Source organism: Netta rufina (assembly GCF_964035555.1).
Source record: "Netta rufina genome assembly, chromosome: 1".
Taxonomy (NCBI): domain Eukaryota; kingdom Metazoa; phylum Chordata; class Aves; order Anseriformes; family Anatidae; genus Netta; species Netta rufina.
Window position 1 is genome coordinate 150,619,122 of NC_140123.1, and position 288,358 is coordinate 150,907,479.

Below are 288,358 nucleotides of genomic sequence, written 5' to 3' on the forward strand. Positions count from 1 at the left end.
TCCTGATTCAGACATCTCTGACAATTTTTTTACTGCCTCCAGCAAATGAGTCCTTTGATCTTTAGGCAAGAATGATGAAGGAAAGCAACATAAATTATACAGTACTTCTGATACTTTAATATACCTTTTAGGAGTAAAGTTGACCACCATCAAGCCACGAGAACCTAGGAGGTTCTTTCCCCTGGCTTTGATTTGAACCTCCTTCCCCCGTGACAATCTCAAAATGTTACTCTGGACTTTCACAAATCTGACGACACTGCAGTCTCCATGCCCTTCTGCTCATCCTACCATCTCTGCCATCTTTTAATGTGGCCCTAGTCATAAAAGCCACCAGTATTGTAAGGGTTAATACATATGCACGTATATATATTTATACATCTTATAAAATGCACTCTTTGTATTGGCAAATACAGAAAGAAAAACAATGGAAAAGGTCCACTGGTTCAGAGCTACTGCACTCAGCTTTCAGAAAAAAAAATATATTCCATGAGGTATTTAGTTGAACCAAAGAGACCTTTACTTTTTATAGTCCTCCCTTGCCATGGGAAGCTGACTGCAGGTCAACAGGACTACAGCTATATTAAGTTTAAAATTTCTCAAGAGAAATGTTACCATTAGGACTCTCAATAGTTCTTTGGTGAAATGGTTTCTATTACTTTTTATGCTGACCACGTGAGGAAAAAAACCCAACTAGATGAAGTACTTTGAGTTGAGAAACCAATGTTGTCTCTTAACCTACTTCATGCTGACAAAGAACTTTCTTTTGTCACCATATCGTATAGTCTTTTCAAATTAATTTGACTAAAAAAAAGTTATCATTTCTGATAAGGGTGAACCATGCTGAAAGCCAAAACTCTTCTGTATACAACCATTTCTTCAAACTTGTAAGTACACAGGTTTTTTGTACTATTTTTGCAGACTGCCTTTCCCAGCCTGATGTCAACTTCATACCTGACCATTGGAAATCCTTCCCCAATAGATGGAGACAAAAGAAAATCAAAATGGTGGAGAAAAATATTACTCATCAAGTAACACCCCTTTTAAAAGGATGTGTGAGTACAAAAATAAGATGGTGGTTCTTGGTCATTTGAAATTGGCACAGGCAAACCTGGAAGCTATGCAAAATGTTTTAGCCTTTTAACATGATTATTTCTCAGTTTTTCCTGTTTTCTATTTACTGTTGTGTGCAGAGCATGTCTGAACCTTACACGGTGGCATGACTCATGAAATTCAAAGGGAAATTTAGCAGAATGTCAGCAGAAATGCTCATTTGTAACTGGTATATCTGGTTACCTAATAATGATTAATACAGCCAGGTCTTGAGAAACTGAACCATCTTACTTCACACAACTCCCTTAGCTTGTTCAAACTACTAAAATGGTGCTTCTGCTGGAAACATCACAACTGTACCCATGAGCATTTCTCAGACTAGGGGAGCCTTCTCCTTTCTAAAGAAGAGCACAGAAAGAGCTGTCATGAAGCCAGTGGGAACACAGGAGGTGACTGGGACATGGACATGGACAACACAGAAAGGCAAAACAGAGCAGGATGCCACGGCCACTAGAAAATGGTCACAGTGTTGAAGCAGGAGCATAACTCACTTTGGAGTCAGCCCTCTTTAGGACAGAGGAAAGCAGTTTTTGACAGGCATGGTGCTCATGATCTGTCCTCAAACATTCTTTTTTTCTGTCCTTTTTTGTCCCTGCCTTTCCCACTTCCTTCCAGTTTCCCACATCTCTGCCACAGCAGCATATCCTTCTGGGGTTTATCCAGGATGCAGCCCCATTTTATTACTGCATAAATATGTCTGAAACTGGGCTAGTGGCAACAGATGCAGCAAGCTTCTTAGGAACTATCACTTGTTTTAATGCTTGCAGTTGGTATGTAAGATGAAGATAAATGTAACTAGCATCAGCTCTTTCATGGTGCAGTGAGTGGTATGCTTTCATTTTGGTAGTGTCTTCACCTTTCATCATCAATACAAGCATGTCCTTTTTATTCAGAACTTTATTGACATGTTGAAAACAAAAATGGCTGCCCTCTAGTTTTATAAGTATTTGACACCAAAATCTTAATGAAATTTAACTATTTGCCTGGGTTGGATGACCATGTTTACATAGAGTGGCATGAGATTTGGCTTGTAGCCCAGAACAGAATTTCACAAGTTTGATTCTCCTCTTTCTGACTGGCCTCATACATGCTGAAAGCACAGAGACAGGGCCATTCCTGTAGCCATGGAGTTAAGAAAGGTAAAGTGATACAAGAAACTGCACTTGGTGGGAGCTGTGCAAGCTACATCTTTCAAGTTCACTTTGCCTACTGTTATTTAAATATTATATTCCTACAAAGCATGATTTTCCTGCACCTCGTAGTACTCATTCCTTGTGTGGAGAAATGCAGTTAATTGTGCTGTTAGAAGGAAAAATCACGATCATCTAAGAATAAGCATTATTCAAGTTACTTGGAACTCAGTCTTCCATTTAATATGATTCTTCAAACTAAGTACAAACTTGAATATTGTGCCTTTTGCATTTTTTCCGTCAACTTTCTGCCAAGCAGATATTTCCAGGTGAAACAGAATACTCTTAACAAAAAGTAGTATCAGGTGCTTGGAGATGCCTTTTTTCAAGTCTGAAAACTTCAGCTGAAGTGCAACTAATGCCAACATAGTAAAGTCTGCTACACTTCGTATGTGACAATATTATTCGGGTGCAGGCGCTAAGGCGTTAGATCTGAGGTGATAAGGAAAGTATGAAGGAATTACGAGTCCCTTTATAACGGGACGCGCTCTGACGGCTGTACCCTCCCTCAGCCCTTCCCCTGCCACCTGTTCCCAAGAACTCCCCCCCCCAGAGCGCACCACACAGCAAACAACAAGCCCTCATTGAGATCTTTATTCTTAGAGACAACACCCAACGCGGTACTGAACCGAAAAGAAGGAAAATAAATAAAAAAAAAAAAAACAAAAACTCAGCTGACGACCAACCCCCCCCCCCCGCACTGAGGGCACCAACGGCCGCCCCTCAGCGCGGCGCATGCGCGGTAAGCCGAGCAGCGCCCCGAGGGCGGTCCCGGGCGGGGCGGGGCGCGGCGGCGCGGCGCCAACCAAGCCAAGGCGGCGGCGGCGGGCGTGAGGGTTGCCGGGCCGCCGCCGCCACCGGGAGCTCGGCGGGGCCGCGGTCGCAGCGCCCGGTGCCGCCGGTGCCGGTGTCGCCGCCGCCATGAAGCTGCGCGTGCGGCTGCAGAAGCGGACGGCACCGCTGGAGCTGCTGGGGGCGGAGCCAACGCTGGGGGAGCTGCGCGCGCAGCTGTGCCGGGCCCTGCTGCCCGCCTGGGGGTACAGGTAGCGCGGAGCGAACCACCTCGCGGAGGGAGGGGGGGGGGATGCGGGGGGAGGTGGGGCTGTACCATTGTGGGGTGGAGGGGGGGGAGGTTGGGGTATATCCCCCCTGCGGTGGCGCTGCCGCCCCTTGTGGGGCGGGCCGTGAGGGGGTGGGGGCGGTTGGGGGGGTCTCTGGATTTTATTAAAATAAAAAAGTTTAAAGTGTGAGGAAGTCTTGGCGGTGTTTGTAATAAAGTCTGTTGAATCTATTGAAGACGTGTGTGTGTGGAAGTGGCTCGTCTGGGGGCGGGTTTTGCGGGGTTTTAAGGCTCAGCCTCCCTGTGGGGACCAGGCGCTGGCAGGCTGTGTTACCTCAGCAGGCATTTCATACGTGGTGCCCTCACGCTGGCCAGCTCCCTTTATGTCGGTTTTCTTGTTGTAATCGCCTTTAAAGGAGGCCTTTCACTGCCTTCGTTTGTAACTAGCACGCTAGAGAGTGGCTGTTGGGTCTGAAACAAGTTTTGGTGCTTAATTGGACAGCCAAGGGGTTGAGTCAGCAACGCTAAATATACAACCGGCCAAGGTTATGTAAAAACAAGATAAAGTTTGTTTTGCAGAGTTCGGTATCTTCTGGTCTGGAGCGCACCTGTTTGCTCTCCTTCATAACCGCTTTATGAGTGGTTACGGTAGGCACCGCTGGGCTTCCCAAGCAGCTACAGCTACTTAAAATGTATTTGGGGAGAAAAATAGGAGAAAAAAAAATCACAAAGTAATCTTTTATCACTTTTCCCTTTGTGTCTTACTAACTATAAATGCATTAAAACCCATGGGGTAGAACTATTGTAGTACGCGATATGTGTTTCTAACTATACCGCTCTGTTACCTCTCATACCCAAACGGAGCCAACCACATTTCATTTTTTTTCCCTATTATTTTGCAGTTCTGATACAGAGTTTTCAATAACGTTGAACAGCAAAGATGCTCTTACAGAAGATGAGAAGACTTTGGCTTCGTATGGGATTGTTCCTGGTGATTTGATATGTTTATTGCTAAAAGAAAAAGATGCCAAACCCAGCCTACCTCCTCCCTCATCTTCTAATCCTCCCACGCTTCAGAATGGTCACGAGACATCCACCGTGATCCCCAGCAGAAGTCAGGCCGACAGTCCGAAAGAAGAAAGGCAGGATGGACAATCTGCCAACCAGAAAGCTCAAGAGGAAGTCCAAAGTAATGATGACAGGGTAAGGATGTGAGACCTGGCCTGTGCAATGCAAAGCAAATTATGCACGTTTGCAAAGTGCACGATTCCTTTCTCATGGGTTGTAAGTTCCCTGTGATTCGGATGTTATGGAATGAGAGGCCTGCCTGTATTTCTTGTGTGTGGAGGTTATGTTGCTGAGACAGCTCCTGCCATGTGCTTCGTGGACTCATCAATGTTGGAAAAGACCTCCAAGATCATCTGGTCCAACCATCCCCCTACCACCAATGTCACCCACTAAACCATGTCCCTAAGCACCAAGTCCAACCTCTCCTTAAACACACCCAGGGATGGTGATGCTACCACGTCCCTGGGCAACCTGTTCCAATGACTGACTGCTCTTTCTGAGAAGAAAGGTGTACATCTGTATGACCCCATATACTTGTTGCAGTTAATAGGCACATTTTTTTGTATGTTATTCAGTGGTTTGTTTCCTGTGTGACAGTATATATAATAGTTAAGCAGGTAACTTCACCCACCAGCTGCTGGGTCCTAAGGTGAAAGGAGGCTTTCTGGAAGAAACTCTGTAGGTGCCACAGTGCTTGGTGCCTATCTCATTACGTGATTATGTCCCTGTTAGGCAGGAGCTAGAGAAGCTGATCATTCTTTTTAAAGCAATTAGTTCTTTGTTTTGAAATAATTGTTTAATACAATGTCCCTTACTACAGCTTTTATACAAGGAATACTGCTAAGCATACTTACAAAAATATTGTTTGGAACTATAAGAGTTAAGATTTAGGATGAAAAGAATTGTAAGTAGTGAAAGTGAATGTAGTTGCTCCATTGTCACAGGAGCAGTATGCCCTTTGCACATGGTGCTGTGGGCACACATGGTCCTTATCTGTTGGTCAGGCCATCTTTAGCTCTGCAGAAATCTATCATTTATTTCATTTTTCAAATGTGAAAAATTCTTACATCTTCCTCCAAAACTACAGTTACAGAAAGGTGTCCAAGCAGCTGTGCATCATTAAAGTACAGCTGTAGAAATCTGCAAAACTGTTTTTAACGGGGCCTATGTGCATTGCTCTTAATGAGAGGCAGGAAGCTCCCTGGGTGGATGGTCACGCCTCTTGTAAAAACATAAAGGTGTCTTGTGCCATTGAACATGCATGTGGGAGAGAAATAGCTACAGCTCCTTTAGGCTCTTTTTTTCCTTTTTCGTCCTCTTCCCATAGATAAATCCAGCCATGGTTTTAATTCACTGCTTTTTTTAGTTTGTAGGTAGTTTTATAAGTTACATAATAACATGGTGTGATTTTGGTGGGAGAAAAGAAGCCCAACAAAACCACAGCCCTCCTCAATTGTTCTATTGGTATTTTTTTTCAGCTATATAAGCCTATTGTATTTTTAAGGAGTCTAAGCTAATCTCTTTACGTGCTATGCATGTTGGTGTACCCCAGTGACTAAATTATTCCAGTATATGTTAAAAGAATTCTGGTGAAGGTTTGTTATGTTACCAATTTGTCTTCGAGTACTATATGAAATAAAACGACTGACTTTTTTTTTACAAAGGGCTTGCATTATAAGTATTAAAAAAAAATACAAAGGCTACGTGTGTAATCCTAGTCTCCAAATCCCAGTCTTCAGATAGGATTCTAGAAAATGTAGATGAAATGAGTCTGTAAAAGTTGCATGGGAAATCTGTAGTGTAGACTTGGGGCCCATGAAGACTATGGTGAGCAGGTAAATAATACTGATGTATTTAGAGGTGTAAATTTCTGAATGTAAATGTCTTTTGCTATCCCTTGAAGGCAGGATCCAGCATAGAGTTTCCTTCTGGATTAGTCCCAGAGGATGTCGATCTGGAGGAAGGTACAGGCTCCTATCCCTCCGAACCCATGCTGTGCAGTGAAGCTGCTGATGGTGAGATACCACATTCCTTAGAGATGCTCTACCTTTCTGCTGAGTGTACCAGTGCCGCTGATGCTTTGATCGTTCTAGTACACCTGCTCATGATGGAGACAGGCTACGTACCACAGGTGAGTGCACCACCAAAAAAGAAACTTCCTGGTCAGTGTGAGTAAGCTGCAGAACATCACAAGAATGTATGATACAAGATGCCTCTGAAGATCCACATCGGGCTTCGTATGTCAGTCAGCAGCTGCTGAAGTATCACCTTGTCTTATTTGCCTGAGCAATATGGCTTAAGGGCAAAGACTAGAGCAGCTTTTAAGGTGTGAAAAAAGAGGCTTGCCTCCGTGTTCCTTTCAGTCCCCATCTTCACCGGGACCCAGCTGGTAACCTCCCATTTCTGCTTTACACTGATGAGTTTGTTCAGATGTTCTTGGATTGTAGCACTTCATTGTAATGCTGTCTTCAATATCAGCATCATCTCAATAGGATTCAGTTCAAATGGTGGCTGACAAGGCTTAGGTCTGCCGAGGTATTGTCACCTAACTTGTATTAACTCAGCTGTGTTCAGTTAGGCTTTGGTTCCGCTAACATATTGAGGTATCAAACTCAAAACTTGAGTACCTTATGGCACTGACACTATACAGTGTATGAATTCACCTTTTCTCTTCAGATTTTCAGACTAGCATTATATGTTTACTAGTGTGTGTGACTGAACATGCAAGATAAGACTTGCAATCTGTGGAGGTGGTTTAAGTCTCCTGATCTTCTTTGCAGTGCTAAGTATGTGTATGGAATCAGTTTAGGTGTCTGGTTGACCAGTACTATTTAATAAATCTGCTAAGTTAACTGTATTCCCGTAGCCTGAAATACTATCTGAAGAATACATTTGCTACTGGGAATAGTTTAAGTCTAATTAATCAATGGGCTTGGAAATATGGAATAATTTTCCTGCAAATTTAAGAGGAGAGAGTCTGCTTGTAGTTGTGGTTATGTTGTATCTCCTTATGGGAGTCTGAGTGTTTTCATACTGAAATTGAAAGGAAAGTTGTTAGTCCACTGAGATTTTCAAGTTGATTTCAAGCTATGATTCTTCAAGTCCCATCAGAGATCGTAAGTTCATGGAACAGGTGCAGTAACATGTTTCTCATGCACAAATTAACGTATATTCAGGAGTTGTCAGAATGCAGGAATAAATGACAGAGTGAAGTACAGATCTCAGAGAAATAGGTGTAAATCTGTATATTGAAAACCTTCTCTGTCAGAAACTGGGACAGGACAAAAAACACTAAACATTTCCTTGTATTTTCTTGGGGAAAACAGTATATACTCATGCAGTTATAGACTGTATCATAACACAGATTGGGGCTAAACTAAGATTTAAATTTCAAGTGTAATTCTGGAATTTTCAAACTTCTAGTCCTCTTCTTCCACTTGTGATGTATGGCGGTATTATCTCCTTATATTTTTAGGGGACAGAAGCTAAGGCAGTATCTATGCCAGAGAAATGGAGAGGGAATGGTGTTTATAAGCTACAGTACACGCATCCCCTTTGTGAAGAAGGTTCTGCTGGTTTGACTTGTGTGCCTTTGGGAGATCTTGTTGCTATTAATGGTAAGTTGGTCAAGTTTTCATCCTGTGTACGCATCGTTAAATATCACCATTGTTTAGCAAGATAAAACTCTTATATACTTCCTTACACCCTCTTTGGAACCATAACTTGATTTTCCAGATTGATGAGGTGAGGTACCACTTCATGACGCTGAAAATTTTTGACATTTATTGTCTCAGTATTAGCTTTTTCCCTCCCTTTCTTCAGAACAGATCAGTGCTTGGGGGATTCAACTGGTCTTTTCATTGTAACGTTGTAAAAATCCTGTTTTATGTGTTTCATTTCATAGGAACTGTGTTATACATTACCAAAGACTAAAAAGAGGGAGATTTGCTCCAGCTACAATGTTTTGTTTGGTCTTACCTTCTTTACAAGACTTATAAACAACTTGTGGACTACATAATAGTTTTAATGTGTAATCTTTCTTGAAGCATGTTAACAGTCTAACTGTGGTCTCAAAAACTGCATTTATTTGATACAGAAAATTTAGGGAAGTCTAATGTTTTTTGAAGCAACTTCCATATCACTTGATGTGTTTTTTTTTTTTCTTTTTTCATATTTTATTTAGCATTTGAGCAATTCCATATTTTTCAAAAAAAAAAAATTGAGCTTGATTTTAACTCAAGATACCTTTGATTAAAATTTGTAGGCTTTCTTGTTAAACATGTAGCTGCTTATGCCAGTTTGTGTAAGCACGTAATGTATTCTCAGAACATGTACACAGTTTGCTTTCTGAAATTACAATCAAATGTTTTAACCAAGTCAGGTTAGCTTTATATTCATAGTAGTTGCAACACTGTCCTAGTGTTCACATAGTAAGACTCTTGAATCTTCTTCTAGAGTTTATAGCATTTGAGTTAATTTTTTTAATGACTGGGTTGTACTAATGGCTTGCTGTGTGTACCCCTTCTAGGTGTGTTGCATTTATTTCCATGTGATAGAATTGTTGAAGACAATGCTTGTTTTTTGTCACTAAGATATTTTTTTTCTTTACTATTTTAAGTTCCAGTTTATTTTTCTGAAACTCTTATTTATCTAGCTGCTTGAAGCCATTTAGTATTTTTCTGGAGGGGAGTTGGTAAGGGAGTAAAGTAAAACACCTGAGAGTAAGGCGATAATAAAGTGGTCTTTGTCATCTCAATATGTTTTCAATTTTGATTTTCTTCTTATATTTGCAGCAACATTAAAAATCAACAAAGAGATTAAAGGTGTGAAGAGAATACAGCTACTGCCTGCGTCCTTTGTTTGCTTTCAGGAACCAGGTAAACTGAAGAATAAGGGAGTAGAGTGACACAGTGGTTAAGGATATTCTTCAGTTTAAGACTGAAGTGGTAAAAAATAGCAAGAAAGAATAAAAATGTGGTCATCGTTCAGATGGGCTGCTGCTTTTTGGTAGAAGGAGTTCAGAGTGTAGCCATTTCCTTGTATTTTGCTGCTAAAACAATTTGAATTTCTTGGATTCACTGAGTAAGAAAAGGACTTTGCAAAGCCTGAGTTGTCCTTTGGCCCATATGCCTCTTACTTATGAAGTCCTGAATTTATGTGTGGATCTCTGAGGCAGCAATGCTGGACTGTACCCTCTTTCTGCCTCATATTTCAGGACTTTAGAGGCTGACAGTACCTACAGTCTTGCTGTGGTGCTATCACTGTTGTATTATTTTTGTTAGAAAATATGTGCTGACTGCATAGCTCTCTCCAGGATGCCAAAATCAGAGGAATACTAAGGTTGGGTTGGGCAAATGGATATAGATCCTTTGTCAGCAGAGTAGCCTGACTAGCCTTTTGTTTTATGAAGCATTAATGAACCTCTTTGTTGCCAGTTGAGGCTGACTCAGTGTCGTACGCTGTGTCCTCAGATCCCCAGTCCCTGATTTATGAGGCTAGTGAAAAGGCTGTAGAAGAGTAACTGAGTGCTGAAATGTGTCCAAGATAATAGTACAGTCTTCTGGCTCTCGTTTCTTCAGATAATGGAATGGGAAAACATTCCTGTCAGAGAAGTGAACGTTGCAGGCATTTACAACATAGGTGCATGCTGCCTATGGGCTTTGAAATCCAGGAAAAGAAGTGCTGAAAGCTTGGGAGCCAGTTTGTTTTTGAAGAACTCAGATATTTCTCTTAGTGGTGCTTTTTCAAGCCAAAGGAAAGACTAGCTTTAGCATGGAAATGGCCTGTAGTTTCTTGACTTCATTCCATGCTTGTAACATACTAGCTGCAGATGTGTTCCCATCAAGACTGCAAGCAAAGCACGGTTCTGTTTATAAGAAAACAGTAGTTTTCCTGCTCTTGTATAATCGTTGCATTCTAACCTGCTGAAGTTGAGCTTTTTCTCTCTCTGCTTTGATAGAAAAGGTTGCGGGTGTTTACAAAGACCTTCAGAAATTATCTCGTCTCTTTAAAGACCAGCTGGTTTACTCTCTTCTGGCTGCTGCCCGACAAGGTGAGAAAAAATATTTACAATACAGTACTTCATTTTTGAGGGTGGAAGGAAGGGGTGTGTGTCTATCCAAAGCTTTAAAAGGAAAAGTGTTAAAAACACTTGAAACAGCTGTTCAGTGGTAAGTACATAGAGAGTAAGAATGAATAATTTATACAAAGGTTAACCTAATTTATTTAGACTGTATTTCAAAAAATGCTCATGTAATGACAATTTCCTGGCTTTGCTATGGAAAGACAAAGTCCTTTCTAGTCTCACTTAAAAGATTGAGATGGAATGGCTGTTCTTCACGCTTGGTGATGAGAAAATCACACCACAGTAACTTTGTGGCCGTGGTTTTGTAGTTCTGATCTATTTCTTTGTCAAAGCTGAAAAACTTGTATAGCATCGTATTTGGAAGTCAAACCACTGGAATGATCTCCTTAGTCAGTGGTCATTGAGGGCTTGGAAAGGATGGAAGAAGTAACCCTAGCTGGTGTTAGTGAAGCATTAGGAAACTGGGCTTTCAGCGTATAGGTATTGCCATAAAAGATTCAGCTTTGTATTCTGAAGACACAATGGGATTCCCTGTAGACTTCAGTGCAGGAAGGCTTTACGTGAAACATGCTCTGTATTTAATGTGTTTTTTTTGTGGACTCCTGAAATTGGGCAGATTTTTTTTCCTTTACCTATTCCAGCCTTTGTTCTGTAGCCTGTAAACGTAGTTAGGCATGTGGTGTGTTTCTTAGGCTCGCAGTGGACAGTGGTGTGCAGTATAAAATGTCATTTGCCCTATTTTGTGCACTCTATAAATGTCCTGAACATTGGGAAACATTTGTTTTATAAGAAGTCGCATCACAACACTTTGTGAGAAAAGTCATTTAATAAGGCATCAAAGGGAAATGATTGAAGGGAGAAATTATAATGTCCTTCCTTTCTTTAGAGTCTTCAGAGTAAGCTCTGCACCATTTCGGTAATGCTTCTATTTCCTCCACTTTGTAGCACTGAACTTGCCAGATGTTTTTGGGTTAGTGGTCCTTCCTCTTGAGCTGAAGCTTCGGATCTTCAGACTCCTGGATGTCCGTTCGCTCATCTCTCTGTCTGCTGTTTGCCGGGATCTTTATGCAGCTTCAAATGATCAGCTTCTGTGGAGATTTATGTACCTGCGAGATTTCCGAGGTAATGTGGAGATGCATGTTTTCTCTAATTCTCATGTGAACAGAGGGATTAGGTCTGACAGATTTTGTCAAGAGGCTCCTTAAGGAACCACTTCTGTTTTTTAAACACTGGGAAGAAGTAGAGTCTTCTACAATACTAACCAGTACAGTTGGTCAGGGGTAATTCAGGTGGATATGCTGTTTTCTGCTTTGAAAAATGGTGATAGCCTGCAGAGTCATTTCTCATGGATTATATAGTTTTGGCCATCATGTGGTACAGACCTTTGTATTTTTTATCACCTGTTTCCTGGGTAGTTTGGTGCACGGGCTATTGCAGATACTAGAGAGTAGAGGGAAGGGATATTCCTTCCAGCAGTCCCTTATAAGAGATTGATTTCTGATAGTACTTCCCCAGACTTCCCTAGATAACCTTAGTTTTTCAAAGATGGGAATGGTGTTTCTGGGATATCTTACTAAGTTTTGACATGATGCCTTACATAGAATGGGTGTATGAGCAGCTCACCTACTGGATGGTCCTGGGGCTTAATTCTTTTTAAAGCCACATTATCTTTTTTTAAGCCACATTATATATAAAAATGTATTGACCAAGTGTTTTTTCATCTCCTCCTGCAAGTTCCCACAAAATGGGGCATCCTTGTCATGAATGCTACTTAAAAGGGATTGCTCATTTTAACTTTTTTGCTTCTCTTGCAGATCCTATTGCAAGGCCTCGTGACACAGACTGGAAAGAAGTAGGTGACTTCTCGATATAATCTCTTTGAGAATAGTCTACATAGGATAATTTGAGGCTAAAGCATTGACTTGGGGAGGCTGTAGTTTTAAGTTTTATTTTAAAAGTGTGGTGGCCTGTGCACACACATGGAGTTTGATCAGAGTAGGAGAAAACAGCATCGGTGAGTGACAGTGCACGCACAAATTGCAGGTTACAGGCCTTTCAGACATGTGATTAGCCTTTGGCAGGCAGAGTGGCTGCAGTTCTGGGTTTTAAGAATGAAGAGGAGTTCTTTTCTGAGAATTGAACAACTGAATGCAAGTGCTGAAGATGAAACACAAAGTGCTTCTAGACCATAAAATACCTTTGTTTCTGTCTGCAGCTATACAAGAAAAAGTTGAAACAGAAGAAGGAGGCCTTGAGATGGAGGCACATGATGTTTCTGCCCCCTACACCTCATCCAATTCCCTTTCATCCCAACCCGTTTTATCCTAGTCCCTTTCCTCCCAACCCCTTCCCATCAAACCCAATCTACCCCCCCATGATCATTGGTGGAGAATACGATGAGAGACCAACACTTCCATACGTTGGAGACCCAATTAACTCACTTATTCCTGGTCCAGGGGAAGCACCGGGCCAGTTTCCTCCATTCAGACCACATTTTGACCCCATTGGTTCCTTGCCTGGAGCAAACCCTACACTTCCAGGACGAGCTGGACCCACTGACAGGTTTCCACCTAGACCCAGCCGGGGCCGCCCCATGGACATTCGCCGTGCGTTCATTTGACTGCTGCTCTCTCCTTCAGTGAATTTTCTAATTCCTGAGCTTGCTTTCTAACTGCAGGAGGTTGCAAAATCCAGGCACTAAAATCTGCCTTCTCTTCAGATTGTTGGAAGGACTTGTGTGCATGATACTGTTTTGACACCAAAGTCAGGGTTTGTTTATGTTCTGGTAACACTGCAGCACCTGGCACTAACATCTGTTTCAAGAAGAGCTATGAGTTAGAACAATTAATGCTGTTCTCTGCCCTCCTCCTCCTCTTTAGTCATCTGTGAAGTGCTACTTAGAGACCAGAAGGATACTGGCCAAATATTTGCTGCATCAGATAAAAAGCACTTTAAATGCAAATCCTATCTTTGTCTGTCTTATTTGAAAAGTTTTATTAATTTGCCAGGAAAAAAATATTTTGTTTAAAATCTACCTGGCTAATAATCTATCTTAACAAAAAATCTACCGTGTTCCATATAGAATAGGATACTATCGCTGTTCTGGTACATGTGAGTTCATAATTTTTTTTTTGTTTTTTTTTTTCCAAAGATGACATTTTCTTTTTCCTTTTGTTTTTATTAGGTAAAAAGTATTTTTGTGTTATTATGTAATACACAAAGAATACAGGGAAGGGATTTTTTTAATGGATATATTAGAACACAAATCAATTCATTTTGCAAACAACTGAGTAAACTCATGCTACAGTGCAACTCTAAAATCTGAACAGAAGCAGAGCAATTTTACAAAGAACCAGCAGCAAGACTTCTGTCTTTTTTTCTTGGTTGAACAAGTTGACTTTACAAATAAGTAGCTATAGTACATGGCCGCGTTTACTGTGTGTGAACTAAAATTGGTGCAAAAGTAAGTCTTTCCTCCTGCCTAACTACTTAAGGAATTAAGCAGCTTGATCTGGTTGCAGTGGAAATGGGATCGCAGCAGGAGAAACAGAGTTAATACTTACTTTACTGCAGTAAGTTCCATTTAATTCCATTACTGCAGTATTAAATCTTTCTGGAAGGAAACACTGTAGTTTGTTTTAAGCACCTTTCAAGTGTTGTCTCGTTAATTAATGAACAACTAACAAAGTCACTGTTGAAGTCTCCTGATAAGATCTTCGGTCTGATGCTGAAGCTCAATTAAAGACTGGAATAACTAACAAAACTTTGCTAGAACTTTTCATTTCTTTCTTTTTTTTTCCTTTTTAAGATAGATTGATCACTGTTTCTGAAAATGTAAATGGTACTGATGACTGTTGTGACAGCTGATACTATTTTCTACAATCCTTCTGGAATTCAAAGAAGGGAAATGGATTACATTTCCTATTAAATACAAGCTGTTTAATCAGTAACACTTATGTGCTTTTCCAGGTGATATTTCAGTGACTCATCTTGTTTTGTATAAAATCAGCTGACGAGTGTGGTCAGAAAGTTTTGTTATTAACTCCCACGGGAGTAAAATATAATACTTTATTTTGCTCTCAAAAGTTGCATTTCCTTTTTTTTTACCCTCTCCTACTTCACAGCTACAGCATACCAGTGCAAATCCTGCCCTTATCTAACAGTGAAGAATAAATATCTGTAGAGTCTGGGGGCAATGTTTCCCATTTGATGCCAAGTCTAGCCTTAATTTTTAACATTTTCCTAACGTGGTTGAATTTCCTTGTTCCAAGGGGTTTTTCACTTGAGTGAAGTGCACAGTCAGACATCTTGGAGCTAACAGTGATTCTTTATATTCCACTGACTATAAGAAATAAAATGGATGTCTACGCTGTGGATCTTGCACCATTTTGTCCTTGTGCTGAATTCTTCAGAAACGCATACGTTAAATTCAGATAAGGTCACACAATTTTAACTGATAAAATATTTTGTAACTTATTCTTCACTTTTTTTCAAGCTATTTCTGGGAACAATGATCTTTGTGTACGATACATTAATTTTGTGGTACCAAAGGTACTCATTACTAATGCCTTGATGATATCCACATTGCTCGCTCTGCTCATGCTTCTTGCTGCTGTGGAGTTGAGCCCTCTGCCACGAAGACAACCTGGTCATTTGTCTCCCAGGCTTATGCCACAGGTTCTGTTTATCCTGGGTTTTGTCATTTGGACATTTGTTTGTGAAGAAATGAACTCAGCATTGTTACAGATATGCCAATGAGTGACCTGAAGATATTCCTTCATTTTCTTCTTTGTTCCTTCACATTGTAGTGAAGGCATCGTGAGCCAAAGAGAAAAGAATCTGACTTATCCTGAACTGTTGAGTTTCCTACAGAGGAGTTCCCTTAATTCATAAAGCAGTACATTAAATGCTATTTGAATATCTCAGGATCAACAGTATAAAATGAAAAACAGAAAATATATGAGAACCAGCTACTTTTTTTTTTTTGTTGATATTTGGCAGCTTCTAAGACAAGTTTTTGTGTCATTGGTGTTTGCAAACGACAGAAGAGACACCGCAAAAGGTGAAGTGCCTTAAGGTGGCCCCCATTCCTTGCCTGTAGTGTTCATCTGTATCCAGTGCTGTGTGGTCGCTACTAACATTCATTTGGAAATCAGAAACTGATTTTTTTCTCTGTTTATTGTTTTACCTTCGTCCTAAAATTTAAGACAATTATATTAAAAAAAAAAAAGGGTATATGCAAGGTATAAGGTCCTATGTACCTGTCTGTGATCAGTGATAGAGAAGAAGGTACAGCTGCAGTTACTGGAGCAGAACTGCTATGCTGAGCCCTAGCTTTATACAAGATGTTTAATTGCGTGAGAACGTGAGTTACATTCCTCTTGAAATACCACACCTAGATATTACAAGAAGGTCAAGATGTTTTCTCGGTGTGTATCTAAACAGCAAACTGTAAAATCATTTTCCAGGTGGTGGATATGAGTGGGTGTCTTAGCTGTGTCCCGGCTTCTTGGGCTGAATCCAAACACACATCTCTTCATGTTTCCTGGCTTCCATGTGAAGAAAATTAAAGCATGCAGGGCAAAAGGGAGACCCAGTGTGCTCTGACCAGGTGTTCAGTTTTCACAGCTGTGAGAAAGACCCCAAGGCATGCTGTGGGGCACGTCTGTCCTGTGATTTAAATGTAACTTCTATTCACCAACTTCTATGTTGCCTTTTTAACTGTACTTAACTCCAGCTGTTATATCTAGACACCCAAATAGTTGGGTATACCTTAGTTCACGACTTGTAAAATGGAGAATATAATCCTTGTATTTCCTCTCTCTGTTGCTTTGTTAGGTTGTAGGGATTTAGGAATAGAAGCCCTGCATGGAAAGTGATAACCTGAACATACAATGGTGCATTTGTGAATCATCTGTTAGCCACAACATCTAGTTTGTAGACTGAAGTGTACTGTTAGAACATTTATAGGGCACAGTACAGAGTTTCATCATTTTAACTCAGGGCAGCAGCTCAGTGTGTTCATTAAAGCACTCTTGTGGACAGAACTGAAAATACTTTTTAGGAACTATAGGAATAGGCAGGATAAGCTGATGCTGCCTGTTGGTCTTACTCATTTTTGCAAGCTGGGGCTAGAAGGGGGGTGAAATCCCATCCTGTTTGCTTGTCCCTTGAAAGATGACAGCTGGGAGCTGCAGGCAGGTCTGAGATTGCAGCTGGGCATCAAACCAACAGTGCTATGCTGCTGCAGTGCTCAGCTGCAGGACAGCCCTGCTGTGTTCAAGTGCAGCACCAGCAAATGATTCCACTGCTGTGGTTTCAGTGAGCAACTGGGGTCGTTTTAAGGGGCCATGCCTTACTAGTCAGTAGTCACTTCATTTTTGTATAGGCTGTATTGGTAAGAGAGACGTAAAAAGATTTGATAGAACAATTGAGGATTCTGGCAGTAAACTTCTGTATCTGTCTTTGCATTTCTGGTGACTGTGTAGTAGGGAAAGGCATAAGCTATGCTGAGGGAAGCACTACAGAAGGAAATCCTCTCCCACCAGGGTTGTGTTACCTCTCTCCGTATAGCGGAGCCTGTTAATCTGCTATTGTTCTTGCTAGTGGGACAGTGTTTGCTCAAGGTCATTTGTCACTCTTTTATTGCTCCTGGAGGCTGCGGAACAGCAGGCTCTGTTTTCTTTCTCAGGCAGTGACATGTATTTATGATGCAACATTGTAAACTGCTTAGCAAACCTGGAAGGACAATGGTAGAGCTGGAAAAAAAAAAAAAAAAAAAGATAAATCATTAGGGGATAGGGTGATTCTTTAATTCGAAATGTGAGGTATAAATCATTGGTCCAGATGAGTCTCTTGAGAGCCTCCCAAGCTGGAAAAGCTATGCAGTTACTTGCCTGAAAGTGCACAGGTCACAAAAGCTATTATATGTGTGCAGGCCTGCTCAGGGGTTGGTCATGCGAGGTCCAGGTGACTGCGTTGGATCTAGATGTTCATTACAGGTGCTGTGCAGGAAGGAATAGTTTGTTTGGCTTCGTTCCCACCAGTGAATTGTGAGATCCAAAATGGCAACTGTTGCTGCTGGTTTTGCTGATTTGAGGACCTCTCTCTTCAAGTGACAGCAAAAATCTGTGCCATCGGCTCCAACGTTTTTAGCTTACTGACCTCCCTTCCTCCCTTGGTATGCCTAAGAGCAACTGATGTGAAATTGCAAAGGAAAGCGTAAAGCCAGAAGTCTGGCCTTCAAGCTGTATGCATGATTTGTGACTCAAGTACTTGATAAAACTTGAGGGAAACCACAGCCAGCAGAGATCTCTCTCTGTCTTCTTTGGAAGATTGTTACCTGCTTGGGGCAATTGCATACGTGCCTTCCCATTGCTTGGTGTCTCTGGATGGAGCCCAGCTCATCTTATTTCGAAATGACAGTTTTCCTGTTCTATCGCAGGTCTGTCACCTTGATTCATTGTGCACTCACCCCAGTCAATGGGAGTTCGAGGAGCAAGACAGGATTTCACTCCATCTCTCTGTCCGATCTGTATTATGGAACACTCAGCACACAAGCATGTGCACTTCATCAGCTCTGCTATTAATTAACCATGTTCCTGGGGGATATCCTTAGCCAGATGTGACCAAGTCACCCAAGCGTTTGGAGTGTAGCTGGCTTTTATCTGAAATTTGTGTGAACTGTGGATACGAACTCCCTAGTGTTTCCAGGGACAGGGAAAGAAGTTTTTTTCCCCCCTTTTTTCTTGTGGAAGGCCCACTTCTCAGGTTATTTTTGAGCTAAGGCTACAGGGTTAGAACGTGACGTTTTTCTCTCAGAACTCAGGAATCACGTGCTGGGGACTTAAATGCAAGGCATGAAACAGACGTTTTAACTGCTATGAGCAGAGTGATCTGGAACAAACCAGCAGTTCATCTGGATGACCTGCTCATGTGATCTTCGGTGTTTACTGATGCCTGGTACTGTATTTAACTTGAATGTGTAATTTTACTCTGAAAAGTGACTTTTAGTAAAGTTGGTATCATGAAGTTCCACAGTTCACTGTGTTTCCATGCTCAGGCATGCTCACTTTATCAGTCAATGAATATGTGCCTCCGTCTTTGCACATCTGCTTCTGAAATAAGCCTGTTTTCTTTTATCTTAGCCTCAACAAGGATTCTGTAATTGGAAGTTAGCAATTGTATGGACTACACACAAACCGAAATAAAATCTAGTTTGCACTGTAATAACTGTTGACTACACACGGGTTAGCAGGAGTAAAATTTGATTTACAACTCAGTCATTTGAACATACATGATTCTGATTATGCACAAAAAACAAATGAAATAGTGCCACTTTTATACAGTCACTTTTCAGGCCGTTATTAGAATATTTTCTTTGTATTAAAACAACTGTTGTTTTCTAAATTCCTTTTACCCAGGTATTAGCTGTAATTGCTGGGTGCCACTGAGTATATTCCAGGATGACATTGGGTATATGAAGAGTGAAGGCTGAGCAAAGCACAGATCCAGCTGCAGGGCTGTTAATCAGAAAACAGGCTAGCAAATGATTTCCTCAGGTTGCGGATGGTCTCAGCTTTTGCTTCATCTTCGTTGGGGTTTCCCCGCTGAGATGATTCAGATATGCTGAAGGTGTTTGTCAGGGACTGCGATTTGCTGAAATGGAAAACAGAGTTGACACTGAGACTCAGCAGGAGAAGGCAATTATTCAAAGCTGGTTACTGATGCTTTGTCCTCTGTCACAATTACATGGAGGGAAAAAGATGTAAGGAAATAGAATCTCCGTATGCTAAGACGTCCAGGATTTGGGGGGTATAGGAGGAATGAGGGATGGGCAAGTGGATCTAATCTACTATCACAGTCCATACTAGTAACTGTTTATGAAGGCATATGATTAAAAACATGCAATTCTTGGTGCTACTGCTGTGACAAACATTGATGTTATTTCACTGTTAATACAGAATAATGGATTCCTACTGAGGATCACCTTTAATCAGCCACACCATGCATGGTGATCCTTTGATTTCAAACACAGAGCACAAGGTTTTGTACAAAGTGGTAGCCATGTCCCCAGTCCTTTTGCAAGCAATTGCAAATAATTGCCCAGTAAAGAACCTTGTGTGGCTCCTGCATCCAAAGAGAAGTGAAGGAATTACTCTTGTCAAGCTTTCTGGTCAATAAAGTGCTGCTTACAGTCTGTAAGGATAAGGATTATATACCCTGCTGAGAAGGAAGTAGCTGAATTGATATGGCCAGGGCACAGCATGCATTTAACAATGAGCATACAAACAAGAGTAAGAATGTGATATCTTTGAGATGTAACCTAAAACTTGTTCTTCCTGACAACAGTTCAGTGGTGGCCTGAGTTCTGCTCAGGCACTTGTACCTCTGGAGTCACTCACAGCTGTCCAGGCCTTTGTCTTTGGGGACTGCTGCCTGACAACAGGTGATAAGTTCTTCATGCCAACTCAGGAGACTTTTTTGATAGCCTTATTCTACTATCTACAGATAATAGTGGTTTAACTGAGCACCTACTTCAGATGTGGGTGTGGATTGGCTTGCTGCTTGGACGTTTCAGTGGGACTTGGCTGGCTAGGAGCCCGGCCTTGAGCAGGGGGTCTGGGCTGCTGTGGTGGGAACACGCCTGCCTTGGAAGCCTGGACTGGAGAGGACCCAGTTGCTGATCGAACTTGCTGTGGAGATCCAGGTGACCTTTGCTGCTGAGGTGAAGTGGACATGGGACTCTGGGGCTGCTGTCCTTGAGGAGAGAGCCGTTGCTGTGGAGGGGCGTTTGTCCGTGGAGGCTGAGATGCCTGAGGTTGGCGTGGCCCACCTGAAAGGGATGTGTGCGTATAAGCATGAAGAAGGTCATGTGGAAAACAAGCAAATATCTATATGGAGGAATGGGTTTTGCTATGAGGAGAGACTATTCAGACTACTTTTATGCAAAAAAGACAAGGGAAATCCTATATCTAGCAGTGGTGTCTCTGGAGTTTTTGTCCATTTCTCTACCTCTTCAAAGAAGCCCTGCTGCTCCCCCCAAAGGAAGTTGTTTCAATGTGCTGTACTTTTCCATGTAACTAATACTTCTTATTCTTGTCAAGTGCTTCCTGCATTGAGAAAGAAGAGTCACTGGAATACCAGCTCTAAAGGAAATGAAAGCTGAATCTGCAGGTTTGGGTCAACAGTCCCTTCATGAGAAAAGCAATTTGATGTAAAAAAGAAATACACCCTACTACTATCTGAGCATCTGTTCCAGCATTATCAGAAGGTGGCTTTAGCAATATTGGTAGCAGACCCTTAAATCTCACTATCCCTTCTTAATACTTGTCACCGCTACAGCTCTATGCAAACACAAATACACTCTGTGCCCCAAATCCTGCTCCAGTGCCATTTCAAGTGCCCTTTCTTTGCTGAGCCAAGTCCTAACAGTTATCAACTGGATCTGTATTGAATTTTCAGCCCACTTTCAGAGCTGATATGGGATTTTACAGTAGCTGCTTTAAAAGTACACTGAACTTGCTTCCTGCTTATCAGTGAATTGGGACTATGACCGAAACCTTTATCCTGAGAGTGTTTGTTTAGAAAGCAAACTGATGTCTTACAGTCCATGTTGTCATGGGTCCCAAATAACTGTACCTTGTGGAGGAGGCCGTGGCTGAGACAGTTGTGCGAGCTGAGGTCCAGGCTGAGTTTTCACTGACTGAGGCTGAACTTGTGGAGGCTAGAGAAAAAAAAAAAAAAAAAAGCTATTCCAGTTAATACAGAGTCCCCAAAGAGAAGCCCAGAGGTAATATAGGAGCAGTGGAGTCCTGAAGTGTTCCTTAAATACACACACACAGCATCTGGCTGGTAAATTTTCAAGGGACTGAAATTGAGAGCTAAGTAATAAGGAGCATATAAATTGTTTGTTCACAGGGAATAACGGTGAAGTTACAGTTCATAATGTTTTTTAGGTAATCGGGAATTGCCGAATTTATCAGGCCCGAGGGATCTCTTTGTCCCATCTCCCATTTTGGACAGTTGCCAGCACCAGATGTTCCAAAGGAAGGAGGGATGAACCATGGAAATGTCTATGGAGTAATCATCTTTTTACCCTGAGGCGTCTCATCTTGATTGCTCTTAAGTAAGGACCAGCTCAAACCCTGGAACATAAAGTTTATGATCTGCTCTGCAAAATCTTTGCAATAGTTCCAGGTATTTTTTTTTTTTTTTTTATATTGTCACTCAGACCATTTCAATCTTACAACCTTTCCCACTTCTTAACTCCATTACTTTGAGTTTGAGAATAGTTCTCACAACCTACCTTCGCTAGGCCATTCATTATTTTGCAGGTTTTTACTGCCCTCACTCCCATTCATGTCCTTTCTAAAGCCAACAGGTTGAATCCCTTTGGTCCCTCCATGGGAATGTTTCCAGGCTCCTAATCATTTTCATCACCCACTTCTCTTTCCTGGCTTTGTGATCCTTTCTGCAGCTGCCCAAAGTGGGTCTGCTTGTGTTACTCCAGATGAAGCAGTGTCTTGGTTCTCTGTATACGTCACCAACTCATTCCTTGTGCATCCAAATTCCCTGCTTCTCCCTTGTCAGCACAACCATAGGCTGAGCAATGGTTTTCGTTAGTCTGTTTGTAACAATGTCTTTCTTAAGAGAAACGGTGAGCAGGACTTACAAGGTATATATACAGTTTATGTTCTCCCTCTCTCTACCCCAGTTTAGCTTACTTTTCAGTCTTCAGTACAGTTTGCTGTTGTGGTGACTTAACATACATAGCTCTCTCAGAAGTTCTTCGCTGACATCCCTGGTCCTGGCTAACCCAAATAAGTTGGTGCCATCTGCACTTTCTTCTCTCTCACTGTTTACTCTTTCTGACAGATATTTTAATAAACAGATTAAGCAAAACAGAATTGTTGCACAGAGGGCTGGTCCAAGGTTAACAAAAGTCTGAGTAAGCCTATTGCACAAAATTGTTTATGAAAGAGCAAGGGAAGTTGGAGACAGATAGACTGGTATGTGCTGGATTATTTATATGGAGAACACAATGATAAAGGGGTTGTTGAAGCTCCTGGAAGGTCAAGAGAACGAGCTAAGTGATTCTGGAAGTGGGAGGAAATGTTTCATAGCTGGAAGCACTGAAATGAGTTTCAACTGACTAACATACTGACAACAATGATGTTGTCAGCCAATCTTGTACACAATTCATCTGTGACAGGCTAAATGGATGGGGAGGAAAACCTGGGAATTTTCTATTCCATAGCTTCTAGTCCTACATAGCTTGGGACACTAAAACATTGCCTTGGTGTTGCAGGAATTATACTGGAAATAACATAAAACATCCTGATTAGATCAGCCAAAGAAAGGGAATAAGATCTCATATTGACCTCTGTTGCCTCTGCCCACAGCCAACCCAAGGCTTCTCAGAGATGAAGGCAAAGCAATTTTGAGGTGGAGAGATGCGGGAGTGATGGCCACCCAATGTCCTTGACTGTTTGCAAGATTTAACATCTATCATATCTGTGTCTTCATCTGAGGCATTTTCTTCACAATGAAACTTTGCCGTCTAGACCCTCTTTGCTTGCTTTTTTAATAGCTCTTGTCTGCTACCTTCCCTAAGGCTTTGTGACAGTCTAGCTACATTATTTTGGCCGATTGCCTGCTGTCTACCACTTTATGAACAAATTCTCAGAGTTGATGGACAAAGAATGGAAAGGAAGATTAATGGGACATTTTTCTTTGAAAAAAGATATTGTGGTGGATGCTCTTAAGCCATGTTTCTGTAGGTTTATTAATCTTTTGTATTATTGTTTAAATTAATTGCTGAGATCATGTGTGAGATCCATGACTTCCTTACGTAAATTCTTCTATATTAGTCGTATAGCCTTTTTAAACACAAATTTTGTATTTGTTATACACCAATCCTCTGGAGCAATAACTGTTTCTAATGAAATTGCACTTTTTTCTTGGCAGCTGAGTCACTTCCTAAATTCACGTCATTGGATGTAGCCAGCTGGGTCTGGGGGCTTAATAATTTTTTAAAATATCGGCTATCAGCAATTTAATAACTGCTTTTGCTCTCTGCCCTGCATGCCTGACTGGGAAAATCTATGTATGATTTAAGAAGTTCTCCACTTTCAGCAATTAAATTCACTGGAGTCCCAGCACTGTCTCTGTTGTCTTCCCTTTCTCCCTTAACATCGGATGATCCATAAAGCTCACCAATGCTTTGGTGGGGTTCTGTCATCTGCTGAACTCAGAGAATTTGTTTCACTCTTCCCTCTACCTGATCTTTAAAATAAAATTCTATCCTTTTAAAGTTTCCTTTTATTACTTGTGTGATTGTATACATGAATGATTTGTGTGCATAAATGTCTTTTAAAATGTCAGATTTCCAAATCTGGAAGATTTTTTTTCTGTTTGTCTTGAATGTCTTCTTTCACTTTGCGATTTAACCCTAGAAGTTTATTTCTTGCATTCCTCGTTTAGGAGCAGAAATGTATATACGCATTCAGGAAAACAATGTTCTCTTAAACAGCATCCATAAAGCTTGACTTCTAATAGTAGGGAGCTTTTGAATAATTTTCTTACTAAAAGAACATTTCCTAACTGTTTGTGCTATCTCATAACTTTTTGATACTGTCCCAAGCAAAGCAAACCTAGTACTACTTGTTCCCTTTCTGAAGTTGTACCTGGGTGTTTCAGAAGGCTAGGTCAAGCTGTTGTTTCCTATTGCACTTGGATTTCACAGTTCCCAGAAGCAGTCACCTAAGAAGATGCAAAAACTCTCTCTGACTTACTGTCCCACTGTGTTATTTGACTTACTTGGTAGCTGTATCTCATTATTATGACTTGTTGCTTCTTCCATTTCTGTCAATGCTGTGCACTCAATTTCTTAATTTCTCAGTTTTTCTTATTCAGAAACTTACAGAGAGAGCCACAATAATACGCATAGTTATTCTATGCATACCCATAGGATATCCAAAGACTTTATTTCTATGTATTCATTACTGCTGCCTTCATATTCAGAACTGTTATTCTTCTTGTTTCTGTGGAAGTCTTCATCTGTAGTTCTATAACTATGTGTTATAGCATTCCAGTAGAAATTGTAGCTTGAGCAGTTTCTCCAATGTTTGCTGTACCAAGGTCTTTCTCTATCATAAAACACTGTAGTTAACACAGTTGTGGGTTTAATTTTCTTGTTTTTGAACACAGGTATTTGCAGGCTGTATCCTTGTTGAGAAACCTTTTTTTTAACTTAAGTCTTCTATTTGACATCTTATGCTTCCAAGACCATTTGTTTTGTTTTCCTTTGACCCTGTTTTAGTTCTGTTGCAATTCAATCCAGTCCTGTACAGATATAGACAATATATGCATCTGTCCATGTTCTTCTCAGTTTCTGCAGGCTTCCCCTTTGCTCTTAGTTTATACACTCTTTATCTTGGTTATTTCAGAGGTCAGTTGTTGATTTCACTTTGGCCAGAGTAAATCCTATCCATTCTCTATGACTTTCACTGTCCCAAAGCATTTTTAGTGTCTATTAAAGGTTCCCCTCACTCTACCTAAAGTTTGCTTTGGATTTACTCTGAATGCACTGCATGCTGGGGTCCTGGTCTAGCAGGGAGTAGGCTGTCATACAGCAGAGGCAGAGAGCCACAGTCCTTCCTCTCACTTTATCTCTTGAGTGGAAATGGAAACTTTTCCAGTGTGTTGCAGTCAGTATTATCACTCAGCCTGATTACTCTTCTGCCCTTTCTTTTGTACAGATTTCTGTTGTTCTCAACCCTTCCTGCTTGGCTCCCTGCTAGACAGTGAAAGAGGTAATAGTGCATATACTCAGGGAATGAATGTGCCATGAGGAGTGCAAAGGGATCAGCTTAAATGCAAAAATGACAGGTTATTATAGGAATTCAGCAGTAGTCAGGCCTCCTACTGATAAAATGGGTAAAGGGCATCTCCAAAGAAGTGAGGCTGCATTGAGAAACGAAACAAGTCAGGGTGGAAATTCCCACTCTCCTCTTTGGGAAGCACAGATTTTCACCAGAGATGCAAAAACTTGAATGAAATCTATCCTGAGGACTGGTTTTAGATGGAGGTGAAGCTGGGAGTTACAAGCACCTCTAGAAATGCTGTCTGCAATATGAATCTAGAATAGGATTTGATTTAGCAATTTGATTTTGCCTAGGTGCGTGCCCTCCCCCCCCCCCCCCCCACCATGTGATGCCACAGTTACATGAAAGCAGAGGGCAGGAGACTGAGCCATTTCTCAGGGCACCCAATGTAAAGATCTGCCAGAGACTTCTCTGTAAGAGCAGGATTCAGTCACAGTGGTATGGGACTGTTCATCTCCATGGGATGTCTGACTGGCTGATATTTACAGGGAGAAGAGAGAGAAAAAGAGTTCAGGAAAGCAGCTTGGCCAGAAGGTTGATATTCTGTCTTACCCAAGGCCTCAGCGGTGATGGGGTAGATCCAGCAGTGGTGACAAGCTGAGTCATTTTGGAAACAACCAGATCAGCTATAAGCTGTCTGTCCTCTTCCACATGCTCCCCAATCAGAGGCATCGAGCTGTCCATCACCTGCCACAAGAAAGAAAAACAGCAGTTAATAAAGAGGTTTCCTTGTGGCAGATGCTTGTTTCAACTCACCTTTCATGCTAACCTGCTTTATGTCCCCATGTCCTTGTCAACACATCTAGTCCTAAGGCCCCTCCATGCTGAAACATGCTAGGGTGGGATTTAACTTTTTGTTTTGTTTTGTTTTGTTTTGTTTTGTTTTGTTTTGTTTTTGAAATGGCATGTGTTTCTCCACTCCCCATCTTCCATTTACAACTTGGAAGCCAACCGAAGACTTCTGGTGGCTGAAGGTTTTCTACATCAAGCAAACACAAACTTGCTTCTTCCTGAGGAGATGCCTCTCATGGATGAGGTCTCTCTGGCATTGTGCTACAGCATTTAGGGATGACACTGCAGCAGAAAGGGACACAGGCAGACACAAAATGTACTGAAGTCTGAAGAGATGAAAGCAACAGGGACTGGAGGAAACCAGGAAACATTTGGGATTAATCAACACAGAGCACTGCACCCTGAGAGGGGAAATAAACACCGCAAATGCATAATGAATAGGATATCACCAAAACAACAGCACCCAGTGCAGAAAAGTAAACTTATTCCCTGCTTGTCTTCTTGATATTACTGTAATATGACTGCTGTCCAGCATGTACCACAACTGCTGGAGAAAGCTGGGAAGCAAGACTGTGAAGATGGGGGAAAGGGAGTTGTCAAAGGGTCATTGAGGTAAGAAATGTTCTGGCAACAACAATAATAAGGATAGCGTAGCAGATCCTCAGCTGTGTAGCAGCTCTAACCATCATTTTCAGCAGTTCATCATAAATCAAGTGCTTCACAAACAGCAGAATCCCACAGGAAGAACTGTGCTATGATGGAGTTAAGATTCAGCTGGAGTAAATATAACTGTACTAAAATAACAAGAAGAGTTGGAAAAGTTTATTTTATTTTGCTTTGATTTTTAATCCAAACATTAAAAACCCTGGAAATGCTGAGTTAAAGATTGTATTGCTCAAGAAAGGCACTGACTCACGCTCAGATAACAATTGGAATTGCACTCCACCCTGGCCAGGCGATCAGGGGCATTGAGTCCACTATTTGAGTGAAATGGAAAGTTTCATGTATTTTATTTAGAGGTAGAGGAAATCAGTGAGGTGAAGTCAATGAGTGTTTGTATTCTAGTCTGTTCTTGTGGAATAACTCTTCATTTGGGCTCGTTTCTGTAGGTGTCTCACACAAAGACTGGAGAAGCCACCAAGGAAGTTTTAACCGGGAGTTTGCGTGAAGAGTGAGTTGGCGCCTACATCCATGGCTGCTTGGCCTAGGGTGTCAATGAAGGAGGTTAGAAAAACAAATGGAAGTGCTCGGCTAAATGCACAAAGTGGCTTTTCATTCCTCTGTCTGCTCTCTGAAAAAAAATTAGGAGATAGGGAAAGATGTTCCCCAGAGGTGTCTGCAATAAGCCAGGGTGGCAGGGAATGGCCAGTTCCCCTCCGTGTCTCATACACAGGGGCTCCTGGGGGCCCTCTGGCAGCTTCCTTCACAAGTCGCCCTCCCTTAACCCCCCCTTAAAACCATTCCCACTTCATCTGGCAATTCCAGTTCGTGTGTGAGGAAAAGAGGTCTCGGCTCCCTGCAATGCACCGTGCGAGGGACGTGTCCGGCCACTAGATGATGCCATTACCCTGCTGACAGGCCCAGCCTCGCTCGGCGGCTCCCTGACCCTCCCTGGGATACAGCTCAGTTCAAAACACGCAAACCAGATAAAAACCCTCGCTTCCCCACCTTAAGAACTGCTTTTCCCTGTTTCTGAGGCAGCAGTGGCTGGAGCAGAAGGGGAAGGGGTTGCCCAGGGAGGTGGTGGAGTCACCGTCCCTGGGGATGTTCAAGGGAAGGTTGGACGTGGTGCTTGGGGACATGGGTTAGTGGGTGACATTGGTGGTAGGGGGATGGCTACATGCATAAGGGAAGGCCTTTGAAAATGGTGGTGATTTCAGTGAGGAAAGTGTCACAGCCTGTTGCCACTGAAGCGGGAAGGAGCACAAGATGTCACCTTGCGTGTCCTTCTGGGAAAGGCGCATTGCTCTGCAGCTGGGCAGCCACGAATGCTAGCGGTGGAAGGAATACAGGAATCACCGACAGACTGCACTCATCCCTTCCCGAGGAGATCACAGACCAGCCATGGGAGACAAGAGGACGTCGGCACATGTGGACCCGGCCTTTGTAGTGGCCCAAGGTCAGTAGCTGCTCCTGAGGCAGCTGCTGTCGCCTGATAAGGTGTATGGGGGGAGCGGAAGGCGGCAGGGCAAAGAAGAGACTCTGGAAAACCCCCCTGCGCCGATCTGACGCTGAGGCCTGAAGGCTGGGCTTGTTATTTCGTGCTCTGGTGCGCAGGAGTGGGGTGTTAGGTGATTTTTAGGGAAGGAAGGAAGGACACAGATGATTAGACATATCCAAAGGACTGATAAGGCAGTGGTGAGGGGATGGGCAGGGCTCCTCGCAGGGCAGCAGGGAGTGTGTCTAGTTAACACAGCTTGGCTATGTGGCAGGTGGGGCTTAGTTGATCCAGGAGGAAGAATAAAACAAAAGGATTATTTTACTTGCTCCCCACCTGCTCTGTATTTATCAGTATAGAAGAGGTGTAGAAGGGCTACATTATGAAAAAAAAGGGCCAAGGGAGAGATTATTAAACCATACACACTGCTGAGCTCTTTTGAGAGTCTGGCTGCTAACAGCGGTACCTAACTTGTGCTAGTTTGAGGACCTGGCCTTCTGAATATTCATGCTGAATATTCTTTTAAAGTGGCAAAGTCCTTTAAAGCAGAGAAAAAAAGAAGAACCAGCATTTGCCATCAAATTCACAGCTGTTTTAATAGTATGAAATCAGTAGATTTTAGCTTTGAATATGAACCATGAACATGGTGCTTAAGTGTGCTAGTGCTTTGAGGGGCAGAAAGGTAGTAGGTCCTGTTATCTGCTATGGGAAAAGAAGGTGAAGTTCACATGGCAGCAAACACCATGAGTGAAAGCTTGTTCCTGTCCTGTGCTGATAACTCATCATTTTCAATCTGATTTTGTTTGCAACAAACCACTGTGCTAAATCGCAGTTCATAGAACTGCCCATCACTGCTTCTGCAATTCTCTCCTAGAGAACTGCTTTGCACTGTGAAAATTAATTACTGCCTGCAATTGCATTGTGCAGATTTCTTATTTATTCAGTCCATTTAGGTGTGCTTTCTTGTAAAATGTCACAGCTTACTGTTCCTTCTCACCAAGAAAAATACAACTGTCGCACAGTCAAAAACTTTTTTCTCCCTAGTATCAAAAGAGAAAAGCAAAATAAAGGATCAGTTTCAGACCAAGAAAAGTACCCCAGGAAGTAGGCTGGAGGCAATTAATTACTTGTCAACATCTCTCTTCAATCTGCATAAAGTAGAAAAGGTGCCTGTTTGGCTTTGTTCTGCTCTTTGTATTGCATTACTCTATTCCTTTCCTGACAGTGTCCATCAGCCTGGCATCTGAATGCCTGCTCGATGTTGGTACACCAGACCTACTCAATTAGGTTCTCTGCTGGCATAATTCAGCATGACCTATCTGAGGCTGATGTGTTTCTTCTGATTTGTATCACATTAGATCCATTGCTTTTTACCTTGGAGAGAGGGAGGGTTTTGGTGTGCATTTCCCTCTGCGTGCAGCCTGGCGAGGGCTGTTAGCGTACGGCCGCGCTTTTCATGCAGTCACTTAGACAGGGGCAGATGTAAAAAAAACAGTGGTATATCCTGACAGAGGCATATAAACCTTAAACAGAGAATTACCCATGTGTGCACGTACATGGGCTTATGTGCAAGAATAGATGCAGGGATATGAAAGCCACATCTCACATCTGACCATGTATGGACACAGTCCAAACATCCTTACTCTAGCAAGACTGCTTTCTCGCTCTTCCTTTCTTAGCTACATGTGCACAGAGACATAAAAATGCACAGCAGGGAGGCAGCCTGCTCTAGGGGATGCTCCTCTAGGTGCCGATGAATTGCGTTCAGGAGCAGACCCATCAGCCGTGGCCCCATCACTGCAGAAAAGACGGAGGCTCCCCAGTGTTTTGTTGCTCGCAACATGCTTGGATCGCATGGCCTTTAACAGGTCACCGCTCCCCGGGGAATAGATACATAATGCTGGAATGTGCAGTCACTGGAGGGCTCATGTGGTTCTCATCAGCATCCCAACCTCATCAGTGGGTGGGACTGCGCTCCCACACATAGCTTTCTAGTGTGTCAGCACCCCTGCATGAAGCCGTAGGCTGTCTCTGCTCATCTTCCTCAGCTGGCCTGCGTTGGTAGAGTTTACAGCAGGTCAGATGCTGTGCCTCCTCGAATCACATAGTGACAGAGACGCTTGCTTACTTGACAGATTTTTTTCTCCCCCAGAGTGTCTCTTAAGTTTCCACTTTGATTTTCTGGCCAGCTTTTCCTTCTCTGCCCTGCTCGGGTGACCTGAGTGTGCTATCCACCACGTTCCCACTCCTGCCTCCTGGTCTGGTGAGGAACGTGCCGAACCTTAACTCTCAGAGCCACAGGTTGTCCTGTTAGTGGGGCTCTGAGCACAGAAGTCTGTAGCCCACACTGCCTGGAGTAGCTCTGTACTGGTCTGTCCTGCTGATCTGCTATTATAGTGAAAGCTGTCCAGGCAAAAATTTTAGCAAATTCACCTTTTTTTTTTTTTTTTAAAAAAAAATCGTTTCTGCTGTTTATGGGCCTTTTTGCTACACTCTTGCCATTTATTCTACCCTCTTAACTAAGGTGTGGCTAGGAGTTTTGTTACTGGTGTTCCCTTTTAAAGTGATTAGAGAAAGACATGTTCATTTAGAAACTGACACTTTCAGTGCACTGAATCACCTGCTGGACATGACTATTTTTCTGTCTGAATGGGTAATGGGGGGGCATGAATACGATTAATGTGCTAACATCCCGTGGCACCTGAATTCAGGTTGGGCTGAATCTGGGCATGTTTGTTCATGATTCTGCCAATCTCTCCTTGCAGCTCTGAGAGGTGTGCTGCCTTTGCAGGTGCTCAGCCTAGGATGAAAGGTACTGTGGCATTGGTGCAATGAGACATGCCAAACTTTGGATGCTGCCAGCAACACCTGCAGGCTGCTATGTGCTCGTTAAGAAGGTAGAATCACATCTGTCCCATAGTGGTAAATTGCCACACTATGGGATCTCATCAGCTGGAAAACACAGGTGGCCAAGCAGTGTGTGGCTCTCCCATTTCTTTTCACAGTACATACTGAGAATTGAGGGCACTATAAATCTGATCCCCTGCTGTAGATCTGTCAGTTTACCTGTGACTCTGAACAAGTCCCTTGAGTATCAGTGGGCCACAGCTTTGAGGAAATAGACGGACATTCAGGAGCAGCGACTGCTGGAGCATGCACACAGGAGTAAGAGAGCACATGGGTGCGTATGAACTCTGAGGGAACGTGTGTGCATGCAGACACACTTCCCGAAGGAGACTTGCCTTCAGGTTCCCCGTGCTCTCACCTCAATGATATAGTCTTTTCCATCTTTGCTGTGGACAGCTTTGACAGCACAAATATCGAGACCTCCAAACATTTCCGCGCAGGCGTCCGCCCAGAGTCTGTACCTGCAGAAACCAGAGTCATGGCCTACGATTAAGTGTCTTGGGTATTACACCAACAGTCACCCATCCTGCTGCTCAGAGGAGCACAAAGAGATTCTGAAGGCATACTTGGTATACTTTACATACTTTGCCCCTCCTGCACAGGAGATGGACCGGAAAAACAAGCAAACAAACAAAAAAAATCAGCAGAAGAGAGAATCTTGCCTGGAGTTTCTCTTTAGTGCAGATTGTTTCAATCCTGCCCTCAAAGCCACCTTAAAATGTTTCTTTCCCTCCTTGGTATTTACATCAGATCTCCAGTCAGTTGTCATTTAGCCAAGCTATAAATATTTAGCTCATTTAATCTCCCAGAAGAGTTGGCCCCTTAGCGTTTGTATTGGCTTTGCCTGAAAGCCCTCCATTATGCAGGCAGCTTTTCTCCTGATAAGATGTCCAGGATATTGGGGCTGCAATAAGATGGGAAAGCGAGTGCAGAATTTAGCAGGGTGTAGCCACCCCCTCCCTGATCTGTGACCTAGCGCCTCCTGCTTTTGACAATTCACTCTTTCAGTGCCATCCTTTTACAGCCTCCTCCCTTTGATCCCTTGGGCGTTGCTCCTAGCCAGGCGGTGCCATCACAGGGACCAGGCACCGCTGGTCAGTGGGAGAGACACAGGCTACCAGCCCTTTTTTCTGTCCCTGAACGGGACCACCAGCTGGTATGAGCAGGGGCCAGGTCTGACAGGTGTCCCCTTAGCTGTCCTGGTGTCAGAGGAGAAGGGAGAATGACAAGGGGCCTGTTATGAGGGGGCCGCATCCCCCCGCTGTGGAAATGAGGAGGGAATGAGGCGGCCTGGTTTTATTTCCTGTGCAGCTGCTCTGCAGTCCCGGCCGTTTCAATAAGAATAATAATCTCAGAGCAGCAGATCTGTAAGCAGGACTGTGACAAGATGCGGGGAGGGAGGGAAGGCCACAGTCTTTTGAAAACACTGACATTTTGCAGACCCTGCAGGGACTGGGAAAAGAGCTGTTCTGGCCAAAGAACAAGTTTACATCCTTGAAGCCAGCCAGAGTCCCTGTAGCTTGACAATATAATGATCAACTTGTGCGAACACAATGTTTGCGGGAAAATGGCTCCTAATGAGGAGACCAAGCACGTTCACCCCAGCCCCTGTGAGGAAGGGAGAGCCTAGCACAAGGAGAACTGCAGACCCTGTGAGCCAGGCAGGATGCCCTGCAAGCTGCCCTCATGCACTGCTGTGCTCCGACACCCAGCACCATCACAGATCTCCCTAAGGGACATCTCTAGGTGCCTGGGTTCGACAGGCAGCCTCAGGGAATTGCTGCCCATGCCAGAGCTCCTGATAGCTGCCTGGCCCTAGGTGAGCACTGGGAGGCATCAGGGCTGCTGGAGTGGAATAGCAGTGCTATGGGGCTGAGGAGCATATTTATGCATGTGCATCAGGGTAGTTTTTTTCTACCTTTATCATTTGCAGATTTTTACTGTCATTTTGCTTATTATTATTTGGATGACATTTTTTTTGGGCTACTGTTCAGTACAGCAGGTATTTCAGATGACTTCTACTCAGCAAAAAGTTTCAGCACACTCCTGTCTTGTTGCATACACTGATGACTCACAGATTTCAAGGGTTTTTGCTGCATTTGTGGCTAGACAGGGCTAGTGCAGTGAATGGGGGAACTACTTCTGTAAACTGAACCTTCAAAATTCAGCTCAGTAGGTTAGCAGGAATCTGGGTTTTAATCCTGCAACACTGCAGGTAGGGAATGTCTGCCCTTCTTCTCTCTAGCTGCAGCTGTGTTGTAAAACAACCAGGATACATAATAATGTCCTGTTCCCATAGTCATATTAGCATCTTTCAGAGTTACCTACAGCATCAGATTAGGTGCTTGGCTTGGTTTCCTCATCTCACAGAACAAAAGGTGCAGAAGGGACCTTATATGATCACCTGCGCAACTCATGTAACCAAAAGAGGAGGCATTTCTCTAATCTAGTCTGAAAGAGCACACAAATTTCCCTTCCCCTTCAGGCAATCCATTTCTGTTCTGTGTTATCACAGAATCACACAGAATCACAGAATTTCTAGGTTGGAAGAGACCTCAAGATCATTGAGTCCAACCTCTGACCTAACGCTAACAGTCCCCACTAAATATCCTTACTGTTAAGAAATATTTCCTATGCCCAAATGAACCTTTTCTACTATAGTTTAAGCCTATTACTTCTTACAGGTTTGTATAGCAATATAAAGTGTGGGTAGTGCCCTATTAGCAGCCTTTCATATATGTGAAGACTTTGCACTCTAGATGTTTTCATCTTTGGGATGCAGCAGTGTTCAGCTTGTGGACAACTTCTTCCAGCTCTGGGAAAGCTAATGAAGGAAAGTGAACTTCTGCACTGCAGACATACATTCATTATGCATGAGTGCACACCTCTACTGAAAAAAGTATCAGTGGTCCACAATTCGAAAAGGTAAAAAAACTTCATAAGCAATTGTTGCATATTTTTCTTATAGGCTCCCTTTTCTCCTCTGAGCATTTCCTTTATTATCCTGTGACCTCTTTAACTCATCTGCTATATTTCTTCAAATGTGGTGCCCAAACCTGGACAGAGTTAGAATTAACTATGATACTAAGATCATTGGGAACTGGAGATATAGTCTGAAAAAAATCTTAGATTCACTAGAGATGAGTGAGCACACATGTACTATTAATTCTACAGAATTAATTTCTATTTTATATTTAGTCATAATTTCTAGACATATATTTATTATATTTCTATTATATATATATTCATATAATTAATTATATTTAATTTTATATTCATAGATTCTATAAATCTATGAATAATCTACTTAAAAAACAGGATAGCAGTTCTGTAGAAAAAGGGTTGGGTTATGCAGCAAAACCGAAGTTACCATGAGTCAACAATATCACAGAGTTGTAATATTAGCAAATATCACAGTGATTTGAATATATGGAATTACCATCTGCAAAGTTTAGTGTGAAAGATGCATGAGGCAGCTCCTTCTCCCCTGTTCAGCAGTGAGACCTTAGCTACAACAGTGTCCACTTTGGAAGACTAGAGCTTTCAACACTTCAGCTGACAGATTTTTCTCTCTGTTGAGCAGCAGGAAAACACTTTTTCTCTGTGTGCCTCTCATTAGTAATGTACTTAGAATAACTTCTTGTTTCTTCTTATTTTGCACTGTGACCTTTCTGATTTTATCCCTACATGTTTGTGCTTGTGTGCTTGACCTTAGTATGCTGGTCTTTTTTCCTGTGGCTAAATTCACCAAAGATCTAATGATTTAGCAATGTTGCTCCCTAGCTGTACTTCCAGTCTGTTCTCCAAAACAGGACAGTTTGCCTTTGTGCCCTTAGTATTTTTTTAAGGAAATATTTGGTCTTTTAAACTCCTTTATCCGGCCTCCCGAGAGACCTCGCTTACCAGTTCTATCAATGAACTGAAGTCTAAAATACAATTCCTCCCTTCTAACCCAAGAATAGCTAGTACTGTCGTGAAACCCTCTTCCTTACCTCTCTGTCATTGCAATCTGTTCCAGCATTGCAGAACCTGTGTTTGCCTTCCAGTTTCCAGAGATAGACGTCCTCCTAGGAAAACAAACCAAAAACATAACCATGAACATGAAAATACATCCCTGCCCCATCCTCCCTCATACTGTAGTCCTCATTCTTGACTCAGTGCTTGTACAGGAGGGGATGAGGTGAGGTACTTCCTCATAGAAATCTTTCCAAATCCTGCCTCAACAACACTCCATACAGGATATGTTGTTCGAACTCATGAAAGGCTGAGTGAGGAGTTAGGCAGGGAAACCTCCAAGGAATCTTGAGTACACATCCAGCTCTGTGAGTACTTTCTTTCTTTATATATCTGGCCTAGGAGAGCTGAAATGTTGGTAGAAGGTCTCTGGGATAATCACCCTTGTGTTCAGCAATCGTAGCATCCTCCGTCTGTGGCTGAGCAACACTCTGTGCAAACATCTGACTAAGCAGTTCCACAAATGTCAGTTTAGCACTCAGGTCTCCCTAACTTTGACTTCAGTTGCACAGTAATCTTAGGAAATATGCTTACATCCTCTTTTCCACTGGATTTTCATTGATCTTACTGTGGCTTACTATGTTTGGACTTGGAGAATTTACTATTGCAAAATGGTTTGAGCCTCATTAGCTGCAACTGATGATTAATTTCCCCAAAATGGTACTGTTGCTGGCATATCTTGAGTTTCACCATCATCCATTAAGAGATGAAAAATTTCCTTGCCATGCCCCTAGGCATGGGGCAGACTTTGGACAGCTTGCTTTGACAACACTGTCCAGATAATCCTGGCATAGTGTACAATCTAATAAAAGTCAGCAAGCTGACAGCATACATCCAGGGAGAATCTCTACATTGAAAGATATTTAGGCAGAGATTTAGGAGGGGAGTATATATATTAGTAGGAGGTATCAAGCATTTTCAACAGGAGGTTTTGGAACCCTCCCTACCACCTCCTTTTATTCTGGTGAAGGACAGCCTGGTGTCCTTTTCCTGATTTCTCTTCTTAAGTGGTATGCATAGTTGCTGTGAAATTTAAACAGTCTTTGTAACCCATATTTAAAAGTGTGGGAGGAGGGCCAAAGGAGCCTAATTACTGTTTTGAATAATTGTGTTTTCATATAATTGACTCTTGCCTTTTGTTCCCTTCACCCAACATCCACCTTCCTGCCCTACTTTCTAAGCAAAAGTATGGATACCTCCTTGAGGTTTGGTTGTTGTGAATCCTTGATACCCTATAAGGACAGTGTTCAAATCTCTTTTTCTTTTGATACGTGATTCTTAGGATTACGTTTTTCAGTTCTATAATGGGAAGACCGATGCTTTATTATCATATAGATGCCACCATAGCGGCAGGTGGCACCTAGAATGCCATTAGCACTGATGAGAACTCCTGGAGTCTGAACAGTAACAATATGATTGAATACCAGTGTTCAGAAAATGTACCTGGCATACCAAATGTAAGCAGCTGAGCCATCCGTGAGTAAACCAAACCACAGCTATACAGTTTGACAAAGTATTTCAAAGTCTTAACTGGAAATGAACCCCTTACTCTGACTTGAGAAGGAGGAATGTGGGGGTGTATAATTTCTCCCACAATTTCTTCAGCCACATGAGTAGTATTCATGTTTTCTCCTCACCAGTAGTACAATGTCGGTCCATTATATTTGGTGGAATTTTAGGCATGTATCACATGCTACTTATCTGCTGTTTTGTAACTGGCCCAAGGCATGGGCTAAGTAGGTGTTTGTTAGTAGTGTAAATCTGGAGTCACTGCACTGAAGTCAATGGGAAACTGAACTCAAGCCTTGGGTCATGGGCTGGAAGGAAGTGCATTGAACATCTGGGGCGGAGAGGAATGAGTCACCCTGCAGTATCCTCCCTCGGGCAGATGCGTGCTAAGTAAACATATTCTGCAGAAATGTTGATATACAGTCTGTTCTCAGAAGGAAGGGTTTTTTTTAAAGCCTATATGTGTGGGTGAAGGTATAGAAATCCTGGGTAGATTCCATGGCTCACAGATCAAAGCAATTATCTTAGTCTGACGCATGCTGTAATTGCTTTAAGGCTGCGATTTGCTAGCATGACTAATGAATTTGAGTCTTCTATGTGAGACACCAATGAGAGCCCTGATATTTTGGTGCTTCTACCTCTGCCCTCTGACATAATAGGAACTCATGATATCATAGAAAGAACCTTCTCTTCTGTCTGACACTGGTACAGAAGGGGCAGCCCACGATCAAACTGGCTACGCCGATCCCCAGGCTCACTTCCACAAACGGCTCTCTCAACATAAGTAAATACTCTGGGTTAGCAAGTCACTTGGTGAATTTTGCTGTTTGCTTCCTTTGCTAATAAGCTTAATTTCTCATTAAGGTGTTTCCCGTTCATGGCTGTTTTTTTTTTTTTTTTTTTTTTTTTTTTTTTTTGTGTGTGAAAACGTATTTCATTTAGCAAACAATTGTTTGCACAGCTATATTCCCAAATGGGATTAGCTCTTAGTGTGACTGCTTTCTTTTCTCAATCATCTGGTATTATTTCTGATCCCTGTCTGGATGAGAGTGTGGTGAGTGCGAATAATAAACAGGGAGAGGATATGATCAGCCTAACTGGGCCTTTGTTTCACGTAGAGGCGGTGTGGGAGTGGGCTCTGGAGCCAAGGCTGGGTAGGTTGGCAGGAACAGGGAATTTTAATGGACACTTTAAACCTTCCTTCCTTTGGCCAGTTTGAGTTGTTGTTGACCCGATCAGGTTTAAAACAATTTTTCTCTCATTGGGTTCACATGAAGCAGCTGAGTGTTCCAAAAGTCCTTCCCATGAAGAATGCAGCTCAGTCATTATCTAGTTTGCTTAAATACCTCCGTGTCAGGAATCCAGCCAGGCAACTAGAACCAAAAAATATGTGATCAGGTCCATTTGATTATCTTATGTAACGATGTTTGTGCCAGAGCTAGATGGCCTGGGGGTTGGTAAGCATGGATCCAAAACTCACGCTGTTGCAGGTCTTAGGTAACATGTGAGATGTTATCTGGTGACCTGAAGAATGTGCTGCCAGGGCTGGCCACTTGTCCAGCATTTTGTGGCTGCATAAGGAGTGGTATTCCTGGAGAAGCTGCGCTATTTGGCTTAGCTTTGTCTACTGGTTTGCAGTAAGCAGAAACAGGTGTTTTATTGAGCCGTGTGGTTACATCCTTAATTGAGCTTGACGACTGCTGAAGTTTGGCTGAGCACTGTTTTATATTTTTAAACACCCCAGTGCTGAGGGTTGCCCTTGTCCCGCCTCTCTCACTCCCTTGCAGAGCAGGGAGGAGCACTGGGCCACCTGCAGAAATACCTCTCCTTTACCTTCCCCTTCTTTGTATGCTCCAGGGAGCAATCATGCAAAATGCTCCTGGAAACCCTGTATGGTGGCCAAGTGAGGCCACCTGTGCATGGTGCTGCATGCTCCTCATGCCCTTGTGTAAGGACAGTGCCACGATCTCTGTCTGGGGAGAAGACAGGGTGTTGCTGTGGCTTGGACACTGTAGGACTCCATGAGTTACAACCGCCTCTTCCAAACTTCTCAGCTCCCTGAGGCTGTTGGGACACCCCTCCTTTTTATTGCCCCCGCTGGCAGGGAGGGTGGTGGGCTCAGTTTCCTCAGGAGGGCACTGAGAGCCAGAGGATTTTGCTAAACTGCTGGGTAGGATGAGCCCTGTCACAAGGGGAGGTGGAGGTGGTAGGTGACAGCACAGCAGGGTTTTACAGTGGGAACTAACTGAAGCTCAGCAACAGGTAGAGGGAGATTTATCTTCCAAAACAATGAGCTGATGATGAGTAATGAGGATGATCAGTGGAAGCGGGATCTGGGTTCAGAGGTGGGAGATGAACAGCAGGGCTATTTTTCAAGGGAATTAAGTCAGCCTCCTACTCTGCCCAGAGCAGACTCTGAATGAATTGCACCCACAGCAATGTCTCCCCCCACCCCTGCCCACGTCTCACCCTGGCATAGCCGCGCACTCACATGTAAGCCTTGTAATTGTTGCCGATTTTCTGGATTCGGATGTCATACTTGGAGTCGATGAATGGCTCGGCAGTGGCGTAGGTTCTTGCCATGGCTACGATGCTTGCCATGTCCCGGAAATCATGCTGGTTCTCAACCTTGACCTTGATTGCCAAAAATACAGCAAAAACAAGACAAGTGCAAAAAGAACAGGAATACTTTGTGAGTGGAAGTCATTTCCGTGACTGTGTCACACAATGTCTGTAGAAAAACACAGAGCTGAGAACAGAGCAGAGATTGCATGAGAGAGAAATTCCCCAACGAACCTAGCCCAGAGCAAATGAACCCCTTTCTCCTTCCTCATGCATGAGCCCTGGCAAACCTGGCACCAAGCAGGCAGCTAGAACTTGGACCAGATGGCTCTTGCTAACGCTCATTGCTTTTATGATGCTTCAAAAAAATATTTCATCTCTTAAGGGGCATTACTTCATTCAAACTTTGAAACTGCTATTTCCCATGTCGGGACGGATGAAAACAGAGCATTTTGGGTGGCCGGGAAATCAACAAGCGAGCTGGTCGCCTGCCACTTCTAGGCTTCCGTTCCCTGGCATTTCACATTGCCCCCATCCAGACTGTCCTTGAGGAGAAGTGCAGGTCTCCTGGAGGGAAGCAAGCTCTGAAGGAAGAGGCTGTCTCTGGGGCAGCCCAGGATTTTGGGGGGATCGGTGTGAGCAGGATGCCATGGTGCGTGCGTGGGACAGCTGGTTGGGCGTTGGGCTTGAGTCACACTTGGAGATGAGGGCGATAACCTACGAACTGGAGAACTTTCTGAGAAGCTCACTTTTCACAGATTTGGGTTCATTTATGAGTAATGCTTTGAACCTTATCCAAAAAAAAAAGGTAACATCTCGAGATCACAGCCGGGGATGGCAGCCCCACTTTGCTCGTCTGTAGCAGCCAGACGGGCTTTGCCCCAGAAGAGCTCCGTGGTTGTGTCGGTGTGTGTGTGCTGAAGGAGGGAGATGCCAGACTGCGCGGAGCCGGCTGAAGGAAACTGCATGCAGTGGCATTTGGTGTTTCTCTGCGAAGAACAAACACGTGGTTTTCCATATCTGCCTGCAGCCATGAGAGGGCAGGAGCCATCTTCACTAGAGAACAGAGGGCAGGTTTGCTGCTAACCTGTTTTGCTGTTCAGATGCCTTTGTGTGAGCTTCAGCCACAGCAGAAGCCAAGGACTCAGCCACAGCCTGGTGCAGAGAAGCTCTTGAGAACTGCACAGGTTGTGGGAAAGGTGAAAAATGCAGCTATTTTGACCTATAACCATCTCTAGATGCCTGAGTAAAAAGAAAAATGTCTGGTCTCTGCTTCTTCCCTTGCTGAATGCGGAATGCCCCTCATGCTCCTCCCTGTGGCTGCGGTGAGGGTTGGGCTCTTACTATTCAGGGCCATCAGAGAAAAGGAGCAGAGGGGGACTCCAGGCATGTGTGTGGGTGGGGAAAAAAATAAAAAGAACTAAAAAAGCCAAAGCGGAAATGTAAAGGGAACGTCTCTACATCATGCAGGAGAGCAGCCTTGCTTCTAGCTGGGCCGTTGCCCTCTGTGCCTTACGGGGAGCACCCCATGCCGGGGGAGCTCCAAACCTGGGCACAGCTCACAAAATCCTGGGGGGAGCAGTGCAGGGTGGATGGGTATGGGGTGTTTTTGCTGCAGAGATAGGAGCAGCACTGGTACTGCTGGGTGACACCAAGCCGGAGCGTCCCACCCTGTGGAGATGATGGCAGGAGGGACTGCAGGGCGTTACGACACAGGCTCCCAGACCCTGCTGGCGATGGGGAAAGACAAAAGCCATTACGTAATGACCTACTTGGAACCAGGACCTCTGTGGGATCTGAAACAAAGTGCTGCTGCGCTTGTGCAACAGATGTCTCCGGGCCCCGGCCGAGGCATTTTTGTTCCCAGCCCGAGAGCGTCAGTCTGGGGGCAGAGGAAGGGATGCCGCTTCCCCTCGCAGACCGGAGTTAGATCATACTGCTAGAAGGGACTTGGATGCTCTTCTCGTAAATGGTTTTTTTCCTCAAAGAAGTGGTGTGCTGTAGGAAGGAAGGGTGCTTTCCTTCCTCCTCTCTCCCCGCAGGGACATGAAACACGTGTTCTCCCATGGGCCGGAGGATTTTTGGTTGGGTAAGTAGGACGCAATGTAAGAAATGAAGGACACAGCAGCTGACTTCCCCGGTGCTACATCGCTGTGCCATCCTCTGCAAACAGCTTTGCTGTCTTCCCCAGCCCTCGCCACAGCCCTTCCCGTGGACTTCTTAGAGAAAGCACCTCGCCAGGTCCCCTTCTGGGAGGCCAAGGCCCTATTTCCCACCAGGCATCAAAATAATCACCACACCAAAGCTGAAATCTGAGCTGCCTCTTGTTAATTGTGAGAGCCAGCCAAATTTGACAAAATAACAACTGTGTCCTGGGTTAATGCTGGCTTAGTCCAGGATACGGTTATTACTTCATAAACAGGAAGCACTCCAGTTACAGTCAAATTAGATTTATTTTCCTGTCTTATCTATCAAGTCCACCATTTTATTAGCTTTCTACTTTTACATTTTTTTATAATTCATTTCCTCCTGCCTTGTAACCATTTTACATGTCAATAAAATCTCCATTCTCCTAACAGGAGAGAAAAAAAAGAGAACCAAAGGCAGGGTGTATGTGGCATGACACCAGAGGGCATTATTTAAGACAGGACTGTTAAAAATCATTACAGAGCAAACAGTTACCAATTTACCCAATAAGGGATAAATCTGCCTTCTAAAACGGCAGGTTGGCCAAAAAACATGGAAGTGAGAAAAGAAAGAAGTTGGAAAGGAATCAATAGGAAGCTATTTTGTCTCTCTTTTTTTTGCATCCTTCTTAGGATAAATGCAGTATCCCATTAGCTGCATAGAGGAGTGCAAACAGCGAGGGCAAATAGAGCCCTTGCCCCGCCGGGCTGTTTGCTTAGCTGTGCTGGCTGTTTGAGCAGCAATAGGCTCATTCTGGGGCCATCAGCTGCTGTTTGCTGTAGAGTTTTAGTGACCTGTTGTGAAGAGCTTGGGCCAGCGTGTTGACAAATGCCTTTTCTGAGCAAGAAAGCTCCTCGGGAGAGTCGCTGCTTCCCTTCTGGCTCTCTTCTCTCACCCAGGTGCCGGCAGTGCCCAGCATGCTCCCTGTGGCTGCAGGAGAGGGACCTGGATCCTTGGGGACACGCTCACACAGAGGTGACCAACCCTTTGCTGGTGGCACCTCAGAAGATGATACTGCGACAATTTCCACCCTCAGCTTTCCCAAGAGGCATTGATCTTACTGCCCCTTGAGCAGACTTGGGCAAAAACTTCTGTTTCCTCTGTCTCGTAGTCCCCAAATCCACTGCCTCATATACACGCCACATCTTCCTGCACACCAGGATCCCAAGGCTGGGTCCTCCTCACTCATCTCCAACCTAAGCAGTGCAGGTATTGCCTTGCTGTGCCCTTTTGCTTTCATTAGTTTTGTAGCCACAATAATGATAATAAAAAGTCAGCCAAAGTGGCATAATTACAGAAGTTTGCTAGGGCTGCCCTCGTGTTGCCCTCTCTGAGTGTCATCCAGAGTTAACTCAGCCTCACAGGTTAATCCCACACCACCCGGGAGATGGCTTGCAGAAGCAGTTTCTCTGTCCAAACTGGGTTTAGAGACAGGTTCAGCTGCAAAGTAAATGTCCAAGGCTGAGCCAGGGCTGGGCTTTGCTCTGTGGTGTTTAACTGAGTCTCGGTAGGCTTGTGAAAATACACATTGAGTGCTTTCCTCTAGAGGAGCTGTCTTGGCCACACAGAGCTTGGGATTTTTCATCCATCTCAAACTGCGCTTGGCTTTTCTGAAGTGACTTTGCTATTTGGGGACACTGGGTCTGGAGGAACAGCTCTGCACAGAGAGCTTCCTCAGCCTCTCCTTCCCTCTACCCCAAGTTAAACTCTCCTCAGAAGATACCTGATCCAATTGACACATATGTGGTTTAGGCCTAACTAAATGTGGTTAATCCTTTGACCCACCTCAAAATAATAAATATACAACAGCATCCGCGCTTCCTGATTATTTTCAGACTGAAGCTCTCCAAATGTTATGCTGTCTTTAATGCATTCAGATTTATAATCCCTATTAACTTCCCAATGAACAACTATCAGCCATGGGTCTTGGCAGCTTTGGTCCCCAGTACCCTGGGTCAGTCACCATTTTCCGTGTCCAGCAAAAGGTTCAAGGCTGCTGCGCAGGAAATGAGGATGCTCTTGCTATTTTCAAGATGGGTCAGTGGGAATGCAGTGATTGGGCTGCTCTGTTCTGAAAGTTACATGTCAAGTCATTATTTGTCCTCTGTAAATGAAAATATTTGTTTCTTGACAAGCCAAGGCAACCCTTTCCTCTTCCTTTCCTCTTCAGTGCGCTGGGTTTTCAAAGCTCTTACTTTTAGAACATTCTATTTCAAGTCTCAGAGAGAGAGACAAGGTGATGAACTGTCCTTCCTGATAAAAAGCTTGTGGTATTTTTACTTTACATAGTGGCTCTGTTCAGCTTGTGCTATGTTTATACCAGAAAAAAAAAAAGTCTTTCCCATCCAGTAAAAGAGAAAATAACTCTGACCACATTATTATGAACAACAAGTTTTTCTTCTACAATGTAATAAATTCGTCTGAGCCAGGATTTGTACTGGGGAGGTGTTTTCATAATTGTGGGGCAGGCATGGAGAGGAGGTGACTCTTAAATTGGCCTAATTAGAGAGGTCTAAAAATAAAGCAAGAGTAGCAAAAAACATATATCTATTTATTAAATTTATATAAATATATATATAGCCACATGCATAGAAACAGTTTTTCTCTCTTTGCAGATCTGGCAGTTGTTTCTTTCTCATGATCTGATCAGGAAGAGGTGAAGAGACTCTTTGAGTGAATTTGCAGTGCTGGGCTCTGTTCCTAGGGCACTTAAGGGTCATGTTAGCGCACAAATGTCAGATATTAACACACTAAGAGCTTTATTTCTTGCAATGGGCTCTGGCATTATGAGCTCTGGAGTCAGGAAGAAGTGTTATTCCTTTCTCACTGTAGCGCTCACCCTGTTCAACAAAGACCCCCCAACCACATCTGGGGTAAATAGGCTCAAACTGTACAATGCTTAAAAATGTCTTAACCTCTTGTGAATTGCTGCATGAACAACAGTTCAGTGCTTTGTGAGGAAGGACCTCTCCTCTCAGTGTCCTTCTGTGATTTTCATTGAAAAGAAAAGGGTCTTTCTCTGCTGACTCCATTGTAAAATATTGTCTAAGTAATATTTCTGATATTGCATCTGTATCGATCGGGTATTGGACTAGCAGCACAGAGCACTTGTTATGTCCTCCAGTGCCAATGAGCTATGGGGTGACTTCAAAATTTGGCAGGGGGTAATAAGGGTCATGGGAGGGGCTGAGGGGCATATGTCCTGATTTTAGATGAGTAGATTGTCTGGGGCCCCTTTGTCTCTCCTGGTGAAGGCTATTCCTGGTGTCTCTGTTCAAGTCACACAGAATCACAGAATCTCAGAGTTGTCTAGGTTGGAAGAGACCTCAAGATCATCGAGTCCAGCCTCTGACCTAACACTAACAAGTCCTCAACTAACCCATATCGCTAAGTTCAACATCTAAACGTCTTTTAAAGACCTCCAGGGATGGTGACTCCACCACTATCCTGGGCAGCCCATTCCAATGCCTCACAACCCTCTCAGTAAAAAAGTTCTTCCTAATATCCAACCGAAAACACCCCTGGTGCAAGTTTAGCCCGTTCCCCCTCGTCCTGTCACTAGGAGAATAGACCAACCCCCACCTCTCTACAACCTCCTTTAATGTACTTATAGAGAGCGATAAGGTTGCCCCTGAGCCTCCTTTTCTCCAGGCTGAACAAGCCCAGCTCCCTCAGCCGCTCCTCGTAGGACTTGTTCTCCAGACCCCTCACCAGCTTTGTCGCCCTTCTTTGGACTCTCTCGAGCACCTCGATGTCCTTCTTGTAGCAAGGGGCCCAAAACTGAACACAGTACTTGAGGTGTGGCCTCACCAGAGCCGAGTACAGAGGGACAATCACTTCCCTAGCCCTGCTGGTCACACTGTTTCTTACGCAAGCCAGGATGCCGTTGGCCTTCTTGGCCACCTGAGCACACTGCTGGCTCATATTCAGCCGACTATCCACCATCACTCCCAGGTCCTTCTCTGCCTGGCAGCTCTCCAACCACTCATCTCCCAGCCCGTAGCTCTGCTTGGGGTTATTGCGCCCCAGGTGCAGGACCCGGCACTTGGCCTTGTTAAGCTTCATGCAGTTGGCCTCAGCCCATCACTGCAGCCTATCCAGATCCTCCTGCAGAGCCTTCCTACCCTCAAGCAGATCGACACACGTCCCTAGCTTGGTGTCATCTGCGAACTTACTGAGGGTGCACTCAATGCCCTCATCCAGATCATCAGTAAAGATATTAAAGAGAACTGGCCCCAGTACTGAGCCCTGGGGAACGCCACTAGTGACCGGCCTCCAACTGGATTTGACTCCATTTACCACAACTCTTTGGGCCCGGCTATCCAGCCAGTTTCTAACCCAACGAAGCGTGCGCCAGTCCAAGCCATGAGCAGCCAGTTTCTTGAGGAGAATGCTGTGGGAAACGGTGTCAAAAGCCTTGCTGGAGTCAAGGTAGACCACATCCACAGCCTTTCCCTCATCCACCAAGTGCGTCACTTTGTCATAGAAGGAGATCAGGTTCATCAAGCAGGACCTGCCTTTCATAAACCCATGCTGACTGGGCCTGATCACCTGCTTGCCTTGTAAGTGGCGCGTGATGACACTCAAGATAATCTGCTCCATGAGTTTCCCCAGCACTGAGGTCAAACAACACAGCTACTGTTTCTGGATTTCTCAACAGAAAGTTCAAAAGATGCCTTTTATTGTGGTTTTATTCATCTCCAACCTGCACCTTACACACATGCATCGCATGACAAGAGCTTTTCTGTCACTAATGGTACGCTGCCACCCTTCTTGGTTCTGACCTTGACTGGTCCACTTCCAAGCTAAAGACAATCAACAGAGCCTCTTTCTTACAAGTCCTAATGCAGTTATTTTTTATTTTAGGTTTGAGGATTCTCTGTTCAACCCTTTCATTAAAAAACGTGGTGAGCGAATTTAGTGAAAATGTTGTGAAAACAAAGGATATGTGAAAATGATAGTCTGAATATTTTAATTATGCTCTTTCTAGCCATTATTACAAAATAATAAACACTCAGCACTTCTGAGAGTGCCAAGAGCCTTATGAACATGAATTACCAGTAATCATTATAGCACTCTGGTCCGTAACACAGAGAAGATGAAGAACTGTGAAATGACACAAATCTGCCTGCAGGTCAGTGGTGGAGCTTGCTGGGGAAGATGCCTTTTCTTTGTCCAGAGTTTGGCTTCTGGCCACTACCTCAGTACAAATAAAGAATAACAGTGTCTGGACTTCCAGTCTTTGCTCATTCTTCTAAGTCTTGGTGCCTCCCATTACATGTGATTTTATCATTAATAAAAAGAAAAATATAAGTACTTCTTTGACAATTTCTCCTGGTAATGAGATTGTAATCTGAATCCTTTGAAGCACCCATTACAGGTACCGGTACATGGCTCTCTATCTTGGCATCATTTGCTGCAGTAAGTACTATTTTTAATACTCACATGTGTACTTTGGCTAATAGGCTGGTTATTTTATCTTTTGTTTCTTCAGTCACTGCTTCTATACAAAACATGACCTGATGTAGGTGCTCTATTAATGCTTACTTTTTAACACTCATCCAAACCGAAAGCAAACCTCTCTCTTTTCTTATTATGTATATTTAGAACTAAAGACCTGCTATTTTCTTGTCATCTCTACTTCTGAAGACCAATGCAAAGAAATCCTTTACCTCTCTGTAATCTCCTTATTGTCACTGATTATTGCTTTTATGTTGTAATGGTTAAAACCACCATAATGTCTCCTGGAAATGTTCCTCTTCTGGGTTTCTTAAAAGGACATTTGATAATTCTATTTTCTTCCTTTCTTCCTTTCTTTCTTCCTTTCTTCCTTCCTTCCTTTCTTGCTCTCTTTCTTGCTCTCTTGCTCTCTTTCTTTCTCTTTCTTTCTCTTTCTCTCCTCCTTCCTTCCTTCCTTCCTTCCTTCCTTCCTTCCTTCCTTCCTTCCTTCCTTCCTTCCTTCCTTCCTTCCTTCCTTCCTTCCTTCCTTCCTTCCTTCCTTCCTTCCTTCCTTCCTTCCTTCCTTCCTTCCTTCCTCTCTTCCTCTCTTCCTCTCTTCCTCTCTTCCTCTCTTCCTCTCTTCCTCTCTTCCTCTCTTCCTCTCTTCCTCTCTTCCTCTCTTCCTCTCTTCCTCTCTTCCTCTCTTCCTCTCTTTCTCTCTTTCTTTCTTCCCCCCTCCTTTTTTTTTTTTTTTTAATGTAAAAGTGTTGTTTTTCTAGAAAACCCATAGTTCTGCTTATCTGTATTTCTCCTGTCATTTTCTGTGGTTTCTTTCCATCAGCCCCACTTGATCTTGAACTCTACTGTCTTAAAAATAAAACAATTTCCTGTTACTTGCTTTTTATACCAACCAACTTGTTCTTTATTTTATTTTCACCTCCTCTCTTCTCTCTCTTTTTTTTTTTTTTTTTCCTCAATGCAATGAAATGAAGCGGGACTTCAAGAAGACTACTTTAATGAGCCTCAACTTTCCATCAGGCTGATTGTGACAGGAAGAAACCTAAACTGAAGAACCCAAACCTAAACTGTAAGGTCAACAGCCCTTCCTTCCTTTACCTTCCCCATTTACTGAACAGAGCAGTGTTGAAACTCTGTGCCCAAATCCACATTTAGACTTTTCTAGTAGTCCCTAATTTCATAATGACTAAAGTAAACTTGGCCTCAGACCAGTTCTTTCTTCTAGGACCCTGGCTGTCAGCCTATCTGCATCCGGAATGACTTCCTGCGTAACCCCCTTGTACCATTGCATACAATTGTGCACTGAATTGTGCACAATAGAAAGCCCCTTTCCCTGTAACTTGTGACAGCAAAAATCAGTATCATGAGAATAAAATGGGAGAGAAAGTGAGAGGTGGAAGAAGATCTGCTGTCTTGTGCAGAAGACACCAGTTAAATATTCTGCGGACAGTTTTGTCTGGAAACGCTGTTTAGGTTGGGGCACTTTCCTTTGATTCTATTCTTCCCTCATTTCTGTAGCCACCCAAGCATCCTTGTTGCACAAGAGAGACACATGAAGCTCTCCCTACGTTACAGATGAAACTGCAGAGTAGTCAGAGAGGTCCAGGATTGCAGTAGGACTAAGATACCCACTGGGGCCTCAGGGAACTTGAAACCCTTCATCAGGGAGAAGCCTCTTCCTCCTGGTTTGTCCTGTTTGGATTTTGCTAATGAAATCCTTCTTGGGGACATGTTCAACAGCTTGCCCTGAAAGCAGCTCTACATGGTCTGCATGTAGTCTCATTCAATGACCCCCCCGTGTGTTTAGTATACGGAACACCAATATTTTAGCAAACTTTTCCTGCTTGTTTAAATGCATGTGCTTTAATTCTGTAAGCCACCTCCACCACTTTGCCCAGGGATGTGAGCCCACTTCCTCTCTGGCAGCTACCATCTAGACAGGGGAGCATTGCAACCAAAGCAAGAATGATCATGAGAGCTCCTGTGTGCAATCCAGGAAGCCAGAAAGAATTTCTGTTTATGAAGCGCAAGCAAACAAGCTGTACCCAGCTTTAGGTCAGTTGTACCTATGTATAATTTTCAGGCAAAGAGAGTGTGAGGCAGGCAGAAGTCTGGTCTGCTCTAGGAAAGTGCTGTGAGAGGGGTGTCAGTCACAAAGTTCAAATACCACCCATTTGGATTCAGAGATGATACACCAGAATTCCCTAATTTTGAACAAATCACGTTTTAGACAGATAGAGGGTGTTTTTTAAAGAGGTATATGCAAGGAAAGGAGGCAAAAGCACAGCAGGGACGTGCTGGCGAAGCCTCACTGAAAAGGGAGCCCAGACACCCCCAGAAACAGGGGCTGGTAATTCACTGGGGGAATAAAGATCCCAGCGAGCCTGGGAAAAACAAACAGGTCCTTCTGGGGAGCGAACTGTTTTTCAGGATTCCTTGGCAGGCGACCAGCCACTCTGCTTTGTAAAGTCTTGTTCTTCCTAGCAAGGAGGAAAAAAAAAATAACTGAAAGGCTCCCACTTTGTTGAATAAGTTCATCATCATGCGCACAGAAGGACCAGTGCTGCTGTGCCTCATTGTGAGAACTGTGGGGTGTAGCTGTGCATTGCAGGTGCTTGAATAAACAACATCACCACTTTCGGGAGAGAATAAAATGTATAAAAGACGAGCCTAATGACTTCAGCCCAGCCAGCTTTCCCCCCACTCTTCACGACCCCCCTCCTGCAACCCGGTAGCCTGCAAGCCAACATGGCTGCCCGGCTCCCAGTGCAGGGCGGCAGCAGCAGGCCCCTTCTCCCCCAGCAGCATCCAGAGCCACCCAGATAGGCCGGGGGCACGTCTAAGCCCTTCACCATCCGGCCACACACAGGGTACGATCGCAGGGATGCTGTGCCGCATAGCATACTCTTTCCTGAAGCATATGTATTTTAACTTTTACTTACCTTCCCCATTCCAGCGTGAGCATGTCCCAGCTTGACCACTACCGGGAAATTCGGAGTTGTGACCTGAAAGACAGAAGAAGGAACTCCTCATTAGTATTCATTTCCAGCCATTGTATCTGAAATAGTTTACTTTCATTTAGTAGCTTTCATGCCCATGCCAATGGGAAGATAAACAGGTCCAATGAAGACTGTCCAGGTGTCAGGACAATTAGCTAGTAGCTCTTCATTGGGACCCGTATGGTCCGAAATAGAGGCCAGGCAGAATTCCTCAGATCTGACCCACTTTTGCTGCCTAATAGCAGTAACTTTTAAACCTTCCTTTTATTTTTATTTTATTTTTCCCCCCACTGTGTACGTGTGGATGTGCATAGACTCATATGCATGTAAAAAAGCTGCACCTGCAAGCCTGAATACGTGAACACATTCAGATGCTGAAAACATTTGAGTTCTAAGAAAGATGAGGGTTGTTTCTTTTTCCACGCCAACTGCTTTGGCCTTTAGCATGAGTGTGAGCTGTCCCTCGGCAGCTCCCATTCCCCTCCCATCAGCAGTGGTGGGGGAAGGCGAGGGGGAACAGGGGCCAACTCTTGGGTACAACTCACAAAGTCCATCTATTCATAAAGCGCCCTTTCTCCTCTAATTTCAGGGGTGGGTGTAGGGAATAAAAGAGAACAAAGAAGGGTTGGGATCAGCAATAAAAATAGAAAAAATTATGTCATGTCTTCTCCGTTGGCTCATGTGATGTTTACATTGGGCAGGGTTCTGCCATCTGAGCATGCAAGTACATCTGAGTGCACATGTAGGATTTTATTTGGAAAGCTGCTAGTATCCCCTCTCCCTTCTGCTCCTCAGTTTCACTCTCAAGCAAGGATTCACTTGTAGAGATCAGCTGAGAGCTGGGTTGCACAGGCTGCTAGGAAGTGCACATGGCAGGACAGCGACCAGGTCTGTCTGGATATTCACACCACGCCTTCCCTACGTCCTGTTTGGTCCATTTCTATGCCTTGGCTTGACATCACCATGAGCTTCATCTTGTCCCGTGCTCCTGATCCTAGTGATCTCAATGCTATCCCTACAGTACATAACCCACTGTTTTTATTGCATATCTCATTTGCTTTGATGGAAAGTGTTTTATAAGATACTTTTGTCTCTACCTACATGCCTGAAGCACTGAGCTCTGCTCATTAAGCAGTTAACCTGGAAATCCAGCAATGGAAGGGACTTGAATTTTGACAGATAAATGGCTCTCCTATTTATTTAAGTTTGAGAATACATAAACAAATTGTTCTTGTGCTAATTACCAATTGTCTGTATGGACAGGCAGGCGCTACGCCCTAAAGATAGAATGGTGCTGCTGTCTCCATCTGTAGCAGCCCGCTATAAATAAATTAGTAATGAACACTAATGTTTTGCTGTTCATCTGCTTATGTAAAGAAATGGCACAAGAGGGGGAAACAGTGAGTGTATCATGTACTCAAGAAACCTGTGTCACTTGTGGGGATTTTCTTCAGGCAGAAAGCTGAAGGACCATCCACGGAAGGGCACCCTCAGCAGCAATATATCACAGCTCTGGCACAGCAATGACCAGCAGCCCTGTGCCAGAGGAAGAAGTGAGAGACCACGATAGGTGGCCTTCCTGGAGCCTCACAGTTAAGATAAGCATATGTCCAGGCACATGAGTTAGTGCTCCATTTCCCCTTCACCTCTCTAATTCATTGTAAGAGTCTGAAACTTAATTTGCTGCTGGCATAACAGAATCAAATAGAGGGCTGCACCTGAGGCTTACTGAAGATAGGACTGCGGATGGACCGTGCCAGGCCTTTAATGCTGGGAGATGAAAGGTAACCCAGCAGTCAGGGCACCCACCTGCTCAGGCTCAGGGAGACCTGGCTTGCTTCCCAGCTTTGTCATCCGTGCCCCATGCACATTGTTTGAGCCAAAGCGCTTGCAAGGCCTGGCCTCTGCTCCCTGTTTGGGAGCGCAGGCGGTGGCTGTTCCCACCGCACAGGAAAAGCAAGCCACAAGCTGCGAGCCCCTGGCAAGGGGGCAAAGAAATGCACGGGATAGATAATGCGGTATCGCAGGCTCAGAGTGGCCAGAGGCAGGAAGCAGTGTCTCTGCTATCCCGGCTGTGTACCCTACCTGCGGGTTTTACTGAGGGAGCCTGGCTCGAGCACGGGGCCCGGGAGTGGGAAGCATCTGTTTTCCTGTGTACATGCGAAGAAAGTTTGGGATCCGATAAACAACCCAAGTTTACTGCTAGCCTGGGAGAAACCACAGGCAATGGCAAAGCTCCGTTCAAACATCTCCCTTTCCCTTTGCTTCTTGGAAACATGAGCTCAGCTTTCTTGGTAAGGCTTTGCCTCATCCCAAGTGGTGACTGGCCGATGCCAGAGCGGGCTGGAGCCACGAGCTGCTTGGGCTGGCCGCAGTGCCAGGGGCTGGGGGTGAAACACGGAGCCAGGCTCCTAATGTGCAGCAGGCAGCCTCGCTGGGGAAGCTGTAGCCCTGGGGAAATGCTGGCACAGGGCTTGCCAGCAATATGTTTCTTCCACTGAAAGCCCACACTGAAATAATTTGTATGTATATGAACCTGCCTTATGGAGGAAGCGAAGAGAGAGCAGCACACGCACTCGCTGCAATTTATAATGGGTGTGTCTAGTGATGATGGAGTACCGTTAGTCTGTGCTGAAGTTAAGTGGGAATGAAAGCTCTCAATAATCCACAGGATTAAAGCAGAGTCCACAACCATCTGAGTTAGGATGCTTCTGCTGAAGTGGTGGAAGTGGGGTGGACTCCAGCCCAGTCAACAGAGATATTGTGAGCTTCTACCATAGACAGGTTGGGACCCCAACCCCATTTCTGTTGCTAATGAGTTGGTCAGCCAGCATACTTGGCAAGCAGATGAATGGACAGGGAAGCTGAACGGAGGGAGAATGTGTTACACATGTGAGTATGGGGCAATGGACACAGACCCAGTGAGAAATTCTGGGGGTGGCCACAACTGCCACAAGAGCAGATCCCCAACATGAGTATTTACATGTGCTTAGTCATAGATTTCCTGGGAAAGAAGATGCTTTCGATCAAAGGATAACAGAGTTTAATAAGAAAAGCATGCTTTTACTAAAATCATGCAAAGACATGTCTGTGTCTCTCTATGTGTTTGTTTATGTTTAGGAAAGGCTCTTTTTCTTGGAGAAACGGGGATAAACACTTTGATGCTTTTAAAATGTGCATAAATTGTTGACAGGGCTTGTATAGATGATGTCTGCGGGTTTGGGGATGGGACTGCAGCACTGCAGCTAACCCAGTGATCAGACACGGAGTGCTAGTTCATATGCACAACTCAACCCTTTGAATTAAAATCCTGTAAATTGATTCCCAGATGTTGTCACACAAAAGCCTTGAGATGGCAAGGTTTACAGATGTGCCTAGAACTCGGTGTATGGAGTCAAGCAGGAGTCTGAATCCTAAATTAGGGACTTAGCAAAGCCACCTTTGGTAAGGGTGAGGGGAGAGTCATGAAGTATTTCCAATTTAGGACATGGATGGCCCAAAGTATGTCATTTTAGTCCCTGATTTTACCGGCTTTGCTCCGTGTGTAGTGTCACTACAAAGACAACTCTGCAGTTAATCAGTATTTTGGCACTGGCGTGTGAAAGTGAGTGCCGGTATGCATGCATTAGCCTCTGTTTGAAAACACATGGCTGTAAACTATGACACTTTCTCCTTTACCCTCTGCCCCTCCTTTCCAACAAATACGACAGTTTTCAGGGCTTCTTGTAAATATACAGATATCTTCTGCATTTGTTGCTGGTGGAGCAGTAGAACAGAGCTGGATATAAATTGATCCCCAGGGAGATATCTTAGATGAAACCTGTTCTATCACATAAATACAATGTTTTCCACTCTTTTGCTTCACGGAGGCCCTCAACAGATGCTGGTCTTAGGTCTATGATTTTATATACTGTCCTGCAGTCCATAAACAATGCTGAATGCCTCTCTCAGTTTCCTTCTGCCATGCTCAGTTCTGTGCATTAGTTCACGTTATCCACCTCACACAATACACTTCCAGTTTCCAGGGTTACTCTTTCTTCTGCAGAGCCTTTCCAGTCAACGCTAAAACAACCCTGGGAGCAGTGACATTGCGGTTGATATTCGGAGGGTTTTGGGGAGATGGGAAAAGGTGACGTTAAAACGTCAGTCTCTTGGCACCAGTACTGTATTACCATAGTGTCCAGTGTTTCCAACTGGGTCTGAAGCCCCATTGCACAAGGTACTGTAAGACTTTTGCTTCATATTGCCCCCAGAAGTAATACTGTGACTTTTTTAATCTTTTATTTATTTATTTTTTTTTTTCAAGCTTTGACACTCTAAAACTGACCTTTCTGTTTATTTAGCTGTCTTTACTTGTAGGATGACAAAATCTGTTCTGGGTGGGTACCTAATGGGTTCTGGGAATGTTGTTCATGCCCTTGAGTGCTGAATGTTGAAAGTAATGTGTGTGGCACTTCCCTGGTGTCAATTAAGTTGGACGAGCAGTGAATATATATGTTTTCCTGTAAAAGCAAGCAAGCTGATGCAAATGTAGAGGAAAGTAATGATGTCATGACATGATGTCATTATGTTTATTGAACATATCTTACTGAAGGTCTAAGCTAAAGATCAGCACTGATTGCATGCTGGCCTTGCCAGTCGTGGCAAAATTCAGGGCTGTTTAGTAAAATATGGAGGAGAAGAAGTGTTGTTTCCAGTTATTCACTTGCTCCCTCATGTAATCACCAACTCTGTGCAGAATGGCTGACTCAGTGGATCAGTACTATGGCCCCGTGGAGGTTTGTGGTCACCCATGTATGACAGACAAGTTGTTCTTTGCTGTTTACCAGATCAGGAATAGTGTGAGAAAAAAACAACAAGCAACTATAGGGGAACATGTTGAACAATAATAGCTGCCAACATGAACATCTGTGCTCTATTAAAGGCACGTGATACGGATTCCTTCAAATCACACGTGTCTGTTCATTACTGTATTATAATTGCAGCACAATGGAGAAAAAATCATTAGCTGGGGGAAGAGGGCCTGTGCTTCCAACCAGCTGAAGAAAACTCTGAGGAGAAGTAGGTATCCTCAAAGGTCTCTGGAGGAAGGAGGATATAGGAGTTATCATGAGAAAAGTGCTGAGATACTTGTGTCAGGAGGAGTTCAGTAACAGCTGTATCAGGACAGCATCATATAAGGCAGGACCTGGAGCCGTATGGTGGTTGGTAGACAGGGTGGCAGCTGGTGTACGATAGTGCACCTTCTAGAAAAGTAGAGACAATGCCTCATTTTAGGATGGGATAAGTTTTACAGAGCCTTACTGAGCTGGGGTGGTGAAATCAGTGCCGTGGGGCAAGGTGGATGCCTTAGACGTCAGTAGTTTGGGTAGATTGTAAGGGATGCTTGCAAAACCAAATGGGAATAAACTAACACACAAAACAGCACTGTGAGGCCAGAGGGCAGCATTTTAGCAAGCAAGTGCAAGTTTTTGGAGGTGGCGCAGAGAATAGCCAAGAATGAGGCTGCTGATAACAAGGTTGTGAGGAGAGAAAACATTGACTAATTTGGAGGAGACCTCACTGCTACAGGGGTGGATATCCGAGAGCAATGGGAGGGCCAGGAACGATTGCAAAGCAAAGGGTTAGATTCAAGATGCTTTGAGTGGATGGACTTCTGCTCATTTCATTTAGCACTGGAGCTGAGACCTCCAGTTTTAAATAGAAAGAGTAACTGGGTGGAGATACAGCAATAGTCAATTTGTGCTACGAAGTCAAGTCAGCAGTGCCTTAGTGTGAGAAGATCCTTCAGGGTGGTACAGATCTATTCTTTGATCTTATCATTGCTTTTAGAAAACACAACACACACACAAAAAAATGAAAGGCCAACAGCAACACAACTTAGTGTCCACATCCTGGAGTAAACAAACCACAAACCAATGTTTCAGAGCTCATAGCACTTGCTGTGGTTAGACACGGAAACGGGTGGAAAGGGTTAAGCACGAAGCAGAACTTTTTGTCATTAAGGCCACCTCTAATGTTACTGTGACTTCTGTTTTATGTGAGACAGGATCCTTTTGGGTTCCCAGTGGTCTCCCTCAGCACTTGGAGGATAAGAGTGCGAGCATTTTATATTATTCTCATTCCCTTGGAGCTTCAAGTGTGAGAATTATATGAACAAGTCCAGACAAACAGATGCTCAGCAAAACAACAATATAGCTTGTGTCTGTGTGTGCTTCTATGCACACACACATCTAGCTGTGCTGGTCAATAAATTCCCATTACCACCTCTCAAAATGCAAGTTTTTTTAAAGGTCATTAGGAGTACATGGAAATGTTTAATTCCTTAATGTGTGGGGTTTGCTTAGCCACTCTTTTTCAGCATTTTCATTAAGGAAGCCATCCATATTCCTCACTTGTTAGGGGAAGGAATACATTCTGATGTTAAAAAATTGTATATATATATATATATATATATATATATTTGCTGGATGGAGTGGGGAGAAAAGAGGAAAATCAAGAGGAAACGCAGGAGTTCTCTCTCCCTCCCGCCTCCCCAAACCTGAATTGGGTATTTTTGTCATGTTTTTCTCAAATTAGAAAATTCCATTCCCCATATCAACACACTGCAGGGGGAGGGAAGGTGAGTGCCTGCTGTCGGCAGGGTGGGGAACTCTCTAGGAATTTTCTTGTGAGGGGTTACCTTGGGAAAACATTTAGTGCCTCAGCTGTGGTAGAAGATACAGTAAGGAAACAGAGAGAAGAAAATGCTTTATGAAGTTATGCTGGGGTCTTCAAAGCTGTCCCTTTTCCAAGAGCCTCTAAGGTTCAGAAGACACAGGCCAACAGAGCTCATCCTTCGCTCAGAAGGCTGTCCTTTTTTCGGGACAGACTCAATTCTCACTGATACCAAAATGAGCAGCTTAGGGTTTCCACAGTGAGAACGAAACTTCCCTGAACTTCACGGTGGAAAAAAAAAAACCTTCAGGAGCAGGCAGTGCAGGAATAATGAGGCCTTGCTGAAGCTGATCATTCACCTGCTAGTGTGGGCTTCCAGCCTCACCACATGCTGAGCTGCAGATGCTTTCCTGGCTCCAAAGGGCAAAGCAAAAGTGGTTCCCAGCTCTTACACAAAGCATGCCCTGACGGCGACGCTCAGGAGGATCACACCCCTGCGAGGGCTGGGTTGTGGTTTCACAACCTGCAGCTCACCAGGCAGTGCTGCAGCTTCGGCAGCGTGCAGCGAGCAGCGGGCCCTGGGCTTGTTAGTGCGTTCGGCACGAAAAACCCTGCCTGACACAGAAGAGGCTCTGATGTTTCACCGCAGGTCTCATGCCGCTGTAAGTGTGCCAATGACCCTGAGCAGCCTTGGTTGACATTGCCGTGCCAGACGCGGGCAGGAGGAGCAATGAGGCATGGATGTTGCCTGGTAAATGGGACGGGATGCCATGGTCTGCTGGAACATTTCAAATGCCCTCTGGGCTCCTGAAAGCTGCTGGGCAATGGATCATTGCCTCCTTCCTCCTTGCCATTCTTCAGCACTCAGAGCTATAGAAATAGCAGTACAAGGGAAACAGGCAGTCACAGTCTGACCTTTTTTTATGAAAAATCCCTGCTTTATTTCTGTAATTTTTTAAAAGTCCAAGGGACCAGCACAGTTAGTGATCTTAATTACTATCCCTCTCAAGTAACCTTGATTACTACATGCCCTCCAGGGCATGAGATGGCTTTGGATATAAAAAAGAAAGAGGAACGTGGAATGTGTCCCTTGAGTAGTCAGTATCTCAGGGTACATCTGTTCTGGTAAATTAATGCCATAGCAAGGACAATGGCATTGAGTTGCTTTTACTAATAAATCCCCTAACATTTCCCAAACACAACATGAAAACCAGTGTGGGTCTACGGGGTATTTTGGAGGCCAAGACAGTTTAATAGCGTGGCTGTGGCCAGACCACACCAGCATTGCCAGAGAATGGCCCTGGCACCGCGTGGTTTGCTACTGTAAACGCGACCTCGGTCTGTCTCACAGGGCTGAGCAGCAGAGCAGTTTTTAATCTCACGTTATGCCCTATCTGTGTATGCTGCCACATTAGTGTTTTATTCTGTTGAACAAAGAAAGGTCTATCTCAGGCACAATAGCTTAAAGCTGCTGTACGTCACACCATTCCCTTGTGATAATTTTCACTGTTTCATACTGAATCCACGGTAGCCACGTTTTTCACCTGCAGCCGCAAATATTTACACCACATATCTTTAGTCCACTGACCTAGAGAATCAAGTATTACCTCACATGAGAAATGTTTATGCTATGGGCCAACTTTGTTATATTCTACAACCAGATTCCATTTTAGGCATTTTGAGCCCTTAGGCTTGTGGAGGAATCCAAATCCTTCACCAATGTGGCTTGGCAGGGACACACATCCCCTACCTTTTGTGGTCTCTCCAGCTCTCTGTGCCATAAATGTGTGGAGTAAGGGTCTCCAAAGGCTCCAAAAGCAAGGACCCACCTTATCCATGGGTTGCACATGGAGCTGAACCCTGGTAGAAGCTCTTCTGAGCCCTGAAGGTGTTGTGACATCTTTTGTAGGCACCTACAGTGGGTGGAGGCTGAGTATGAGCCTTGTTCTTTCTACACTCTTGTTCTTGTGCTTCACAGTTTCAAGTTTATTTCTCCAGATAAAAATCTTGTATGTTTATCCAGGCTAATTTTTGCCTTATGTCAGAGACACTGAGGACATGAAAGGCAACCATTGTATCCTGTGATTGAATTAGCTCTGTGTCTCTTGGGGGTTCTTAGGAACTTTCAAATTATAAGTTTTTGGTAGGAGCCAAAAACTGTAGGAAGGGCTCTATTTCACCATCTCCCCAAAAGTTGCCTGGGGAAAAAAATAAGGTTCCAAGCTGCAAATTTTGTGTTTTCAAAGCAGAAAGTTTCACATTTCAATGATTCTGTGAATGAGCACTAATTAACTTTTTTAATCCAACAGGGAAATGAAATGCTTCCAAACTGTACAAGGGAAGCATTTTTGATATGCGTTTTATTTCTGCATGTTTCATTCATGAGGCTTTTTGACTTTGGGCTAGGGAAATAATCTGAAACCTCGAAACCTCTGGAGAGCTGAGAAAACCTACCCAGGCTTTAGGGTGTAACCCAAAATGGCCCCATATGGGTATTTGTCTCCCTCTTGTGGCTCATTCCATGAGATAAGACATGATCCTCCTCCAGCTGTTTCCTGAAGGCATTATAGCTTTAAATGAAGTGGGAGAAAGGCATTCCGTGGCTGTCCTGTGCAATTAACATAAATGTAAACCTTGGCTGCAACCTCGATGCTAAGAGGAAACCTAGTATGCCAATCTGAATCAAAAATGATTGAGGAGACGAGCGGGCTCCACACCCAGGGCACAGGCAGAGTTATTTTCAGCTGGGACTGGCTTCTGTTGACATCTTTCCCAGCTGTAGCGAGAAAGGGGCTCCTCAAGTGTCTGCACTCAGAGGAAACAGAAGAAACCACTGTGCGGATCAGCCTTTTTCATCTCGCAGCCACCACCTCGGTCAGCAGCATTTTTCCCCTGCTGCGCACACACATTGATGTATGGCAGGCTGCAGCAGCCAGGAACGGCAGGCGAGCAGCAGGAAGCAGAGAAATTCCATTCCCAGTAACACATAGACCCTCTTCTTTAGCTTGGGCAAGCCTGGAGAGCCAAAGGATGCTGTGGTCTCTGTAAGCCCACTCCTGTTTTGTCTGGAGAGAAAGTGTTCGCCCTTTACTGGAAAAAGAGGTGGAGACCTGAGCTGATTTCATCTGTGAGGCAATATCTCCACTTCTCTGGGATAAATGAGGCAAATGTGAGTGAGCTGGTCCACGCCCAGTGAAGGAAGGTGTTTGTTTCTTTCCCAGGCTGTCACGGGATACAGGTAGGATTTCGGAATATGGGCAGAAGCCAGCATGGAGGTACACGGGCACGTGCCTGAGAGAAAGGCGCTGGGAGAGCCAGGGGAGCTCAGGCCTGGCACTCTGGCTGGAGACAGGGCACAGGAGAGGAAAGAGAAGCAGCGGCACCTCTTGTCTCCACTGCTGTCACTGCACTGCTGCACCAGCCTGGAGCTCACTCATGAGCAAAATCTAAGACCAGTCCAGAAAGATGTGTACTTCTTTCCTTATAATGATTCTACCTCTTTTCTTCCCATCAGATCATGAAATTATTTCCCCAAAGTGTCTGCTGACAGTGGTTCTTGCTTTGTTTCTTTGTTTCTCACAGAGATAGCGTCAGCACCTCAGAAATACGGCAACTGAACGCCACTGAGCTCTGCTGAAAAAACAGTTGCTATTGAAATGTATAGGTAAAACTTCAGGGGAGGGGGAGCTGCTCTTAAACAAAGAAAGAAAGAAAAAAAAACCAAACACCTTGGCACCCACCAAAAACCAACACAAAACAAAACAAACAAAAAAATGCTCTCTCAAAGAAGCTAAATCGTACCTCAAACTCTTTAGACTACTCAAAATCTGTGAGAGAAAACCTAGTCTTAGGTGGCAGAAGCCAACAAGGCTTTTTCCTTTTTCTTGATTTTGTTTCTTAAACTCTGAAATGAGAAAGTTTTGTACACACTTGTCCTGGTGGACTTCTTGGTTGATTGGTTTTCACCCAGCAGCTGTAGGTGGGTCCCTGAGGAAACTGTTCAAAACTTCCTATGCAGAGGTAGCTCCGCTAGAGAAGCAGGTGTCCAGGCTATGTGTGCACACTTCTGGACTTTGGTAGCAAGACCCTGATACTGGACCTTGAGGACAGGGTACTATTTCATATGCATTTAGTAGACAGCCCTAATTAGCTAAATTAGTTTGTCTGCATCATAAATGTAAAGCAGCACACACTGGATTTGTCTCTAATTGTGGCATTGCTGTGGTGATGGGTTGCAGACTTTTTTTTAACTTTCTCATTAGTACTTAGCTTTAGGCATTTGTGAGAAACCACAGCCTCCAAAGGCTCCCACTCCTGTCCTCTTAATTTTGACTCACAAGGTTTTAATGGATGAACAAGAAAGCAAAGAAAGCCTTTGGTTCTCATACCATTCAGCAAACCTCCGGCTGGCACTGGCATTGTTTGGGAACCCTTGTGGGGATGAAAGCAAATTCTGTACAGATGTGGCCTCTTCTGAGCCTGCTCTTTGAGGCCTGTTGATTCTCAGAACAAAAAGCACGTGAGGAGGGTGACTGGCAGGGGATTTCCATGGAGGGCTCTGAGCGAAGTTATTTTAAACCGATCCTGCACCACACGGGGCTAGCGATAGTCCTCGGTGGGAGGGGTTCCCAAAAGCACGAATGCTGCTGTGACCCTTTGTATGCACTGAATTTTTCAGCAACCTCAGTGGGACCGGAGCTGGCATGTCTGCTCCACGCAGTGGGACACTGCATGGAGATCCTCTGGGCTGATGGGCTCATGAAGCATGTCGTGATACGGGTTTGGAGCTGGGAAATGTACACTTGGATGAACGTGGCAAAAAGAACACATGTAGATGGCTTATGCAGGGACAGCTTGGGCGTTTCTGTTCCCAGACCTTTCCAGGGAGGGAGACAGGGGTTAGCATACGTGGATCTGGCTGCTTGTGTATTTTTGCACCTTGGTCTCCACCCATGAGAAGTTAATGGGGTGAAGCCACCTGGTTGGGTATCTCTGTGCCTGCTGTGAAGACACGCTCACGGAGCAGTTACAAAAAAATCCTGCCCTTTCTTCCTAAACCTTTATGGAGGGAGTTTATGAGGCATGATATGTGAACCCGGCCCCGTGAAAGGATTAACCAGCTCTCAGCAACTGGGAGTGGTAAAGGGGGTCCCTCCTGAAACAAATCCCACTCTGTGTAAGATTGCTGATTAAACTGAGTCTTTGGACGGTAAAACTGTAACCGGGGCAGGAAATTTGATTACATCCATCAATCCAGCCGTCTGACTTCATGGGGCTAACGTTATCCTGAGCTCATCACTACGGCAGCGTGGCATCTCACACGTAAAGACTGAAACCCGGGCCTCACTGAAGGCGATGGGAGTTAGCTCATTCATTTCAACAAGGCTACGGTTTCTTTTGCAATGTTTGGTAAAGATTGTTTATCTGAAATTCCTCTCCCACCCTGTGGTATTTTCACTGTTTTATTACTCGGTTATGCAACTTTTAAGCAACCCTGCGAGGACAGCCTTTTGTGCCAAAAGTTGAGGCCAACTGAGAGTAGGAGGGCAGCGGGGAGGCTGTGGTCATCCAGCTCATCATGCAAAGCCTGGGGGGATGTGGGTCACAGCTGCTTTGAGGCATCCTTGAAGGGAGAAGTAGGCTCCTAGGGGAACTTGGAGCAGTTTGGTGCAAGCCCAAAAAGAGAGGAAGGGACGGACCACATCTTCCTTCTCTTCTCGTACAGAGTCTCGGCCATGCGTGCTAAGATCACCTCATAGAGGCGAGCAGCAGGGTTTATGTGTGCGTAGAGAAGGGCCTCGTGAGACTGAGCAGGTATCTCAGCCAGCTTTCATGCCGCAGCACGCTCCCTGATCAAAGAGCCGGCCTCGGTGCTCTGGGTAAAAGCATCTGAGGGACGAGGAGCCTGCTTCTTCCCCAGTTCTCAGGAACGTGCCCGGCTCCCCACATTCCCCGCTGTCTCAAGCACGTGCTGCTTCTTCACGTGGTGCCACTTTTGCAGCCAGTGCACACAGGGGCTGTTTAGGAAAGGCCGTGACTGCTGCCTTTGTGGTGGCATGGGCCGACCTGCCGCCACGGGCCTAGTTTGCCCCAAAGTTTCCGTGTTGCCAAGGGAACGGTAGGAGGCACAAATCATTCCTATATGTGATTTCATTCTTTTATGCTATAAGCTAATTGCTTCCTTGTACCACAATATGTTCCAGCTGTTGGTCTTTATCTGTTTCTGTGTTTCTTCCGTCACTCTGGTGCATGGGTAATTTTGAAATGGTTCCCACATTTCCTCTTTTACTTCAAAAGAAACAAGAAAACAAGAACACTCACAGGCAAAATCTGCTTGCTCCTCACTACGTTTCCCCATGTGAGAGGCTCCCAGATCAAATTCCCTAGAATATCACCTATCAAAAGGATTATTTTGCATTTGTTGATGCAGAGCAGAGCTTCTTCCCTGGTGACGCTATACATGTAAAAGCCCAGAACATGGACAACTTACACGCTGCAGCGTGTGACAAACCCAACCTTAATCTTTAATGCAGTCTGCTTGTCCAGGCTTACGAAGACTGGTTTAGAAGAGAGGGAGAATGAGGAATTCAGTTGCCTCAGAACCACCAGGCTGTTTTGAGAGCTGGCTTGGAGGAATGTAGAACTAGATGGACAACTGGAGACCAGATTTCCAGAGCTGCAAATGATCCATGTGAGAGATGGATTAAACAGGTCCTGCTTCTTCAACCACAGCCTCAAGATATCTCCAAATACCCAAGAGCACGATTACAATTAATGCTCTTTCAAGATATAAAGTAATATGTTGGTTTTAATTATTTTCAACTGCAAGTAGGGAAGAGAAGAAGCATAAGGAGTTGCCCAGAGAGGTGGGTGAACTTGGTAGTGTGATTCAAAGTTGACCTTTTAAAAAGCTGCATTAATCACTGGCTAAGCTAACATCTGACTTCAACAGAAGACGGGCTGCTGAGTTTACAGAAAGAGTGAGGGAGAATTTTTCAGTGAATCGTGAGGAAGAAATGAAAAAGGAAATAGCTGTATGAGTTAGGCATGAATTGCAAGCGAGCTGACTAAATGGGGTGAAGCAGAGGCTATTTGCTTTGATTCACTGTGAATGTTACAGGAGGCAGATGCCCATGGATACCCCGATCCTTGGTTTCTACTGCTCCTGTTTCCTGACTGCTCTTCTTTGCTTACAGCTTATTGATGGGAACCAGCAACGTGAAGAATTAAATACCCAGGTGCAAACTGAACAAGCTTTGAACTTCAGTGACCTCTATTTCAGGCTCATTAGTTTGATCTGTCTTGGGAGTGCCAGCTGGTGGCCAGAATTTTTCTGCTAAGGGATAGCCCACAAACCAGAGGTCTATTGCACGATCGTGTTGTTCGTGAATAGGATGAGTTGCATCATGAAGCTTACAGTGCTGTTGGGCAAATATACCCAGCAATGAGCAGGGCAGATTTAAACTGCATGAAATTGTTATAATGAGAGGGGTTTATACTGACTCCACATGACACTAAAAGCCATCCTAGCAATTTCTCGCTGTGGACATGATCAGACGAGCAAGTGGGGTAATGGTACTCCAGCACTTTGGGTCATGCTTGGGGCATAGGCCGTACCACAAGCTTGGCTATGGGAAATACATCATTTAGTGGAAGTTTTGGAGTATGGGGCCCCAAACTGGCATGTGTGTTAGCAGCAGTGCAAAGCTGGGACTCCCCCTCTTTGGTGACAGGACAGTCCAGGCCCAGCTGGCCAGGCAAAGGATTGGCACCCTGAGGACACTCAGTTAACCTCATGTTAGGTCTGAGTTATGCTTGCAAAGTGGTACAACGTATTAAAAGTGAAGGAAGGAGCTTTAGGCTGGTAGAAACATGCCTACATTGGGACTAGGCTGGTAGAAATGTACCTACTTTGTGCAGGTAGAAAAATGGTAAGGGTGACCTAGCCCTTATACTGCTGTAGGGCAGCGGAAGGCAGCAGTAAGGGGGGAGGACCCCAGACACCTTGCCCTTTTGGAATGAGGGGTGTATACTGGCTGTAGATGGTATTGAAAAGCACTCTGGTTGCTGTCAGGTAGAAATAGCTAAACTAACAGCATAATTCCATCATGCATTAGCTCCTGCTCACCCTCCTTACTGCATATGTAGTTGGATACCCTAGATTTGGGGAAATAAGTGCTTAGATCTGGGGTTCAGTAGAGATGCTGGGTTTGAGAAAATGATTTAGCTAAAGGCAGCACTGACTGAAGACAGTGCACTGCCTCCAATAACTGCTAATCCAGTGATGCCAGCCTAAGGCCAAGGCCTTGAATGTACTGGCATTGCACAAAACCATAAGGCAAAATCCCAGCAAAACACGACTGGTGAATAAACAGCGAAGCAGATGTGTGAGGGTGTAGTGGGAAGACGGTCAGCACAAACAAGCATACGTTAAGTCCTGATAGAAAATCATCACAGCTGCTGTGGAGTTACCAGGCTAATCGGGGTCAGGTCCTGCCCGCCCAGTGGAGCTTGTGCTGAGCCTGATTACTTGAGGCACAGAGAGGTGAAAAACCACCGTGGTGAAGCAGGTCCTTCAGCCATTCACATGACAGCGAGTTTTCCCAGGCGTGCTGGCCAATTGTGCTCAAGCCAGAGTTTCTGTCTTACCTAACCCACAGGCCTGGACCTGATCTGTAGTAAAACTCCCTGGGAGATTTCACAAACTCCTTTGCTTAGATGAAGGGACGCGACGAGAGAACTAAGCTCTCCTTGAAGAGCAGTACTTGACTTCCAGAATAAATCCGCAGGGTTTAGAAACCTGAGCTCGGCGTATTTCCTCTGGTGAAAACTCAGTTTTGAGCGTGATCTGACAGAGCTCTGCCTGGCTGCCCTTCTGGGCGGAATGGAAAGCATATTTATTTGCAAAATCTGTGCATTGGGAGCAACTTGCAGAGTTGTTCTTTCTTGGAAAGAAGTTGGCGTATTATCAATATATGCAATTATAAACGAAACTCACAGGATACTATGCCAAGCACTGTGCAAAATAAACCCTGCTTTAAGCATTTGCAGTCAAAACAGACAAGATGAAGGTGAATTATTGTCTTCATTTTGGGAATGAAGAACTGAAACACTGGGAGATTAAGTAACTTGCCATGAATCAGGCAGGCAATCTGTGGAAGAGCCAAGAATAAAATCCAGATCCCACTGAAGCAACCTAACCAGGAACATCCTTCCCATTGAATAGTTTAATTAACATAAATTAAGCAGCAAGTTGACTCAACATGTTTTTAATTTTACATGTGTACTTCAGAGAACACGATAATTGCATTTTATAATCTAAAAATAAACAAACACATATGTCTGTCAGAAAAACAACAGGCACAGAGGAAAAATAGTTCAGTGCTTTATTATATTTGGTGTGAAGTCCTTTGTTAGGAGACTAAAATTGTGATGTGAAGCAAAGGAAGAAGGCAAAGAACTCTCTCCTTCTGTGCTAAATTATTGGAATCAAAAATAATCCTTCTCTTAGGTCTCTACTGTCTGAGTGCCAGGGCTCTGTGTAAACAGAAGAGCCAATGACAGGTTCTTTAAGCACAAATCTTGCCAAATCCGCCACATCCTCAGTTAGCTCAGTGATGTTCAGCGGGTAAGAGGCAGAGCTGAGGATTTGCTAGCACCTAATATGTGCATTTGGAAGGGTCCGAAGACGGAAGGAGCCTGGAAAGCACCTGAGCCCTCCCATGCACTGAAAGGGAAGATGAGAGCAGAAGAGATACAATAGCAAATCCCACTCAAGGGGAAGATGTCTTTTAAGCTCAACAACAAATCTGTCTGCTCTTTGAAGCTGCCTATGCCAGGCTTCATTCCCAGACAGCAGGGTGAGCATTCCTCTCTAAAATTAAGCCCCTGGCAATTGCTCCCCCCAGGAATAGGCATGTACTGAGCGCAGGAAAGCTACACATGAGTGACAATAGGATTTAAAGAGCAAGAGAAAAGAGAGGAACCGATTTAGACCTCATGGGAACATTCATGGAGCCTTTTCTACATGCAAAACACTTGCATTGAATTAAGCTAAATCAATATAAGCCAGCTGGAAAATGATCAATGGGGATGGCATTCACAAGCAAACAGGAGATTACTTGGCAGGGGCTGCACACCAGCTGAGGGCCATGCAGTCCTCCCCTGGTCAGCCCAGATCCATAGGGAAGGGTGGAAGAAAACAGTTTTGGTGGTAACCGCCGTCGCATCGCAGGGTGCAAGCACAGCCATGTGTCTCCATGCTGCACCCCTCCCAGCTCACCGTGCCACCTCTGCCCCTGACAATACCGTGCTGAGCCTGGAGCAACTGCCCCTGCTGATGAGAGCACACCCGCCGGAGCTGGGAGCTGTGCTAGGAGGTTTGGGCATCTCCTGGCCGGCTGAGAGCATGTGCCAAACAACTGCAAGTCTGCCTGGTTCATGTCTTCTACATAGATCTGCATTTACTATCCTAGGGTATCTTCTGCAGCTCTTTTCATACAGTGAAAGCAAAGCTGGAAAATTCGGCAGCTTTTGTCTACAGAGCTGAAAAACGCTCTCCTCCTGTGACGTTTGTACAAGTACTACATAAACCCAACTTGGATTTTCACTGGGACAAATGCATACACTCTTTTTTTTTTTTTTTTTTTTCTGTCTGTGACGAATGTTAGGAAAATGTCAGTGATACCTGATGCACCCAGAGTTATGTGTGAGATGGCACTTTGAGATACAAGCTTGGAAAGCTGGTGTCTTTTGGCTGCTTCTGAGACAAAGTTCCTGCTCTAATCTGCTTTTCTTTTAAGCTTGAAGACCTTCTAATACAAAGGCTGGTGCTCCGTGTCATCACTGTGACTGTGGCTATAGGCTGACATGGTAGTACCTTGTTTCGGTGAGCAGGTGCCAGCAGGAGGGGAGCAGTGTCTTTCAGAAAGGTTGTGCCCTGCAGATGTCATGCTGGGACTGATCCCACTCCTGTGCTGGGGTTTATGTCAGTCACTGCTGAACAGTTGGGAATCAGAGACTGAACAAAGCAGACCTCTGTCAGACTCCTTCAATGAGAAACTTCTCACCTAACATTAGACATTTCTGGCTCTTGCCTACATCTCAACAGCCAGTCTGAATGAACTTTACAATCAGTGGAAAGAAATTGGGGTTCTTGGAGCCTGATTTGTCCAAAGTATTTGAGACACATACCTCAGACTGAAAATAGCTGCTCCACCGTAATGCTTGTCCCATGGATGACAAAGACAATGCTGGTGACCAAGGCCAAATATACACAACTGCATAATATACATCTACATGTTTGCATTTGGTTAGATGAATCCTAGCCCTGGAATGTAATTGATTTTGAGCAACATCCTGCTGTCCAGAGGTTAAAAAAAAAATGCTAAGAAAATACTTTTCCTGGAAGACTGCAGTTACTGAAAGCCTCACCTTACTGGCAGTGACAGTCTTTGGGAGTAAGCAAACTGGAGAAAGTATAACCATGCTTTGTTGTCTATCAGCAAATACTGTGAGCCAAGGAAAGCCTTGTTTGCTCTGAGGTGCTGGCGAGTGGTCTGCAGTGCTTGTGCGTGGGTGAGCGGACACCTTGTCTGTCCTTCTGGCCTCCATTCTAGTCTGTGGCCCTCGGTGATGGTGGGAAGTGATGCTAAGTGACTCTTTTCAGCTGAATGCTTCTATGACAATCAGAGGTGGCTTTATTTTCGACAATAGCTGGTGCTGAAGTACTGGATGCTTCTAGTAGTTTTGAATTAGGCCTGACATCTGAGGCTCACCAGGACACTGTATCACAGGAATTAGAAGAATACTGGCTTCCACATAAAAATGAAACATGTGAACCATATGTCATTAAACAGTACAATAAGCAGGCAAAAATACAGCAGAGTTTGTGGTTGTCAGGGGGTTGAAGAGCCAATCTCCTTGATTATGAGGAGCCGAGTCTCTAGGAAGAGAGCAAATGTGGCTGGAACCTGAGGTGAAGCTGTGAAAATCCACTGGAGCAGCCAGAGTTATTTCTTGGCAATGCAGTTTGAATTTGCCAGCCAAAGGAAGTTACCTAATTCAGACTGAAACCTGCAGAAGACGGACAGCACTATCGTGCTCCAGAGGATGCACGCTGTTACCCGAAAAGAAACTGGAAGCAGAATGGTAAGCTGGGCACGGAGCTGCCGTCCTCATAATGCAGCTCACTCATCTACAGCAACACAAGGACAATGGCTGGTATTTGGAAAAACCTTCAGGAACCACAGTCATTTCTATCACTTTCCAAGAGTTTCTCCAGCATGGACAGAGGACAATAGCACCGCGTCCTCAGATGACTCTTCGTGGGACCGGTGAGCAGTGCTGCGGAGGATTAAAGCACTATCATCTCGAAAGCAGATGAAATGTCTGTGTCTTGGATGTGGACATTGGTGCAGCTGATGCATTGCCAGGAATAGGGATGTTAGCATGGAAAGCAAAACCACAGGCTGTTGACCATAAATAGGTGAAGCTTGGGATTTACTGTGGCGAGCTAATTCCTATTAGAGTTGTGACTAAACTCATGGGCAATTAGCAAGTTGGAAGAAGCACAATTTATAATCACACCAAGGGAAAAAAATTATCCGCGAATAAAAACATGCCACTCCCTTCATCTCATATTAAAGAGGTAAGTCACCAAGGAGGCAGAAGATCAAAACAATTGAAAAAAAAAAGGCTGAGGATGTCTTCCAAGGGAAAGGGAACCTGTCAAGGCTTGTCACATGCATTGAAAGCACAGGCCGGTCAAGTGAAAAACCCCATGGCATGGGAATATTGGTCAGCTGATGCAGTCTGGCATAATTTACTGTATGCTGGAGAAATTAATATTTATTTCAGAGATAGCCTTACTAGTCCTGAAGGTGGTCACACACATCATTTTTCTCTAGATCTAGCCACCTGGCATAGCTATTGGCTAACAATGCCCTGCAGTTTCATGGGTATGAGTTTAGGCAGTCTGTGGTGAAGCACGGTATGAGGCATTTTATTGCAAATTTGTGCTCAGTACAACAGGTTGGTAGAAAGCAATATCAAAATAAGAAACCACCCACTGGAAAAGAGTAAAGAGGTTAACTGTGACCTGCATTTAGCATTATTAAATTACAGGAGCGTACAGAAGATGAGTGGTTTGTCAGCTACGAAGATTTCCTTCAGCAAAAATCTAGAGAAATGAGAGTGCTTGCAGCGTTAGAAACTGATGACACCAAAGCCTGGCGCATCTACAAAGAAAGAGATGAGGTAAAATAAACCTTTAAAAACTAAGGTCATGGAAGCATCCACTCTTACATGAAAAAAACAGTTCCAAGTAAGTAGTGAGATCTGAACTAGCAGCTTTGAATTCATGAAGATGTCATTACAAAGGGACATTTTATCTAAAAACATAGGTGGATTGTCCAATGTTTTTTAGAAGGGACGGAGAGATGAAGAGCACAGTGTCTGTTATTTTGCTTAGGAAGGTCCCAGGCAGATTATTGGGGCTGGCTGAGGCACCTGCATCCTAGGTATGGCACAACAAGACCCGCTGACCCAGAGGTGCTCGTCAGTAGCTGCTGGTGGTTTTGCACTGATGGCAGTTTGGGGCAGGTCTGTGTAACCCTACAGCGTGCCCCAAGAACAGACTGAATGTTAGTTGTTATGCTGCATACATGTACATGTACCTGGCTTTCTGTACTGTATTATTGCTGGTGAAGATGCATATGGAGAACTGGATTTTTAAAAGGCTTTCTGAAAGCAAGGGACTGCCACGAACACAGGGCTGACGTCAGGCATTGATGGATAGTGGAAGATCAGACACCAGTGAAGTGAACCTCCTTTGGATACAATTGCTCTAAATGACTCCTGAACAGCAGGCATGGCTCATTCAGGAACACTGTTTACTACCATTTAGCGAGAAAGTGCTGCATCAGCTGGCATTCAGGATAAGTATCTCTTGAAGTCAAAATAATGTTGGAATTACTCAGAAACTGATTGTGCTTTCATCAACATACTGATTTGCCAAAAAATCACGTACCAGTCCAGTATAACTTGGGAAAAACAAACCAGAAAGTAGTTGAAATGTAAGGTTTCTGCAAGTCACAATAGCTTATCTTTTTGTGAAAAATGTCATCAAGACAGCATTTTCTAGTGGAAATGTCAAATGAAAGCAGGAGCATTTTGAATAGCAGGAGAACATTTTATTTCCCTTACCTGCAGATTTTTTTTTTAACAATGAAAATACCTAAAATATTCTATCGACATTTCTTTTTACACAAAGCAATACCATTGGGATGTTCCAAATCACACAAGACATTGAATTTTGAAACGGTGTACCTGCTATCTCCTGCTAGAATTGGAGTCTCTTGCTTATCAAAATACCACCAATTCAACAGTGCAGAGTTGCCTAAGAAAAGCACCTATGAATGCTCCAGGAATCTCAGTGCAGCTAGTTACAAGCACTAATAAAGTTAATTAGGCCTCAGAGGTACTTACACGTCTAATGCCCCTTTCTGTGGTATCAACCATAATATATTTGGGGCAGAGAGACAAAGCATTGCAATTGTACTGAAAATGGCTGAAACATCCTTTATTTTATCACAGAACAGCTACTGATTTTCAAACCTTTCCCCCCTAAACCCTACAAATCTCAAAATACCTACACCAAAAAAAAAAAAAAAGATCTTAAAATAAAACAGAAATTAAATTTCCTTCTGGACTCCCCATGGGGTTCTCCATCCTACCAGTGGAGTGGTGACTTCAGTTCAATGAATGACCCTCTGAGTCATTCAGCACAGAGAAGGAAGGAAAAGGGAAAGCATTTAGAATGGGTCTCCAGGGCTTTAGCCCACGGAATTTTTTCTCAGCCTACAGTCTCTGGAAGAAGCAGAGGAACCCCTTGAGCAGGAAGGGATTCAGAAACATGCGATGGCCTGTTTGTGGTGACTCACATCACATCAATAGCGGAATTGTCCAGAGACCGATAGAATGTCAGGACTCTTTTTCTACCATTGTGCATCCACAAGTACCAAGAAATACGTGTTTCCTATCACTCAGCCCAGCTTTACGTCAGGCTAATACATGTCAGTCTGTCTAAATGTATGTTTTGAAAACAGAGCTGGGCTTTAATATATGTGGAGTGTCTCATATTCAGGCATATTATTATTATTATTATTATTATTATTATTATTATTATTATTATTATTATTATAGTTCACAAGTGTTTCTGTTGGAGATTGCATGGATGTAGTTACAATTTATTCTTTGTTTTTAGCCAACTGTACTATGTCCCTTGAATGGTACATATGTTTAACAACATCTTCCATGAGCAGGTTTCATGCGGACAGACCATCAGGTCTCTGTGACCCATCGCACACGTCTGTAACACTGCAGCATTGTCACAGGGGTGGTGATAATCAGACTGCCTGTAGTGTCTTATTATAAGATGCTGTTTGACCTGAAAAATTTGCCTTCTGGTGACCATTCAGGCTGGAATATGCCACCCTTAAGATGAAAGTAAGGGGAATTTCAGCCAAAGCAGGAGGCTGCATGCACTTACACATACACACTCACATACTCAAGCAAAGGACAAGTTGCTGGTTTGCCCATAGTAAAGAATACTTGTGGCTGCTTCTTTGGGAAACTGGCAAGTCCAACTCTGAAAAAAGGCAGTGAAGTGTAGCAGTCGTTGGGTTTCTTCATCCTTATGAAAATTTGGCCAAATTTGGTCAAGTTCCAAACTTCTGGAACTTGCAGTTTGCACACGCTAAGTGCAATCTTGCCAGAGATCTGCGCTAAACTCATGAAGGCACCTGTCTGCTCCGAGTGCGCTGCTGAAGAGCAGAAGTTCACCAAGATTCTTCCACTCCATTTCAAGTCTCAGGTACCATAGGTACTGAACTGAAAAAAGGGAATCTAGGTGTGGAAAAATGAACAAACAAATACATGGAAAACCAATTACCTTGTGTGAACTGATAGACAGCAGTTATGCCTGTATGTATATATACTTCAAGTACTTTCAAACACTTTCTGTTTTGTTTTTCCAAGTTATACTGGACTGATATGTGATCTTTTGTCAAATCAGTATTATGATTATGTAGAGTAACTCTTACTTTATATAAATAGGGGTAATTCAGGGCAATCTAACCTTCAATAAAATGCAGATAAACTACCTTACATTTACAGCATGCTAGGTCTTCATGCTGATAGATACCTGTTTATAGCCATGAAGGGCTGATTGTGTCTGCTCTTCATGCAGTGCAGGTCAAGGTGCCAGACTTGGTGAGTCACACGAGTGCCAATGTGTAGCTGCCAGAGAGAGTATGTTAATTTTTTTCTTTCAGTTTGCTTTGTGGTAAACCTATGAATGGTCATGCCCATATACCGTTAAAAGAACCTTATTAAGGTCAAAAAGTTAAGCACACAAATGTTAGGAAATGCAGCCTTCAGTTTCCTTCCTTGTACATAAGCATTATGAATCAGTCCTTAATTATATGACCATGGGTTATTTTTTCCACAGGTCTCCTTCGGAAGGGTCCATCAGGTGGACCTGTTCTGAGGCTAAATCTGGACTTAAGGAGGAGGTTGTTTGCAGGACCCCTGCTTCATTTCTTCCAAAAGTCAAAAAATGCATAAATTATGAGTCAGGGAGTAGCAGAAAAAGAAAGAGCACTTTGAGGATTAAGGCATTTGAAAGGCATTTTAGTGAATTGGATTCTGTCCCTAACTGTGCCTAAAAGTCCATATGAAATGCTGAGAAAATCACTTGAATCACACTTCTCTGTAGGAAGTAGGTTTTTGTCCCTCAAAAAAAAAAAAAAAAAAAAAAAAAAAAGTGCCTTTTTAAATTGAAACACTGGAAACTGATTTGCAATTTTTATATCGTGCTGCAATTAACCCCTGAAAATGACATCTTGGTCTGGTGTTTACATATATAAAAAAGAAATACTTAAAAATTGGAGATGGTTTGAAAAAGAGCAACTGAAATTATTTAAAATCTGAAGAATATGTTTATCCAAAGAGGTAAAGAGGTGCTTACAAAGCTTTTTGACAAGTGATTTGAATACAGGATTCAAATACCTTCCTGAGGAGTAAATATGAGGTGTAAAAAGATTCTTTAATGCAGTGGAGAAAAGTAAAATAAGAATCTATGTCTGTGAGCCGAAGCTAGGCAGATTCAGACAAGAAATTTGGCATAAGCTTTAACAGTGAGAGTAATTAATCACCCCAGAAAAATCAACCCAAGCAAATCATCAGCTCTTTATCTCATGAGGTCTTTAAATTGAGCCTAGCTGCTTTTTCCTGAACTACTTGCTTTATACTTTGGTTGATCCTGAATTATTGGACTAATTATGGGGTTAACTGAGTGAAATGTATATACAGATCTGTAAAATCCAGGAAGTCAGACTGTGACCTAACAGCCCTTATCGTTGCTAATCCCAGTGCCAGGCAGTCATGGTTGCAGCTGAAGTCAGTGAAAAACTTTTCTATGATTATATAAAATGTTAAATAGTGCTACACAGGCAGAAAAAAAATAGGGTCTAAGGTATCTCATTTAAGACATTCAAATATACTACATACTTTTGAACTTAATCTCTAACTTGTTCAGTTTTTTTTTGTCTAGAAAACGAGGTTGATAATCTCTCCTTATCTGGATGAGATGTGAGTATGCATTGATTATTGTTTGTGAAATTTCAGTGATGAGAACCACTGAAATGCTCATGGGTAAAAGAATTCTCACTTCAAGGCAGCAGCTGAATAGCAGGAGAATAATGGACAAGAAATACGAGGAGATACCAGCTAATTCAGTAAGAACGGTATTAAATAAGGCAGAAATCTTGTCATAAAAAACAGCATGTGATCCAGCGATCAAGGACTGGCACATAGATACATAAGCATAAAGGAGGCAAATAAAATTGTACAATCAACCCCAATTCTGGCATTTCCAAACCAATCTCAAGTTTTTAGCCTGGCAATATCTCTCATTTTATTAGCAGAAAAGAAAATGGAATATAGTAAAATATATAACTGCAGCATGACATTAATTCACATGTATCTCCTTTGAACCTACACTGGGAAGAAATCTGTCTAAATTACATAAAAACTAGCATCTTATTCCCAACCATTTGCAGGTCTAATGCAACTCACAGAGAAAGACTGGAAAATGGTGAAGGGGAAAGCCAATGGGATTTCCATGTCTGGATTTAGAGAGGTAAAATTGTCAAAGCAGGGGCTAGAGAGGGAAGTATATTAGAAAAGTAGATCATGTTGAAGGAGAGGTGTCAGTTACCATGTGGGTAAGAAGTTAACACCTAGAAGACAGTATGTAAATACACGATGATCCCAGCCCACATGGAGCCTCTGGTTTTGTCAGGGCCCTGAGCCACTAATGGCACTAATGACCCTGATAATCCTCACCTAGAGCCCACACCCATGGGGCCCAGGAGCTCTATTTAAGCTCAGCCCTGGGCTTTGTCTCCATACATGAGCTATTTTGGAGGAGTGGTGGTTTCCAGTATAGATATAGCTATGACCCTGCCTGGCTGTGGAGCTGCTTGACCTGGACTTCAAGCTATGGACTGGTCTCTTGGCTTATTTTTGTCCCTGTCTAGACCTGCCTGGTGATCGCTGGACCTGATCCTATCTGTGACCTACACATTGACTTCCTGGTTTGACCTTAGATTTTCCTCATCAAGACAATTCCGTCTTTTGATCTGAACTTTTGAATGGACCTGGGCACCATCTTAGGGTCTGTCCTGTTCACCTTTCTCTAGCCCTCTGAGGCTGAGGCCTGACTGGCAAGGCTCCCTCATGGCTCCTGGTTTACTGCCCTTGAAGGAGCAGCCCAGCTCTTGGTGCTCCCTGACAGACTCATCGAGGAGTTTGGACGTCAGGTTCTCCAGAGGGAGAGGCTGCCTTGACCGCAGGAGACACAAGCAGCTGTAGCAAAGGAGGGAAGGAGAACTCTCCAGCCAAGAATAACTAATTTATTTTTTTTTTTTCAGCCAAAACAAAGGTTTGGTGACTGGTAGCTCTGTGTATGTGTGTGACTCAGTGTGTGTGCACCCAGAACCACTCAGGGCATAAGATGACAGCACGAGGGGCATGCCAGCAGCCTCTAAGTAATCTCCAGTTGCTTGCCAAGAGCTCTTGATGCTTTCCTAAGCTTGTGGTAAAAAAAGAAGCCTCATGTATTTACATTTGAGGCGGGATGAAGGCCTACCACTGACCAGACTGCCTTATTGTATATTTCAGAGCCTGAGCCAAAACAATGCTGCTCTGACAGAGCCTAATTTCTGATGACTAATTGCTAGCTGGGCGAGGCTGTTCCCTGTCTTGGTCCTCTGCTCTATTTGTTTATCTTCTGATACTGTTTTGATATTTGAGGAATTGGACTTAAAATCAGTTGGGGAGCATAAATGGTCAGCCTAGGAATGAAAGGAGTAGGGTCTTATGTTTGATGACAGCCTTGATAAGTGTTTTTCAAAAGCTGGTACAAGAACAGAAGCTGCGTGTAAGCTTTGTGAAAGTGGTATATGTACTCTGCCCATTTTCCAACAAATAAGGGTCGTGTAATGTAACATCTTTATTTGAGGTAGGTTTTCATCTGTGAGCTGAAGTTTGGCAGGGGTAGCAAACCTGTCTCATCATCTGCTGCAGAGAGGGGGACTGGCCGGGGTAGTGTCCCCTGCCACCACCAGCAAAGGAACTGAGCAGAAATAATTAATTAAGCGTTGGTCTGTTCAGCTGAAGTATTAGGTTTTATCATGGGAGCACTTAAGGCTTTTTTTAAAGTCCTTCTATAAAGAGGAGTGATACTGTAGTTTTGAATTATAGGTGATAAGCTGGGCAAACCAGTACTACTTGATGTGCAAAGGAAGAGTGGAACACCCTCATCTTAGGCAATAGCTGTCACACTTGGGAAGTGAAAATCCAGTCTAGGAGGTGGATTGCAGTAGCTTTTTTTTTTAAAAAAAAAAAGTCTTCTCTGTGGACAGAATGGATTATATATGTGCCTCTAGGCTGGATATGTTCTTGTTAAAGCATAGGTGTTACTGAAGAATAGAAGTGTCCATCAAAGTCAAGACAGGTGGCCAGCTGCAGTAACCTGTAGGGATGGTTAATGGCTAGGGGTGACTTCATTTCTGAACATAACTAAATTGTGGCAAGGAGGAGATGGTACTTTCAATGAATATTTACCTTCCTAATGGCTTCCAGAGACTTCAGGGAAAAAGTCCTCATCCGCTCTTAAGATGCGGAAAAGCAGTCAACTGAGAAGCCCTTGCAGATTTTGGTAATGCTTGAAAAATTGTGTTATTTCTAGATTTCTCCAGAGTTCAGAGTGCTCAGTCAAAGGCTCAGTGAGCCTTCCTCAACCCCTTGCAGCAAGTCTTGGGAAACTCATCGAGACTATCACCTCCCACCACTAATTTTGAAGAATTCCCTAGGGGCTTACTCCTTTGTCCCTCAGGATTTGTGGTTTTTAACTACACAGAGCTACGTGAAAAGCAGACCCCTCAATTTGGTAGTAGTACTGCATTCAGAGTGGAATATAATGAACAGCCACAATTTGCTGGGCACAATGACCAGCATTATGACAAGTGCACGCCACGGTATTGTTCTGGGTGTCGTAGGCAGAGCTAATGCATGTGCAGCTCTTTTCCATTCAGTCATTATTGTCTTCTGCAGAGGGCAAAGCTCCTGGGTTCTTTGGTCCTGCTGTCCTTTTATACTGTTCAAGACCTTTCCAGCTCATTCTGTTTCCCAGAACAGGCACTGTCCCACTAACTCCAACCCACAGTTTAGCCCAGTTATGAATGAAGGATGCCTAGCTTGCACAAAGATTATTTTCAATGTGGGAAAAAGCTGGTTCACCTGACTGGATTGCTGGACTTAGTGCACTTTGTCTTACTTTTCTTGGTTAGTGTGAAAACTTGTATGCCTTATATCATGGTTTTCACCATTATTGCATTTCTGATAGGAATTCAGAAGCCTCTGTTGTCAGTCTTCTTTTTCTGTCAGGGTTTTAGTACCCCCTTCCATAGATATCCTCATTCTCTCAAAAATTCCAGACATGTGCACGACTCTGGCATTATTTATGAATTAAATCCCCTTTGTGTATTAATGTGTGCTTTTCTGGATAGTTTTTAACATGTTTGTAATGTTGTAGAACTCTGCAGGTAGAACTATTTTTATTTTATTTTTTTTAATACTTTGGGATCCACGTGTTTTCAGTCTTGTGTCCAAAGAGTCAAGTGAATAAAATGTCACCTGATTATACTTGATTTTATTTATTTCAGTCTAGGCCTACTGGTGCTTAGACAGTTCTTCTGAAATTAAGCAGCAAGACAGAGATAATTATGTCTATGTTTGTTTTTGTATCTTGATGTTTTAATCGACCTCTAAAAATTTCAGGCTAGAAATCAACCTAATCAGTGCTAGGTTCAATTTTAAAACTATTTCATGTTGAAAGTTGGAGGTATCAGCCCTGGGAGACATTACTGATAAGCATCTGAATGTTGCAATTTATAAAGAAAAAAAAAAAAAAAAAACACAAACAAAAATGTCAAACATAAAATTCCTGTTTCATGTTTGGTGGTCTGAAGAAAACAACTTTGTTGTTGTAAGGTGATATAAACACTGTGCCATCACTTAAATTGGGTTTACATGAAATGTGAGTAAAGATATCTGTGCTGGTACTGATTTCAATGGTAACAGTAGCAGCAGGCATTTAGCAGAATTCATTATGAACAATTACTTTTGAATGTAGTCTCCATTTGCTAATGATTCACTTGTCCAGGCTGATTTCTTCAAATATATGTTTGTCAGCTGGCTGAAGTGAATATGTACAGCCTGGGGGCTATTTTAGAGCTATTTGCAGCTCACAGCACAATTCATTACATCATGTGTGTTATATTTTCTGCTTTCCTGGATGTCAGAAGCTACAGAAATATTTCAGAACTAAAACAGATCAGACAGACAAAAAGTCAAAGAAAGGGAAAACTTTATAGGCAAGGAACTGAGGATGAGAGCTGAAGCGGCCTGACAGTGCTTACAAAGGAAAATCTGCGCTAGGAATTGGACCCAGACATCCTGAGTGTCAGTCCAGCCTTAACCACAAGACTGTCCCTCTTCTGTTTCACAAATATTATTACAAATTAACTGGTGGTTCACTGAATCCTTGTGATTTATTAGTCATGAACAGTGGAGTAAAATCATCGCATTCTTTGTGAGGATGTAACACTTTGGGTTTGGGTTTTCCTTTGATACTGCTCGTCTCTCTCTTCAGTTAAGAGGTCATTGACTCAAATGTGGGCTGTGAGCTGACTGTTGCCAGAGTGGAGATAGTTGGCTGTCATTGTTCTTTGTATGTAGCTGGGATTCTCACAGGATAGTCCGTGATAAAGAAAATAGGCTGGTAAAAAGACAGCATAGCTTTAGCATTTTAGCTGTCAGAGTGAAGGAATGATTCTTCTGTTCCTGACACCTGAATAAGTGAACTTTATTGCATTAGTATGGGAAATAGGCATGGGTCTCAAGATGTTTTAGATGGCAAAACATTTGAAGCCAATTGGCCTTTTGCTTTGGGATCTTTGGGGCAGCAACTTTTCATTCTGGCTGGCTGGCTACCTCTGGAAATGTCTCTATAGATTGTCAGGACCAATAATAAAATGTAAAATGTTCCTCTGCTCATAAGGAATGTATCTGAGCTTGCCAATAAAACTTGGCTTGTTAAGTGTAAGTGGTTAAAATCCCTCCTTACTGCCTGGTGAGGCTGTCTCTGACCAAGACCAGTTAGAGACATGTTGATTGTGTGGCTGATCCCAATATTACTTCCAATGAGCACCTGTTCACCAAAGTACTAGTGCCACACGATCGGGTGAGCTCTAACTTTGAATACCTGTCTTGAATACCTCCAAAACTGAATATTATGTGACCACTGTGTTCATGTTGCACTACCCTCATAGGAAATGTTTTTATTAATGTCTAGTTTAATGTCCCAGGCTGCAATTTGCAGCCATTCTTTTGTGCAGTATCATCTGATCACACTGAAGAGAATGTGGATCTGTTATGTTTGTATAATTACCCTTCAGGTAGTTGTAGGCTATTAGATGAGCCTTCCTTTCACCTGCCTACACAAGCCAAGATCCCTCAACATACCATTGCTGATGTGTTCCAGACCTCTGACCATTGTGGTAGACTTCATCTGGACATCCTCCAGTTTTCACATCCCTCTGCAGTGGAGAGGCTTCAGGCTGGACAGTGTGTCAAATGCATACTCAACCAGTGCCAGACAACAGGGAAAATAACTTCCAAATCTGTCAGCCGTGCTCCTTCTCCTGTAGCACAGTACACAGTTGCCTTACAGTGACAATGCCCTGCCAGCTCATCCAGGCTGGTAGCCACTGTAACCTCCTGCTCCTTTGCAGGGCTGTTGGTCTGTTGGCTCCCAGCTTGTAGGGATGGAGGGAATTATTCCACCTCAGGTGCACAGCTTTGTATTTCTCTTTACTGGACTTAATGAGGTTTCTGTTGGCCCAGTCCTTAGGTGTATGAGGTCCCTCTCAGCTGAAGATAATGTTATGCGTATATATTTATATCAGCCAGCTGTTGTAATGTTTGCATCTTCCACAGACAGGCTAAGGGTGTGCTTCCATGTTATACAGGTCGTTCATGATGATTGAACCGCAGGGACCACAGGATCAACCTCTGGAGAACATAACTTATTACTGCTGTGAGCAAAGCCAAGTCTTTGATCATCGTTACCCTTTCAGTCTGGTGGTCCAGCTGATTTTCAGCCAACCTAGAAGTCCTTTGTTTCAGCCTTGGCAGTGAAGAGTCCAGAAAGTAATAAAGCTTTACCATTACTAGACTTTTCTAAAGCAGCACTGGAGGAATTTTCTGGAATCCATTCATATTGATTCATCAGAAAGACTGCGTGTGGCAGTATGGAGATGATAAAGGAAAGACCATGTTCAAACTAGAACTAAGCATTCATGGAGGACGAAGTGGCTTTCTTGTACTGGAAGCTCCAAAGCTGTTGTTTTTTCTGTCCCATAATGCTTTTGTGTCTAGAGACCCGATCAAATTGTAGCAGGAAAAGGTCACTTTCACCTTGTTTTGTCCAAACCCGTTGACTCAAAAGATCCCCTTCTAGGAGAAATATTTGGCATTACTTCGTAACATTTAATTACAACAGCCTTCTCCCTGCCACCCCAGATAGATTGGAATAGTTTCAAAAGGTGAACAAATTATATCAATTTGTCTTTAGATTTGCTTTGGCTGCAAATCCTTCATGGTGTGAAGAGGGGGACAAACCAAAAATGCTCCCTCTCCAAATGTGCATGGCTCTGGATTCAGAGATTTTATATCCAAACTCTATGCCTGTAGTCCATGTCTGTCAGCAGGAGGTCAGAGACAAAAAACACCCCACACATCTAGGTCAGAGCTCTTATGAAGGGGTCTTTTATTCATTCATCTCTTCCTCACCCCTCCTCTTTAGGGTCCAATTTCTTGTTGGTTCCTGTTAGCTTAAGGGGAATTACACATACATATGGTAAGGAGAGAATGGATCCCTTCTTCCTCTGTAGACAGTAAGGAAAACTAGAGGAAGCATCAATTTGTAATACAAGATGACCAAGGAAATCCTCAGCAATTATTGCATCACAGTTGTGTAATTATGAGTGTACAGTTTCCCCTGTACACCTGAGAAACTGCAGAGTTGAGCTACATCCCATCCTTGTGCCATACAACAGAATGGTGCCTGAAGCTGAGTTTGAATGCAGAAGTTTCTCTGGTTGTGAAGCCAGCTGGGTGACCTACTTGTACCGTCACTGGATACTGGGCATCTTTGTTCAAGCACAAAATTGGGATTACTGCTGATGTGCTGCCTTACTAGCTATTTCTCTCTGCCATCAGTGATACGATTTAATCTCAAGTAATCTGAGGTAGAAATGAAACATGATGCAAAGCAACCTGCAGGGCTTTTTACTTTAGGCAGGCTTATTTAGTTTCTCTTGTACAGCGTAGTTTACTGAATACTAAATCAGAAACCTACTGGTTCAGCCCCAGCTCTTTTCAGGGATGGAAGAGAAGCCTCACTCACAACATGCCAGTGCTGTGGTGCGTTAATGCTGCAGGTGTTGCTGATCATGGGAAAGCATTTTCAGAGCCAGGTGTAAGAGATGAGAACTGTCTTTTATAGACACAATGTATGCTTACTACCTCCTGTTCATTAACCCTGGAGTATACTTTCATTTTATCAAAGAAATTAAAAAAAAAAAAAAAAAAAAAAAAGAAGAAAAAAGAAATGTGCTGCTCCAGTCCTAAATCCAGTCCTGCTTTACCCGTGGATTTTGCTTTTAGCCTTCAGTGCTTGATTGCGCAGACCCCTGCAGAAGCACTTGGGCCGCGTTGCCCTGTTGGAGGCCATCTTGTGTGGCCTACGCAGGCCCTCACAAGAGATTAGTATGCGGCTCACAGCGCTCATGCCCACTACTTTCTCTTGATGAAATACCAGAGTATTAACCCGCTGTGGTGCATACATCCAGCAGCTCTCTGAACGGATTATCCTGGGTCTGAATGACCTGGACCCTTCCCTTTTTCTTCCATATCCCATTGTTTGTTTTTATGGCTTTCCTGCTCCGCACAGGCTGTTATCCCTGGGTGAGGTAGCAAGCGTTGCCACTGTCAGGCTCCTGATATCTAAGGCTGGTTCCTCAGCCTCCATCTGCTTATCCAGCTGCATTGTGCTGGAAATATACTTCCATATACCCTCATAATGACTTCCTGTCAAGAAGGAAGCTGCCCTGCCCTTGCTGTCCTCCCCTTTTCCCCAGGCCTTGCTTTTGTTCCTCTCTGACAGACAATTCAAAGGCACTAAACAACCCCCCAGCAGAGAGGTGAAGGAGCTGGACCCCAGAGGCAGCTTGCTGTGCAGTCTGCAGCAGTCCAGGATTATCTCTTGGCCCCCCCATGAGCCCCTCCAAGGAGATGGGTGTGAACATGGGTTTGCCACTGGGTTCCTACCACCCAGCTCCTGTGTTTGGGACTTCCTCCGGCCTCGGGGATCCAGGGAGGGAAATTTCCCTTCAGCTCAATAAACTACTGCAATAAAGTGACTTCAAGTCCTGCATCTTTTGGTTACTTATTCTCTTGGCATTTTAGGGGGAGCCAAAGAATCTGTTTTCCATTTGCTGTACTTTTGCCGGAGACTGTAATTGCTCTTTGAACCTACAGGAGCAGGAAACCCATTAAAGGCCCAAGAGGACAGGGATTCAGTGCCAGCCAGCACATTCCTCAGCTCCTTTCATCCTGCAAGAGGAGAGTGCTTCTGGCTTCTCCAGAAGGGATATTACTGCATTTTGTTCAAATTTAAGCCTGATTTCAAGAGTAATTCTACCACTCACCTTATAGTAATCATTACTCCTTATATTATCATTATTATATTTATGGTCATTACTATCACTAACACCAAAATACCTGTGGAGAAGAGGTTATTAGAGGAAACCTAAGTATCAAGCTTGTCTTTCGGTATCTTGCAGACTGTAAGAACAGATATGGTAATGAGAAAATCCATGCTGTAAGTGGTGTGGAAAACTTGGTCAAGGCTTTTAAGGGAATGAGAATGCTGTTTATTGTGTGGGAAATAAGAGCTACCTGTTCCAGGTAGAAAAAGCATGAAAACTCTGAGTGTGACGATTCCTTTTTGGTGATGTGGCTACTACCCAGTAGGAATTTGTCTGAGGAAAGGACCATTGGTTGTGCCTCCCCAAAATTGCTGTTGGTACTCCACAAGAAGTGTCAGGGCTCAGAACAGGTAGGACTGGTATGCTGCTGGATTAGCATGGACGTTCATCACCTCTGCTAATGGCAGATAATCTTCCAGAATACGGTTTGCTCTCACTTTGCCTCAATACTCCATGCCCCACAATGACTTTCTGCTGTATGGGACCCTTATTAGTCCATGGCTGAGTCTGTCCCATGGATTCTGGAAATGGGGAAGCAGCACAAAGAAAAGTGTAAACCAGAGAGGGAATTTGTAATCAGACAAACAAGCCAAAGGTAGACTGGGGTAGTAGTGGGAATAGAAAGACACATTCTGAACAGAAAAGTTGAAATCAAGGAGCTTAGATCTGATGTGGCAAAAGAAAGGAAGCCAGAAAAGACAATTTTAAGGATGACCCAGATGGAGTATGAGCCTATTATTTTAGTGTACATCACAATAACTAATCTTTCTGTGCCAGGTTTTGGCCCCTCTAACAGTTGTCTCTGTGCTGCTCCAATTATGCAAATCTGCACTAAAGGTGAAATAATGAGCAGGTGAAGCTCAGTGATTGAGCTAGTGATGGCAATACTTGACGAGGAACCTCTTTTACGTATTTCTGCTTACAAGAGAAAAGGAACTTGCTAGGCAGTGCTAGGCAGCAAAGCCCACCATGCATGCTTGTGTACATCCAACAAAGTTACTGATTTCCCCTTTTGCAGTGGTCATGGGATAGGAAGAACACTGAGCTGAACATCACAGCAACCATCTCACTCTCAATAGAAGAGAGCACTTTGCATGGGGAAGGTTTTCTGTGAGTAACCAACACCCAGTTCAACTCTGCTGTTAACAACAACAAGCTTCTGTGAGTGGGGAACCTTTGCTGGCAATTATTCCAAATTTTATCTCCAAATACTCTTGCATAAAGATGAAGGAACAAGCATTTTTTCCACACCTTGGCATTGCCCATATAGCTATCTCCTCCCTTACTCATTCTTCTTATGCTCCAGCTTACTTTAAATGAGAACACGTATCACACACAAAAAGCCTGCATAAAATCTGCGATGGCTATGGACTCGAGTGCTCAAAAAGTTAGGAAATCCGGGATTAAAGTTACCCAGGCAACGTTTGTGCAGATGGGTTATGATGCAGCCTTCATTTCCAAGTGCACAGACTGTTTCCTCAGGGTGCTCCCTGGCTCCGCGGGCAGGAGGGAACCACTCTGAGGCTGTGAAAGCATCAAAACAGTTCTCTGCATTAGCCCCTGCCTCATGCGTTAAGGAAAGCAGGTAGCACAGAAGGGTTATTTTTAATATAAATCATTTTCCCAAGCCTGTTTGCAGAACAGCCCTGCAAAACAGTGTGTGATGTGCTGCAGGGCAAGGGTAGGAAGGCGTGGGCTCTGGTGGCAGGGTGCAAGTCTTTGGAGCAATGCTACAGCTGGAGCCCCAAAAGGTTGAACCACAGCCGGCTTGCAAAGGGACTGAGAGCTCACAACTGCACCTGGGTTTTGTGCTTGGAATATAAAGTGCTGCAGCATGCTAGGAACTGTGAAAACCCAAGTCCTTGTCATTCTGTATCAGGTACTCCAAATCTTTTGCCTCTACTGTTTTCAGTAGGCAGCCTCTTGTCTACAAGATACACGATACCCACGGCAGTGCTGTGAAAACAAATTTGCTGATGTTTCTGAAGCAGCTAGATATGGTATCTCACTGAGAGCCTTGAACTCAAAGTGGGTTTTAGTAATTCTGCTCTCGGAGCGTGGTTTAAATCCTGCGTACTAAAGATGATCCAGGTCTATCTACTGAGCAGAAGGATAAAACAAAGTATGAGATGCTAATTTGCTAGTTGAAGAAAGGAGGCAGGAATCCTGTGAGAGAAACGATCTACCTTGCAGGTCTCACACAAGGGAAATTAAAACTTTAGAGGCAGCCTTTTTAAGGGCCCTTCCTGCAATTGTAGCAGTAGTTCAGCAGTTCTTGTGCTCACGCTATACATTCACAGTCATCTTTTGTAGCCTACGAGTCCCTGCTGACCTGAAATTTTCTCTACAGATAACATTTTATTGTTTTAACTAATAGTCAGCCATAAACTCAATTAAACCAGAGCAAATCTTGTGTACAGATATCTTGTTTTGGAATAAGTTGTTTATTTGATTTGGCTGCCTTTGCTGTGTTTGTACAGGATTGAATTATGAAATACGAAAGTCTCAAACATCTCCCCTCAACTTTATATTCTACAGACTCTTCTTGATGGGCTTACTAGCACATCCCCGAGGAGACAGCAGGTATGTGTGGGAGCTGGAGTGTGTTTGCGATGGTGGCTAATGACCCATCAGATTTATTTCGGAAGCCAACTTCAGTACTGCTTCTGATGTAGCAGCCTTTTTGCCCAGGAAATTTAAAAATAACTATTCTATTTTTATTGTAAGGTAAAAAGGCTGTAATCAAAACAGTATTTTAAAACTTTTTTTTTATTATAATTATTATTATTATTTTTTTTTTTTGCGCCTTCTCTTAGGTTTCTCCTCCATGTTTACATCTTGGAAGGAAAGGAGCCAGATTCTTTCACCCCCTGAAAGGTTTAACACAGGTTAAAGCAGCAGCTTAGGATTTTTTCTTCAGTAATAACCAGCAAACAAAGCTAAATCCTTTTGCAGAACAACAAATTTAATCGGACAGGCAGCTTTGCACCAGCTTCCGCCAATCCACAGCCCACTGCAGAGGCACAGGCATCTACAGGGCCAAAGCCGGTCCCCAGGGAGGCTGGCAGTGCTCCAGCCCCAGCCTGCCCAGGAGATAAAGCCTCCAGCCTGTTGGGAACACGCAGCAAAGCGTTGGGAAACTATTAGAGGAATGCGTAGTTCAACAAGCCTCTACACAGAAGCCTCTGCTTTGTTTTTCTCTTGAGATAAGATTTCATGTTATGAATTCCCAGGGCTTCCCCTGTTTTGCTGGGCAAAGGAATCCTGGCGTAATCCTGTGCCCGAAACAGAGGACAACTCCAAGCCTTGCCACCTGAGATACCTGCAACCACCTGGCAGTGCATCAGGGAAGAGCTTTATAAAGCAGGGACCAGTCACCCTGCTGCACCAAGAGAGCTGACAGCAGCTTATGAGGCCCCATCCATGCTGACTTGGGGCTACCTGAGCTGGGTGCTACCGGCAGCGTAGCTGTGGCAGCTCTGAGCTCAGGCTACAAAACCTGCCTGGTCCCTGGGGCAGCGTGCTGGCTAATGGCTCACCCTGAACTCCATGCCTACGGTTATCAGCACACGCATGAGATAGCTTAGAGCTAGTACGAGCTTGCCTGCGTGACCCGCTGACTGGCCTCCGATTACAATGTCGCTATATGCTTAGCCCCTACGCCCCCTCCTGCGCTGGTTCTTTTGACAGGCCACTAAATACACATAACACATTTTTGAGAGGAAGGAATAACCCCCTCCCTTCTCCACTCAGAAGCTAAATGGAGAAAAGCTTTGTTCAAACACAAGTGCACGAAAGGCTTCAAAGTAATTTTCTTGAAAATGGCTGGGAATAATTTCTTTCTTTGCCTCAGAGCTGCTTTTTCTTACTTTTTTTTTTTTTTTTTTTTTTTTTATGTAAATACTTACAACAATGTCTAATTGTCAGAAAAAATGTAAGCTATTTCTTAGTGGGATTCTAGTCTGCCCATTTCTACATTCCAAACTTTTGTCTTTAAAGCCGAGGTCTTGACTAAATTATATAGCTCGACATTTAGCTAGGTACTACCTCTCCAGAACGAGCCTGTTGGGACCGAGAAGCATTCTTGTTAAAAGCCTAAAATAAAATAATCTCTTCCAAATGACTTATTCTTGGCTCTGGCAACTAATTGTGTGTATATGCCCTAAGTTATATTAATGTGGAAGTAAGAGATCACAGGGAGCTTGTAGTGCTGGACGCGTTACTCACACATTAAGCCTATGGCCATGACATCACTGCCCTTGCTCTGGGCTCCAGCGATGGCGTAGCCAAAAAAGAGTAACTGAGAACACGCCGCATTGTTCCTCTCAGCTGCTGGGGCCATGTTGACTCTGTGAATCACGCTCAGCAGGCAGAGATGATACATCCCGACATTAGTGTTACTAATGCCCCGGTCTGCGGAGGGAATTTCGCCTGCCCTAAGAAAACAGAAAGGGCAGTAAAGCTTGGGAATGGGTCAGAAGCTCGTTGGCATCTCTTAGCCTGAGTTCATTCACCTGCAGCACGGATACAACACTAGGATCTTAAATTGTTACAAACGGGATTGTCTTGAGGCATATATAGGATATGTAAGGATATATAGAATATCCTTATCCTTTTGGTGAGATGCCGAGGCTGACCACAAGACACAAAAAAATTGAATACGATTTTTCCTGTCTCTCCTTTTTAACCTGCCCGCAAGGAGACCTAGAAGGGTTAAGTGCTAGAAAGGAAGAACTGCTCTGTTGGCCTCTGTTGGAGAGAAAAGGAGCTGAAAAAGCCTAGAGGTAGGTCTAATACCCACAAATTTAATTTTCACCTGTTATCACACGTGGGAGGATTTGTGTAAGATACAAAAATAATGTCATCATAGAAATGAGGATAATATGGATTTTGGTGGTAGCCCCAAACCATTGGCTGTGCTGACTGTTTCTAGAGCAGGGAGAAGCAATGGTCTGCTGTAGCGGTGCTTCAGCAAGCACTGAGAGCGAGCTCTGCTAAGTACCTCTTGGGAAAGGGATCCTGGTGGAAGCCTGTTATTTTATGTTCCCTTGTTCTTTTTCTCCAAAACAGCGCTGTTCTGCTAAGCTATTTATTATTTGGAAGCAAGAAAGTAGAGCTCTGTGAATACTCAGTTTAATTTTCTCAGGTGGGGAGTGGGAACACAAAATTATGTTTATTGGTGACCTTTAGAAATTGAACTCTGCCTTTGCTGCTGCCAGTCAAGGTCTGGCTGAAAAGGTAAGCTTTTTGCTTCCTTCATTTTTTCTCTTTCCCCTCTCTTATACACTTGATGCAGGAGTGAGGAAACTGGCTTATTGTTTTGTCTGAGTTCTTTGCAGATTTGGCGAGTTTCTAGGGAAAGTCTGCATGAGGGGAGCTTGGTACCACGAAACTGGGGCTTCGATTTATATTTTCATGACAAAGATAGATAAAGAGACTGCAGGTCTGACAGCCTAGCAATTTTTTTTACTGCTAAGCGGAGCCTGAATTCTTGCCTGCATCTCACCACGTGTGGGTTGCGGTATGTGAAGGTGTGTAGGAGCCAGACAAAATAACTCACGTGAGTTCCAGCACAAGTCTAAGCACTGCAACCTGGTCTTTGGTACAGGTCATACGTGCTGGAGGAGCTCAGCCCTGTCCACACAGAGCTCCCCGGCCAGGGCAGGAGGCCTCACTGGTCTCAAAACTGCCAGCACTGCCCCATTCACACAATAACCAGCGTTAAGGGACGAGATCCCTTACAGAGCCTGGCCCAGCGACCTGACTCAGAGAGGGCCGTGGGGTGTTTGCGGCTGTGGCGGCACCGTGCCCCAGCCAAGGCCGCCCAGCTTCCAGGCCGAGCAGGCGGCCATCCCTGCCCTGCTGCTGCCCTGCCCGGCCTCGCCCTACCTGAGGGCCTGCCACAGCGCTGTCTCCGGCCCCCTCCTTCACCCTCATTTTATTCACACGGACTTCAATTTATCCCCATGCTGTTCCATTCACACGGACTTGATCTAGTGCCACACTCCTCTATCCCTGCTGGAAGGAAATCTCAAGGCCCCTTTTGCCTCACTTTTCTTGCTGGATCTCCTTAAGCAAGGTTATTAAGGTGTCTTTGACTTTGCGAGTTGCCCCTTCAGAATGGCGTGCCCTGCTGCTTTCCCACAGAGGGGAAGGCTCCATGTGCGAGATGCTGCAGAGAGCTCCTGCCTCCACCCAAAATCTTGTTTTTCAGAGTGACGCACACCCTGCTCTGCTGTTACTTAATGTAAGTGAAGTCACTGCTTTCCTCCCCTTCAAGCTGCTCCACCCTCAATCAGGAGCTCTGCTTCTCCACCCTTTGGCAAAGCAGCTGTTTGGGGGTGGAGGTGAGTTTAGGGGTGGTGTTGACCACCCTCTCTCTTGGAGGGGAGAAAAAAAAAAAAGTCTAGTCCTGTCAAAGGGCTGCCCCGGCGCTGGGAACAGGGCCGACAGCCTTCCCCCTTCATGCCTGTGTGTGCTTCACGCCAGCACAATCATGATGGGTCTGTGGGGTCTGTGGGTCTGTGGGGTCTGGCCTAGGACACGGGGAAGAGCATGAGTGCAGTGGCTGCTCTTAATCTGCCTTTTTTTTTTTTTTTTTTTCTTGCCCTGGAGGGAAGACTTCTCTGAAACACCTGCTGTGGCAGGTAGGAAGAGGAAAGAGAAGTTTGGGTGTTTAAGTGGTGTGATGTGGGGCTAGGTGCTCTGCTCTGCCCAGGGTTTGCTGACAAAACAGTGGGAAGGAGGAGAGCCTGTAGGAGCAGCCACATCATTTTGCCTTCCCTCCATCAGCAGCGTGAGTGCAAGTCGCCCAGAAGCTGCCCAAACACACACCAGCACCTAATAGTCCCCTGCGGACCATCTGCCAAACGTGCCTGGAACACAATGCGGCGTAGCCACTCATCCTTCCCACCCTTGACATGCCCTTCCCTGAATGCTGGTGGCTATTTTGGCTGGCTGCTTGCTGGAGCCTTTAATGCTTTGGAGACACCGCAGGCAGGGGAGGGAGGCCTGGTATGTGTTCTCCTTCCTTGGAGAGAAGAGTGTTGACAGCTGGGGACACAACATCACGGGGAAGGCTTTTGGGGAATGCCTTCACTCCAAGAGGTGGTACGTCCCCGCAGAACCTCCCCGTTTAAAAGGGGAAGTCTGTGAGTGTTGACAAAAGAAAGCACGTCGTGCGAGGAAGGACAAATATTGTGCAGGAAACCTGTCAAAGTAGGGGAGCCAAACTTTTCAGCTGGTTCATGCAGAGGGTGACAACTGGTGGGCACCACTTCCATACACAGACAGATCGGAGGGGACAGAGCACAAAAACAGGAGGTCTGGCAAGCAAGGCAGCAGCTGGTCCTGTGGTCAGGGCGGCTGGCTGGCCTGGCTTTGAAGGATTGTGCCTTCACCTGCCTTGGAGCAAACACGGTTTTCCTCCAGCTCTGCTGGCACCGAATGAGGAGCTCTCTGTGTATGTAGTTACCTTCCTGCCACCTCCTGCTTCAGCCGCTTCATACCAGCTCCTGGCTTCTGTTCCGCTGCGCTATGATAATTTATTCACCAACCTCTGCTTTCCCCCCTTCTCACCATTTCCTGGCTGAAACAGCTCCTAGCTTTGCTGTGATAACTCAGCTGCTTTACGACTATTCACTCCAAAATAATTAACTCAAAAATGAAGTGGTAAACAGAAGCTAGGAGTCCCACTAACCCCATTTGTTTATATGGAGGTAGCACCCCGCTCAAATGCTAGCATCCCCTTTGTGCCAGGTGCTACACAAGAAAGAACAAAAAGGCCCTTTCCCAGAGGGAGACATCTCTCAAAATCACATGAATGATTTTCATATTAGACGAGACAGACAGAGTGCACAGAAATAATGAGCTAATACTAGTTAATGCCAATGGTCTAGGACTTCAGCTTTGCCATTGTTACAGAGCTAGCATTCCTGGGTCAGAGAAACCGTATTTTTGGGAAGGATCAGTGGAAATGGTTTTGGGACTGTACCAAGGTCCTCCCATGATTCCAGTTTTCTTAGTCTTTAGCCTCAAAGGAATTTGCAGCTGGCTCAGGCAGAGCTAGAAATCCCCACAGGAAGGGTTTTGTTGATACTCAGACTTTGGAGGACAGTGAGCTTGTCTGTAAAGGGCAACGCATATAGCTGGCCACATCCACGGCACCACACCCGTGGCTCCTCCAAAGTGGCTAGAGTTTCAAGGACTCACATGACCGGGTCCATCCGTCCAGGGATTATTAGGAAAACCTGTAGGTTGTGTGTGGGAGGGAGGCTTCCCCCCCTTCATTCCTCTGGCTTGGACAGGATTCATCACGTTCTGAAAGTGAAACAAGCTGCCCACTTTGCTCTTCAAAATGGAGAGGATCTTCAGGCATCTGGAGAGCTCGCAGGGAGTCTGTGGGAAGCCAGAGCCAACCTGAGATGCCCCCTGCGCCCCTACACGTGCTCTGCTTGCTGCTGGGCTTCTCCGAGCAGCCTGGCTGTGCTACACCTCTGCTACCAGTGATGCTTGCTACGATTGCCAGTGGCTGGGTCTCTGTAGAGTGGAAAACAGCTCCTTGTGCAGCACAACCACACCTGGGAAAAACCGGCGGGGCATGGAGAAGAGCCGTGGGCAGCCAGCTCCCTAGGTCTGGTTTTCATGCAGACAGACTGCTGCTTCCTGCCAGCTCCAGGCAGTCTCGTCCAAGAAGTCCTCGTCAGCCTCTTGTTTCCAGTCCAACGCCAAACCAGGGCAACCTGCCCAACTAATAACAGAAATCTGCCCCCTGTCAGCTCAAGGACTAGTGCTCTCCGGTCCTTGAGGGCAATAATAACTGCCTTCTGCTACCAGTCAGCTTCCCAGGACCGAGGTCTTTTAAGGACTCCTCACCTGACTCAAAGCTTTCTTAAATCTGTCAAGTGAAAATAAGGGTCCCGAGCTGATATCCAGGCCCTGGACTTTGTTTTCTTATACAGGCAGGTTCTCTTCCAGATCCCTTAGGGGTTCATAGGCCCTTGTACTGTCCCCAGCCCCACAGATATATCACTGAGCAAATACTTTGAGCCCGCAGAGAATCCTCTGCAGATTTGTATGGGTAAGAGGAGGGGAGATCAGGGAGTGAACCCACAAGAGATTTAGGGGAAGGCACAGACCCACCTGTTGCTTCAAGTTTATGGCTAAATTTGGTTGAGATGAATCATCCCAAACCTTTTACCTTCTTTCCGTGTCCTGTGGTGCCTCCGGACATCAGATTCATCACAGACTGTAGGGCAAATGTTATGGGTGGGAGAACATTGGCAGCACATCAGCGCAGGAGCGCCAAGCAGGTAAGACTCAGACTTCTGTGAACATCACGCCTACGGTATGAACACCGCACACAGCAAGCTCATTCACTCCTGGCATCGCAGCTTTATTGCTGCTGTGTTCGTTTTGAACCCTCTCTAATGTGTACTCTGTGCCCTTTGGCAGGGACGCACTCTGCCTGTTACTCATGAGCACAGTGCTTGGGACAATGTGGTTTTGGTTTTCCTCCAGGAGAGCACTGCTAGTAAGGAATGAAAGCACGTCTGTCATAGTCTGCATAGGAAAGGCAGTGTCCATGGGATGATAATATCTTCGGTGGTTACCATAAAGTTTTCAAAAATAAGTCATTCCTCTCATATGGTTCTTAAAAAACACACACAGACCTGGTATGCTAAGAACTCGCAATATGAACGTATCTCCCTTATTTGGAAAAAAAAACAAATCGTGCTACCAGTTTCCTGATCCCACTTCATTTTTGATATTTGACCTGCAGATTAGAGGTTTTCACGTCATCTGTCAGCCCACAGAGAGTATCCCAAGGTTCAGTGTGTGTGAGAGATAGGAAAGGGACATTAGGAACAGGCCAGCCACAAACAGCTAAAATTAGCTCTGAGAACTGGATTTGCTGAGGTCTCTGAGGAAAAGAGACAGAAAATGGTTGTTTGCTAAACTCCCGCTTGCTCTGCTGCCTCTGAGGACTGCTGGCTCACATCCCTGCTATTCTAGAGGATTTCCCCCACCCGTTCTGCTCTTTTGTAACTCCAGTCCAGTGTGACATGGGATTGCTGCTCCAGCAGCAAGCTGCTGACTACAAACAGGAAACGGGGCCTATTTGGAGCTCGGACTCGCTGATAACACGGACATCACACCCACGTGCAGACAGGGATGCTTCTCACATATGGCAATGATCAGCAGCTCCCCCTTTTCTCTCCTTCCCTCTTCCCCAAAAGGGCTTACAAAGCCCTAGAGGGGTCCTATCTTGAGCTTGAAGCAGTCTGTAGAAAGCACGGCAGCGTGAGGCCTCGGTTATCATAGAACTTGATTTCTTGCACAATTCTTTGAGAGTCTCCGAGGCCAGTAAATTTGAGACTGTAAATCTCCACATGGCCAGCGCATATGGCCCTCGAATATGGTATGGAGTGAATTACAGAGAGAGAGCCTATCTTCTGCAGAATCTGATTAAAGGAGTCCTTTGAGAATGATCCCTTCCACGCAGCCATAGGCATGGCTTTACAAGCTGCCCTCCCTCCTCCTTTTCACTAATGCCTGACGGAATATTTTATTTTCTGGCACTAGCATCTCCCTCCTCCTCTGAAGACTTGTCTCAGGATAGAACTGAGTGGCTCTATCTGCCTTCAGACTATGTTTTCAAAGAAAAAAAAAGTGTAATCACGGTGATACTAGTGGAAACACATTGGGGGAGTAGGAGGCATTGTCGAAGTTGAGGAGCTGGGTTCTGTCTCCGCAGGGAGGAGAAGGAAATGCTCTCGTGTTCACTGGGAATAAGATTTTGCTTCCTCCAGCCAACTCTCTGTGGTGCTATTTGCTTACAGCCATGCACAGCTAACGCTATACTACCCCCCTAGGCTAAGTCACTATTGACATTATATATGATGTTCATTGGTGAAGATTTATTCCGGATGGGGAACGCAATTTCAGATGAAGTAAAAATTCCCCTTTCTAGCGTGCTCCTTCCTGTTACGTGAGGCAGGTCTGTGCTCTTTGTGCTGCTGCTGCTTTGGCAAAATAAATTCCTTGAAACAAAAGTGACTATGGATCATATGGATTTTTTTTTTCTTTTTTTCCCAGCAGTAGATCATTTTGTTTGAGCAGTGGGAGAGAGAATTACACTGCTGTGGAAGGTGCACCTTCCACTGCTATGCAGTGAGATATGAGACCAGATTAGTGTCTTCTGTTATACCCATACTTAAGGATTTATCTGCACTGAGCAGGTCTCCATCCCTCCTTCCCCTTTACACTCTCTCAGATGGCAAGTGAACTTGAACTGAGAGCCTTTCTGTGCACTGCAGAACCTTTACACTCAGCACGTTCCTCCCAGTCCTCATCTGGGTGTCTAGGGAGAGCTCTTCCTCCCTGGCTGGTGCGGTACGAGCTCATTTTCCTCTTTCAGCTGGCTTTAAGCATTGCTTACAATCACTGCTGCAGATACTGGGAGATGGGAAGAATGTGGGGCAGTCCCTCAGCCACCCGTCTGCCACAGGTCTTGCTCAGGGCACGTGTTCATGCAGTGTACATGAGCCGTACGTACAATATGGATTCACATCTGTACATTGAACACTTTCCTGCTTCCTGCCCGCTCTGCATGGCTGTCATCGCTGCCTCTGATATGCGTTTGAAGTCCTTCTTTCTGGGCAGTCTCAGTGGGGTGCAAGGACATTCATCCATATCGCATGCCTCCCCTTCAGAAGAGCACTGACCCTCCCTGTGTGCTACCTGTTGCTCTTGCTACAAACTGAGTGAAAATCAGTTGAACTATGCCAGTATAGGATGCCTTTATTTTATTACTATTTTTTTGAGCTTCTGCTAGTAATGTGTGAGATCATAGCCGTATCCCCATGCTCCCTGGTAAAGGTTCTGTCATTCAGTGTGAAGGAAAAACGGAGGAAGTTTGCTCTGTTCCTCTTCCTTTGGCGTCACCTCCAGTTGTGCTGCGTCTGTTTACAGATTAACTCGTCCTCCACAATACCCAATTACCAATCAGAACGGAATGGAAACCAGGGCACTTGGCTGAATGGGCAGAGAAAGGCACGACTGAGGGGTAGCTCAAGTCCATTCAGATTAAAGGAAAAGGGAAGAGGGACTGTACATCTTCCCCTCTATCTTCAGTGGAGAAAGAATACAACTTTCACACATCTGTGCTGAATCAGCCACTGATCTGCTCACTGCTGACGTTAATCCACGAGGTGTGGAACTCGCCCTGCAGCCATGAAAGGGTCCTTTGATGCAGGCTTCCTCCTCACTCAGGAAGAGCGAGACAATGAACAAATGACAGGACCCTCCTCGCTCCCACTGCAGACCTACCATCGCCTCACCTTTTGTCTCCCACTGTAAGCCGAGATTTATGGAGAAAAATTCCAGAAGAGTGAGGAAACACAAGTGCTGCCTTTTGCTCCAGAGAAGATAGAAATCTGTCCTTGAGGTCAGAAATCCTCCAGCTTCTAGTGCCTTCTAGGCCGGGAGCTTGGGCCCTGCTCTAACTGAGGCAGCCGCTTGCTGTTACAACACAGCAGAAATTTGGGAGTACAGAAACAAAAGCATTGAAAAAGTGGATTTGGATTTAAAAAAAATAAATAAATCCTGTGCTGAGGCAGCCATCTCTGCTGGGATCTCCACACAGAGGAACTGCTTCTCACTTTTGACACCCGCCTGGTGACATGAAGGACAGGAATTGCTGAGTTTGTTCCCTGCTGGGACACTGCCCTCGTATTAGAGACCATTCCTGCAATGAACACCTTTGTTTGCAGTTTCAGGTGAGAAGCTGGGAACAGCTGGACTGTGGGGATCAAGTAACTGGCTTATTTTTGCAGGAGGTTTTTGCAGGTTATGCAGGAGAGGCAAGAGACCGTAAACTTTTCCTGCAGCTGCACCTGTTGTGCGGGTGGAGAGAAGGCCCTTCCTTCAGACGTGACGGTGTCTCCAGGCTCATCAGTGTCATAAAAAGAGGGATGCCAGCTCCCTTGTGCTCCTCTTCCTGCCTTTCACAAGTATGATGTTTTCAGAGGATTTGAACATGCTCTATAAAACCAGTGGCACATCCTGAGGACTGGCAGGCCTACTGGGCCTCCGAAGGCTGTTGGGAGGCAGAGAGGTGAGGAGAGAAGGATCTGTTTGCACAGCCTGCCAAAAAGGTCTTGTGCTTCAGTCCAGTCGCCTCCCATGCCAAGAGGACTGAAAGGAGGGTGAAAAGCTACAAGGTACTCCCATATCCCCACCACGCAGAGCAAACCCCAGCAGAGGGATGGGATCGTGAGTGAGAGACTTGCCAGTCTGCCAGGCTGTCTGCCTGCTAAATACTGGGGAGTTATTTGGGCCTCCACAAATACATCAAGCAACTGCAGTGGCCAGTACTCGGATGCAAACCCTCTCCCATGGAAAGTCCTTCTTCCTCAAGCTCACCTCCCAGGCCTCCACAGAGAGACTGTCTCGTTCAAGTTACGCTGGGAGAAACGTCAGACCTTGCTTACAGCCATGAATCTACAGCTCATGAACTCTGCTGGCCACAGTGCCACAGAGCTGCCTTGAAGCTCTCTTAAAAATGTGAGGCATTCCAGTCATTTTAATTACTGTGCATTGCATAAGCCAGAAAACAGTTCATACAAAGGAACAACAGAAAAGTGATTTTCGGTCACTTTGGCTCTCCTCTCTACTTAGTGCCAGCCTCCAAAGCTCTGGGAACACCAGCTCTTATTACCATTTGAAGCACTCCATCTATTTGCAATCTCTTTGTTCAGTCACTTAAAGCTATTGATGCAGTTTAGAAGGGTTTAAAAAGAAAAACAAAACTTCAATTTGGAAATGGCTACAGCAGCCATGAAAGCAAAGCAAGAGAAATGGAAAGTAAAAAAAAAAAACAAAACAAAACAAAACAAAAAACACACACAACTTATTATAAACAAAAACGAGAGAAAATTAATTGCTTGGAATGAGGCACAGGCAGGTGAAGCCAAGCAAATCACGTCCCGTCCCCTGACTCTGTCAGACCATCTAATCACAGCTTCCTGGCTTGAACCCTTTGGCCCTGCTCCAGAAATGCACTTAAGCTTATATTTTAACTTTGCGCATGTAAATGGTCATGTTGACTTCAGTGGAGCATCTTCGGTGTAGAACTGTTAGAGCTGGGGAAGGTTAATGGTGTATCTCGAACTGAAAGCTTGGGAGTGGGATAGAGCGTTACCTGTGTCTGGCTTCCAGACAGGAAGGTGACATAATTCTTTGCAGCCACTGAGAAAGAGATCAAATAAAACATTTTCGTATGTATATATAGAATCAAAGACATTTCTGAAGAAAAAGCCTTCTTGTTTTAAGTAGCAGATGAAGTCCATTGATACAATAGAGGAGTTAATAGAATTTTTTTCCCCCCAACCTTTTTTTATACTCATAAATCATAGCAAATAGGAAAATTTTAAATAAAACAGCCTTCTCAAAGAAAAGTGTCAGGAAAAAAAAAAAAAAGCTTTCTGAGATAGAAACAGATAATCGGGAAATAAGAGAACATTTTGTTAATGCAATGCACAACCGCCTCAGTAGAGTTGCCTGTGACATGGTGTGGGTGTGCTGTCAAAGAGGACATCAGGTGGCTCCGAAAAGCACCAGTCCTTTCCAACCCGCTAGACAAAAGCAGAAAAACAAGGACATCCCCTAGAGGGTGTGAGGCTGAACTGATGGAAAAGATATGAGGATCGTCAACTTCAAGAAAAGGTTTTAGGATAAGACAAGACTTTGGAGTAACTTGGCAGCTGCACACTGAAATGCTGGTGGCAGGGCTCCATGCTCATGAATCAAGTCAAGTTGCTGCGGGAAAGTTAAAATGGAAAAATGCCCATACTTCAGAAGCATTTAAAATTAATGTATTTGTTCATCAAGGTGGCAGGACTGTTGGGACTACGGGCCGAAGCCTCCTGCCTTCATTCATGAACTGAAAACTTGCTTATTTTAAGCCAGCTGAGGTCTGTGATGAGCTGGGGTGTTTTCAGCCGCTACATGTGTCCGGGTTTTTTCCTTTGGTGGTTCGGTGGTGGTAGTAGTGTGTGTGTGGGTCCTTCTTTTGTTTGTTCCTTTTTTTTTTTTTTTTTTTTTTTTTTTTTTTTTTTTCTGGCCAGCGGTTCCTGTAGTTTGATTAAGCCCTTCTGTACAAATTAGATTCAGATGCTTTTGTCAGTTCAGAAGCAGCTTTCTGCCAGTGTCTGGCACCCCTCACGTTTCGTTGTGAAAGGTGATCAGAAGGGAAGAGGATCTGCCTTTAGTCCATTTACAGCAGCACCTCGTGCCTCTTGAAGGACTCAGTCATTGTAGCTAGCTCTGGGATGGTCCTTTCCAGCCACAAACGGGACTTGTGGAAGGGAAACGGTGTAAGTTATGCTCCTGGTGTAAACTGCAGTATCTGTGGAAGCAGAAAGTAGCTCTCTCTCCCGAAACATAACCAAGACACCCAGCTTAACACCGCTCCTTTGGCAAAGACAGGGTTCTTCAGATACTGCGAGGAACCTGGCTCCATCCGGACGAAATGCGAACATCTCTTGCAGCGCAGTGCCCCCTAGCACTGCCTCTCCACATTCGTGCAGGATTGAGGGAAGAAGGCCACTTTGCTCAGCCAACAACACCTGCAGGACACGGCTTTCCCTGGGAATTTTCACACCAGCTATTGACCCAGCCCAGTCAGGCTTAGCCTGTGGGATCCGACAAGATCACAGCGTGACATGGTGTGGCTGCCCAGTAAAGCAGAGAGATCCTTAATTGTGTTCAACAGTGTGCTCTTGGGGGTGGACTGAAATAACGTGGATTTCTTTATTTGGTGACATAAATCAAATGTGAACTCTAATTTTCTCATATGAAGATCAAGGTTTTTATTTTCTCTTTCTTTCTCTGTTACGTTTTTTATGGCCATATAAGGCTTAAAGTTTCATCTAGCCAAAGGAGCTGAATGCTATTTTATTTTATTTTATTTTATTTTATTTTATTTTATTTTATTTTATTTTATTTTATTTTATTTTATTTTATTTTTTTCCCTTTGCAGTTTCTCCCACGCAGAGAACAGGGATTCAGATGGAGCTCTCCTTTCAGTTCCTTCATGACGTTTTATGTTACTTTGACCCTATATCAATTTTTCAAAATATAAATAAACAATCAGAACTCCTTCCTGCCTCTTCCAGAGTGCATTTCACTGGTGGGTCTCAAAGTGGAGAGGCTAATATTGAACATCTAATAGATATTGTCAGAGGATGATACGTAATACCTCTATTTACAGATGATAAAATGAATGTGCAGGCAGGTAAAATGATTTAACAGGCCTCACAGCAGGCGACAGGCCAGACTGAGTTTTCCTGAGTACTATTTGTGATTTACAAAAACAAAGCAGTCTGGTTTCTGTGGACGAAGTGTACCCTCTAAGTGGCAAATAACTGCTGCTATTATTGCATGGTATACAGTGCTACTGAACTGTTATTATCACACAGTATCCTGCATCCCAGCTACTACAGAGAAGTCAATCTCTTTGAAATAGAATATCTAGGTGTCAGAAAAGCAGCCAAATCTGCCAAATCCTTACTGACTGAACACAGGTACTACTACTCCTGCCATGCAGGTACTGCTGCTACAATGCATTTCGAATTTTCTGGGTCACACCTCAAACTGTGGCAGAGAAGACACGCAGCCAGCCTGCACATCATCCCTTCCAAGCAGATGTGCCCTGCTGCTGGGTCAGACTGCGGCACTCCTTTTCAGCCCGGCAAGTAATTGCAGATTACTTCTCTGGGTTATATTTGAAAAGTGAACCAGTTCCTGTCGTCAGCACAAACTCGGTGTTACTTGAACAAGCTCGGTCGGTCTCGCTGTAAACAAGGTACATCCATGCCTGAAGGGCCCTGTGTAACTTCCAGCCCCATTCCTTTTCCCTTCTCAGAAATGAAGGCGACTGAAGGGTTTGTTCTTCAGTCTCCTCTGAACATGTCCTGTGTCTTGTATTATAGTCACTCTTGGCATTTACACAACACCCATCATCTTCAAAGCTTGGTACAAAGTATTCAGCTCGTTAGCCCTCGGAACACACAGGAAAGGTGTTATTATAGAAATGAAGAAACTTTCTCAGAGAAGCAACTGGGCCAGGTGCTGCTGGGGTTGCGATTATAATCTCATTGTGTGAGGGCCAAAGTCTCCCTTATTTACACAGTGTCAGGTTATGGAATAACTGAGCTGCTCTCAGATACTGATCTGAGATGTTGATAGATCAGGTGTATCATGATGGTGGCGATATCAAACCTTTTTAGAACAACAAAGAAAAAATGAAAGTACCGGACACACCTCATTTTTCTCCCCTTGTTACTCCACTGAGGTCAGTGGGGTTGTTCCTTGTTTACACCCAGTAAAATGGAAATGACAGTCCAATCTGACAGATTCAGCTTCAGCTGCAGTACCTCCAGCAGACAGCCCAAATATCTAAGGAGTTTTTTGCAGAGGGGTTCTCATATTGCAGTTTGAAGCCAAATGATTCTGACAGTGACGTACCTAAATCTAAAGCCTTGTTTAATGTCCTGCCTCATACATACTTATATGACCCATTATCACCTCCGCACCACCTGATTTTTTTTCAGTGCTCACTAACAGACATTCCTGCGAAGCTCCATCACCATTATCCCCATTACACGGATTGGGATTTGAAGCATGGCGAGATGAAGCTGCCACACAGGTTGGCTGTGTCACCGCGAGGAGAGGAACCTGCATTTTCCTCCGATTGCTTTGCAACCTTGATCACTGCTAGCAACACCCATCTCGACGCTTTTGTACACCTATGCTCCAAATAAAGACCTGTGTTTCCATAAGACTGGAGGTTTTAATTTTTATAGGGATGGCATGATTCAAGAAGAGGTGTAGGCAGGCTGTGCTTCACCCAGATGGAGAAGAATTGTAAATCTAAAGACTTAGCTGACTATTTAGAAATTTAGGACAGCTGGTCCCCGGCCTTTAATACCAGCATAATTTATAACTAGACATGCTTAAGTCTTGTAAACCCCATGGAAAGTACTCTGACATTATATATACTGGTTTGATACCGTGATTAATCGCCCCTCGGTCCCCTCTGCAGGATAATGAGGATGTCTGTATCCTGCAGCTGGCAATCTCCTTCGTCGCAGCCCCGGCTCTACTATAACATTTACATTTCTACAGCTGATAGAAATTTACTGTTCCGAAAGCGGATAAGGGAAAACAAAACAAACGGGACTTTTCTGTAAATTCTGCTAAAGCCGCTCTGCTAAAATACACGTTGAGATGAAATGTTGGGTAGATGTGACCGGCGACTGGAAAGTCACTGACTGAAAGTCCCAAGGAGGGGAAGAGAAGGGGAGTGGGTGGTGGCAGGAGAAGGAGCATTTGAGATTTTTTTTTTTTTTTTTTTTTGAGCATTGGATGAAAATACGAAGATGAAATTCTGGCTAAGGTCTCGTCCTGCTCCTCCACCCGCTGCCTGCTGAGAGGGGAAAAGCAGCAACGCGCAGTGCTCCCCTTGCGTTTTCGGGGAGTAGCCCTTTAGGGTACTACCCCCTTTCACCCAAAAAATCGCTTTATAACCAGCCGAGGGGAGGCAACAGCCCGAGTTTTATAAGCAAACCCCGGAGGGCTTCGGGGGCGCCTCTGCCCGCCCTCCGGGCTGCCACCCTGAGGGGAGGCAAATCCCCAGAGGGGTCGGGGGGACCAGAGCCGGGTGGAGGCGACCAGAACCGGGCAGAGGGGACCAGAACCGGGCAGAGGGGACCAGAGCTGTGTTGGCACTGCCGGGGTCTCTCAGCAGACCCAGGGATGGGGCACAACGAAGTTTCTGTGGGACGGGGACGACTTGGCGGGCTTCCCCTCAGGGCGGCCAGCGGCGCAGGTAACCGCCCGCCCCAACGGCCCCGCACTATTCCCTATAAGGCGCTGAAGCGGCGGCCCCTCGGCCCCTCCCCGTCCCGCCGGCCGCTCCCGCCGATGAGGTAATGCGGGGGCTCCCATTGGCCGGCGGCGCAGCGGCTATAACTCGGCGCCGCGCTGCACCGCGCCGCGTCGTGCACCGTGCACCGAGCAGCAGCAGCAGCAGCAGCAGCAGCAGGAGTGTGCAGCAGCAAGCAGCAAGCGTGCAGCACCCGTGCATCGCCTTGCACCCGTGCATCGCCTTGCACCCGTGCATCTCCTTGCACTGCTGCTTCGCCTTGCACCGCGCTCTCGGGCTTGCACCGTCCCAGCGAGCAAAAGGGCACCGTGCAAAGGGAGGCTGCTAGCAAAAGGGAGGCTCCTGCCCTCTCGCTCCGCACAAGCGAAGGGGTGAGCCCCGGCGGGCATCATGACGGCGTGGCTCGGCTTCCTCGCCCTGGCTCTCTGCAGCTGGAGCCTGCAGGACGCCGTGGTGGAGGCTTGCACTTGCGTCCCCATCCACCCGCAGGATGCTTTCTGCAACTCCGACATCGGTGAGTGCCGCCGACGGAGCCTCCTCGGGTTTTTGGGGGGAGAGGCGAGGCCCCGGGGCTCAGTCCCTGGCCCGAAATGGGGCGGTGGGCTCGAAATGGGGCGGGGGGGAGCTGTTGGGGTGAGCCCTGGGGGCTGCATGCGAGAGGAATTGGTGGTGTCCCCAGGGCACCCGGCGAGCAGGGTGCATGGGTGAGGGTTTCTGGCACCTCCACAGGTGGTTTGAGTGGTGTGAAGGGTGCTGGGGGGCTGCGCAGTGCTGGTACCCACTCCTTGCTGATGCCAGAGTCTGCAAAGAAACCCCCCCGGTAGGCGCTACGGGAGTCCGACAGGACATCGGTGCTCACTGTGGCAGGGTACCCGTTATCACAAGCCCTGCCAGTGGCTTTAAAGTTGGCCAAACTTGCTAGGAAAATCATTCTCCCTCCTGCCTTTAACTCCTCTGTACCAAAACGGCGGCTGTGTGTGGTTATCCGTGTCTGGTCTCTAAGGAGCGGCTGCTCCCGAGTGCCAGAAAAAGCCACTGCAGGTTCAGCTTCCCTCGCTGATGGGAGCCTGGAAAATATTTATAAAACAGCTTTAAACTGGGGAATCCTTCCAGGAAACTCAGCAGTTCAAAGCTCTGCTTGTTACCGCCTCTTCTCTAGCCTGGATCAACAAGCGTGCCACTGACGTGCCGCTGCCAGGAGCTTGTCCTTGCAGTGAAAGTAAGGCTGGGAAACCATTTTTGCACAGCTGAAGCTGCACACAGCGTGTGGCCTTCATTTGCTGCGTTTGAGGAGCAGGTCTGCTTTCCTGCTCTGCTCAGGTCATGTTGGAGCAGCTTGGGGGCTGTTTTCAGTTCAGTTTTAAGAAAGCTGGTGTTAAGTAAGTTGCTGTTATGAACAGACCCTGATGCCAGTGTATTTCTGCCAGATGGGTAAATGTCTAGGAGTAGAGCAAACTGCAAAGTTTCACATGGCAGCGCTCCTAAACTTCAGGGCGTGAAGTTTTCCTGTTTATTGCTCTGCCTCTGATGGAGTTCAAAGTCATGTCCGTCACCTCCCCGCTCTCTGCTCTGCAGTTTTACTTGTATCTCATACCTCGGCTTTGCCTGGGGATGTGGCAGCTCTCAGGCTGATGCCAGGGGGGTAGTCGTGCCTTCAGGCATCCTGCTAATGCAGAGAAGCATGCAGGGAAAGAGCAGCTTGAGCTGGAAGGTGACTTACATGCACGTTGGGTTAAGACCGTGGTTCTGTATGAAAGACTGAAGCAAAATCTGGAACGCGCTAAATTTGCTAGAACTGTCTGGAAAATGTGATGCTCCTGCAGGCTGATTTTTAGCAAACACTGTCAAGTTGTGTTTTGTTTTTTTTTTAATGGCAAAAAACACGCTAAGGCTTTCTGGCTGTGGCGGAGTTCACCATCTCCATGGGAATTGAGGGCAGGGTGCTGGTGTGGCCGTGGGACAGACGAAACCGCGCGCTGCGTTATAAAACACGACGAGGGGAAGAAAGGGACTTGGCAGCGAGTTTTTACCGCTCTTGAAACTCCTGACAAAATACCAGCTCCGAGGGGAGGAGTCAGTGCAGTAAGGGCTGGAGCAGAAGAGCTTTTTAAAATAGCTCCGAAACAATACGAGAAATTAACTAGCTAGGTGGCAGCCTAGGAGAGGCTTTTCATCGTCCAGAAGCGCTGAATGCTGAAGGAGAAGGATTCTAACATAGCACTAATGTAAACTCTCGCTGTTGGTCTTTCGTGCCTAGCCAGTGAAGTCCTGCTCTCAAGTTTATTCCCTTCCCCTTTAATCTCACGTCACCACACATTTAATTTTTGATCATCCTCCAGCTCAGTTCTGATGCAGCCTCCCAGCTCGGCAGTCATTAGAAGGTTTTAATCTTTGCAGAAACAGATGCTCGAATAAACCTATTGGAAAACACATGCGAGATGCACGTCCTGTGGACATGAAGGTTGTGGCTTTGTAAAGCGAGCCTGGAGGACATACACCACAGTTTTGTTTTCTTCCTTTAAAAAATCAAAAAGGAGACTCTCCTGCTAGACTGGTCACAAGGGTCTTTTCACTCAGCTTGAGTGTTCCGCACCATGAGTCGAGCAAAAGTGAAGAGGTGTGTCTCCTCTGGCCCTTTGAGGTCAGTCAATAATAAAATTTGCTTTTTTAACTCTTGGCTTTCTTTCTTTAACTGGATCAATAAGTGCCAGAACAGGCAGTACAATAATTAGACAAACAGCAACTGCTATGACATGCCATCTGAACTTTGCTTCCTCCCCTCCCACCCCCTGCCTACGACCCCTTCCAGATGTGAATATTTTTCTTTTGTTTGAATTAAGAGACCTTTTGAAAGAACAGACACCAGGCATGCTTTGTTCCATTGTGACAAAGCTGTGACATTTCCAGCTGGACATAGCTGACATGAAAAGGGCTTGTTTGTCCCTTTTTTGCAGGAGCAGCAGGAACTTTTAAGCTTGGCTGCTGAGTGTTGCATTCACAGGTCTGGAAAAACACCTCCTGCCTGGATTTCCCCCCTACCACTCCTTCAAAAAAAAAGGAAAAGCAAAGTATGTGAAATCACTGGTTGGATTTTGACAAACCAATCTGCAAACGATAAAGAAAGTACTTTGTCCACTCCACACCTATTTCCCTTTCATCTTGCGCATATACTTCAGAAAAGAGCCGTGGCACTATGAGCTGTCTCTTACCTAAGTTCAAAGGAGCCCGAAATAACATTCTTTTCTATAGGTTGGGTTGGGGGAAGAAATGTCTATTTCAGCAAGGGTACCTGTAAGAGGCGCCCCTCTCCTTACTCTTGGTTAAGTTGGAGTTGGCAAGCTTTGGGGAGATGGAGACAAGCTCTTAGAGTCCCTCTGTGTGAGGGGAGCCATCCATCCCTCCATCCTGACATGCCATGAGCTGAGTTACAAACATCTGCAGTGGCTAGCCTCCTTTCAACTGGGGGTGTGATAGGAGAAAAGCACGAGTCAGGAGAGGAGGAAGATCAGAAGTTTGTGTAGCCCAAAGTCTAAGGTCCTAATTGAAAACCAGCCCTTTTTCTTTCATGGCTTTTTTTTGACTTCACCATTCCACCTTTTTAATAGAAGACTAGAAGGGATATGCAGAACAATTTGATCAGACATGAGATCTTAAAGATGAAGTCTTTCCCTTGATGCGCGTGTGTATGGACTCTGGTGAGGTCACATGTGCTGCCTTATCCATTAAGGCAGACACATAAGGTTTTGGATTTACCACTTAGGAGTTTAAATTAAAGGTTGAAAGAAAGCTACTTCAATTAATTTTACTACAAATCCTTCGAGCTGAGATGAATTTCAAACAAATTTATGGATTACATGCCACGATAATGGTTGCAAGAGTGCTATATCAACTTAAAAATTGTACTTTTGTTGGGGAAATAATGGTGTGGTTTAATTTTTAGACTGGACTTCCCTTGAAGGCATTTTAGAAACATGAGATCTGAGAAGTCCCTCTGTAAACTTTTTTTTTTTTAAAGTAAATTTCATTATAAATGGGAAGAAGTTGAGGAGATTGGTTTAACTTTTATGAAATTCCCATGTCCATGGTGAGAAATGGCATTCCTTGTGCCTGGTCATGCCTTCTGACAGAAAGATCACCATTCTGAACCGAATTGTGCTATGAAGTAGAAATAGAAGTTGCTATTTTTTATTTTTATTGGATATTTACAATTAAAGTACAGCCAAATCCTGCTCTGCTTTCTCAGAGTAAAGAGATCACCTTATGGGATCTGGAGTTTGTCACTTCTCCAAATGTATTTATTGAAAAAAAAAAATGTGGTGAGAATTACTGTTTGGAAGATGTAGTGCAGAATGTTATATAAGGCTCCTTCGGTGTCTTGTTACCATTGCATGTGCTTACTCCAGATTTCCTGCAGGAAGTAACTCCACCAAGACCTCTGAGCCAGCAGAGAGCCAGATGTTCTAACCTTGGGTCTTAGAGCTCCTTGCTTTATGAAGATGCTTTTTTATTTCTTATTTTCTCTGGTTTCCCACCTGTTTTGGAGAGCTCCCTACCTGGTAATGCCCCTCTAACGTTCCTGGGAAGAAGCAGGCTGGTGGGAATGAAATTACGTACAGCTACATGCAGTGCTAGCATTTTTTAGCTTAGCAAAGGTTTTCACCTGGGATGGGGAAAGGTCTGCTTTGGTTATTCAGGATGTTTGGACTTGACCATAGAAGAGGCACAAGGTAGCAGGTTCATTCTCAGCTTTGTCTGTGGACTTCACATTTTCCAAGACCTCGCCTTACAGGGTCTCTTAGATATAACAACCGTACTGGTATCTGATGAAATGGATCTTTGCACTCAAGTGTAATCCTGCTAACAGTCATGGTGGGACCAAGGGTCTTTAGTAGGAGCACTTGGTGAGTCACCTTTGCCTTAATTGGATGTTAAAGCTAAGATGAAAACTTACTTTTTTCCTGTAGCAGTATTGTCTGAGGTTGTATTTCTTTTTCCTCACAGCTCCAGTACCATGTGGTGCTCTTATGTAGCCCAACCAAGCATGCATCACTGAGAAAAGGAGCCCGTTTGGTCTGTGCAGGAGGTCTTCTCATTAAATGAAGCTCCCACTGTATGCTCCGGATGGAAGTTCATGAGAGCTAGTAAACCTGAGAGGGCAGCTTGGTGTGAGTTAGCAGGCAGGGCCAGGCATGCTGTGCTTGTCAGCTCTGAGCCAAACCAAGCTGAGGGCCTCATTTCAGTCCTAATAATGTCTGGGATGCATGTGCTTGAGTTTCATTTTAGTGATGAGGTTTTTGTTGTTGTTCAAGATGAGGAGGCTTTTGCTCGGATGTGCTGCATATTACTCTAGACTTTCAGGGTATGGCTCTCTTCTTTCATGTACTTGAAAGTACTTCAAGTGCCTGTGTACCTGAGTCCCAGAGGAGGGAGACATGCTGCTGGGGCTTTATTAAAACCCAGAAGTCTTCCTGTAAAGCGGTACCAGAAGGAGCATACTGAAGTTGTCTGTGTGCTGCCCACTGGTGACTGCTACCAGTGTTATTTCACCTTAGCGGGGTAAGTGCTTCTTTAAAGCCCGAGTTAAACTGGACTTGCTTTGGAATATCTTAGAAAAAGTGTTAACCAATGTCCTGATTCCTGTGCTTGTCTACTGGGAGAGTGAATAAACATGAGGCATATGAATTTCAAATTTCTGCTGTCTGAAAGCATTAGGCTGGTACTGGGTCTGAGGTAGAAGAGACCAAGGTGAGTTAAATAGTTTTACACCCTCTTACACCAGATCTAAATCTGGCTCAGTTATCAATATGGAAAGAGAACACTGGACCAGCATCATAATTTAAGTAAAGCAGGTGTAGTGCCACTGGTCTCAGCGGCATTTCAGTGGCTTTTATCAGAGTTGAGTTGACAGTTTCAAGTTTCCAAGAGGAATGCTACAAACACCAAAGTGCTTGAAACTGTATTTAAAAAAAGCAGTTAACCTTCTACTGTAATGTGAAGTAGTTCCCTTGAGTGACCAGAGAGAAGATTTAGTAGATTAGCTGACAATGTCTAATAACATAAAAATGCATGTTGTTTTACACAACCCTGATTATTCTATTTATTCAACATTTCTGCCAGCTAAAAACGATTCTGTGAGCCTTTTGGAAACAAGATAGAAGTCTCTTGAGTTTCGTGCTGGTAAAACAAATGTTGATTATGAATAGTCCAAATTCCTGCTCATGTTTATACAAGACCTTTCCAAAGGGCAATTTCAGCCCTTAGAAACAGAATACAGACAATAAAACAATATAAATAGCAGAGAGATGCATCAGCAAAAATCATCATCAGACCTCATCAAATACCAGCAGCAGTTTGCTTGAGATGTAGAATATCATTTTTTATTGAAGAAAGGAAGGAATTGATGTGGGATATCCTGGGGACTGAAATCCACTGGGAACCAGCAGAGAGCAGTTCTTGGGGAGGCTGTTTTCAGCCTGGGGGGAAAGTCTTGGATTGGACTAGTGGAGGACTGGTGGTCTGTGTCAGTGGACTCAGGTCTGAGAAAGTCCAGCTTTGTTGCTGGGTGGGGAAGAGGGTGATGACACCAATAGGCTCAGTCAGAAACCTGTAATGGGAAAGGTATTTAGGAGCTAAAGAAGCTGCAAAGACCCATCAAAGAATGGTCCTGGAGTATGAGAGAAGAGTTACTGGAGAAGGGAGTGATGCTGTATGGAAGTGTTGCTGAAGAACTAGTTACAGGCTGGTCAAGTGAAGAAGAATCATTAGCTGGGATGTGTGATAGGCCACCCTACCTGAAACTGGGGCAAGCCCAAGGTGGATCTGTGCCATCCAGGGAAGTGAAATGGGTACTGTGGCTTCAGTAAAAAGATGGGCAGTACAACACTCATAAAAAAAAAAAAACAAAACAACAACAGTATTCTACTGATTGTTCTCTAACAGCCTGTAGCATGTTTGTTTTTGACTGGTGATCAGGGCTCAGGCTTTGAAAAGCCTCCATTTAGAGGAATGCACAGTTCCTGCAAATAGCCCTTCAAGAAGTGCACATTGCAGGGCTGTGTGTGCAAGAAGTAGTTTTGCTTTATTTATTTATTTATTTATTTTTTAATTCCCCCATGGAATTTATAAGGAAAATACAGTATAGCTTGAAAATGATGTGGATTCCACATCAGGAGAGGCAAATGAAATTAAGCCAAACACAATATGTTGTCTAAAAGTACTTTTCATATACATGAAGTAGTAGCCTGACTCTGTGCAGACAGGAGATGCTGGGTGAGCATGCAAATGGCAGAGCTGTCATTGTGCAGTACCTATTGGTTATTGACAAAAATACACACAAAAAACAATCATTGTCCTTAGTTATGCAGCCACTTTAGTAACAGATGGGTATTGTAGCCCTGCTGTTTCTCAAGAACTTGAAACTGGTTTATATGGGAGGTAAAGACAGGTATATGAAAAGTTCCAAGGATAAAAAAAGACCCTGTTAAAATTTTCGCTTCTTACTTCTTTGACTTTGACATGTAAAAGACTGGGTTTCTCCTGGCCTGCATGATCACTGGTACTTCAGCAAAGTGGATATAAATTGCACTGCATTTGCACAACACTTGCACAGATAGCAACAGCTGCACCAGGTGCAACAGTGTGAAGGTAACACATTATTATTTCTTGCTCCCTGGTGATTCATTAAAAAAAAAAATAATCCTACAACAGCACATTGGAAACAGGAGTACTTCTATTCCACAGGGCCATGTTCAAACTGACCCAAGCTCCTGCTGGCCTGGGCTGAAAGACATGAATTTTAATTCCCTTGTGCTATATTGTAATTACAGCACTGGGACTTCAACATCTGTTTCCCTTTCTCAGTGTTTCTCTCCATGTCGGGTGTTGCTGCAGTGCAGCCCCCAGGGAGGCCTGCTGGCATTATGTTAGTCTCTTAATTTTCTATAGAAGAGCACTGGAGCATTTGCTCAGACAACAAGTTCAATCCCTCATGCTCAGTGAATACATGAACAAGCAAAAAATCTTGCTCCTCTGGGGTTTAATCAGCCCTCTCAAATTTCTGGTGTCAGCTGTAAATAGGAAGCTCTTCCCCTAGCGAGCAGGTTTTTGGTCTCCAAACAGTTAAAATACTTAGAGGAGGGGAAAAAAGTGCTTGCTTGTACCAAGACAGGAAAACCTCAGAATGGAAAACTTCCACTTGACTTTGAAAGACAGGAAATAGCTGGTGCTGGAGAGGCAACAGGTAGAGGAGGAGAGATCTGGAGGATGTCTGAACAAGACCAGCTATTCCCCTGACGCTTCTCCTTCAGCCCCGCGTCCTCTTGGGGAAGGTGTTCCAGGCTGGCCGTGCTTTTCTGAGCCCTTTATACGCTTTCCAAACACCCGCCCCGGTTTCCTACTTCCTGCCTTGTCTGACACCGCTATAAATATCCCGCCTGCCTTTCATCGGGCTGGCGGCACACACACGCTGCAGATTAAAGGGGTTTGAGGTGGCAGCACGCAGCGGCCTGTAGGCCAGCCCTTGTCGAGTGTGGGGCTGCTGGGTCCCCCGCTTTGGATTCCTGTTGGAAAATGGGGGGAGTCCTTCAGGACTGAAGTGGCCTCCCTGTTTATCGTGCTCACCTCTGGGCTGGGATATAAAGCCCTGCTTCCAAGTGAACAGTTTCCTCCAGTAAATAATAAACTGCACATGGCCCAGAGCTAAAAACTGAGCAGTTTCTGGTATTTGGGAAGAAGGGAGGGTGAGGAAGAGAGGTTGGAGAAGGAACAGGAGACGCTAGTTGAGGGACCACGCTACATGGAAAAGTACAGCAGTTGTAGTAACATGTACCTAAAGTGCCCTGGTGAAGAGGATCAGTCCAACAGGAAATAAAACAATGAAGTTTCCTCTGGGACACTTCAGTAGCCCTCACGTGCAAGTGCTTCAATAGCCAGAAAATACAGGGCCCTCCCTTAGTGTCCAGTAGGACAAAAACCCCAGCCCCAGAGAGGTGTAGGAAGACGGGCTGCAGCTCACATGCAGGTGACTCAGTGTTGCAAAGATTTTGCTGGGATTAGGGCAGGATGAGTTTGTGAGCCCTTTGTTTTACTTTTCTAAATTTGAAGAGCAGCCCCTGTCCCTTTTTTCTTATTTTTTTCCCCCAAGGGGTCAGGGGATTAAGGATTTAGTTGGTTATTTCCTCAGAGGATCAAGATAAAAAGGAGACTTCAATAAGTCTGTTCCCATCTTCTCTACAGACTATATTTGCAACAGAATTAAGCAGCTGTCCTGCTTTTTCCCCCACTGTGTAACAGCCCAGAGATAGCGGATTCAACAATATCAGACAGAATTCCTAGGTGGCACAAGACAGGACGGTTTTAATGGAATGTTATCCGTTCAAAGAGAAGTTTGGCTAGACCTGGTGGCAAACAGACAGTGACCCTTACCAGTAGGTTGCCTTTAACACCTTCGCTTTTGAACAAGCATGCTGCAATAGCACCTGTGATCGAGGGTCATATGCACCATCCATCTAGTCTGGACTTCTGATGCTGACACCAATATCCCTCCCAGAAGCCTGATGTGGGATAGCCCAACTTTCTCATAGTCTCTTCTGTGGCTGTCATCCTAGTTCCTTGTAGTTAGTAAAAACCCTGCAGTTTTAAGTTCCTTCTAAAACTCTTCAAACACATTTAATAATTTAACTCTGGAGGAGGCATTTTGTTATCAGTATGAGTGTCAAATCTACCTTCCATGTGAGTTTCCCAGCATATTCTGGTTTGTTCTTTTTCTTTTTGGCCTGCAGGATGGGAATCGTGTATTTATTCATATTTTGTTCTGAGATGTCTCCTGATGCTTACCAAATAATAATGGGGCTATAAGGCTAGAGCTATAGGTCCTTGTGTTTGCAGAGCCCTGCACCTCTCTGCTGTGTGACTTAACAGGAGTCTGCAGGAGTGGCACTGGCAGCTAGAGCTGCATGATTCAGAGCCCTGAAGACATGGGGTTCTGTGCTCCGCAGGGCGCGGTTGCCTGTGCTCTGGCAGATGAATGGCTCATCAGATAATAATGTGGTCTCTGATGGTTTTTTTGTCATTCTCATCTGCTTTCCACATTTATTCCCTAGCTGTGAAATCATGAGAACTGCTCACAGTGTTATGGAGAAACTGCTGAGACTTTCTTAGGCAGGTCATGTGGTCATTTTATCATTTACACTATCTTATCTTGAGGTGTCCAGCAGCAGGGAAGGGCTTTATTTGAGCTAAGGCTGTGTTGGACCAAATTGCGTTTGATCCCAAGGACACTCATCCTCTCCAAAAGATTGACTCTTCCTTTGAAAAACAGCACAGCAAATTGGGAAGCAGGTTCTTACTGGCCTTTCTTCCCATGCTATGTTTAAGTTGGTTGAAGAAACGGTGTAGGTTGAAAAAAGCAGGCAGCACCTGTGTGTTTGGCTGGATGGGAAACAAAGCTTTCACTAGTACCGGAAAGTTTTCAAGCCAATAGGTTCCTTCCTGTCCGTGCTAGATCTCATGTTTGTTTCTGAATGCCCTTCTCTCATAGCAATTTCCTCCAGAACTAATAGCTTTTGGAAGAGGTAGGATAAAGGAAAGCATTGGGTCTTTCTTTTCCTCCAGTCTCAGAAATTGTACTGAGACCTTTTCCTGTTTGTCTTTTATGCAGTATGGTAGCTTGGACCATTGACGTAAACTTTGTCCTTTGTGCTGTTCAAAGCTCCCCTCTTCTGAATTTGACAACATTGCCTGCACGTATTCTGACTAGGCTGCCTCCTTGATGGAAGGACAGGAGAGTGGACAGAACAGGATCCTAGGGTGGTAGTTGTAGTGGCACACCTGATGGGGGTCACGTTTCTGTGCAGGCTCCATATTCGCTCATCAAGCCCTCATAAAGTCCATACACAGCAAGGTTCCTTCCAGCATATATTCCCCAACACACATGTGGACCAGCAAAGAAAGATTGACCACAGTGAAAGATTGAAAATTGAAAGATTATTGCAGTGGTGCGATGAGGCAGCCCCGCCAGGTTAACACCATAGTCAAATAGAGAAAAGGCAGCTTTTGTTCCAAAAAATATTCGGAGTTGTGGATAGGAGGGGAAGAGCTCCAAGGAGTTTCTAAAGGAGAGCTATGTAGCCCAGATGGGTTTGCTTTATTGATGAAATCCATCAGAGCTTCCAATAGCCACCCTAATGTGGGAAATTAGAACTGAAATGCTGATGAATGTAATTTCTCCTCTGAAGTGTGATTTTTGGACTATATCTTTTTATTTTATATATATATATGTAATATATATTTTCCTCCTGAGAACATCTCTACCTGAGGTCCTTCAATGGCTGTATGTTCCTGAACGTACTGAAATTTGGGAATGTGAACAACCAGCATACACTGGAATCAACAGAGCTATCATGGTTAATAAATAAATAAATAAATCCAATCTGGCTTCTATATTCCTGGAGTAATTTCCCTTGGCAAAGAGCAAGCACCAAATAGAACCATACACTCATGAGCTACATATATCAGACTTGACTGCCAATATAATAGCACGAGCAAGCAGGATCTGTGTTCCTTTCACCCAGAAAAGGAAAACCACATTTTTTGTGAGGTTTCACTTTAGGGATACTAGTCTTAGCCCCAGTTTGGTTTTAGAATATATTGGCAGCAAAGTGACAGCCGACAGGATCAGGCAATGTCAGTCTGCTTTCTGTAGAAGCAGTAATGTTTTCACTACTCAAGGTTTGAAGTATTACTTACTTCCTAATCTCTTTTGGAAGGTGGGAGGGGAATCCTTTTATTTTTCTTCATGCGTTTTCACTAATGTCCCTTACCAGAAAACATTCCTGTGAACTGCAGTGAGAAAGTAATCTGTGGCTGTTTTGCATAGTTAGATAATTTGTTGTTTTTGTTTTTAAGCCAAATTGTGACTTTCCGAGGCCAGCACTGCTCCAAACCTTATTAATAGTAGTACTTGTCATTTTGGAGGTTTTGTCTTTTCATTTTTCTTTATACATGATCATTTCTGGTTTTGCTAATATGCACTTGCACTTCCTCTGTTTCCTTGCTTGTGGAAGGAAGCAGTGGAAGGAAATTGTGTGCATCGGTACCCTGGTTTTGTCTGCTTTTCCCACAGAATACTGGAAGCAGAGTTGAAACTACTCTTTGGTAAGCTAGACCTCTGATTTTTCTCAGGGGAAAAAAGCCATGTAAGTATTCTTAGTTGGTATATTAAGTGCGAAATTAAGCAGCTCCAAAGGGGATGAACAGCTACCATTCAGAAGGGGAGTGCCTTTGTGCTTCTGGCTTCTCCTCAGAGCCACAACAGTTCAGTGTTCTTAACTCAAAGAGTTTCCCTTGGAGTAGTGGAAAATCAGAGCCAAGCAAGGCTTCTAAAACTCCAGGCTTAGACGTGTGCCTCGTGTGCGTGTGTGTACATCTTGCGGTTCAGTGATGACCCTGATGACTTCTTGAACTTCTAATGACAATGCAGCTGTCTGTTCATGGTGCTAATTAACCCCAAAGCTGATTCCTCCCTCCCCCTCGTTACCCACTCAGTGAATGAGATGTGAAAACAAGAATACGACTTTTCCCGTGCCCTTAGGGCTGTCTGAGCCTGGCAGCAGTGACCCTGCTTGAGTCGAACTGAAAGAGCTGCTGCGCAATGGCCCGTACTTCTTTTTAATGGGTTATTAAAATTCCACCTTCTCCCCCTCCCTCCAGTCCTGTTACAGTTCGGAGTGAAGGCACTTAGGGGAAAACAGCTGCAGGAGTAACTTTTCCTCTTTTCTTTCGGAAGGGCAGAGGCAGCTGTTCAGCTCCTAAGTCTGGGGATTCCGCCGCTACTTATGTAGGGCCTGATCCCACTCCGGCTGAAATTGGAGGCAGGATTCCCACTGGGTTCAGCAGGCAGTTGAAGGAAGCAGCTTCAGGAAGCAGCCTGCAATCAAACAATACTGCTTCAAAATGTTGGAAATGGCTAGAAAGCATAGAGAGAAGAGGAAGGCATTTGTCAGAGCTGACTTGCCTGCAATCTCAAAGAACAAGCACTCAGCAGCACCGTGCTTTTACTCGAGGAGCAGGTTAAATTACCTTGTTTGTGGTGTCCTAAGTCGTTTTTTGAAGACAGCTCTAGTAAGTCTGCATTCGTTTACAGTCCACGGTGTTGACAGGCTTTTATTGGCGCACCGAATTAAAGGACTTTCATGTTGGGTGCCCATTTTAGCTTATATCCCCTTCGAGATAAGGAAGAACAGGTTTACTTTCTGAAATGATGCCAGCTCCTGGCACCTGCAGCTCCCACTGGCAGGAATTTGTTACTTGGTGCTTTTGAGAAACGAGGGTGGAAAATGAAAGTTACTCTTGCTTTTGTCATTAGAGCTTGTTGTTGTCACCTCTGATTTACAGAGCGAAAGAGGAATCTGGGCACACACTGGAGAGGGTTGGGATTTCTGTTCTGCAGAGTTTTGAAATGGTGGAAGTTCATTCAAAATGAAATGGAAGGGAAAAGGAAAATATTAAAATCTTCTGAATGGAATTTTCAGAAAAAAAAAAAAAAGATTATTCTGATGCATCTGAAACTAATGTTTTGAAGGGTTAAGAGGTGTCACATTAACATTTAGACTTCAAGAGAAATCAAAGAGAAACGCTGACTCAGGATGAAAATAGGTTTCATTTTTTTCTGAGGAGAAAAATAAATATTTTTGCTGAAGTTGATGCTTTTCTTAGAAATTTGTGACTTAAGTAAAACCACATTTCCTGACAGGAAAAAGCATTCCAGAAACAATTCTTCCAGTCCTGTCCCTGATGATTTAACAGGAACAACCTCCCCTGCAGGAGATGGTGATTTTGATCAGTTTACACGCTACCTCTCAAGTTGGGAGGGATCCTGGGTCATTAGTCCTCTGGGCTTTGTGGTTATCTTTTTCTGGATGCTGAGGATTCTCTTTAGTACACATCTACCCACCCTTCACTTGTTTTAGCCCTCGGCAATGGGCAGTTCTCTATGGGTTTGCTGCATTAATGAACAAACAAGCTTGTGGCTGTGCTGCTTGCTGTCAGAGGACTGAGATGAGGCATTTCCCCTTACATTTGTGTTAGTGCCCTTCCTGTCAAGATGTTTAAACTTGCTTACACCTGTGCTCTGGTTGTGAGCTTCACCCGAGCTCTGCAAAGCAGGCTCCTGGGAGGTTAGCTCATGTTCATGGCTTTGCTGAAATCTAATGACTAACCATCCATGTCTTGTATAAAGCATTTTGCTTTTCTTAAAAAAAAAAATAAAAAAAATAAAGTGACAAGAACACGTAAGAACTGATACCAGAATGCAGGCCTAACTTGCCCAAGTTAAAACTTAAATGGAAGATTTTGGTAAGAATACTTTATGAAGCTCTCAAACTCCAGTAGTACAGGTGAGCTAGTTAACTGGTAGGTTAACATTAATTAAACCACCATCAGGTTTTTATGGTCAGACTTGAACATTTCCACATAAAAAGCACCAATCAGCAATACTGACCAGGAACAGACCACTATGGGTTAGTCTTGGATTTGTGTAAAAACAAATAAAGATCCCACAGTGAACAATTGGTGGTAGGGCAGGCACTACTAACTATTCAGTGCGTTCTCTGCTTAAGGAAGTCTAGCCAAGAGCCGTATCGCATTAATATTTTACTGGGAACACCAGGATGAACATAAGTGTCAGGGTAGTAAGGCAGTACATAACTTCTGGACATCTATTCTGCAGTGAGCCCTTTGGGCTGTCCATGAACATGAACTTTTGAAGAAAATTCCTTTTGATGAAGAAAGTTTGGGTAATAAAAGAACTAAATTACCATTTCTCTATGTCACCGTTTCTAAGGAGCAACTTTAGCTAGTCTGTCAGTAGGACAGTCAGGGATTTTCTGAGGAAACCACTTGAAGAACAAAAGTTGCTGGCCAGTGTCTGCCTATCCTTTCTGCTGCCAGTGCTCTGTGTCTGTGCACTGGGAAAATCCTGCCCCTTCAAAGCCAGAGGATGTACAATGTGCAATAATTATTCATGTAAATGCTTGTTGCTTACAGATGTTCTTGGACTTCCAGCTCTTCTAATTACCTCTTTTCATAAGCCTCTCATATCAGTCTCCTATTTATTTTTTTTTAATCTTATTCACAAAACAAATCATCACTGAGTAACTCTGGCCCTCGATGTCCCTCTGATGGTTGAAACTGAAGGCTGATGTTTAAGCACACAGTTAGGGTGGGGTACTTGATGGGATGCTGGCCAGGTGGGTGAGCTGGCCAGTGTGAAGTTTGCCCGGCCAGTGTCCTGAGAGCTATGCCCTAGGTCTTTAAATGGTGCTGAGACTTCAGGGTGGAATTTTTAATGTAGCTGAACTCAGAAATTTAATCCATAGTATTAGTGACTGCGGTTAGATAATGGACTTTAATAAAATGGGTGATTAATACGTTCCTTAAGCATCATGATAAACCAGAATTGTCATGGACATCATCTCCAGTGGACACTCCACAGAGGCTGTCAGCTTCTGAACAAGTTACAGCATGACAGTGGGCAAAGGTACTGGCTGCTGACAGCAGAAATTGCTTGAATGCAGGTTTAATTCCAGTGTCAGGCAGGCTTATTACTAGGTCCTGTAGGGTCTGGTGCAAATAGGAACAGCAGAGCAGCACATATAGGTCAGACCTGGTTAAATATGTATACCTCTTTGACATGGACAGCTGCTGACTCTATCAGTTCAATGCAAGTTTTCCAATGCAGGAAGGAATTGGCAGGTCCACCCAGTACCCTTGAAATCTATATGTGTTCCCAAACAGTTCTTCCTCCCCAGCTCCTACGTGCAAAATGGAGTGATCAGCAGCATGCAGCCTCCTCGCAGGGCCTGGCACCCATCCCGGCCGGGCGAGGTGCTGAAGGAAGGACTCCTCTGAAGTAAGTCACTGAGGCTGGGAGTGTCCAGGCCTGTGGCTTTTGATACTCCCCGTTTTGAAAGGTTTACGTGCGCTGTCAGAGCTGCTCCATTTCTCATGCACAGAAGAAAACTGCTTTCAGAAGGTCTTCTTTGCAGGACTCTCCTTCCTCCTCTTCCTCCTGTTACCCCATTTGGATGGGAGCTCCCAGTGCATTCGTGGATAGCATGGTGTGTTAAGGAAGACTAATAAATAGCAGATTTGACTCAAGAATTTTCTACTGCCTCCTTGAAAAATACAGTGATTAAGCTTGTTAACTTCACATATCAAAGAAAGGAGACTTAATGCTAAAGAAGCAAAGACATGCCAGTTCTACGTATCTGGCTTTAGAAAGGTCTCACTGTTAAATGAAAAGCAAAGTAGCATCTACCAGGTGCAAGCCTTGGACATTCACTGTATATACAGTTGAGTGCTGGATGAGAGCATCCTTTTCCCCCCTCTGCTGCCTTCTGATGTCTGTTGAGCAGTCTCTTGACTGCTTGGTGGAGATAGCGGTTTTGTTCTGAGAACTGGATATCAAACTGCAACACGACAGCTTGCAAAAGGAACAATCGTATCCCAGTAGAGCAACTTATCTACAGCTTCGCAGACCGAGGACTTTTCTTTCCTAGCAGAACTGAAACTTCTTCAAAAAAAAAAAAAGCAGTAAAAAAGAAAAAAAATGGGGAAAAGGGGTGTATCTGCACTGTCTCTTCAGCTTCAAATCTCCTCACTGTCTACCTGACTGAGGTACACGTAAGAACAACATCATTCACCTTCAGAAACAGCCATTGCATTTGAGGACTCTATGTTGCCCTTGCTTATGGTCAGCAGTACTTTATTCTTTAAGTGGTGCCTATGACCTTCAGGGAGTAAGAGTCTGCTCCATGTAACTCAGAACAGGATTTTTGTGATCCTAGGTTCTTTAAAGTACCACACAATCCATTTTAGTCACTCTAACACTTGTGCTTGTAGTTTATTCTTCTGATTGTGATCTGTGGAAATGTCTGATCAGCCTCACTTGCAATCATATCACTAAATCACAGCCAGCGGACACATTTTCTTCTTGCAAAGGCTGTTCCCCTAACGGTACTTCTTCAGGCAATTCATCTCTCTTCATATGCTCCAATTTGCTTTCTATGTTACAGCTCACTTGATGGGTTGGGAAACGATCAATGCCAGATGCACATTCCTTTCAGGCAGTAAATGCTCCTGCAGCAGTAAGCCATGCACTCCAGCTCCTTGTTTCATTAAAATCGCATGTGGTTTCCATTTGCCCCTAATTGGTCTCACCTCAGCCCTGCCATATTCTCCGAGTGGAACACTAAGAGCTGTGGCTCCTTCGAATGCTTCCAAAGAGCTGTGAGAAACCAGAGCCTTACTTGTCTCAGCCTGGCTTCCCCTTGTCTTGTATGTACTATGTCTACAATGCTTGATCCAGAAGTTAGGACTAAGTTAAATCTTACTCTTGAAGTCTTACGTAGACCAAAAGGAACAGGGAAAAGGTGTTTGAGTGGGGCATTACCTGACCAGCTGAGTCACATGCATATTATTTCTATCCATTGTTGTAAGTTGGCTCTGAAAGTGCATTTTGTTGGTTTCCTTTCAATACTGCCAACCTTGACTGACAGTAGTTCGTTCTTTGCTAGTTGTCAGTGACACAAAACAAGGCAATGTGCTCTCTTCTGAGAACATCCCTTAGAGAGAAGAGAAGGTGCTGCTCTGCTGCGCTCTGTGGGGCACTCCTGCTTCTTCCACTTGCATTGCTCATCCTTCCTTTACTCTGATACTCAACTACTGCCTTTTGACTCTAGACTGAATTCATCTGTCAGCAACTAGTTAAATATTTAGTTGGGAAAAAAAAAAAGAAGCCTGCCAAAAAGGAGACAGAAATGTCTAGTTTACAGGAGTGGATTTGGTTCCTTTTTATTTTGTCAGAAGATCCTGAGAGCTGTAGGCACGCTTGTTCTGCAGCCTGCAGCAGCTCTGTTTGCTTACTTCTGTAGCAAACCTAGAATGTGTTGTTGACGCAAGCTGTGAGTTTAACTTAGTGATGCATGTAACTCTTATGACTCAACTAGTCATGCTCTGCCTGTTCTAGATAATCTCTTGGTCCCGCCTGGCTTTCCTGAACTCAGTAGGTACTAATAGCTAGTAACAACAGATTTATTTTTTTTCTGCCTTCAGCTTCTTTGTGTTTTAGTAAGAGGTATTTCCTGAAGCTGGTTTTGCTTGGCACAAAACGTACCATCTACACATAGACTTTAAGGACTGTTCTTGTAAATGGGTGAAAATGCATTTTAGATCCCTCTTCTCTTCCTCCTCCTGTCAGTCTTCTCTCTGTCCTCTAAACAGTCTACCTGTGTATGAAAGTGAGGGAACTGACAGGAGGAGTTAGATGCAGGGGCAGTGCTGGGCAGCTGAGCATCAACCAAATCACGTGTAGGAACCAGAATGAAATATCTAGAAGAGAATTTTCAGTTTCTTGTTTAAGACTCTCTTTTCTTTCTGTTCACGATGTATTTCCAAGGCAGTACTGCTTGGGCTTCCATAGGGTGAGATGCACAATATAGAGAGGGAGTGAAATGCTTGCTACCTCAAAAGTGATGCCACCTCAAAATTTGTGTTCAGTTAATAAGCTACAGGAGAAATGCCAAGCACAACCCAAATTCTGCTTGTTTGATGCAACCTTGCATATTTAATGTGTGGTCTTGTTGGGAGGATTAGCCTTCTCCCACATAGGGAAAACCCTTCTAGAACAGTTTATATCTTTTTTTTTGAAGTGATGGGAGGTCTGATGCAATTGATCATGTGTGAAAGAATGTATCATGCCTGTTTTGTGGTGTTGGAAGTGAGGCAATTTCAGTGTGTCCTGCAAACAGGCTCTCAGTGCCTAAGAAAAGCTGTAGAATAGAAAGGAATAAAAAAACCTGCTTACTATTTAGCAACTGCATTTATGATCAGTTGGTTCAAGTAGAACTTGGGCCTGGATGATCCCATTTAATTGCCTTCTGCTTTCTGGGGCAGGCTTCAAATAGCTTTGCAGTGCCACAGTTAGGGACAGTTTTCTGATCTGTAGGACGAAGGCCAAAAGTGGTTTGAAGGCCAATAGTTCTGGTCAGAAATTGGAGGGAAAGATACCTGGGTGTCTTCCCTTCCTGTTTTTATTTAGACTTATGTCAGTCAAAATGTTCCAGCAAGCTTAGTAGTTACTGATGGAAGTACAAGTTCTTTCCACTGTGCTATTTTTTGTTGTTACTGACTGGTAGAAGCGGTTGGTGTTAAGAGGGTGCTCTTTCTTGATCGGTGTTCCTCAGAGTGTGATGAAAAGCCAAAAGGTCAAGATTTGGGCTGTCAGTTGAGTAAGTTAATTGGGAGCTAGCTGGTGAGGGGTATGAGAGGAAGGCAGCCAGCAGCAAACTGCTTACTTCACTACCTCTTTTTTTTTGGTTTTGTGATGAGCTTCTCCAGTGATGCTTTCCAGCAGCACTGCTGCCCTTGGCGTGTTCCAAGACAAAGCAAAAGAGGCTTTCATTGCTCTTGTGGCTTTGGCTGGAGGTCACGGTGGAACAAGGCAAGAGAAAGCTCCTCTGTTGTATTTTTTCAGCCTTCTCAGTCTTTGCAAGAAGCCTTCAAATTCAATACTCCAGTTTGTAAAATAATTCTGTTTTGGTTACATGGGAGGATGCGTCTTTCAGTACAGACAAATGATCAGACGGACTGGGGACTTGTATCTGTTTTTTGCCCTTTCGTGACCCCCTGCTGGCATCAGCATTTCCCCCTCTGTTCTGCTTTGCCATAAAAGTGGAGGAACGGGTGAGCGGGTGTTTTCCTGTCCCTCTTCCAGAGACAGCCCCACCCGCTGGCTTCTCATGCAAGCCTGCAGCCACCAGGCAATTTAACAGGTCCCCAAGAGGCTGCGTACAGCTGGGCCAGACTTCCAGTCCAAAGGACACAATCCACTTGAAATTATGGCCCTCTGTTATTAGGGAGGCCAAGAGTGTTGGTAATGATTGCTAACAGATCAGCCGGGGTGTGGGAAAAGGAACCGAGCTTGTGTGAGAGAGGGAGAGCACGAGACAAGCACAGAGCAATTCTATCCTTTAAGCAGCACCATCAGCGTTTCTACAATGCTAGCAAATCTGTGTGTGAGAGCATCCCGCCTTGGCCAGCTGACTGATACCTCAGTAGGGTGCTAGGGGTGCTAGGAAGTCTTAAACACACCCCTGGCCATAGCCCTGTGTGATGGAAGCCCCATGGCATGTACAGCGCCGTAAGGAGCTCTTGTGAGACAGGCCGAGTGGGAGAGCTGCTAGTAAGCTTGGGGAAAAGTTCTCAGTAACTTGCTCTTGGGAGTGGGCACAGGTCCTTGGATGGGTAAAATGGCGGCCTTCCTCCTTGGCATGTCCCACACTGAGTGTTGAGGTGGCATTTCCAAGTGCCCCATTCTGTTGGGGTTGGTTTGGCAGTCCAGCTCCTGCTGTAGCCAGTGGCCTCAGGCTGTAGCTGATGTTGAAGAACGGGCGGGGAGAATAACTTCTCCCCTATGTCTTCATTAGTAAACAGCAAGAATTCTCCACATCCTTAATTTACTTAAGTGCAATGAACGTACGTCTCAGCCAAACTTCTCACTTAAAAATACTCATATTGCACACCAGAAAAAGAAATCCATGAAACAATAATGAGATTGTAGCAGATGTTTCTCTCCTGAGCTTTTCATGATAATTGGTCACAAGGGAGATGGGTTTGGAGCAAATCCTGGTCTCTAAAGGCTGCATGCCTGCACTTAAAGCTGCTGTTCATGGATGACAACCAGCCAGCTTGAGAGAAAGCATCTGGTTCTCTTGGTGTGGTTGGATGTACAATTGGGATTCGTGGTGTGAGCTTCCACACATACCACTGCCCTCTTGTTGACAGAAGGTGAGATTTGTGGTAGTGTCACCATCTAGTGGCTGATCCCGATAAAGGACACAGGCTTGGATGGAAAGATAGTTGGTGCCTTTGCTTTTTGCACAGGGGAAAAGGAGCCGCTAAGCTGCTGCTGCTACATGTGTGGTGGCTGGTAGGTGCCTAGATGAAAAGATTTTGTAAATACAAGTCCTTTCACCATATTGTTTCCTCAGCCTGGCAAATGCTTGTCTTAATTTTGCATGGGTCCACTCCCCTCACCGGTTATTGTCCAATACTTTCTTCAGAAAAAGGCCACTCTCCGCTATCTCAGCTGTGAAGCTGGTGTCTCTCCTGCTCCATATCTTACCTTTGGACTTACTCTTCCTATGAATCTTTGAAAAAATGGCCACAGAGTAAGGGATACAGTTAAGGAGCCTTTGAGTGGATTTGGATGGGTATGCATTTGGACAAGTAAAAGCACATGTAGGGCCTTTTTATCCTGTACCCATTCTCATTTGTTTGCCTTACCCAGTGTCATTTGGAAAAGTGTTTAGATGATTTTTGTGTGTGTTCATGTATATGTGCACATGTAGAGAGCTTCAACCATGATATAGATGCCAATGAAATACAAACTATGAGCTGTTTGCACTATGCTAGGCCTGTGGCAATTCTGAGCCATCTCTGTTTTTCTGAAGTATTAAGTCAGCTCACATTTAAAAGGAGGGAAAAAAAGATGCACACATTGGCTATTGGTGATACATTGTTAGATGTGTTCCTTGAATCCTCAACCACAGCAGGTTGTTACTTTCCTGACAGTTTTTTGGAGTATCATCTAAATATCCGGTTTTCTTTCTCTCTGTTCATTCTCCCCCTCATTTTTTTAATTGTGTCAACTTTGGAGAAGCAGCCTGTATGGTTTCTCCTCTTTGAATCACAGTATGACTGCCATGCTTATCTTACCAAGATTTATATCCCCATCTAATTTAACTTTTCATAAATAATTACAAATCACTCGTGAGACCTTGCCAACTGCTCCAGTCCCACAAAGTGACCTGACCTGAAACCCCAAAGTACTGAGAAACATTCATCTTGGAGTATTTTTATAGGCAGTACATCAAAGGAATTGTGGTTTAAAAATATGCAGCTATTTTGGTGACCACTTGTGTGGGATAAAGTTTCCCATCAGTAACAGCAGGATTGTAATAGAGCTTCAGGGAGAAGGAAGAAGTTCAGGGGAGCAGTCATGGCACCTTGTGCCTTATTCTGTTGAAACAATAGGAGTCCCCAGATCTAAGGAGTTGATTTCTTTAGCGTAACAGGGACTAAACTTGCAGCAGAAATACTTTGAGTTTCCAATGCTTTGCAGAGAGTGAACAAGTCCTTTGGCAAGTATGCGTGGCTCCTGCTGAGTTAGGAGCAATGTCCTTTGACCAGGTGCAAAGAGTAGCTCAGCAGTGTAACTGGTGAACAGCAGTCTGAACGCGCAAAGATGAGAACTGGGAGACACGTGGCTGCAGATCTGCAGCTGGGAGCTCTGGGCAGTCCTGTCTGGCCAGCATTTCTCTCCATTTACCCAGATGTGTCTGATCCATAAGGGGCAGGAAATCGGCCTCACGAAATACAGCAAGTAGACTTAAGCTGGAGCATCCTTTGCTCCTTGGCTGACTTTTCCTTTAATATGGGAAAAATGATACAGGGTGGGTTCCTTGTTGCTTCCAGGCTTTTTGGCAGAGGAAGGAACTTACTTAGAAAGTTTATCATTTGGATGATAAAGGCAACAGCTCTGAGACATAGAGGGCTTGACCCATTTACTTAAAAGCTTGAAGCAATAGCCCACACTAAGGTTCTACTTACTAACCTTACTGGGGAGTAATAATCTAAAGAGACAAGTATTTCTTTGTCTAGTCACGGATCCTTTCACCTCCCTGGTGGGTGGTGTTAGCTGAAACTGGGATGCTGTTATGTGCAGGTGAAGATGCACATTCTGAATCTTTGGTCCTTTAGTGAAGCTGATGATTAGTCCATAAATCGAAGCTGTCTTCTTTCTGAAGCGGCTGCACTACTTTAACCAGGGAGTTAATGGGCTGCCAAGCTAGCAGCTAAGTACATGAAGAAAATGGATTTTTACATGTTTTGTCAGCGACTGGGAACGTGATTGTCATCTCTGATGCTAATCGTGTTCTGGTTTGGAAACCCTATTGTTTTGCAAAATTGCTTTTTAGTATGTTTGTTGTCATTGTCAATTAGTTACGAGATTCCATTGTTGATTTCAGATGTGCCAGGCAAACACCAGTTTTTTCAATTTCAGTATGTCACCTATACAACAGATGAAGATAAGACCTTTGACACCCTTTGCTATGGACTCCATTATTAGTGAAGTGCCCTGGAATTCACAAAGCTTTAAAGAAATTGTGTTATTTTTAATTGACTTAAGCAATCTGGTTTCTGTAGCTTTGCTAGTGGTGGTGGCTGGAGGAAACAAATAGAAGAATCTATTTATTTTAAACATATTTACTGTCCTGAAGGACATGCTTCAGTGCAGCTATGAAATGTTGAAGAAGGGAGTAAATTGAAGTCTGAGCAAGTTCTTAAATAGTGGAATCAATAAAATTGTACAAATTCATATGCTTTACTGCCATTGGATAATAGAAATTTGAAAAAAAATTAAGAAAGAAGTTTGACACTCAATAAACAAAAGTTTTGTTGGACCTTTGAATCAAAGCCAGAAGGGGACTGTCTTACAAAGTTTAAAGTTTATTTGAGAAATCTGGCTGAGGCACAGAATTCAAATTGGAGCAGAGTGAGTTTGTCTTCATTTTTCTTGATTAGTGGAATTTTGACTTCCTTTTTTTGTTTGTTTAAGTGGCTTTTGGGGTATAGGGTTTTCTAACGGCGATCCTTATACTTCTCAGGACTGGTCTTGACAAATCTCACTTTCTTAAGCCCTTGTAAAAAGCCACTTCTGGTGCTTTTATAATGTGATATGATTGTTCTAGAGTAGTGGGCTTTAGCTGAATAATTTATGTGCTGTTACTAAGCTTTGCTTTACTACCAAAACAAGCAAGTGATTGTAGATTTATTTATTTATTTATTTATTTTGAGAAGAGGATATATAGAACAGTAATTTTTGTAGAATATGTGAAAAAATATAAGATCAGGAAAACTCTTGATGAAGCCTTCATCATCACCTCCAGGTCCTTATCTGTAATGGCTGAGTCTCAATTGGTGTTGCTGTGGTGCATCTGTAGCACAGTGCAGATACCAGTGTCAGGCTGGATTCAGTGTATAGATTGATGGATCAGCTCTAGTTTGTCCTCCAGGTGGCTTCTGACTGGCCTGGCTCCAGTGTGCTCTTGTGGTTATTGGGAAACAAAAGCTGCATGGGGCACTGATATTGCAGGTCAAAAGTGGTGCCTCGTGGAACATCATTCTTCATGTTGAGAATTAAGGCATTCAATACAAATTTCATCCCACTGGCTTGGTGCAAAGATTTTACCTTGCCTTGGTCCCAGCCATAGTCTGTTTTTCAGGTTTCAGTGGGGTTTCAACACATATAATGCTTGTTCTCAGTATTCACAAACAACTGGATTTCCTGTAAATAACTACTTTCTTTGGCACCCCATTTTACATGCCTCTGTTGTGTGTGAGATTTTTAGAATAAATTGAGAGGAAGGTTGGACTGGAGTTTTATTTTCCAGAGTAAGTTACCTAAATGGCTTTTTTGAATTGGAGGGTGTAGCCTAAATCTTATGATGGTTTTTGTATCTCACTGTAAAGTTATTTATAATTTGTTGTATTTTACTCTCTCATGGCAGTGATCCGAGCTAAAGTTGTGGGGAAGAAGCTCATGAAAGATGGACCATTTGGAACAATGCGATACACAGTCAAGCAGATGAAGGTATGTTTGCAGACTTTTCGCATAGATTTTCAGATATAATTATGACTCTAGTTAGCATGCGATAACATACAAAGATTACGTATTTAAAATAACAGTTCTCTTGGTCAGTCAGAATGGAAGGTAACCAACAATTGGTAGAAATTTGTCTGGAGAGTGGAAAGGAGCAGGAAGAGGTCATCCTGACATCCAATGCTGAATACCTGAATTCCTCTTTTAACGTTTCTGGTAGTAGAGGAGGACAGATGGGCCACTCTAGATACTGGAGTCATGTTTGTGTTCAACATAGACAGTGTTAAGCTATGGAAATGCAAGGTTTTCCATGCAGCACTTTTGTTAAGTTCAAGATGTGGTGCTGGGGATCTGCCAGCGTTGGGAGAGTGCTCTCTCAGCTCTTCTTGCCTTGCACTCCTTGTGACCACCAGTTAGCATGATGGCATTTTTTCCATATACAGAACAAAGGAAACTCATATAGCAGAAGTTTTTGTATAAAGCTAAAGCAAACACTGTAGCTTTCAGATATCATCAGGTTGGAAGAGCTATGAACTATTGACTCTTTAGGTGAAAAGAGGTAGGTCTCCTACCCTAGTTCCTTGGTTTCTCAAGTGCTTCTCTTCAGAGCCCTGATTTCTTTGGTGTACAAACTGCATTCAACCTGCTGCTTTGGACGTTTTCTTAAACTGCCCCCTTGTTATGTAATGCTAAAAATCAGCCCTACGTTGTTTTTCTTGGCTATGTGATTCCAGTCATAAGACTGGTTTATGTCTTGGAAAAAAAAAAAAAAAAAAGGAAAGGGAATGGAAAAGCTTGGCAGACACTGAAGAAATCTGAAACATATTAGACAAAGTAAAGGTTCAGAAAAAAAACAGTTGCTTGCCTCGTAACAGTAAGTCTCTTTATAAGGCAGTTTATAGCTAAGCAACAAAGCTGGGAGGAGGAGAGGCAAAGCCTGTTTCATAAACTATCGCAAAACCGCACACGTGGCCAAATCTGGCATGGCTCTCCCACTAGAGTGGAATGCTTCCACTTTGCATAAGGGACGTGCCGGGCTTATTAATTTCCTTTATCTTAAAAAAATCTTTTTAAGATTCAAAAGGAAATGTAGATTTCATTAACTTGTGTTTGTGTAAAAAAAAGGAAAAGCAACGGGTTATGTCGTTAGCAGCAAGACAATGCTGCCACTCCATTTTTTTGACAGCAGTCCCTGGCTTCACCAGACTTGCAGTACTCTGTGCTGTTCTTGTTCAGCTCTGTCACCGTCCAGCTCAGCCGGTGTACTTCACTTCACAATACTACTCAGCATCAACAGGCTGCAATGGCTTCATCAATTATTCTTTTTTTGATTTCATCTCCATCTGTCCAGGACCACTCCTTTCTCTCCTGCTCGGTTTGGTGCTTTGTTTCTAACACAGGGCTAAAGAACAGGATGCAGTGATGATCTACAATGACAGTGTTCCTCAAAGTGAATTATGTGTTATATTACTGCTCTTCTGCCTAAGCACAGAGATTTCAGATGTAAAGCACTTGCGGTGCAGGAGAGTGGGCAAAATAGCTTTTCCTCCAGATCCAGCAGGAACCCCTGATTTTCCTTCTATTTTTGTCTAAGGAATAAGGTCAGCACCACACTCTCCAGCTATCTGAAGGTCAGATGACATTCATGATATCAGACAGCCAAGCATGCAAATGAGAGAAGGGAAACAAATATGACTCAGGAACTGAATGACTTCAAGTGCTTATTTCCCAGAAAAATGCATAATCTGTCATCACATATTGGTCTAGCACTAGCAGAACTTACAGCTCCCTCAGAATTCAACTCCAGTGGTTGATGTTCCACTGCCAGAACAGGAAAGGTGGTCTGTCTTTGTGTAATGGAGTTTTTTTTAAAAAAAAGGTTTCTCTGTGTCTATTGGAAAGGGGAAGAGCACAAGCCCAGGCAAGGTGAGCACGCTGCATGGAGCAGCAGCCACTCTCCTGTCACCAGACACCATGGTGTCAATCTTTAAAGAAGACATAGGAACCTGTCCTGGCTCTTTTCCTTGAGTTATTCTGCAGCACAGGCCAAGAGTGTTTACAGCAGAGACTGCAGTAATCCATAAATTCCTCACGCCGAGACCACAAGAGAACAATTACCTTTTTTTCAGGAGCTGTCCTACAGTATTTTGTCAGAAAGCTACACCTCCGGCAAAGGCAAGAGTGATTTTAAAGGGGAGATTGTGTGTTGGTCAGACTGCCTCTGCTGGCATGTGGTGTCCTACCACGTAAATGGTGGGTTGGTGAGAAGTTGCACTGCACATTTAACTGTGACCTTTGGCAGGAAGGAACCTGAAGCAGTCGAAGTGCTTGGTGGAGCTGGAATGTCCCAAGGACATAGTTCCTGATAAACAAACAAACCAAGTGCCTTCTCTGAAACCCTGCTGCCTTTCTGCTGAGCTTAGGGGATTCAGCATAAAGAGAGATTCGGCTCTGTGCAGTGGGGGAGCTTGGAGTGACGCAGCACATCTTTCCCTTGCTCACCCCAGTGAAAGCTGACTGTCCTCCTGCTGAAAAGAAAACTATGGCTCTGCACAGCTGCATGGGAACAACTCTGAAGATAAAACTAACATGTCAGTGTTTTTTGGCCACCTATAAACCCGCCTGCACCTGCAGATGAAAAACAAACATGCCTTTTAGTCTAGCAGCATGCACTGAATTGCCTTTGAAGAGCATTGAGAGCCTTAAAAGGCAACAAATTATCTTTGTATTTCTTCCGTGAGGCTCCTTGAGCTTGCTGTGGCCGATTCTTGCTCTTGCTAACACTGCTGAACTTACTGCTGAATTTCATAACTAGAATAGATTGGGGCCTAGGCAAGAGCATAAGGTCAGCCCACGGCCCTGAAAAGGCCTTGTGCTTTTTCAAGTACTCCCCTCGTTGCCTTCTCAAGTAACTTAACAGTATTTCAAATCTCAAATAATTTAAGAATATTTCAAGATCGTGTGTCAGAGGTCTGCACAGGACTGCTCTAACCCATGCATGTTCTGCAGTGCACTCTGAGCATGGCCCAAAGCTATTTCAGGCAACTGCAAGAGAAACAAGGAGGCAGGATGTTTCTGCTCCATGTGCACGCACAGCCCTGGTTGACCATGGCAACGCAGCACAGGCTGCCAAAAGCAAGAAGGCTTTCTTTGGTTTGTTGCTAGTCTGTGAAGGGAGTCTTTAGGGGTGAGCCTTAAAGGGGTGAAACCTGATAGGCACAAGAGGAAAGAAGCAGGGTGGGATTAAAGTTTAATTTTAGACAGACTAAAATGAGGTGTTGAGTCTTCCCTTCTCTCTTGATCGTCAACGGAGACGGGTAGGACCCACCAAAGCGTAATTCAGCCTAAGAGTTGTAGACTATTTTTTAATTTTTTTTTAGGGTGGGCTGAGTTGTTTTGGAATTGCCTTTCCTTGGCATTTGACAAGAGAGGGATGTCTACTTCACATGAAACACGTGAATTTTAAGGAGCTGAAGTTAGGCAAGATGACTGGAAGCCATGGCATCTGCTGTGACCTTGCATGGGAGGGATGGAGGGAGGAACATCGTGTCACGGGGAGAAGTTACTCATGCAGCAGGAACCACTACAGTATTTGCACGTGCGTTTCTGAGGCAGCAGGGGGGCTACGAAGGGGAATGCTGACACAGCTGGAAATAGAGCAGCACTAGCAGGCAACAGCACGTGACTCTTGCTAATACTTGGTTCCCTGTCATTATGTTTCCAAAAATACACATTTGTGGCCACAGGAGGACTCCGAGGGTAGCAGTTAGGAGAGAGGCTAGCTTTATGGTTGGGCTTCTTCTTACTGGTCCAATAGCCCTTACAGGATGTGTTGTGTGTCCCCCAAACATGGTTTATTTGTTTTGAAAGGAGGCATCTGTAGAAGATTGTCAAATTTCCATTTTCTTCCTGAGGACTGAGATAGTAGTGAGTTTTCTTGAGTCATCAGAGGATGAGGGCCCTGTCTGGCCCCAACCCTGGGCCGATGAACACCTCAGCTGCTGGCACTGCTGAGGGTCACTGGGGTAGACCTGAAGGGCTTTTTGAGGGGCTGAGCGTGCTTCCTTCAGCAACCATGCCAGTGCTGACCCATGGGAGTGTGAACAAGAAATTAGACGCTGGAGTCAAAAAAACAGATCCCAGTTCAGCATTACCTCAGAGGCAATCATTAAGAGCTTGATGGACAGAAGAAGCAAGGAGTTACGTAGAAAGATGCAAGGGTCCTGTGGAAAGGACCCGAGCAGCTCCTCAGAGGAGTGATTTATCTAGATTGTAGGCCCTTTCTGTAAGGGGGATCATGGGCTCAAAGCATGCTGGTGCATGTGTAAACCCTGTAGCACAGATGTTTAATTAGTCCTACACTACCTGGAGATTAGCACTCTGGATGACTGATCGCTTGTGTTGCATATGCACAGCATCCAGCCCTCTGTAGTGTAGATAATGCCCTGGCTGGAGAGGCTGGGCAGCCCCAGCTGTTATCTTAGCTACTCTTATCTGCTTAGATACTGCTATCATAGCTTCTTGCTGTAACACCCGCTAGAGTGGGGTCTAAACACATGGTCTTTATTCAGTGTGCCTTTCCTCACAGTACCCTGGTGAGGCAAGGCAGAGCTGTTTTGCAGATGAGGAATGGAAGTGCACTGAAGGCTAAATAACTCATCCAAGGACACGTAGGATGCCTGTGCCAGAATCTAGATCTTCAACTGTTTTGAGGGTAACTGGAAAATCTGAGTAGGTCATCCCATACCAGCAAAATTGCAGGAATAATGTAGAGATGAGGCAAGGTTCACTTCTTCCATATTCAGCGTAAGACTTTGCTCGCTTAAGGACATGATGCTTTATTCCAAACATACTATGTCAACAGAAGCTCACAGATCGTGATTAATTTTAAAAAATGCTTTCCTTGCATATTTGCAGGGCGTAGAGGGAAGGCTGGAAAATACAAACCCTCTGGAATGTCTTTTACTGTACACAGCAGCGCTGTTACTGAACTGTGATAACTGCATAACATGCTGATTAGGGTAATGTCACTAAGGATGGAAAAAAAAACTTACAGGCACTCCCTGGATGCCCAGAAGGTGGTTGGACATCTGTGCATAGAAAAATTAGTAGTGTTTTGTTTTTATATGCAGTATCTGGGTCTAGTATAAAATCCATTAAATCAACAGACATCTGTTCACTGAATTCATAGAGGTTGGAAGCAGGCTGCTAACACCAGAAAAAATAGCACTGATGAATTCTGTGGAAGAAAAAGGGTTGTTGTTTTCTAGGTGGGGGAGTGGAGGTGGAGAGTGAAAGATGAGCAAGTGGGGATGCATACCTTGGGGTAATAAGGTAATAGGGGATTTCAAGGAACAGAATACATCATGGAGGGAAATAGTACCACTTACGTGACACAGCAGCAAGAATCTATAGCTCTGGGACTTTCTAGGATTTTTTTTTCCTTTCATGCCTCACCTTATTAATAGTTAAAATGAATATGAACGTGTTCTTTATCAGTAAAGCTGTTAGAGAGAAGGATAGGCTGGGAAATGGTATGAAATAATGATTCTCTCAGCCCCCTAATTTTTTCTTAAAATAATCCTTTTTTTTTTTTTTTCACTTTGAGAAGTCGGTATTTCATAGAGTTGGTGGGGAAAAAAGAGACCAAATAATTTGAAATGATAACTAAATTTGAAAGATGAGATTTGGAGGAAAATCATCCTCAGTGTTTCAAAAATATGTTTTATTGGGTCCAATGTACACATGCAATGGCTGTTTCTTTGTTGTGCACAGACTTCAAAGCACGTACGAACTTCTATAAATTGCAGCAGTAAAGTCAATGCAGATAGAGAGACATGCTAATTCTTGATTGATTCCAACTGCCAGTATATCTGTGAGTTCATATTTCAATTAAATTGAATTGTATCTTGGCTTACACTTAAAGGCTATGAAAAAGGGGAAGAAGCATAGTGGAATTATGTATACATGATATTTTCTTTATGGCACCCATCAGTACCAGGCTAATTTTAGGAGGTGGGGTGGAATTTTGTTTCTGCTTTCATTTAGTTAGTGAAACACTAAATCCTTGCTGAGGTCAGCAGGAGTAGCACATGCTAGATGTTTGAGAAGGAGGCATCTGGGATGATGACTTAGATCACGCACCAAAAGCTTGAAATTCTTATAGCAGCAACACTGGAAAATAGGGTCATTGTTTAAAAGAAAAATCCCTTAATTCAGAAGAAATAGTTTAAATCACATGAAGGAGAAAGAATCCAATCTTGAACTAATTTCTCCCTGATTATAAGCTACGTAAAGGAAAAAAATGTTCAGGATGTTGGCAGAGCTTGCAGTGTCAGTGCACTGTTCACTTCATGCCACTGGAACTAATGGGAGTGGGAAAAGTGGTTGCTGTGTGGAGTTGCAGTGTCTTGTTACAGGCGGGTATTCTGTCCTAGGAGCAGATCCAGTGATCCCTCAGATCCCCTGAGGGATCCAGCAGATCCCCGAGTCCAGCTAGTGCTGTCAGTCCTTCATCCTAACCACTAAAAGTTCACTGCTTGCCATGATAGTCTAGGAATATAGATTGTAAAGAACTGACGTGAAAAGTTTTAATCTTAAGATAACTTAAAGCATTTTTATTCTTTCTCTAGATGTACAGAGGCTTCCAAATAATGCCTCATGTCCAGTATATCTACACAGAAGCCTCTGAGAGTCTTTGTGGAGTGAAGCTGGAGGTCAACAAGTACCAGTATCTGATTACAGGTAAAAGACAATGTGCTTCATAATGAAAACATCTTCCATTCTATACATACAGCTGCTAAGGACATGGCAGTTGCCAAGCCTTGCTTCTTGCGAAGGTGTCAATTCACTTAGTTTTGCTCTGTTTTTGAGACAAGCTTGACAGTATTACTCACCTGCATGTTGCTGCTGGTGCTTACAGCTGACACAACACTCCTAACGTGCAGAAGTGCTGTAATCTTGCTGGCCAGCGATTCCTGAGCCAGTTCATAAAAAAGAAAGCAGTTGTTGAACAGCGACTGAAGCCAAACATATTGAGAGCATTAGTGGTCTCAGGAAACGAGCAAAGCGCTTGAGCTGTGAAGTGCTAACTTGTGACCATGTCTCTGTTTTCAAGGCCGCGTGTACGAAGGGAAGGTTTACACTGGCCTGTGCAATTGGTATGAGAAGTGGGACCGGTTGACTCTGTCCCAGCGTAAAGGACTCAATCATCGTTACCACCTGGGCTGTGGATGCAAGGTATGTTGTGTTTCCTCGTTAGGTGGTACTAAGGTATTAGAACCCTGCAATTCTGTTCACCTTGGCTGCTGATACCAATGATGTCGGTGAACGGTCAGGAAAGCAAATGGAAGACAACAGTTTTTGCAAGGAAAACAGAAAAGCTTAGCTTTAGTTGATAGCAGAGAAGAGATAATCAAATAAAGATGCAGTGTCTATGCCTTTGTGATTCTGTGTTGGAGTTAATCGGGGTTGTTGGGGTTGGAGAAGCCTTCTAGGCAATTTCAATCATTTGCAGATGACTTAAATCAGGTACCAAAGTATTGGCAAGATGTGGACAGCTTTTTTTCCCGTGCAAACAATTTGGATAGGTTAAAACTCACATCCTAGCAGTGGCACAAAGATTTTGTTCATGGACCCAGGCCTGCAAAAACATAAACATAAGCTCAACTTTCCTTCACCTGAGAAGCTCCTTTGACTCTGGAGTTACCTGCATGTGTGAAGTTAAGCACATGCTTATGTGCTTACTAAACCAAGGCTGAATTTTGAGTTAGTAAGTAAGGTTCTAGGGAGAGGAATTTTGAATCCCGTATTTCTGGTAAAAAGGCTTTTTATATAATGTTGTTGTTTCATGTCACCTTACCTGGTTGCTCTTTACAATTACAGATCAGGCCCTGCTACTACTTGCCCTGCTTTGCCACCTCCAAGAATGAGTGCATTTGGACAGACATGCTCTCCAACTTTGGCCACTCAGGATATCAAGCGAAGCACTATGCCTGCATCCAGAGGGTAGAAGGTTACTGCAGCTGGTATAGAGGATGGGCACCTCCAGATAAAACGATCATCAATGCCACAGATCCCTGAGCACGCTATCCCTTCCTTATCTCCCCTCTCCCTTACTTGTGGCTGATCTTCCTTTGGACACTAACTCTTACCAGATCATGATGATGACAATGAAATTAGTGCCTGTTTTCTTGCAAATTTTAGCACTTCGAACACTTAAGGAAAAAAAAAAAAAAAGAAAAAAAAAAACGAAAAAAGAAAAAAAAAGGAAAGAAAAAAAGTCTGTGCTACCTTACTGAATTTGTTGTAATCACCTTTTCCATTTTTGATACCACTCATTTTGATCAGATGACATTTGGGAGCTTACTTTTGCACACCAGAGGGAAAAATGGAAGAAAAAAAAAAAAAGATGGAGCTCTTGCTCTCTTACATGTATCATTAGCTGTAGCAATATAATCTCTATTTTTTTAGGAAAACGAAAATCTAAAAACTATGCCAATTAGGCACTGTATTCTTTTATGCGCTGGCTTCCCCTCACCCCCTTCTCATACGCTAAGTGCTGAAAATATGTAGACAAATCTATTTGAAGGAAAACAGGTTTCATTAATCAGATTGGCAAATGAAACAAGTCTAAAAGAAACCCAGCCTCAACGTTGGAAAAAATAATGTCCAAAATAAATCCTCCTCTGTGGGAGAGATTGGCAACGTGATTGACTCCAGCAGTAGGAGAATTCACCTGGTGAGTCCAACCACATCATCTGGTAAAAGCATTGCTGACTGGTTGTCCTAGCTAATTCAGTCACAGGGTGAATGTAACAGCACATTTATAGTTCTGGCTTTCCCCAGAACAAAGAAGAGAGCATTTCGTCTTTCCATTGTTTAAAAAACAAAAGCCACATCCCCTACGTGCAGGGAGGTAAATCCATCTGCAGGAGAGCAGATGAAGTGCTGTGCCATCCTGTTTTGAGCAGCATTGGTCCCTGAGATCTTTGCAGCTTTGCTTCAACAGGAAAAACAGCTTGTAAACACCTTAAACTAAACAGATACGAAAATACCAACAGTAAATCAATCACATGGGAGAGGGAAAGGGGAGACTTGCTAGAGCTCTTACTATAAAAAAAAAAATTCTATTGCCAAAATAGTGTTTTGCTGAACTAAGATGTATATACACATAATGACATAAGCTATTTTTGACAGGACGTGGACTTTTTTGGTGTTGTAAACAAAAGAATGGTTTGATTGTGTTTAAAGACAGAAATATTGACATTCCGAGTCAGTGAGTTGTTTTTAAGATATTGAAGCTCCAGTGTATCTGCAGTAGTGGCTACAGTCATTGTTTCCTCTGTACCCTAGCACCACGGTTCCTCCCCTGCAGCTATACTAGGCACATTTGTTTATATAGTGGAAGGAAGTGTGTGTGGGGGCTAGGCAAGGAAAAGTGGTCTTCTAATAAGTGCTGGCTGGGATCATAAAATTTCAGCTGCCCAGAGGATTCCTTCTGTGTCAAGTGCTGTTTCCCCTCTAGGCACTGTTAGGCATAGCTCTGTGCATGTGCTCATTACTGTGTCCTGCAGTGATGTGGGAGGAGGAGCCTTACTGTCTTGTGCTTTGCTGTCGACTGGAGAAGTTTTTTTTGTTCTTTTTTTTTTTTATTAAGAAAACTATAATATAATTTTTCTTATCAAATAAAAGTATTTTAAGTTTTAATGATGGTGAAGAAGGGGTGCTGGCAAAATGGGTGACTGAGTTTTGGACGGGGAGGGCTTGGGCAGGGAGATTATGCTTAACTTCATTTTTGTATTATTATGATTATTTATCTTAAGTTTCCATATATCTTCAACTCATTCCACTTAGAAAGCAGAGCTGCCACCAGCAGGAAAAAGTGTTTCAGTGATTCCTGCCTGGGGCAAAACAGCATTTTATAGTCAGTGACCTTCACAACTACTGGAGTTTTTGGGGCCTCTTTGCTAAATGGGAAGGAATGGGTGTCTGAGGTGGGTCCTGATGCATTTTTATGGTCCTTCTGTGCTACCAGAGCTCTGGCAGATGTACATGCCTTGAAATGTCCCATTCCCTAGATGAATTGTCGCAGCAAAAAGTTTGTAGCTTCATTTTTAAGATGAGCTTTAAAGGGCATTTTCAGAGAGTTAATGTAGGAGGTGCCTAGGTTTGCTGTGTTTTTTTTTTTTTCCAGCGGCTCTGAGTGGCAATACAGAACAAAACACACTGCAAGTCTGTTGGATTTTCCTGTGATTCAGGCTTGGAACACTTTCCAAAAATCCTCTTCCCTGTGACTACTCCTAAATTATAGGTTGGAGATGAGAGGGAGAGTAGGGCGCTTCACAGCACCCATCATAGGATCGCGTGGTGGGTCAAGGATGTTGCCCCTTTTGGCAGAACACGGGGTTTGGCTTTGGACGCAGGGGGGCAATCTCTGTTTGAGCTGTGCACTGCTGACAAAATCTCAGAGGGTCACCAAGGGCAGAGTGGAGCCAGCCTCACAAGCGGTGATGGTTCCACCCTCACTGTCTGCATCGTGTGGAGTCGGCATCGCTGGAGATGGTCCTCCTCAAGCTCAAGGCGATTTTGCCAAGCGGACGTCTCTTTGAGCTGCAGTCACTTTTCACAGCTTCGGAGGCTAAGTGAGAGTGCCCCTCGATGCAGTGAAGTGTTGATTTGAATTTTCATTTAATTGCAGCTCTGCATATTTTACCTGTCACTGATTCATTTAGCTAGCTGAGACATCACAGTATTGCACTCAAATTATTGTGAAAATATTTGCATTCTAATGCTATGAGGACTTGTGTCCCTAAGTAGGATATAATGTAGCTATGTGCTCTGTAAACAGCAAAACAGCAACCACATTACCAGAAAATGAAATGAATACCCATTTTATATTGTAGACGGTAAAATATTTCTGAGATGCAGATGGCTAGACCAGCAAGGGTGGGGATTTGGTACCAAATCTCTTCCCTTACTGTGTAAAGAAACAGTTCTTAAGGCTTTTAAAAATGTGGAGCCAAAAGGAGGGGGAAGAATCCAGTAAAAATACATTTCTTTTGGGAAGCTTCTTAATTATGTTTCTGTGCATGCTATCAGGGACATGTATTTCTTGGGCTAAATTTTAGCTTGTGCGTGCATTAAGAACCTGACCGAAGGTTCCCTTGAAGCAGGAGGGAGCCATTAGATGGATTGGAAAGGCTCTAAATCAGACTCAAAGACTTCTTCCTTTTCTTTCTACTCTCTCCTTTCTCCTGTCCTGCTAAGTCACTTCTGCTTGCCAATGGACAAAACTCTCCCTCATTAGAACAGGCCATGCAGGATGTGGGCATGCCAGGGATGGGGATGTGAGGAGGCAGGTATGACACTCTCCCCAAAATATTAGGCTCTGGAACATAAAATGGCTTGCAGCAGCACACGTCACCTCTCCCATGCTTCTCACTTCACCCTGAAACCAAAGGGTAGAGGGAACTGTCAATGGCACATCTCATGTGAACGTGTCCTTTGGGCATGTACAAGATGAGGCTTTTTTTCCCCCCCCATACTTCACGTACATCAGCATTATAATAAGTAATTTTTAAAGGGCATAGGTCATTTCTGGCTGTTGCCTTTTGTTTTCTTATTTATAGACAATTTGCTTATTTGCTTGAGAGTGCTTTCCCTTTTAGAATCACTATAAAGGCTGGGAATGATTGGATTCAATTTTCCTTTTCCAAAATGGTAGAGAGCAGGAGGAGATCTGTGCTTGGAGTACATTGAATAAAGTTCTCCTGGAATTGCTGAGACATAGTGCTCCCCCCTCTGTGGGAGGCTTCCCCCTCCCTTTCATGCAACAAAACCACAATTTTAGGCCAAAACTCCTGTTTTGAAAAGCTGCAAGATCCTTTAGATAGGACTGTTTGAAAACCTAAACGTATCACCAGCAACCATTCATACTGGCTGGAGCAAAGTGCTACCTCAGGGTGATTGATGGCAAACACTCTGGTGTTTTTCACAGTACAGACTCTTGAAGTAAAAGCCTCAATGGGAACAAATCTCCATTCTTTCAGATGTATTTGAAAAAAAAAATATTTATAATATCTTTTCTAGCTTAGAAGGAAGGGCAGGGCAAAATTTTTGCAAAACTTTTTTTTTTTTTTTTTTGAATAAGTATATTTTGGAGCTACCAGTCTTCACAAAAAGCTTAACAACCCACTAAATGCTGCTGCTTTGCCTTTACTGTTTTCTCATTCTTTCTGACAAAGTCTTTCCTTCATAGAGCCACTCTGCTGTTCCTGATAGTCATGGAAATTTGGGGAAGGAACCAAACCTGCGTGAAAAATCTTGTCCAGAAGGAATGTATTTGTTGCTAAATTTTCTAGCACTGTTTACAGTTTTCCTCCATGTTATTTATAAATTTTATATTCAGTGAATGTATATTGTCTTTTAAGGTAATGTTGCATAATGTTCACTTTTTATAGTGTCCTTTTATTCTAAACAGTAAAGTGGTTTTATTTCTATCACAGACATTCTGTCTCTGCTTCACTTATGTTAGTTTCTGTCCACTTCAAATGTACACAAATGGATTTGCAAGTGGATTTATTCATTTCCTCCCCTTTCTTGATACCATTTATTGGGCCCAAAGCAGACGTTCCACCTCTGGCCATTATGGCTCTTTGGCAAAGACGACATCCAGTAGTCCCTCCCTCTTTCTAAGAGTTTGATCACTTGAAGACTTGTTATTGGGTTCATAAGCCCTGGAGAGGTGAAAAGTCCTTTTTGAAGTTAACATATCCCACTTGTTAATTGGCCATAGGGGGTCACTACGGAGCAAGGCAGTCATTATGGGTAAGTCATGTAGAAGCATCAGTAGGGCCTTAGACGAACAGTTGCCAAATTTGCTTTTATTTCTAGTAAACAGGGGGAATGGTCAAAAGGTACATGCCCATAGCAAAGAAAATGGAGATTCATCATTCAGATCTTTTCTGCTGTGAAATGTCAGGGTAAAAATGCCCCGTTGAAATGAGAAGGAAGCTTCAGAGAAAGCATTTTCAACTAAATTAAAATGCTCACAAATAGGGCCTCCAAAACAGCTGTTAGAAATTTCCTTCATGTCACTTTTACTTTAGGAAAATCACTGTTCTCCACAAGGAGGAAAGAATGAAACAGACTTCTGTGTCTGTTCTGTGTTTCATCCAGAAGTTTGGAAAGTAAGCTTTGGAAAGTTTTAGACATAGAGGGATGAGGGTCTCTTATGTGAGAATTTCATTGCTTGAAATGTGTCACACTGCAAAGAAGAAACACCATAACTCTAGTTTGTAGCACTTCCGGGGGGGTCAGCCACCAAAGTGCCAGTGCTAACTGGAATAGCTTGGAAAAAAAAAAAAAAACCTCCAGGAAAGGAAAGAAAAGACTGGGGAAGGGATATAATTATAATTCCTGATACATTGAGAAGCTGATGCAGAGTGGGCAAGTTTCACAAGCATTTGATGGAGTAATGGCTGCAACACAGCTTGCTTGGCATAAGCATTTACTCTCTCAGCCCCTTATACTCATCCTGTCAGCCCAGGATACTGTAAGATGCATCTAGAAAGATCTTAGGAAGTTACACAGACTCATTTCTTTTGCTCCAGGCAGAAGAGAAGGGCAGACCCCCCACCTGGGAAGGGCAGGCCTTAATTTGCCCAAGTGGATTGTTGCCTGTGTAAATGTTTGGAAAGTGACTGATTTAAATCAGATTACTTAAGCTTGCATGTCAACAATAGTGTGTGTTCAGATGAGATTATCTGCAGTTTAAAAAGGTTCCTGTATTCTTCAGGAAGTAAGCAATAGCATCTGCAAGTAGGTGATAAGTTATAAAGATGACAAATACATGAAATTAAGATCAGTGCTTTGCTAAACCAAACTACTATACCAGTAACAAATGTGTTTACATGCGGAGGAGTCAGATTTCCAGAAATAAAAATAATGCTAAATTGCCAAGTAACATATTTGTAATGAAAAGCCTAATCAAATCTTCCAAAAATACCATTCCTGAAGTGATAGTCAGCCAAAGTCAAAACTGTCCTGAAGCATTACTCATATCACAAATCCCTCTTTATAAATCAGTGGTGATTAAATGCAACAAGATTTAAGAACTACTTTTTCTTAAAAAATCTATAACCAACTCTTGCTCAATATATAAGGGCCATCCATTTTTTATTTTATTTTTTTCAAATTGGTATTAGTTGATAATACAGCTCTTACCACCGCTTTACTTGAGTGTTTCACAATATGAGTGTACTTACCTTCACGATGTGCCTGTGAGGTATGGAAGTGCTGTTGTCCCCTCAGACAGTTACAGGGAACAGAGAATTGGAACACAGAGATAAAGGAGTGGCATTTCAAGGCATTCAGGTACCTAGAGCGCACCGGAGTGATCTTTTACAAGAATCTAAATGAGGTTTCTTTAAGCACTTTGAAGCTCCCACTCGGCACTAATTTCTGCCATCAGGTACCTACACCGTATTATACATTGTAGTTGGCCCACAGTGTAGGAAGGAAGCTGTGGGAATGGAGGGATTTGAATTTTTTCTAGCTCCAGTTTGACATTGCAACACCCTTAACCTCCAGGCTGTAAACCCCACTTGAGTTCTCAATCAAAGGCAAATAAACTCAGCCACCTGGTGCCTTGCACATAGGGTCATGGTTCACACGCAGAGGGTCTCCAGAAAACCAGCCAGCTAAGAAGAGCCACTAATAAACCAATGTAAGTTAGGAGGAAAAATTCGCCAATAACTAGTCATCCTTGTAACCCAAAGGAAACGAGACATCAACAGTTTTAAATAAAGCCACTCAGCCATGTTCTCCAGAACCAAAGCCAAATGCAGTGGGCACTTGTGCATACCTCTTTGGAAGTTGCCCTAAGAGGTTGGGATGGTTTCCAGTAGCCACGCAGCACACTGGGTATTTAGGTGTTGACAGGAAGACTAGAGCCCCAGAACCACCAGGCAAAGGAAACATTACAAGCTGAAACAACTTCTTCTTTTGAGAAGTCCAATTTACTTTGAGCACCTAGTCAGGCTGATAAACATTTCATGGATGGCAATGACATGACAGGCCAAGCAAACTGATGTTATGAAACAAACATCTCTTTTTGTCTATGTCCCAAATCTTCAGTGTTTCATAAACAACTCACGTTCATTGCTTCTCCCCCACCCATGCTAGAGTCAGAAGAAAGCACAGGTACTCACCATCTGCTTATGGCTTGGGAAGAAAGTTTGCTCCACGAGGGGGAATTTCTCAGGACCCAGTGAGTTGAAGATTTTAATGAGCTGAGAAAACTTGGGGCGGATAGAAGGGGACAAAAAAAAACAAGACACAGTAGATGTCAGTGGCTGATTGTGTTACAGGTAAGATCTTGCAAAACATTCTGATACTGGTGAAGGAGGTGAGAGAACTGAGAGGACCAAATAAATAAAGTACTCGCTGTAATTATCCAGGGCCAAGCTGAACAGTATACACAAACCTTGGACTAAGAGGAGGGGTTCAAGAGCCAGAAGAGGATCAGTTTGGGTTTAGTTACAGATCTGCTATGAATAGGCTTTACTTTCCAAAGTGGTTGGGGAAAGGGTGGGAGGCCTGTCTTAGCAGAGGATAGAGCTCAGAGGAGTGACCAGGCAGGAAATCAGTGCCACCACTCTTAAGCAGAGACAAAAGAAACCCAAGCTCTCCCTTACATCTTTGTTCCATGGCCAAAGCAAAGCAAGGCACCTTTACTCATTGTGCTGAAGGGAAGGAGAATTGCTAAGGGAGAAATGTGACTAGAGGAAAACCTCCTTTGAGCGCTAGACCAAGGCAGCACAAGCTTAACATAAGCCAATCATAACTGGTATTTATTATGAGCTGAGGGTCTCCCAACATCCACCCAAGCAGGGCAGGAGAAAGGGGAGATCATCTGTTCCTCATGGCCCATTGATGTGTTTCATGTTGCCATTGCCCCAGCCTGTCAGCATGAACATCAGCATTTTCACCGCTATTACAAAGTGTTTATCAGTCAGGCTTGTGCCCGCACAGACCTAAAGCCCCCCAGGGTAGGAGAGAGATTTGATTTCTGGTTGTGTTCCAAAACCCCAACAGAAGTGTAGCATAGTGAGTTCCTGCTCCACTTTGGCCATCTGCGAACTTTCAGACTATTGCATGCTGCCTGCAGCCTCTCTATATAACCTGTCATTGATCAGATGGAAAAAACAAAACAAAACAAAAACCAACCAAACCTCTGTCTCAGACAGAAATTTTATACCCTGAGATACCATAGTAGAAAAAGGCACCAAAAAGAGGGTTAGTATAAATAAGAGAGTATGAGGTGGGGTATATGACAGAAACTTTCCATTAGATTCTTCACAATCACACATCTATCTATCCTCCTTCTTCTCTGAAGAGGTACAGCCCTGTTATAATTGGTCAAGGCAGAACCAGTAGTGCTGCTGGTGAAGTGGTAAGACCAGCAGTCTTGCAGAAGAGGAAACAGAGCTGAATAATACAGCTCAATTATTTTTGTGAATGTTGAGAAAACAAAGTGGTCCAAAGCAGTGAGAATCATGGCTCCTGCTGAGCTGGGAGACACGGCTGAACTCACTTCCCATTAATGCCTTATTTGAAAAATGATTTAGAAACTGAATCAAGCTTCCAAATCCTCTGAAACTTGGTAAGATTGAGTTAAATTAACAAATGGCCTCCAGTCTGGGCCAAGTCTCACTGGCCAGATTTCTCCTTATCACAATTTCCTTCAAATTCCCCATTAAACATAGGAATGCAGTCACCTTGCAGGTGACCTTTGTGTCACCTGTATCACCTGAGGACATCTGGGGAAAGGAAAGATTATGCAGCCCATACTACGTCCCAGTAGTATAGGCTGCATAATCTTAAATGCTCTGAGCACTTCTGAGGAATGGCTGAAGCCAGTGAATGTACCACACTGCAACCTCAAGGTTACACTGCAGATAAAGTGAGAACTACTGAGAAGAGATTTCATTGAGTATCTGTGTTAGGCCTCCTGTCCTGTTTCCTGGGCTGGTCTAAGCAAAAGCATTTCTGTGCAAGAAATTGAAGCTTGACTCAATGGGTAAGAAGAAATACCCCTTTGGGAGGTTAGGGGGTGATATATGTGTGAAAAAAAATGCAGCCAGCATGCAAAAGAAAAAAAAAAAAAAAAAGGCTGCAGGGTGTATGCCAGACCCAGGCTACATGCTGAAGGGGCAGCTGCCAGCAGATTTGCAAACAAATGTGAAGAATCCTGTTGCTAATCTCATAGGTCAAAATGTGGCATTTAAGAAAACCCAGGAATTATCAAGAGCTGGCATATCCCTTCACTAACACCACCACCCCCTCACTTGCATCAGTAGATAAGAGAAAAACTCCCTGTGTAGAATAATTATTGTTGGCAAGAAGGGTATTTATGTTGCGGAAGGAGGACAGCTTGCTTCTCTTAACTACTTGCGCTAGTCCTGCACATCCTAGAGAAGAAAAACAAAGCCCTGTTTTGACTAGCAAAGTGAGCAAACAGGACTCAAAATTTAAGCAGAATGAGACAGAGACAAGGAGGAGGAGAAAAACACCCAGGCTGAGAGCAGCACAAGTCCCTTGCTGCATGTGCATGCAACCCTTGGAAAACCACGGACACTGTAATGTTGGGGTGACATCTGTGTTACTCTAGGAAAACAGCTCAGTCAGAGTAACTGGAACAATGGCACAGCATTCCAACTTGTACCTTGGGCTTTCTTTTGAAGTGCATAGCTCTTTGTTGCTGAAATGGCAAGCATTTCAGATGGACAGGTGAGAGCTTCAGCCTTCTGGCAGCCTCCTCACTGAATCAATGTAAAAAAGTTCTGACCTTGGTATTGACCATGGTCAATTGGGTCATGGGTCAATTCCCTCCTTTTTATATATATATGTATATATACATATACATATATACATATATATGTACACATATATATACATATATACATATATACATATATATATATATATATACACACATGTATATATATATATATACACGTTTTTCCTTTTTGGCAGTTATTAAGGACAGGATATTGGCAAAGAGACACCCACGTTGAATGCTACAGGAACCTCTCGGATACCTGACAGCTCAAGTTGCTACTCCCAGTGCATTTTAGATGGGTAGGAATGTTACAGTCAGCACCTCAGCTAGAGATAAATGCTCCTTCCACATTTTGGTGTCAATTCTTACTTGACACCAAGAATTGTGCTCCACTGGTTTTACTGAGATCACATCCAGGCTGCAGAGCAAGATACAGGGCAAGGCAACATTGCACAATCTGGGTTTGAGACACCTGGAACAGGTAAGCAAGTGAAGTGCCTTGCCTGGCTGCTAGGATATCAAAGTGAGTTGCAGGGAATCTTTCCAGAGAAAGAAGATCCTTTCAGAGCATCTCAAGTCCTTTTGTACTGTTTTAAAGTGTCTGTCTAGGTCACCAGGGAGCCTCTATCTCTTGACAGTCCATAAGAGTGTAGCTGGCAGTTTCCTTCAACTATGTATGTGACTGTCTTTAAGACTTTGTATTGTCTGCAGTCTCACAGGTGCAAAAGTTGTCTTACAGTTAGGATGTTTCTGCATGTAATATGAGTGCTACTCTCAGCATTGTTCCCACTGTATTTTGTATTGTGACTTTTACAACAAATTTTCTTTTTTTAAAAAAGATTGAAGCACTATGTTTAGCATGTTCGTAGCATTATTTCTCAATAATTCTGTGACCATCTTAAAACGTAGATTGCATAGATGTTTCTCAGTGTGTGAAATCCCCCTGAATTTGTCTATTTTTCTTTCAGAAATGTCTATTTTAAACTGTGCTTGTGTTTAATGCAAATTTTAACCTTTGGAGAAATTTGTAGTACTGGAAACCTGGCAAATGTCATTAAAAAGTGGAGCTGCATGTTTGAGTAAACTCAAGCCCAAACTCAGCTGATTGTAATTACAGTTGCTGAGAAAACATCATTGCAAATTGCCAAGGAAAAACAGTTTTCCTTCCATCCCCCTCCACAAAATCATAAACATTTCTATGAAATGGAACCATTTTTGGAAAAAAAAAAAAGGGAGAGTGAAAAGCACATTTTCCCAGGAGATTTCATTTCTTCATGTATCTCAACCATTTTGTATGTCCAAAAAGTTTCCAATAATCTTTGTTAAGCAGATGCCTTATTTCAAGATGCCTGTTTTGCAATCAAAATGGAACATGCACTGAAATGCTCTGTGCCTCTCTCTCACTTCCCAGCTATCATAAAATCTTCTGATTCTCCTGCCAGTGAGGCTTCCTGCCCTCAAATGCCCCAGTACAATCTCTACCTGAGCTAACTTTGACCTGATAAAATTTCAGCAGTGCCAAATGCCAGCTCAGACCCCATTTAGGTCTTAGATTACTTATTGCATTACAATCATTTGTCTTTGGGGGTGATGTCTGTTGGGGAGTAATAGGAAAAGGAGGCACTCTGTAAACCTGTTCTAAGTGTTTGCAAGTGGTTTCCTTGACTTCTCTGGGACGGTTGTGTGAGCCAGCTGTATTTTCCATGAGAAAAGCATGGCATTACCAGACCCTGAATATCTAGAGCTGAGTTACTGGCAGAGCCAATTTATCCCACACTGCCTTGCCAGCCCTGCTTTATTTTTATTTTTTTTCTCTCTCTCTTTTTTTTTTTTTTTTTTCCTCAGTGTGCTGAATTTGTTTGTTTTCGTTTATTTTAGACTCCTAAAAATAGGCCTGTTATATCTTGAGGTCCCTGCACACCATCACAAGCATAATTACAAGGCATGAGTTGAAAACTGTCAGCTAAATCCTGACAGACTCAAACCCCAAATCAGATGGAATAGACCACATGACTGTCTTCCTCAGCAAAAGCCAGCATAAGTGCAGAGGCTTTTTGTCTGGTCACTGGGGTCAACATTCTCGTAGTGTGTCAGGCTAACTGCAGAAAACAATGCCAAAGGGTTGTATTGAACCTTCCACTGATCCCTCTCTTCCTCTCTTTTCCATTCCCAGCAACCCTCATCACTCAAATGACAACTGAGGGCAAATGTGCATCATCCACCTGTAGAGTGATGGAAAAATTAGATTTTTTTTTTTTTTTTTTTTCCTGGAGGAAAGGATATGGGTTATGCGGAGCATTGCTGCACTGCAATGTTTTTGGAGAAGACAGGACCCTATCTGTATTTGTGCAATGAATAGGGAGAATCCCTAAAAAAAATATCTTAAATATTCCAGGGGGAAATATATTGGAAAGTGCTTTATCCTTGGCAGATCCATATACCTTGTTGTTCCCTGCTTTGCACCTAGAACAATGCAGTGGAATTTTTCCATTCTGGCAATGTCAGTGATCAGTGAGGGTGCTTTCCAATGAAACTGCTTGGAGACCCAGATGTAGACTCCAGAAAGGTATTGACATCTAACTCCTTCCTGCCAGCCTCATTCCTCAGGCTGTCCTGCTCCTTCAGATCCTAATGACTTAGAGTTGGTCATAACAGTTATGGGGGGTTACTGTAAACTTAGATTCGGGGCTGAGAAAAGCCAATGCTATATTTTTTCATGTTTTCTGAGATTACAAGGTGAACTTGACAAAATTTAAAGAACAGGTGAAGGAGGCTCCCAGTGCAAAAAAAAAAACAAAACACACAAAACACCGTCTTGTGCTCCCCAGGAGCCCAAGGAGTTTCCAAGGTATAGTCTTTCAGGCCAACACCTTATGATAAACTTACACTTCCTTTTGGAACTGTTGACAAACTCTATACATTTTCCTGTTTTCTTCTGCCTCTTTCCAATATCTCTGCCATATTAAGTTACTTTTTTTGTTGTTGTTGTTTTGTTTTGTTTTGTTTTGTTTTGTTAGACCTAGTTGTTGAAGTGACCATCTCTTTCCCTTTCTTGACTGTCTTTTCAGCTGATATTCTTGCAAGAAAGTACCACTCAGAAGAAGTAGGAAGAGAGCACAAGATATGTTAGAATGATATACCCAAACTATTGCACTTCTGCAAGAAATGGATAATCATAGTCTTAGGATGGGGCAGCTGGCTACCACAAGCATCTATCTAATGAAAGATCCTAGCAGTGTAGTTCAGATACCCTTTAAAACAGTGAAGGTTAATATTTCATTTAAGGTTGTTTTTTCTTACTGTGTTTTGGTCAGGACATAGATAGCCTACTGATCTGCTATTATTAATCTCTTACTATTCATCTATTCTCCCTTACACTGTATTATTGTTTTTGACACAACAGAGACTGGGAAAGGTGAAACACATCCTATTCAGTGAGAGGAAATAACACCTTGAGATTACTAGAGGCTGGTAAAGGAGCAATGTTCATAGGTGTTTTTGTTTGTTTGTTTGTTTGTTTTTTCCCCCAAGATTTCCCAGCTGAATTGCTAAGGTGGTTTAGACTGTGGTTTTAACATAGAAAGGTGAATTCCCATGAAAGAACTCTGGAGGCTGAGTTTGGTGCTCTATCAGTACCAGATATCTGCTTTGCAGCTTTGGCATGCAGTGGAGCTGGGTCATCACTTACCACCCAGGGCTTGCTGCAGAAGTTGTAGATAGAGTAGAGGGAGTTGACGGTGTGGATGCCACCATACTGGAGGCCGATGATGAGGCTGCGGAAGTCCTCTCCTAGCGCCATGCTGTAGGCGTGCTGCCGGATCAGGACAAAATCAGGCTTGAAGGATCTGGAAGAGACATGGGAAGTGACATTTTACTTTCCACACTCAGCAGTACTTCCAGCCTCTCTGTGCTTCTTCTCCGCCTTCCTCCTTTTATTTTCATTAACACATGTTACTCTTTTTTGGGCCTCTCCTCATGTGTTGCTTGCGTTAGAAGGTAAGAAAACAAACAAAAAAACATATTCATTAAAAAAAAAAAGAAGGAAAATTCCAACGTAGTTGCAAGTATGAGAGTGTAGAAAGAGGCCAAACAGATTTTCTACAGTTTCCATGTCACTGAGGCATGCACAAGAACAAGGCACACGTGGGAGCCAAGGGTCATAAATTCACTGGTGGGGGGATTCTCTTTTCTTTCAGAAAGCTTGGCTGTATTTGGCAAGCTCATTGCAATGTGCTACGCAGATGAGGGAGCAAATTTGTTTCCTGACGATTGAACTCGATATTGAAGCAATGCCCAGTGGGTGGGAAGATCATGAGGGATTTCAAAAAGCTATCGTACGCATCCATGCATTTACATACATTCCCGCTTTAATCAGTTTACTACATACGCAGCACATCCCGGGCTTTTATGGCTATGAGTCAACAAATAAAGAACAGGCATGGTAATGTAATTAATCAAACGAGCAGAGCCCCTCATCCAGCTCTGTGACTCATGGCATGGACTTCCAGAATATTGTTTAGCAAGACTGGAGCCGGGACTCCTATGGTTCAACAGCAGCAGCTCTCAGCAAACTGACAGAAAAGTGAGGCCCTTTCTAGGTAAGCCAAGAGGCGACGGGTTAGCTTGCAAACAGCCAGATCTCATTCCTTGGTGATGCTGTGCCTTTGGAGCTCTTCAGAAATCTCTGGAAACAGCAGTTGGAAATAAACTGTTTCCAAAATGGAGCTCAGCAGTTCATTCTTGAAGGCACAGAAGGGGCTTTTCCACTGAAATGGGGGATTACTTTATACTTTAACAAAGGTTGCATCAAGGACATTGGAAAAATTTCCATGCTGTATTAAAGTTTTTCAGAGAAATGAGCTCTGTAACCAGGTCCCATTACCTCACTACCCTCGAACATTTTCCTTGCTAAGAGACTATAATTTCAATCCTTCGGATATATGAGCTGGGTTTATAGCCCCTATTTATATTTCCATCATTCTGGCAAGGAAATCGGAGATGGTAAGTCTGGGCCAGATTGTGGCAACAAACACTGTATACAGAACCCAGAGCCGCTTTGTTGTTTTAGAGCTGTTCATTTTGCTTGTTGGCCTTGGGCTTTTGTTCTTGCTCTAGACATGGCGAGGCACATGCTCTGCTTTTGTGATGCAAGACGCCAATGTTTGGAAATGTTGTGATTCCCTCCCATGGAGTATTTTTAAACCCAGGCGTGTTCCCTAATGTACTTGGCACCAAAGGTGGTGCTTTCCTCCAGCAGCAAGATGCATAATGAGCATCGGGAGGGCTGCGCTATCACTGTGTGGCTGATTTATGGACCTCCCTGGTGTCAATGGGGGTGAAGCAAGCAGTGACCCCCTGCTGAGAAACAGCAAATAAATGCAAATCTTGGAAAGCTTTAACTCCTCCATTCTGCTGGACTTGCCATGTAGAAAGCAGCCCAGAGGCAGGCACAGGTCCTCAGGAAGGGTTCGTCAGCTTCCTATGACCAGGACTCCATGTCTCCACTGATTCACTAAACAGCTGTGGGGCCTGTGGGGGTCAGGAGCTTCAGGCACGTTCCTCCTTCATACTGCTTGCAGAGCACATGAAGAAGGAACTGATCTCTCTTATGGCTCGTCTTCCCCCAGACTGACTTAAGGAATAGCTCTTACTGGGGCCTCAGAGTTAATGGTTGAGACCAGTGCTCTGGTATCCCCTGAGGAAGCTGCTGGTTTTGCCCTTTAGCAACTCCCTGACACAAGGGTGGGCTCCTGGTGCCACGGTGGGGAGGAGGCATGCGAGTAAGTGTAGCCAGCTGGGGGGAGGACAAGCAGTGGCTGGGAAGCTGCATTCTGCAGCTTTAGCTCTGACAGCCAAAAGTTTAGAAAAAAAAGCTCTTGTCTTTTCAGATCCTGGCAAAGGAAGAGTTTTTCAGCTTGGAAGACGGACACAAGAATACAGAATAAATGTAGAAAAGCCTATTCTCAAAGTCTGCATCATGTAGGAAGGCATGCACTCTCTCACGCAGGAGATGAAGAGTGAATCTCTACAGTGAAGGTGGTCACTGAATCTCTCTTTTGCACTGTGGGACAATGATGATGTTCCCATGGATACTGAGAACAAGGCAGAGGAGTGCAGGGTCTGGGACTAGCTGCGAATAAACATCAGCCAGAGAGCCTTGGGTTCTGTGAGGCGTCTGTAAAGGAGAAGCTGAGTCCAGTGGCAAAATGTGAGACGAGGGGCTAGAAAAGGTTGCAGACAGTAAAAGCAACATGAATGATCATGGTGGGAGTGGCAGTGTGAAAGCTGAGTAACTGGGATTACAAGTGAAGTGAAGAGAGAAGAGCTTAATTGTTTCACACAAGAGGATTCATACTTTTTTTTTTTGGTGGAAGATTACTTTTGCGAGCTACCCCTTATTCTTGGAGTGTAAATCTTTAAATAGCAAGCCTTGGATTTGGGTTAACCAGTAGTATAACTGCTTTCTTTTCCTAGTTTAACACAACACAATAGCATCTCACACGAAAGAAAGTTCAAAACCTTGGCAGAGAGACAGGTTCGGCAGAAGTCCCACAGTTGAAACACCACTGCCAAAGCCATTGGGTGAGCCAAACTCAGCAGCTCAGGTCCTAAGCACCCCAGTCTGGCAGGACTAGGAGTGCAATGGCAGGAGCATGAGCCCATCATATTCCATGGATCTGTCCAGCCAGCATTTAGATGACCATGGATGGTCCTGAATAAAACTGTATCTAGACTCCTGCTAAAGACAGTTCACAGAAATAGATTTGGTCACAGGAAGAATACAAGGGAGCCTAGTGAGCTTCAAACACATAATAGACAGGGAGATGGCATAGGTAAATGGAACTGAAAGTAGAACACATTTAAAACGTGTTGCTTATGAGCTGTGCTCTGCATGTTGGTGCAGTGCCTGGGCTGCACGACAGACACCTATCTGAAGTCAGAAATCTTCCTTAGTGTGACGGATGGATGAAGCTTTCAGGAGAAAGTTGGAGCCTACCTTTGGCCACCACCCTTTTACAGAAGCCCTTTCTCAGACCTTGAGGGCTCTGTTTTCATTTGCTCCTAGCACTTTTGGTTTTAGTTTGGCTCCTAGCACTTTCCAGCAAAATAAAGGCCACTAAAATGTCTGTTACTCATTCCCAGAGTGGTGAAAAGGTACAAGAATCCTTTCTTAAAAATAATGATAATAATAAAACAATAGCAATCGGGAGACTGGAAAAGTTTAATTTTCAGACTGAAATAACTGGTGAGATCGTGTTTTCCTCTGGAATGGAAAAGAACATTCCTTGCAGCTCACGTGGCCACAGGGTCTGGCAGATGGCACAGCCACAGCAGCAGAAGCCCTTCAATGCTCTAAGTAGTGCATGACAGGATTGGCTACCCCATGGTGAAGCAGCCCCACGGGTGCCCATGGCTTGCTCTTCCTTTACAGTAGTTGCCATCTTGTCCCAGAAGCTAGCCACAGCTCATGGCAGCTGCTCAGCCTACCCTGGGAACTTGATATTGGCCATCAATTACCAGAGTCAACCGCCCCTGGGTGATGACAACTGTCTGGCAGGGAAGATGCTGGTACTCCCAGTCCCGAGCCTGGACTCTGATGCAGGATGCTTGTTTGCATTTAACAAGCTCTTTTTCAACTTGTTCCAATGTACTTTGAGGTTTCTTTCTCTCTTAGTGGTAAAACTGGATGTGACACCAACCTAAGTATAAAGCCTGGATCCCAAATACCTAATATTTTAAAGGAAGGAAGAGATATGACTGCAGAATATAAATTCTTAGATTGGACCCATCTGCTCTTAAATCTGTGACAGCATTAGCAGTTTTGGAAACAGTATTGTCAGAAATGAGGGAATATAAAACAATTTAAGAGATCACTGATGTTAGCTATGGAAGCTAAACAACCCAGGAGCAGCAGTAGGTATCCTAGTGACCCCATATCTAACTTCTCTAATGATAAAAGGAGAATCATCTCAGAAAAGATCATCAGTAACATTTCTCTCTGGAAAACAGGTCCCCGGCCACTGTGAATGGATGGAGAAGAGATGATGACAGCAATTCCTGCTGGGAGGTTTCATGCCTTAAAGAGATCTCCTGTTTCTTATTTCTGATTTTAGACATGACTCTGGCTTGCTTCCTGGCCCTTCAGCTGTTCTCACTGAAGCAGAAATGGCTTCATGGGCATGAAGAAAGAACACACAAGAATAGATTATGTTGTCAAAATACCCTTTAATAATCCCTTCCATCTCCCACTGTGTATAATCACCTGCAGCTGACTCAGATACCTTAGTACCGTGATGAGCTCAGAGCACTTTTTGCCTGTGCTATGGGAGGAAGATGGGCTGTCCTGCTCTCTTTCTTAAAGACTGCCCATCTTGAAAGGCACTTGGCCCTTCATGTCAATAGGAAAAGATCCTCCTCGGACACTGAAGAAGGACATCTTCACCTCAGGGCCTGCCATTTCTCCATTATTCAAGGAGCCTTTCCTCAGAAAACACTTCCAACTGCACAACACATTTTTGACTAAGCAGTTCGCTTCCACAACCTCTCCTATCTGCTTGGCATGCCATGGAGAGGAAGAAAAGCGCATAATTATGCAATATGATACAACAAGCTTTGCATTACTGGGAGTTAATGGAGCCTTCAGGCAAGTTTCTGAGGCACAAGTCCAAACCATAAGTGGTTGCGTCTACCTGAGAAGTACAATAATCCCTCCAACTATGCACTGCCTCAGGTGTCTGAAGGCTAATCAAAAATGACATTTACAAATAGGAACAAGTTATTTTTTGAACTTTACCTGTACATTAATGGTATTATTATTAAGTTACTGAAATGCAATAAGAAATCTATGACATTTTCACTTACGATTATGTTAGATTTCATGTTCTGTTGGATGTCATGCTAACACGGGTAATTTACTAAGAAAAAAAATCTCTTTCAGTCAAAACCTCATGTCATTTTCCACAGAAAGAAGTAAACCTTGCTGTGGTTATTCAAAGAAATAATGAATGTAAGCTCAGGCAGAGCTGGCTCTTGAGAAACAAGAAAGCAACATAGAATGGAGAAAAACATGACTTTACTGGGCTGGGGGAGAGGAGTAGGGGGTCTTTTGGGACACTAATAGAGAAACACCTGAGGAAATACCACGGGGTGTGAGGGAGATTAGTGTAGCAAAAGCAGTAGGAAACAGGAATCATGGTAATCATGGTTGCAGTAGGTCCAGTACCTCTCTATATAGATGAGGGCACCTTGGAAGATGCTCTGATTTGCTTCTCGGCGCTAGACCAATGAGCCATAAAATCCCGTCATACACTCTCTGATCTGCACTGTGGCAGTCTCTGAAGTCTGTTATGTGTTTTCCTTGTAAACTGACTGACCTTGACAAGGAAAAGCATGTGGACCCTGATGATATCTCAAAGAAATAACAACCACACCTGCCAACAGCAGCTTGCCTTCAAAACACTTGTGCACCCCAGATTTCACAGAAGGTGATCTGAATACCTTCCAAGAACATAAAATAAAGTCACAGTGTTATTTAGGTCAGAGAGGGCCTCTGAAGAGCATTTGATACAACACCCTTCTCATTGCAGGGCAAATTACAAAATTACATTATGTTGATTGGGGTCTTGTTCAGCCAAATTTCGAGTATTCCCAAGGATGAAGATCCCCTAGCCTCTCCAGGCACTTGTTCCAGTATTTGACCAATAATCCTGGTGGCCTTTCACTCAACACATTCCAGTCTGTCAATGTCTTCTTTATACTGGGGGAGCTCACAGCTGGGCACAGTACTCCAGATGTGAATAGTGTCTCGTTAGCTACAGCCTTGCTAATGCCGCCCATTGAACCAGTGCTTGGGCTTCCTCACCACAAAGGCACACAAGAAGGACCACCAGATCCTTTTCTCAGAGCTGTTTTCTCTCCAGCTTCTCTCCAGCAGTGCTGGTCCATGGGGTTATTCTTCCCTCTGTGAAGGACTTTGTGATTGTCCTTATTGACCTTCATGAGGTTCGTGTTGGTGCATTTTCCCAGCCGTTGAGGTCCCTCCAAATGGCAGCTCTGCCCTTTGGCGTATCTACCACTCCACACCCTCCAACTTGTTACTACCCATGTGCTTGCTGAGGCTACAGTCTGTTCCAGTAGCAGACCATTAATGAGGACCCACCTTGACCAGTAAAGTACAGGTGCAGCATGATTTGGCCCTTCACTTCTCCATTGTGTTGCTTCCTGGATGAAGATGAAGCCTTACTAAGAACCCATGTGGAAAGGAGACAAATTAAATCAGGAAAGGAAAAAAAAAAAAACAAAACAAAAAACCGATCAAGACTGAAACAATCCACAACAGTCTTTAACCATTCTTGCGTTCAGTCCTGGATTAACTAATTAATGAGTGCTTTAGGCCCTGGCAGCACATTTCTTATCGGAAAGAATTACTGCAAATGTAAAAGGGGCCAGGGAATGGTTTAGTCTCGGTGATGCTCCCCACCCTCGTCTGCTCAGAGTGACTTTTGCTTTCTGCAGCTGCCTGCACGCCAAATGTTTTCCCAATAACTGTCAGCATCTTGCCTGCATGTCGGCTGGGCGTCAGCTGCTGCGGAGGTGAAGGGGGACATTATTCATCTGGGAGATCAGTAAGCCCCGATGAGAGAAGCAGGCCTCCAAGCAGCTGTTTAACAGCAGGAGCTGAGATGGAAGCAACTGAGAATAAAGAAATAAATAAGCACGCCCCAACTTCTCTGCCTTTTTCAGCTCCAGCTCAGAAAAGTGGGACAGGAAGGTAAGGAAGAGGGAGAAATTAGTGAAAGATGAAGGTAAATCGTCACCCACATGGGAATCACTTGCTGGAGGTGTTGAATTGCTTCATGCGTAACTGCAGCTTGCCAGGGTCTACCCTGTCTGACACCTTGTCCCAGCCTGATATCTCTGAAGGGTATTTAGGCAAGGGAAGAGGACGTTTGACACTTTGGTGCTTTGTCTACGGTACACTTTAAAAGCTCACACGAGGTTACACGCACTTCTCCTCTGCATTAGAGATTGCCATGCCACCAATATAAAAATGTTGCCCAAATGTTGCTCCGTGTTAAATACATAGCACATATTGTCCTATACAGTGTGCCAAATCCTGTGAATCTTGGGAGAGCTATAGGCACAATATATTTTTCCATCTGGTTTCTAGGAATCTAAACTCTCCCAAACAAATTCTCCCATGTTTTTCAGATTTTTGGTTTGAAAGAAAAAAAAAAATTCTAAAAAATATCCCCAATTAAATAAAGAGTTAAATTTAAGAAGATATAGGCTAGACAGAGCCTAGGGTTCCTCTTTGACAAAAACTTGCTGGAAGGCAAGAAGTTGGATGGCGATCTACTGCCTGCTGATACACCCTTCATCAGCGTCCAACTGATAGCTATTCCCTGGACATTCTCCCTGTAAAGAACTGTAAGGAACCACCATCTCTTGGGAGTGAATACTCTTCAAGGGACAAGAAAACATCCACCTCCTAGCAATGTGCAGCTACTGTGTGGTGAGTAAGCATGGCCTCTGTAGGCTAGAAAACCCACACACATCTTGCAGGGAGCTGCTTATCGAGTCTACTGGGATAGGAGAAGGTGCATTGGGAAGGGGACAGTATCCTTGGCAAGCTTTGAAGAGCCTTGTATCTTGGATTTTATTTATTTTTTAACCACAATACAAGTCTCCTGGGCTCTGCAAGCTCTGAATAGCAAGAAAATGCCTGCTGACAGGGTGTCCAGTTTCCTCCTTGTTTCCTCCATTGCCTCCTCAGGCTATGATTGTACTGCAGTGCAAAAATACCTTTTGAGAAAATAGCATTTCAGGTACTGGTCTATGTGGCATGGTCATTCAGCAGGTAGCTGTCCTGTTATCAGAGCACAGAGCTTAGTATGAGCACTGAATCAGCTGGAACCAATGGGAAAGTCAGTGTTAATTAAAGGAGTGAATGTGCTTGTATGGAGGACACAGAGTTCAAGACCACACCACAGCCACAAGTGACAAGGGCGTAGCACCTGTGGTAAGCTGAGTGAGACACGCATGTCCTTACACAGACCAGCCAAATTCGGGCAAGGCCTGGAGGGCTAAATGCTGCAACCATGGCAGGGATCCTTCCCACAGAAAGGGTTTGTCCCACATTCTCTGCTCCTCTCTGCCTTGCTGTCAGTTTTGTCACTCCTCCCCACTTGCCAGGGCTGTTGTTCCACACAAGGTCCTCCTCTTTCAGCCCCTGGGCATCTCCTGGTCCATCAGCTGTTGCTTGTGCTGTGGTAGTACAGTGAGGTCTGCACCAGGACATTATGGTGGTAGGACCCATGCAAACACACCAAAATGTACTTTTTGCCCTGGGTGATCAGTCCCAATGGCAAAAAAGCCAACTCAATGGGGAGACAGAAGATGAGAGCAGTCTGTTGCATGATTAATTTATATCCTCAAAAGTCTGAAATGCTCCCAGAAACATTAGTATTCCTTATGTAAGAAAGCTGTCCAGATTTTCAACATATCCCTGCCTTATTCCCACATCTACTGGAATTAATAGCTGAAGGCTTGTAAAGCCCAAAAGGCAAACAGAGGACTGCATTTAATCTAATGCAGAGGCTGAGATCATAGTTTGGGAGTCTAAGCGTTGTCAGAAGCAGAGACAGCCCAAATTCACATTTATACTGGGACACTTTTATAATATCCTGAAAGCATAAATGCACCTCAGAATAGGTGCCATGCCAACACTGACAGCCTGTTTTCACTGTGGGAAATGTTAGTAATGTTAGTAAATGTTAGCCCTTCTGAGAAATGAAGAACAAGTGGAAATAAAAATCCCATTCCTTACGTCTAAACCCAGTAGAGGTGACACAGCCCAAGAGGTTCCTAAGGTAAATTAGACTCCAGACAGTTCTGTATATCTGTATGCACGTGTATATGTCTGTAGACCTGTAAAAAAGGAAGTTGCAGATGCCCTGGAAGAATGATGAAAAATTCACCCAAATGATTTAAAAGTAAGCATCACTCATGCTTATTTATTTTATTTTATTTTATTTTATTTTATTTTATTTTATTTTATTTTATTTTATTTTATTTTATTTTATTTTATTTTATTTTATTTTATTTATTTTATTTTATATTTTTTTTTTTTTCACACTGCTTAATTGCTCCACAATAGCCTATTCATTGCACCCAGATATGATACCACTTCTCTGTTGAAGTGGTCACCCTGTCTAAATCAATGAGGAACTGATCCTCCGGGATGCATAAGTGCCATCTCCTGTTTCCTATATTTATGATTTCACTGAGGAAGCTGTAGTGCCAACTGTATCCAAAGAAGTTCCGGGGTAACAAAGACCAGTGCATAAGAAGTTTTGTTACTGCAAAATTACACATTGGGAGCTACACTTGTACTAAAATCAGGCAAGAAAAGTAATTCCTGCCATTCCTACCTTCAGTTATACTGTGTGCTAACCTTTAAACAACTACTTGTTTAAAGATATACAGGCTAGAAGTCATGGAGATCTGTATACCAAGTTCCTTGCTCTCTTTAGTTAACAATAATTCTTCCAAAGCTCTTTTTTTTTTTTTTCCAAAATTTTCCAAGGCAAGTGGCAAATGGAGAGCTTCAAGGACTGTTGTATGTTCTCATTCATGGCAGAATTTAACAAGTTAATAATTCAGTTAACATTATATAAGACTGGAGAGAATATCCTAGTGATTGATTTATTACTATTATTACTATTATTATTAATATTGATAACAAAAGTGTTTATCATGTCATTGGTTTAAAATCCACTGGCCTGTAGTGCATTCACTGTTTTTAGACCAACCCACCACACTGTTGCCTTTGCTTTGAAGAGGAATGTGAAGAAGGCAGGTTTCCTGCAGGGGGAGAATCCTAAATGTGCGTGTTAGGAAGACACTGCCATGTTACCTTCCTGTAACTTGTAGGTGAGATTTCCATGGGCTCAGGGTGCTCAAAAAACACCATGAGTACTATATCTCACCAGCCAGGAACATTCTGACTTGTGACTGAATATCTTGCTTAATAATTAGCAGAGGCCCTATAAGTGATGGAAAAAAAGATGTGTATGACCAAAATACAGCACCAAGAGCACTTCCTTGGTGGCCTCAGTCTGTGTTCACCAAGGCTGAAGGATTGCATCCAAGTCAAAAGATTTGGTATCCTATAAATATTAGTCTAACATTTCAATTTTTGTCCATTCTAATTTATTAAAGTTTACTGTTCTTACTATTTTTACTACTATCATAATTATCAGTATTGATAAATCTCTTTTCCAAAATTCTTCCATTCCTTTTGTGGTTCTCAGGCCCTGGGACCTTCCTGTTCCTGAAGTACAAACAGCTCTTAACTGAGCAGCCTCTGAGTGCTTTGGGCAGCAGAAATTCCTTTCCTGTCTCTCTCGAGGCCTTCTTGGTTCCTTCAATAGTATTTGCTGAGGACAATAGCTTAGAACCACTCATTCCTATGATGTTATATCCTTTTCAGTCCTTCCCCTTTTCTCATTCACCCCTGACTAGCACCACATTCACATTGGAGGGGTTGGTGCACACGGGTGAGCTTCTGGCCAGGGAGAGCATCTTTGTGGGCAGGATGGGGGGGTTTGACTGGAGTCGGAAGCAAGCTGCACCCAGGTGGTTGCACCCTGGTGTGTGCAACTCTCTGTGCTCTCACTGGGTAACAATGTCAACCGTAGCTTGGCGTGTTGACAAGCAATATGCATCTCTACACAAGCAGAGGCAAATCCACCTACTCCATAAGCATACATAGATGAAAACACAGAGAGCTGAACCACTGCCACTTATAAAAACATATGCATTTTCGTATATAAATACATATTTCATATATAAATAGCCTCATGAGGCTAGTTTTGGTGCATTTGTATATACCACAAGCAGAAACATGAATGCTATGCCACAGACACTCCTGTGAAATAAATTTTGTCTTCAGTTTCAGTTTAATAGCTGATGAGCTTTCTGCCAGATGTATGAATGGCTTTGAGGGGAAAGGCATGGGAAGGAAAATGAAGATGTGATCAACCTAGGAAATGGTTCTTGGGAAGCCTTCCAGCGTTGTGAGCAAGTGAACACAAGAGCAGATTAGTGCGGTGCGCTGTCTGATGGATGCTCCAGCGGTAGGTTCACAGGACATATGCTGTCTTTCACTGAGAAACAGACATTCATGGGACAAGAGAAAGCAAATGAATATAACAGACTCAACCTTTAAAGTTTTTAGCAGAGACTCGTGAAATTGTACTAAAGAACGGAGACTTGTGGACATACTAAGAGGTGTCAAGACCTGAAATGAATTGATGGACCACAGTCACAGCTAACTGACAGTGACAAGTGTTGTTTTGGACTGTTTGGGCTGGAAATGACGTCCTCAGAAATTAAACTGAGCCCAGCACTGTCAGAATCACCATTTTTCAGCTGCTCTAATAATCCCTTTCAAAAATCTCCCTGCATGGTATAACACATATCCGCATTTCTGTTTCCGAACAAGAAGCAAACAGACAAAAGAGTAATTAAATGTGTGAAAAATATGAAACTTCAAAATGTTGTATACACTAAAAAGGACAAAGGAATTGGTACAGAAAGAAGTAGGAAGGCTAGAAAATGGATTGGGAATAACAACGAGATTTCTACATGAAAAAGGAAAAGCTTTTGTTTCAAAGATGAAATACAGAGTTGAAAATTGTAATGACAGAAACTAATAAAGATACAGCCTGGGGTGGAAAGTAATTTCAGGGCTATGTAAACAGACATATTTTAACATCATACACCGATATGACAACCTACACTGCACTTTGTATAGCATTAAGTCCAAATTGTGGGCACTCTGGTATCAGAAAGAAGGGAAACAATGCTTTTGGAAAGTGAATTGAATGTGTGATTGGGGAAGCATTGCTTAGGAAGAGTCTTTGTTTTCAATGACTGCAATTGCAAAGTAATTCCAGCAGGGACAGAAATCCCCACCAAAGAGAGTTATGGTATTAACCTGTGAGATATACCACAGACCAAGGCTGAAGCAAGAGGAATCTCAGTCAAAAAAAGGTGAGATTTTATTTTATTTTATTATTTTTAAAAAAAAATTATTATATTTATGGAGGTGCTTTGTGGCTATTGCAATGATAGTCTGCCAGAGTCAGGACCTAACACAGGTAGGCTAATGAATGCAAACCTCTGTTTACAATGAAGGTTAGTTTGTTGACATACTAGGAGAGAAAAAATCAAGGGCAAGGAAGATCCATTGTCTGTCCCTTTATTAGGAGGTCTATGGCTAAAAAGAACCCAAAAAGGAGGCACTTGTGGTTGCATAAAGGGTCTGAACTGGAACTTATGACTGTATGGCATAATGTGCAATTGAGACCTGATACAAAACCACCAGAGTCAGGTCAGTCTTTCCATCCATTTTGGGAAACTTTGAAATCATCAGGTCTGTGTTGCTCTACTTCGGATACTGCCCAGACCCTGAGGTCATCCTGCTTGCTCCCAGATCTCCCCAGAAAGACTGGTTATAAAGAAAAGCTGGCACTCCTCACCTTACCACCTTGGTGCCGTTCCTCATGACCTGCATGTCCACCATGCAGCCACCAGTGACATATGCAGCCAGGTTCAGCTCAGAGAACTCAGCCTGGAGTGGAGCAAAAGGACAGAGCGTTACTCAAGGACAGCAGAGACATAAACACATGAACACAGACACAGAATTGTCTTCAGATGGAATTTGCCTTTCCATTATTATTATTATTATTTTTCAGTGAGGCAATGGGAGATCCTGTTACAGCTGATTTACCCCAGAGAGGCTGCAGAAGTATTTATGGTCCCACACTTGGGTGTACAAACTTACAGGATTAGGCTTATTGCAGTAATAAGTACTGAAGGAATTAAGAATGAGCAAGATGAAAAACACATACAGGAAAGAATAATAATAATAAAAAGAGGTAAGGTCATCTGAATTCAAATTCCAAGTTTCCACTTGGAAACATTCATTTAGAATTATGTCTGAGTTGGCTGTCACGCCACTGGCCAGCCATAAACCTAATACAAAAGGTTTAAACCTCCATAAATAGCTAAAAGGCCTCATTATGCTATAGGAAAGTGATAAGCAGAGGCACCCACCTAATTCGGTTTACTTGTTAAGATTTTAACTATTAAAGGGTTAGCGAAGCTGGGCAGACTATTAATGGTACTACACAGTTATTAAAACACTTTATCTTCTAAAAGAGGTGCAACTTACGAGTCTGGAAAGGTTGTCAGGGAATGTTTAAGCTGTGGGGAGCAGAAGGTAAATATGCACTGAGTGATTCTGGCTGCATAGAGTGTCAGTGAAGGTTAAGACACAAATCACAGCGATTAACGGGGCGAGAGGTGTGACAATCCTGTCGCGTGGCAGCTGACTGTACTCCAGGCAGGCAGCAGTGCCAGCAGGACTTGGTGAGCCCAAGCCACTCAGAGCAGGAGGAGGATGTTGGGATTGGCTGATCTGCACCAAACTCAGGCTCCAAACCCTAAACCTGTCTTTTATGAGCCAGTGAGTAGACCTTAGGCTATCATAACCTATTCATATATTGTGCCTTTTGTTGGACTATGCAAAGTCTTGCTTTCCAGTTAACTTTTATGGATTCAGAATCCTGTATTAAATTATTGGGTTTGCCTGCTCAAGATGAGATTTGCCTGTATATATAAATAATCAGCTTTCAGTTTTTCAGACAAAAAAACCTGTCTTCTCCCTTTCAACAGTTTTTTTAATCCTGCCTGTTAATATGTTTCTTTCAGAGGTAGTATGGTGGAGACTGGGCAGCAGTAAAATCATCTCCTAACCACTGGCTACCTAATATCAGAGCACTTAGATGGTGTTGCTTATTGTGATTTTATTATGATGATTGTAGTATTTAATGTTTGGATATTTCTACTAGATGGAACTGGAAGATAGAGCCAGGAACAACTTTTACATAGAAAAAAAATACAAAAATAATAAAAAAGAAAAACCATGGTTTTTTCCTCATGGAAAAAACTTGCAGATGGAGACTTAATGCACCTGTAAAGGCTCAGAGGCCAGACGACAAATGAAAAAATAACTTCCAACTTTCTTTTTTTAAAATCCACGTAATTTGAAAGCAATGGCTGTGGACTGTTGACCTGATGATGTAATGGGATTTCATGTCTGCGGCCCTGTGTAAACTTTTCAAAGCAACACCCTTACATGATCTTACATCATTTTAACTCACAATTATAATGGAAGGAAGGGGAAAATTCCTGTTGCCAAGAAGTAAATCCTACTTCAAACACATACACACACAATGGCAGTGATTCAGGTGACTTGCTGGACTTTTCTTATAAGATTGCATGGTACTGCCACACTGCTCAGGGTAGCTGATCTTCAGTGATCATTTTGGATCTGAGAGAAGAAAATCCGTACCTCTAAAAGTCACCTGCATTTAGTATGTTTAAAAAGCTCAATAAAATAAGGAGTGGGAGTTCACCTTGAACAAATTCAGCAAGAAGAGATGCTTTGGGTACCATCAGCAATCTCTCCAGTGGCTCCAAGTGGGACACAGCATACCTGCTTGCTAGCTTTCATGTGTTTGTGAAAGCTTTATGAAACGGAGAGATGAAAGGATGGGTTTTCCACCTCTGTGACTGCAGAGAGGTCCCAGTCAGAGAGCCACTGAACCGGACCTTTGGCTTCTGCAGCTGAGGGAAGCATCATCAGATATGAAATCAGAGCTTTAGCTTTAGGCCTGTATTTTATTTTATTTTTTTAATGCTTTTCTTCCATAATCATTTCCACAGTGTTTCTTTTTTTTTTTTTTTTTTTTTTTTTACTACAGGAATTAACACTTGGCTTTGCTGGGGCTGAAAGTGGGGAGTCCTCATCTGATGGGCTGGCAAGTACAGCTGAATTAAGCCAGCCTGACAGGCATTGCCCAGAGGCGGTCGGACTAAACAAAGCTGTGTTCAGACACCTGACATCCAAACAGGCCTAGGAATCCCCTGAGCTGTGAAGTGCTCCATACCAAACTGCCAGGACCAATTTCAGGCCTGCTAATGTCGAGAGCCAGAAGAAAGGGAGAAATCCCTTGTGGCAACCATTGTCCAGGGCACCCTGGCAAAGAGCGAGGAGAAACAGGGCCTGCGGGACTCTGCAAACCCACAGCATTACCCCAGCCCCAAAGCGCCCAGAAATACAACCACAGCTGAGGAAGAGTCCCTAATCTTTCCCTGCCACTTAGCTTTAACGAGCTAAGTCAAGGACCATTGCTGCTCTCATGTAGCTGCTTTGTCCGATCTGACAGGCTGCAGCGAGCTGGCGCTTGGAAGAAGGCTGAAAACTTCAGTCAGCAGAAATTGTTTCCTGTTGATTTTCCAGTGCTCCCTGTATTTTTGACTTTGTGGGTTTTGTAGCCTGATGATTTCCCTTGGCTGGGCTTTCAAGTCTGAGATCATCTCCAGCCTGCTCTTACCTTGCAGACAAAGAGGCCTTTGAAAGCAGCCTGAGCAGATAGAGTAACAGGTAACTGCACGAACCTGGAGAGCGCAGCTCTCCACTGCCCTGCACAGCAATTTGTGTTAGGACCCATCAAAAATTAGGCAGAAATACGTCAGATGGCGTTTTATGCTTGCTTTGCAGATGGTGCCAGTGGCTGCAAAAACATCTAAGGTAAGAGTGAACCACATGTGACAAACGTGACACAGTCCATTTTAAGAATAATTTAATACAGACTGTGGGACTTGTATTTTGAATTTTTGTGAGGCCCAGATTTGAGAGGGTGCCCACAAATATTTTGAGGACAGTTATGTTAAAAATGCCTACTATTTCAGGTATTTGGATTCACAAATCTCTCCAGATCATTTGGACTAAATCTTAACCTACTCTCCATTCCTCACATCAGTGTTCCCTAGGTACTCGGTGTCTTTCTGTTGAACTATTTTAGGGTTTCTGTTTCTGTTTGCTGAGTATGAAACAAAGAGGATTTTGTCGTTTTAAATTATGCTGTAGTGGAATGTCTGGCCTGACAGCCATATGTTAAAACACTTCCTGGGAGGCATGTGTTCAGGCTGGATTTAAACCATAAACCAAGTTTCACAGAATAACAGAAGACGGGGGTGGAAGGACTTTAAGACATCAGACAGACCATCTCTCCTTCCTAAGGCAGGATCAGGTCTACCTCTGCCGTTGTGTGTAGGTGCTATGTAACTTTTTTGTATCTTCCATGGTTAAGGAGCCTCCTCAGTCAATATGTGCTTTAACAACCTTGGAAAATTTTCCTGATGTCTGACCTAAGTTTCTCCTCTTGCTTTCTAAGCCCATTGCAGAACTTGAAGACTTACTGCTTCAAGACTTACCCTTCCTTCTTTTTTATATTTATATTTTTATTTTTATTTTTATTTTTAATTTTATTTTTTATTTTATTATTCTTTTTTTTCCCTAGAGGAAAAAAAAAATTCCTGTAAGATTCTCTTTTAGGCAATTTCAGAAGTGTTATTGTCACTGGGCTTCACTCTGATGGGGCTGCAATATTTTTAGGTTGTGACAGCCCAGTCACCATGCTCTTTTAGCTGAGACTGGACCATTGCTGAGCAAGATGGAAGGATGAAGCCACTTGCCTTACAAAGGAGACTCCTGCTCATATATTCCAGTCTGGCATTACGCTCCAGCCTTCTGCAAGTGAGCAGGGGTCTTCTGAGGGGGCCGCTCTGCCCTCCTCCTTGGGGCAAACTGGAGCTCCACAGTTCCTATCTCCTTTGTCTCTTCCCTACCCACCAGTTGTGCCCTACCATCCCACAGGCCTAGGAGGGCTGGTTTCCTTTTCCTTTCCTGTGTCACTGAGATGATGCTCACTATGCACACCCAAGCTTCTCCTCTTCTCTCTCATCCCTGCTGTGTGTGCACACGCTTGTACACCCATGATCTAGGTCTTGACCTTCCTGTATCCTTTCCAGCATCCTTCCTGCCCCCAGCCTGCTGTTGATGGAGGTCTGGAGCTCTGGGAATGAACTGACATGGAAAGAATGATGTGGGATTTGTTAAATAGTAGGCAGGATCACAAGGGACAGAACCTGAGCAAAGGGACTGCTATTTTTTTTTTTTTAACTCCCTCTAGAGCCAGCTCTCCACCTGGAAAGCACCATCCATCTCCCCAGATATTCCCAACATGTCCCTGTGAGACTTTCTGTTTCATCTCCCGGTAAACTGTGCTACACAACCAGCCTCTGACCAAGGCTCTCTGCTTGTCTAATCTTGCTCTTGCAACTCCTCACCAATTATCACTGTGGGTCTGTTTTGCTCCTCCTTTCCTGTGACACAAAATGCAGTCAGAATAATAGGCTGGTTTGTGTCATGGCTTGGGCACTTGAGATGAAGAATTACTAATGTCTAATCAAATCTCATACATTCCTTAGTGGATTTTATGCTTTAGTTTCTTGGTGGACCTTCCAATACGTATAAGGAAAGAGAAACTTTGGCAGACACCAGACTGCATTCCAGTAACAGCACATTTCACTACAGTCATTACAAGCATTTCATGGGGGAGGTAAGCAGTCCCTAATCCCTGCACAGGCAGGAGAGTGAAAAAATCATATGGATGTGAACTGGGGGAGGACCAGGGCAGTGTGTACTTGATGCATGAATTAATCACATACATGAAGTATTAGAGATTAAGCAACCCCTGATTCCCAAATCCCTCTGCTGAGACATTGTCCCTTGGAGACAATAGAGAGGGGGACACTGCTGTGAAGCTCCAAGAACAGCTTCCACAACTGCTCTTTACAAAATCTGAAGCCAGGACATATGCTCTGCTCCCAGCCCACAAACAGTGCTGGTGCTGATACCTTGACCTGGGAGAGTGCTGGCTGGTGCATCAGCTCCAATGGCGTTTGGAGTTGTCTCTTAAATTTTCTTTTCAGAAACCATGTGACTGCCTGACAATTGGAGTTCTAGTTAGCAAAACCACATTTCTAAACCTTTTGATCCCAGGAAATAGCTCAAATGCATGAACTCTGAAAGCCTCCAAAAAACAAATGGAAAATAAAATAATAAAACAAGATTTTAGATATTTACTAAATTCATAATTTTAAGTCATTCTTGCTATTCTTCCAATTTCCTTTATTCATGAATTCTTTTTCATGAATGCTTGTATGTGGAAAAGCTGTGAGGCTTTCGTTGCTGTTCTTGAACTACTTTCTGGATTTTAGCTGGAAAAAAAAAACCCACATCTTAAGTATGTAATGAATAAAAATTATACAGTTATTTGATGAGAGGCTAATTCTCACAGTCACACATAGGCCTATCAGTCTCTACCTTTTGAAAAGACCACTTTATGCCGCACATGAAAATATTGCTTTAGAACAAGAAGCACAATGGAACTGGAAGACATGATTTGTATTACAATTATCTCCTGTGTGAGCCAAGTACAACATTTTTCCTGACAATGCTGCCAATGGAGTCATAATCTATACCACAAGACTTTTCCAGAAGCATGTACATAGGAGTTCACTGAATAATCATTCCCTGAAAATAAACCAGGCAGCGGGGACAAGTGAATGAGCCGTGCAAGAAGAATGCATGTCAGACAGAGATGGACCCACCTTGTCAAGGGCAGGAAATGGTGGGAAGAAGACGGCTGGACAAACAACAGGAATCAATATTTTGAGAAACTTTTTGGCCTCACCAAACCTCCTTCACACTTTTCCCCCTTTCGCCATCAATTACCTAATGCCAGGAAAGATGTCTCTAAATATATTAAAATGCCTTCAGGAAATATCTAAAAGAAAGGTACCCTCAGGGTCAAGACTCTAAGAAGTGCTGCTTGCTCTTGCCTGCCAGGTCTGTGCTCTCCTCTTTCTCTCATGTGCTCTCTTCAGTCAATGCAAGACACAGAATTGGGGAAGACCACCAGAGCCATAGGATACGACCCATTGCTGCTGCAGGTACCATGTCATGAAACCCTTTCTTAAATTGGTGTACTTATTAAAAGCAGTAATATCTCCTTCTGCCTCTAGGCAGCATAAACGAACTCAACTCTCTTGGTCCCCTTTCATAACTCAGGTCTCCACAGTCATCCCAGCGACCTCTTTCTGCACATCTTCTGCTCTGTGGGCATCTGCATCCTGGACAGGTGGTGAGTGTCCCACTCACCTGGCCACTGCCCACAGTGCCACGAGCTGGCTGATGGGTCTGCAGTTGTCCACGTCTCAGCCCCAGCATCCCTCCCCTCTTCTGCTGGTGGCACACAGCCACGCAGCATCCTTGTACACAAGGAAAGCCTAACGCACAAGGAGACCCCAACCCAGGACATTTTATGATCCATATTGGAAATCCCAGAGTCATGTGAAATCCTTAAAGCATGCATAGTTTTGTTTTCTTTGGGACAAGGCAAAGAATGTGGTGAAGGAGGTGTCGAATTAATACCAGTTGCCTCCAGAGATGGAAAATGTTTCACAGAGCATAAGGCTTTCTCCTCCTGAGTATACTGTATTTCCTAATGTTTCCTGTCCTCTGGCTAGTGAAGGAGAAAGATGGTCCGAGAAGATAAAACTAAAATTAATAATTAATTTCAGAAGAGTGTCAACTCCTGTGGCACTTAAAGGTTCTTTAAGCTTAGCTTAGCTTTAGGGCCAACTTACATTATCAAACTTATATTTTCCATTTCTAAAAAGCAACAAAAAACACCTAGATTTTGTATTTCCTGAGGAAAAGAGCTGCAGTATACCCTGCAGTATAACCTACAGTTCTCAAAGCCAGAAATCTTAAGGCAAGCAAAAGCAGCAATGTGGTTCAAAACCTAAACCCCTTATTTTTAGCATAAGTTGGGAGGTGTATTTTTAGATTTGGCTGCTTCTTAAAGCTTAGGGTTTTACCCTCACTGAGTAAGACTTAAACTATCAAAGGTTTAATGGGAATAAGTCAAACATATTTTCACTTTTTGATCAGTGATTCATTCAGTCTCTTGAATGACTACCGTTGCTCCAGAAGGACATATAGTGGAAAAAAAAAATCCAGATAGCAGAAACGTAATCAAAACTGCCTCCAAAGGAAGTGAGACCTGAATCCAGGAGAGTATTTGCATTTAAGTTTTAGTTTTTACAAACCTATGTTACACTAAAATCAAACCATGCATTTATCTGCCTAATTCTTGCAGGAATACCCCATTTACTGATGTGGTAAAGAGAGAAAGCTGCAGAGCTGCACTGTGCCTCACTCTGGGGATTAGCATCAAAGACAAGACTCAGGGATGTCAGTCAGGTTTTTTGATGCCAGCACTATATTTATGAAAAAATGCAGGTGGTAGATTCATTGTCCCATTAAAGGAAAGACACAGTGCATACCTGCATGCAGGGATAATCTCTTTCCCCCCAGTAGTTTCCCTGGCTTTGTCTGTATTTCCTCAGGGGGGTCTTCTGACATCCAGGCTAAGAGGGCAAGTAAGAAACAGACATCATGCTGGAAACAGACATTATGCTGGATGAACTGAAATCCATAAATGTGTCTAATGTAAAAATGGAGGCTATTAGGGAAGTAGAACAGCTCATATGATGAGATGCTGCTGGCATCAGTGATCTTCTCTGTGTGCACTTTAACTGTGAATGCCTCCAGCCCCCATGGGACTGTAGAAAATAAAAGTAATTCAATAAGTCTGCTTCTCTGTGTTCCAGGAGTGGAGCCCTCGCTGCTACCAATGGCATTTGGTTCTGCCTCTTACACTTTACAGCATGGCTTCCTATGTCTCTTTTTCTCCTGCCTCCTTCCAGGAGCACATTTGCTCTCCAGTTTCTCAACCCTCAGCTGAACACCTCTCCCTCTGCAGCCAGGAGGGAGGAGAAAATGGAATTGTGTCCCTGGGTTTCAGTTAAGGATGTGTGGTAACAAATGCTGCAGCCTTTAAAGCAAATTAATAGATAAGTTTGGGGCATTATGCTGGAGATTAGAAGAGAAGAAACAAAGATGGAAACAAAGTCACATTCATTTTAATGAATCACAGGAGAGAGCAGAGGCTGGACAGTATATATACCAGCAGCAGTATCCCTGACAGCTCTTTCTCCTACTCATTGGCACCAGGTGGTGCCCACAGAGTCTCTTGTCCCTTGTTAGTGGTAACAGACTTAGCTAAAGAGCAAGGGACTGGGTCTTGTGCTAACAAAGGAAAGAGTCAAGGTCATTTGGTTCATTTCTGTGCTAAATAACCAGAAAAGCTTTTTTGAGAGTCTCTAAAACCTATTTTTGTACAGGCTGAGACTTACAGAAGTGGTTCCCTGAGTGGCTGGATGGCATTTAACAGTCTCTTCCCTGTGGATTATCCAGTGTCTAAGAACTGATTTCACCTCTGCTGAAGAAGCTGTAGAAACTTAATATCTTGAAACTCCTGCCTGTTTCTCAAATTCAGCTGAAATCAGCCAATGGCTTCTGCAGTTTTGGGTGTGGGGGACAGAGAGAGCGAGACAGTATGATCACATACGTCTTGCATTCCTCAAATGACAGCCAAGGGGGAGAGGCAGCTCAGAGAGTGGGTAGGGGAGTACAACCAGATTAGATAACTGACTCCCCGCTGCTGAGAGTGAGAGAGGGGGAGAGAGAGAGAGACTGTGCTGCTTTCAGTGCTCCTACTCCACTATAAATAAGTGATGTCGTGACTTAAAAAAAAAAAAAAAAAAAAAAAAAACATTTTCCTTCTCTGCTTCCACCCAAAAACTGCCCAAATGTCTTGCTAAGTAGGAAGGAAGATGTAATAGGCATGGAGATGAAAGAGAAAAGCAACACGGTAAATCCTTCCTTCAATTTAAATCAAGTATTGAGCATCCTGGAAGAATGGCAAAAAAAATAGCACTGTCAGAAAAATTATGGCAGTATTTTATTTTTTATTTTTTTTCCTCCAATGTGGTTTTTCAAGATTGTTAAACATTTAGATGTTTCCTTTCACTGCTTTCTGCCATTCAATTTCTGTTTTTTTTTTTTTTTTTTGTTATTTAGCTTCTCAGATCAAAAGTGGTTTTATTTTTCCCTATAAGGTATTAAAAATTCTCCTAAGGCAAACTGTGTTTCTAGTTGAGGCAATGGTATGTGGATATCTGAAGCAAGATCAAATGGAAAGCTGAAAAACTACATGAACTTACTGAGAAGACCAAGTAGCACAAGAGATCCCTGAAAGTCAAACCCTGACGTGATGCAGAGCTCATCTGGAACTGAGTAGCCACCACACAGTTTCTGTGCTGTTCATGGTACCATTACAGTAGTGAAGACCGGTGAGCTGGGATCTCAAAAAGAAAGGTGTGCACCAGCTGGGTAAGCACAGTTATTTCCTGCCTTTTTTTTTTTTTTTTTTTTTTTTTTTTTCCATAAGAACATTGTGGAAGAAAGTTATTTTTTTCAGGTCAAAAGGGTCTGTGTTCAGCCTCTGGTTTGCTGTTCCACAACACTTTAGAGTCTTACTCAAGAAAGAGCAAGAAGAGTAGAGGAAGGCTCCAGATAATCAGGAAAGGATGGGGAAAAGGGAAAAGGAGAAGGAATAGAAAAAGAAAAAAAGAAAAAAGAAGAAGAAGAAGAAAAAAGAAAAAGAAAAAGAAAAAGAAAAAGAAAAAGAAAAAGAAAAAGAAAAGGAAAAAGAAAAAGAAAAGGAAAAGGAAAAGGAAAAGGAAAAAGAAAAAGAAAAAGAAAAAGAAAAAGAAAAAGAAAAAGAAAAAGAAAAAGAAAAAGAAAAAGAAAAAGAAAAAGAAAAAGAAAAAGAAGGGGCAAAAATCCAGAGTCTGAAGAAAGAAATGCCCCTCACTTGGCCTCAATGATATGCAGAGAGGCCTGAGGTCAGACTTGAGGACTCCCCATGACAATGCAGCTTCTGTGTTCCCTTGGTAGACAGTGATCTAAGTGGGGAAAGAGATCATATCTGCTGTGTTTGAGGTCTGGTGGAGTTGAGAGCAGTTCCCGGCCAGATACACCAAGGTTTGGTTGCCTGATCTGAGGAGTGGGGAGAGGCAGAGGGAAGAAGCTCGGTCCCTTGTTCATTGTTGCCCAGCTCTCAGGCCATGTGGTTCATTCTCTCAGGCAGAGAGAGCTGCAGTCACTGAGAGACTCAACTCCACTTGGTATTTAACAGGGCTGCGAGGGACTTGGCAATGGTCCTCACCAGCAGAGTCACGCTAGCCTAAGGGTTTTGGAGCATTTTGGTGCCTCTTCTCAAGCACAGACATATAGCTCACGTGAAGGGTTTCAAGAGACAGGTTGGGAGAGTCTTCCTGAAGGAGTCCTAGAGGAAATGCTATATGCTCTTAGTGACAATGATAAGGGTCATTACTGGGTCTAACCCATCAGGGATCAAGAGTCCATTTCTGCCCTTCTCCATTCAACAGCCATTGGAGACAGGCCTTTCATAAGCAGCTCAGGTGGAATACCTTTGAGGGGAAGCACTGTGAGGGCAAAGGAAGAGGCTGGGGTTTTAAGGAAGAATTAGTAAGTAATTTTGAAGAGAACCAGGTCTAGCTTTGAAGCTGACCCTACTTTGAGTGGTACAGGAGGTTGGATCAGAGGTCTGAAGGGCAATTGTTATTTGATTCTATGCTTCAATGGGAGAAGTATGATTTATTTATTTTTTTTAATTTTATTTTTTTCCTTTTCTCTTTTAAGGCATTTACTGCCACAGCCAGCAAGATAAAGGCTTTGATCAGAAAGTGCAAGTTAGAGTTGTTCTTGCTAACAAGAAGTAACAAATTTGGCACCAATAAAAAGAGAAAATTGAATCATTTATTGATAACAGTTGCAAAAACAACCTTCTAACTTTTCTGTCCCAGAAACAACATTTAATCTGACTGTGTGTTCTCATATACAGTCTTAGGCAACAGGACAACAGCCCTTTGAAAAGAAAAGGAACAACTTGTCATGGGCAGTGGGTCCTGAGAAAGTCTTCAAAACCACTGCATTAGTACTTTTATACACACACACATACATAACACAGAATCACCATCTTCGTAAAGACAGAAAATATCAGGTCATTCAAACAACATTTGCCAGCTTTCTTTACCCACCTAGGTAGTTTTATAGCCCTAAAGGGGAAAAAGCAAGCGGAAAAAGCAAGCATATCATTCCTTCATGATCACCAATTCATATATACATCTCTCTCTTATTATGCTTGCTTTCAAATTAGGTACCTGCAAATATTTATTAATAATCATTTCTGCTGTGACAATAACATGTAAAACCTCAGTCAATATGGGGACTTCATTTTGCCAGGCACTGCACCAACACAGAGAGGAGGGAACAGTCCCCAGCATGAAGAGTCTTGAGTTGAAATGAATGCCTTGTGCTACCAGAGAAACAGAGTATTTGGCCAGTGCCTGGCAGAGCACATTAGATAACAGTTCGTGAGACTTCTCAGTGTTCCTATGGGCTTTCAATGGCTGAAAAGATTTTGCTGTGTGCAGTTCTTTTGCATATGGAAATCAAAAAGATTTTAGGCTCAAATCAGGTCAAATAGGATGAGTCAGAAGACTTCTATAACTCACATGTGGAATACAACATCACCAACATGCACTGTGGTGTACTGCCTTTGCACCTTTTTGGCACACATATGGATCAGTGAGATAATCTTCCAGTGGAAGAAATTATTGTTCCATCATCAAAATGGAAAACTTAATTTTAAGGTGACATAGTCACTAGTTCTGCAAAGGCAGGGAGAGAGGAAAGGATATTTTCACTTATGTCTTCCATAATGTTCTAAAATGGACAAATAATAAAACTCATCCCCAGTTCCTTTCTTCTGAAGAACATCCGCAGGTTGTTGCTGATATCTCAGCCCTGTCCACACACATTTCTTACAACCACATTCAGTTGTCACTGACCTGTTCCACACGGATATCGAATTCTCCATTCACCTTCTTCCCTTGGAAATATTTGGCCCTGCAGAAGAAATGAGAGACATGGGCATGGTTAAAGGTTTGGGGCTCTTATTGAATGCTATTTTGCTTCTGCAGTTCCGTTTTGCTGAAGAATTCCTATCCGGGTCACAGCATGTTTTCCTAATTCCTGTCTTCTTTCAGCTTTCTGTTCTCCAGGAGGAACCTGCCAAGCCAGATGAAAACCACACCAGAAAGTTCCTTCAAGGCTTGTGACTTTTACATTTCATTTTCAAGCTGAAAACCAAATGTTCTCCTAACCTTTTCCAGAGCAACAACTCTAATCAATGATTCCTTGCTAATCTCCTTTAATGCACAATCTTTATTCTGCAAAAAAAGGAGTGCAATGTATGTCATGCCATCAGAAACTTTTTCTCCTGATGTTGAGCAAGGATCTTTATCATCACAGCTGAAGTACTTGTAAAGTTTTCTCTCATGCTCTCTCCCTAAAGATTTGCTTTTCCATCGTTTGTCTTTCTGCTACTAATGTAGAGAAATAGTATACCCATCTACAGCACCATGAATGTAGGATATCCTGAACCAAGAAACTGTGTTAGTTTTGGAACTGAGAAATGTCACAAGAAGGACCATTTCTTTGCACCTTCCAGCACCTCTGCTCCTAGCTGCCTAAGCTAGATAGACCACAGAGCACTTACAGGGAGGGAAAAGCTGACAGTTGTGCTGGAGAAGACAGCATAGGAAAAGGGCAGGCAACTTTAGCCTTTTCATCCATATTTGCACATGAAGCTTGTTGTATTGATTAGTCAGCAGGGAAATTGCCAATAGAATTTCCCCTCTTAATATTTTTCTCAGTTTCTTCCCTTCATCAAACAGACTTCAAATAAGAAGACATGAACTTAAATTATTTTCTCAGACCCCCCCCTAAAATTTCAGGAAGATTGTGTTGGTTCCAAAATGCTCTTCTATTTGGAAAGCACTGAAAACACAGTTAAGCCCTTCAAGAGCTATTTCCAGAGACAAAGTAACTCTCTGAGTTCTGTTTCCAATTGGCAAAGACAGGACAGAATAAAGAAGTAAAGGAAAATGAGGGGAAGCCGGCTTTGCTCCCTATTTTATAGTATTAGCAAAAAAAGAATCTGGCTCACATTTTTACTATGTGTCTATTTGTTCCAATAAAATAGGAGAGACAGTAGGAAGGCAATTTTCCCCATGGCTGAAACACACTAGTTTTCAGCTGAATTCTCCCCTCCTCCAGCGATGTGAAATGTAAATAAAAAAGTTGCTTTGTTTTTTTTTGATCCTGGCTCAAACCAAGTCAAAAGGTTTTTCTTTATTAGGAAAAAATACAAAAAATAAAATAAAATCATAAGTTTTCTGCTTGGCTGTAGTGAGGGCATCTGTGGGCTGTATCGTGCTTCCCTTCCCAGACAGCCCATCCATCAGCGTGGTGCTAATAAGACCTCTGCATGGATGTTGGTGAGGGATGCTGTAACAGCCAGGTGTGACCAAGACTAAATGGCTCAAACAACCCCTGTCCAGTACGACAAGCAGAACTCCAGCCACTTTTCCCCCTCTTTTGACTTTACATGTTGCATGAAAAAAAAGCAACTCAACAGACAGGCTGAGACATCACGCCTCTAACGATAAACAGGAATGCTAAATGTGCTTAATAATTCCGCTGTGTTTCTGGAGGTATGGCTGAGTCTGGCAACATTCCTTGCTCCTAAGCATGAGGGATATTGCTGGACCCAGCAACTTCTCAAAAACTGGAATAAGCTTTAAGTGGGCCCACAGGAACTGGTCTGAAATTTGAGGCGTGCTACTCACTGGTACAAGCTTGTTTTTATTCCCAGCACACTCGTAATATATACTCCTTACCCACATTTATGAAACACACTTCCTCCCTCTATGGCCTCTCTGCTTTGCTGACCAGCTGGTTGCAGACTCCTTGGTGCTGCTTTGCTTCAGTTTGTAATGAAGTGTGATTAGCCATGGTCTTCAGCCCGGTACAGATGGAGCAAAAGAGGCTTCCACTGCCTAGTCCAGGAAATTACCCTCAACACAGTTAAAAAATCCTCCCTCTCTTCTCCACAACACTGGCTCTGCTCATGGGTAGGCACACAGAGGACACATCCAGCATGAGGATTCATTGGGGCGATATCCTCAAGTTAGATGCTGCGTGACCTCTCCTTATCCCTCCTTCCACACAGGTTGTCTCATCCCATGTCTCAGGTAACTTTCTTTTAACAGCACAATATGTCACATTCTTTGAAAGACAGCCCCCAGGAGGATTAACCTGCTCTGAGTGTCCCTGAAGACTACAGGTGCTAAGCAATTTGCAGCAAATATTTTGGTCAGCCCATCGTTTTGACACAGCCCAGGGTAAGAATGAAACACTTCTTTCTGAAAATATCTCTGAAACAGACGGAGTGATGTTTTCAATTTGCACCTGGTGTTCCGGAGACCCTGGGCAGTGGAGGCTATCATGCTGAAATGAAAAATGGCTTTAGCCTCACCCTGGACTCCTTGAAATTAAACTGGAATCGTTGCTGATGCTGTGGAAACATCATGATGCCTCCATGGCAAGGGGGAATATCTTTTGGTCAGTGCTGCACAACACATGAAATGGCTTCTGATCCCTACCTACAAGAGTACAGCACACAATGGATGGAGGGAAGAAATAACACATTGCTCTGATGGGCATGCAGGAGAAAGGCGGGCATTTTTTTGCAGGAGAGACATCTGAGAATGCTCTCCCCCGGGGTGCTGAAAGAGCTGGCGGACGTCATCGCGGAACCTCTCTCAATTATTTTTCAACGATCCTGGGAATTTGGAGAGGTCCCGGTAGACTGGAAGCTGGCAAATGTTGTGCCGATTTTCAAGAAGGGTCAGAAAGAAGACCCTAGCAATTACAGGCCTGTCAGTCTCACGTCAGTGCCTGGTAAAATCATGGAGAAGTTGGTTCTCGAACTTATTGAGGCGCATCTGGGGGACAAAGCAGTCATTGGTCCCAGCCAGCATGGGTTTGTGAAGGGTAGGTCCTGCCTAACTAACCTGATTTCCTTTTATGATAAGATCACCCGTATGGTGGACCAAGGGAAACCAGCTGATGTGATTTTTTTGGACTTCAGCAAGGCTTTTGACACGGTTTCCCATAGGATCCTACTGGACAAAATGTCCACCATACAGCTAAATAAAAACATCATACGATGGGTGAGCAGTTGGCTAACGGGCAGGGCCCAAAGGGTTATGGTAAATGGGGCTGCATCAGGCTGGTGGGCGGTCACCAGTGGGGTCCCTCAAGGCTCCATTTTAGGGCCGGTACTTTTCAATATTTTTATAAACGATCTGGATGTAGGAATAGAAGGTATTTTGAGCAAGTTTGTTGATGACACCAAGCTTGGAGGAGTTGTGGACTCGAATGAGGGTGGAAAGGCCTTGCAGAGGGATCTGGATAGGTTGGAGAGCTGGGCAATCACCAACCGCATGAAGTTCAATAAGAGCAAGTGCCGGGTCCTGCACCTGGGATGGGGAAACCCTGGCTGCACGTACAGACTGGGCGATGAGACGCTGGAGAGCAGCCTAGAAGAGAGGGATCTGGGGGTCGTGGTAGACAGCAAGTTGAATATGAGCCAGCAGTGTGCCCTGGCAGCCAGGAGGGCCAACCGTGTCCTGGGGTGCATCAAGCACGGCATCGCTAGTAGGTCAAGGGAGGTGATTGTCCCGCTCTACTCTGCGCTGGTGCGGCCTCACCTCGAGTACTGTGTGCAGTTCTGGGCACCACAGTATAAAAAGGACATGAAACTGTTGGAGAGTGTCCAGAGGAGAGCTACAAAGATGGTGAAAGGCCTGGAGGGGAAGACGTACGAAGAACGGCTGAGGTCACTTGGCCTGTTCAGCCTGGAGAAGAGGAGGCTGAGGGGAGACCTCATCACAGTCTACAACTTCCTCGTAAGGGGGAGTGGAGAGGCAGGAGACCTTTTCTCCATTAACACCAGTGACAGGACCCGCGGGAACGGGGTTAAGCTGAGGCAGGGGAAATTTAGGCTTGACGTCAGGAGGGGGTCCTTCACAGAGAGGGTGGTTGCACACTGGAACAGGCTCCCCAGGGAAGTGGTCACTGCACCGAGCCTGTCTGAATTTAAGAAGAGATTGGACTGTGCACTTAGTCACATGGTCTGAACTTTTGGGTAGACCTGTGCAGTGTCAAGAGTTGGACTTGATGATCCTTAAGGGTCCCTTCCAACTCAGGATATTCTATGATTCTATGATTCTATGAAATCAACCTGAGCTTCTAGGTGGTGGGCTCCTCCAGACCTATTCCCAGGAATGTGACTTGCTGTGGGGTTTTCTAGGCAGCTTGTAATGCAGCTGTGAATCTCTCCCACAAGACCAGCTCAAATCCTTTCTAAGAAGCCTCAGAGTGCTCCCATTTACCTCAACCACAGCCAACCACCAGCAACAGGAGGAGCAGCTCATCACCCAGGATGGGAGCTGCCCTGCAGCACCCCCAGCTTGGGACACCAGGCAAGGCACCAGCCACACAAGCCCACTCCTCTCCTGGGCAGCCTGCAGTGCTCTTTGTTTTAAAGCACATCAGACGTTGAAGCTGGCACAGCAGTATTATAATTTGGCAATGCAGGGTGTAGATGGGGTGGTGCGGTTGCTGTGATCTCAGCAAATTAGCATGTAAACATGTTGTGATTGATGAAAAATGCAGGGCCACGCTCAAGAAAAGTTCTTGGGTGGGATTGGCAGCGCTAGGAATTGTGTTTAAATGTGGCCACACCAGCTGGGAGAGAGGAAGCACCATAATAAACAGCCCTGGCCTCCAGGGGAAGACCTTTCCTTGAACCCCTCTCTCCTTGCAACAAGGAAGCTGCACACCCTGGAAAGGGATAGGTTTTGAGGGTGCAAGGGCACCAGACAAGCACAACTTCTGCTTTCTGCCTCAGCCCTGACGTGGTTACAGGGCCACAGGAAACCTGATGCCTCTACTTATGAAGTAATTTGGAAAGAATAAAAAGCTTGTTTTCCAGAGCTGCCATGAAACAGTCCCCAGTCTGCCTCAGCGACCATGGCTAGAGGAAGCATATGGGTGATTTTTCAGCCAGACACGGAGTATATCCTGAATAGCAGCAGGGAAAAAAGACACCTGATGGTTATTATCAATTCACCTGGAATCACCTACATAAGAGAGAATTCATAGAAAATTCATGTATAACATTATTGGCTTAGGTATCTGTGAAGCATCCTTCTGAACAAGGGATGTGAGCACTGATGCAAAGCTGCAATCAGATCTGTAAGGCACCTGAATACCAGCAGTGAATTTTATCCCTCTGGTGTAACTCTGTGAGCAGGGTAACCCATACTGCAGCCATGAGAAGGCTGCAAAAATCCATGTGCTCCATGCCTGTAGTCTGCAGACACAGGGATTCGGTCCCTCAGATGGCACCATGTCCCCACCAAAGCCTTGTGTGTCCCCAGACCCAGGGGAAGTAAAGTTATGGGTATGTGAGCTGGGGCCAACCTGGAAACACAGCATGAGAGCAGCAACCCCTCTGTGTGGAACAGGAGCTTCCAGCTATTCCCACAGCTCTGTTAGCTGGGTGAAGGAGAGGTTATAACACATTACACAGCTTTGAAGACAGGTTGGTATCTTGTATTAAATTCATGGGACTTCCTCAGGGTATCCTACAAACTGGTTTCTGCATTAACTAATTTTTGAGGATAGGAAGAGATCAAGAAAATATAGCTCAAAGCATCCTATAAGAGACTGCAACGGAGCTGATGTAACAAATGTCATTGCAATTGCTGGTAGCATGTCTTGGAGTAACTAGATGAGTAAATAAGCATTACATCTGAGCCCCAGCTCCCTGTGATGTGAATCAGCCCAGGCACCTTCTGGGGCATCACTGTGTGACAGAAGCCTTGAGCTACAAACTCAGGAGTGGGTTTGTTCCTGCTCCCCAGGCTTGGAGTCACAGCAAGCATGCCAAGAGGGGCACTGAAATATTGTGAAAGCAAATTCCTCTGAATCCTCTGAGTTTGTGCTTCTGAAACAAGACACAAACAGCAAAGAAATGAAAGCCACTCTTTGGATGGAGACTGCTTCTCACCTGGAGCTCAAGGGAGTGGGTGGAAGAAAGAGGGAGAGGAGTGCTGGGGAAAAGACATCAGTAAATAAACCACAAAGGATCAGTGGGTAAATTATGGGATTATCTAAATTATTTCCCTTGGAATTGTATCACAAATATTTCTCTCGAGCCCCTTGGGAAAACAAGGCACGTCATTTCTTTCTGGACCAGCCTAGGAAAGGCCAGGCTAAAACCCTTGGAATTGGGTGTGGGGGCACCTCACGGAGGGAGGGCGGGGGGTTGGCCACTGTACCAAATCCCCGTGTCAAAGGGCCTGGGGCCCAAGTGATGCACAAGGCACTCACTGTATGTCCGCATTGTCTGCTTCATAAAAGGGGCTGGGACTGGGAAAAAGGAGGCAGTTTCCAGGATACTGGCCAGCAGCCGCTGGAATGCCCCGACCACCCCAGCCCCCAACAGGCTGTAAAGGCAGTGGGGAGGGGAGGAGGAAGACTAGATGCATTTGTGCCCTTTTTTCCTCAGGGGTAAAAACAAGGGAGGTTTTCCTTTCAGGGCCCAGCCCTCAACCCCTTCACCACTTATCCCCAGTTTTGCAATTCCCAGCTGCAAACAGGAAGGACTTTTGAGGTGGTCAAGTCCTGACTGCCCAGGGCATAGGGAAGAGAAAAAATCACTCCACGAGTGCTGTGGTCTGTAAGTTTCTTGAGCTCTTATCTACATCTGTTGCAGCCCAGACACCTTTACACACTGATCAGGTGTAGGATGGACTGGTTGGTAGCTAATTTTTGTTTCATAGGAGTACCTAATAAGCACTAGGGAGGGATGTTCATGTTGTTAAAAATGATGGATAAGCATGATGGATGTGTGTTTCAACATCTCAGACAACAAGGTCTGAACTAGAGGTTAAATAGCCCGGAGGCAAGATCAGAGAGGGAAAGGGGACCCCCATTTTACAGGTGGGAAGGAGAGGACCAAGAGGCACATCTAAATTTTGGGCTCCTACATACATTGATACTTTGCCAGGAGCTCCACGGATGTTTCAGTACCAGCCCGGGATGCAGTGCAGCTATACCCTGGGGTGACATTAACTTGTTCTCCCTGCTGTCACTGCCGGGGCTGCTGGAGCCACCTAGCCAAGAGCCAGCTCAGCAGGTATGTCCTTGGCGCCCGAGGTCAGATGGCGAGTCGGTGGGAACAGACGTCCTCTGTTACCTTCTCGGAACAACCACAAGCCCAGCCTGCTCTGGTTACTGTAAAACAACCCCCAAGGCATTCTTAGTTACGGGATCACACTGAGGGAAGAAACGCCTCCGTGCCTGCTCCTGAAGAGATTTTTATCAGGCTGTGATGATGGTGTAGGGTTGGCTCTTTTTTGGACAAAGGAAGTCCTCACAGAGAGGTTCCTTATGAGGCCCCAGGTCCCACCCTACAGCGCTGGAAGCATTTTCTTGGCTTGAACACCCACAGAAAGGGAAGTTTGGGGGCAGGAAGGGAGAATGGCTTTCTAAGGTTTCTTTTGTGAGTCCTCCCTTTCTCTCAGGGCAACAAGTTGACAAACAGAACCAAAAGTCTGCTTTTGGGGGAGACCTGGGCTGGCAAACCACCAGGACTTTTAATGATGACCGCAGACACCACAATTCAGGGCATTCTTCCTATTCAGGGAACCGCAGAGTCCCACATAATGCTGGCCCCCCAGCATCTTCCTGTGCCACCTCCTGCTCACGAAACAGGGGTAATCAACGCAGTTACTCAAGAGGAGAAACACAAGTGAGTGTAAGGCTTTTGGGCACGGCTTTTTGTATTTCTTCCAGCCATCAGGATAGGAAGGACACTTCGCTGTAGGTCCGATCCCCCCCAGGCTACCCTCTGAAGGGCCGGCACGGCGGTCACATTCCTCCTGGCCACAAAGAGCTGGGGAAGGGGGAGGCGTGCTTTAAGCACAACACGAGGCAGCGAGTTTATTTTGCATATTATTCAAAATAGTACATTGCTGGCACACTTCCATGCTGCTAAATCTAGAGGGTAGGGCCTGGAGCTGTTTGCGAGGGGTGTCATTTTGCTGAGGATTGTGCAATGCTTTGTCCTGGTTCCTCCTTGGAATGGAAGCCCACTTCTGACCTCTCTGAACTTTAGGAGTGGGGGAGGCAGGCTAGCTCACACCAAAGCTGAGGCAGGGCTGCAGGCTTTCAAGCAGAAGAAATCTGGCTCACAAGCCTTGAGAAACACATCTGAGCCTTTATTTTTTATTTTTTTTTAAATATGTACGGGACTAGGCAGGACATTCTGAGGTTAAATTCTATGCATTTATAGGAACTCTGGTAAAGCAATTAAGGTCCCAGATTTGACTTGCATTAGCATATTTATAACCTGGTGGGGAATGTTTTCCATATTCCTTGTGTCTATTTTTGTAATGATACTAATCCTTTACATTTCTGTATCACCTTTCACGCAGGAGGACTAGATCCCAAGTTGCTTTACATATGCAGGACAAAAATACAGGCAGACATGATGGTGATATACCTAAAACAGATTGAAAAGTGATGTGATAAATGTGATTTATTGAATACCTCTGACAGGCTTACCTCCTTCTCACCCCTATGCCTGTATGCTAGGGAATATGTCTAATTTTGAAAATCTTCATGTTGCTTCCAAGTACACATACATAGTCTTACAGACACACACACTATTGAACACAAGCATGCCTCTGCTTTCCCTGAAATGGAGCTCAGCCCTCAAGTCACACTTGGCATAGATTATAGGAACAGTAATATTGAGTTCTGGGTATCTATGGATAAATAATGAAAATGTAAGGCTTTTATCCAGATTTGTGAAAACATAAATTTCACTTGTAAGTTTTTGCAAATTATATCAGCATAGTTGCACAGAACTTAAGAAGCTTTAAAAGGTTATCCTTGTATAATAAAGGCAAATTCATAATTATAGTCAGTTACCACAATATTATTTGACTGTGGGTTTCTTACCAGGAAATACAGACAAACCTTTGTAATTTAACCAGCAAATTCCTGAGGTCAAGCTTGAAGTATCAACTCTGAATAATAATAATAATAAATAGTAATGAAGTCCAAATTGAAAAGCTAGTCCATAACTTGCCATTATATTTCAGTGAGTTAAGTACAGAAATATTTCTCTGAACGTGAGCTTTCGTATATCATCTTTAGCCTACTGAAAGCATGAAATGACTCATGATGACATTCGTGGAATACTTTTGAAAAGCCATTCCTTGAAAAAAATAGGGCTTAGAAAGTCCCAAATTACTAAAATTCTGTATTAGACTGTTATTATTTGACCTGCTATATTTTTGGACAAATTACATATTTAAGGCTCAATACATCATATACTATCAGAAGTAAAAATAGCTTTATTTTAATAAAAAGGGCTGATAATCTCCTCCATCCAGTGGAAAACAGTAATCCTGTCAGGTCAGCCCATAATTAGACCTGAACCATGACATTATTATTATACAAAGAGCCATTTCAGATGCATTAAGAGGATTTCATTCAGTGTTAATCATAGTTTTTCTCTTCCATCATTTTTAAATTTTTGGAGACAATATGTTCAGGCAGATCTGGCTGTAAATTAAATGGGAAAAAAATACAATTTTTGTCTCTTAAAATATTCTCAGTCTTTTTCTCTTGGTGACATATGGCACAATCCTAGCCTATAGAGCTGCCTCACACAGGGCACATGCCTTTTGTGCAAGACAGCATAACCACTGTTAACAATTGAAAAAGCCTGAAATTCAGGCAACACATGCCAACGGCTTTGAAAATTGTCACGAGATATTTCACAAGTGCAACAAATATATCTAACAAATGCAACAAGAACAACTTTGTTATGCTGTCTGGTCCAAAAAGCAATGTTTTTAGCATATGTTGTTAATGGGAACCTTAGCTGTGCTTGATCACTTCCCAAATAAGCTGTTTAAATATGAAGCATTAGGCTCAGAAGCTGAGCGCTTTCACAGAGGAGGTGCGTTAACAATTCACAATTCTAAATCCTGCTTGATCTGCTGAGACATTCAGTCCAGTAAGAGCATGATTTTACTTAACAGCGCTTTGGGCGAAGAAGTTGCCAGAGGTGGGATGTTTTTCTCCTGGCTGAGGTCAGGCTGCCAGAGCTGGCCCTTCTGCTGTTACATGGAGTCCTGCCATCCCCTTTTCTCATGGCCTCACTCCCGTTAGCTGTGTGTTTACATGCACGTGTGTGCACATGCGTGTATGTATTCATGTCTGAGCTCCCTTTTTCTGGCAGCTGCTGTTGGTGGGTTGTGGATGAATTTTCAGAAGTTGCCCAAGGCACAGTTACTGCTTGCCTGGCCCACAAGGAGCTCCCTAATTCTCTGTGTGGAGATACCTGTCTGAGGAGTGCACCATTAATCACTGAAGAGAAACAGAGCTTTTCCTTAGCATGTCGATGTGTGGATACAGTCACTTCTGTGGTGTCTCTGAGAGCTCTCTGTCAAAGCCAAGAGCATGAGGGAGCCATACAGATAGTGCTTTCCTCTTGTGTACATCCTGCATGTGGTAGATTAACTGTGTGCTTCCTTGCAATGTGCTAGAGCAGGGTCTTGGAGTAAGATGGAAAATTTGTCAAAACATTGCCACTTTAGCAGAAAGCTGGGTGAGTTCCCTCGCTTTTAATAGAATGTACCTTTCTTTTACTGCTGCTAATGCAGAAAGCAGCTGATTGTATTCTGTGGAGTTCACATTATTTTTATAGTACTTTGTCTTTGGAATAAACCAGAGCATACTACATGTCAGGAGTGGCAAGGATTTTATGGAGGAAGACAGAGCATGGATTCCCATGGGTGTTTTTCACTTCCTCTACGTCTCCAAGATAAGTAGAGTGCTATTCTGTGCCATCAGAGACAGAGTAGCTCCTTAAAAATAGATAGGATTGCCATTTGTCACTTTAAAGTGCCTTCAACATGTACATGCCTATTTTGGTTGTTAGATCATTTCATCATGCACTTGTGAAACACCTCGTCCCAATCCATAATTGCAGCTCTTTGTCTCTGCTGTAATACAAACAGTGATGATAAATTAATGTCTGGCTTGGCAATAATGCTGCAGTCTCCAATTATGAGAAAGTGTTTTCATTTAGAGAAGATAAATCAAATGGCAGATTCCATCGTCTCTCATTCTTCCTGTCTGTGAGCAAGCTAGTCCTTGTTGTAAACCCTGTGTAACTTGCTATGGGGGAGGAAGCCCCATCCCCTTAAAATAAGGGTAGCTCTTTAGTAGTTATTTCTTGGGGATCATTTCTAGTTGAGTTAACTAGTTCAAAAAGAAAAGGAAATGACCCTTTCTTGAAAACCAAATTTGGTTTCAGAAGTAGCAAGAACCAGAGTGGGTTGAAGAGAAATGCATTGCAGACCTGATGCTTCTTCCAAACCCCAAATCACCAGCATAGAAATAACAATAGGTTGTTGTTGTCCACGTTTCAAATTCTGTGGTTGTTTCTGTACATGATGAGGGCTGGACAACCAGAATCTCCAGATTACCAGCTTCTTTAGATGTGCACAAGGCAAATGTTTCTGCCATTGACCTCAGGCTGGTCAGCTTGAGCTCACCTAACACCCTGTCTGAGACCAAGAAGATAACTGGCATTGCCTGGAAGTACGTTACCAATAATAAAAATCTGCAGAGGCACTGTTTTCCAGTGCTGCTGTCAGGGCCTCACTGAATTTCCTGGAGATGTGAGATCAACTGCAAGTAGCACTCCTGGCCTACTGGAGTGGTTGCAGTTGTACTCTCTCAGAAAATACTATGGTACCTTTAGGCTGGGAAACTCTCTAGGCTAAGCATGCATTTCTACCCATGGTACAAAGAGTCATGGAGGACAAGGGTTTGTAATATTATTTCCTCAGTTTTCATGATACTGTGGTAAATGCATATCCAGATTTTGATCAGTGTCCTCACAACCTGAGACACGTAGTGAAAGCAGTGAGCCTTTGCCAGCAGCATTATTTGATATCTGTAGGCCTGCATAGATGCAGATTGCTGGGAGGAGTCCTCCATCATGAAAAGCATCCTCCATCATTTGTAGAAACTGTTGAGTTACAGACAACAGAGGTATAGCCAAGACAGGAGGATGCACAGAGTGCTTACACACAAGCAGAGGAGTGAAGACAGCACGGGTAGCCTTACCTCCTCTTTATAACTCCCAGCTGCTGCTCCTTGGGTTCTGCAGTTTGCAGAGCACAAAGTCTGCATGACAGACCAGCAGCTGGGAGATATAAAGTCAGGGATTTGAATGCAGTGTGTGTTTTAAACCATGAAAACATTGCAACAAAAGTCCAACCCCTCCCCATTCTCTTCCCTGCCTGGACTACCTTCAGCACCATTAATCTCAAGGAAAAAAAACTTATTGGCCTTCGAACTAGGGCTTTCCTCTCTGATTACAGTGTTTGGACTAAGCAGCGCCGGCTAAACTCCAGATGCTTGACTCGTGCATTAGAGGCACTCCCATCCCCAGCTGGAGGATGCTACGTTAAGGGACTGCCACCTGGCAGCATCTTCAGGGAACTGCAAAAAGCGAAGCAGAGATGGAGATCAGTGAACCTGCTGGGAGACTTACAGGTGCACCCAGAAAGGAGAGGTCAGGATTGAACCAGAGTGGTGTTGTCAGCTGAGCAACCTTGCATTAACACACTGCTACAGTGCTAAAAGACGATAGTCTACTGAAACTTTTGAAACAAAGCCCACCTTATCAGGGACTTTTCCACAGTTTAAAAGTTGTTTTTCCTTCGAGAAAACCCCTGCTGTTTCCCCTGCCTACTTGAAGATGGCTGAAGCAACCTGACCTGGTTGTGCTCAGTCACTGCCCCTTTTAGGGAAGCAAAGGAAGCAAAGCAGAGTGCAGGGCTCTTGCTTTGTGAAGATATCCCCAGGGAGGCAAGTCCCACCTTGTCCCCCCTCTCAATCAGAAAGCACAGAAGACCAAAGGTGACCACTTTCCTGAAGAGCGGAGTGGGATGAAAAAAGTAATAAAATCGTCTCCCTTGGCCAAGACCTGGTAACCCAACTTCTTTCACTTCCAAGTCTTCAGTACAGTCCCCTTGCGTGTGTTACCCTTTCCTTTTTTTTTTCAGTGTTGAGACAAGCTGGCAGACAGAACAATGAACATCTCCTCAAAACATGGTCTGGATTTTCCCCAAAATAGGTCTCTCCGCCAGTTTTCTAAACCAGCAGACTTTGAAAGGAAGCACACTGCGAGCAGTAAGTCACTTCTGTAACATTTCAGAATACTTCAGTTGTCCTACTCTTTGGAAAGGGTCCTCTGCTGCCAAATATCACAGAAAACAAACTTCCAAACTTCTGTTTGTAAACAAAGTCCTGAAAGAAAAAGGCAGACTTAGCTGAGCCCAAGAGCCTTTTGACCATAACCACTATGACAAACAGGTGAAGGGCTTTTGACCAGCCAATGATCTCCAGTCATTACTACTGGTAGTAGTAGCCTTGGGTTATTTTTTGTTAATTTATGTATAAATTTACATCCAGGAAAAAGACTGAGAAAGAGAGAGCTGGAGAGAAGCATCCCTTTTCGTTTCTAGGACTGGCACAGACAGTAGGCTTAACTCCCTGTCCGTGTCATTAAAACACCTTCAAATCCAACCTCTTAGGACCATGGCTCAATGTGCCAGTTCAGCTAAGCCAGATGAGCCAACAGTGCTCTGTGTGTGCTTGTACATTGCGACTGTCAAGACTTTTTTTGCCAATGAGTGCCAAACGAGCACCTTTTCAGTCAAAATCTGCAGAAAGCGTGCTCTGCCATGTATGCAGGTCATCAGGCCGATACCAAACTGGAGAGAGATCTGGTGACCTAGGTGTGAAAGTGCCTGAGATGCAGATGCCCTAAGCCTCCCAGATCTCTCTCATCCCCCAGACATGGTGGAGCTGAAGGCAGCAGTACTATGATGACTTACCACTCTGTGTGTGCGTCATCAATCACCAGGAGGATTTTGGGTTTTGGAGCCACAGGTGGAGTGGGGCTTGTTGAGTGATCAATGAGTCCCGCAGCTGCTTGTGTGGTTTGCTTCATGGCACTGGAGATGGAGCTGAAGATGCTGGTGGCAGCAGAGGAAGACTGTGAGGGCTGCGGTGGCTGTGGGTGCTTTCTCTCCATGGCAGGAGAAACTGGGGAGCTTGTGGAGTTGTCAGGGCGCTGCAAGTCCATCATGTAGCCATTGGGCAAATTCGCCACAAAACTACTGTCTGAGAGACGTCTCCGGAGGAAATTCATTGTTGTAAAGTTGTGTGGAAGCCCTCTTAGCAAGAGAAAGACTGAACAACAGTGTCACCAGTTCTGGGGAAATGCTTCTGTGTGTATGTAGGGAACTTTGTTGTTGTCCAGGCCGGCAGGCTTTCCTCCTTGAAATCCTGCTGGAGGAATATGACTTTGTTTTTCAGTTATGTTTTCGTTCTTCTCCTGTGGAAAAAGAATCAAAGACACACTTGTGAGATGCATACCATGAGTTTTACATAAGGAAGACTCTTCTGGCCCTTTCAATGAGTACATTAATCAACAGCAAGAGGAAAAAGAAAAAGGACTACTGGTTTATATGTGGTATGCTACTGGTACAGCCAGACAGATGCAATGAAGTAGGTTTCATGGCCTCTCTTCCATCCCAAAACATTTTTCAGTCAAAGAAGGCCAACTTACAATTGCTTAGGGGCTAACAGTTCAGAAGAAATGGAAAAAAAATAAGAAGAGAAAGAAATTCCAGCATGCTTACAGCCTTTTCCATGACTCTTCACCATGGGGAAAGAAAAACTATTCTGACCATAAGTGATAATTTTTAAAAGAGAGGCAGCTTATTTCTGACATTGTGTGTGTTATTTCTAACACACATAATATGCTTATTACAGAATAACCAGAAAATGGTCCAACAGGATAGAAAGTTGTATCATCTTTGGCAGGCTTGTTAGCAAGGCTCCACATTTAAGAAACAAACATCCTAAATTGAAATAGCATGTAGAAAACAAGTAGTGGAAAAATCCTCCTACACATCTTGATCAAGTTCAGTGGAACCTTCAAACTATTCTCTTCAGTTGCTCCCTATATTTAAAACTGGACTTTGAGCCAGGTGCACAGGCTACTGGCCTTTTCAGGCTCATTTGTAGGATTTCTGCAGGTACTCAGACCTGGAATTTTGACCATCTAATTTTTCCTTTTAGAAAAAAAGAAAAAAAAAAAGGGGGGAAAAAAAAAAAAAAGAAAGAAAGAAGAAAGGTCTGTTACTCTGCTCATCTTTTCCAGTGTGAAAATGAACACTGTGTAATGCAACTATCTGGCTCTTTTCCCTTGACCATAGTATGACGACTTTGTTTTTACCCAGAACACTAGAACACTAAGTTCTTCAGCAGTTAAATAATCTCACAAAATTAGTACAGATACTTTTTTTTTTTTATATATATATTTTAATTTTGCACCTGTAGGCATAGCTCAGAAATGAGATTTCCATAGTAATTCCCCAAGTCCTTTTCTCTGCTGACACAGCATATGAGTCTTGTAGACCGGAGGCTGGTTTGTGAGATGCAGAAAAAAGAAAAGACAGAAGCATATTTTTGGTAAAACATGAATGTTTTTCAAGACAGACCTATCTGCAACAACAAAAGTCAAAGCTACCCCACACATCAAGTGAGATGAGTCAAGTGAATTCCTGGTATCACCATTAAAACATTTTTTTTTTGAATGAGCCCCTACAAATGCTAGGGCTCCTTGCCTTAACCTGCCCAGGGTGGTGTCCCTCACTGCTTGCCCTCTTGTCTCTGACTGCCTCTGCACAGTAGGAAATTGTCTTCTCCCAGGTGGTCCAAGAGAGTTTGGCATCTGTGAATCTCCTTCCTGGAGCTACTTAATTTTGGCTATAGGGATTTATAGAGCTTTAGAGACAAGGGATTCAGATCTGTCTGTGTCCACAGGTCTCTTAGCCTCCAAGAGCCTCAGTGAGGATCGGGTGAGCCTGGATGGAGTAAAAGAACTACAGAAATCCCCTTCACTCATGACCCCCGTATATTGCTATCCATCACCTCCCTGAATCCATGGGCGCAGGAGCCATCTGGAGCAGAGGGTTCTCTGCTGAAGCTGCTGACACATCAGCTTATTAGAGTGATTTTTCTCTTGATTTCTCAGCCCTGGCAATACGAGTCCTCTGCATTTGCTGGAACCTGGAGGTAGCCTTTTCCCAGGGAACAGCAAAGGAAATCTTTAATGATTTCCTGCCACATTTACAGTCGATAATGTATCTCGAGGCATTGTGCTGACTTCCCGCCCGGTCCTGGCGCACCCAGTGACTGCACAAAATCAGCAGACGCACACCAGTGAGCACTTCGGTAACCCCGTCTGCTTATGCAGTAATTGTTCCAAAAAACAGGTAACATACAATATCCATGAATTATGAGCCAGCTACTTGCCTCATATATTTCCACACACACTTGGTCCTCTCATGTACTACTGCAGTTAACACATACTGTTACCTGTCCAGGATGGCCAGAACCTGTAAAGACTTTGGGGAATTTATACAGTACAGGCTGGGTGAAAATGAGCTGTATTGTCCTCTGCTCAGGAACCTGTGTATTTTACCTTGTGTAAAGCACACAAGAAAAATCCCCTTGCTTTAATGGCTTAAGAGAAGGTCCAGTCCTGGTTAAGAGGAGCAACCAAAAGATCTGCCTACCATTAGAAGGGCTGCAAATAACTGTCCGGTGACTGTGTACAGCAGCTAGGTGTGCTGTATTGGAGGACCTTGGCGTTAGCTGGGAAGAGGTGGGATCTGAGAATGATTTCAACACCAGCCTCAGGAGGAGCAGTTTTAGAACCAGACGCCTGCCCAAGAGCTGCTGGGTCCTGCTGTGGCAGCTCTCAGCCTGGGAGGGAACTTGGCCGCAGCTGCACAGGCCAATTTTCACAAGCCAATATCCTTGGGACAGGGTCCAGCAGAACTTGCATGCTCCTGGAACTGTTTCTCCCCACTGCCAGGTGACTGCATGGCTGTTTCCTCCTCTGTGAGCTTTTCACTCTCCAAAAGGACACAGGCTGCTTGCAGTGCACCAGCAAGTGAAGCGAAGGGGACTCTCTGCTCTGCTCAAGAAGGGCATGGAGGCATGTGGTGTATGGTGTCACACAGCTGGGAAGGGCCAGAGTACCTCGTGATGTGTCTGGAAAACACACAGGTGTCCTCTGCAGGAGGGCTTCCCAAGTCATGCCCTTCAAGGTACCATTTACAATAAACAATTTATCAGACTTGTTGCAAGGCAATGAGCACTCGCCTCCTGCAGCCTTTCAAACAGCAATATTTACAGTGCCTCAACATTTTTTCCACCAGGGGTGTGGCAGTGGTAGATATTGTCCAGGAGGTACCACGTGCTGGCAAAACTCTCTTGTACAGAGAGTTTGGGATGCTGCACTAGGCTGGCACTGCTTCTGCTCACTGCAAAGACTGGGCTGCGTGCCCTTGGCTCAGGAAGGAAGAAGAAGAAACCAAAGCAACTGATGTTACAGGGAAAACTCCCTCCAGCAAAGCACGTGAAAGGTGAATTCCAGAGGATGCTGCTGCTGTGGCAGAGAGACACCTGGCTCTGCTCTGGGACATGAGATAGCAAACCCACCAGGAACTTCAACTTTGGGTCTGTTAAAGAGATGGCACTAACTGTTCTCATTAAACAATTTTTTCTAAGGAGATGAGTAATGTAGTTAAAAAACAGTTTTATTATTATTATTATTATTATTATTTTTTTAAATGAAGTTATTGCTGGCTTCATTGCATCAATTTAATGATTGCCACTAGCGAAGCCACTGAGGTCTTCTCTGCAATCTGAGCTGTGCAAACTGCCAGCAGATTCTTTTGCTTACTGGAAAACCTCACGGTCGGCTTCTGCATCATGCACATTTGCTAGTTATTAACTTTCAGCAAGAGAGGCTTTCATACAGGCGCAGTTTGAGTAGGTTACAACCTCATTTTCCTGCTGCTTGAGACTCCTGTGGAAATCCTGAGGGCTCAGCACATCATGCCAAATCTGGCTCTGTGCAGCTCTCACAGCATGCAGCTCGGCATCCACCCAGTGTACATACAGTTCCTACCCTGGCAGACAAGTAGGGCTGTAACTTTGACAAAGCCAGGAGCCAACACCTCTCTCAGAAGCAAGACAGATCTGCTCAGTGCTGTTTTGTCACTCCAGAGCCACAGGCAGGAGAGCTGCTGGCTCTACACCATTAAGTTGTACCTTTCTGTGTATACCAGCATCTTCCTGTGGCTTGCACAGAGACAAGTCACCAATTTACTGTTTTGCCAGGCACAAACCTGCCCATAGAAAGGCCTGGAGCCTCCTGCACAGCTGAAATACAGACCATGGGCTGCTTCCAGCTGGGACCACAGCTCCTGCCAAGGTCTTTGAGCTGCCTTCCTCCACGCAGGAGTAATCGTCTGCTGTGTGAAACAGACGTTCCCAAAAGCTAGCTAGGAAAACAGTGGGCATCTGGTCCATGGAGCTGCAGGTCAGGACTCTGAGCTATATTTCAGGATGGGGAAATAATAAATAAGGCATAGGAGAATTAGTGAGTTCTGCAGAAAGAGAGCAAGGAGAGGAGGAGGCACAAGCAGAAAGGGAGGAAGTACACAGGAACCAGTTTAACCAAAGGACAACACAGGAACGCGTGGAAATCCCAACAAAGAGGGCACAGTCAGGGAATCAAAAGGAAATGATGTGAGCAACTACATGAAGCAAGAGAGAAATCAATTAAAGCTGACCTTGAAAATAATGACAAAGAGGCTGGCACCACCAGCCCCTTACTAACACATAGTTAAACTTCCTGGATGATATTTTTGGAAGGGTAAGGAAGGGAAAGCAATCTGTTCCCTAAGTGTGCTAGCAACACCCAGGCACCTAGCTGCTTTTTCTCGAGGATGTACTCCACAGAGATGCAAGTTATCTCAAGAAAACTGTTGACATGTGTTCGAAAACAAGAACAAAATGTTCACTTAAACCTCTTGCCATTCCCCTGGATTGCTTTCTAACGTTTGGTAACATCCAGAAGGAACCAAGCTCAATTGGCTGATAACTGGTAAGTGTGTTTAGATTTCCCCTGAGCTCGTTATCTATGCCATCAAGTAATGAGCTAGCAGCACCACATCTGCCTGCATTTGATTCCTGCTCCTAAAAGCCTCAACAGAGCATTAATGGGGGCAGCAACATGGAAAACCCAGTGTGGATGACAATAGTGCTGACTGTCCTCCCACCTGCACTTGTGCCCCGTGAGGGGTGGAAAGATGAGGGGATGCTCACTAAAGCCTCTCACATTCACTTTGTGGACAGCCTTTAGTGCACATGCACACCACAAGATATTCCACTGGATCTCCTTCTGACTTCAGGTGTATTGCACAAGGTGGGAGAGGACTTCTGTGGAGGTACAGCCATGCCAGAGAGCTGTAAATCCATCTGCTTGGCTTTCTGCACATATTTCCAAAAAGAAGAAAGCAGGAGATAACTTACTATTGTTAAGTTTTCAGTGTTTCACCCTGAGTGGCATCAGTGTTACCAAGCTTTGTATAACATATGAATTGAAAGCAGAATAACGCAAGTAGTTCTGAAACTAATTAGAATTTTTGTTGGGTTTTTACCTCATTTTCCACAATTTTGGGCTCAAGATGTTCACATGTTCAAACATTTCTTGGGAGTTTTCTATGAAAGTCCGAATTCCATAAATCAACAAATTAAAACAACAAGGGTTAGGAAAAAACAACAACAAAGACAATCAGAAAAGGAATATTCCACCAAAAAGCATGAAGCATATACAAAAATGGTAGGGGCTGGGAAGGCAGTATGCTGTCCCAAGGAGCACACAAATGCAAACTTTCCATGCCTGTGTTCAGTTTGCAGGGAGATTTCCCAAACTTCAGCAATGTAATACAGCTCTAGCATAGAGACTGGTGGAAATTTTCCAAAGCTTGCAAAACTACAGCACAAGTTCCACCTAAAACCAGCACGGTTCGTGCATTTTGTTGCCAGGGACACTTCTGGAAATTTGTTATGTGCTGTGACTGACACCAGCAGAGCAGTGCTGCCTTTTTCGGGAGGCTGCAGGAAGCTGCAGTTGGGGAAGGTGGTAGGGCAGGGGAGTGGAGGTGGCATGCCACCAGGACAACGATGCTCCCCAGGGTCTGAGATCCCTGTTGGGGTTAGACAGTTGCTGGCCAGAATGCCACTTGCTTCACTATCTCTATATCATCTTTCAGCTGCAGTGATTTCCTTTAGAAATGGATCCTTTAAGTTCTTTCACAGAAATCCAGTGTCTTGTCTGTCTTGTTTCTCCGTTTAAAGAGATCTTCAGTGATGTCAGGAGATTTCTTTGTCAGAAATGGATCACTTTAAAAAGTCCAACATGCTTCATTAAACCACTGATGCATACAAATGTGCAAGAGCTCTGTTGTCTTATTGCTGCACTCCTGCAAACCTTAAAAAAACCTCTCTACTTTCTTGTGCAGCCATTGAACTAGAAAAGTCTAGGCTTTAAAAATTTTACTTTTTTTTTTCTTTCATTTTTTTACATTTTTATACATATATATATATATATTTATTTTCAGTTTGCAGCTGTCAATGCTGTCTGTGTAGCAGCTTCACCATAGAGTATTTGCTTTGTCTGGTCCTGTAGATAATACATATACACATACCAAAATGAGTGCGAATGAAAACACTTCCCAAGATCTGTCCCCAGCACAGAAAGTAAGTTAGTCTTTTTCCCCTTTTGCCAGTTATTTCATAATGGCAGGCGAGAAGAAGAAGGAATAAAAAAAAAAAAAAGACTTTAAAATAACAAAATGTCATTGTAAGGTCATTGGACATTCAAGTACTTTGCAGAGGAAGATGACTAAAGCCATGAACAATAGTGAAAAAGTTTTTAGTGAAAAATAAACCTGAATATTAGGGTAATACTCTGTCTTTAATGCCCACAAGAACTAAAATGCTGATTTTCTACTTAGTGGAAACAATACATTACTTCCTCATTTTATTCTCAGTGTGGAAATCCGGTTGGCACCAAATGGCCTTGGTCTTGCTGCAGTGGTAATATCCCCTCGTCAATGCACTTAGGGAAGCCTTTTGTGGCCTGTCTCTATTCAATATCAAAAACTTACTTATCAGCAAAGCCAGACCAGGCTCAACTGGAGCAGGCAGGATGGGGCAAGGTAATCCAATGCTAATCCTTCAATGCTACTGCGCCGTCTCCATCTGAAAGATGGTTGAGTTGGCACACGGTCTCCATTTCTTATTTTCCTGGAATGGCATGGTCATTTCCATCCCAAGTAACAGTGATATTAATGCCCCCATTAAGCCTCCATTATACACATGTCAAAGTGGCTTCCCACGATTATATTAAAGAGAAACAGAAGACAGTAGCTCAAACTAGAGAATTTGTAGATATAAATGGTCTGCATATTAAGTGTATGAAACTGTGAGGAGGAAGCAAGCAGGGCTCTGTTGCCCCTGTCTTTTTCCTTCCCAGTCATGGATGTGACTATAGTTCATGAGTGTTTGTGTGCTCCAAGTTTCCTGCAGTAACCACACAAGTCCTGATTTCATGGTGATAAGAGCTAAAGAGGCACCAGACAAGCCCGTAATAGATCAGGGAGTTCCTTCAGCTGAGAGACGTGCAGCTTTGAAGAGTGCTGATCTGAATAAAATCCAGAAGTTGGATGTATTTAATATGTAGGGCCTGCCGATATGCATTAGAGCTTGTATAGATAGAAGGTGCCTAAGGGACTGATAGCTCAGAGGAAACTGCAGCAGCTTTCCCAGCGTTAATGGGGCTCTGGTCTCGATTCTGATCACACACTATTCCTCACTCCTACCTCATTTTCTTTCCTGTGCATTTCAGTTCTGTCCCAGCACATTAGGTATTCAAGATGCAAGTAAATAAAGCATTTTGTTGCTACAGAGCTAACTAGATATCTTGGAAAAAAATATTCAGGTTGTGAAAGGGAAGAAACAGTTCACTGAAAGGTCATAATATGCACCAAAGAGATAATTATTAATTAATAGATGACAGTAAGAGTGATTTTCTATCTAGAGCATAAATTCCATTACTTTTCATAGGTTTATAGGACAGCAATGCATTACATATTTCCAAGTAACTTATCTTCAAACAGAACCCTGCATTTCTTGCACCAATGGTTCTAACTCATTTTAAAATGCCGCAAAAAAAAAAAAAATGTTACTTTTTATTCTATTCCAAAATAGATTTTTTCCCCAAATGTTTTATGCTTTGGGGTTAAACAGTCTTCCTTCCAACATCTGAAGTCTTCTAAACCATCTGTACTGCCAGTATAGTCCTTGTAAGTTTCGCTGCCGTTTGCATCCACCCTTTTTCTTCCCCCGACTCCATTCCAGACACAACCATATTCCAATTTCCCAGATTTCTCCCACATGGAGGGGAACCCTTTATAATACTCGAGGTGCACCTGACCTGATGATGTGAGTAACAGATACCTGAAGAAATAAAGCCTGTGATTTTACTTTGTGTGGCAAGCTGTTCATTTGCTTTTTGAACATACTTGCCCATCTCACTTAGCAGTGCTTAATACGAGAAGAATAAGCTGGGAATCTGAGCACACTTACTGATTTATTTTGATGATGGAAGAGCAAGGCGATGTTTTACTGCCCTCTGGGGAAGATTTCTGGCATGACTGTAAGATAGCTTGATGCCAAATTCATCCATGAGATGTGGAAGCGGTAGGAAATTGGCTGGCTAGACTATTCCCCCCAAAGAGACAGCGAGAACAGGGATTGGTAGAGCTTCTCCTGAAGCACTGTGGGGGACCAGCTGGCTATGTCTGACTCACCACTAATGATCAACCCAAACTGCTGAGCACTTCCAGAAGATGTTTTTCTTCACTTTTTCATGTGATTGCTCCTGATCACATGGGGACGCATGAAAAGCTGTGTGGGTTTGTGTTAGTACATCCCATTTACTCATGTACCCACACACTTCAGACTCCAGTGAGGAGAGCTTACCCAGCTCTGAACTGATCACCTCAGTCTTTGCACCCTAGCCAGCACCTGCTTTCCAGCTGCAACCTCACAGACATCCATGAGATTCTGAACTATCACGGTGCAGGTTGAAGCTGCAAGCTAAATACATTCATGGTGTCAGCAGGAGCTTGTTTGGGACAGTCAGGGACAGGTGCCACACCTCTGTAGGAGAGCATCTGGCCAGCTTTTGAAGTTTTTAAGAAGTTAGGTTGGCTCTGTGGGCATATTGCACTGACAAAGAGCTGTATCATCAGATGTGCACTACTATAAATAGAAAATATGTTTTAAAAAACTAATGATAAATGATTTCACTAACAGTCCTTTATCAAGCTGTCTTCTCTCTGGGTTCCTGTCTGATTGCCTATCCAGTTTTCGCATTCATGCTGAACAGTGTAGGAGCCCTTCATAACTGGATCCAAACTTCCGGAACCATGTTTAGACAAAAAAACAAAAACAAAAAAAAAACAAAACAAAAACAAAAACAGCAGAAAATATAAAGCATTAGTGTGGGAACCGGAACAGATTCTGCACCCTAAAGAAGTCCTGAGAGAGTAGGCAAGTGGGCTGGGCACAAAAATGGAAATAAAGCACAGTGTGATTTTAATAGCATCCTCTGCCGTCAGCTGGAGGAAAGGTCACTGGACTTCAGTGCCTTGATTTCCTCATTTAGGAATTTATATAGTGTGGAGACATTGTAAGGCTCAGATCACGTCCCCGTGTGCTGCACCACTAAACCAAGCATTTGCAGCTTCCACCAGCCAAGAGCTCTGATTCCCCTGCCGATCAACAGCTGAATCACAAAGCTTTTAAGGTTACAAAACTGGCCGGCCTTATTTAAGAATCCAACCACCAGGGCTTTCAAGGGCTGCTCAATCTGTAGCCACCAGGGATGGAAGGAAAAAAGAAAAGTCTTTTTCAGAGGAAAAACTTTGGCACTTAGAACCATTTTGTAACTGGAAATGCAAAGGATTGATCCAAACAACAATTTTGGCTTCTTCTCCAATAATCACAAATCTTCTTTCCCAAGCCTGGAGAGGAGAAAAGGAAGAAGAAAGAAGGGAGAGTTGTGCAGCTGGACAGCAGAGCAGGGTGCAGCCAGAGGAGCTCAAGCCCCATGCCCTTGTGTTACAGACAGCATGAGCATTGCAGCAGGACTTACAGATGGACACATTCTGCAAGTCTCACAAGTTATCACTTTCTGTACTTTTCTGCCTTTTATATATGGCTATAAGATGATACTGCTAGCAATAGAAGCAGTATTGCAGTATTCCTATTACTCTGTGGGACAATCTGTTATGGATGAGAGCTAAGCAGTGCAATCCCGTGTGTCTGAAGCTTACTGATGAAAGCTGCTTTTACTGTTGATAGGTATTTGCAGAAAAAAAGACACGTCCAAAAGTAGACTGTAAAATCAGCTGAAGAGTCCAAACACAAGGAAGCTCTGAGCAACAGCTAGAGAGCTGCTGTGCTCTGCTGAGTTTATTTTCAGCACTCCCCAGGAGGGGTGCCTGAGCCCTAGGTTCATGAAGGTGACCTGCTTTGAAAGCTTGCCTGTTGCAGCTGGCTACCCTGCAACAGCTGCATTGCTTTGTCATCCCTACACCATCGCAGAACAGCCTGAAAAACAAACAGCCTAACAAACCCTGGGGCACAACTTCTTAGTTTCAAGCATTCAGAGGCTGGCACCACGGATGGCAGGGTGCTAACTGAAGGAGTCTGGGGAAGTGTGCTTGTTCCCTGCAGCTTTGCACAGAGCTGGGTGCTCCTGGAGCCTGGCCTCCCCCAGTTAAGACAAACAGCCAAAATCTGCCTGTGTTTACGCTTGCATATTCAGCATTTTCCACAGCCATGAGCTATAAGAGCAGACCTGATCTTCCTGTTTGTTGTAGTATGGCAGTCAGCACATTAAAAGATACAAAACATCCTTCTCTATTTCAAGACTGCACACAAAAGGGAAACCAATCTTATGGCTTTTGCAGAAAGAAACAGTGGCCCCTTTCACTCTCTCTCTCTTTTCTTTTTTCTTTTTTTTTTTTTTTCCATGGACTTAGTTTTTGAGTTTCAGCAAGTCTCCTAAATACTCTGTGTCATAGCATGCCTGATTATGTAATGACATTCCCTGTTAAAAATAATAAAGTGTGGAAATACTGAATTGGTTCGGGTTTGAGAGAGACCGTGTTGCATGACGATATAAATACAGATTGCAGAGGTGTTCTGTAATATACAAAGCAAGCACGGCAGCTGTTTTAAATTAGATCTACTTGAAAACTGGAAACACTATTACTTTTTAATATGGAAGAATATACAGAGTTCTCAGCTCAGGTGAAAGCTGCTAAGGCTATAATAATGCTTTCAGAGCTGATCATGGTAAAAACTGTTGTGTATACCCAGATGTTAATTGTGTAAGAAGGTAGCCTGGGTCACCTATGGGTGGCCTTTTACAAATAAGCCAGGTTACACGCTAGGATCTCTGTCCCCTCTCCTTTCTACTCTAATGCAAACATAGTATCCAAACACGACCCAGCAAGTTCTGGGGTTATATGTAAATCTGTCATCATCACCAAACTCCATAAAAAAGTAGGTCACTTTTACAAGCTTGTGATAGACCTTGCACATCCATGGGCATTTCCCTAAGAGTTGTAGGAAGAACCCTGGTTTGCATGGGAATCCACACATAAAGTCAGAGCAAGAGAAGATCATACCACGAGCAGTACTAACAATGTACATTGCCTGATAGCAGATACATAAAAGTACTTCACTATCATCAGCTTAATCACTTACTCTTTTTTTTTCTTTTTTTTTTTTTCTTCACTTCAGATCCCCATCATTAGTATCTCATTGCTGAAAGAGGATAATTGCTCTGCATCTTTTCAATTACTATCAAAGCACTGCAGAGCACTTGCGAAAAATCAAATAGATTTCGAGACTAGGATCATTGAGCTTGGCCTCCCACCTAGTGCAGCCTGTGTAGTTTTTCCCAGCAACCCCTGCCATGGGCTTGTCACTTCTGATTTAAAACCAGCTCCATCGTTAATTTACAAGCAGTCACCAGTCTGGCCCAAACCAGTGCCATACCTAAGCCACCTTTACTGTGGCAGAAGCAAAACAGTGGCTCCCTGACAGCCCAAATGAAGGAGCCAGCATTTTGTCTCACTGTGATGATCCTCCACATCCAGCAGGCACTGTGTCGGATAACCAAATACAAAGACACTTGACCAGGCACCCCAGAAGAGCTCAGATGTTCGTGCAGTAAAAGCAGCGGCTGCTGCCAGCGCATCATCTGCAAGGCTACTCAGTGACTGGCAGTGATCCCTACCTGAGCCAATTTCTCATCTGACCATTGCATAAGTAACACTGCCAAGCACTCCAGGAGATGGCAGCTGGTTTGTCAGCCATGGCTCTGCCTTCCCTCCACCTGGTCGCTGAGCCTCGTAGCACAGCCTGGGGCTGTCCCTGACAGCCATGGGCTGTCAACCTTGTGTTGCTAGCAGGATGCAGTGAGTCTGCAGACTTTGACCAAACTGTTGGCCTTCGCTGGCATCTCTGTGCAATCATGGCACCTGCCTGACGCTCTACTGCAGCAGCAGAAGCCTTCTGGCTAGAGAAAGACTGATGGGAAACCTGTATAGTAACTCTGAATTCCCACCTAGTAAGTGTAACAACTGCTCTGTGTTAGCAAAGAACATGTGAGTGTTGCCAAGAGGGAGTGCAGAACTTGCTGTTAGCTAAAACAGGCAGGCTGGCTGTATTTGGGGTTTCAGAGGTGCTCTTTAGAGACTCACAAAACTTCCTGACAACTCTTCCCCACAACTGTTAGCCCTGACCATACCATGAAATGGACATATGCTGTGCTCTCTTTAAAAAAACAAAACAAAACAAAAATGTTCTCATCTGTCCCTAGACCTCATTGCTCTATCACTAAGTACAAAAACACACTTACAAGGTTAGACAGCTAAAGAGAATTTCAAGAGTCTATTCACTTTTCACCATCCATTCTGCTCTGAGAGAATATACAGATCCTACAGCATTGTGCAGAGGTAACCAAGTGTTATTTCTACTAGCCCAAGCTGTGGGCAAGAAGGCTGCAGTTGTAGATGACTTACTAAAATTTAAACTTCGTTTGTGTCCTCTCTGTTTCCAAGCCAGAGGTCAGCTATCTTGGGACCTCGGCAGATCGCAATGATCAGATGGAGAGAAAGGCAGGCTGGCAGGGGCAGAGCTGAAGGTGTCTGTTCTTCTGAACAGACGCACAAAGGACTTTTCAGGCGTGGTTGTATGGGTAAAATTACAGCACAGGGAGACATATGGAGCTGGGCTAAGAACAGTCCAGTTGAAAATTTCTATATTTGTAATAGTAGGTTGAAAACCAGACTGTATGTTTCAAGGACATTTTGCCATTTAAAAGTATTTTCTGCTCCAAAACAGGGCAAGAAATATTCCAAAATTTCTTATAACATATTAATGAAGTATCAAATGTCCCATTCATTTCCAGACTTTGTTTTCCAAACAAATTTTCAAAGATGGCATTTCCACAGCCTGTCTCACAGCTGATGAGCTGTGATCTTTCAATGGAGAGACGCTAAGCTGAAACATGGCTGGCTGCGTACTCCTTATGGTGGCATTGAGGGAGCACTCTGAGGTTTGGATATCACAAGTTACAGCATGTTACTGTTATTATTTATTCCATGCAGCCAACGCTGACCACAAAACTTTTCTGTCTGACAGACGAAATGCCACAGCAATGCAGAAGCTCGTGTCTTATATCTTTCTCTGATTACTGCTTTGCTTTTCCTGGAATATTTACCAAACTCCAACATTGTGTGCAAGTTAGCAGAACAGAGAGTACAAGGAAACTTGCAATGTTACTTATTTAACCAGAAAACATGTCAGCAAGCACACAGTCAATTCCTTCCCTTCCAGCATGAGCAAAATTCCCATCAACTTCAACTGGATTCTCACTAAAATAAAAGTCACTGAAAGTTTTAGGTTCAGATCTGGCCTGTCTCTCTTACTCAACACAGTGGAGGACAGATGATATTGCATGGCTGGTGTGACTTCTTCAGGAGATGTCAGCTGGTGACATCAGAAGATCTGTGAACGCCCAGGGTAACTAAAAGCACCATCCTGCTCTTTCTGCGGGTTGCTCCTAGGGAGAGGACAATAGTTATGCCATATGACCACAGGGCTCAGCAAAAAGGGTGCCACTGTCTTTCAAGGCAGAGGCATGACATATAAAGTGAGAGGTCCGTGACCTGCGACCGAGAGTCAGTGATGTCAAAGAAACTTCCTGGGAAAAATCTCCCTGCATATTAATAGGGACTGTCAGCCCTTGACAGGCACCATCCCCTCCTATGCCTTGTGTTTCTGTGTAGCCGGTGCATTGAATGCTCTCGAGTAAAGAGACTCTCATACATGAAACTGCCCCATAGGGAGCAGCAGGGGAAGCTGTGGCTGAGAGGCTCTGTTGAATTATTAAGGCTGCCCAGAGTAAGCCAGGGTAACCTCCATGTTAATTCCTGACAGCCTCTTTCAGTTTTATTATAAAACAGCATCCCCCACCTCGCCTACTCCTCTCTCTGCTGTTAAAAGAAACTTCATGAGGCTGCTGAAGTAAGAAAGCCTGCCCACAAGATTAACTAAATACACAACGGCCTATTTTAGACAGATGCATCAAGCTAAATACAGCAGCCTTCAGCTGCTGGAGGGAGTGCAGCACTTCATCGAGCCCCTCTCACCAAAGCACATTAATGCTTTAGCAAGCAGAAGGGAAATAAAAGCACACTCCCATCTTTAAGCAGCAAAACCAAATATTTCAGGGCTCAAAAAGAACTTGTTGGTCTTTGGTTTTGTTATGCCCACTTCAGAAAGCAGCTGGGTCCTGGGTGCGTTTCTCTGCCCACGTGTGTCCGCTCAGTCCTTGGCAGTGTACAGTGCATCAGAGGTGCATGTAATGAGCTGGGGGAAGAAATACCCATTCTGTTGCTTCCAAGACCATGTGATCACTCCTTTCCCCAGATTTCCTTTTTTTTTTTTTTTTTTTTTTTTTTTCCCCACTGTTCTATAACTGTGCTGTGCTGCCAAGTTGAACAAGAAAACTTCTGCTTCTTGACTTCCTTTTCCAAATAATCTATTTTTTAGCATCTTCCCCTGGTGTTTCCCAGCTTGTTTTGCAAAGTCAAGCAAAAGTGTTTCTGAGCCAAGATAGTCTTTGATATTTTCCCACCTGTGCTACGTGGCTGCTCAGCCTTACTGCAAGCCCAACAGGATACAGATTAGAGTGGGTGAAGAAGATGGCAGAGGAATGGGTGTGTTCATTGTGTTGTACAAAAGAAGCCAACCACACAGCGCAAAGATATCCTATATTAAAAATAATACATTCTGACTAAAAAAAAAAGGACTGCTACTATATTTTAAACAGCAGATTTTTAAGGTCTGAATCATCTTGGAGCTGAATGCACTGCTGCACTTGGTTTTGCTTTTCTAATAGTCCTATGTAAATACTCTTGTGTTTGCCTATGAAGTTAATTTAGTGCTGGTGAAAGTCTTCAAGTCCTTCCTGATTAAAAATACTTTGTGTTGGCTACAGAAGAAGTATGGTGTAAGCAGCTCTGGCTGTTTTCTTGCAAAAGGCTTGGATGTTCTGGGTCCCATTGAAGTGGGACTTTCTCCATTCACTTGGATGGAAATGATGCATCAGTAAAACCCATATTCTGCTCCAAATAAGGTGGTTTTAGCTATCGCCTCTACCAAAAAGTGTTTATTAGAATCTTTTCTTAAAAAGCCTAGTGGTTTGAATGGCCTAGAATTAACAAGTTGGAATATATTTCCTTCCATGTTTGTGCTGTTGCCAATTAAAGGTAAAACAAAATTGTAAATTAAAATGTAAGGCTTGAGTGATCATTATTTTTACATTTGAGGGAGTTGAACTATTTTGAGCCATGGAGACCTGGTGGAAGACATTGGTTTCCATACTTTAAAAGGAGTTATTATGTGTGCTCTTGCTCCTGTGTGTGAGATGAAATAAGGAAGCTGGTGCTTCTCCAAGCTTCCCAGTTCAAGTATACAGTGAAGAAGTGTTGGCTATGGTTCTTGCTGAGAGCAGGAAATAAATCAGCCCCAAACCGCAATGTCTGGCAAAAATGAAGTTTCCTTCTTAAAAAAAAAATACACTCTCCTTTTCCCCCACTTTCTACAGCTCTTCATTCGCCTCTCTCTCCAGTTCTTTCACCTTTCCTCATTTTTACATGAACTCTGACTCCTGCTTCTGGTCCATAGGAAGATAAAGCCACTGATGTACTTCAGGCTGGAATATCAAACAGTACAGCAGCTGTCTGTCTTCTTTATATTCCAGTCTGACAGTTTATAGCAAATTTAATTTCCCTTTAAAAATGACTGCAGCTCTCACAGAAGTGATTTGAATGCAATACTCCCAACCTGGAAAAGAGGTCTTTCTTACCCCTTACAACCTGCTTTGTTTCCTCTTGGGGTAGCCCACCACAAGTACACAAACTACCGTGGAAAGCAGGTGATCCTTTCTTCCTCTTGGGGTCACTCTGGGGGCAATGCAGAATTCAGTCCTTTACAACAGAGCCCTGTCACCAAGACAAAAGATCATTTCCACCCTGAAGGCCACATTGCAGGCTCTTTCTACTGCTTGACCAAAGGCATCTCCTTATTTTCTTCCTTTTATGAGAAGGGTCTCAATTGCAAGCACAAGCCCTGGTCCACCTGTCCTGTGGCCAGGGCACCCTGATAACAGCAGCAAAGTCATACCGCACCCCTGCTCTAGTGTTTGATCTGTGCAGCCACATACGGCTTATTTCTCATTAAACAGACAATAGATGAGTGTCTGGAACCTGACAGCCATTAATACAGACATTGTTAAATCTGCATAATCACTTAATTTTCCTTGACAACCATATTATAAATATATATGAGTCTGCTGTGCCTAACTGTTAATGATTGCTAATCAGATTTCTGCTGTTTGTCAGCACTGATGAAAAATTCCTTGACATTTTCTAATCTCTTGATGAGATAGAAAAGCACAACAAACCATGAAGGATGGGAAGAAGTGTAAAATTATCCAGAATTGAGAGAGAGCACAGCTTCCCCACTGCTTCAACAGAAGGGAAACCATTTTATCCCACAGATAGCAAGCATATCTAGAAATTGGAAGGTTTCCATTTGATCTTACTACGTCTATCTGAAAACTTAGAATGCAAGGCTGTGTAAAACCTCTGGGGACCAAAGACAACCAAAAAGACAGAGGAAAGAGGGGAGAACAGAAAAAGTGGAGTGAATGAGGGAGGGGGGGAATACAAGAGGCAGAGCAGTGATGTTGTTTGAAACAAAACACTCTTACAACAGCTCCGAAAATGCCCTGGATGTTTTCTTTGACATATGAAGTTAGCAATTTCACCTACTGATGGGTAATCAGATCGAGTTGCTGCACCTTTATCAGCTAATAATTGCATCTGGGTCAAGGCAGCAATTTGTGATTTCCACCTGGGAATTCTGCGCTTATTTGCTTAGCTGTCAATGTGGCAGGAAAGAGATATCGAGCTTAGAAAGTTCAGAAACAGTAAAACATCATAGCGTTTAACTGCAAAACCCAATTCTAGAGAATTTCCAGGGTGATTGAAAAGCAATCCTACACACCTATAGACAGAGCAACATCCTCTGAGGGGAGAGCAACAATGCAGCACACTAGTCACTGTGCAATAAGAACCAAAGCTACTTTATTACTTTTAAGGGAAATATATATATATATATATATTATATACATATATATTTGCCAGATAGTGCAGTGTAAATGACACAAATACAAGGAATTCTTAGAAGGTAGAATGAGATCTGCAAGGTGAAAAAAGCCTTAATTAAAAGTTAAAATTAAAGCAACAAGCCTTCTTAGGCGAGAGCTGTGGAAGTTAAGAGCACAGTGTTTCAGTTAGAATTTGCAATACTGCATATCCCACAGGAGCAACTCATTAATCACACGAAGAAAAAAATAATTTAAAAAAAAAAGTCATGAACAGCAAGACGAGAGAGCAAAAGAAAAATGGTGCTGTTTCCAGGGGAAGAAGGATGATCTGGAGGATACTGTGGCTGACTTCTTGTAATTAGTGTTAACCTCACTGCAGAGCACAAGTTTGGCATCCCATCGCACCCCTCATTACTTGAGTACGTAACCTCCTAACCTCCACCCAGGAAAATGATATCATCGCCTGAATTAATCATCTCGGGCAATTAATGGCAAAAGCAACCTCAGGTTTCCAGCACCGTCTCTGGCACCGGCAAGCTGGCAATGACATCAGCCTCCTTGGGAATATGCTGGCGTTTCGCCCATTTCCGAGCCTCGCTGTTGACTCCGAGGGCAGAGGCAGACAATGTAGTCACCCGACCGGCGCTAAACGCTGCAAGTGCACGCCGGGCTGCCGCTGCGGCATTGTCAGAGGGATGCTCCTTCTGCCCAACTCCCTGTGTGCATCTCCTGAGGAAGATGCTTTTATCCCAAAACAGGCAGGTGCAAACGGCTTTCTCTGAAGGGTGGAGAGATGGACTCTCCAGCACGGCCCCCTTTTTGGTAGGAGAACACTCTGCTCTGCACCTGGAGGCTCCAGACCCTTTAGGAGCGTGTGAATGAGCAAGTTATTTAATTATCGCTCCTTTGCTAGGGCAGAGGTAAAGGAGAGAAGTCAATTTTGCCAGGGAGTTTATTTTCAGATGGCCAGGAATATTTTGGTTCACTTCCCAGCTGGTTCTTGTATGTGCTGTGAAAGTTGGAGGCAAACTCAAATATGACCATGTTTCTGCTAGCTTAAGGGAACTGAAGGACGGGAAAGAGGCAAGAGAAATCAAGAGACAAAAAAGCCCACTAGCTTTCAGTGTGTACCTTTGGCCCTGTTTTTCAGTCGGCTCCTGTAATTCAGGTGAGGCAGAGAGCACGGCCCCATCCTACCAGAAGCCGCACCACGTTCCCTATGGGATTTCTTTCAGCAAATACAAACATCCTCTGTAAGGTGGAGCCCTTTTGCACCTACACTAAGAGGCAGGACACATTTCTTCTCCCCTTCAGTCTCACCTGGGGCATGCACACAAGCAGCAGGATGGTGGAGCTCAGGCTGAGCGCCCCCCCCAACCCCAGGGCAACACAGCCCGGAGACTTCTGCCCAGACCCTCACAGACACAGGGCAAGGTGCACAGGGAGCTACTCCCTGGGGGGAACACCCACTGCGTTTGCATTTTCCCATCTTTGGGCCACATGGGAAAACCTGTGAAAAGAAAGGAGTTTTGGCAGGGGAAAGCTAACCCCCTGCTGTAAGAGATTTGGTGTCAGGGAAGGAGGAGGACTTACGTGAGGTTAGATCTTCCTCAGAGTGAACGGGTTGGGTTAATACAAGATGAGCCATTTTGTGTGCTTCTCCTGTGGGGCTCTCTGCCTTACTGCTCTTTTCGGAGGGAGCTCCTGGCTATCACCTTCTGAGCAAGCTGAAAAAGCAAACCTTCCTCAACCTTCCTCAACACTCACACTAGGAGCTCCCAACTTAACAACACCTCCATTTGGAACCCGGCTTTAAAAGAACAAGGTGATGAAGGCATACAAAAAGCAGCTAAACCTGTGACTGCCTTATAGCAAGCTGCAGACCCTGCTCTGGCTGGTGGCTGGGCTAAGGTTCGCCAGCTCGGGCCAGCCTGCTGCTAAAGATGTAAGCTGTGGGAGCGGGACTGCAACATCCTCGGTATAATGTTCCCTGTCTTCATGGCTTAGTGGAGCTTGTCACACATGTAATCCAGCTTTCCCCACCTGCCCTGCCTGTTTAGCAGTCACTTGTTATCAGTGCAAATGCAGAGAAACATAACGAAGAGCAGAGGCTAATTTAGTTGCTGTGCTTCTGTTCTTCCAGATAATGTTAATTTGTGGTCTTCAACCTGACCCTCAGAGATGCTCAGCCTCTCTTTGCACGGTTAAAAGGGAGGTAGCAAATCTGTGGAAACAATTCAATAGCTAATCACTCGAGCACGCAGCAAACAGGACACATTGATCATCGGTTCTTCCAGCCAGTCACATAACCTGTCCTGATCCCCCCAACCTTGCTTTCCAGGTGTAGGTGGCTCAGCAGCAGATAGGATTAATCCACACCCGTACTCCCATGCACTCTCACTCCATGTTAGAGAATCTGATTACACAGATTGCTTGTCACTTATCTCCACCTGCCATGACTAATACTCCAGTCTGACCTCCTCTTTCCCATATTCATATCTCACTGCAGATTCAATACATGCACAGACAGATGCACATGCACTTGCTCTTTTTTTGATTGCAAGCAGCTCGCTAAGAGCTTCTGCATTTCCCTTTTCAATCAAACCAGAAAGCGCTGCTGTTTTCTTCAGACTCCCCATGAGGTAATTTCTGTCTTTTTGCTGCTCTCACTGCATTTTTAAATGCATGGGTTTCATAGGTTGCTGCTGCATTCATATAAAACACAGGCATCTCCGTACAGACACGCATAATGAACACGCGATATGATAAAGCCCTGCAGCACATATGAAGACAAAGGCACACGCTTCATGCATTGAGCAAGTGCTACCACACACATTCCCTTTCCCTCCAACCCCTGCGGGAAAACATTGCCTGCAGAGTGCTTTCCTCTAAACAAAAACACCTTTGTGGCACAGGGCCGGATTCTGGCGAGCCCCGTTCCCACTCACCCCCTTACCTTTCCTTGGGCTGCTAATCCGGGGGCCCCAGACCTGTTTGCTTTCCCTCCTGCACGCAAACTGCCAGTCCCTCCTGCTTCACATTCACAGCACACTGGCAGGATTCACCGTCATCCCATTCTGCTGGATCCTTATCGCCCTATTGGCCAAAGCCAGACAGTAAATTCAATTAGGCTCCTCCTTATAACTATATTATCACAGGAACAGGATGAATAATTTAGTGGAACAACAAGGATGTGCAGGCTCCGGTGTCACTGGCTTCATCCCCACTGGCAGGCTTTTCTCTTATCAAAGAGAGGCGGGTAAAGAAACCAGAATCTGTTGCTGCTGAAAAGGAGACCTCAGATTGTATTCTCACTTGTATTCCCCTTTCTGTTTCTCTTGTCCTCACCCCCCAAAAGCCATGGCATTCCCTTTTCATTGCTGTGTAACCGTCCTACAGAGCAGTATTTCTCTGGTGCATGGCCATTACTATCTCAGAGGGTACAGAGATCTCTGTCCAGGCAAAGTGATAGCACATGCAGTGCATCAAATGCTTTGAATCTTTCCTTTAATGCAAGACATGTGAAAAGAATAAAACTGTTCTGCACAAGGGAGTGACAAGACGAGCAGATCACAAGGAAATGGGAGAGTCTGCCTTGTACCATGATATTCTCTGTTCAGCAACTGCTCTGTCATCCCAGACACCAAGGGATGCAAGTCCCTGAAAGGCTCGTATGTGCATCACCCAGGGACTGTGATTTCACACACCAGCTGTGGGAGTCTGCATCCCCACACCAAAAAAAACCCTCCACGCTGAAGAAGTGGCAGTTTTCCTCCAGACCAAATGACTAAACTGTTCTGCTTTTTTTTTTTTTTTTTTAATTAATTTATATTTTTTTTTATTTTTCCAGACCAGAAATTTGTAAATTTGTAGCGAGAACTTACAGCACATCTGTTTCCCAAGAAGTAGTTTTCCCCAAAATGAACATTGTCCTTCTTCACCAGATGAAGCTTCATTTGAAGAGTTACAGAACACTGCAGCTACTCCTTATGTGGACACCACTATCCTTGTTGAACCTCAGAGTCCCTGGTGTACTTGAAGGGTTTCTTGTGGGTCCAGTGCCTGAAGTGGAGGAGCTCAGTGGGACATCACTAATGCTCAGGTCAGCAAGCAAGACTTTTTAATAACCCTTCACAGCAATATTCAAAGCTATTGCTGATATATGTCCACACGTGCTGCACTTAGAAACACTCATGTCATTCCATCGTGACTTAAGCAGGCAGAAAGAATAAACCAGTTTTCTTCCCATTACAGGAACCCACCCCCTTGGAGAGCAAGAGAACATGAGGTTGAATGTTCAGCTCCCGTGAAATCAAGCTTGAGTACCAGCACAGCTACAAAGGCAGGCCAAAAAGGGCCAAAAAAGGACAAATTTACCTTCCTGCTTCTGAAGATGCTTTACTTTCGAAGAATGGCAGCTGCTCTTTTCTCCCCCCTCTTTCCCTTGCAGCCTTCCAAACTTTTAAGAGCTTTTGTTCTAAACGAAATCTTGAATTATGCACTTGCTGCTAGCTTCAGAGCAATTAAATTAAGCCACGTGGCAAGCTGCCCAATGTCACTACCAAAACTCAGGGTGTTTCAGCATCATTTATTGAACAGTTTTTACATGATGCTTACTTAAATCACAAAAAGAGAACAAATTAGGCTGTTGCCAGGGCAACCAGAGAATCTGCTCAAAATTCAGGAGAAGCTCGGGAGGGGGAAAGCTCTTCAATGGAAAGCTCTGCATCACGAATATGGCCCTTGGTTATCAAATCCCTTTCAAGTTAATTCCTAGCATCAAAGCCTCCCTGACTAAAGGTTTAACAATCAGGAGCCAAACTTTGGTGAAAGAGGGCACAGGCCAGCTCTGCCAGCACTACTCTGAACTTAGCTCTGGTGAGAGGTGCCCAGCTGAGAGCCCCACAGAGCAGCCACTGCAGCAGTAGTGCACAACCAGAGAGGGTGGCAGAAACAACATGAGGCTTCTTTGTGGACAAGCATTGAATAAAAAAAAAAGCAGATCACAACATTCACAGAGAAGGTGGGGAGGGAGACAAGGACTCACAGTCCCAGTTGCTGCCTGTGGAAAACATCTGAAAGCTGGGGTAAGCTGAGTGAAGTCTTCCACCAATTCCATGAAGTGAGTTAGAGCAAACTTGAGGACAAAATGGCAAGACAAAAAGCAGGATGAATGGTGTCAGAAAAAGCTGACAAGTTCAGCAAATGGAAGGTGGGATACTAAAGATTTTTGCAGGAATTAAATCCTTAGTAAGGCTGTTGAATATTTTTGAATATTTCCCATCAAAGCTGGTTCTCTGGGTAATTTCTTTTCAGCTGAACATTTATTATTATTATTATTATTATTATTTATTTATTTATTTATTTATTTTTATTGCAAGCACTCTAAGAAAATCATTAGTTTAGGAGAAATTTTGAAGTGAAGTCTTTTGTGTCTCAATTGCAATAGCTGAAGTGTTTATGGATGAAAACAGAACCTCTTCTTTTTATGAAAACTTTCAGAAAGTTTTGGAGTTTACCTGGAAGATCTTTACTTCCTTGTCATTATTTCTGATCAATTTCTTGCCATTGGAAGTTTCCATGTGTTCATTTGAAATGATGCTTCACTGGGCACAAGCCCCTTTTGTAGGACAGAGACAAAAAAGGGGGCATACTCAAAGTTAAGGAAAATGAAACACACGTAGATGGAGTCAGCTTCTGTGAAAAGCTTTTCTCTCCGGGCTGGATGAAAAACGTGTTCATAGATAAAAAAAGGAGCAACTTAGAAATTTAGGGAGATATATATGATTGTATTGTGAGTGTTGTACTACAAATGTGGGATACTTGCCAAGGCAAAAGCACACATACTGCAGGGATCCAAACATTCAAGAATTTTTTAAAAAATCCCTAGTCACAAGTATTAATTATCAAGATATATGTCTTACCTTATCTGATGTCCTGTTTACTCTTTGAGTCCCAAGACTGACTGACAGTCTGCCTAATTCTGCATGGCAATGTTTCAGCACCTTGTGTTGGAGAAGTTGATCTTTTGATGGAGTTGTCTTGCTACTGTTTGGGTGCCACCTTTATAGATTGCTAGTGTAACCTCTGATTGGTTTGACCTGAATATAAAACAGGAGCTGAATTGTCTCTCTACTTGCAGATGAGTCTGGATATTTATTTTTTTCTTTCTTTTCCCCCAGCTAATAGTCATTAGCTAATGACATTGTAGCAGCAGGACTGGATCAGACTGCACACACGCCATGGAGGCTTGTTTTGAACCCACAACATGAGGCAGAGATCAGAGGTTGGAGTGAGTATTTTTTCATGCTGAATATATTGTGAGAGCCTCTTTAGCAACTGTCAGCTTGGCAAACATGCTCTTGGGATGGTGTAACAGCAGCAGAGGCATTCATGTGTCGGGTTCCACAGAAATAAATCTGAGAAATAACAGGATAGCAATGGGCTCCTTCGCAGAGTCTGGGATGCTGTTTTCTGAAGTGGGATGTCTTTGGGACAAGCTGCATTTTACCTACTCAGGTTGAGGCATTCTGCTGGGGATTCAGTGCTACTGCTTACATGTATGGTGGTCTCCATAAGAAGCATATTGTCATACTATTGAAAATATGTTTCAGTGTCCCACACATGCTCCTAACTAGAAGAATTTTTCATTCTTCAGCAATTGTGACTTGTGATTACAGTGAACTTTTTGAAACTTTCCAACTATCCCTTCTTAATCTAGAAAGAAAACAATAACTACTTTACTTACATTAGCAACATATTTCTATAGCAAGTTCATTGGTTGCAATTTCTTGCCATCTCAAGCATCATAGCAATATGGTGTCTTAGAAAGATGTACTTTATCCAACTATGTTTTTTTCTGATGCAAGAAAACACAAATATAATTTTACTTTATTTTATTTATATATTTATTTTTTTTGACAGAGTCTCTTTAGTACTAATCAACTTTGAAAATACAAGTATACTGCTGCTTCCCCAGATCACCTGCCATACTTTGCAAAACACTGTTCCTAGGCTGTGGAAGTCTCTGATGTGAGAAGAACATTCTTGTTTATTCCTGGGACAATTTTCTACCTCCCTACGGTTAGAAGAGAGACATACCCTAATCCCCTGTTGACACAGACAATATCTGAAACATTATGACATTCATTTAGGATAAAGGAAACAGAGGGCCCAAATCTGAACAAGGCAAACCAGAGACTCATCTCTGGGTCCTTCTCAGGGCAGGAACTTCCTATACCAAGAGCTTACCAGTTCTTCAGAAGGGAGACAACCATTGTACTTCCTGCACAAATGATTCCATTAAGTAGAGGCTCCAGTAACACTGGGTCAAAGTCCAAAAGGACCAACAACCAAGACAACCATTAGAAAATGAAATTCATGTCAGTAGATTGCAACTCACAAAACACAGCTTTGACTTATTTCTCTTACATTCCTGTTTCCTTTAAGATTTTCATCCAAACTACAAATCCTATACTGGACATATGGAGCTGGAACTGGCAATATGTGTTTTTGTTTCTTTGCTTTCTTGAATTGGAAAAAACTACTTCATCTTGCAGAGTTTATGGGGCTTTTGACAACCAGGGAGAACATCTGGTACAAAATCTGAGGCTTAACATCACATTCGGAAGGGAGGGCTGACCTGAATTCTTCTGTAGCTTCTTTAAGCCAAGGGATACTGTTGCAAGGTGCAGCTAAGCCATCACTTGTGCACTGACCAGATCTTGTTTCTTACCTCACTTATTCCCATTCAAGAAGAATAGATCTCACAATGCCAAAGGATTCATAATAGGGCAAAACTCATGTAAAGTTATAGCAGGATCATCATCCTCACCTTTAGCAGAGAATTATCTCAAAAGCACCATCACAGAGGACCAGGGCTATAGCAATGGAGTAGCTCAGGAGAACCAAAAGCTGATTTGGCCAACTGGTTTGCTACAGAGAGTGTTTCTTCAGGTGTCTCCATGCTCTCGCATCTTCCTCCTCCTCCCTTCCCTGGTTGCCAAGCAACCATGAAAAGGACTGGAGAGCTTTCTGGAAGAAACCACCCCCGGGGCACTGTGTGGGATGTCTTTCCTGGAAAATCCTCAAGGACAAAGCAGCCTTAGCCTCAGAGACAATGTCTCACCATGAAATGATGCTTTGCATGAAGACTGGTCATGGGGCAAGTGGATATGTATCCATAATAACCAGAATAAATTCTTTTATCAACTCTAAGCTTGCTTCTGAGCTTCCTTGGGGCTCAGCTGTTCTCTATCAATCCAGCAGATCAATAACTTAGGAGCTAAAGCATAAAAATCATGAGCCTGTAGGGCAGGAGACCTCACAATACCAGATACCCCAAATCAGTGTTGTGGTGTCTCTGAGAATCACTGTTGTAGCTGGCCATGGACATATGTTTAAACACTGACTTAACAGTGTACCCCATACGACAAATACAAAAAGCATGTAAAAAAAAAATCCAGAAATCTGTTGGCTAATAAAAACTTGGGCACCTGTGGATAAGGTGTAAGATCAGCACTAGAAAGTGAAATGGAAAGCCCTGTACTGACTCCATCAAGTCCCTTGGCCAACTTGTGTGGGGGAGGCTGTCTCATTCTCCCAGGTCTACCCATCTTCCCATTCTCAGGGTTTACACTGATGGATAACAATGTCAGTATAAACCCTCTGAATAAAAGAAATTGGGATCTGCTGTTTGGAACTGCAGAGTACCAACACACCAAAATGGCATTATTAGTATTCCAAAATTGAATTTAGCTTACAAAATGGTGGCATCAACTAAACACAGGTACAAAGTCAGGTAAAAAATGTCTGGAAAGTTAAACACACCTCTGATTTTATTTTCAAAACCAGCTTGATTTTCAAAGTCTCACCCTGTGCAGGACTGAATGTAACAAGAAAGAGAAGAAAAGGAAAGAAGGCAAACTTCCTGTTTCAGAAACTTTAAAAATACTTTTTTTTTTTTTTTTTCCCTGTGATTATGCTGGATTATTGATACTTTTCAGTATTTCAGGCATATTTTTGAGACCTATTGCTGCACAACAAAATCTAGCTTTTATCTACTTCCATACATCATGCCAGAAAAACAATTTTTTTCTAAGCAATAGTTTCCGTTTTTATTACCTAGTGTTGTGTCTAAAATGATAATGGCTGTACCCTGAGGCCATTCAACCCAATAGCAATCACTGCAGACTCTGAAGCTGCATAGTTTTGAACCGCATCTTAACCGTTTATCACAAATGTCTTGGGAATTAAGGAACAGTTTTTGCAGTTTCCCTAAATATTCTTCTTCCCTCCCTGTCCTTCTGAGTAGTCAATTGCTATTTATGTATAGCCCACACAAAATGAATTATTACTAATCAAAATCACCCAGTCAGAACTGGACCTGGATGTTATCCCTCACTGAAAGGAGAAATGCTTTTGATTTCCCCATACATCTGCCCAGCTAAGTGAACTTTTGTTTTGCTAGCAAGGAGATCATGACTTCAAAGCTTCTACTCCAATTCCTGCTGCTTTTATTTGAGTTTTGCTTAAACAACTGCCTCAAGCCTTCAAGTTTGCAGCTTACATTAGCCAGAGGAAACTGATTTTTCCTTGGGTCCTCCAGCAGTGCAATACAGGTAGCTGATTTTTTTTTTTCTGGTATTTTTTTTTTTTCTGGCACATCCAAGGTTCTGCTGTCCCCTAAGGTAACAGTTTGGCTCGCTGCCTTTTCTATTGAGGTTTGAAGCACAAAGCAATACTCCATTACAAAAATCTCAATACTACCTTTACACTTATTTGAATAGAAAATTGAGGTTTAGAGTGATGAAACAAAGGAGATTAAGATGTAGGAATATATATATATATATTTATTTTTTTTTTGCTGAGTTGTCTCTTTCCTCCTTTTAAACACCTCTTATATTTAGCACCTGAGGGTAGAAAACAAAACAAATGCTCTGATTAACTGCTCTTTTTTTTTGTTTGTTTGTTTTGTTTTGTTTTGTTTTAATATTAAGGTGTACCTGCTATTAAGGGTAGAATATTGGAATTATGAATTCTGGCAACTAAACCTTACTATTTTTTTAAATGGTCTATCCCTCTACCAGTTATAGTATTAGAATAAGGAAACAACATGTGAAAGGCTTTCCTTGGAAGAATTAGATAGGTTGGATGGAGGGGCACATTTTTCTGCATAAATCAAAGATCTCGGCTAGGTACTCTTGTGCAGCAACTGCTGCTTGAAGCATCAACTACAGCAGCTAGAGAGGCATGTTTGCAATTACCATAAAATGCAGGACAGAGCAGGGGACAGGGTGAGGTGGGAGGAATGAGGAAAACGTAAAAAGGGGAGAAAGGACAGGGAGAACCAGTAGAATCGAGGGCAATGCAGAAGGACCCTGGTGTAGCCATTCAGGCTCCTTTAGGGGTGAAGAAAGGTGAGGAAATAAATTCTTTCAAGAGTACACATATCCTATGGGAGCTTTTCAAACAGCACTCTGCAGTGGGCAAATAACCACTGTACTCCAGCATAACTCACTTCCCGGGGGCATAGGAATCTAATGAGAAATTACTTGTAAGGTTGTAAAACGAAACCACAGACAACATGAGCAGAAAAGTCATGTTTTAATTTAGAACTACTCATTGACTGATAAGAGGGCCAAAATACAAACATGTTCCCTAATGTTGTTGGCTAAATGCCTTTCTCAAAGCATGTTAAAGGGAAAGGAGACAGCTGCAGCAGGCTGGAGTAAAATTGAGAAAAAACAGGGCATCTGCTCCAGCTCCAGACAGAATTGTAAGGACCAAATGGCACACGAGGACAGCAGTGGTATTGACCACCTTTCTCATCATTGGTACCTCCCATATTTCTTCCAGTGCATCATAAATAATATGACTTCAGGAAAACTTTTAAAATAGCCTGTTCTTCAGAGATAACATACTTGGATCAAAGAAGTCAGAGTTATTCTACAGCAGCTTTAGAAGCTGTGGTACACATTAAAGGTGTTTACAGCCTTAACGATAACAAATGTGATATAGTATGTCTATAAAGCATGTAAGTGATAGGCAATGACACCCCATCAGTTTCCACTGGTTTTCTCTGGTACTGTCCTGCAAATGTGCTTAAACAAAAACATGTGGTTATATTGTCTCATGAACAGCCAGGAAAATGCTTTCATATCTATAGCTCAGACATTTCACTGATCTCTGCAATGTGGTCTTCTTTACTCCCTGTATTTTTCTACTTCTGCTACCAAAATGACTACCTGCCTGAACAAAACAATCTTTTAGCCAAGATTGATGTCTTTCCCATTTTCATGGGTTTAAAATTTATATATATCTTGTGTAGTTCTCGCTCCAGTTCCCAATGTTTTTGAAATGAGCATATTTGGATAGCTTCAGGTTTTCTAAACCTTCCAAATTCAGTACATTTCTCTAGATAGCTTAATCAAATGTTCTGTTCCACATAAGCTTCTTTTCCCTTCTCTGGTTCAGCAGGTACCTCTTCAGCTCAGCTCCTGAGCAGGCACTGAAAGACCCCCACAGAGGAGGAAAGACAACAGAACCCCAAATGCCATAGCGTCTGCCCTTTCCTTGTGAGCACAATCATGCAAACTCTGCCTCTTCACAGCTGGACTTAGAGCAAAAGTTCAAAACCACCTTACAATACATCCCCAGTGCCACTACATGCTAAGCAATATACACTAAACACTCAGAAAGGTTTATATTTTCTGAAAAGAGCTGCAACAATTTACTTGTGCTGAGGCTTCTTCTCCATACATATTTATGGGGTCTGTTTACTCAAATAAAGCAAAGTGTGAAATTCAACAGACACAGAACCTCACAGAGAAGTCTTCTGTCTGCTTTAATTAAAGAGGGAAGGAAAACACCCAAAGAGTCTTTACCGCAGTGAAAGTTAAAAAAAATAAATCAAGAGAAACCACTGTGGGCGGATGAAGCTTCTACATTTTAATGACTTCTGACATTTCTTAAAGTCCTCCAGGCTTTCAAACCATTAGGATACAAGAAAGTTCGCTGTGGTCACTAGATAGGCAGATACTGCCCTGAAAGCAGATACTGCCAGCTGTTGAAAAGAACAAAACAAAACAAAACACCTTCTGCTTCAGGGAAGGGGAGGAAAACAACACGCTTTTTTAGGAGTTTATAGAAGTGTACAATATCCAGGATGCTAAGTATGGGCAGATCAGACTTCACCCTCAATTAAAGCTTTTTGTCTTCAAGCAAGAAAAACACAGATATTGGGAACATCAGTTAGGAAACAAACAAACAAACAAAAATCTACCTGTGCAAATGAGAGATGAATATGCAAGTAGAACCACCATGCTTTCCCATGTCCCTCTCTGTTTTGCTTGGGTTGAGGGTTGATTCACTTACAGTATTGAAAGGCCCTTTTTAATGAGTTGTGTGAAACCTGGCAGACACATAGCCTCTTTGAACAACAAAGAGTTTCCTGCATTAATGAAGGAGAAAAGAAACTCAAAAATTAATTTATTACAACACATTAATTACTGCATGAAATAAAAGTTCAAATAATCAGCAGGAACCACAGGGGTGAGGTAAAGGTGTGAGGAGATAAAATACATGCATTCAACTTGGGTGATGTGCAAAAAAGGGCTTTGTTACTAACAAACAACAATATCAAAAATGCAGCTGGGGTTTGTGATTGTTGAATAATGGGGTTATATTGAGGGACCTTCTGAAGTTTATCTACTTGATAAACAACTACTCCAACCTTACTCAGAAAGAGCAAGAAGCAAGATCAAAAATAGAGATCAACCATAGCTAACAAGGGCTAGGGGGGTGGATAGGTATGCAGGATTGCACAACTTATTTTAAGACAGATACGTTACATATTGAAAGAGCAGCTATGGACCTGGAGAAAAGTTTTGCTACAAGAGGGGAGAAACACACTCACACAAAAAGCTATGCAACATTTTTTCCCCTGAAATAAGGCTTTAATACTCTATGTTGTAAAAATGTGTGCCCATGGGATGGGGGTGGAGGGGCATTAAAACTTACAGAAATGACATGACTGAGGGAAGAAGTACGCTTATCTTTATTGATAGAATGGGAAAAAAAAAAAGTTACTACAGGATGAAATGTGAATACAAATATTTGCATGCACATGCATGCAAGAACAGAGTTCTTGTTTTGCAAAACATATTGGAATACCTCCTATAGGGAAAGCAGCTGGAAATGCCATCCTGCATACCAGTGTCCCAGTGCTCTTCCCTCTGATATATCTAATTAAGTCACAACATCTCCACTCAAAGACGCGATACCAACAATCTTATTCAGAGCCTAGCATTTTCAGGCTTGCATCTTCTGCCCACATCTGGGACTGGAACACAGTATTATTGCACAGTAGGCACTGTCCATATGATGTATTATATACAAGGGCACTAACCAGACTTGCTAGCTGTGCTGATGCCCTGATCTTGCTGATGACCAGGAAGAAGAGACTCAGCGCTACCAGGTCGTGATTTAAAGCTTGACTGGAAAACAGCCACAATGCTGAAGATGAAGAATAAAATGAAAGACCATAAACTTGCTGGATTAGCCTGAAGAATTTCAAGGAGCCAAATGCTGGGATAACAACCACCTTTTCTACTTACCTGTAAAAAGAATTTCACAGGAATTGAAAGATGAATATCTGTCTTACTTGTTGTTCTAGATTTCCTCTAAAGAAATAAAGTTTTACAATCAGTAAGAGATGTGGGTGATAAAGATTCTTCCTTTATAGCTGTGAACCCACAGAAAATAACCTTGAGCTACAGGTGGAGGCTCAGGTTTCCTGCAGTGCTGCTAACACTTCCCTCATGTGCGAGCAGCCGATGTTAGAAAGAGTCATTTTGTGACAAGTATTTGTTTCTGGATGTCCCACAAGGCCATATGGAGTGCAAATCAATTGCTCTAGGAAAAAAAAAGTATGATATGATGCTGTTAAACTGCAAAAGGAAATGGATCAACTAAACCCAAGACTGAGACACTCAGGATAGAAGCAACGGTCTCTAAGAGCGAGTTTGTTCTGAGGGGGACCACATCTTTGGTCCTGCTGTTCAGCTGATGCAGAATACTTCAAAGATCACACACAAGGCATGAGGTGTGGCAATCGCTTTAAAGGGATCCCAGCAGGGCTGGCTTGAGCACATTTGCTAGGATGGTGTTTGCTGGAATACGACTACTGCTCCCCCCTCTCAGATCCCACTACAAGCACCGCTGGCTGTTGTGAGCAGCATCATGCATTGCATGCTGCACTTGCCTGAGGCTGGAAATCCATCTTCCCTCTTCACCCTCCTCCCAGCCTGACGCTAGTTTCGATGGGATATTTTCTCCCTGCAATAGCCTGGCTCCCAGCTTCTCTCTTTTCCTAAATGGGGACTGTTTCCTCCTCCTAACTATTCATGCAGGAGAGCAGATGGCAGGGGGAGTGGATTTCTCACTCACTGCGAGTGTGCTAGCTTATACAGACACTAGGCTTTGACACACAAAGGGGGAATAATGCCAACTGCAGAAGAAAGCAAGATTTTCCAGAGCATGACTTCTAGCTTCACCTGTTCTCTGTTCTTCCATTCAGGCACAACATATTTCGGGAAATACTGTTCATTTCTCAGTGAGCATTTATGCCAGTTGCATCACATCGTGTTTTTTCCCTCTCCCATTTTAAATTTTTAATTAGGCCATAAAAACAATTCACAGCATATTGTTTATCAAAATGAATGTAGTCTTTTCATTCTTTTCATCGCAAGGAACAGCTGCAGTTCAGTACAATCCCAAACATTTGGGAGCAAAATTTTTGAGTCAGTAGTCCTCTGCAAATCTTCTACATTCAGACATTGTGATGAGAGAAGCGGGACACGAGCAGGATCTTTCTGACCAAGTGGAGGACATCTGTAAGTACACTTTTCACAGTGCACTGGGACACTCACCAACCAACCCTATGCCTGGTTCAGTGATGAGGGCACTTCTGGGACTATTCCCAATAGGCAGTGTGTACAAGCCATGCTGTTCTGGAGTCCAAGAGTATTTACTGTCACAGAAATAGGCCACTCCATGCCAGTTAGCCTCGGTGCCCAGGGACACTCCTGGGCATGTATAATTTATTGGACTGAATGTAACTGTGCTGCAAGTACTCACACAGGCATTTCAGCTTTGCTGGCACAAGTGGCATTTTATTAGTGCGCTGAAATATTGGCACTCAAATGTGGCTGCAATAATTTATTGTTAAAGTTTCTGTTGCAGATATCAGCATCACCAAAAAAAAGAGCACTAAAATTCAAATGAGGATACATGTACACTTATTAGCCCTTTCAATCTGACCAGCTCCAGCTGATAGTCTGCTGCTATGGACTTTATCAGCAAAGCCACTGTTGTAGCATCATTAACAAAGAACAGAAATGTTTTACATGAAGCTTTTCAATCAAAATTTTGCCTAGATGGTTCTCTAGCAATAACAAAGTGCAGTCACCTTTTGATTTATGATGACATTCAATGGGTATCCCAAGAACAGCACAGAGAAAGAAGTCATTGGTAAAGGCCACTGGGGTCTGTCCTATTTTAATTGAAGCAACAATGCTGTCTTTGACTGCTACACAAGTACTGCCAGACTTTCAGATTTTTTTGCTGTTTTTCAGAGAGCCTGAACTGAAATGACCTTGCAGAAAACTATATTCAACTGAAAACAGCTATTCAGAATGAATGGACAAGTCAACCAAGTTCAGATTTTAATCTGTGGCTTCAAAAGCTTCTTTCTCAAGCTATAAATTAAGGTAACTGAGTCGTAAATCAGTGGAGTTGCAGTAGGGGAAAGCTGGTGAGAGCAGAGAAATCAGACCTGTCTGATGTTTAGCAGACTAAAGCAAAAGCTCTATTTCAATTTTATGTGAGGAGAATAGCATCAAAAGCCAATGGGCTTCTAAGCAGCAATCCACCAGTTTATCAAGAGTCTCACAGAGAAAAAGCCAGTGAAGAGAAATGAGGAAAAAAAAAAAGAAAACACAAAAAACCCACATGACAGAGTAATTTAAGGTGCTGTCTTCAGGCATCAGAACCCATATAATTAAATCTTCTACTAATGCAAATGCAACTTTGCTTCTATTTGTCATCAGTGATGCTAGAATATTAAGGTAACACAGACAAAGGAAACCTAAGAAATATGTTTTCTTTACCTGTCTTACAGATAAAATGTAGAATAGTCTGAGAAGAAAAAGGAAGAATTACAACATTCCCCAGTTCCGTTATAAGTAAAATGCAGTACACACAGCTCCTTTCTGGAATGGCTTCATCATCATCACAAAAATCAGGATATGGTGGCCATTATGCTCCCAATAATCCCTACCATGAGACTGGGTGTCTCTGATGCCTGAGAGGTGACATTTTGCCATGAGGCCAGTCAGCAACTCTCCTTTGCACACTGCAGTATAAGCTGTGCGTTCAAAGAAGGAAGCTGTAGGAAAAGCAAACCAAGTAATCTTTCAAGATTCAACAGGGAAGCACAAACTCAGCTCAGTTAGGTTTAGTCTCTGAAGTCATACAATGATTAATCAATTTATCAGGGGTTCAATAGCCTGAGACCAAAGTTATGTGATGGATTTTTAACCACTTTGGACTTGTGCCCATCTAGCCCTCTAAGATGAGGTTGAGACTTGGCCAAACACTTCTGAGTGCAGCAGTGTTTTGTTGGGTTGTGAATTTAGCCATTGGATCATGAAATATTTTTTATGTGTGTGTGTGGTGCTATTGTTTACATAAAACAAGGAAACATATAAAGCTATTTACTGCAATGAAGGCTTTCTAGAATATCAACAGCCTTTGGAATCAACAGGGAAGCTCCTCTGAGCAGTTTTAGTAGTGTTCACAGAGCAGGGCCTTGGGACACCATTCTGACTCACTTACCCCAGGGTTATTCCAAGTATTCCAGACCAGTCACATTAGTAACCAAAGCAGTGCTCTCCAGTCCTATTAGCATTTGTAATTTGTAATACTAGTAAGCTTTTCTTAGCTGCGTATGTCCTTCGTATGCAGTGCGTAGCTGCGTTTTCTCTTACAGTGCTCTCTGGGACAGCACATTCAAGTCCAACCCATTGTGTTACACACATCTGGACATGAGATGAACTGCTAATGAATTTTTCTGACAGAAAACTTGTTGACTTCTAGTTTTCCCTGTACAAAAATGACAGGTTCTTTCTCTTTGCATGAATGATGTTAAGTGAGTATGCAACATTTGAGTCTGATCTTTTTTTTCCATAGCAGGGAAAAAATCTTTTCAGGAAGCCTGCTCTCAGGTTAGCTGCCAGCACCCTAAGTGGCATATTTTGCTTGTTAGAGATTGTCTGTAAGAGAAACAATTTTCTGGGCAACTCCATCCCACCCTCTTGCTGTACTTTATAACTTGGTTCTCCGTCTTCCCCAGTACCAACTGTTGCTGAGTCACTGGATTTTTTTTTCCCTTCTTCCAATTTGCTGTAATTGATTTATGCTGAAGTTCTATTGATCTGTTGAGGATGTATGCATGGGGGAATTTCTTGACAGGTCTGAGGCCGCAGGTCTATGCCTATTAGTGAGTGAGTGCAGGGAAGTCTGATAGGCAGAGGCGTTGGGCCAAATCTCAATTATTTTTTACTGAATACCATTTCTGCATTCATCCTCACCACCACTCATACATAGCCTAGTGGAAACATTTCATAGCCTAGTGGAAACATTTCAATGGCCACCTGAAATCATGATAGTTCCTGTCTTTCCCAAGCCCTCAGACAGACAGGAAGGGAAAGAAAAGAAAAAAAATAAAATAAAAAGCAGAATCAAGTAGAATAACAATCAGACTAAGCCTGTTATCTGCAGTGGTACAGATGTTTAATCCACTGAATTAATGAATCTAGTTCTTGCAGCCCAAGCTGCTGCTTAATCTCCTTTATATATATGTATTTCAAGTACTGTAGTTCTTTTCCTTGGGCATTAAACTGCTGTTCCACCCACTGCTCACCCTGAACAGAGCACTTTCCTTTCCTTAGGCATTATGCACCCCCCTCTTAAGGCAGTAGAGCCTGCTGGAAGCTGCACAGCCCTAAGCACAGCCACACCAGTTCTCAGCCACTGCTCCCTCAAATGTTAATCATTTAAAGGTTACCAAATGTTTATCCTCGGCCATGACGATGTTCAGTGATGTTTTATAAGGTCTCGTTACTGGTTAACAAAAGAAATAGATTGTTTGTCCCGAACCAACACACATCGTCCATCTGAACAGCCTCCTGCCTGATTTCAAACTCTCCAAGGTTTCCCCAGCCAAGCTTCCAGGCATTATTCATAAAGGTGCCAGCACTTTACTGTACTCCTCGGACCTTTGGATTAGCTTTGTAGCATGGATGCAGCCAAAGCTGGGCTGAGCAGAATGCACAAAATGCCTGCTTCTCTTTGTATCACACAAAGCTCTCCCATTAACAGTTCCTGCAATGCAATGTCATTTTGACATTCAGCACAAGAATCGTTTGTGGAAACAGATTAGTCCTTGTATTTGGAGTGCTTCCAGCCAGCAAGAAGAGGGATTTGATAAAATTGGAGGTCTGCTGTGGTTCAAAAAGCAGTTTCGACATACATGTACACCTAAGTGTCTGCAAGGTATTCTTTCTCTGCCTATACAAGCTACATTGCACAATGTTAGAAAAGGGAAAAAATGTGAGTGTAATAAGGCAGTTGTAAATGGGGTATGCAAATACAGCAGACACTTACATGTTTGTTTTGGAAATTTGTGTGTGTAGAAATAATGAGGCCCAGCAGAGTTGATATAAAAGACTAAGCCTGCATGACTAGTTTCTGGAGATGGTCCCATTGTAGTGCAACCTTGTATGTCCCATTGTAGTGCAACCTTGATGCTGATCGGCATACATTGCACTGGATTATTCCCTTCCCCCACCTCTGAGATTTGTTCTATCACCCAATAAATTTGATCTTCAGTATTATGACTTAGAGGCCAAAGGCTTTGTACTGCTCTGGCAGCACAAGGTCTCAGGAATTGTCTGGACTTGTCTCAAGTGTGAGCTGATTTAGTTTGTTCAAGCAATATTTAAACTGTTGCTTAAAGTTGTTTTATTTTCACCTTAATTTAGAGGGGTATCAAGTAGTTATTCAGTGTGGACTGCAATGTCCCGTACAGAAGAACAGCATGTGGTGTGGATGAACAGACACAGGACACTGCCAGAGGCCCCAGGCTGTAGACACAAGTTGTGATGATCAGTGAATTGCAGCTCTAGCTACGCAAGATTTTATTTTTCAGTTAAGAGCAGTTTTAGAGATAACAACAGAAAAAATGAGCAACTGAGAACCAATAAAAGGAGAGCATGCAAGTAGGTGGATTAAGTGGAAAAAACAAACAAACAAAAAAACCAACAAACAAGGAGTCTAAGGCTAAGGAAGAAGTGGCTGTATGCTTACCAGCAAAAGAGGAGAAAAAAATTTCCACAGATGTTATCTAAAACAGCATAGCCCCCTTGAGAAAGGCCTCAGGACACTGGCAGATCATCAGGCCCTTTCCCTCACACATGCATGATTTTTTCATAGAACAATTTTAGCTGTGTTAATGAGGCTTTTCTATATTAGCTTGGATTATGAGCGTATAGCATTGTAGCAAGGTTAACAGCTAGGACTGATTGACTGTTAAAACAATAAATCATCGCCATTCTTGCCTGAAGCTCATCATACACTTTTTCTAGCAGAAAGCAGACAGATACTGAAGATGGCTGTATGGTTTCTTCCCATGATACTGGAGCTGTAGCATGCTGACCAGCTTGGACTCTCAAAGATACAAGGAACAGATGCCCAACTTGATCTTCTTTTTCTTTCCTAGGATCTTCCACAGCTGACTCAGACATACACCACAGGATCTGGCAGTTTTACTACCTTATTCAGAGAAAGGAGCTTTGTTCTTATTTGTAAATAATTTAGACATTTTCATGAATGTCAGATAATCTTAAGTTAATTGATACTCTAGTTCTGGGGCTCCTATGAACTTTTAAATCACATTGCAGGTCAAATTGAAGGATGTTAACCCTTTCCCCTGGAATTATCTAACAACCTTTCCTGATCAGACATTGTTAGCTATACCAAGCAAATGGTGATTCTGGAGAAGTAATGGTAGAAACAACATTGTTAAATACTTGTCCTGGAACTTAAAAAGAACCACTACCAACAAAATCTTTCTACTTGTTCCTGGTAGCAGTTGTAACTTTGATCCTAAATTGTTCCTGAATTTTCAAATGGTATATGACAAACTATTATGAACCTGGAGTTTATTCTTGAGTAACAGAAAATTAGGGGGATGTCTATATAGAAATAACAGTGCTGCATTAAGACTAAACTAAACTCTCAGAATAGTTTCAATGTACAAAGTTTCAATCCTATGATTAGGAAGATTTGGAATATCATCCCTTCCATTTTCCTTCATCAGAATGAAAGATGTCATTTCTGATCAAAGTAATTCAGCATCTCCGATTTGAAGACTTTCAGGAAGTGTTTTTCCTTTGTTATGTTTCTGTCTCTATTGAACAGACGAGAAGCCAACTTTAAATCATTTAAGCTTTCCAGGGATGAAAGCTCTATTTCTGGACTAACTCTATCGAATACACCACATGTAACTCAGTCTTTGTGCCAGGAAAGAGCTTTGAAACCAGCTCTCAGACACACAGAATGACACGAGCCCAATTCTGCTCTTTGGTCATGGAGTTAAACACTACATGGGGCTGACACCAAACTGAGAGAATTTACATCAGAAATGACAGATGGCAAGATGGTTGCTACCACTATCAACTCCATTCTGCCACCAGCTTTCACGTCTGAACCTGCCTAACACCAGGACAGCTCCAGTTTATAGCTGTTAGAACTGAAAGGATGCATTTTTCATGTCAGCGGAGCAGAACAGTTGGTAATTTTTCCAGAGCAGAGATTACAGCCTGAAGCCTGCTGCCTCCAGTTCTGACATGCCGTTCAGAGAGTCTCTGTTGCTGGGTACCAAATATCTGATCCATGACCCATGAAAGAACTGGAAAGAGGACTACCAGATGATGTGCATGTAGTGTGTTGATATTTCTGCAGCATGTTGATTTTTCTAACAATCCCTTAAAAACAATATAATATGCACAGTAGTTTGTTCACTAAAAATGCTGAGATTTAGCCAAGTACATGTATTTACATATGCACACTTACACGAGGTAAGCTTTCATATACACAAATCGAATAACAAGTTCTACAGACAATTTGGTTAGTCTAAAACACATTTATGTTTGGAGACAGAAATTGACACAGGCAATATTATAAGAAAGGAGGACAGTCATCTGCCCTTTTTCCTCTTCACAGTTGTGGAAACCTTGCAGAAGGCTTCTCATTACAGGGCTGCCCTGGGCAGGGAGATTTACAGAAGTCTATAGGCTTGGCTGTGAACTACTGAATGCTAAGTCAAAGACGAGGTACTGTGTCTAAAGTGAAGCCATATTTCAAATCTGTCAGTGAAATTCTCTGATACACTACCAATGGTGTCTCCTGGCTAGTTTAACTCAGCTGGAAGCAACACAGCCTGCCTAGAGAGCAACGGCCCCTTCCGTGACCATCCTCTTCTCTCTGGTGGAGGCAGCATCGTCCTTAATAGGTCACTGAATCCAGTCTCCCGTGGAGAGAAAATATCCCTCAGGAAACAACGTATTGGCTGTTTGTTGTTCAGGCATGTGTACAGATAACTTAACTCTCCCAATCCTACCCTGAAAAAATCTCCATAAGGCTGGCTCCTACTGTTCTGGACCATCTGGATACATTAATTCTAAAGTACTGTAATAGAGAAGCAGTCATTTGAGTCCATAATGTACTAGAAGACAATATGCAGTGTTAGCTGGGCACCAGATAGGGCATAGATTAAATATGTTCACCAGTTGCCATGTGACATTTGTACTGTGCATGTAGAATATGTAAGTATTTAACATTAAAAATACCAGGTCGAATAGGTCACTTGATATACTTTAAAGGTGCCCTAGCAAAACAGCTAGATTCTGCAGGACTTCAGTGGCTGTAGTTCAAGCCTCAACACTGACAAGGCAGTCTAAGAACACTAGGAAGGAGAAAACTGCATCATTTTTTATTTTTTTTTCTCATTAAGAATATTATCCACACCTAGAAGTAGACTAAAACATCTTCCCTTAAAGTACAGCATACGAAACACACTCTGGCAATCACGTCTTTCTGAAGTATTCAGGTCTAGTAACCAAGGCCTGCAGTTATCACAGTAAGGTAGCTCTTACGCTATTATGTGCCTGATGCAATTCATTGTCTCTCTTACAAAAGAAAGCAGTGAACATACCCCAGGCCAGTATCCCGTGGAATGTAATTCCAGCCAACAATGGAGAATTAAGAGATTACTCAGATGCAAATGCATCAGTAGGAAAAAGTGTCATTTGCTGCCTCTCCTACCGTTTCCTCACAGCATTTCTGTCACTCTGATTTGCTGCTCTTCTGCCCACGGAAGCAAAGGGTAATCCTGTTGTGAAACTACCTCCCATTCTGGTAATTAATTTGTTGCTTGAAGGAACACAACTAAACGACTCAATTTCATTTTGAAATAAACTCTGCTTTGCAACTCCTTTTGCAGAAACTAAAATGGAGCTGTCTTCTGGACTGTGCTGTTCTTTCATACCGTTGTGCACTTGGTAAATTACATTAGCACAGCATGACGCTGGCAAAAGACATGGGATGCAGCCTCAACTGTAAAATCAAAACTGTTTGTCTGGAAGAAGGAGGGATATTTTCCCCTCCCCCTCTATCCATGACATTCATGGTACTGGAAAAGTACAGTTTGGCTATGCTCCCTAATATGTCATTTAAAAACTGTAGATATATTTTGCTACAACTTCTTTCTAACTGATGCTACATCCCTGACTGATTTTGTAGTCTGAGATCAGATGAAGTGACAAATCTACAAAACTTGCACTGTCAGATGTACGAGGACATATATTGTAATTTCTTCTCTCTGACCAGAATCAACTCAGATGTTACTTTCAAGAGTTTTGCTCAGCCTCTGCAAAGAGTACTGGCCAAATGTGAAGGTTTGATGGCCAAAGAAATTTAAGATTAATGATTCAGGAACTAGTCCTAGTATATTTCTTTTCAAGATGAACAACTTCAACACTTCCTCACTGTAGGACCTCTTTAGTATGCCTGTCTGGATAAGTGTGGCCAAGACACACAGCCCATTAAAGACATGTTTGTCATGGAACACCTCTTGACAGTCCCAGAAGGCTCCTCTCAAATTCAGGTAAATTCAGATGCCTTGAAAAAAAAACACACATTTCCATTAAAACAGCTAAACTTTTCTTTTGAATCAGTTTGATGTTGAATAACTGTTTCCCCTGTGAAAGTTTTCAGTGTTCAAAGTTTTGGGATATGGTGAAATGACAACACCAAAAAGCATTAGAGACTTATCTTTTTACTTAAAATTCTGTGAAATCCTCAACTCCACCTTCTAAAGCCAGCTTTAAAACTTACTTATCAATTATTTCATAGGGTAGGGTTTTGTCCATGCTGAAGACCATTAGAAACAAGTAGTTTTTAATGGACTCTTTAATGGACTTAAATGGTCTTTTATCTTGGTCACCCTAGCAATGAGCAAACTCCATAGGAATAGACTTAGAAATGCATCAGCTACAGTTACATGCAGCTGATAGAGCTGAAACTCAGATTCAGCTGTTTTAGTTCTGAGAGAAGCTTGTGCTACAGAAATGGTAGAGATATTTTAGAAATATAATTGAATGGTTTCTTTTTATTAGTTAATAATGCAACTTTGAAAGAATTCTTCAGTACCTTATGTCCCATTTGAGTAGAAAAGATCACTGCTGTGATGGTGTCAGGATGGAAATGGGACATAAGATTGCGTTGTAATCAGGTGAGCTTTTTTTTTTTTTTCTTTTTTTTTCTTTTGTTTTGACAACTTGTAAGGCAGAGTACTCATCTGTTACAAGCTTCCTCTGTTGACATTGACCACTAAAACACAAGAACAAGAGAAGCATTGCTTTGCCTTGTGAACATTTAAGTAACACATTAGTATTTAATGGTGTTAACTACATTGCTTTTTGTTTGTTTGTTTGTTTGTTTTTTTAAACCAATGGGATTAAGTATTATAGTAGTTATAGTAGTGTTAACCTACCATACGTAGGTTACATACAGCCTTGCGCTGATGTGTTAGGCAATAATTGCTGTGACATTCACTGCAGAGCTAACTGTGCATATCAGATGGACACTACAGGTTTTCAAGGCCTTTGATACTCTCTTAATATGTTAAATTCATACTAAATATCCATGTATACTGTAAGGATAGGGCAGAAGAATCCCCAAACTGAGATAAATGGAATTAGGATTTGCCTCCACTTCATTGCTGCCCATGAAGCAGCTTCTGCCTCAGCACCTTGGACAGAGGAACAAAGGTGAGCAGATCGGGATTGCACCATCCTTGGAGAGTGGCCACCTTCCCAAGTATAAGCACACACATGAACCAAATAGTGCTCCTTCCCAGGTGAGAGCAATCCATGATAATCTCTCAGTTATGACCACTCCAAGAAACCCTACAGTTCTGGCATTAGCAATGATGGTATGAGGGCATAAAAACTAAAAGAAAAAAAGGTGGATGGGATGAACACATGCTCCAATTTACCTGTTTAGTAACGTGTTTAACCTGCACTAACATGTTTAGAGCAGTAGGCAATGAGATGAGGAATACTTAACTACCGCAGCCGTATACTGTCCGAACACTTCAAGTCCACCCAGGGATAAGCAATATTGACTAATAATCAATATTGTAGAAGAATGAAAATCCAGGTAAGTGCAGAGTTACTACTACTGCAACTGGTGATAACACTTCAGCCTACAGCATTTCTAAAATGCGTAGCTTTTCTGAAGAACTGCTTTCAGACTGCATAGCTTTTTAATCAACCTGCAAAGCAACATGATCAAATAATGTAATTAAGCAAATGGGATCAGGGACCTGAGAAATGCCTTCAGTCCCATAGCAATTTACTGTAACTTGCTTGGCAGGAAATACTGACAGCTTAGCTAATATCTGGAGTACAGGTTTGGGTTTCATCAGCACAACTTGTCTGGACATTCTTCAAAGGACTTCATGACACCTCAAGAAGAGCTATATATCTACTGCAGGGACCACCATCAGTGAAGAGATTTGAATTGTTCATGAAATCATGAATAACAACAGGTGAGGTTGCAGATATACATGTCTTTAAGAGGGCTCGGGTAGTATTTTTAAAAAGTCTTATGGCAGCACTTGCCAAACATATGATAAAACATTTATGGGGAATTTGAAAAATGTTTCCATATATGTTATTTGCAAGATGTTTACAGAAGGTTAGCAACAGTTGCACATAAACTTGAGGAACTTTGTGTCAAGAGATCTAATAAAATACATGTTGAGTTTCACATTTAGGGAAGTATGTTTTTATCTTCCCTGCAAGAGGAAATAAAGCTGCTATCACAGTAGAACATTACTGTTCCATCTCAGAGCTATAAGAAGAGAGACTAATATTATCCTTGCAGAAAGATAATAGCAAACTGCCCAGAAGACAGAAGAATAGAGCTCATGTGGGGTGCACCTGTGAACACATCTGTATACATATAAATGCAAAAGTTTTAATTGTGAAGAGACTGAAGAGAGATGGTTGTGTTTCAATTTTAAATAGAAAAATCAGTTCCACAGACTAAACAATTATTCCCACAAGGTAAAGGCTGGAATATTTTCTGTATTTAAAGTCAATACCTCTAGATTTCTTTTATCATTCTGGAAAATGACATGGGGCAGAATTACTTGAGCATGTTTCATATTGTTATTGAGAAAGAAACAGAAGACAATACTGCATTAATGTATTCTTAGGGACCTCATGGACATGGGTGAGGCAAAAGTGTGGCTAAAAGACTGAATCCTGGCCTGATTTAATTAAGGAATTTTATTTTTTTACTGTTATTGGAGCGGGGTGCATAAGATTGTTCAATAGAGGTAGGGAAGGAACTGTCACCCAAGGCACACTCCCTATAAAATGATACTAATACTAACTGAAACTTCAAAAAGCTAGAGCAAGGACTAAAACACTGAACCAAAGGGACTTCCAGTGAGTGACCGGAGACCTACATCAATCAGATCATCTAGATCAGCTTATCTTGGTTTACCTGTGTGCACTATACCCAGACTATTTTAACATGAGTGCAAAACTCACCATAATGAAACAAAGTGTAAAAAGCTTGAGTGCAGTAGAAGCTTAAGACCATGGTTATTTTTTCCTGACTGCTATTTTTATAACTCAGAATAATTATATTCTATACCTATTCCTGAAACTAAAGCTCTCCCAGAAGATGCTGTTCAACAATCAGTGTGAAGTACCTCCTTTGCTTTGAGTTTTACATACTTATTATAAAGCTGATGATCAAGCTTCCTGAAAGAGAGAGATGAACAGAAAACAGAAGAGCAAGAAAAAGTATGCATCTCACCCACACTTACAAAAATTGTCAGCCAACCTTGGTCACTCTTAATGTGCTAGGCATTAAGTTATATTTCCATGGATGTCATATAAACTAGACACAGAAGCTGAAGTGCTAAACTACAGTTTGACTTTAGACTCTTTGTCTACTGATGCTCCTAGGTCACTATGGTCCTGTGCTCTGCAGATGAGGAGTCAGATTCAATGATCTCCCTTTCATCAGTTCCCACAGTGAGTTCTTGGAGCAGAAATCAAATGCCAGCCTACCATCCTGAAGCATGTCCCTCCTTCAAGCAATGAGACCCCATCTCACAGCACAGTGAGAATGCACGCCTGAGGAATGACTATTTCCTATAGCACACTACAGAGCAACAAAATCTAGTATACAACTTTGGTTTGGGGAAGTTGGCTTCTGGAATGGTCTGAGCCTTGGAGGCCAGAGGAACAGCAGTTCATCTCCTTGGCTCACATTGCTCTTCCATGTTGACTTCATGTTTAAAGTTCTGAGTCATATTTTAGCACTACAGGAATGCAAAGTTTAACTATTGATGACAGGAACGAACACTGCATGACATTCAATACCACATTTAAAGATTAAATTTATAACACATTTGCAGGATTACCATATTCTGCTTACTACTGGTGGGACGGGCCAGCAAATACACCAGGACAGCAGAACAGACACAGAGCTGATGCCTGCTTCACATATGTTAGAGCCAAGTTAGCTAGGGAGGAATAGGTTATGAGGAGTATTGGGTCTTGCTGGGAAGGAGAAAGAGCATGTCTACAGCCAGAGATGCTACCATTTAAATGTCTCCACCATTTCTCATCTTTCCTACCTGACTACTCAGTAAAAGGACTAGGAAGAAATCAGTAGCTTCTCTTCTTCACGCCCTGGACCACCAAATTTTGGCACCACCAAGTAGTATTAGACAGGAGGAGAGGTGGAAGAGATTCTAACTTCTCTCTCATCAGAATCACAATGGAAATCACCACTACTGATAAATACATTGCCAAACTGACAATGTAACGTTTGCTCTTATTGGTTCACTTGTCTCCATGGAATCCATCAAGGAAAATTAATCTCCTGGCTGGAAGCAAGCTTTTGTCTGAGCCAAAGTCTTCCAGCTTGCTTTCAAGGAATTTCTTGCCTTTCAGTATGATTGAAAGCCTGTACATCACTGCTGAGCATCACCTCATTAAATCACTACTGAGCAGACCTCAGAGATGCTTCCTATCAACACCATGATAGAGCTTGGTGTTGCCATGAGGAAGGGGCTGCTGAAAGTCATGAAATCAGGTATTTGATGTAGCTAGAGGTAGCTCTCGATAGGAGCCACACAGTCATGTACATAATCATCTCAGTACTTTGTTTCTCTACCTCCCCCCTTATTAATTAAGAAACCGATAACATGCTATATTTCAGTTTCAGTAGCCTGGTTGCTTTTGCAGTTTCTGATGACTTCTGTCAACTTCAGGAAAAGTTGGGCATATGGCAAACTGAATCAGGCTCCAGACAGTGTGAAAGCCTTCATTAAAGACTGCCTTGCCACACTGCTCTTGTACTTCACATTGCAATCATGCAAGTATTTTAAACACATCTCCAGACCTTGATCCACCAGTTTACAGATGAGGATGGGGAGTGCAAAATGTAGGGGAAGAATGGAGCACGACCATGAGAAAGATGTTCAACTTTTCAGTCCAAGCCTTCCAGATAAAATGAAAACAGCCTCATGGAGCAGGTACTGAGAGCCAGGATAAGGCAAAGCCATTCTCAAGTTATCCTGTACACAGGTCCAAGTGTAATAACATTGTTCACAGAACTGAGATAGCAGTCCTCTCCCACAGAGCAGCAGAAACTCATGCATCATTGTGGCTCATCAAATGTCTTCTTTCCATTTTCATACCTCTGACCCTTTAGAAAATGGGCTGAAGCTTCACAGTCTAATTTCCTCTTTAAAAGCTGAAAACCATCATTTACTACTTCTCAGAGGGTGCATTTGTTCACACAGTCAGGTATCGTTGCTGAGCCTAGACAAGAGTACCCCATCAAAGACTTAAGGGCAGGAGGCCTTCTTATTTCCTTACTCTTCCTATTTCTTTCTAAAATACTAGTGGAACAGATAAGTCCAAGTTTTGTATAGGAAGTCCTAGAAGCAAGAGCTTAAGAGTTTCCCTTTTAAGGCTGAACCTCTTCTCCAGTGTATTTACATCTCTAGACAGTGCAGATTACTAGATCTAAACAGCTTTTCTCTAGTTTATTAAAATGACAGCAAAAAATTTTGAGTAACATTTTTTTGTTTTCATTTGAAAGATCAAAGTCCATCGTTAAGAAAGATGTAATTTTTGTTCCCCTCCAGTGGAGCAGAAAATTTAAGAGGCACTGAAACAGGTCTCAGGACTTGGAGAAAACTTACAAACATGCCTTAAATCCAGAAAGAGATGAGGAAAGACTGTGGCAGCAAGATCGCCTACACAGTCAACCAATTTCCCAGGCATATGTACACATCCTCCAGGTATTTGAAGCTCTGCTGCACAGCACAGCAGAAGAACACATAGCTCACTTTTTCACACAGATGTGCTTTTCTTTCCTCAAAGTAGCTGATAAAACATGGTTTGGGTAGTTACCATGATCATTCAGTGGGTAGTTTGAGCTTAGAGCGGTGAAACTGGATCCCTTTAAGGAGCAGGATTTCAGAGTAAGTAATGTAAGGATTTTGTCTAGCCTTAGGGGTTTAAGAAACTGAGCTCTTACCCAGTTCTTCCTAAACAAGCATGCACACATTACATGGCAGTCCATGCAGCACCATGGTGGAGGAGCTTGACTTGCACCATTATTGACTCCTGAAACTAAGCCTGCCATGGGACAGAGGTGTTGGACTAGCAAATGGGAGTCCTGCAGCTCATACCAAGCCGTTCGTTGCAGCAGGTCGGGAGGCACTGCTGTTCACTTTATGTCCCCTCTCAAGCACACTTCAGAGAGCTTTAAAAGGCAGCTCTGGAGACAGAAATCCTATTCATGCAATATCCCATATTAATGCATAGCTTGCTTTTCACATTTCCCCTCAGACAACCCTGTGAATTTGAGAGACCTGTGAAGAAATGCATTCTTTGTTATCACACCCTTAAGTCTTGATAGGACTTTCTTTTGCAGGAATAAACTCAGCTGTAAACAGATTGCTTTACTTGGCTAACAAGCATTACATTAACATATTTCACTGCACACCATTACCTCCCTACTAGAAGGCAGCTCAGGCTAGAAAGATGCAAACAGAACAAAGCACAAAGACTTTCTCTAAGGAAAACTAAAATTTACTTGCTTGTAAACATTCTTTCCATCCAATCAGAGAGTTTAGGGAGGACTTGAACACCTTCAAAATATCACTGGAGATTTATCCTTTCAAGTTGTGACATCTCCTTCCAGCAATTCTACTTACCACACATCACTTCTGATCACGTCTTCATATCTGCTGCATGGCCAAGAACAGGCATAAGCCACATTCATGCTGTGCAGAGCAAACATGCCATTTTATTACTTTTTTGTGTGAAAGATCATGTTCAAAGCACAATAATTTATCTTGCTGAAGGATGTGACAGGCCAACTGTTACCCCTCATCCTTTTATCAGATCAGACCTGTTGGGATTTTACCAGCTACTGAAGGAGAGCACTGAACTGTGAAGGGTACCCAATGTTAGACAACCTGAAGCAACAGCAGCACCTTTCAGATGGCTCACCCCTAAGCTGAACTAGATTTAGTCTGTTAAGAAGAAATCAGAGCTGAGAAGCACAAACAGGCATACATCAAAAAAGCGTAACCACAAATTAAAAGAAAACAAAGAAATAACCACAAGAAGAACTTTTCTCCTATCCTGCCTCATGGCAATCACTGTGTCTTGTGTTTTGGGAATTAAACTTTTAATATTTATTATGTGAGATTTCTTCTGCTGCTTTATTCACATTCCACCAAGTTGTTGACTAGAAATCAGCAACTTGAGCACTTCTTGAATGCCAGCAAAACATATTTCTGCATATTTCTGCCAAGTTAACGAAACACCAAAAAAGACAAGGGCATTTCAGTAAGAGGTAAAGAGACAGTTCAGCCTGTGTGCGGTGCAAATCAGTTTGAACCTGCAACATGCTCAGATGAATCACATGTATGAATCACACAGGGGTGCTGGACAACAGTAGGCTCGACATGGGCCAGCAGTATGCCCTGGCATCCAAGAGGGCAAACCACATTTTGGGGGTGCATTAAACACGGAATAGTTAGCTGGGCAAAAGAAGTGATTTTCCCCACTGTATTTAGCATCAGTGCAGCCTCAGCTTGAATGTTGTGTGCAGTTCTGGTCTCCACAATATTAAAAAGACATTAAGGTACTTGAAAGCATCCAGGGGAGGGCAACAAGACTGGTAAATGGGCTGGAAGATGTGTCCTCTGAGGAGGGGCTGAGGACACTTGGGTTGTGTGGTCTGGAGAAGAGAAGGCTGAGATGACCTCATTGCTCTCTGAAGCTTGACGAGGAGGGGAAGTGGAGAGGGAAGTGTTGGTCTCTTCTTGCTGGAAACAAACAACAGAATGTACAGGAACAGCACAAAACTGCACCAGTGGGGTTCACACTGGAGATTAGGAGACATTTTTTTACCATAAAGGTGTTCAAACACTGGAACAGGCTTCCCAATGAGGTGGTTGATGCCCCATGCCTGTCAGTGTTCCAGATGCGTTTGGATATTGCCCTCAATAATATGCTTTAACTTTTGGATAGCCCTGAAGTGGTCAGGCACTGGACGGTCTTTAAAGGTCCCTTCCAACTGAATTATTCTATTTTCTCTCTGCCTCACCAGTTCAGCTGAGGAAAGAGCAGATTGCCCTGGTCTCCTCAGATTTCTTTGCTGCTCAGAGGTCAGGGCTGAAGAGCTTATGTTTAAGTCATTTCTCTCACTAACTTCCTGTGTACTTTTTGGTCTGCTAGTTTCCTACTTTCAGAAAATGGGCTGCTTGAAATAAGCCAAGGTTTTGAAATCAGGGTAGGGCTTTCTGTAATAAAGGTTTTAGGCAGCTGTGTTTTAAACCATTATGTTTAACTAATGTTTCAATTAGATTTCAAGTTTTGTGATACTTTATGGGGGAGGGGAAGGGCAGGCTTTTTGTGGCAAGAGGGCTGGGAAAATGATATTTTTTTCAGATTCCTCTCAAAGGAGGAGCCATGATCTTTTGGAGCCTCCTAGGAAGGAGGCTGTGAGCGTGGCCCATCTCACCTGAGCCCTGTTCAGCAGAACTGAACATAACAGGCATGGCCTCTACTGTGTGTTTGCCCCCAGCCTCAGTAAAGACCTGGTAACTCAGCAGTACTATGGCCAGGCCACCAGAAAGACTGGTCAAATGCAAAAGGTTCAATTATTAGATATTTATATATCAGTTAGATATTTTAATGCAGTAGTAGTGAGTGGATCTCAGATCATCCCAGGTCCCTCACTCCTGCCTCCTGGTTCTTACACTGGAGCACATCTGTTCAGCAGTTTGGATTAATTTTTAAAGCAATTTCATGTTATGCTATTAATTTCACAGGGTCAAAGCCATGACACCACTAAAATGCTCCCATTCTAGAAGCTGGGAGATGAAAGTTAACTTTACATTTGCAGGGAAAGGAAGCTTCAGCAAAAACCTGCAATTCTTAAGAGGACTGTAAGACAAGGATTACACAGGTCAAGTCATTACAGCTTTCCATTAACAGCCACCATACAGCAAGTTGCACAGAAATCATTTTTTCTGCTTCCCAGAACACCACAGCACAATCTACCCTGCAGTGACAAACACCAGCAGTTGTAGGGCTTCCGTATAATTTCATCATGCTATCTAAATAAGAAACGTTATCTTTCTAGAAATATTGGAAGGATGAAGACCTTCATACCCAGCTTCTGTTGCTCCCTTCAAGAAAATGACACTCAGAGACAGCTTGTGTATCTGTAGTATCTATTTGTTTATCCAACTCCATTGCTCTAAAAGTGTGAAAAGATACTTTCTATATGTATATAACTCAGTTAGCACATACAATATGCAGAATGGCTCCATCACGAGAACCAATTACAACTTTCATCACTCAGATTTGTTTTATGAATTTACTTACCCGCTTCCTAATAACATATTAGCATTGTAATTTATTTCCTGCTGGACAAAGCCTCTATGCACAGACGGAAGGGAAAGTGTTGGAAGTACAATGCAATAGAGCTGGTTTGTAAAAAAAATATAAAGTGGAAAGTTGTGCTCACATGATTTCAAAACAGCATATAAAGGGATTTACTAACACAGAAGGAACAAGATTTCTAGCAAGAAAACTAGAGAATGTGAACATTTTGTTATAAAATATACTCATTAAAACATGTAGTATGCTCCCAGGATTATGGAGATTGTAAAATCTAGCATTTGCAAGAATTCAGATGAGGCAACTATATCAAAAGGAATATAATTGCACAATTACAAGTGAAAACATTTTTAAGGAGTGACACACAGCTATGATTTTATGATACAGTGCAAGAGCATTTACTCTAAATGTTTCTTTTAGAACAAATGTTTTACAAACTATTTTCATGACTACCAAACATTCCCATATGAGGCTTAAAAAAAAACAACTCCTCTCCACAGGTTTCCCCATCACTAACCTCACATCTAATTGTAATATCAACTATACACGCTCTTCCTGCATTAAATAAACAAATAAATAAATAAATAAAAATAAAAAAATGCAAGAATATGCAAACACCAAATTCCTCTGTTAACAGACAATTGCAGTTCTGCAGGCCCATGATTTCAAAACGGCATGTTCCATTTTGAAAGAGATTTATGGGAAATTGAAATCACAGGTTTGCTTCCCCACCTAATGGGACTAAAAGTGACCAGGCTCCATGGGGAAGTCAGTTAGAGCTTTGAAGGCTGAACTGACAGGCTATTAATTCCATAGTTTCCACACCAACTGCTTAAATACTTAATCTCTTGACACCTCTTAATGATATTCCTCCCTACTGAAGGTCTAATTTTGCAAAGGCATTTACTGACTTCCCAGCACTCTGCTGTTGAAGTCTCAGTATAGTCCAGTAGCAAGCCAGCAACCAAAGAGTTAAGGCCAGAGATAAGTGGTATACACATAATAACTGCAACTAGCCCTCACTTAGTGTCACAAATAACATGCTATGCTCATTATCAAGGCCTATCTCAAGCAAGTGAAAAACCCCAAATGGATTTGATGCATTCCTATATGGTGTGGCTAAGAACAGGGGCTTTAGTGAGTTTAAGGAGAAATGTGAGAAGGCAAATGGGGTTAAACAGCTCAAATGGCAGCTGTTCTTGTCCCTAAAAAGAAAATGTGTTCAATTATTCATGTTCAGATTAAACTGACAATGAAGCCAGCTTCAACACAGCAATTCTTCTGCATTATTCATACCATGGAGCCAGCGGAGTCTCTGCAAAAGGATGTTTTCTGCAGATGGATGAAGCCTACAAATGGTTCATAAGATGAGCTCATTCATAAACTCAATGAAGAAAGTACGTATGTTGGGAGATATTTAAATATGAAAACTCAGTGAGTGTTCCTTGGAATGATTAGATAAGGCTTGCATCATCTAGAAGCTACTGGGGCTTAGAAACCTTATTGAGATACAGGAAAAGCAGAGAAGATTATCTTGGGTTTCTGGTCATTCTCTCTGTTCTCCTTCAAGACACAGAAGTACCTAGAGAATCCATTTAACATAATGGCTACTGCATCACACCAGGCCTTTTGTATTTGCTTCTACTTAACCAGCAGGGCCATGACATCTCATTTTCTCCCAAGACTCCAGAGCAGTCTTCAAAGCAACTTCAGCCAGCAATATTTCTTATTAACAGCTGTGCTGCTATGGCCATCAGCAACTGGAGCTGCTCAGGTCTCTGAAAATCACTCACAGGGCAACCAAGGCAGTACACCTGCAAATGAAATCTCAGCAGCTGTGAGTATGGCTTTTAGAGAACCCTGGGCGAACACTTCAGCATCATGTCCCTTGCTTGTGACCACAGAGCAGAGCTCTTCTGCAAGAAATATAGGGCCCAGTTCAATGGAAACACTGCACAACCACAAGTTAACTGACAGTCAACAGCACACTTTAGTCACCCCTTCCATTCTTCTCTGAACCTGGTGTTCTTTAGAATGAACATAAGTGAATATAAGTGAATATATTCATGGGTCCCTGAGTTTTCCTGCAAAGGTTGTCTTTTAGGCACTGAGAGTGATAAAGAATGGGCTAGAGACACGCAGTACTTCCAATTGAGTAACCTAGACAGGCACCTGTTCTGCAGACAGACTTGCTCTGCAGTGCTATCATTACCTCTGAGAAGTCAGTTCTGCAGGAACACTCAGAGCCAAGATTTTCTTTCAAAGTGTCCTAGGCTGACATGGTTCCCTTTTGGTCCACCTAATTATTCATCTATAAATGCTTTATTTCAGAGACTGAAGCCCATCCACCACAGAAGATCTAAAACTTGTTGAAATTTCTGCAGTAAGCCCAGAACTTGTCTTTGAGACATAATACATTGTCAGAGTGAGTGCCAGATTTTTAATCAAGATTTAAGTCACAGTGTCCCTGTGTCCTCCCTGCAATTAGTCATCCCATTAACCAATTATCCTCACTGTTGGGAGCTTGAACTCAATTTTTACTCAGACTTTACATTACATCAGCTGCCAGCCACTGTGTATCATACTTCTATGTTAGAGAGCCATCTAGCAGAAGACTCAGCACTCTGCAGACACCTACAGTACACTAGTCACAGCTTTCATATGAATAAATTACTTATTTTTTGCTACATATATTTTCCTGAGTTAATAAAATCAGAACATTTTCTAAAGTAGCTGAGACCTCTCCCACCAATGTCCTTTTTGAAATGTAGGCTTGGACTGAAAGAGTGCATGGGGACTTAATGAGTGACACCAGTACTACATGACAAGTCATTACCTTGCTGATTTGTTAATTGCAAGGTTATCTTTCACTGCCAAGGGCTTCTCTTACTTTTTGATCTCACATCACATTCCCAACATGCTACAGAGCATCTTGATTTTTCTTTGTGCTTTTTATTGAAATCACAGTATTCCAGATAGGATTTCAAAGATCCATGTGCAGTTTATGGAAGATGTTCTATGGAAGTTTTTACTACCAAGAGAAACCCAAACTAAACATGGGAAGTTCATGTTTTTGTGTTTGTACCACAGGAAAACACATGCCCCACTCCCTCTTTCCTGGGGGTCTTCTAGACCTGGCTTCTCCTCTCCACCAGCCTTGGCGTAAACCACACTACTGAAACACAGCAGCAGAGAAGCAATCTGGAAACAAAGTTTTTCATCTCCTAGAGTAAGGACACTTACTATAGCAGTATGATTACAATAACAGATGAGTACACGCTGTATTAGAAGGAAAAAATGAATAAAAAACATTAAGATCAAGAACTGAGCTGAAGCCTGCTGCAGTGATAATGCAGTTGTTTTGTAGGTGTACTTGTCATTCAGACAAGTAACAGACACCAGTCTGACTTCATTCACAGCCCCTGAATAAACTCAGGGATGTAGGTAGCTCCAGGCTTGGACAAGCCAGAATCTGGCCCTGAGCATTTCAGAAGAATCCTCTTTTATAGAAGGACTTCTGACAATACAGCCCTAAGGCAGATGTAGACCTGATGAAAACAACAAAGCAGGGAGCTCTTTGCCCCCTGTGCCCTCATCCACATCCTAGTTCCTCCGCCACTGAAGATGATGTGAGCTGTCAGCGCAGTGATGGAGAACCAGGGGACTGGAGCAGTGGAAAAGTGGAATCATCATGGCCTTTCTGGTAAATCCATGTGACAGCCGATCTCTTGGGTCCACATCATTTGATATTGTTGCCTACGGTAGTATCCACACCGCATATTTGAATGCAGTCAGGTCAGACTCATAACAAGCATCCAAGTCACAAGTTTGGGCTAAAGGAAAGGGGAAGGGGAAAGGGGAAGGGGAAAGGGGAAGGGGAAGGGGAAGGGGAAGGGGAAGGGGAAGGGGAAGGGGAAGGGGAAGGGGAAGGGGGAAGGGGAAGGGGAAGGGGAAGGGGAAGGGGAAGGGGAAAGGGGAAGGGGAAGGGGAAGGGGAAGGGGAAGGGGAAGGGGAAGGGAAGGGAAGGGAAGGGAAGGGAAGGGAAGGGAAGGGAAGGAAGGGAAGGGAAGGGAAGGGAAAGGGAAGGGAAGGGAAGGGAAGGGAAGGGAAGGGAAGGGAAGGAAGGGAAGGAGAAGGAAAGGAAAGGAAAGGAAAGGAAAGGAAAGGAAAGGAAAGGAAGAAGGAAAGGAAAGGAAAGGAAAGGAAAGGAAAGGAAAGGAAAGGAAAGGAAAGGAAAGGAAAGGAAAGGAAAGGAAAGGAAAGGAAAGGAAAGGAAACAAATCAACTTTCACTCACAGACTTGGTCTTGGTGTAGTTGCAGAGACTTTCTGTCAAGGATTTTGGGGGTGACAGCTCTACCTGCCTTTGTGCACAGCTGTCTTACCTGCCCACATATCCCCCAGTGGGGTGCTGAGTCTCTCCACTCCCATGATTATCCCCCCCTTGCCCTTCCTAGTTTTCTGGATGAGCAGTTATTTTCCTCATCAACAGTGATCAACAGGCACCATCTAGTGGTGCCTTGAAAATCCACTCTTTTCATTTAGCTTCTATTTCTGAGACTATGAGAAGCAGTTCGTGCTACACGTATTGCTCTAAGTGGGCACAGCACCCCTAGCTGCTCTTACAGACAGGAAAGCAAACCTAATATAGAGATGTCATGGCAGCTCTGCAGAAACAGATATGGCAAACAATTGGTCACGAGAGCCTTCGACGGGCATTCTGCAATCCAACTTACTTCTCACGGCCTAAGCAAGATGGTTTATCAAGTGAAAACTTGTGACGGAGGTGATAGCACTTGCCCAAGGACTCACTAGAATTCTTAAAGGAGTAGGAAAACCTTAGCTTTTAAACGTAAAGTATTTCAGGATGCATTACCAAACTCTAACTTAAAAAGAGGTCTCTTGCTAGGCTGCCACCGTCAGCATATTAGTCAAGGGGAGCATGAAGTTCTGGGTAGCTTCTGAAACTGGGGTGACTCTTTTTACCTTCACTTATCATAGAACAGCTTGGGTTGGAAGGGACTTTACAGACAATCTGATTCGAACCCTCTGCCATGGGCAGGGACACCTCCCACCAGCCAAGGTTGCCCAAAGCTTGAACAACTTTGAACACCTCCAGGGATGGGGCATCTACAGTTTCTCTGGGCAGCCTGTGCCAGTGCCTCAACACCCTCTGAGTGAAGAATTTCCTCCTAACATCTAATCCAAATCTTTCCCCTTTTAGTTTAAAACCGTTCCCCCATTGTTCTATCTCTTCCTTTCTGAGTAAGAAGTCATTCTCTACCTTTTCTTATGAGCCCTCTTAAAGTACTGAAAAAAGCATCTCTCATGTACTTGTACCTACTCTCTATCCGAGCTTGATAGGAGCTATAAATGAAAAAGATTATGAAAGATCTAAGATATTAGTATAAGTAGCATTATTAACTGATATTTTCTCTACTGATGACATAGATGGAGTATCTCTTAGAATTAATAAAAGACAAAAGCCACAAAGGACACCAGTGCAAGTGATGGAACAAGGTTTCAGTGAATAAAGCTAGCAAGTTGTGGTGGACTGTGCCTTGAAGGAAACTGTTTAGATGTACATAGGTCTTTGCATTCCCAAACAATAACCTGTTCCTCAGATGAATAAACTACTTTGTTTTTTCCTCATACCCTTTTGTTTCACTTTCCATGTACCAAAGCTTATCATACAATGGCTGCTGGCAGAGCAACGAAGGAAATGGAACAAATGTACTTTTAGCACACCCGCACTTATTTCAATAGAAGTTTGCCAGAACTGCATTTAGCCTAGTACCCATATACAGCAATAATTACAGAGAGCTTTTTCATGTAGTCACTATTAGATAACCCATGTTATTATCCCTAAGAGACAGGGCAAACAGAGGAGAGAAACATAGATGTTTTGGGACAATCTCTTGGCTGTCATGAGGTAAGAGGAAATTGGCTAACTAGTTAGCTAGAGAAAGATGGTGGGGGCCTGGGAAAGGCAAGGGTCATGGTAGTCAGCTTGGTGAGAAAGCACTGATTAGAAAAAGCTGCAGAGAGGTTACTGGATGGGTTTGCTCCTGCCTTCTGGGGCAGCAGAAGAAAGCCAGAAAACTCCCCTCATGTCACACCACTGTTCAGTGTGCCAGGGCTCTCAGAGCTGTGTGGGGCTCCTCCCTCACACAGGCAACCTATAGCAAACTCATATTGTCAGCAGAATCCCACTGGTGTGAATATAGAAAGGGAGGAGTATCAGTCCTGGAAATAGATGACTATAGCAGACCTAACTGGGGCACTTCAGGATGAACCACTACAGGTGAGAGTCTCTCTGTGCCCATCACTGAGGGAGGGATCACTAACACCTCCAAGAAAATGTATGTCATGCTCACATTTTTGACCTATAACCTATCATCTTGCATGTACACATAAAGTCGTATAACCATGACTTCAATACAGGAGAAATCAAATCCATTCTGAACCACTTGGTACGTAGTGTTTGGCTATGAAGACCCCTTACCTGTGTGTCAGGTATCACCTAGAAAAGCAGTAGTTGATTTCTGAAGCGATCTGGCTATTTAGGAGAAATTAATACATCACTTGTGTAGAGGGTGCTACTTGGCTCAGGTGAGCCTCTGCATTTGCAAGACTCTGAGTAGAGGAAAAAAGGCAGATTTAGAAATGAGGCTGGTTGGGCACTTGATTTATACCGCACTTTCTGGCACATCAATCTTTTTACAGAATTCATATTCCAAAATGCTTTCAGTGTATACATTAAGATAACCAGAACTGGCCAAAAAAATCTGGGCCTTCTGGGATCCAAAGGTAAAGATGGATTACTAAGTCCTCCTGAACTAGAAGTAAGCTTGGGAGAAATTTCATCCTGTCAAAAATCTGCATTTGCAGTGGAAGTGGGCAAAAAATACCCACCCTGTTTTCTACGTGTGCCAGACAGTGATAGCTGTGCTTTGAAACACTGCAATGCAGTGTTCAGCTCTATAGTCATACTCTCCCTCCCCCCCCCCCCCCCCCCCCCCCCCCGCTGCCCCAATAAATAAATAAATAAATATTAAAAAAGAAGAAGGAGAAGAAGGAAGGCAGGCAAGAAGGAAAAACCTGAAACCCAAATACGACATCCTTAGAGATGAAAATGCAGTACACATACAAATTTATCTTTTTAATTAGAAATTGCCTGTGTCTCATTTATCTGCAGACAAACCAGGATGATGCCTCTCTTTCCCCTCATGGGACATGGTAGGAACGAGGCAGTACTGTCTGAACTCTCAAGAGCTTTGGTCAGAAGCTGCCCATTGTCATGCCACCACAATCAGTTTTGAAAATGCTTTACTTTGAAAAGTGAAAGTCTGGACATTGCTGATCTGTTTGTGCTCAGAAACAAAGATCATGATCTCTTGGCATCTCCTCAGGTTACTTCCAGTGGGTAAGTTTAATCTAAACCCTGGGCAGTACCGTGAGGTGCCTGCTAATGTTTTTCTTTTTTCTCTAATTTTTTTTTTTCCCCACTGAGAGTCCTGTAGAGAGGGAGAGACCGGGAATTGCCTGGAGGCAAGATGTGGCTCAGCAACATTTTGGAGGTCTTAAGTAAAAAAGGTGCTCCATCATGCTGTTGCCCATCCACAACAAAATGAACCTCATCCTAATTGTACTGGGGAAAAAAAAATAAAAATGAAGTGAGGCAAAGCGTGGCAAATTGCAGTTGTTTCCCTCTCTTTCTTCACTAACTGTTTTTATTTTGTTTTTGTTTTGTTTTGTTTTGTTTTGTTTTCCTGCAGTTCCAGAGCGCTCAACACAGCAGTCCCATTTGTTCTGTTGCATTTGTCTTTGCAGCTGAAGGTATTTTACATATAAGCTCTCTTAAGCAGAAGAAAACATGTTCCTCTGTAATTGAGTAACCTTGCACAATACTGGATGACAGTAAAGGCTTGTTTACTTTTGGTGTTTTCATACCATCCAAGGACAATAACGGCCAGCTTTCAGTAACGCTTAAGCCAGAAGAAGAGTCAAGTGTTTTTCTTGTGTTTGCCTCACAGCTCAGGGCCAAGCTGGTTTTGCTCATCTCTGAGTGTGCTTCATCATTTTTGCTTATCTGGGGTTTACTCTTTCGTGGCACTGATATTTTTGTGCAGTTAGCCACCAGCACAGTTACTCTGACCCTCACTTTCTACACAAAGAAGAAAGCAGTTCCCTGAATATTTATCCTGATGTTCCAGGGGATATTTTCATTCTGTAGACATGTTTGTTTAAGGAATATAAATATGTTGGATTTCCCTCATCTCTAAATATGAATATATCCTTTTTTCTTTCTTTCTTTCTTTCTTTTCTTTCTTTCTTTCTTTTCTTTCTTTCTTTCTTTCTTTCTTTCTTTTCTTCTCTTTCTTTCTTTCTTCTTTCTTTCTTTCTTCTTCTTTCTTTCTTTCTTTCTTTCTTTCTTTCTTTCTTTCTTTCTTTCTCTTCTTTCTTTCTTTCTCTTTTTCCCAGCAACCTCTGCAAATACTGCACCAGAAGCACTGTCAGATTATCTGGAGGCAAACAAACAAAAATGCAATATCAAGAAATCATCCACGATCGATGCACTGTCAGACTAATGGGACACTTTGGCATGCTTTGGGTGAGACAGGCCCTGTACCAGAGCCAGTAAGGAGCACCACAGTGAGAGCTGTTTTGGGCAGCAGGTGCAGTGGGGTCAGAGCAGGAGGCAAATGGAGGTCTTGGGTGGTGCCGGTGTAAGAGTTGAGCCCAGCGACTGGATCCAAGCTCGAGAAACAGGAGGAAGCCGGGCTATGGGGTGGGAATGCATTTGTGGTCTTGTCTTGCCGATGAGCACTCATATGGGCCTCACCTCAGCACTGGCAGGGATCATGTCTGGACCATGGTGAGGTAGCTTGAGCAGTGTTGAGCTGTGATCGGAAGCAAGGATGGTTCAGGAGGTGTGGGTGTCAGCAAGAATGTGAAGCTTTACAGGGGGCTATTTTAAAATAAAGATTTAAAAAAAAAGTCAAAAAAAGAAAAAAAAAAGAAAGAAAAAAAAATGAAGAAAAGCAAATATTCCTTTAGGATGGGTGAAGAAAAAATCCAGGTTTGCCTCCCCTGTTTTGTTTTGATTTTTTTTTTTCTTTTTCTTTTTCCTGCAAAACATTTTAAGTAGTTGGATAACTCTGCCTGAACACGTTCAGCCAGAGGCAGATACCCACCATGGAAAACAGCAGCTTAAACAATTTGTTAGAACTGAAAACAACAGACGACATTCAGATAAGAATGTCAAGAAACCTTAAATAGAGCTGCTGCTTCCTGCACAGCCTATAATTAGATACCAGGGTAGTACCTTATACATACTTAAGATACAAGCCAGAACGCTTTTTGCCAATTTTTTCTGTCTTTGCATTCCCATCTGTGTTCTTTGTTGTTGTTGCTTGCCAGCTTTCTGATAAAGCAATATATCTGTGGCTGATATTTGCTAGAAACCATTGTGACAAATGTTCTCTACAAAACAAAATGCTATTAATTTTTTCTCCAAGTAAGTGCTGAGAACAGTAAGGTTTAATTTCCTGCCTCTCCACTCTCCTGACTTCTCTTGTTAACCTCAATTTATTTTTTCACCTCAACCTATAAGAGAGCTTTACAAACCATGGTGTCATTTCAACACCTATTTTTTTCATTCTGAGGCCCAGTTTGTGCAAGCATCAAGTTAGATATTCTACAAATTAAAAAAGAAAGAAAGAAAAAAAAAAAAGCAGAGATGCCTAAAAACACTGCATGAAGCTCGATTTCAGGCAGACATTTGTGGATATGATGGCCTACCAAAGCATTCCTCAGATGCTTACATCTTAGTGACAATCATGGCTTTCTTACGAAGTCAAGAAACACAGCCAGTATTTAGGGGCAGATCTTCAGTTCCACTCTTTAAATACTCTAAAGGAAAGGCCCACAAGTTCCACGTTGTCATAGGTGACTCCTGTGCATACCCTGCTTTGCCCTTGGCACTGCATTCATGGTTAAGGACAAAGGGAAAGTCTGGCTAAAACATGCCTGTATCTATCCATTCTCAGATGGGATGCTGGCCTGAAAGTGTGTTGAATAGTTCATACAAGGAGCAGTCTATTACCAGGTTAACAAGAATAAAACGTCACTGAGACTCACATGTCATGTCTTGGGGAAGGCAGAGGAAGAGCTGTGGTGACTGGGTGGGATTGGGCACATATCAGTCCTTGTTCCATCTTCATGCCAGCTTTGTCACATCCACACCTAAAGTTATTTAACTCAGTCTGAGAAACAGGGTCATGGCTCCACTGTCAAATGAAAACATTTGCCCAGCTCCAGTGCTAACTTGGATTTTGTTATGATGGCTAAAACACTTCAACTGCAATGCAAGCATGTCTCTCCTGCTACATTTGGTGACAGGGCACTGAACCACACTCCTTGACCTTGCCTCTGTGTGGCAAAACACTGGGACTACCCTATCAAACAAACCAGGGATGTATTTCATCTGCAATCTAAGACCTCAATAAAAGATAAGGTCATTAGCTCAAGATACACTTAGAAAAAGCAGACGAGAGGTGAAGCCTTGAACTATATTTCCATTTCATCATTAGCCTCTGCAAAGTCTTAAGCTATCTTTTCACCTCATTGTTAGTCTCCTCAGCAAAAACTGGGTTGTTTCTTTAGATGACTTAATTTTCTGGAGACACTAAATAAATCTTTCTGTTAACTATCAGAAGTTCCCTGCCAGCCTCATACACTAACAAATTACTGCATGTGACCATATATATAACCTTAGTTTCTCTGAAAATTGGACAAAGCCTAAATTAGTGTGGAATTGAAGGCAGGTGCTCATGAAGTATTATAGTAACAAAAAAAAGGTTCTCATTTGAAAGAGAAAAAATAATTTATTAGTGTCTACTACAAGCTTTAGTTAAATAGGCAATGACAGAGATAGAAAGGCCTGCAAAGTTGGCCTGTTATTTTCTACTGTCTCAAAATAATGAAGTTTTACATGCATTAATAAAAGTTTCTTACTTTTCCTGGCATAGTCCTTATTGTATTTGCAGTTCTGCTTTCTATATCCATTTCTTTCTTGTATCAGTTTCTCTTTTCCAGGATTAGGTTGGGTGAAGGACGTGTGATATTGTTAATTATCACCTTTTAGTGCCGTGACAGTAGCCAGCCCTTTCCTGGGAACATTTCCAACTACCACCAACATCCTGCGTGCCTTAATGCTGAGGAGATATTATAGGCAAGTACATAGCTGCAGTGTTGTGCAGCTTCATTCATTACCGAGGGCTGATCATGTGCAAATGCTGAAGGCAGGGATCACCCTAGCTTTCTGCCTGCTGCTGTGGAGCTTCCAAAAGGGTGCTCTAGAGCTTGTCCTCTGTCTCACTGCTCTGCCCCATTCACAGCCCCAGTTGCTACCCTGCTTTCTTGCACTAGGAGACCTAGCCACATTTTGCTATGGACACAACTTTCACTGCTTTAGCATGATGCCCCAGGGAATATTCACCAGGGCATAAGGTAAGGCTCATATACCTGGAGGGAGCCCATGAGTAGCTATAACTGTTAGGAGTGTTAAATTCATGGCACACCCTGGTGATGTGCAGGACTTCTACCTCCTCAAGAGCTGTACTGTAAAATCCATGCAGATCAAGAGAGTTGTGTTTTCTTGCCATATGACATTGGCATCAAAGGTGTGTACTGTCATTACTGTGCTGCCTATACTCCATTATGAGTCACAAGATTTTCCCTCCTTCAGGCAATTTTCCATTCTTTTCCCCACTTTGCCACTCTTTCTGCAGATAGAAAACACTTCATCACCTTCTACAACAGGAGAGATCAGTGCTGGCAACATTCCTCCATCCCACCCCCATCACTCAAAAAGCTCGTTATCACTCATTATCAAATACAGCTTCTAGGGACACATGCGTGCCCTTAGCTGTATGCTGACAGGAAGATTTCACCAAATGGGTCTGTGACAGGAGGAACAGTATCCCCTGCAAGTTCACACCACAGACTTGCATACACATTGCCTGGACATCCCTGCCTAGGGCATCAGGATGCAGACATGTTTTATGACCACAAGGAGTAGGTTAGCAGGTAGTGGGGGAATTTCAGGCATGTCAAGTGCCCAGCAGAGAGTAAAGCAGCAGATGGATAAAGAAACATCTCAAATACCAAGATTTATGCAGAGGATGACTTCCCAGATGACCCCTTTGCTCATGGCTATCCAGATGGAGGAAGCAGGTCGCATCACCTTGCTTTCTGTATTGCCTGCATCCCTGCCCAGAACGTTACTGTGCCTTCTGAGACATCTATAAAGCAATGCAGACAAGACTACTGACCTCATAGGAGTCTCCTTGTGAGATCCCCCCTGGACTACTGTGTTCAGCTCTGGGGCCCCCAAAATAACAAGGATGAGAACTGCATTTCTCAGGGTCCCTCTCTTGCCCTTTTTGAAGATGAATGACATCTGCTTTCTTTCAGTCCTCAGGAACCTTGCCCAGTTGCCATGACCTCTCAAAGACATCAAGAGTGACCTCAAAATGACATCAGCCAGCCTCCTTAGTGTTCTTGTGTACATCCCATCGTGTCTGATGGGCTTGTGTGTGTTCAGTTTGTTTAAATGTTCTCTAACCAGATCTTCCTCCACCCAGGATAAATCTTCCTTACTTTAGACTTTCTCACGAGTCTCAAGGGTCTGGAATTCCCAAAGGCAAATCTTACAGTAAAGACTGAAGTGACCATTTGGTCAGGTGGATCCCTTCTCTTCCTAGTCATCCTTAATCCTCAGAAAGAATCTCCTGGGTAAGTGTAGTACCCCTGGCAGTATGTTAGTTGTCCCACCACAAAATAGAGGCAGCAACATTTCTCACCTTCCCAGTGCAGCTACAAGAGAAGGGGCATGGTGTGAAGCACCTGGACACATGAACAATGGCAGGGTATGGGCCATGCACACAATGCAATAGATGCTGAAGTGTCTGCTGCGATGAAGCAGTCATGGTGCCGCCCTGTATAGCCACTGGGTACATCTGGAGAAAGTTCTGATGTCTCTTCCTGGCATGCTGTATCTGTGACATGGCTTTTGTTGGAGCACCATCGCCAGGCTCTGGGCATGATTATTTTGATGAAATACATTCATATATCACCTTTCTGCTGGAGTTTAATTGACATAAGGGAATAGAACAGAACATGGAAGAAATCTGCTGTAGTGAGTCAAAGATATATGGAGCCTACTTACAAGCTCAGGTGAAAAACGGGAGAATAATAGCACCTATTTTCAAGGTATTTGACTTATGGGCCTATAACTCTTAAGCTCTTGGCAAACATGCTCCAGCATGAGTTGGAAATATGAGAAATTTACTGCACACTAAGCATTTTCCCCCTGACGAAAGCAGGGGGGCTTCCCACTCCCCTTTTCCCCTTCCTGCCATTCATCACCAAGTGGAGAAAATTCAGAAGCTCGGAAGCACACAGGTAGAAATATGATCCTGACACCAAATTTTACACCTTAATCTACCCCTTATTTCAGCAAAGGCTGGTTTACATTATCAGCCTATCCATCAGTCCAATTCACTTGATGGAGGAGGCAAACAGTGGGAAGAGACGGGATGTCAGGAAAGATCTGTTTAGAAGTGTCAGGGAGGAGATTTTCATGAAGCTGTTTGAAACAGTAGAGCAGGGCCACTGCTGTTTGGAGGCTGAGGTGACACACACTCCTGTTATTTATGCTAGACCTAACCATAGGGCATGCAGCCCTGAGGCTTTTGGTGGTGCTGAGGCTACCGCTGCCCACTCAAAATGGCTTCAAGCTGTGTCCTGTGTGTCCCAGGGATGGTTCCCAGCCAAGCTGTCTGGGTCTACACAGGAGAAGGATCATGATGAGGCAAAAGGAAGAGTTTCTGTTCCTGGAGACAGACAAGGAAGCTGATCTGAGAAAAACTCTGTGAAGGCATTTGGAGATGGAAACACTATAGATAGATGATATAGATATAAATATAGATGATATAGATACCTTTTAATAAATGGAAAACAGTGAAATTCAGATGTGAGGCCACAGAGGCTTCACGGAGGAACAGAATAAAAGGCAAGTGAGTGTAGCCAGGGTGAAGACTGTTTGTTCTGAATTCATCACGTATTTTGCCTGTGCAGAGCTGAAGGACTATACAGTTTCACTCTGGTCATTTTTTTTAATGCTTATTATTTCTTGCCTTGGAAGAAGAGGCCTTTATAGCTTGACAGAAGAAAAAGCAGTCTACTAGAAAACAACTGAAGCATGAACTGTGATAAGAACAAGGGGAGATCTGTTTACCAGGCAGAATGAAGACATAAGTAATTAGCTTACCAACAAGCAGCAACTGCTCTATCAAAAGGAAACATGATGCACAGAAGACCTTTATTGATGGACACACTAGAAACTATTTCAAGGAGATGAAATTTAAACTCAGCTAACAAGAAATTAATGATGCTATGTTATTAGTACTTCAAATAGCTCTTACAGAAGACCTCACCCGCATGATCCAAACGTTTCCAGTCCATTTTATTATTCATAAAGTATTCATGTGGCCCTTTGCAGTGAACCCCAGGCTGACTGAAGGCTGCTATTTGTTAATGAGCATCCTGTTCAGACTTACTGCAGATGAAATGTGGCCTTAGGCCTCCAAATGGCATGTACTGCTATTTCACATAGATTCAAAATAGGAAAGTCACAAATGCAATTCTGTGATCTTAAAAAGGACTTTTTTATCTACAAAAGAAGTACAGATGAAGGTCAAAACACAGGTCAGGGTGTAGAAGATAGGGCTGTCTCTTCTGATCTGCGGACATCCTGTGTGACTAAGCATGATCTCTGCATGTATTCATTTCAAAAGCTGAAATAATGGTAAAAGTTACTTACTTCAAAAGACTGCTGCTGTCATGCCTAATTTCAAAAAAAAAAATGTTTATAGAACACTATCAAATTCTTGGGCAGAATACATCAGAGAAATGCAAAGTGTTGTTTATAATTGCAGAGAAGAAAAACCTAAGTTAATACATCAAGGTTGGAAATTCAAGCATTTGAAAGCTGGGAAATGCCAAAATTAAGGTCAGCAGTGAAATCTTAGTTTGTGTTCTTTGTATGTATGCATTACAAGGTACACTGTAATCATGACATGCTATTTCAGAATATACAGCAGCTGCAGAGCAGATGTTCTCCCTCCATCAACATATACCTAGAAGGTTTACGGTGGAGACAGACTCCCCTGTGGGTTACGAGTGGAGTTGGCCCAAAGCCTACTTAGCCCTGTACCCAAAAGCTTCCTATTGCCAAAAGGTTAAGTATTTAAAGGTGAGAAATAAATTAAAAAAAAAAAAAAAAAAAAAAAAAAGGCTGAAAATATGTATCTGGATGTATCTGTTACACCAATGGAAAGCAATATGACATACAGTAGTGTTACTGACGGTGATTGGTAGTATCACCATCAGTATTCTACTTTTTGTTAGAATTTAACTAAATCATTCTGGTGTTGCTTTTCTTTCTATTCATTCCTTTTTTATATTTTTATTTTTATTTTTATTTTTTCCCAGTCATGTCTCTGGTATCCCATAATGATTCTTCTCAATTTCTACATCTCTTCCTTTGGTCCCCTCTCACCATTCCTTCTGATTGTCCTTCCTCCTTTTCCTCTGCTTTTTCCTCACACACACTTTTGATTCTTCCTCAAAACCCACTATTTCTCCTCTCTTTTCCTCACTTGCCTTTAATCTTACTGTGTCATCTTATGTCATCTCTTCTAGACCCCAGTCATGCCCTTTCTCTTCCCCAGCCCTATGCCTTTTGATAAAAAACATTTTACCTGGCAAAATAACAGATAGCAGAGGGCAGTTTTGCAGCTTGTGCAGACTGAAAGGAGGCTGCCCCACAACTCTGACTCTTCCTCCACAGTGAGATTTCCGTGTGGAATCATCCAGGAGAGTGCTGGGTTCTTAGAGAAGAAATATAATTCAAAGTTGAGTGTGTAGTGAGTAAACTTAACAATAAATATCAAAGGGAAATGAAATTTAAAACTGAGAAAAGGGTTAATGATAAGTCTCTCACACTTGGGCAATATTTTTTTTTTCATATTAATTAGGCTTAGGGTAGATCTATTAGGTTTTGTTGGAGTTATAACACAGTATGACACCAGAGTTGTCCTACAGTATTCTAAATACTATTTCCCCCCACTTCCCCTCCAGCATGAAAGTGTCTGCCTAAAGGACAGAAGTCACATTTGCACGACCCAAATAACAGAATTCAAAGTGTGCTAATGATCCAAGCTGTTGCATTTGGCATTTTAAAAGGGCAATGCTAGGATCTGAGATTACGGGCACAAAGACAGATTTAAGCAAATCAAATTCTCAGAAATATTCCCATATAGCCCACTAACTTGAATTACAGTGTCTTTAGAGGTGACATTTAGTTCACTACAGCATTTGGAGCAAAAGGACATGGATTCCTCAGACAACTTTTTCTTTGGCTTCCTGAAACGATGTGCATTCTCAGGACTGAGGGATAGAGCCCAGTATGATAACTGAAGTAGAAACCTCAGTTAAAAACATCAGGTTTCCACACACAATTGGACTTTTATTTATTTATTTATTTATTTATTTATTTATTTATTTATTTATTTATCTATTTATTTATTTTGGGGGGGGACATTGAAGAGTGTTGATATTTCGCAGGCTGAAAAATTAGACTGGGTCAGAGATAAAATACTGGTTATATTGGACCGCCCACAGAATTATCCGAGAACAAAAACTGCAGTTTAGATTCACAGCCTGTCTTACCTGAACTCACTCACAGCATAAAAATCACTAGAGAGCATTACAAAGCATATTTACTCTTCTGGACTTATATACCCTTCAGTTTTGTGCACTGCAAAGCTCTTCTCTCTTACTCCAAGCATGAGTAAAAATTATGACAATTGTACCAGATTACCTGGCTGTGTTATAACATAATTTTCTTTGTGCTACCTGTACAAAGATGAATTAGTTCATTTGCTGATTCAGAATCTCAACTGACTCAGATTTCCCTGGAGCATTACCACAATAACCTGTGTAAGACATGCTTCAATCTCTGCTCAAAGTACCTGCTGTTTTCTGGTGTCCACAGATAAACCAAACACCCTAGATGTAAATGATACGAATAGGTTGGGACACCCTTATCTGAAGAGATGTGCTGTCATTGTGCCTCAATACATGGAGAAGGGACTCTGGTAGGTAGAAAGACCTGGGCCCAATCCTCCTTTCTTTCTCAGAAGGAAAAATTAAGACAAGGCCCAGAAAAGACTTCCCTGGACTTCACCACACCCACAAACACTGACCTTGCTTATTGACATGTGCCAACCCATCTTGAACCATGTTCTTCCCCGGTGTTCCTGCCTCTCACAAAGAAGGCTTTGGCCTAGTCATACTCAAAACTTGACAAAACTTGATCTTTCTTTGCCTTAAACATGCACGTAGAAGCAGTGCAAACTCCACTGGGTACCTTATCCCAGAAATGCCCTCCTCATCCTGGCACAGAACTCTCCTAGAATGACTGCTATCCAATAGAAAGAGGGACAGCTCTTGGAAAGGGCATAATGTCCTCTGAGTATCCTCCTATATCCTCTGAGTATAAGGGAAGTGCATGAAATATTATGCCCCATACATTGTGGAGCATAATATTTCTGAAGTTCATTTGGCCATCTTCATATTCCTGACTCAGCTTCCCAAGTTACTGGTCACTTGAAAGAAAGCAGGCCCATATTCCTGTTCCACATATGTTCAGTCCTTGGGTGCTTTGCTAGGAATGCCTCCTCATTAACCATATCTCCAACTATAGCGAGCCAGTGACATATTACTTAGCCTCCTTCAAGTGTTTCCAAGGCATCTCCAGAGATTTCTCTCTACCTGATACAGACTTTCACCTTGTGCAGGTTGTTTAAACCTGTTGTAGCTGCTGTGAGGGATTCAGGAAGGTGACTGATATTTCCCAGGAGTCTCTAGTGGCATAACAGTGGTTGTAATTAATCATAATTTGTTTTTTCTCCTTCTTCCCCTCACTCAGCATGCAGGCAACAATGCAAATCATAGGTGGGTGGCCCCCTGTTCGAAGCAGTTGTCTTTGCTGAAGCCAAAAATGAAAACCAATCCCAAATGCAGAAGGAAACAGGCAGATAAAGCTTCAGGTTAAAAATAAAATCATAAAAAAAACAAATCGTTATCCTCATGATTTCTCCAACAGAATTACTTTCTGCTCCCCAAGGAACAGATGTTTTCAGACTAGATTAGCATCACTTTACTGCTGACCCTTTAGAGTAAAGTTTCTGGGCAGCAGCTTTTCCAGTTCTACATGAGCTGACAACCTGTGTTTTTCTTGTTGTAGCTGAACGTTTTGAATACAAAATAACACAGAGCAAACCACCGATTCCTGTTTGATGTTAGTCATCAGGGATCTTCCACCTGATTTTCTGTGTACCCATGTCACACAGGGAGCCATTGAAGAGAAGTGCTAGATTTGGGGAACTTGAGAATAAGGGCTATGTTCTTTGTTGCTGTTATGTCTCCAAGAATTAGCAGATTAGGTCCAATGGAGAAGATCATCCCAAATACTCAGGGAAAGAGATCAACTGATCCTCTTTCTTCCTCATATTTTTGCTCAGCTGGCAGGAGCAGGATGCAAGCCACCAACCAGCAATATTATTACATTAAATCATGAATCATGGTAGGCTCTACTCTGTGACATCAGTTTTGGAGTTTGCTCCACCATTGGAGCACCAGAATCAGTCACCACAAGAATATATTGTTGTAACAGACAATTTGTCATCAGACTGTAAAGTGCTTGTAAGTGTGTCCTCATTTTGCTTACAGCTAAGGGCAGACACTAGGATATGTAGAAGATTGTTCTAGGTTACTGCTGTGCCAGAAATGGAAGACAGATCTCTTTGTGCCCACATTAAGGCTTTCTGCCTCCTTTTGTAGGATTTTCCTTATGACTGGCAGATGCCAGAAGCACCTTCTCCCAGCTCTTAAGATCAGTCCTTGTCCAGTAGTGCCTTCAGACCTTTTTCAGCTTCTCTTCAGCCCCTGCTCTTCTCCTGGGTTTTTGCATCTTGTACCAGTTTTGTAGGCTGCCAACCATCAAGGTATATATTTTGGTGTGATTGCTACGCCTATTGCCCCCAGCCCCAGTGGGAGCTGAGCACTGTTAACTATCAACAATGTCTGTTGTTTGCATTTAATAAGAAAGTAACAAATTTTATGGCTACTCCCATTCTTCTGATGTTTGGTTATTCTGACAGTCAGAAGTGTCCAGAAAGTCTCATTGGGTAGATTTTGGAAGTCAAGTCAAAGAAGGAAAGCCATAACCAGCAGTGCTTAGCTCTGTTTGTGAGCTGCTGTTACAGCAGGAAATAACTTCCAGACTTTCCTCTGTGCTCTTTCATTACCTGATTGGCTCTAACAAAAATTCTTGTGCAACACATTAAGCAGCAGTATGGGCTCACTTCATGTAGAGACATGGTACCAGGTAAGTGGAAAAGAAAAACTCAGTCCCTGGGGATAATTTGGCTGTTGTTGCCCTATGAGATGGGGCTCTTTAAAAAAGCCTCTCTGTATTCACACTGCACCCCCTGAAACTTTACTCCCCTCTTGTTTGAGAGATCCATATTCTCCTGGAAAGATACCAGCTCTCCAAGGACTGCCTTATACAAGGCATGCAATGAAAATTGGGAGAGCAAAGTCTCTGCAAAGTCTCTTCTTAGGGCCTTTTTTTTTTTTTTTTTTTAAATGCAATACCACTAAAAGCAATGGGTCTATGCCCAGTAGGGAATAGTGTACCAGAAAATTAGACAGCAACAGAAAGAAAATCACTAATCACTAACCAGCAAACTGAAAGCAAGTAAAACAGAAAGAAAAAAAAAAAAAAAAAAAAAAAAAGCTGTTTCAGCTTCCTGACTCATTCCAAAAGGATCTTGTGCTAGGATCTTGCGCTATTAATTCAATATTTTACACTGCAAGAGTTAACATTTGCTGCCTAACTCATTAGAAGCACACTAGCTAGCATTCCCACATTCCCACACAGTTGATAGTGAAGTGGGCAAGGATATCCCTAGCACAGAGGCAAAAACATTTGTTCTGAGCTAGAGAATAGGAAGACAAGGCAAAAGATACACATACAGGAGGAAAAATCAGCGTTACAAAGTGTAAAACACAGAATAGTGTGGTTGGACCCTGCCCAGCTGCCACCAAAGGACCAGGAAAGCAGGACCACCACTGGGCTCAAGTGTCATACAAAAGGAAAGAAAGGTGCTGATGACCATGGGAGAAAAAAACCTGCAAAGCCCTGAAATGCCCTGCACATCCAGTGGCACCCAACCGGAGCGCCAGCCAGCAGATGGCAATGCCAGCCCGTGTACACACTCCTTCGCTTGCAAAGTGATCCAGGTGGCCCCAGTTGCCAGCCTGCATCCCCACAGTGTCAGAAAATGGTGAATTAAACAGGACATTTCCTGTCTGCAGCCTTGTGATGCTTGTGATCCAATTGTACTCTTGTTTTCACTGATATAGCCCTGAACATCTCCCTGTGCCGTGGTGTGGGGAAACTGGGACCTATCAGGCACCTGCCTGACCTTATCAGTGTAGACACTTAAAAAAAAATATTTACTTGTCAGTCTTGCAGCCCATGCAATTGACTTTCCTGAATCAATTGCTATGCACAGTACTCTGAGTTCTTATCCACTGGCTCTGAGCTCTGAGGCAGGTAAACGATAAGCAGATTTGTGCTGCATGATTTCTCTGTATTTTAGAGCATGCTTGGTTGAGCCTTTGGCTCTGTGCAGCTTGACATCATTAATGCCTTCAGAGATGCCAACTTCAGCCTACAGCAACAGAGCCCAAGGCACAGGTGGGTGCTAACTTACCCAGTCTAGCTGCAGTCATCCTGTTGGGATGTTACCTCTCCCTTTACTTGCTTCTGGAAGCAAAGTGGTCAAGTTTTGAACTGTTGCAAGAGATTTAATGTACTAAATGATACTAAAAAGCTGCCTGCATATGGCCATAAACTTCAATTCATGGCAATACCTGGGTTATATAATGACAGGAGCAGAGAACGGCTAGGAGAGATGAAGGCTGGTGTGCAGGAGAGCATGTGGGGGGCACCTGGGCATGCTGGGCTTCTGGAAAGTGCTGGAATTAAGGTGCTGGCATGGAGCAATTTGGGCAGGTAGCTCAGGCAGAGCAGGCCTGTGTTAGGTGGGTGGTTGCAGAGAAGCCTCTGCCCAGTGTTTGCAGCTGCTTCCAGCGGCTCAAAGCAGCTTCTTCCAGCCTTCACTTTGACCTTTGCTCACTCTGCCTTGTTTTCCTTTCCCAGATATATAATTTCATGTTGACCTTCCTCTTGTTAGCCCATTTTCTTCCTTTCCCCTCTCACCAATCCCCCCTCACCAATCTCTCTCAAGACTGTTTTCACACCAGCCTTGCCTTTTTCTCCTCTCACCTCTTCCCTCCTCTCTGCCGCCTTACTGTCCCTTCTCACAGCCTTATCAGAGGCTTCAGGGTGCTGGACATGTGAAAGCCTCTGTGGCAGCACAGCAGAGGCGCCGGAGCCAGTAGAAGTTGTTTAGGATATCTGTCCTGGCTTCTGGCTTGTGCTCAGCTCACTGCCCACCAGGGCCCTCATGGCCTTTCCAGGCAGGCAGTCCCAGCCTGTGCTGTTGCAATGGGCTCTTCCTTCCCAGCTACAGCACTTTTTTCTGTTCTTGTTGAATTTCTTAAAGTTTCTGCTAACCCACGGCCTCAGCCTCTCCCAGTCCTGCTGGACAGCTGTACTGCCCTGCAGTGTGCTGACTTGCTCAGTCGCCATCACCAGCTTTGTGTCACCTGTGAACATGCTGAAGGTGCTCCTTGTCACCTCCTTCCAAGACACTGATAAAGGTGTTAAACAGTGGGGTGCCAGGAAAAACACCTGCAATATTCACTTGTTTCTGGCCTCCAGGGAAGCACAACCCATTTATCACTTCATTGTGCTAGCCGGTCAGTAGAGGCTGGTACGAAGGAACGGGGACTTCCTAGCCCAGAAGCATGCAAGGGTGCAGAAGTCCCTAGTCCATTTCCCTCTTTCCTTTTCCCCCAGTCTCATCTGTACAATAAAGCCAAAGCAACCAGGCTGAAGAAATGTCATAACTCATTGGTAAAGCCTGTTTCTTTATAGATATATAAATATGCATATATATAAATATATGATATATACATATATATAAATATAAATATATATTTCTTTTTATTATTATAATTGTTATATATATATTTTTAGTTAGGGTCCCTTCAGCCTTGTCAAATATGGATTTTAATATAACTGAGGCACTTCAGCTGATTTTTGAGGAGTTACTGACACATTGACAAGCTGGTTAACATCAACCCACTTCATATAACGCAGTTATAAAATGGTGCAAGTCCTCTTTCCTGCAACACGTGGCTGCAATACATGGAGGTCGGACATTAGTGGGACAGCAAGTATTACAGCCTTTGATGCAGGGCATATAGCCACAACCTTCTCATCTTGATCCTGAACTCCACAGCTGGAATAGGAGTGAAGGAACCTACAAATGCCTCTCTTTCATCTGTGGAAACCAGCCACACAGTACTGCCATCCCTGCAGCCAGCAGGCTGCTGCTCCCTAACTTGCCCTCAAAGGGAACCAGAAAACTTTGCAGGGCAGCTATGCCCCAGAAGATGGGATCCACTCACACATCTTCTCACATGGTGTCACTGCATGCACACATATAGCCCTACACCTTTGTCTTCTAGTTGAAATTGAGCAGAGATGTGACACAGACCGAAATATTTTGCTTTTCAATAACCAAATGTTCCAGCCCCGTGCTTTTAGCTTTGCAACAGCTTGTAAAGCAAAGTGCATTCAGTGCTGGAATCAGCAGTAAAATCCAATTTGATCATTCCCCCTCCCCCCGCCTGGAACAGCTGGGTTAAAAATCTTTGACTAACAAGTTTTCACTGCCATACTAATCACTTTTCTTAATCAAATCAATGAACCATCCAATTTAAATCTGTTTCTCATGAAACAAACATTTCACAAAGATTCAGGTGCAATAAATAACCACCAAACTTGAGACACTGAGCTTAAAGCAGCCCCCGACTCACAGCTCCTGCCTCTCCTGAGAGCCAGAGAGGTGAGGGAGCAGTCACCCAGCTTAGGGCTAGGACCACAACTTGCTGTGAGTGAGGGCAGACAATCTGCCTTGCCTCCACCACGTTTTGCTGTAGCTCTCAGGAGTACATGTAGCAGTGCGGCAGAAGGACTTTTACAGGCTCCAGATGAAAATTAAACATCCTGTTGTTATTTTAAGGGGCATTTAAAGTTAAGATCCTGTGCCTCACGCTTAACTGGAACGAGCAGAACTGGCAGATTGTTTCCATTGCTCGGAATAAATCTATCCTCTCTGCAGGGGGAACACAACAAAATTAAGCCTGACCATGCGTAGGCAGACAACCCCATAGCAAGGCAATTCCCTTTGGAGAGGAAAGCTCTCATCCAAGAATGGCTTTGACGTATAGTACCAAACACTCCCACTATGTTAGAAAGCAAAAGCCTGATGACATTGTGTTAATGAATGCTGGCTAGTAAACCCTTGGTGTTTACTGGGTGGGCATATAGGTACAGAGATTTGTGCCTCTGCTCCTTAAGTAACCCCCAGGAAACCAATGAGCCTCACTGAAATAAACTGAGATTTTCCATAGTCTTTGCAGGCTTGCAGCACCCAAGAGCAACAGTCTGCAAAAATAATCTTTGTGAGGGCATTAGCTCAGCCAGAACAAGCAGGAATTTGACACAGCAATTCTTCTCCCCATGCTAGAAGTGTCCTGTGGTTTGCGGGCTTCCAACCTACCCATATGAAAGCACGTGAAGAGTCACTGCGTAAGGGAGAAATACAGAGAAATGAAGAAAAGGAGCTCAAACAAGAACTGAGCTCCAAGAGGGAATGTTACTTAAGGCTTGAGAATGAGCAGGGTATATGTATATATATACACACATATATATAAATATATATAAGTAAAGTAAATAAATGCTATCGGTATGAAGTGGCATTTCTGATCCTTGAAATCTGTCTCTGCTGTTGGAGTAGTGCAGCAGCCTTCTGTGCTGAGATGGTTGTTCCCATGCTCAAGTCATTTTGGAAGCAAGCTGGGTGATAAATGTTAGTGGAAAATCTCATGTTTGCTTTCCTTTAGCTGAACCTCTGTGGACTGAGCTTTCTTGTGGAAACCTCTGAAGTCATCTGTGTAAGACCAGCTGGGTGATGCACAGGGAAACAGAAGAACAAAACTTCTTGAGCTGCATAGGATTTCTCAGAAAGAAATTGCATATAGTACATCTCCGGCCTTGGGCCAAAAACTAACAAGCCTTGTGATCCAGTTGACATACAACATGTTATGGCTGAAGTCTACAGGAGACCACTACACATCCCATTCCTGCCCCAAGACACAGCTGCACTGAGCAACCAGCCAAGTGCTGTTAAAACACCTAACTTCACACAGACAACTCCTAAAGCCCTTGCAGCTAATGCATGCCAGAAGGTAAGTGCCTAGTTTAGGGAAACAGGGCATAAATTGAAGAATTAGTTACAGGATATTAAACTCACCAAGATGCAGTTACCAAGGCATGAGGCAAACAACATTCTGGGTACCTGGCAGATGTGTATGAGGAGAGGCTTACCTGTGAGTCCCCATATGTTGCTTTGTTCATTAAAGCTTCCTAATGGCTTGCCCAGGTAACCACATTGGACAAGCCTGGGTTATCACAAAATAGGACCATAGAATATCCTGAGTTGGAAGAGTCAACTCCATTATCCTGAGTTGGAAGGGACCCCTGAGGATCATTGGGTCCAATAATATACCAACACGGTGTAGCAGTAGTACAAGAGTCCTGATTTCTTTACAACCACCCAAAGTAAAGGTTTCCCATTTGCTGCAAATGTTGCTCAAGCTGAGCAGATACCAAGCAGGCACATGGGTGTGCACATGTGCTTCTCCAGCACTGCAAAAGGGTTTCATGAGCTGGAGAAGGAACAAGGATTTGGGCTTCTTTGGGAGCAGCAGTGAGACTAACGGGGTGGTACCGAGGGGGTTGCTCCCAGAAATCAATAGGAAAGGGCTTTTCTGAGCAAGAAATACCCAGGTGTGCCCAAGTGAAAGAAGAATCCAAGGGCATGATAAAGGAAAGGTAACTGTATATGAACGCCTCACACTTTTCTGTGCAGTTCAGGAAAGAGGAAAAATAGCTTCTAAAGAGTGTTGTTATGCCCTGAAGCAGAGGATGAATTGAACCCGTTATCCTTGTTCATCCTTTTCCCTGGTGGCCACTTCAAAATATTGGCTTTTGTTTAAAAAATGTGTACAGTACTTATAATTGCAAAATTAACCTTCAAAATCAAAACCCAGCATAAATGAAGAAGCTGTATCAGCAAAGAGCCTGGAACAGGAGCTCAGAGAGGTTGTTGCCATTCACCACCTGAAGTTGCTAGCTCTGGAGCCAAACTGGGGTTCATTATCAGCAAAAAAAACCCTGTTTTTCTCCTGGTGTACAGAGGGTATTCGGTGACCAGCTGACACTGCAGGTTTAACCAGTCAGTACTGGGGTTAGAATAATGGCCACCTCACTTTGGCTTTGCTCTGAACAGATGTATGTTGCCCTTTTGTTTACGTTCAAATACAAAATTAACAAGACTAAAGGTTTCAGAATATTCCAGGACCTGAGCTATGGAATTAAAATTTTAGCATTGTAAATTCAATTTTGATTTTTCTTCCCCCCACCACAGACACTAGGGAGAGAGACAATATTCCTCCATGCTATTTCCATGGCTAAACCTATGGCAGAACTTCTGCTGGCATCCCAGCAACATCTGTCTCTAGAACTGGATAACATACCCCAAGGCAGCAAACACACCTACATCCCATGTCTGTCCATACCATCTGGTCACTGGCTAGCTCTTTTAAAGTAGCTCAAAGGTAAAGGTAGTTATAGGACGGTCACTAGCAATCACTCAAAGAGCCTGCAGGAATTATGGTGCAGAGCCTCATCAGTACTTCAGTCCTGGGAACTCAACTCCTTCTGATGAAACCTACTTTCTGACCCCAGGGTAAGCATATTGTAATTTGCACTACTGCATCTGTCCTGGAGCATTAATATTTGACATAAATCCTAAAGGAAGCTCTCTTCTTTATTACTGATTTTTCAGAGGTGGATGGGTAAGAAAGGTTGTGGGTAATATGGAAATGGCATAGGCAGAGGATCCCTTCTGGGAGCCTGATTATTGAAAATCAGCTGCTATTTACACAGTTAATGCCATTCACTTCTTGCACCTGCTCAATCATTCATTTCCCAATGCAAGCCAGCTTTGCCCTGCTGCAAAGTCAGGGAATTTAAGGGAGTTACTCCTGCAGGTTTTCTCTTTCTCTCCGATGACTGCAGAGTTCAGCTTATAAAACCCCCACTTGTATATTACCAGCCTTTCATCTTCTTTTCTTTGAATTCTATTTCTACCTATTTATATGTATATATACTTTTCCAAGTATTAATGCTTCTGGTAATGAATCTGGGGCTCTCTAAGTCTTCCTGGTCTCCCATTCTGTTCCTGTGCGACACAAAACTCATTTGAGTCTGTAATCATCTGAAGAAAGAGCAATTCAGCTAGCTTTTCAACTTACGCTAGTCTTTGCTCATACTCTGTTGAATCATTCAGAGAGGCTCCACGCACTACATCTAGGGACAGCGTATTCTTTATCATGTCCCTCCAAATGCAAATTCAGTGCTGACATCCTTGACAAGCACACTCTTTAGAAGACAGTTCTTTAAAAGCTCAGTTTTAAAACAAACAAACACACACAAAGGATTGTGCAATTGACCTGTCTTCCCACTCTTGCCCCCATCCTCTTTCTTGATAATGAAATTCTTCCGCAGAGAAGCCTTAGGCCATTGAGTGGTGGGGAGGGAAGGAGGGGACTGTTTTCCTTTGGTTCCACTTATTAGTGCTAAAAGATGTAGCGCTGTAAGTGAAATTATGAAGAGTGATTGCAGCTCTGAGCACCTGAAAAACTTATCAGCTATCTATTAACAAAGGGTAATTAATAGTAAAGTGAAGGCTTTTTGTTTTTGCATATATATATATATTTTCCTATTTTCAAGAGAAGGACTTGCATATATTGGAAAATCCATGCTTTCTCCTCGCAGATAAAGCATTTGCAATACTAACCTGTGGTCCAGGTTTGCTTCCATGGTGCTGGTGAGGTGTCATTTATTGTAGGGTCTCCATCTGCTTGTTATTGTATATAAACTGAACAAAATTCCCCCATATGCCAAAGTCTTGTATTTGATTACAGAAAGCCAACAGATGAAGAAGGTCAAGGTCAAGTAAAGCAGATAAACAACCACAGGATCACCTCTAAGTAGACAAGGACTCACCTGTCTTCAGGCGGATCAGCCTTGTACTAATGTGTCTGACCGAGCCAAAGTTGGAGGAATAAACCAGATTAAAGGCAGTGACAATGTTCACCAAAATATAATAACAGGCTTAAAGATGAAAACTAAACAATACACAACCCCCCCCCCTTTTTTTGTTTCCATCCAAAGAAACAACAGCTGGTATGTTCCTGAAACCAGCACATGTCAAGTCAGACACTGGAAAGGAATTGAGAGGATTATTTCACAATTTTATTGCACAACTGAAAATTAACCTTTTTCTTTTTTCTCTCTCTCTCTCTCTTTTTTTTTTTTTTTTTTTTTTCTTTCCCCCAATATTTACAAGCCATTTATTTTGCACACGTAATCTGAACAGCATTTCCCCTGATAAAACTGTCACCTAGAAAACTTACACACAGACTGAAGCATACATGTAAAGTAAGTGGTTTGTGTTAAAACGCGAATTGCCTCAGTCTAACTCTGGAGGGGGAGAGGCGCTTGGGAGATGGGGTAGCAGAAGGAAAGAAGACACAGTTTTCTTGTTTCTTTCCTGAAATGTTACTTAAGGATCTTTCCCTGACTTGGGGAAAGAAACAAAAGTTTTCAGTATTCGTTCAAGAAGAATGCTAGCCAGTCAGGTAATGTACCGACAGGGTGCTGATGTGAAGATTCAAACCCTTCAGCGCTACAAGCCTCGCAGAGAAGTGACAAGCCTTGTTTCATGCATGGTTCACCTTAAAGGTCACAACAGCCCAGTTTTCCCCTGGAGAATGTAAAATCACTTTGGTCACAACAGACAAGGAGTGAGGTTTGAGTCTTAAGAAGAAACACACTTGGGAGGGTGGATTTTTTTATTATTATTATTTATTTTTATTTTTTAAGTCTTCTTTCTCATATATTCCCTACCTGCACCTTTGGAAAAGTGCTGGCTGACACACTGCAGAAGCTGCTGCTTCTTCCAGCACTTCCACAGCAGTAATACAGTGCAACAAATATTGCACAACCAGCCCAGCAATGCTGTGGGTAATACTTTAACCATCGTTATGAAGCTCACAGCTTTGTGCTGAAAATGAGTGTTTTCTTGGCTGTCAGTGCGAGGTGCCTGTCACAATGCGTATCACAGCTCCTGGAGTCCGCGAATCGCTCCCCTCCCAAGGCTGATCCACCCACACGTTTTCCATCACATAGATTGTTGTTTTCAAGTTTGTCAGCTAATATTGAGTTTGCAGCCTTGTAGCACTTACTGCTCAGTTTCCAGGGGATTTTGACACCTGCAATCATAAAGGAGGAGGTGGCAGCTCTAAAACTGATGCTTGCTGGCCCAGATTTGTCCCATGTTACTTCAGGCAGGTGCACTCCAGAGGAACCTGCACAGAGATCTTGCAGCACTGCAACCTTTTCTACTAGTCAGAGAGCAGAGGGGTGATTTAGGGCTTAGGAGATAACAAAAGCTGTCTGCAGATGTCCTGCTCACTCCATTGCCTACCAAAGGAAGCTAAGAGGACCAGCTCCAACATCCTGTGTCTCTGACAGCTGCCAAGTTGCATAGGATGAATCTGGGCCTGAATTCTTCAAGCTGGGCACCTAAAAACATAGGGTTTCTGGATTTACAAAGAACATTTTGTATTTAGATCGCTTTAGTGCTACTGTTATTCAGGTGTTGGGACTTTTTTTGCTGTAGAGCGGAGAAGCAGAACAAATGACACGATCCACCACACGATCTGTGGTGGACTCAGTGTGCAGAATGCTTATAGACTTGTTATGTGAGTTAGTGCTTGTCTATTGCCAGGTATGCTACCGGGAGATGGCTTTGTGAAAGTCAATTCAACTACAGGAAAAGCAAAACCCATGACCTGAGACCAAATGACCTATGTCAACTCTTCTAAAGTCTTTGCATCTTCCAGAGCCACATAGTCACCATCACCCACAATGGAGAAATGCTTTTTTCTATGTAATACTCATACAGGGATTTCAACATCATGTAAAGTATCCGTACTGTCTTTAAAATACCTGCCAACACCTACCTAAGGATGAGGTAAATGTGGATTTGGGGGTCCACGACACCGAGAATACAGGCAAAGAGTAGAAAACCCTGTAATGGCCTTGCTGAAGAAGGCTCCTGAAATTGAATCCTAAAGAAATTGTAGCAAATTTGTAAATTGTAGAAATTTGTGCATTTTTTTTGGTACATGCTGCTGATTTCAACCCCATTGGATAACTCACAGTGACGTTCTCAAAAACAAACAAACAAACACATTTTTCTAGAAGATACACAGGTTTGAGGTACAGAAAAGTTGAACGATATCAGTATGTTAGAAATAAAGCAAGACACAGTGATCCCATTCCTACACCTTCAAATTGCTGAATTTCCTCTTAGACTGAGACTTGAAGATTAAAATTGGAAAAAAATGATTAGAAGAGTAAATTTGTGTGGAGGCCCAGGTGCCATGCCATGATGTATTGATACTGCTTTAGTAATTAACTCACCCAGTGGGATAGCACAAGCCAGTGGTCTTTCATACTTTAAAGAACAGGCTCTGTTAAGATAGAAATAAAACCTGTGATAGCACAAAGCAAAGAACAATCCTCCTAGGCTACGGGAAAGGCCTAGTTGTTAGTACATCCCAACAACTACTCTTCTTTGCCTCGGAACAAGCTGTAATACTTCTTAATCTGACTGATACAGAAGAAAGCTCTATCAACCTGAGAAAATTTAATTCCTCCCATCTCCCCCACAACTTTTACAAACTCTTTGTTTCATATATGAAAATGGAAATGAAACCAAGAAAAATTATAATGAAATACTCAGGTCCTGGGCAGTCCTATTCAGGGATTTGTTTTCATCACATGCACGTGTTTTGTTCTAGTAAGTGCAAACAGAAGGAAGACAGTGACTGTATTTTCTTCTTTGATGACAGAATAGGGCAGCTTAACCTCGTGGATATTTTTGCACTGAGTCTCCACAAATGTTAATCCTTTGGGTCTTACATAAATCATTGCTTTTGGACTGATTTTGCTGTACTTTGAATAAACCCTAACAGTGAAAAGTGAAAGATGTAAACTCTCCATGAGCCATGGATAATATAATAATTATCCATGGCTGATTTGGTCATATGAATAATTATGACAATACTCATTGATGTTATGGACAGAAAGTATCATTTCATTCATCTGTCTATTCTCTTATCAGCACAGCAGAAGCTTCCTGCCCAGCCTGAATGCTGTGTCTCAAGCCAGCTGGATTAATTGCTGCTAATATAATTAGTAAACACTGGGCAAGGTATTGAGGGAAAATGTACATATCTCTTGTTGTCATTCTGGACTAGCAAACCACCAAGCCCTATCTCTACCTAACCCCAAGGGGCCTCTGTCATTCCCTGTGAGCACATATCTAAAATGCAGAAAAGCTCTGCAAAGTCTATTGGAATAATAGATTTAATACTGAACTCACTACTGCCCTCTCAAAAAGCAGATAGCAGTGGTGTACTCCCTGCTGCTGGTGGTTAGTTCCGACTGGATGAGCAGTTCAGAGATAGACAGCACTGGATCCTTTTTCCTTCCCCTATAGCATCACTGGAGAGTGCTGATGGAACAACAGATACACTGGCGGATCAAAAGAAGAAATTATACAAACCTTGCTAATGCTAGCTTTGCCCCAGCCATTGATCCTAGTGCTGACTTAAGGTGCAGACAATTTTACAAAGGCTGGATAAGCAGACTCCTACTGTTACCAAGCTGCCATTATCTTTAATTTTGTTATTTTTTTTCTTTAAGAGCAATGTGGGAATCCAAGGAATTCAATCATATTAAAAATTTTTGAATTGACAGTGGTTTAATTTAAGTGCAGATTTCCATGAATTTTACAATCCACCGAATTTACTACATCTGGGCCACAATGGGCAGCATTCGGTAAGAAATGCCACAGATGTCCTTAGTCCAAACCACAGATTCTACAGACAACCTTTCTTAGGGACCCCAGAATTCTTTTGCCTTCTTTATTCCTCTGGAAATTTGGCTACAGAAAATTTAACACCCCCCTCTCAACCTTCCCAAATTATTTACTCCATCTCTTTCCTGCTTTCTTGACAAACTGTGTGTTCAGAGTGGTCCCAAAGTGGGGGCAGACATGCTGGGGGCTTGGGCACAGCTGGGATTCATCACTCTGATATGTTCAGCAGTTAGCATTCATAGGCTTAGGGCTGAGTGCTACACGGCCTTGGAGTGTGTAATTTCCATCAGCTCCGTAGGATCCCTCCACACTAGAAAAGCCCATAGAACAGAACTGCAGGCATTATGCTCAGAAAGCCTGAGGCCATGGGGGATAATTGATTTTCCTAAATCACAGTTTAAACCTATCATTTGGAAAAAAAAAAAAAAAAAAAAAAAAAAAAAAAAAAAAAGTCTGGCTTTGCTCAAAATCAAGGCAGCTATCATACTACAAGAAGCTCAATGAGAGCAAAAGTAAAAAAGAAATACCACCCAGCTGTCTGATTCCCTGAGTGCCGTCCACTCTGTGCATATCATGAAAGAGAAGTCCCCTAAAACACCAGCAAATGATCCTGTAGGAACTGTGTCCTAATCTGTGAGTATCAGGGGAGAGAATGAAGGTGTATGAACCAAGCAGCAATTTGACCAGCAACTTGAATTTTCAGATACAGTACCTTTCACTTGACTGGTTTTGCAGCCTTAGCAGGAGTCTAAATGGTTAATTTGGCCAATCCATGCGTCCACTGTTTGAAAATTATATTGCCGTAAAACTGAAGAACAGACTTCGCTTGGCTTGAATCATTTGGCCTTGTGTTTGGAGACCTCTTCTTGAATATGTTGTGTGAGGAAGGTGTCTACATGTCTGATCAGAGAATTAGCCCCAAGTCAGAATTATTTCTATCAGATTGAAATCTTGTGTCTCATGGCAACGGACCATGGAGCTCAAATGAAGCCTTTGTCACCTGCACAGTGACTTCCCATAAATGGATGTTACAGAGGTTTAGGGCATTTTAATGCTACTGAAACAGTAAGCAGCTGGGAGACAGGAGCACTTTTCATCCTCGGAGAGGAAGCTATAGCACAGAATGACAGAAAAGACACTAAGCTCTTAGCCTGGGTTTCAGACCTTTTGCTTCCTGACACCATCAATGAGCTAACATTTCCATTACGGTAAGTATTAACATGTCTGGACAAATAAATCCATACAATCCATCACACGAACAAATATTTGGCTGTCTTTCTAATTCCAAGATTATTTTTTCAACTGATCATTGCAGTGCAAGCAACCCCCAAATCCCCAGTATTCGTAAAAGGAATACATTCCGGCCAGCTGACATGTAGGCTAGCTTCTTTGGAAATTCTTGAGGACTTTATGTCTTCTTTTGGGAATGCGCAACTACTGATGAAAGCAAGCTCCTATAAAAGCAAGGTATTTCTCAGTCCAGATTTGTATGTTTCCTGATCCCTAACTTGCTGTGCACAGCCAGCAGCTTTTCCAAACTTAAAATTTATATTATAAACAAAAATATCAGTCTTTAAACAATCCCCAATTCACCAAACTCTTTGGATGTAAGCATATATTTTAGATATACATTCTGAATTATTACTGTAAAGATTACTTCATTTACCTATTGATGCTTCTGCATTTTCAACACTGAAGTGGAAATACTAGGTGATCGGCTGTCATTGTCAAAGAGTGACTTTGTTCCAGTTGTACTCACTGGAGTTGCAGAAACTTGGCTGCTTTCTTTTCCTAGAATTGAATTAGTTTTGGAGCTAACAAAGATGCATTCTTTTTTTTTTTTTCACTCCTACCATCTAATATTTTAGACCTTGTTGAAGTTCATAAATAATGATGCTCACCCCACTTGCTGAGCTCGCTGTGTTCTGCTGCTGCACTGAAACCTGAGGAACACCCATACAATATCTGGCAGCGCAGCACGGAATCTCTTGTGCAGTGCCTAAGAGTAATATCTCTGCTGATTTGCCAGGGCTCCCTGTGCTGGTGGTCATTAATCTTTCTCAGCCAAAAATGGATGGGGCTATTAGGCAAGCTGGAGTAATGGGGGAAACTGGCAAGACACAGGAGAAAATGCATTATCTTCTGGATAGAATTGCATGTAAAAATAAGAACATTAAAAATGTATTTTTCATATTTAATTGGGCGATGTATGATTATACCTACCAGAAAATAATGTGCAATGTGTTTTGTGCAGGGTATTTATAAAACTGTTCAGCTGTGCTAGGGCCTTATTTTCCCCTGAGGACAGAAATAGTAACTAAAGTCCTGACAAAGTTTTTGTGTTTTTTCTTCTAACACAGGGCTTACTCTGCTGCAATAGCTACCGCAAATAACCCTACAAAGTGCCTCTACTTGTCGCAGTATCAGGAAAATGCAGTTTATGATTTACATACAAACCACATGAAGCCTACCAGGTAAAAATTCAGCACTTTAGAAATAATGTGATCACATCTGATTTTAAGTCTAACAAAAGTGGTGGAACCGCAGGTACATTGCTAATTCCTTTCTGTCACTGAATCCAAGATGATGATTACAAATAGAATAAAATTCACAAAAACGATATAGAATCAGATTGCTCACACAGGAAACTATCAAGACTGGAAGGAATTACTTAAAGAAGGACTTGGAAAAAAAAATCTGATTGATACTAAAGACTATTCAGAATACACAAAGACATTTTAAAATGGTAGATGGCAAATGGCCGATGACCCTTAGCCAGAAAATGCTAGGATGGAAATTACAGCCAAACATTTGAAGATATATGCTGTAACAACAGAAAGAAATCATGGAAACATATCAGGGGGTTATAATAAGGCATTAGAAAAGGTAAGAGTTATGGCCAAAACTTTAACTGCAGAGCCTGTTACATCAAAGGGAGAAGCATGAAAACAGAAATAGGAGGATTGGGTGCCAGCCAGGCAGCAGATTATTATTTGAAACAGTAATTATGTCTGAAACACAGCAGGATGTCAGAAGGTGCTGGGAAATACAGAGTTCAGACTTTGGTGCTGGAAGGGGCTTACAGGGCTGAAAAGATTCTAGGGACTTGATTTTTGGAGTGGAGGGGAAAAGGGAGACACAGGACAGAATGTGTCAAGATAAGACCCCCAGTTAGACGAACACAAGAATTCTGTAAGATTTTACAACTGACCCCTTGACTAGGAGAAAGTTAGCATTTAGTAAGAGTTAGGAGAAAACTTCTTCAGAACAAATAAAAAACAAAACAAAACAAAACTTTTTTTTTTTTTTTTTTTTTCTGTTAAAGAATCAATGGTCCTAATTAAACTAAAAAAAAAAAAAAAAAAAAAAAAGCCAACAACTCTGAAGTTTTGCTTTAGTAAAGAGTATCACAGACTCACACAGAATCACAGAATTTCTAGGTTGGAAGAGACCTCAAGATCATCGAGTCCAACCTCTGACCTAACGCTAACAGTCTCCACTAAACCATATCCCTAAGCTCTACATCTAAACGTCTTTTAAAGACTTCCAGGGATGGTGACTCCACCACTTCCCTGGGCAGCCTGTTCCAATGTCTAACAACCCTTTCGGTAAAGAAGTTCTTCCTAAGATCCAACCTAAAACTCCCCTGGCGCAACTTTAGCCCATTTCCCCTCGTCCTGTCACCAGGCACGTGGGAGAACAGACCAACCCCCACCTTGCTACAGCCTCCTTTAAGGTACCTGTAGAGAGCCCTCAGATTAAAAGTGGAAAGGGCTTAAAAATAGCCATGGAATATGGTATTCCCTTAGATAAATGAAAGACAAGGAAATGTTGGTATGACTGAAGTGGAGATTTTTGAAATTATTCAGACCAAATAGAGAACCTTCAGAGAATGGAAATCAAAACTTGGTAAACCTGAAAGGAAGGTATGTAATAGTTAGGATGGATTTGAGCAAGCAAAGAGGGAATTTGAAGAGTAAATAGTAGGAAGTTAAAATGGAAAATGCATGTTTGCTTAGTACACCAAAAGCAGAAAACTGGAAAGAACCAGTAGGGTACCCCAAACAATAAGTAGAGGGAACAATTAAAGACAATAAGGACATTGACAAGAATCTAAATGATTTATTTGCATCAGTCTTCACCAGAGATGGTGTTTGAGTGGTATCTAAATGAGGGACTCACACTTTCCAAATAACAAAGATAAGGAGAGGTCATAGACTGAAGACTCAAGAGAGAAGCTGGTGGAACAAATCAATAAATCAAAGGCATTAAGTCACCAGATTTATCTGACATTTCTTGAAGACTCCAGGAGAAATCTGAGAATCAAGAAACAAAATTCCTAGCAAATACCTATTACAGCAGAGGACTAGCAGACAGTGTTGTAACTGTGTTGGGGATTTTTGTTGTTGGTGTTTTTTTTTTCACGGTGTTGGAGGAGCCCTGGCAGTTCAAGACAGGTAAGTAAGCCTAATTTGCTACCACATGAATTGGCTGAAATGTGTTAAAAAAACCCAAGCCCCACATCTCTCAAATTAGGAAGCACACACAAACGTGATGTGACAGAAACAAGTCAGCACCATGTCCATAAGGAAAAAAACGGGCTCTTTGAACCGACTACCGATCTTTGAGCTGTTTACAACAGACTGCAAATCTAAGGCTATCCAGGAGTTCCCACAACTTGCTGCACAAAGAGGCAAGGTGCAAACGGTCACCTCCCAGCTCCCCCATCGGCATCTCAGGACCACTGAGAAGAAAATAATGTTGACATTGATAATGACACAACCAAACTACCTACAGGTCCACGCTACAGGTTACGCAGTTGTAGGCAACCCAGTCCATCCTTGGGCAACATTGTTAAGCCAAGAAGAAATGTACACCTGGAAATGAGTTTTCAAAATATATGAAACATAACGGTGGCCCCACTGAAACTCTGTTGTATGTAGGCACAACAAGACTTCAGCCCCTTCTAGGATTGGCTTTTGATAACTTTTTGCACATTAGCTAATCATCATGGCTCTGTGCAGCAAGGTTCTCATTCTCATTATGCGCAGTGACCTGGGCCCTTAATTGTGAGCAATACGGGACTTGGTGAGTTAAGATTTTTTTTTTTTTTTTAAATATATCTTAGCCAGGACTGACTGAGCACTCATTTCACTTCTTCCCAGATCTTCAAAGGTTTTTATGTAAATCTTTACATAAAGCCATTAAGAACCAAAGAAAAGCACTTTGGAAAATTATGCATTGATGTATTCTTACGCAGCCAACACTCCCAGGGGAAAAGGTAGTAATTGCACATAGCCTCCCGCCCCTTTTTATTTCTTGTCAAAGATGTTGCCTTTTTTGGCTTTTCTTATATATACACAGCATGATGAACTGATATTTGTAGTTTAAATGTCTGGTTTAACAGCGTGGTTTCCACTGTAACAAAAAGCTCTCACGAAATGTCAGGTTAGAAATAAAACCAAGCTCTAGAGGGATGAGTTGGGGAAGAAAGTAGAAGGTCCAGTGGCTGAAAAACAAAATGGAACAAAGTGAGCAGAACACAATGTGGACCCATTTCCCAGTTCAGGCAGTGGTATTGGTACATGTGGTTGTACAGGGATCTGGGGAAAGGAGAGAGACACATTTCTCACTGAATCATTTCTGCTTTCTCTATTAACATTGCAACAGAAATTACAAATAGCCCTGCAAGGGGTAGTGCATTAAACCTCAGCTCCTCATCCAATGTAAACACAACATTAATACTGAAAGATAAAGAAAACGGTAAAAAGTCCAGTGTCTTGTTTTCTGTGTTTTGCTTGTTAAGTTTCCTGTCCACCCTCCAGAATATTCCTGTGTGTATTGAAGTTGTGAACTTGACCAGCCCACATTCAAGCAAACAATCACACTCAGATTCCCAACATAAACTTTTCTCCCTCGAATGGGGAGTTTATTCCTAACAGTTCTGCTCCTTTTATTTATAAACTCCTTTAACGAAGTAGTTCTGAGACCTTGTAGCAGGCAGCAGGAGAGCACCCAGGCTACGAGTTGTCGCGCTTATATTCCCTGTTCAGCAAAGTTCACGTAAAGCCCAAGGCCCAGTGCCTTCACGGATGGGCATGCACTGAAATGAGTCTATGAATCAATATCCCCCCGCACAACATGCCTTCTAGGCAAAATCCAATTCTTGCCTAAAAAAGATAAAGAGTTACAACCAGGCCCTTTATTTTACGAGACACATATGAACACGTTGCTCTGGTGAAAACAGACCTTACACTAACAGGTTTTGTTCACTTTCGGGCAGAGCTACTGATCTTCTTTACTGGACCACCAGAACTGAAGATGGGAAAGAAACACAATGGAGACATTTCCTTGGCAAGGAAAGGAACAGCATTTAGGACTGGGGAAGAGGCAGGGCAGGGCATAAGGGATTTTCCTGATAAAACGTAACTAATTTGAGCATAAAAGACCAACTGATATCATGTACACACCTAAACCTGTAACACACCTTCCCTGGAGTGCAGTATTGTATAAGTGTCCCCTTCATTTTCAAGGCTAATTCAGACCTTTGGCTCATCCTGCATTTACAAGGTCATCCATGTTTAGAGGGCCACTGTGAATGTTCACAGGTGAAAGTTCCCTTTCAGAGTAGTGCAGATTTGAAATTCACAGGACAGCGACCCGAAGATCTTCCTTTACAGATAAAAAGCATGTCAAATTATTAAATAGCAACATGAAATCCTATATTCTGAAGGTCTGTCTTTGCTCTGCAGTTAAGAGAACAGAGTGCATTCCCAGCCCATGCCCAGTCCCCACATCTTGCAGTACAGCAGGCGTGTAGCCGGCCCCTCTTGTTGACACCTCACAAATGCTAAAGCTGAAAGGCCTGGGGTGGCTGGGGAAGGGGATGATGAGCACAGTCTGAAGACATGTCACTTCAAATTTCTACTGTTAGAACTGCCAGGTATGATAAAAAAACTGAAAGTATTTCTCAGTTCGAAGTTTGAAGACCAGGCCTCAAACGTTGAGTGGCTCCTCCCTTCAGTGTCTCTGTTTCCTCTAAAATGGGCTCCGCTGTGCTAGCTGTTGTTCTCTGCCGTGAGATATTTGAGAGCTGCAAAGCCATAGTGACGTGACATGTCCTGCTGGAACTCCTCCTTCAGGGTCTTGAGACAGATGCGGTATTGCTTGTTGGAGCGAAACTTGGTGATGTCGAAGCTGGGGGCATGCGGCATGTGGATCATGTAGGCGTTGGGCAGCACCGTGAACTCGTACTCCTGGGGGAGAAAGACACCAGCTGTGAGGGGTGTTCCTGAGCCCTCCTGCAATGCACCTCTCTCATGCCTCCACAGTCAAACACATTCTGTCATGCAACAGTTCACTGTAGGTCTCAAGAACAGCTAACCCATACAACTATGCCAAATAAACCTTTTTGTGTTTATGAAGGACCTACCTTGTCTTTGAAAATGTTTTACTCCATATAAACCAAATAACAGAGAAATGGTGCTAAAGACATTTCTGACGTCATGTCTGCAGCACAGATGTTTGACAGTAGTGTGCTTACAACCAACTATGAATGCACACAGCATGAGTTTCAATTGTGCTTGCAAAAGCATGCTTTCCCCCCTGTAATTTATCTTTCGTCGGATGCTGGAATAAGCAATATTTAAAAAGGGACACCTTGCACTACCTATGTTACTTTGCCTGTATACTTACAGCAACAAAACTGTCCCAGACTATTTATAAACTTGAAGTAGTGGGAGAATATGGTGCCTTTTATAGGCTGAGTGTGAAAATGGACCCGCTAATTTCATATGCTTTGAGAAGATTTCTCTTCGGATTGTATAAATCTTGGAAAGGTTTTAAACAAATTAACTTCTTCACAAAGTATGAGATATTGTGCTAATTCCTCTGCTCCTCTGTAACTGCTTCACTAATTCTGAAGAAGGTTTTTGACATTTTTTGTTGCTAAAAACTATGATTCATCCGTGTTTCAATTACTCTTATTAGATTTGCTCCATTTTTGTAATTAAATATATGATTGATCATTTGAGACAAAGCTAGATAAAAAGTGCCTCATAGGAAAGTTGGAAAGTCATAAGTGTAGGATGCACAAGAATGTGGTATGTGGTCCCACATAGGATGTGCAAGAAGGTATGTGGTCCCACAAAAATCTGGACAGGAAAGGGACGTGAACCTCAGAATTCTGTAGCCAAGTGAAGTACCCTATCAGCTGAGGCTATGCTAGCTATTTTTTTTTTTTTGTTAAATTTCAGAAAGTCTGAGTTTGTATGGGATGTAAATGATGAGCCACTTCAAAGCCTCTACAAGCACACTGGCTACTCTTCATACCCAGTTTCTATTTACAACTGTTTTTGCACTGCCTTATTAACCATCTCTGTGTAAGACGGTGAACAACCACAGAGCTTCTGCAGAGCATGCTGGCTTTAAAAGACATGGAGCTGAACTTCTGGTTTGCAGCCCTGTGTAGATTTAGGAGTCTGTGCTGGGACACAGATTAATTACCTGCAGTGGAGAGGCAGGATATTCCAAAATATTTTGTTAGGGAAAGAGATTTATGGGAGAGAACACACTTGAGCTAATAAACACTAGGGTTTTCACCTACAGACAGTCCTTCACCTAACAAGCTACAATGAGAAGAGACTGAAAACTGCTGGATGATGATGCTACCAGAAACCAAGAGTTTGAGCAACACAGCCCCACATGAAGTTACAGAAACTGCAGTGCTGTCCCAGAAACACTTAGGAAACAGTAGCATCTGTTGGACAGTGCAGATGCAGCTGTGTGGCTGCTCCTTTCTCATTATGGGAGTGCCTGTTCCCTGCCAAACAGTGCTACAGAGTAAATCTTTGTGCCAAATGACAATGCTGTCATACATGGGAATAGGCCCCTGTGAGCTTCTGTTTGGGATGACGAGTGTACAGGAAGAGCAAAATATTCTGATGCTCACAGGCAGAACTCATTTAGCTGGAAGAGACTTGGAACTAATGGGGAATCAAACACAAAAACAAAGGCTGCCATAATGGAATGAGGAGAGCTGATGAACAACAAACTACATAACTTCTCTGCAGGACCTGAACATTAAGGGCTGAATCTGCTGAGGAAGAAAAACGCCCCTCATACAATCTTTTCTCTTTTGCATTTCTTTCTCTGCATCTCAAGTCTGCTGTCTTGCAGATCAAAGACTTTCTATGCTCTGCAACGTAAACGGTCTGCAGAGCAGTGCTCCCATCCCTGAAAGGCCTTCAGCCACATAACAGTGTGCCAAAAATGTAAGCCCCTTTGAAAGATGCTGGGCTGGGGTCCTGGAAAAAGAGATGCTCACTGTCTAGTTCCACAATCACTGGAAGAGCGGGGAAAGGTTTCCTAATGGCCCATCTCTACTGTAAGAAAACATTCCTTGAGAAAGCAAAGCACTCTCAGGAACCTCTGTCCTTATCTCACAGATTATAAATGCTTTAGACAGAGACTGTCATTATCCATATATTTGTACAGCATCCAGCTCAGCGGACATCTCCATGCCCCCAGAATAATAATGACGATTATCTCCACACTGTGTGCTCCTCTGAAGGATGGTAGTGGCACAGGTCCTTGGTGAGGTGTCTCCCACAGTCTGTTTGACACACGCTGCAGTTGCGAGGAGCAGGGAAATAATTCAGCTGAGCGGCTGTTTTGTCTGCTGATAAAGGAGCCAGCCAAACAGCTTGCAGCAACATGATCCATGAATGCCCTGAAGCCAAAGGAATGCCTTATGGGTGCTTGGTGCAGCATTTCCTCCTTTTTATGGAGGGGATGTTCCCCATTCATCACAATTCCTTCCTTCTAACCTAAGGAGCAGCCAGGCAAAGGAGACAGAACTCAGGAGATTGATCAAAATTTGCAACAGAGTGGCTGGGAGATCAAAGCTCCCTAAGGAAAAAGCCTAAATACATGTAAACTCCAAACAGGAGCACATCTGAATTTACTATGAGGAAAACAGAACAACAAGGTAGTCCAGCATATTTTGGTCTGGCTCAGGGAATTTGATATTTCTAGCTGACATAGGGAAAAATAGCATGTCCCCTCCAGCCTGATTTTGTGGGAAAACAGGCCAATACCCAAGTTGCTACAGATGAAAATTAAACTTCTTTTCAAAGTGAGAATTTTTTTAAGGCTGGAAGAGTGAGAAAAACAATTCCCCAACTGAGTTAGTTCCATCCCAATGGCCTTTTTAAATACCTGTGCTATGATCAACTTTGAAAAATGTTCCAATTTCCTATGTGTGAGTCTGTATGCTGAGCAAATGTCTCTGAGCAGAAGAGTTAAATCGTGAGTGCTAGATGAGAGTGGCCAGTTGGAATGTAAGCCCTGATAGCCAGATTAACAAATAAATCATTGCATTGGCACTCTCCACAAACGATAATTAATTGATTAGTGTTTGGATAGTGCACTGGAAAATTAAAGTGCTATAGCAAAGTATTACTATTAATAATAACATAATGGACAATTTTTGGGGGAGGGTCTGTAATCATTTTTTTCATCAACAGAAGTAGGCACAAATTAGTTTGCAATGCCCTTTTTCAAACAGAGGGCAAGTGGCAGGTAGCCCAAGGTGGCCATGTGGTTTTGTAAGCAGTAGAAAATAGCCCTCCCGTATGCCTGCCTTCATCAAAAGCACTGTATCATGCACCCCCAAGATACAGTCTCCCAATAACTTGCTGTATGTCTTGTGCTGCTCTGCTTTCTGCAAGCTGCTAACAGTTGGGCAGAGAGGCATCAGCTGTATCCCAGACCCAAGTCCTCACAGCAGAAGCATATCCCACTAGCATAGTGGGATACAGCTGGCTAAAATTATTTTCAGATACGATGAAATGCCACTGGTTCAAAAACTGGAAATGAAATCGAACTGAAAAAAAAAACAAACAGCAAACTAAAGAGAACTGCCATGACCCAGCCCCTGCTGATTAATGCACTGGTTAGCTTCACATCCAAGAACAGCAGGGATGTGCAAACTCTGCCATTTCAGTGCACAGCAACACCAGACTCCCATGGAGCCATAACCAGTGCCAGTCTAAAGATCTAGGTCTGTGACAAGGACCTTGGCAGCTCTGAGAGCTCTGGTGCCAGTCTGGGACTCTCGAGGTCTCTCTGCATCCTTGTTCTTTATATTCTGTCCAGCAGTGCCATCCCAAGCCACAAATCCAACAGGCAGACAGCCCAAGGATCAAATACCTGGATCTTCTGGAGTTTGCTGCTGCATAGCTGGAGACTTTGGAAATGTGAAGACCTTGACTTTGCAGAGATGCGCTGTAAATCTGGGCTAGAAATTGAAGATCCTTGACTTGGATTCTGTTTAAGATTGCTTTTTGAATTCTAAATTAACAATTGGGACTCACCAACCTCTGTTTAACTGAAAAGCTTCCAGCCAGATCTATAGGTCTATAGACCCCACAGTAGGTGATTAGACTGATAACAAGTGCTGCAGTACTTGGGCACACTGCTGGGCAGGAAGAATTGTGTCACTCTGAGACAACAGCTTTCTCAGCACTGACAAATGAACTAAGGAGACTCAGTACTCTTTTTAATGCTTGATAAGGACTAAACTGAGCTCAAAAAAGCACTCATTAAGGAGCTCAGTAAGGCCAGGTGAGCACTTTGGCAATGCAGAGCTTGAAGCCTTTCTACAGAAGGTGGATTTCTTCTAACAACCCTGCCACCTGCCCCTGCATGAGTTATGCAGGCATCATCTTCTCACCTGTGCATCCAGTTCCATGATGTGAGCCACTTTGTTCCAGCCAAATCCAACAAACCGCCTGTCATACTCCGGGCAGTCCTTCCTCACAACAACGTATGGCTCGAAGTCTGCTTCCCACTCAACGCGGTAGGGGGTGGTGGCTGTTCGCCACTTGGCAAAGTTCGTTGGCGCGTGCCCTTTTGTCCAGACGTGATACCTTCAACAGACATAAATGGCACGGACACGGGGAGGCAATTAAACAGGATGCATCTTGGCGAGGCTACAAAATGTTACTTGTTAGATAAAACGCTTGAAAATAAGGACATTAGCTTACAGTTCACATCATCGTTTTCAGGACGTATCAGAGGCAATTTCTAGGACTGTTTCCAGCACGCTTCCCAGAGCCTCTGTGTGCTTGATGCTTAAACAGATCTAGCTGGTGAAGGATGGTGTGAAAACACTACCTAATGCTAACGTGAGAAACAATTACAAAACACGCAGACAGTTCATCTGCACTGCAAAGTGCTGTGTCTCATTCCTAGCAACCAAGTGGCTGCATCAGTGCTCTAAAATCAGCATGAAACCCTGCAGCTCACATAAGGCCCTGAAAATTAGCTATTTCTACACCACAGCGACATTCACGATCTGTTTTGTATGTAATTTTATAATTTGTATGAGAGACACCTGCAGCTCTGGATAGATGTTCCGTTTTATTAATTACTGTTATTACTATGGCAGGAGCTAAAGTGCATAATTAAATTAATAAGTAAAATATCACACAAAGACATTTCTGCTGCACTTTCTATATTGTGGGGGGCGCCCGCATGATCCTGAGTAAGGTAATCAATTTGATTTACAGAAAAAGATCCTTTTATACTTCGTTAATCTTGTTTAGGTCACAGCAGGTCCCTTCCAAGCACAGCTTGAATCCACCCCATTAGTGCCAGGGTCAATGATTCTCTCGCCCACTTACTCTTCTTACACCTTTCCAAAAATCAATGAGACAGGCTCTTTCTGCAGACTCATAGATTAAATAATGAAACAAAGGCATAGCAGGCCATCTGTATTACAATGCTCTGAGATGTGTAACAGAAGGGGCAAAACAAACATCCTGCCAGTTTGTAATGTAAGGTACATTGAATTCACGGGGATGACTCATGTGCTCAAAGTGAAGAGGTTTAAGCTTTAACTATTTGTAGAACTGGGACCTGGATTCTCATACTGTCGCAAGCTATCGTTAAAAACAGAGATGTAAAATCACAGTCCAAGAATTCCTACTTTGGCTGTATACTCATATGGCTTATTGCTGGACAAACAGAGAACTGCTCAGCTTCACTGACTCTCCTTGGTCAGGGGCAGTGTAGGAGGACAGGATTATTACAACTGCACTGGTGTCCCAAGTAACCTATGGTCCTTTGGAAGCTGCATTTCTAAGTTGTAAACAGGTTGCATCACTTTCGGATATCTGCCTTGGGGACCAGGAAAAACAAAGCCCGTCTGTACTAAAAAAAACTAACACTGAATGAATTAACCAGAGCTTATTAGAAACCAGTGCAGCATTCAAAAAGATTACAGTCCCTGAAGGCCTTTGGAACCATCTCCAAAAAGCCCATCCCTTTTCTGGAAGTGACTAGGTAACCTATGCAGTCACTAATGACCAGCTATCCATGATGGAAAAAATATAATCACAATATAGAGCAATAATCACAATATAAAATGATACGGGATTGTGGACGATACTCTAACGTCCTACCTCCGGCATTTTGAAATTAATTATGATAATAACAATAATGACTACTAAACACTCATGAAGTGATTTGTATCTTCAAAGCCCCATGCAAACTTTGGTTAATTGAGAGATTCCTGCAGAGAATCAGGCAAATGCTTCTGTTCCTCTAGTAACACTCTCCTACTGATTAAAACAGCGGGGCTAACAGGACACTAGCCATAAAAACATCCCTTACTTTTGACCCTTTTCAGGGTTAGCAATGTAAGCAGACACAGCAGCTCAGGTATAACGTCTGTGAGTGGAGAGAGTGGACCAGCAGGAAAAATTAAATCGTGGGGAGCAGACAATGAAGAGAGGACAGAGAAGTGAGAGTGGAAAGAGAAAAATCAGAAAGGAAGGAATAGACCTGACCAAACCAAACCAAAAAAAAAAACAAAAAAAAACAAAGATCTTTTACTTGCCTCTTCAGAGCAACTGATGGGAGTGGAGGGAAAGTGGCAGACAAAAGGGTAGCTAAGGTCAGGACAAATAGGAATCTGAGTACAGAATGCTCAAGTAAGGTGTGAACACACTAATTGCAATGGAATAATCAGTCAGGAAGTTGGAATTGTGAATTCAGGATTACATACATACATGTACATAAAATATGGGTCTAAATATATATACATATAATCTGCTGGAGCTAGGTCTTGGCCAATGACTAATCATCACATGAAATGAACTGCAAAATCAGAATATGCAGACACCATTACATGGATGTCCTTGCAGGGGAAGCTACCATAAAAGAGTGAGTCATTTCCAACAGGCTTTATTCTCAGTGATGCAGTTGTGAGAACTGGTTCACTGTCTGTATTGGTCTTCCATCAGCAGGACAAATGAATAAATGTAGCTCTCCCACTCAGAGCCTTCTCACCCAAGATTTAAACACACATTGAATTTTAAGGCCACACTCAATGTCACAGATTTTTGGGAGAAGTCTCTTTGTCAAAATAGTGACCAAGGCATTTTCAATCCCACTGGTAATTTTGAAAAATCCAATCCAAATCATTTGGTCTTTGTGCAATGATGATGAGTTTTTTTTCCCATGGTTCATAGAAAACACCTACACAAAAAAACCCACAACTGTTCTGGGTCAAATGTTTCATCTTACTTTCTATATCCATTGCTTTTTTTCCAAAATACGATTTCAAAACTACAGCAAACTTTGCTAAAGTTAGCAAAGTGAAATTGTTATTCTTCTCAGAGTGTTCTTCCTCCCTGCCCTGTCACTCAAAGCTTCACGTTTCAGTGAGAAAAATGTTTTGGTGAAAGAAAAAACTTTCTCAGCTCTGTTCTCAGATGCTTAAACATTTTGCTGGATTGTGGATGCAATCAGTTAATTAGTTAATCAGTCGTTGCTGGTTATGTTTTCTCAATATGATGCATCTTCTACCAGCTGTGGTTTTCCTCGTGCCTGAAAGCTGTGTCGGCAGCACATTCGTGGTTCATCAGCTATTACCCAGCCATGAAGCAGGCACATCCTCAGGAGGCACAGTCACAGCCAGCACCTGCACACGAAGCCATCAAGCTGGGACAGAGCATCCCACTGCTGCAGAGAGTTTCCACGCAGCACACCCTGTCAGCCACAGATGCTTACACGTCTTCCTTTTCCTTTTGGTGGTGACTGGGGGATGTAATTGAGAGCCGTTTTGTACTCCTTAGCTGCCCAGAGGTAGAAAAGGTCACCATTTGGAAAAGAGGTGACAAAAGCAATTTCAGTGAGGGAAAGATTGTAATCTACCGTGTGGTGTGAGGGACTGGGATGCTGCAGGCACTCTCAGCAATCACTGTCACAGCAGTCCTCCCCAGTTCACTCCCACCCGCTCAGCCTTCGAATTGCAGCATTATTAAAGCACCTTGAAGGTGGAGGTGGAAATTCTCGGCCCAGATCACAGCTGCTTTGTGGCTGTTGATAGATTTGAACAATGAAACGAGCCAAAGCAAACTAGGGAAGCATTTGTAAAACGTGTCCTACATTAATATGCAAACCAGCTACAGTTTGCATGTCCTTCAGTTCTTTTTTAACCTTGCTCTGGCAAAACTCCCACTGATGTTAAAGAGATTTTTGCCTGAGTGAGACTTGAGAAAGGAGGTGCAAATCTGGCTGTGTGCGGAACATGCCAACATGCTGAATAGCTTGAAGATGAAATCTGTAGTGGAAGGCCACTGCTGTGCAGGCTGAAAATTTGACTGCTGGTGGAATATAACAGCTGAAAATCCTGAGGGTGTTATTTTCCACTGGAAGGATTTTTTCTTTCAACTATGGGAGAAACAATTACTCTCTATCAACAAATTTCTTGTTAATTTGTCTTTGACTGCTAAGGAATGATGGGGGAAATATGCTTGCTCTATCAGTAACCTTAAGTAATTTTCCAGAGATGGGCATGCCTACCTAATATCTCAGTCACCTCGAGCTTCTATTTCAAGGTAGTCATGGGTACCTGTAGGGTCAGAATTGTGTTTTCCAGGCTCACACAGGCTGTCTGCTATGATGTCTACATAAAGCTACATGAGAGAAGGGTGGCTGCTGCAATGAGAGCCGTGCATAATGCAGTGAATAGAAGTACGGTGAGGAAAGCTCTAATGTAAGAAAAGGATGGAAGATGTGATAAAGAGCTGTGCTGGCTGTGGATAACACTTAGTGTTTTCATAGTTCTTATCTCTAGATCTCAAAATACTGTATAAAGGAGAGGTGAACATTGTTACCTGCATTTCAGAGACGGAGAACAGAGATGTAAGAAAGAACTGATTTGTGTAGCACCTCCCAGCAGGACACTAGCGGAGCTGGGACATGAACACAGGTTTCCTAAGCCCCCTCCCTGTGCAATATCATAAGGCCATATTGTACTCTTGCCATCACTACGATGCTTTACAAATGTCTGCTAATCAGACCTGACCACACACCCATGAGAGAGTTAACCCTTGGTTAAGTTGTGTTTTAAAACTGAAAAGTCTGACAGACAATAGAAGTGACTTGTTCACAGCAACAAAAGGAGTATCAGAGAGGAGCTCTGAATTTAGGTGTTCTTAATTTCTCAGCTTCTAGTCAGAGTATACTTTCACCTCTACATTGGGAAACTCTGGCTATTTAAGCAGCTGTTTCATACTTTTTAAGAGCACATGGCAAGCTTGTATTTGTTTTTCCAATCAGTCAGTATGAAACCAAACCAAAGAGCAGAGAGAAATTATTGTTGGTCACATGAGGGACTCAGCTATCCAGATAGTATTTGGCAGCCAAAAAGGAAATTACACGCACATGAGTGTAATGGTCACGCCTGATTTTGTAGAGCAATAAAGAATGACGAAAATAAAACAAATTCAATTTAACAATTGAAGTCCTTCAGTAGAGGAGTATAATACTAGATAAAATGCCGACCTTACAGATGGAATATATCCACATATGATTCTGTTCACTGCCTCTCTATGAAAAGGGAAAAAAATCCAATACATTTCTTAATGGAGCTAGCTAGCTGACAGAAGAGAAAAATAAAATATTCACAGAACATGAAGAAAACTCTTTAGAGATAATGACCACAGGTTCAACGAAAGTACTTTCCATTACCTGAATGTAAAAAGGGTTCCCATGTCCAACATAGATAGCAGCTCTGCTTTTGACTTGGGGAAGGAGAGGCGGTAGCGTAGGGTCTCAAAAGCAGGTACAATCAGAGCTTTCTTGGTGTTAGCCAGGTCTAGCTGGATGACGGACTTCCTGGAAAAGAGAAAAAATTTGAGCAGAAAAATGTTAAACTGAGAAAATCACTTGGCATTTCAAAATAAAGAGCAGAGAATGGGCAGTTTGATACTGCAAATGTAACTATGGCTCATATTCTTTCCCATAAGTGCATTGTTTTTTTCCTCTGTTTTTGAATCTGCTACTCTGTGAGCAGGGAGAACAGTACAGTTCAAAAAGAGCTTGTGTGTTTGACAGATCAATGCTACCCTGCATGTCCAGGGATGCCCCGAGCTGAACTAGGACTCTGAGTAGGGCCAACTTACCAGCCCTGTAAGAGAAATGCAGTTAAATCTCTTTATGTTTCTATATACATGGGAAAGAGATGCCCAGTCCATGGCAGTTCTAAAGAACTGGGTTTTATTCAGGACTTTACGAGGTGAGGAATCAGAAAGTTTAGTTGCATTTCAACCTAGCAGTTGTCTGGGTTATGCTGTGCCATCACATTTGCTTTTCACCTCTGCTTTAGAGCTCTGTGTGTCCATTGAGGTATGTATTACCTTAGCCCCCTTATGGACCAGATATCTGCCCTCAAGAACGCTGGCTGCCAGGAAGGTTGATCTTTGTTCAAGGTAAGGCACAGATCTATTGCAAAAGGACATGGTGCAAATAACCACAACTGGAAATTAGCAGAAGTGTTTCTTTGTTATTGTTAATCATGTGCATGGTAGTGTCTGGAGCTCAGAGCTCATTTGTGCTTGGCACTGTATGTAAGGCAAGGAGGTTGTTTGCTTCAGAGAACGATTGCGCACTGGGTGCAAAGAGATACCTCACTTTTTGCCTCCTTTTGCTCCAAGTTGTTCAGTGTGGAGACTTTTTCAGTGTGTATGTGTGCATGCAAGCATACTGCATTTTGTGCAAAAAGGCCCTTCCAGACAGGGTCCTTAGGACAACAGCTTAGCAATCTTACAGACTGCCTGCCAGACATGTTCTGTCTTTTCTTTCCTAGCAAACTAAAATTCAAAGAAAAGGAAAGAGAAGTTCATTTTCCATCCCCTGACTGAATCTTAGCATGCTTGTCATTAGAAATAACTCTGTCTTGATTTTCCTTTCATTATCTTTATATTTCATAAGAGAAATATGCCTCTCTCTCCCTGTCAAAGTCAGTTCCCTTTAACAGGATTCACTGTCCTGGCTTTTATGCTACTGCAACAAGCAATCAAGGACAATGTTGACAAGCAAGAAACTCTACAGCCTTATAAGATGAAGGAATTGGGATCACTGTCATAATACTAGAAGGACCAAACAAACCACTTTTCTAAGGAATAGAATATCTAGCATGTATTTCTATTGCCATCAGAGAAGAAGAAAAAGAGCAGGTCTATTTAATAAAATCTGAATTTTAGAGAATTCATACCACCCTATGGGCCTGTTCTATAAAAGAAAATCTGTTCCCAAAGCCTTACTGCAAAGTTTGCATTGTTTAAAGAACCCCTGCCACATTCCACTGAACTTTTCACAACTGAAAGATTTTAACAGTCTTATTATACCTTTTCTGTACTTTCCTTATTTCTTCTCCCTCACCATCACTAATGGCCAAGATATCTGCATGTAAATAGATTAATCCTTTACAGTCAGCCTCCATGACCTTCCAGAATCACTGAGCAGTGCCAGCATCCAGTCTTTACGATGATTTTAATGCTTTTTCCTCTTCACACCTTCTCTGCAAGCAGGGTACACTAATACAGTTACTCTGACAACATCTCAGGCTTTCTG

General features: G+C 43.2%; 4 protein-coding genes across 6 annotated transcripts in view; 2 read left to right on the forward strand and 2 right to left on the reverse strand.

Moving 5' to 3' along the window:
* Positions 1–3,118: 3,118 nt before the first annotated feature.
* On the forward strand, positions 3,119–14,687 carry FBXO7 (F-box protein 7). Of its 2 annotated transcripts, XM_084282765.1 has the most exons (10): positions 3,211–3,343; positions 4,263–4,351; positions 4,438–4,563; positions 6,332–6,559; positions 7,904–8,045; positions 9,222–9,305; positions 10,388–10,480; positions 11,459–11,635; positions 12,328–12,365; positions 12,729–14,687. In XM_084282765.1, the coding sequence occupies exons 2-10, from the start codon at positions 4,301–4,303 to the stop codon at positions 13,131–13,133; spliced, it is 1,344 nt and encodes a 447-aa protein (XP_084138891.1). In that variant the 5' UTR covers positions 3,211–3,343; positions 4,263–4,300; the 3' UTR covers positions 13,134–14,687. The 2 variants fall into 2 exon arrangements, with proteins under 2 accessions (XP_084138890.1, XP_084138891.1); XM_084282764.1 differs by having other exon boundaries at positions 3,119–3,343; positions 4,263–4,563.
* A 4,351-nt stretch (positions 14,688–19,038) lies between these two features.
* Positions 19,039–187,825, reverse strand: SYN3 (synapsin III; the record flags this gene model as incomplete). Of its 2 annotated transcripts, none has more annotated exons than XM_084299840.1 (13): positions 19,039–19,171; positions 20,051–20,348; positions 21,155–21,224; positions 25,954–26,088; positions 31,617–31,719; positions 35,251–35,325; positions 39,273–39,415; positions 49,930–49,992; positions 141,985–142,074; positions 148,306–148,462; positions 161,165–161,256; positions 173,448–173,505; positions 187,509–187,825. In XM_084299840.1, 13 exons carry the CDS (start codon positions 187,823–187,825, stop codon positions 19,039–19,041), a joined length of 1,734 nt encoding a protein of 577 aa, XP_084155966.1. The 2 variants fall into 2 exon arrangements, with proteins under 2 accessions (XP_084155966.1, XP_084155965.1); XM_084299839.1 differs by having other exon boundaries at positions 21,155–21,239.
* TIMP3 (TIMP metallopeptidase inhibitor 3) lies at positions 102,098–139,279 on the forward strand. The gene is made up of 5 exons (XM_084299858.1): positions 102,098–102,565; positions 126,681–126,763; positions 133,405–133,516; positions 133,890–134,011; positions 134,657–139,279. Exons 1-5 carry the CDS (start codon positions 102,442–102,444, stop codon positions 134,852–134,854), a joined length of 639 nt encoding a protein of 212 aa, XP_084155984.1. The 5' UTR covers positions 102,098–102,441; the 3' UTR covers positions 134,855–139,279.
* Positions 187,826–274,510: 86,685 nt separating the features above from the next.
* Positions 274,511–288,358, reverse strand: part of LARGE1 (LARGE xylosyl- and glucuronyltransferase 1) — a 281,219-nt gene continuing 267,371 nt past the window's right edge. The window contains exons 14-16 of the mRNA XM_084289677.1: positions 286,475–286,621; positions 281,166–281,361; positions 274,511–276,687 (exon numbers count right to left, since the gene is read on the reverse strand). Coding sequence (XP_084145803.1) covers positions 276,490–276,687; positions 281,166–281,361; positions 286,475–286,621 — 541 coding nt within the window. The 3' untranslated portion in view covers positions 274,511–276,489. The remainder of the gene's footprint in view (positions 276,688–281,165; positions 281,362–286,474; positions 286,622–288,358) is intronic.

Coding starts and splice junctions, on each gene's coding strand:
- TIMP3 (XM_084299858.1), top strand. CDS start 102,442: ATGACGGCGTGGCTCGGCTTCCTCGCCCTGGCTCTCTGCAGCTGGAGC. Junction 102,566..126,680: donor TTTCTGCAACTCCGACATCG/GTGAGTGCCGCC, acceptor CTCTCATGGCAG/TGATCCGAGCTAAAGTTGTG. Junction 133,517..133,889: donor GTACCAGTATCTGATTACAG/GTAAAAGACAAT, acceptor TCTGTTTTCAAG/GCCGCGTGTACGAAGGGAAG.
- FBXO7 (XM_084282764.1), top strand. CDS start 3,222: ATGAAGCTGCGCGTGCGGCTGCAGAAGCGGACGGCACCGCTGGAGCTG. Junction 10,481..11,458: donor TCTGGCTGCTGCCCGACAAG/GTGAGAAAAAAT, acceptor TCCACTTTGTAG/CACTGAACTTGCCAGATGTT. Junction 11,636..12,327: donor GTACCTGCGAGATTTCCGAG/GTAATGTGGAGA, acceptor CTTCTCTTGCAG/ATCCTATTGCAAGGCCTCGT.